Source organism: Paroedura picta, chromosome 1 (assembly GCF_049243985.1).
Source record: "Paroedura picta isolate Pp20150507F chromosome 1, Ppicta_v3.0, whole genome shotgun sequence".
NCBI classification, from domain to species: domain Eukaryota; kingdom Metazoa; phylum Chordata; class Lepidosauria; order Squamata; family Gekkonidae; genus Paroedura; species Paroedura picta.
Window position 1 is genome coordinate 2,089,858 of NC_135369.1, and position 273,051 is coordinate 2,362,908.

Below are 273,051 nucleotides of genomic sequence, written 5' to 3' on the forward strand. Positions count from 1 at the left end.
TGGGACGGGATGCCGAACTAGATGGAGACTCACTGGTCAGACCCTCGTATTCTTAAATTCTGGGAGATTTGGCTGTGGGGTACAGGGAGGGCACATTTTAGGGAGGAGAAGAGCTCAGCCAGGAATAATGCCTGAGCCACCACTTTCTCTGGGGGGACTGAGCTCTGGCGGGCAGCTGTAGTTCCAGGAGATTTCCAGGTCCCACCTGGAGGCTGGCAGCCCAAGATCCTGCAGACTGTCCCTGAACAAAATCTTTGGCCAGGCTTCTCTCCAGAAACGCAGGAGTTCGGCTTTGTTGTCAGTTTGTTCCCTTTACCGCCAGGCGACAGGAAGTGGAGCCTCTCGCTCGCTCTCTGAGGCTGACCTTTCAGCCCGAGCCGGCCGAGGGACCCCTGCGTTTCTGCCACGGTGAGAAGGCCAGCAGGTCAACACCTCGGGTCTGCCTGAGTCAATCCTCCTGTTCCTTTGGCCTGGTCTGCTTGACACCTCTGCAGCCCGTTCCTTCATCTGAAGCAAACAGGAAGCTTTGTGGGAAGAGGTGTGGTTTCTCGTGCTTTCCGCAGCAAAGATTCGCATCTGCCCATGCCTGCAGGCGCAGCTGAAATGGCTGGTGAAGACACAGGGGGACGGTGACAGCTCAAAGGCTGGCCATGCGCCTTTTCCTGCCTTTAGAAGGCTACTCCTAGGCTGAGTTCAGAAGCTAAGGGGGTCGGCCCTGGCCAGGGGAGAGAAGGGCTGCTGTGCAGAGGCAGGCAAGGGCAAGCCACCCCTAGTCCCTCCTTGCCATGAACACCCCGTGGCCGTAAGGGCCACCCTCAGTCAGTGGCAACAAACTGAAATATAGAACTGGAAGAGGCCCTGAGGCCATCTAGTCCAGCCCTCTGTCCAATGCAGGAAATTCACAATTACTTCCCTTCCTTTCTTCCTCCCTCCCCAGGGACTGCTTGTACAATGCCCAGAGGAAGGAAAAATGGTGATAATTGTTGGGAAAAATGGTCTGTCCTTTAAATTCTGGGTTTAAGTGTATTTCATGGCCTCGTGTATCTTGTTGAGGATTTTGTAAGCTGTCTTGAGCTCCGTAAGGAAGCGGGGTGTTTAATAAATCTTTAAAATAGATAAACTCCCAGTTTTATAAGCTGCAAGTCCAGTGGCAACTTTAAGACCAACTTTAAGACCAACACAGTTTAAGGCCAACCCCTCCACACACACACACATACACACACATACCTCTCTAATTAAACTTTGTTGGTCTTCAAGGTGCCCCTGGACTCAATTTTTTCCCTGTTGCTTCAGACCAACATGGTGATCTGCTGGAATCCTTTTTATTAGTTGTGTTTCACACGGTTCCTTTTGCCCAAGCATTTGGAACAGGTTGGGAAATTCCTGGTGATTTGGGGCGGGGGTTGATCTAAGGAACGTGGGGTTTGGGGAGTGAGAGACCAGCCCAGCAGCCCATAATGCCATAGCCCACCCTCCAAAGCATCCATTTTCTCCAGAACCGAACTCCCTTATCCCTGCGGGATCTTTTGGGGTTCCGCAGGGCCTGCAAGACGGAGCTCTCCCGCCAGGGTTACGGTTGAGGCTGGGGCACCTGAAAGATCTGGACCCCCCTCCTGGACCACTCTATGGGCAACGTAAGATCGTCTTCCATGCCCGCCCCCGGAGGTGGCTTTAGGGGGCTCTTTTAGTTGTTTTTCAAGTCGCCACATGTGTCTTGGATATTGGTAGGATATTACTGTATATTTTTAGGGGTATTTTATTGGGAATTTTTATTGGATGTAACCTGCCATGAGCCTTTTCAGGAGTGGTGGGCTAAAAGTAGGTAGGTAGGTAGATGGATAGATGGATAGACAGACAGACAGACAGACAGACAGATAGAGGCTGGCAACCTAAGTGAGCCGTTTTGAGGGCCGCTAGGGAAGCAGAAAGGGACCGAGCCTCCGACAGCCTCCGAGCGAGCGATTGGGAGTTGGAGCCTGGAGAAGGGAGAGAGCTCAGCAGGGTATAATGCCACAGTTGGGGCTGCCAACCTCCAGGGTGCGGCTGGAGATCTTCCGCTTTTGCAGTTTATCTCTATACGTCCCGGGGATGCCAGCCATCCTCCAGGCGGGACCGGGGGATCCCCTGGGATGACACTCTCCAGCCTCCAGAGCGCGGTCCCTCGGCAGAGAATGCTTAGGCGGGTGGCCTCTGGCTATATACGCCGCTGCGGCCCGTCCTCCCAGGCCCCGCCCCCGGATCTTCAGGCGTCCCCTCTCCTGGGTCTGGGACCCTCCCGAACCCCCTCCAGAGCCAGGGCGGGGCCGGGGCCGGGAAGGAAGAGCGGCGGCCTACAACTCCCAGCGTGCCCCGGGCGCGGACGCCCCGCCCCCTCCCTGCTGGCCCCGCCCCCGCCTGGCTGCCCGGCGCTGGTGCAGGTGGAGGTGGAGGGAGGCGGTGGGCGGTGGGCGGTGGGCGGTGGGCGATGGGCGCGGCGGTGTTCTTCGGCTGCGCCTGCATCGCCTTCGGGCCGGCGCTCGCCCTCTGCCTGCTCACCGTGGCCGGAGACCCCCTGCGCGTCCTCCTCCTCGTCGCAGGGTCAGCCCGGCGGGGGGCGAGGCTGGGGGGGCTGGGGACCCTCCCCGCACAGGGAGCGCGACCCCCGACCGCCCCCCCCCGCCTTGCTCTGATTCCGGGCCGGGGGCGCGGAGGGGGTCCGGGGAGGGAGGGCTCTGCGCTGGAGCGGGCGGGCGGGCGGGGGGCTCCCTGCAGGGGCGCTTGTGGCATGGAGGGCGGGGTCGGGGGGGGGAGAAAAGGGGCTGGAGGCCGCCCTGTAGCAGCCCCTGGCTGTGGGTCCCCCTCCCTCCAGACCCCCCCCCCCCGTTTGGATCTGTGCTTGGCTGGGAGAGTCAGTCCTGAGCCCCCCTGGCCTCCCCCCCCCCCGGGTCTCCCTTCAGCCAGGCCCCTCTGCCCATCTCTGGGGGGGCAGGAACGGGGCTTGGGGGCTCAGCCCCACCCAGGCCTGGGACATGCAAGTGGCTTTGTGGCTCAGGCCAGCTGCCAAGGATGCGCCCTGCAGGGGGTGCCTGGAGGTTGGGGAAGAAAAAGGTGCAGGGGGGAGAGGATGCCAGCCCCCCCCCCATACAAAGAGGCGAGACCCACAAGCTCTTCCGTGTTTCCGCTGCTTGAGGAACTGGGAAGGGCCCTCGTGTTACTGCCCAGTCGCCAGAGAGGGAGGGCGCCTGCAGGGAACAACAGAGCGCAGCTGGCACAGAGGAAACTCCCTTCCCCCTTGGGCCATCCCTCCTCCTTCCTGTGTGAAGCAACTGGCCGTGAATGGGGCACATGGCATGGCAGGCTCCAGCCCCGGGGCCTGGACGGGAGCCAGTCTGGGCGGCTGGCCGGGCCTAGGGGTGGGGGCCACTAGCTGAAGTGTAAGACCCTCGGGAGAGCCCTGCTGGGTCAGGCCAGGGAGGGCCCATCCAATCCAGCCTGCCATCTCACACAGAGAGAGAGAAAGAAAGAAAGACCCCCCCCCCTGTAGCAGAAGCCCCCCTTCCCTCCAGAACCATTTCCTTCTTCTCAGCTGGGATTTATCCAATTGGGAGCAGAGCCTGGAAAGAAACCCTCTCCCCAAATTCTCCATGGGTGTGGGGCAGGCTTGGCTGCTTCCCCCCCCCTTCTGGCAATTGCATTTTGGACTGGAATCTCCTCAGGGCAGGGACCTCTCGTGCTCCTGTCATGCACACAGAGGGCAGAGGCCACCAAGCATTATAGGCCCCACTCCCCTGTTTTCTGTGAATCCAGTCCCACCCACCCAGCTGGGTTGTGCCCCTGGAGCACTTGCTGTGTGTCCCCAGAGGGTTCCCCTGTATCCTCGTGGGCCTGGATTTTGCTGGCCCAGCCACATGGAGCGCTGGCTTTTCTAGACGGCGTGGTTTGAAAGGAGTGCTCCGAAATGTTCTGACCAGATCAGAGCACCCAGGAGCTGCCCTAGATTTCCAGGGTCGGGGGAGGGCGTTGCTTCAAGGACCTGCAGACCTCTGTGCCTTCCCCAGAGTCACAAAAGCAGTAGAAATCTGCTTGACGTTGTAGGGGTTATGCCCATTGTGCATTATAGGTTTCCTTCGTGGAGAATGCTAGTTCTTTTTAATGAACTGCACACCGCCCAGCAGGTAGCTAATACTGATCTCTCCTCCCGCCATCCCTTCTTCTCCAGGGCCTTTTTCTGGCTGGTCTCCCTCCTCCTGGCGTCTCTGATCTGGTTTGTTTTGGTGCAGCTCACTGACCGGGATGATGCCCAGCTGCAGTACGGCCTCCTGCTCTTCGGCGCGGCCCTCTCTGTCCTGCTGCAGGAAGCCTTTCGCTTTGCGTACTTCAGGCTCCTCAAGTAAGCGGGGGCCTCCCGGGCAGTGGGGCACGCTGGCACCTTCGCAGGGACTGCCCTGGGCCCTGATCTTAACCCCGGGGTTGGACGGTCACGGCTTCCTCCCAGGGGATCCTGGGAACTGTAGACTTGGAAGCAAGCAGAGCAGTCTGGCATAGAGAACCATCTTCCCTTCCTGGAACTACATTTCCCAGGGTTCTTCTGTTTGGAGCCATGACTCAGGTATGGGTTGTTGTTGCAGAGTGTAGCCAGGTTGGCCGGGTTAAAGAGCTGGATTTGAGTCCTGCAGCACCTGAGAGACCAGCAAGGTCTTGGGGTCGATCCAGATGGGCTGCCGTGGGGGTCTGTCTGTCAGTCCAGGGCAGGGGTAGTCAAACTGTGGCCCTCCAGATGTCCATGGACTACAATTCCCAGGAGCCCCTGCCAGCGAATGCTGGCAGGGGCTCCTGGGAATTGTAGTTCATGGACATCTGGAGGGCCGCAGTTTGACTACCCCTGGTCCAGGGGCACGTTCAGGATTGACAACATGGGTGGCGGGGGGGAGGGAGCTTGAGGGAGTCACCGCTCCCTTCTTCCGATGGGTCCAGATTTGTGTGATGGGAGCCACCCTGAGCCCCAAGGAAGGGCGTTAGAAAAAAATCCATCAATAAATAAACTGGAGATGCCAGGATTTGAACCAGTGACATCCTGCACGCCCAGGAGGTGTTCTTTCCTTGAGCCACAGCTCCTGGCTAAACTCATAGGAAGCTGCCTGGAGCATTTTCTGTGCTCCTGAATGCTCCCCCCCCCCCTTCTCTGCCCCTTAGGAAGGCGGACGAAGGTTTGGTGACCCTCAGTGAAGACGGGCGGCCACCCCTGTCCGTCAAGCAGATGGCCTACGGTGAGTGAGTGGAAGGATGCTCCCATCACATGCCTTGTTCCAGCCGCAGTGCCCGGCCCGAGGACGCCCCCTCCCGCCTCTTCAGAGGGTCTGTCTTGTTGCTTCGGCTCCAAGCCACCGATGGTTCCTCGGACCCAGGGGGGTGGGCCTGCCTGCCCCACAGAGGGCAGCTGAAAGAGAGGGCCTGCTCCAGTGGGTCCTTCAGGGCTTCTCTGTCCTCTCTGCTCTGCAGTGTCGGGGCTCTCCTTCGGCATCATCAGCGGCCTCATCTCCGTCATCAATATCTTGGCGGATTCCATCGGCCCGGGCACCGTGGGCATCCATGGGGACTCACCCCACTACTTCATCACCTCAGGTAACCTCAAAGGGGATCGGTGGCCCCCCCTCTGGGTTTTACCCTGACAAGAGCCCTGTTAGGTAGTCCAAAGTCACCCGGTGACTTTGTGCCAATTTGAACCCAGATCCTTGCCCATCCCTCTCACGCTTACACCCTGATCTCTCCCTGTTCGGGTGATCTTGGAAATAAATTATTGACTCTAAGCAATTATTGACTCTTCAGAACGGCTCAGCGGATTCCAGAGGAGGCTGCCCCATAGATCCATACAGAAGAAGGGGGGTGGGGAGGGACGGGTTGGGCCCCCATAGGCCAGCTGGGGGCAGAGGGAGAGCTGGTTGCCGACAGGGTTTCTCCACCGCACATTCACTGTCGTTGTTGAGTGGGGATGTCTTTGGGTGGGGGCTGGAGGGCAGCCTGGGGAGAGGTTGGGCTGGGCTCGCTCTGACCGCCCCCCTTCTCACCCACAGCATTCTTGACCATGGCCCTGGTCTTCCTACACACCTTCTGGGGGACCATCTTCTTTGATGCCTGCGAGAAGAGACGCTATGGGACGCTGGGCCTGGTGGTCACCAGTCACCTGGTCACCTCTGGGTTGGTGAGTGGACGGGGGGGGGGATGACCGTACGGCAGTGTTGCCCCGGCTGTGCACTGGGACCCCTATGTTGGTCATGAAGCCTCTGCAGCTGGGTCTCAGGGCAGCCTTCTCATGGCCATCCCTGCCCTTTCCGTTGGAAGCAAAGATCTGACCCTCAAAACAGTTTATAATACTAGAGATGGTAGAGGCCATCTAGTCCCGCCCCCTACTCAAGGCAGGATCAGCCTGAAGCATCCAGGAGAAGGAGCTGTCCAGCCGCTGCTTGAAGATCACAAGTGAGGGGGAGCTCCCCACCTCCCTAGGCAGCCCATCCCACCCAGGGGCCAGCCAGTTCCTCTGCAGGGCCAGCCACAGGGCAGAGAGGCCGAGGCCTTCCCCTGAGAAGACCCTCAGAAGAGCCCTGCTGGGTCAGGCCAGGGAGGGTCCCTCCAGTCCAGCCTCCCGTCTCACCCAGGGGCCAGCCAGTTCCTCTGCAGGGCCAGCCACAGGGCAGAGAGGCCGAGGCCTTCCCCTGAGAAGACCCTCAGAAGAGCCCTGCTGGGTCAGGCCAGGGAGGGTCCCTCCAGTCCAGCCTCCCGTCTCACCCAGGGGCCAGCCAGTTCCTCTGCAGGGCCAGCCACAGGGCAGAGAGGCCGAGGCCTTCCCCTGAGAAGACCCTCAGAAGAGCCCTGCTGGGTCAGGCCAGGGAGGGTCCCTCCAGTCCAGCCTCCTGACTCCCCCAGGGGCCAGCCAGTTCCTCTGCAGGGCCAGCCACAGGGCAGAGAGGCCGAGGCCTTCCCCTGAGAAGACCCTCAGAAGAGCCCTGCTGGGTCAGGCCAGTGAGGGTCCCTCCAGTCCAGCCTCTCGTCTCCCCCAGGGGCCAGCCACAGGGCAGAGAGGCCGAGGCCTTCCCCTGAGAAGACCCTCAGAAGAGCCCTGCTGGGTCAGGCCAGGGAGGGTCCCTCCAGTCCAGCCTCCCGTCTCCCCCAGGGGCCAGCCAGTTCCTCTGCAGGGCCAGCCACAGGGCAGAGAGGCTGAGGCCTTCCCCTGAGAAGACCCTCAGAAGAGCCCTGTTGGGTCAGGCCAGGGAGGGTCCTCCAGTCCAGCCTCCCGTCTCACCCAGGGGCCAGCCAGTTCCTCTGCAGGGCCAGCCACAGGGCAGAGAGGCCGAGGCCTTCCCCTGAGAAGACCCTCAGAAGAGCCCTGCTGGGTCAGGCCAGGGAGGGTCCCTCTAGTCCAGCCTCCCATCTCACCCAGGGGCCAGCCAGTTCCTCTGCAGGGCCAGCCACAGGGCAGAGAGGCCAAGGCCTTCCCCTGAGAAGACCCTCAGAAGAGCCCTGCTGGGTCAGGCCAGGGAGGGTCCCCCCAGTCCAGCCTCCCGTCTCACCCAGGGTCCAGCCAGTTCCTCTGCAGGGCCAGCCACAGGGCAGAGAGGCCGAGGCCTTCCCCTGAGAAGACCCTCAGAAGAGCCCTGCTGGGTCAGGCCAGGGAGGGTCCCTCCAGTCCTGCCTCCCGTCTCCCCCAGGGGCCAGCCAGTTCCTCTGCAGGGCCAGCCACAGGGCAGAGAGAACAAGGCTTTCCCCTGAGAAGACCCTCAGAAGAGCCCTGCTGGGTCAGGCCAGGGAGGGTCCCTCCAGTCCAGCCTCCCGTCTCACCCAGGGGCCAGCCAGTTCCTCTGCAGGGCCAGCCACAGGGCAGAGAGGCCGAGGCCTTCCCCTGAGAAGACCCTCAGAAGAGCCCTGCTGGGTCAGGCCAGGGAGGGTCCCTCCAGTCCAGCCTCCCGTCTCCCCCAGGGGCCAGCCAGTCCCTCTGCAGGGCCAGCCACAGGGCAGAGAGGCTGAGGCTTTCTCCCAACGTTGCCTCCAGACTCCGGAATTGCTCTCTGTTAAGTCCACCTGGAGAGATGCTTCTGACTTTACCGTGTCCTGCAGAGCCTGTTCTAGGCTGTGTCTAGCAGGGAGCGCCTCTGTGTGTTCCTCCTTCTTGCGCACAGAGTGGGGTGGGAGGGAGGCCGAGGGGGAGAGCTTAAGCCCTACGGCCCCATCTGGACCTATTCAGCCGCAGGGAATTATCCCCTAAGCTGTGCCAATCAGCAGTCTCCCGGATGAGCGATGGAGGCTTGTGGAGGCTTTGGCCAGGCCCAGTGCAAAGGCTCATGGGAGAAGGAGGCAGCCGGACAGCAACATGGGTGGGGAGAGTATTCTTGGGGCCTGAAAACCTTTTTCTCTGCCCTCCACAGACCTTCCTCAATCCTCGCTACGAAGCCAGCCTCATCCCCCTCTTCCTCCTGACGCTGTCCACCGGGGCCTGGGCTTTCTTCACTGCTGGCGGATCCCTGCAGAGCATTCAGGCCTGCCTCTCTGGTGAGGGTCAGCACACGCTTGGGGAGGGGAGGGCAGGATGGGTAAAACTGGGGCAGGGCGGGGGGGGGGGGGGGGCTGAGGCTCAGTGAAAGAGCATCTCCTTGCCAGGCAGAAGGTCATAGAATCCTAGAGATGGAAGGGACCTCCAGGGTCATCTAGTCCAACCCCCGTGCTGAATGTACGAACTCACAACTACCTGCCCACCCACAGGGACCCCAATTCCATGCCCAAGTGTTGCCCCCACCCCCAGAAATCTCCAGAATCCTCCATCTGGAGGACAGGCCTAGCTGTGGCTGTAAGCTATAGGATCAAGCAGGAATGCTCTCTCTAGGGCCACAGTTTAACCCTTAGAACTAGCTGTGTGTGGGTGTGCCAACAGATCTGGAGACAAGCATTGTGTGCGTTAGAGCAGGGGTAGTCAACCTGTGGTCCTCCAGATGTTCATGGACTACAATTCCTCATGGGAATTGTAGTCCATGAACATCTGGAGGACCACAGGTTGACTACCCCTGCTCTAGGGCAGAGATGCTCTCTCTTCTTGGTGCTTAAGGGGCCCAGTGGGAGGACATCTGGAGTTCTGGCCCCACTGATGGACCCCTGGGATTTGGCCACCCAGTGACCCAGAGTGTTGGCCTGGAGGGGCCACTGGCCTGACCCAACATGGTTTCTCTTATGTTCTTATGCCTGGGGCATGGATGCTCTCTCTTCTTGGTGCTTGGGGGGCAAGAGTTGGGGGGCTTCTGGAGTTTCTGGGATAGAGTGTTGGACCGGAGGTGCCACTGGCCTGATCCAGCATGGGGCTTCACCCCCCCCCCCCCCGTGGCTGCTTTCCCCCCAACCGGCCCCTGTAACCAACCTCCTTCCACTCCTTAGAGGGGGAGGAGACCACATGTCTCTTGGGGTGCTTGAGGGTGGGTGGAGCGACATGCAAACCCCCGAGCTCTTTCCCTCTGTTTTCATGGCAGGCAAAAAGAAGGAGGACGATTCCGTCATGGTCTACTCGGCCCTGCAGCTCCCCGCTGAAGACTGACCGGCACTCGGGCATCTGGTGTGCTTCTTCTGGCCCCTCCTTGCCGGCTGGGAAGGCACAGAGCCCCACCCCAATCGGCACACACCTCCGGGGTCAGCAGGAGTGGGCCCAAGCCAAGCCTTGCTCAGTGGGCCCGAAACGGTGCCCACTTTGACCACAGGATCCCTGGCCCCAAGCAAGAAAATCTGTCTCCTTCAAGTGGGTTTCTTCCTTGCTGCGACTGCAGAAGGCTGCAGCGTTTACGTCTCCCCTCTCTTTTTGGGTGTGTGGGGGGGGTGTGGGTGTGGGGACGCTCCCCACCCCACTCCTTGTAGCTTAGGAGCCCTTTCTAAGTGGCAGAGCTCAGGAGAGTTTGGCAAGGGACTGGTGATAGTAATTTACACTTAGTTTTTGCCAGCAGGGACGCCGATCCCCCTGGCCAGCCACTGTCCTAGTTAGACTCTTGTTTAATACCAGGTGCTCATGGGGGAGTCTTTCCCCCTCTCCCTGCAGTGGGCTGCAGGCAATGCCCCATTTTGTAGCCTCCTGTACCCCACCCCACCTCCGCTGGCAAACAGGAACCAGTTGGTGTTTTCCGGAGGGCCAGAATTCTGGGGAAATGGTTCCCCCTGCTCAGCCAGTGCAGCTCCCGGTCGCAGCCTTCGAGCACAGACCTCCGAAATGGGGCCCTTCGGTTTTTTTAGTGGCAGAACTCCGACTCGACCTTCCTGTCTCCTTGTTCTGACTGTTCATTGTTGCCGGCTTGAATTGAACCCCTGCAGGGTTGAGCCCGGGGGGAGGAGGGTGCTGTTGGGTCCCGCAAAGCAAGAGGCCTGCTTCACTTTTGGGCCTTGGGGGCCGGTCCTTTGAGCCTCCCGGGCCGCTCCAGTAGCAGCGTTCCCGGGCCTGTTTTCAAACAAAGTCGGGCAACTCCCTCTTGGGTCGAGACCTTCAAAGGAGAGCGGTGTGCCACTCTAGCCTTCTCACAGCTCCGTGGGCCCTGCCATAGGTTGGCCATTGGTCAACCAGGGTGTTCTGCAGCGCCCTCTGCTGGCTGGGAAGTATTACTGCTCCTGCGCGGATCTCTCTGGCCTCTGCGGTCGTCCGAGAGCAAATAGGCCCCGGCTTCCTTCAGGAGAAATTCCTCTTCCTGGTTCAAGGGAGACTCCCCTCGCGTGACCTTTCCAGAGCAGGGGACTGTGTTGCCTTAGCCATGCCCAAGCAGCTCCAGCTGGCTTCTTTGGAGTGAAGCCTTGATCCTTTTTATGACCCGAATGACAAACCTTCTTAGTATCGGCTGCTTGGGATGACGAATAAAAGGACTCTCTCTCTTGCAAGGACGGTGAATTGGGATTTATCACTTGGGTGCTGTCTTGAGGTGGGGGGGGGGGGGTGGACACAGCAAAACCCACCCAGTGCTTGCGCTGGCCTAGCCGTGGGCCTCCTGACCCGTGCACCTCTGCTCGGACACTTTTACCCCCCCCCCCGAATCGGCAAAGGGGATTAGTACCCCGAGGACTCTGCACATGCCCTGAGGCAGCCTGGCAAGTGGGGGGGGGGGAGTGCCTCTGACATGCATAACCCACCCAGTTTACTCTGTGCTCCTCTGCCTATGGGGGTTTGGAAGTTCAGCCTTACTGTGTGTGTCTCGGGAAGAGTAAATGAACCCGCACCTCTTCCTCTGAGTATTTTCAGGACGGAATGGGGCAGACTCTAGGCTGGCCTGCCAAACACGAGACATTCCAGGAGAGATGCAAGCCAGGGTGGGGCTGGCACCTGTCCTTTGCAAGCTTCATCCAGACTCTCTTTAGGACACCGGACTCCAAATGGGCTTCCGGGGAACTCAGCAGAGGGGCCCCTGGCAGGTGGCCACATCAAGCCCTTGGCACTGCCAGTCTGTGAGCCACAAAGTGTGCCCCAGGGTCTTCTGGTGGGGGGGGGCAACAGGGCTCCAAGAGCAAGTGGGGGAAAGGGTTCCCTGAGCACTGGAGAAATCCACCGCTTTGGGGTTTAGGAAAACAAGCTGCTTATGGGATTTTTCCCCTTTAAAGAGATTACAAAATGGCTCACGAGTTGCAGTTGCCTAAACTAACTGGCCCTGACAGCCCCCCCCCCCCCCCCCCCAGCATTAATCCCAGTAAGAAAAGAACAGGGGGAAAAGTGAAGCCAAGTTGCCAAGGAAGGAAATGCACTCCTGTTTTAACCCCTTCTCTCCCATCCTGGTGTCTCGTGGTTTGGAGCGGCAGTTTCTAATCTGGAGAGCCAGGTTCGATTCCCCTCTTTTCCTGTACCACATGCAACCAGCTGGGTGACCTGGGGCCCCTCTCAGTTCTCCCAGAGATTTCTCGGCCCCACCTGCCTCGCAGGGTGCCTGTTGTGGGGAGAGGAAGGGAAGGCGATTGGAAGCCGCTTTGAGACTCCTTCGGGCAGGGAAACGCTGGGCAGAAAAGCCATCTCTTCCTCTGAAGGCAGCGCCAGTGTGCAGTGGCTGGATTGGGGGCCGGGGAATTCATGGGGAAACATCATGTGTGAACGGCAGATTAATACAATCTAATCACCCATGCCTTGGCAGCATAGGGTCTGCCCTAGTTAGTCCCTGGAGAGGAAACCACGCAGAGGCAGGCGAAGGGCAAACTGGCTCTGAACATCTCTTTTCTTGGAAGCCCCATGGCAGGGACCCCCAGCCAGGGTTCCTGTAACCCTGGGCCTCCGTGGTCTTCCCACGGGTGGAATTTTGGGTGGCCCCTGACATCCCTTGATGCTGGAGCCCACTTTGCCCGGGGGGAGCCCTCTACTGGCCCCACACAGTGCAGCCCTTAAGCACCCCCTTCCGCTTTATTCTCTTGGCCCTTCCTAATGCTGGCCAGGTCCGGGGGGAGTGTAGGGGTCACCTCACTTCCGGTGACTGGCACTTCCGGTGGGCGTGGCCAAGCGAGATCACTTCTGGGGTCCCCCAAAGGCTGAAAAATATTTCAGGGGAGGGATTCCTCCACGGGGAAAAGGTTGAAAAAGGCAGTGAATCCAGAGCACGCAAATATCGTTTCCGAGAGTAGCTGTCTGGTTCTGCAGTGGAACAGCTCCATTCTATTCCAGTAGCTTCTTTGAGACCCTTGAGCGTTTCAGGGTATCCGACAACGTGAGCCTTGACTGTCCAAAGCTCAGGACACAAACGTGTGGTTGGTGATGCAGGACCTGGTGATGTTCTGCCTCGTTACCAGTGTGGGCTTCTCCATCCACTCTCCACCCCAGACCTAATCCCGCCAGGCCGGCCACTGTCGCTCGGCGTCTGAAGTCACAAGGATGGATGGACTCTCAGTCCAGCCTCAAGTAAGCAGCCGTGTTACTCTGAAGTAGCCGAGCAAAGTTGGACTCCAGCGGCTCCTTGAAGACCCATAACCTTTGATTCCCGGGGGGAGCCCTCCGGTGCCCAAGCTCACAACTTGAATAAAACTTGCTTGGCCTTCAAGGTGGACAGGAAATTTCTTCTCACCTTCTAGCCGTACCTGAAGAGAGCGTGACTCCGATAGCTCCTCCCCTGGCACCAGTATTGTGAGTCTTTCAGGTGCTCCGGGGACTATTCCGCACACTCTGGATAATACACTTTCAAGGTGCTTTTGCAGCTGGGTTTTCCTGTGCAGAACAGGATAGTCTACTTCTGAAGTGCATTATCCAATGTGTGCAGAATGGGCCCTGGTCTCCGGCTCTTTTCTGCTGCAACAGACAGACTCGCGTGGCTACCTGTCTTGACCAGGGGTGGGCAAATTGTGGCCCTCCAGCTGTCTGTGGACTACAATTCCTCAGGGGCTCATGGGAATTGTAGTCCACGGACAGCTGGAGGGCCACAATTTGCCCACCCGTGTGCATGTACACGAAAGCATATCCCTTGAATAAAACTTTCTTGATCCTAAAGGGACTGGACACAGACTTTGTTCTGCTGTTTCAGACCAATCCAGAGACCCACCTGACTCTTATCACAAATGTGTGAATGGAACACAAATCCCATGTGGTCCCCCAGTCGCCTTTTATAATGCACACGTCATGCTGGCAGCTTTTAAGTTTTTAAAAATCTAATTGAGGAGATCAAAGCCCACACTGTATTAGTAGCAGGAAGTCCGGTGAAGGTCAGCACGGTCCCCACGTGGAAGTGGGGGTCTCTCTGCGATTGGGGACCTTCTCTTAATGTCCTGCATTCTGCAGGGGTCGGGCTAGATGACCTTCCTGGAGGCACCTTCCAACTATGATTCTGTTAATCTAAATTTGCCCTCTGGCAGCTGCTGAGGAAGCAGGCCTCCCGTCCCCCTCCCTACCCTGGGGGAACTCTGCAGCCATGATCTTACGCGGAAAATGCCACTTTATTATCGAGTTCCTGTGGTGGGGAGGGCCACCTGACAGATACAAGGCTACCAAATGAGAATTCTCTGGGCTGGCCATGGCCAAAGCGGATGGAGACACCGGATTCCCGCTTAAATACAGCCAACTTTTCCTCCATCCATGCTGTGTATCCATCCAAGATGGCCCCAGTTTGCAGGATCCTTCCTGGAATTGGGGCCAAGGAGCCCCCAGTGGGTGGGATCTTCTCACACCTCCTGGGCCTTTCCCACGAGCCAAATTTTCCGCCTCTCCGCAAAAGGAGGGAGGGAAGGAGGGAGAGCTGGCGGCTGAGCTCTCTCGGCCTCCTTCGCCGGGCGCCTTTCCAGTGGCTGTGCTCATGGGCTACCCCAGCCGAAAAGTCTGTACGATTCTTGCATGGAAGTGAGGGAAGCCAAGCGCTGGAGCAGCCGAGGGCTTAATCCGTAATGGGCCGCGGAGATGAGGATTTGAAGACGACGCCCTTCTGGTCCTGCATGGTCTTCTCCCTGGGCCAGGATGGGGGAGAGAAGCGTCAGAACAGCAGGAGAAGCCCTGGGGTGCCCACAGCCGTGAGGCTGCAGCTGCAGGGGTCCCCAACATGCTGCCCACCCGCCACTCCTTTTCTGGCTCCCGCAAAGTGTTTGAAGCAAGTGGGCGGAGCCAGGTGGGGCTTTTGCTCAGGAAGGCTTCTGATTGGTTGTTGGGAGTTTGATTGACAGTGCAGATTTTCAAAGCCAGTGATTGGCAGCAGTTGCCCCCACTGCCCAAGGACCATCACTGCGGGACCAAAGGGGAGGGAGGGTGACTAATAAATACAACAAGAAGGACAAGAAGTTCTGGGATGAGACTAGGAAGAAACGTTTCCGCATTGCTCTTTGCAGCCCTGTTCACCCCTGCTCCTGCCACCATTAGCCACCCCATTTTCTAAGCACCCCATAGATGTCCTACAGTTCCCAGGGCCAAGGGTGGGCTCCTTCCAGTTTTTAGACGGGCGTCTCCTCATTCCCCACAAGACATTCTTGAAAGTGTTGGTGACTCTCAGGCTCAGTCCTCCTATGAGCGAGAGCACGTCGGTCTAGGCCAAACCCCCAAGTCTCGGGGCTATGGGGTGTTTCCCCCCACAGGGTAGACCTTCCCCCCTTCTCTCTTGCAACCAACACAGTGCGGTTAGCGGGGGGGGGGGGGATACCTCCTGTGGGAAGGCCGGACCGCTTGGCCTCCCGTCTCCGCCTGCGTCTCACCGTATTCTTTTTGCCGCGATCCAGCCGGCAAGGAAGAGGCTGAGGCAGCCCAAAAACACTCCGAAAATGATGCCCACGATCTTCCCTGGAGGAGGAGCAGAAGGCAAGGCGAGGTTTCAGCAGGAAGCGGGTTCTATTCACGGAGAGGGCGAGGGCGTGAACGGAGGGGCGGAAGTGGCCGAGGGAAGCCATCTGGCATCAGGGCGCTCAAGAGCCGTGTGGGAATCCAGCCTCCGTCCATTTCGCACTCGCTCCGCACGCTCCCTTCAGCCCAACCCCCTTGCTCCCTGACCTCTTGGGTGCACTTGGCCAGCGTGAGATTTTAAGAAGTCCTCTCAAAATGCAGACTTCAACGATTCCCTGGTAAGTCGGGATGTGCATGAAAATTCCAGTGTATTTAAAAGTTCCATGACATCACAGCAGCACAGCCAATAGAGGCCTCAAGCCAAAAGCCTGACACTCACAGGGAATGTCAAGGCTTTCTTGTCAATGCTATATTTGTGTGTGGGTTAAGTGTTGTAACGCATCACATTCCTGTCTTATCTGGGAATATCCCATGGGATGGTCTGGAACTAGGAAGCTCTTTTCCAGTGCCTGAGTGGAGTTCATTAGCAAGTCCATTAGGAAGTGGTTTTCTTGTGTCTGCGTAGAATTCATTAGAAAGTCTATAGAATCATAGAATCATAGAGTTGGAAGGGGCCATACAGGCCATCTAGTCCAACCCCCTGCTCAACGCAGGATCAGCCCAAAGCATCCTAAAGCAAGCATCCTATTAGTCAAGGTCTTGTCTGTCTTATCTGATGAACTGTTGCAAGGTATTTTTAAAGTTCCCTCTGTGTTTTTTTTTCTGTTGGTATTTGTGAATTTCCCTGTATTGTCTGCGGTGTTGGTGATGTCCAGTAGTTCTGTGACTTCAAGTAGGATTCTCTGTCCAGATTGATTTCTATGTCCAACCACAGTTACTGTCCAAACATCAGGACCTAAAACTACCAGACCACAACCACACAGGCCAGAAAACCCACAACCACCAGCAGTCTGTTTAAACACTCTAACGCAGGGGTCGTCAACCTGTGGTCCTCCAGATGTCCATGGACTACAATTCCCATGAGCCCCTGCCCGCGTTTGCGGGCAGGGGCTCATGGGAATTGTAGTCCATGGACATCTGGAGGACCACAGGTTGACTACCCCTGCTCTAACGCACACAATGCTTGTCTCCCACACACAGCTAGTTCTAACTGTGGCCTCAGGGAGCCTCTTGTGTCCCATTGGATGAGGGGGGGTCCCTTTTGTGCTTCAGGCAGTAGAGAAAAGCCTCGTTCCATGGCCAAATTCTGTCCTTCCCCCAGTAGCAAGCAACCTTCCTCCTTGGATCCCCTCCTACCAGGAACTCTTCCTTTCCCCTTAGCCCCCACCCAACCGGGGGCTTCCTCCCTCCTTCCCCTGCTGCTCTGCTCAAGTTTCTTCTCCTCTACCCCAAACGATAACACAGTCCTATACCACCCCCACCCCCCAGGCAATAAACAAGAGGTCAGACGGTACCTGCAGAATATCCAGAAGGCCCTGCAAAAGAAAGTGGCCAGAGAAAGAATTGTCAGAAGAGATCTGCCTTCTCATGCTCTTCCCCACCTGAAACACTCTCTGGGACCATGGCTAGGCATCAACCATGGCTACCTGCTCCGGCCGGGGGAATACCTGGAGATTTGGGGGCGGAGCCGGAGGAGGGTGGGGATTGAGGAGGGGGGTCTCAGCAGGGCCTACTGCTCTTGAGCCACCTTCCGCCAGGTGAACTGAATGGGAACGCCCAAAAGCTCCAAGGAACGGGGCTTGTTGGGGGACGATACTGAGGGGGACAAACAAATATACTCCAGAAGGACCTCCCAGAGTTCTCCAGCTTTAAGCAGGAAAATGTTCTGCAGGAAAATGTTCTGATTGGAACTGCAGCCATCATCAGTCTCTTGTGGGGATTTATATGCCGCTTTAGAAACATCCCCAGGCCCTGGCCCAGCTTAGCTTCCTCAAGGCCAGCTCTCTGGCCAAGCTCCACAAGTCTTCATCCTTGGACCTGCACCCCCCCCCCCTGCCCGGTCTAAGCCAGACCCCCGGAACAGACAAGAGGACGCTATTAGGGGTGGGCATAAAGTGGAAAACTATAAGCCGCTTTGAGCCTCCTTCGGGTAGGGAAAAGCAGCATATAAGAACCAACTCTTCTTTGTCTTCGTCTTCGTCTTCGTCTTCTTCTTCTTCTTCTTCTTTAGGATTTCGATTCGACTCTGCGCCTCCTTGTTCCATAGAACCCACGGACCTAAAGGACCCCGAATCCCCAAAAAGAACCAGCCAGGCTTGGGCCAGTCTGTTGTGCTGTCAGCCATTTTAGAGACCCATTTTGCTTCCTTCCCTGGCCTGACCCTGAGATTACTGAAGGAGAAGAAGAGTTGGTTCTTTGATGCCACTTTTTTCTACGCAAAGGAGTCTCAAAGGGGCTTCCAATCGCCTTCCCTTCCTCTCCCCACAACAGACCCCCTGTGAGGGAGGAGAGGCTGAGAGAGCCCTGAGATTCCTGAAGAAGAAGAAGAGTTGGTTCTTATATGCCACTTTTCTCTACCCGAAGGAGGCTCAAAGGGGCTTCCAATCACCTTCCCTTTCCTCTCCCCACAACAGACACCCTGTGAGGGAGGGGAGGCTGAGAGAGCCCTGAGATTACTGAAGAAGAAGAAGAGTTGGTTCTTATATGCCACTTTTCTCTACCCGAAGGAGGCTCAAAGTGGCTTCCAATCGCCTTCCCTTCCTCTCCCCACAACAGACACCCTGTGAGGGAGGGAGGCTGAGAGAGCCCTGAGATTACTGAAGAAGAAGAAGAGTTGGTTCTTATATGCCACTTTTCTCTACCCGAAGGAGGCTCAAAGGGGCTTCCAATCACCTTCCCTTTCCTCTCCCCACAACAGACACCCTGTGAGGGAGGGGAGGCTGAGAGAGCCCTGAGATTACTGAAGAAGAAGAAGAGTTGGTTCTTATATGCCACTTTTCTCTACCCAAAGCGGCTTACAATCGCCTTCCCTCTCCTCTCCCCACAACAGACGCCCTGTGAGGGAGGTGAGGCTGAGAGAGCCCTGATATCGCTGTGGGGAGCCCAAGGTCACCCAGCTGGAGGAGAAACAGGGAATCCAACGTGGCTCGCCAGATTAGAATCCGCTGCTCTTATCATGCTGGCTCTCCCGGGTCGTGATCCGCTTTGTGCCCACCCCTATATAGGATGGCAAAGTGCTCTGAGCTGGTCCTGAGGTGCCTGCCCTATGGGCTGCAAAGTTGTGGGGCAGTCGATGTCAACTTCACTTTGCAAGCGCATGGGGAACCAGAAGCCCTTGTGGGCTTCTACGGGGGAATCTGGACCAGAGCTCCAGCAGAGCGTTCCCAGGGGCTGAGTGGAACCGACTCTCTTTCTCCACCAGAGGACAGTCTCGCCCTGCCGGTCCATGGCTGTCCTCTGTGAGAATCTCTGCTGGCTACTAGGGATTGGAACCCGAAGATGTTCAGGCTGCACACAGACTCGTCACCCTTTCTGCACGCAGCAGGTCAGGCGGGTGGGAACACGAGCGGTCAGTGATCCCCCACCAAACCGTCCGGCATCTCTGGTCTCCTGCCTCCGTCCTGACTTGCATCTGAGGAAGAGACGTGGGCTCTTGGGATTTTGTACCCTCCAGGATCTAGTTGACTCTGTAGAGGTGTGGCTCGACTCAAATCTAGGATGCTCCATCGGATGAGCACGAGTTTATAAGCCAGCGGCTGTGTTTCGAACTAGTTGCTTCTCAAACCCTTTCGGCTGCAGCGGTGAGGAAGGGAAGGTGCCCTTCTGTCACATCCACCAGTCTCAAAGACGACTGCTCCTGTGCAGCCAGGTCCTGGGGTTGCCAGCCTCCAGGTGATGGCTGGAGATTTCCTGGGGTTATGAGTGGGGCGACAAGAGATCACTTCCCCTGGAGAAGATGGCGGCTTTGCAAGGTGGGCTCTGGTGCATTAGACCCCATTATGCCTGTCTTGTTGACAAGTTGGTAAAATGTGGTATGGATCCTCATTCTGTCAGGGAATGGGTCCCTTCTTCAGGTGGGTCCAGGTGGGTGGCCGAGTGAGGCTGTCTGCAGTTGCAGAAGAGAGCCAGAGGCCAGGAGCCCCCGGAAGACTAACCAAATCGGGGGCAGGGGAGGAGCTTTCCAGAATCCAGAGTCCAGGGGCACCTTCAAGACTAACAACACTTGTGTCTGCGGAGGAGCTTTCCGGAGTCACGGCTCATTTCTTCCTCTGCCCCAAGTGTTGCTTCTGGACTCTGGCTCTTTTCTGCTGCTCTGGACACGCTAACCCATCCGCTCCTCCAGCATGGTGGTTAAGAGCCAGGTTTCATTTCCCGCTCCTTCTCCACATGTAGCTAGCTGGGTGACCCTGGGCCAGTCACAGTTCTCTTACAGCTGTTCTCCTGAAGCAGTTCTTATGGAGCTCTCTCAGCCCCACTTAACTCACAGGGTGTCTGTTGTGGGGAGAGGAAGGGAAAGATGCTTGTAAGCAGCTTTGGGACTCGTTTGGGTCATGAAAAATTGGGTAGATAAAACACCTCTTCTTCTTCTTCCATGAAGATTTGCTCTAATTTCCCCCCTGAATCCTGGCTCCCACCTGGAGGCTGGCATCCCTACTCCTGAGTAAACCTATTGAGCTTTATGACACACAACCCCCATCCCCGCTGTTCCCACCTCGATCTCAGTGCACTGACCTGCCGGGAAGGAGGAGAGGACCAGGCGGTTGTTCAAGCCTTGAGTCGCCCGGAAGTTATCCACGAGAGGCATGGGCGGGATTTCTTCCTCTTCGGAGGAGTAAAGAGATTTCTGCAGTTTCTCCAGCTGAAAGAGAAAGGAAACCTCACTCTGCTGACGGCAAAACAAACAAACAAAAGGTCACCCCCTTTTAGGGACCCTGGTGGAGACACCTCAGAGACTGTTGGAGTGTGAGCAAAAGGAGGAGGGGCTCGGAGCCCCTCCCTAGGAGGAAAGGCCAAAGAGTCTGGGGGTTTCCTGCTGAGACAAGAGATGACCAAGGGGAGGAGAAACGAGAGAGGACTAAGAGAAATTTCTCCCCCTCTCTGGAGGGCATCCAAGGAAGCTGATGGGCAGGAGGACAAAAGGAAATACTTCTTCACTAAAATGTGAAATTTGCTGCCAGAAGATGTAGTGATGGCCACAGGAGCTTTAAGAGGAGGTTAGATAAGTCTGGTGACTGGTGACAGTGACTGAGGGGAACGCCCATATTCAGAAGCACCAATCCTCAGGATCCCACAACCAGGAGATGAAATCAGGGGAAGGCCTCGGCCTCTCTGCTCTTGTTCTTGGCCCTTCAGAGGAACCAGTTGGCCTCTGTGATAGACAGGATGCTGGAGGAGATGTTCCCTCCCTGGCCTGACCCAGCAGGGCTCTTCTGAGGGTCTTCTCAGGGGAAGGCCTCGGCCTCTCTGCCCTGTGGCTGGCCCTGCAGAGGAACTGGCTGGCCCCTGGGTGAGACGGGAGGCTGGACTGGAGGGACCCTCCCTGGCCTGACCCTGCAGGGCTCTTCTGAGGGTCTTCTCAGGGGGAGGCCTCGGCCTCTCTGCCCTGTGGCTGGCCCTGCAGAGGAACTGGCTGGCCCCTGGGTGAGACGGGAGGCTGGACTGGAGGGACCCTCCCTGGCCTGACCCAGCAGGGCTCTTCTGAGGGTCTTCTCAGGGGAAGGCCTCGGCCTCTCTGCCCTGTGGCTGGCCCTGCAGAGGAACTGGCTGGCCCCTGGGTGAGACGGGAGGCTGGACTGGTGGGACCCTCCCTGGCCTGACCCAGCAGGGCTCTTCTGAGGGTCTTCTCAGGGGAAGGCCTCGGCCCCTCTGCCCTGTGGCTGGCCCTGCAGAGGAACTGGCTGGCCCCTGGGGGAGACGGGGGGCTGGACTGGAGGGACCCTCCCTGGCCTGACCCAGCAGGGCTCTTCTGAGGGTCTTCTCAGGGGAAGGCCTCGGCCTCTCTGCCCTGTGGCTGGCCCTGCAGAGGATCTGGGTGGCCCCTGGGGAAGGCCTTGGCCTCAAAATCTGCTCAGGATCCCCAACCGAAGAACTCAAACCAGGGCCTGGGCCTTCAACCACAGGCACAGCAGAATAACTCATAGGCCCTGCGGAACTGTCCTAGGTCCTGCAGGGTCCTGATTTTATTGGGTAACGTGTTTCACCAGTCCAGGTCAGAAAAATCCCTGGGCTCTCAGAGCGCATCTGAATTTCTGCGAACCTCCCTCCTTCTCTACTCACCCAAGTCCATCAAACTAACAGTATTGCTATGTATGTAATGTATGTTTTTTTAGATAGGTACTGGGTGAAAAGGGCTGCATTTTTGTATCTATTATAAAATTGTATTTTCTATATTTTTAGAATGGATGGATGGATGACAGACAGACAGACAGACAGACAGACAGACAGACAGACAGACAGACGATGGATGGATGATAGGTAGATCTCATGGCTGAGATCCTGACCAAAGAATCCTAGGTATGCCTGTGGAGACTTCGTGTATGTATTTCTCAGCACTGCCCCAAATACATTTCCCAGAATTCCTTGGAAGAACCCCTGCCCCTTTTGTGGCTTTCTATCAAAACAACATAACCTCGTAGCACAGTGATGTCTCCAAAGCTCTCTGGAAGACATGCCGGAAGAAGCATGCTCCTTTCTCCAAGGGCTGTGGGATCCCAGCCGAAGGGAAGTGGAGGGCTGGAGGGCTGGAGGGATCCATACCTGGGAGGCAGAGATGTGGGCAGGCTGTTGGAAGACTGTCCACAGCACACTTTGGTAGCAGGGCGGGGTGGTCAAGGAGCCGTTGTAGCGGAAGTAGTGGCCCAAGTGTGCCGGAAGGAGGTCTCGGACATTGAAAGGCGAGAGAGAGATTTCCTGTTCTGACAAGTTCAGGGAGGGGGGCGTGGAGGAGAGAGAGAGAGAGAGAGAGAGAGGATGAAACATCCAAACATGAAGGCCATGTCTTTGTTCTGGTTCATTTTGGGTTCTGTTGAGACTCCAGGCCCTCCAGGCCCCAGAAGGGGCATATGCTTCAGAGCAATGGTTGTCAGTTGCCAGCTCTGTGTTAGGAAATTGGAGATTTGGGGGGTGGAACCTTAGGACGGAAGCGTTGGACTGGAGGGACCATGGGCCTGATCCAGCATGGATTCTCTTGGGTTCTTCTGTCTGGGGCAGAGATGCTTTGCTTTCTTGGTGCTTGAGGGGGCTTTAGGAGTTCTGGCCCTGCTGGTGGACCTCTTGATGGACCCTGGGCTTGGGCCACTGCATGACACAGAGTGTTGGACTGGAGGGACCAAGGGCCTGATCCAACAGGGCTTCTCTTATGTGTGCCTACATCCAGCCTGCTTTTCAGGTTTGTGACGGGCATCTCACCTGCATGACTGATATCTTCCAAATGGTCGAGGATGTTGCTGTAGGCAAAGTTCTCTGAGCTGCCAACCTGCCAGACAGATAAAGTAACAAGATTTTAATGCTCGTGTAGGCTGAGATTTCTGCAGCACTTCCCACTTACATGTGGGAAGGTGCAGGCTCTGTAGTGTGCATAATTCAAAGGCATCAGAGGAGATATGCATTTAGCATAGAACTGGAGCTTCCTGGTGTTTTTTGAATAATCTCTGCCTGATTGGCTGAACTGCAAACTTCCTGCTCCTTTGAACACTTGCCTCCAGGATAGAACAGGCAGAATGAATACAAAAACAAGCTAGCCAGTGAAGACTCTCCTCTCTTTTTGCAAAGTTGTTTCTCTTCTAAATAAAACTATATTATACTTTTAAGCATCTTGGTGCTCCACCCTCGAGTATATTTACACTCTGCCAGCAGGATATGTTGCTTGACTGGGGAGAGGAAGGGAAGGTGACTGTAAGCTGCTTTGAGACTCCTTCAGGTAGTGAAAACTGGGATATAAAAACCAACCCTTCTTCTAAATTTGTCGTATTCTTAGATATGACACTCAGAGTCTTCTACAAAGCAATTCTAAACTGGCAGAGGCATGAGGAGGAAAAGACGTGAGGGGGAGAAAGAGGGACCTGTGGAAGCCCCCAAGTCTCCAAAATGGGCCTTCTGGAATTGTGTTGAGGGCAGCAGCTCACCTCCAGAAAGATGCCCAGCACAGCCAGCCCGTCGGCCTGATGCTTCGCCTCGCTCAGGTTGGCGTATTTCTCTGAGTTGAAATGGACAATGTGAACCTGCCAAGGGGAGAAAGGGAACATTTCAAAAGAACTCCTGCAGATCAGGAACTTATAAGCCAGAGTCTTGTATTTATTATCCCAAGCCTTTTTTGCTTGAGGCTGATCCTGCACTGAGCAGGGGGTGGACTAGATGGCCTGCATGGCCCCTTCCCACTCTAGGATTCTATGGGTCTAGTTCAGCGGTGGAAGGGGCTGCCTAAGGAGGTGGGGAGCTCCCCCTCACTGGCCGTCTTCAAGCAGCGGCTGGACAGATCCTTCTCCTGGATGCTGGAGGCTGAGCCTGCACTGAGCAGGGGGTGGACTAGATGGCCTGCATGGCCCCTTCCCACTCTAGGATTCTATGGGTCTAGTTCAGCGGTGGAAGGGGCTGCCTAAGGAGGTGGGGAGCTCCCCCTCACTGGCCGTCTTCAAGCAGCGGCTGGACAGATCCTTCTCCTGGATGCTGGAGGCTGATCCTGCCCTGAGCAGGGGGTGGACTAGATGGCCTGCATGGCCCCTTCCCACTCTAGGATTCTAGGAGTCTAGTTCAGCCGTGGAAGGGGCTGCCTGAGGAGGTGGGGAGCTCCCCCTCACTGGCCGTCTTCAAGCAGCGGCTGGACAGATCCTTCTCCTGGATGCTGGAGGCTGATCCTGCACTGAGCAGGGGGTGGGACTAGATGGCCTGCATGGCCCCATCCCACTCTAGGATTCTAGGGGTCTAGTCCAGCAGTGGAAGGGGCTGCCTAAGGAGATCCTTCTCCTGGATGCTTGAGGCTGATCCTGCGTTGAGCAGGGGGCTGGACTAGATGGCCTGCATGGCCCCTTCCCACTCTTGGATTCTAGGAGTCTAGTTCAGCAGTGGAATGGGCTGCCTAAGGAGGTGGGGAGCTCCCCCTCACTGGCCGTCTTCAAGCAGCGGCTGGACAGATCCTTCTCCTGGATGCTTGAGCCTGATCCTGCACTGAGCAGGGGGTGGGACTAGATGGCCTGCATGGCCCCTTCCCACTCTAGGATTCTAGGGGTCTAGTCCAGCAGTGGAAGGGGCTGCCTAAGGAGGTGGGGAGCTCCCCCTCACTGGCCGTCTTCAAGCAGCGGCTGGACAGGTCCTTCTACTGGATGCTGGAGGCTGATCCTGCACTGAGCAGGGGGTGGGACTAGATGGCCTGCATGGCCCCTTCCCACTCTAGGATTCTAGGAGTCTAGTTCAGCAGGGGGAGGGGCTGCCTGAGGAGGTGGGGAGCTCCCCCTCACTGGCCGTCTTCAAGCAGCGGCTGGACAGATTCTTCTCCTGGATGCTGGAGGCTGATCCTGCACTGAGCAGGGGGTGGGACTAGATGGCCTGCATGGCCCCTTCCCACTCTGGGATTCTAGGAGTCTAGTTCAGCAGGTTTCTCTGAGTCTGCCACCTCTGCCTGGGCTGGGGGAGGGGGGCTGGGGACCAGCCAGGCAGTCAAGAGCAGGGTGGCTGCCTGGGCCGTGTGGTTGCTCTGCTCCCGTTCCCATTCACGGGGCTCGTGCAGGAGACCAGCCGGCTGGGCTCTCTGCCAGGGGTGGGCTCGATGCCACCCAGTGGGAGAGGAGGGCCCTGAAAAGTTTCAGGCCTCTTTTGCCCGCAAACCTCCTGGCTCTGGAGGACTTTCCCGTGCGCCTTAATCCGGTTACGGACCCCGTGCTGCCAGGTCAGCTCAGGCGCTTCGCCAGGCCAGCGATGGAGAAGGGCTGCACCCCCCCCACTTTATTGTCCCTGTCCCAGATTGCCCCGGTTAATCCCACACTGCCCTGTGGGAACGTGAGGGGGCCCTTAATCCTGCCAAGCCGAAAAAGAGGGGATTTCGGCAGCCTATGGTGCCTGATGGAGTCCAGCCTCCAAAGCCGGCCTGGGGCTATGTCTCCAGGACCTCCTGGGAGGTTGGCAACCCTTGGTGCCCAATGAAGGTAGCTGAAGACTCGAATGCAGCTTATCTGCTGCTCTTGGAGTGACCTTCTAACCACGTTTCTCCTTTGCTCTGTTGGGTGAAAGACCTTCATGCGCAGCCCAAGGAAGCCAGGATGGCCAAATTATTACTTGGTTCCAGCAGCCAGGGTTGCCAGCTCTGGGGTGGGCATTCATGGAGATTTGGGGGTGGGACCTTGAATAAAGTCCAGCAGACAGTGTGATGCAGCGGTAAAAAAGGCGAATGCCATTTTGGGCTGTATCAAAAGAGGCATCACATCCAAATCACAAGATGTCATAGTCCCATTGTATACGGCACTGGTCAGACCACACCTGGAGTACTGTGTGCAGTTCTGGAGGCCTCACTTCAAGAAGGATGTAGATAAAATTGAAAGGTTACAGAGGAGAGCGACGAAGATGATCTGGGGCCAAGGGACCAAGCCCTATGAAGATAGGTTGAGGGACTTGGGAATGTTCAGCCTGGAGAAAAGGAGGTTGAGAGGGGACATGATAGCCCTCTTTCAGTATTTGGAAGGTTGTCACTTGGAGGAGGGCAGGATGCTGTTTCTGTTGGTTACAGAGGAGAGGACACGCAGTAATGGGTTTAAACTTAAAGTACAACGATATAGGCTAGATATCAGGAAAAAGTTTTGCACAGTCAGATTAGTTCAGCAGTGGAATAGGCTGCCTAAGGAGGTGGTGAACTCCCCCTCACTGGCCGTCTTCAAGCAAAAGTTGGATACACACTTTTCTTGGATGCTTTAGGATGCCTTGGGCTGATCCTGCGTTGAGCAGGGGGTGGGACTAGATGGCCTCTATGGCCCCTTCCAACTCTATGATTCTATGACCTGGGGTGGGGGAAGGACCTCAGTAGTCCCTCCCCCAGCCATTTTTCTCCAGCTGCGGAGTTAAAGGTAAGAGACAAAGGATCTAGGCCAGCCTTTCTTGACTTTTCTACCCTTGAGAAACCCCTGAAACATCCTTCAGGCGCCAAGAACCCCCAGAAGTGGCACAATCATGCAGAAGAGGGTTGGGAAGCAGAGCTGTGGACACGCCCACCTGGGGCCCCTCCCCTCTCCACCCCCATTCCAGTGGCCATTTCGGGGGGGGGGCAGGTTGACAGGACTATATACAATCATATCACGCAATAAATGTGTAACACATTTTAAATATCTATTCCTCATAATATATTTCTGGTAATGCCTAGGAGACCCCACTCAAGGCAGCCGTCCCGCCCCTGCATGCCTCCTCCCCCAACCGGCTTGCCTGTCTGTCCAGCGGCCAGCCAATCGCCTTCCGTCCCTCACCCCTGACCATCCTTCGTCCGTCCACTTCCCTCTGAGGCTCGGAGGCTGCAGATCCCTGCTGGGTGAGAGCTGCCCCTGCCGGTGAGTTCCCTTCCTGGGGGCCTCCAGCCTGCAGCCTTTCCGGGTCCTGGGGGAGGGGGAGGCCGTCCGCAGAGTTCTTCCACCCCCCCCTCCCAATCTAGCGCCTGTTGTACTCCTGAATGCAACAGTCTTGGCCCCTAGTATGTAAATAATTCATTAACTCCCACCCATTCTGGAAACGCTTCCAGGGCCGCCATCAGGAAACCCTGACTGAGAAATCCTGACCTAGGCGGTTTGGGGGAGGGTCCGGTGGGATGCAAGACCTGGAATCAGGCTGCTGGCCCTGAGGGCACTTTGGCTGCTCTTACAGGGATGGGGCGGGGGCTGTCCCACTCACCTCCGCGGGGAAGGCCCGGCCGTCCAGCTGGTGCTCTGAGCCCCCCGTGTGCCTCTGGCTACCCCAGTGGAAGTGCAGCTGAACTGCCGAGTAGACCCTGGGCAGGCCGTGCAAGCGCATAGTCTGGGGCAGGGACATCTGCACTGCGGGAGAGAGAGGCCAGGAGCCCGTTAGTCCCCAGATCTGTAGGCTGTGCCACTATTACTCGGTCTCCCCCCACAAAAAAAAATTCGTCCATATTTTTCCTGAAACAATTGACTGAAATGCTGTATTTATGCCAGAGATTACAGATAAATTGTCTCTTGTGGCAACATGTAAACTGTCATCTGAATTTTGTAAATTAACAAATAATTAAGCCACTTGAGGAAACCTTATGAAAACGTGTAATTAACCGGTCCACGTTTTGGTGCATTGTACTAAACTGAAGATGTTTCTTCTGCACACTACCCCATAGACCAGGGGTAGTCAAACTGCGGCTCTCCAGATGTGCATGGACTACAATTCCCATGAGCCCCTGCCAGCCTTCGCTTTCTGCCCAATTAAGGGCCACCAAGGCGATTAACAAATTGACAAATTAATAGTCTGAGGAACAGTGCTTGCACTTGAAAGCTCACGCCTTGAATAAATCCTTGTTGGTCTTAAATTTGTGATGCATGGATCCTTCATGTTTAGGGGCAGTCTACCTCTGATTCTTAGCCGCTGGGGAGTGTGGTTGCATTCTTGGGTTAGGTGGAGCCTCAATGCTCCAGCAACATGGCAAAGGGGCTCCCCCAGTACCATAGATGTTGCATGCCTAGAGTGTAGCCATGGAAGATTCTTCAGGTGGACTAAAGAGCCCCGTCACTCACTTGAGTTTCAACTCCCCATGGAGAGTAGATGGGGTTGCAATCTTCAGGTGGTAGCTGGAGTTCTCTTGGGATTACAATTGATCTCCCAGCGGCAAAGATCCACTCTCCCAGAGAAGATGGCCGCTTCAGAAGGGGGACTCTGTGGCTTTATACCCCGTGGCCGCACCTCCCTCCGTGGCTTTATACCCCGTGGCCCCGCCTTCCTCAGGCTCCTCCCCCAACACCCTAACCCAGAGTTGGCCATCGAAACCAGAGCCACCAAGACGTCTACGAGAAGCGGGGCAAATCCTGCGTCCCAGGTGAGCCTCACCTGTGTGCCCGTTGTTCTGCAGGGTCAGTTTCTCACTCCCGGGGCTGCGGTATCCCTCGGGCTCCACCGGAGGCAGGGAGGGGTCATATCGGACGGACTCTGTCTGGATGTCGATAGGGGATTGCGCCGTCCCCCCACAGTCTGGGAACACATCCTGCCAGCCCTCTTGTCCATGGGCCCCTGCAGAAGACAGAAGGAGTGGAGAAGCTTTGGAAGGGGAAGGAAGCACACACAGGATTCTGGGGATTCTTGGTGTGTGTGGGGGATCATTTGGGCCACTGTGGGTGGGCAGGTAGTTTCTGCATAGTGCAGGGGGTTGGACTAGATGACCCTGGAGGTCCCTTCCAACTCTATGATTCTATGATTCAGGAAGCTGCCTCAGACTGAGGACCATTTTGGTGTTGTGGTTAAAAGCAGAGGCCTCTAATCTGCAGTATTAGGTCTGATTACCCACTCCTCATCCCCTTCAGCCATTCCCAGTTCTCTCAGAGCTGTTCTCACAGAGCGGTTCTCTTAGAGCTCTCTCAGCCCCATCTATGTCGCTGGGGGTGTGCTGCAGCAGGAGGAAGGGTAGGCGATTGTAAGCCGCCTTGAGACTCCTTTGGGTAATGAAAAGTGGAGTATTAAAACCAGCTCTTCTTCTTCTTCAACCAGGCCCATCCAAGTCAGCGTTTTGTGGCATTGAACCTGCGACCTTCTGCATGCCAAGCAGATGTTCTACCACTGAGCCATGGATGGAACTCTCATGCGTCACTGCCTTACATGGAATACAACCTCTGGTCCATCAAGGTCAAGATATCTTCTCTGACTGGCAGCCAGTATGGGGGGGAGGGTGGTTAAGAGCGATGACTCCTAATCTGCTTCCCTATTCCTCCTCCCCATGCAGTCAACTTGGCAACCTTGGGTCAGTCACAGTGCTGATAGTACTGTTCTCACAGAGCTCTCTCAGCCCCACCCACGTCGTGGGGTGCCTGTTATAGGGAGAAGAAGGGAAGGTGATTGGAAGCCACTTTACGACTCCTTCGGGCTGTGAAAAGTGGGGTACAAAAACCAATTATTATTCTTCTAGTCTGAAGTTGAGCTGTAATTCCAAGGGATCCCCAGGCTGGCATCCCTGAACCTCAGTGGGGTAAGACACACATTCTCCTTTCCAAAGTAGGCCTTTTCTCTGGAGGAACTAATCTCTGTAGTCGGGAGATGAGCTGGAATACCAGGGGACCTCCAGATGCCTCCTGGAGGCTGGCATCCCCAGCAAACAGGCCAGGGCGGTTCCCTCTGCGGGACAGAATCCTGGCACCGTTTGTCCCCTCGGAGGGCGGCGGGGAGGCCGGGAAAAATGCACGCTCCTTCGCCTCCGAATGCAAATTGCTGGCAGGGGCCTCGCCAGGCCGGCTGGAGGGAAGGATTGTTTCCAAGCGGGGAAGCAAGGATAAAGCGGCTTGTTTGGCCTGCCCGGTGCAGTGGCCATCCCACTGACCTGCGAAGTGGGGGCACCGCCCTGTCTTTTTGATGCAAAAGGGGGGTAATAAAACCCCTCCAGGGCCCGTCTCCACAGCCCCCAACCCACTGCTGCCTGCGGCTGCACCGGGAAAGACCCCAAAGCCCCGGGGGAAGGGAAGGGAAGGGAAGGGAAGGGGGGCTCCTGGGAAAGGGGCAGTCAGAAGAACGGACTTGCTGGATCCGGCCCCATTTCCCCTCCCCCCTTGCGCTTTTCTCTGCCCCTCACAATGGGCTGCTGCTGGGGCGTCCTCTCCTCTGGGCAGTGAGCAGCGTGGCAGTCTGCCCAGAGACCCCGGAGCTTCTGCCCTGGCCAAGGAAGCCAGTCCGGTGGGGCGGATTAGGAGGCGGGAGCCCCCGGACACAGCGGCCATCCAGCCCACCCTCCTCAGCAGCCGCTTTCTGCAGGGAACGGAGCCCAGCTCAGGAGAGGTCCAGGCCCCACCGGGAGGTTGGCAAGGCAAATGTTTGTTTATTTATTTTATATTTATATACCGCCCTCCCCTGAGGCTCAGGGTGGTTTACATGGAACTGGAGAGAAAAAACAGTATGGATGACATGATAAATTGAACAACAGCAATACAGTCCTAACAGGAGAAGAGTAACTGAATGGCACAAACATGGTGAGAAGACCCTCCTGTTTTAACTGTGACAGACTGGTGGGTGGACAGATCGGTGGTGGTTCTCGTGGGAGGGGGAGGCTGCCGGAGAGCCCTCCTTTTCTGCAGGGGGAACCGATTGCTGCAGTCAGAGGATCCGTTGGACGCCCTGGAGAGCCCCAGGAGATGCCCAAGGGCCTCTCAGTCTTCCAGATGCTGTTCACACCTGGGATCTGGCTCCCCTTCTGCGATCTGGCTCCCCTTCTGCGATCTGGCTCCCCTTCTGGGATCTGGCTCCCCTTCTGACTCCCTGGTCTTCCCCCACGTGCATGTGTGCAGGGGGGGGGGGATGTCCATGCGCTTGCTGCTGCTGCTGCTCTCTGTCTCCTGCCCCTCCCCTGTAAAGTTTGGTGAACCAGACCAGGCCCTGGAGAGCTGAGCCTAAGGTTGCCAACCTCCAGGCGGCATCCGGAGTTCTCCCACGGTTGCAGCCGCTCCCTTGGCCCCCGCCAAGCCCTCCCCGGCCTCCCCCAGGGCTTTGTTTGCGTCATTCGAGGGGATTAGGTTCGCCCTCCCCGTGCCCACGAGGATCAAGCACGCCTGGCCGAGCTTGGCAGGGCTTGGAGCAACAGGGGCCCCTTTGGGCTTGTGACACGAGGGCTTTCAGCCGGGGAAGCTAGCCGGCACCCAGGCCAGCATGCCGCATGACGGAGCATTCATAGCGCAAAGGGAAAGCTTCTGGCCTGTCCTCACCAGGGCCCACAAGAGAGCCCACCAGGGCTTCCTCGGGAAGCAAGGGAAGGTCCAGCAGAATTCCCGGAGGTTTGGGGGGGAGGGGGGAGGGTGGCCGGGTCGCCACTGGCAGGAGAAGGGGGAGGAGGGTGGCCAGATCCATGCTGGGCAATTCCTGGGGAGGGGAGAGTCCACAATGGGGTGCGATATCATAGAGCCCCCCCTTCCAATGTATCCACTTTCTGGGGAACTGCAGCCTGGAAATGAGCTGTAATTCGGGGCTGGAGGCTGGCATCCCTAGGGGGGGTTGGGTGTTTTTTTGCCAGATCTAGACTGGGAAACACCTGGGGGATGGAGCCTGGGGAGGACAATGACCCAATTGGGGCCCAAGACCACCGAATCCCCCCTCCCAAGCAGCCGTTTCCTCCAGGGGAACTGGTCTCTGTAGTCTGGCGAGGAGTAGCAATACTGGGGGCTCCCCAGGTCCCACCTGGAGGCTGGCATCCATGGGAGGGAGCCTGAGAGGAAGGGGAGGGACCTGGAGTTCATCTGCCAAAGGGTCCTTTCCTCCACCAAACCCTCTTCTCTGGTGATTGGTTGTAATTCCAGATTTCCAGACCCCGCCTGCAGGTTGGCGACCCTATTCCATACATTGAGGATGCCACGTAAAGAACCACAGGTCTCGTGTGGCCTCCCCTGGTGCCAAGGTGACCAACTCCCAGGAGGCACCTGGAGATCTCCCACTATGGCCACTGCTCCCCACATGGCACAGATGACCAGGAGAAAATGGTCCCCTTGCCCGCTGGACTCCATGGCACTGAAGCCCCTCCCCTCCCCAAGCCCCGCCCTCTGCAGGCTCCGCCCCCAAATGTCCAGGCCTTGAGCTGGCCACTTGGATGAAGCCATGGCCCATTTGACACGCCCCCTTTCCTAAAGCGACGCCCTGCCCAACCAATTGGAGGGGGGGCCAATGATTTGTTTAGTTAAAATATTTCTCTGCCCACCTTTCTCCTGAGCATCTCAGGGTCCAAGGCAGGCACCAGCACTCAGAAACAGTGTCATAAAAACGATAGGCTTTTTTAAACAGTAAAACTAGTTTAAAAACCATGCCTTTGTCCTGCCAAGAGGCATTTCCCACCTGCCAGGCTCTCATTGGCCCTAAGCTCTCCAAGACGCCTCTGTTTTGCAGACAGTGCGGGAAAGGCAGGGGGCAGCCCCCCAACCTCTTCCTGGAGGATGCTCCAGAGGCATGGGGCGACCACTGACAAGGTCTTTCACATCACCCACTCTGCAGTCCGTTCAACTGGAGATGCCAGAGACCAAACCTGGCTGGGACCTTCTGCTTGCCAAGGAGAGGCTCTTCCATTGAGGCCCAGTCCCAACTCAGTTTCACTTTGCCCAGCCAACCCCACGGGCCAAGGAGGACCTTCTAACCTGCCTACGCATCCTCTGCTCCTTCGCAGCATTTTCAGATATACAAGATCCTGGGAAAGGCACTCTTGGCCACGTCCAGGATCCCCTTCCCCATATCCTAACAGCCCTGAAGGAGCACCACCCCCGGGCTGGAGGGCAGAGCCTGGCTCAGGATGGGATGTAAGCAGCAGCCCTCAGGGACCCACACCCCGGCATGAGGGGAAGGCAGCTTATGGCATGCTGAAGGGGGTCCGAATGAAGGAATTTCAGCTTCAGAAAAGGAAATCCAGGGAAATCGCTGTTCCCTTACCTTCATAGGTCCAGTGGGAACCTGCAAATGAAAAAGAGAAGGGACAGTCAAGACAGCTTCAGACAGTTCCACAGGACACACGGCTGATGTTAAAATGAGCTCTGACCCAGAAGCAGAAATATAGAATCCTAGAACCCTAGAGTAGGAAGGATCCTTAGAGGCCACCTAGTCCACCCCCTGCTCAGTTCAGGATCAGCCTCCAGCATCCAGGAGAAGGATCCGTCCAGCCGCTGCTTGAAGACGGCCAGTGAGGGGGAGCTCCCCACCTCCTTAGGCAGCCCCTTCCACGGCTGAACTAGACTCCTAGAATCCTAGAGTGGGAAGGGGCCATGCAGGCCATCTAGTCCACCCCCTGCTCAGTTCAGGATCAGCCTCCAGCATCCAGGAGAAGGATCTGTCCAGCTTCTGCTTGAAGACGGCCAGTGAGGGGGAGCTCCCCACCCCCTTAGGCAGCCCCTTCCCCTGCTGAACTGGACTCCTAGAATCCCAGAGTGGGAAGGGGCCATGCAGGCCATCTAGTCCACCCCCTGCTCAGTGCAGGATCAGCCTCAGGCATCCAGGAGAAGGATCTGTCCATCCGCTGCTAGAAGATGGCCAGTGAGGGGGAGCTCCCCACCTCCTTAGGCAGCCCTTTACACTGCTGAACTAGACTCCTAGAATCCTAGAGGGGGAAGGGGCCATGCAGGCCATCTAGTCCACCCCCTGCTCAGTGCAGGCTCAGCCTCCAGCATCCAGGAGAAGGGCCTGTCCAGTGGCTGCTTGAAGATGGCCAGTGAGGGGGAGCTCCCCACCTCCTGAGGCAGCCCATTCCCCTGCTGAACTAGACTCCCAGAATCCCAGAGTGGGAAGGGGTCCTACAGGCCATCCAGTCCCACCCCCTGCTCAGTGCAGGATCAGCCTCCAGCATCCAGGAGAAGGATCTGTCCAGCCGCTGCTTGAAGACGGCCAGTGAGGGGGAGCTCCCCACCTCCTTAGGCAGCCCCTTCCATGACAGAACTAGACCCATAGAATCCTAGAGTCCCACCCCCTGCTCAATGCTTTTCTCTACCTGAAGGAGTCTCAAAAGGGCTTCCAGTCACCTTCCCTTTCCTCTCCCCAAAACAGACCCCCTGTGAGGGAGGGGAGGCTGAGAGAGCCCTGATATTCCTGCTCAGTCAGAACAGCTTTATCAGTGCTGTGACTAGCCCAGAGTCACCCAGCTGGCTGCATGTGGAGGAGGAGCAGGTAATCAAGCCTAGCTCGCCAGATTAGAAGTCCGCACTCCGAATCACTACACCAAGCTGGGTCTCGTTTCTTCATTTAAAACACCCATTCCACTTCTCTAGGAGAAGGTGGGCAGCATGGTGGCAGTGTATCCTACCAACGCCCCTTCCCCCTAAAGCCCACCCTCCTAGGTTCTGCCCTCAAATCTCCAGGTATTTCCAAACCCAGACTTGGCAGCCCTAGGTCTAGAGTCTATTGCTGAGCTGAGACTCGAACTCAGATCTCTTCAGGGCAAGTCCCAGGCTCGCTGAGTGGGTGGGCCCTGGAACCACAGGGCGGATTCCAGTGTGGAGGCGGGCTTTGGATCCCAGTAAGTCAATCTTCCTCTCCAGGGGTGGCTAAAGGGTGGTGTTCCAGATGTCCATGGACTACAATTCCCATGAGCCGCTGGCAGGGGCTCATGGGAATTGTGGTCCATGGACATCTAGAATGCCTGCGTCTAGGCTCTGCAGGGAGGCAGCTGCTTTGAGGTCCTGTCCTTTTCGACCCGCCCTTCATCCGTTTGGGAGAAGGTCACTCCCCCCCCCCTTCATTGTAGCTGAGAGAAGCAGAGCAAAAACGTCTTCTCCGATGACAGCTTTGAAATGGTGGTGTTTTAGCTCTTGCTCCAAATATATCAGTGCGTTAATATTTCTCCCCCAGAATCTCCCCACCCCGTCAAGTCGAGAGCAAAGGGCCAGATCAGAGCCAGTGCTGATCGAGGAGAGAAGCAGGACCCCAATTCTTCTGCCCCCAAAAGGCCAGCCGTCCCCGGGCAGAGGGAGGTGTCCTCAGATAAGAGGCCCCTCACGTGGTTTCTAAAATTACTCCTGAAGGGTGAGGACAGATTAGGCGAAAGGAGAGTCTCTCTCCTCTCCCCACCCCCATCCAAGAGAGGGAAAAGCTTGGGCCTTAAGGGTGCCAGGTTCAGAATGGGAAACTCCTGGAGATTTGGGGGGGGGGACAGGGAGCCCAGTGGGGTCCAATGCCATGGAGACCCACCCCCCTCCAAAGCATCTATTTTCTCCAGGGGGACTGATCTCTGTAGTCTGTGGTCTGGAGATGATCCATGGGGTTTCCAGGTCTTACCTGGAGGCTGGCATCCCTTGGGGGAAGGGGGGGTGGGTTGCCTGATTCAGGCCAAGAAAGTTCTGGAGATCTGGGGGTGGAGTGTGGGGAGATTGCAGTGGCCTAGAGTCCCCCCTCCCAAGCAGCCACTTTCTCTAGGGGAACTGATCTCTGTAGTCTGGAGAGGAGCTGGATTTCCAGGGGTCCCCTGGAGGCTGGCATCGCCACTGGGATGAGAGCTGACATCCCCCGTGCAATCCTCAAGTCTCTTCCCAGGGAGGAAGCCGCATTGGGTTTTGTTGTTGTTAGGTGCGAAGTCGTGTCCGAGCCATCGCGACCCCACGGACAATGATCCTCCAGGCCTTCCTGTCCTCTACCATTCCCCGGAGTTTAAGTTTGCTTCAGTGACTCCATCCAGCCACCTCATTCTCTGTCGTCCCCTTTTTCTTTTGCCCTCAATTGCTCCCAGCATTAGGCTCTTCTCCAGAGAAGAGAAGAGAAGCCGCATTGGGTAGACCGGGATATTTATTTACATTATATATCCCTTCCCCCTTTCTCAGACTCAAGGAGGGTTACCCAGGGTGAGTGGGGACACGCAACAGGGTGGGACATCTGATAGGCAACCCAGGAGGACTTAACTTGTGGAAATCCGGAAACCAAACCGACATGAGGCACAGCCAAGTATTAACGTGAGGTCTGTGGACAGTGCGTGGCGTGGCCAGACTGTCCAGATTGGGAGCCATCTTCTGCTTAACGTGGAATCCTAAACCCAAGCTACACCTTCCTACATCCCTTGATGCCTTCTGGAATCTGTAGGGTGCCTGATTCAACAGTGTGTGCGGAATGACCTATAGGATCAGAGAAGATACGTAGTTAGCGTTGATCAGGGGTGGCCAAACCATGCCTCTCCAGATGCCCATGGCCTGTAATGGAACAGAAAGTGTTCTGCACTTGATTGGGGAAGCTCAGATTGGGGAGAGGATCCAAGCACAGGAGGAATCTCTTTCTTTTCTTGAATGAGGTGGGGGAGGGGTGGAGAATTGGAGACAGTAGAGGAGGGGGAAATAAATCCAAGAGGCAAATCTCTGCTGAGAGAAGTTAGTCCATCTGGAGCGCAGTCACTTTAAGGCAAGCCTTGCAACTGGGAACCAGGAAGTCTTTGAACTGACACCCTGGCCAATCAGGGAAGACTGATTTGCTACCAGGCACCGAGCAATGAGCTAATTCACAAAAAGCAGAAATCTACACTCTTAATGATGGCGTTGTTTTTCTTCTTCAAATATTGAGACTTATATCCACTTCTGGATATTGCGGGGAAAAGGTAGGGTCACCAGGAATCATGCATGTTGCAGAGGGAAAATTTAAAGCGCCCCAAATCAAAGTGGAAATCGAATTCAATGTAGACGGGAGGGGATTCATTTGAACGGGGAGTGGGTAAAAAGCCCGGTGCAGACCATACCCCGGTGTTTGGCCCCATTGGGTCTGCACAGCTGCCCAAACCTGTTTGTGTTCTCTTAGCCATCTTCCATATTTTATGTGGCAGGTCAAATCCTGCAGGCCTCTCGTTGGTGTTTATCAGGCGATGGAGACGGGTGGAAGTGATTGCATCTGTGTTTGCGACTGACCAATCATTCCCTAGATCGAAATGTTGTGACTGCAGGATCGGCGGACAATCTGAACTGCAAAGAGCAAAGCGCTGTGTTCTTTTCCATCCTTTCTGCACTGCTCATTGTGTTGCTTTGGCCAGCCAGATGGCCCAGGCTCCCTGAAGAGTGTGACTAATCCCAGGAAGGAATCCCTCCGTGGGACTCAGGCGGACCTCGTGGCCGTGTCTCAGAGGACCCCCGCTGGGCCTGCTTCCTGAGGCTGGGCCCATCTGGCCTGTTTTTGTGTCCCTTTGGACTCGGCTATTGTCTTGCTAAAATGCCGTGAATGGCCGCTGTTTGCACAACCTCTTTCATTTGGGGCTCTCCGGCCTTTTTGAGCCTGGGGAGGGGGGCTTTGGAATTCCAACCCAGGGTGGGACACGCCAGGACAAAATGGCTGCTGCAAGCCCAAAATGTTAGGGAGCAGCGGAGGGGGTGGGGTAGAGCGAACTCTAATACTAACTGAACAAAGATGGGGTCCAGAGGCACCATGACGGCCAACAAAGTTGATATAAGCTTTCATGTGCAGAATAAAACATTAGAACAATATCTGGCGAATTTCACACATGCTGCTAGATCCCCATCTCGGAATCCAGTCAGTTTAAACCAATAGCCTGTGCTGGCGGGAAGATCCATTGTTTGCAATTGTATATAAGTTGGGGTTCTCAGTTCAGTCCTGGGTTCGTTCGATCCCATGCGTCTAACACTCCCTCTCCCCACCACAGGCACCCTGGGAGGGAGGTGGGGCTGAGAGAGCTCTGACATTAGTGCTCTGTGAGAACAGCTCCAACAGGACTGGGACTAGCCGAAGGTCACCCTGTGGGGGAGCAGGGAATCAAACCCAGCTCGCTAGATGAGAAGCTGCCGCTCTCAACCACTACACCAAGCTGGCTCTCTTAAGCACCACCTAACCTTGCCAGGCCTCTAAGCCCACTGGGCAGGCACAGGAAAAGGCACAGGAAAACCGGCATCCCATTGGGGCCCGTGATTGATGCTCACAGCAGCTCCTCCCACAGGGCCGGGAGACTCCCGCCTGCACATGCGGAAAATGCTGCCCTTGTGGAGCTGAGGGACCTGAGCTGGTGGCTGGACACGGCTCTTCCATGGATTCCGGTCACTACTTCATTTATAATCTCCCCTTGCTCCCCAACAGCCTCAAGGCTTATCTGATATGTCCTCCCAACAACAATCTTGTGGGGTAGGCTAGGCTGCATGCGTGGGACTAGCCCAAGGCCCTCCAGCAAACTTGTCTGGCAAAGAAGAGATTTCAAACTGGTTGCCCCAGAATCTAGCGTGGTACTTTAACCCCTGCATTGCCAGCGTAGTGTAGTGGTTAAGAGTGGGTGCTTTGAATCTGTTGAGCTGCGTTTGATTCCCCACACCTGGAATCATAGACACAGCGACCCCAATTTCATGCCCAAGTGATTCCCCCCCACCAAAAATCTCCAGAATCCAGCCTAGCCTGGAGGGAATTCACCTCCCGTCCCACAGTGGCCATCAGCAATTCCCTGGATCTGCAAGGAAGGGCCACAAGAGACAAACCCTGGCACATCCCTTCCTCCCCACCCACTCACAATCATCTGCCTAAATTCATAGAATCAGCCTCTCCCTCAGATGGCTCTCCAGCCTCTGCTTAAAAACTTCCAAAGATGGAGAACCCACCACCTCCCGAGGAAGCCTGTTCCACTGAGAAACCGCTCTAACTGTCAGGAACTTCTTCCGGAGGTTTCATATAATCATAGAGTTGGAAGGGAACTCCTGGGTCATCTAGTCCAACCCCCTGCACAATGCAGGACACCCACAATGCTATCGCTCATCCACTGTCACCTGCCACCCCCTTGAGCCTTCCCAGAATCAGCCTCTCCGTCAGATGGCTCTCCAGCCTCTGCTTAAAAACCTCCAAAGATGGAGAACCCACCATCTCCCGAGGAAGCCTGTTCCACTGAGAAACCGCTCTAACTGTCAGGAACTTCTTCCGGAGGTTTCATATAATCATAGAGTTGGAAGGGAACTCCTGGGTCATCTAGTCCAACCCCCTGCACAATGCAGGACACCCACAATGCTATCGCTCATCCACTGTCACCTGCCACCCCCTTGAGCCTTCCCAGAATCAGCCTCTCCGTCAGATGGCTCTCCAGCCTCTGCTTAAAAACCTCCAAAGATGGAGAACCCACCATCTCCCGAGGAAGCCTGTTCCACTGAGGAACCACTCTGATTGCCAGGGACTTCATCCGGAGGTTTAGCCAGAAATTCTTCTGAATTAATGTCAACCCATTCGTTCTGGTCCGACCCTCTGGGGCAACAGAAAACAACTCTGCTCCATCTTCTATAGGACAGCCCTTCAGCTCCTCTTCCACATTCAGCCAGCTGGGTGAACTTGGACTAGTCACAGTCCTGATAGTACTGTTATCACAGAGCAGTCCTATCAGAGCTCTCTCAGACCCACCTGCCTCACAGGGTGTCTGTGGTGGGGAGAGGAAAGGGAAGGTGATTGTAAAGCGCTTTGACACTCCTGGTAGAGGAAAGCAGCATATAAAAACCAACTCCAGGTTCAGGGGGGTGGCAGGTGACAGTGGAGGAGCAAGAGGGTTGTGAGTGAGCATGCTGCCCTGGGCACATGGGGTTGGACTAGAGTGAATGCCCCCCTCCTTCCTCCCAGGCATGACATGGGGCAGTTCTTCCCTAGCGCTCTTGAGGAGCATACTCTGCGCAAGAGAACTTCTCCATGGGATCGCATTGCTGACTCCTGCAGGCCTGGTTTCCAACTTTCAGAGGGCACCTGGATATTTTTTCCTATTGAAGTAAATCTCGAGATCACCCTGGAGAAAACGGCTGCTTTGGAGGGGGGGGGCTCCCGGCTGTGATGCCCTCCTGAGGTCCTTCCCCGCCCCACATTCTGCCCTTCCCAGGCTCTGCCCCTAAAGCTTTTTTGTAATTTCATGTCCTGGTTTTGATATTTTAATAAGGTTTTATTGGGGTTTTCAGATTATGGACCTTTGTAACCCACCATGAGCCGGTTCTGGGAGAGGCGGGAATAAAAATCCATAAATAAAATATGTATTTCCCAACTCAGAGGGTTGCAGGACACTTTCAGTATCCACCTTCCAAAAGTCCTCTTCGGGGGTGGGGGTGGGGGTGGGGGGGAGACTGAAAAAGTCAGCTGGTGGTGCAGTGCAGGCCAGCCCTACGCATGTTGACTGTGACCTCCATCCCCCAGGTCCAAACCTTTTTGAGGGGTCCAGAAATGTCAAACTCTCCTCAATGTTTCTGATTGCATTCACAAAGAAGGAACCAGCTTCAAGCTCCTTTGTCCCAGACTCTTCCCCAGGGGGCTTCTCGGGGCTGGTACGGCCTCTAGGCCTGCCCTGCTCTAAGGCACTGCTAGACTCTTGCTGAGCTTGCCTTGCACAGACTCACACAGAGTCTCCCCCAGGAGTCTGCACAGGCCGAGCCAGCGGACAGATCTCCATGAAGGACAGGAAATAGCTGCAGAAGTCTCAGGCGGACTTAGCAACACTGGAATGAAAATCTCCGTGGGGGAAGGACAGTGCTGAATCAGCTCCCCACCCCACCATGTCAATGTGGTGGAATGATTAACAGCTAGGGCGCCCAGCCCCCCACCCCCACCCCCACCCCAAGGATGGGGGAGTAGGGCTGCCATATCCACGTTGGAAAATTCCTGGAGCCACAGAATCTGAAGTCGCCCTTTCCTCCAGGGGAACTGATCTTTGTAGTCTGGAGATGCTCAGGAACTCCAGGGGATCCCCAGGCCCCACCTGGAGGCCGGCATCCCTATGAACAACCCATGCTAGGGATCCCTTTGCATGCCCTCCTGCCTTTGGGCATGGCTAGAAGGACATCTTATGTGTTGTAGAAGATGAAGGAGGAATTGAATCCTAGAATCATAGAGTCACCTGCCACCCCCTTGAGCCTTCACGGAATCAGCCTCTCCGTCAGATGGCTCTCCAGCCTCTGCTTAAAAATCTCCAAAGATGGAGAACCCAGCACCTCCCGGGGAAGCCTGTTCCCCTGAGGAACCACTCTCACTGTCAGGAACTTCTTCCAGATGTTGAGAGGGAATCTAGAATCACAGAGTTGGAAGGTGCCTCCTGGTCATCTAGTCCAACCCCCTGCACTGTGCAGGACACTCACATCCCAATCGCTCCTCCACTGTCACCTGCCACCCCCTTGAGCCTTCACAGAATCAGCCTCTCCATCAGATGGCTCTCCAGCCTCTGCTTAAAAATCTCCAAAGATGGAGAACCCACCACCTCCCAAGGAAGCCTGTTCCACTGAGGAACCGCACTGACTGTCAGGAACTTCTTCCGGAGGTTTAGACGGAATTTATATTGAATTAATTTCATCCCATTGGTTCTGGTCTGTCCCTCCGGGGCAAAAGGGAACAATTCTGCTCCATCCTCTATTTGGCAGCCTTTTAAATGAAGACGGTGATCAAATCCCCTCTCAGTCATCTCCTCTCCAGGCTAAATTCAGACGCTGACTACTACTGAACATGGAGGCTTGACCGCGGCAAGACAGCAGAGGCCTCAGGGATGCCCCGTAGGGCCAGCTGCAATCTTTCCGAGGGCTCTTGGTGGGGGAACACTGTTCTTTTTCAAGCTATCCAGCAGCTGTGATTAAGACGACTTTAGTCAAACAAATACAGGCGTAAGGCCAAAGCGTTCCCAAGAGGTTTCCACAGGGGTCCCTGGGGAGCAGCAAAACCCAAGGGGGGAGCAACGGGGCAGGAGAGGGATCTTACCTGTGCTGGCAGCCCAAGCGAAAGAGACGCCTTGTAGGAGGAGGGAGGCCCAGAGCATCTTCGGACAGGTGAGCAGAAGCAGGGGCCAGAGAGCCGTGGAAGAGCGGGGTCAGTGCCGGTCCCTGGTGGTCCTCTGCCTAGGCCGGGAGGGTCAGGCTCTGATCCCCCCCAGCCCCAGACCCCCCCCTCCCGTGGAGAGGAGTCAGGAGATCCCCAAATGCCCGCTGGACAGAAAGCAGCAGAGTGGCTTTTAAGGTGGCTCCGGCCGGGGGACAGAGGCCGGCTGCCCAGGGACAAAAGGCTCGTTGCCTTAAATACTCCAGCGCCAAGTGTGGGGACCGGCGTCCCAGCAGTGTTTGGAGAGGGGGCCGGAGGGGGCTGGCATTTGGCTGCCGTTCAGGCCTGGGGAAGCCAAGGCGCTTGGCACAGCACGCTCAGTGGAGGTCCTCTGCAGCTTGAATGGAGGCTGGAAAAGGAGCAAATGGATTTCTCAGCCGCGGGGGAGGCTGGGCTGCCTAGTGGTTACAGCACTGATCGGGACCGGGCTTCCTGCGGGCACATCCCTTCTTTGCCGTGAAACTCTCTGGGTGACCTTGGGCCAGTCGCTCTCTTGGTGAGCCAGCTTGGTGTAGTGGTTAGGAGTGCGGACTTCCAATCTGGCATGCCAGGTTCGATTCTGGGCTTCCCCGCATGCAGCCAGCTGGGTGACCTTGGGCTAGTCACAGCCCTGATAAAACTGTTCTGACCAAGCAGTGATATCAGGTCTCTCTCAGCCTCACCCACCTCACAGGGTGTCTGTTGTGGGGAGAGGAATGGGAAGGCGACTGTAAGCCGCTTTGAGCCTCCTTCGGGTAGAGAAAAGTGGCATATAAGAACCAACTCTTCTTCTTCTTCAGTAATCTCAGGGCTCTCTCAGCCTCACCCACCTCACAGGGTGTCTGTTGTGGGGAGAGGAAAGGGAAGGCGACTGTAAGCCGCTTTGAGCCTCCTTCGGGTAGAGAAAAGTGGCATATAAGAACCAACTCTTCTTCTTCTTCAGTAATCTCGGGGCTCTCTCAGCCTCACCCACCCCACAGGGTGTCTGTTGTGGGGAGAGGAAAGGGAAGGCGACTGTAACCTGCTTTGAGCCTCTTTCGGGTAGAGAAAAGTGGCATATAAGAACCAACTCTTCTTCTTCTTCAGTAATCTCAGGGCTCTCTCAGCCTCACCCACCTCACAGGGTGTCTGTTGTGGGGAGAGGAAAGGGAAGGCGACTGTAAGCCGCTTTGAGCCTCCTTCGGGTAGAGAAAAGTGGCATATAAGAACCAACTCTTCTTCTTCTTCAGTAATCTCGGGGCTCTCTCAGCCTCACCCACCCCACAGGGTGTCTGTTGTGGGGAGAGGAAAGGGAAGGCAACTGTAAGCCGCTTTGAGCCTCCTTCGGGTAGAGAAAAGTGGCATATAAGAACCAACTCTTCTTCTTCTTCAGTAATCTCAGGGCTCTCTCAGCCTCACCCACCCCACAGGGTGTCTGTTGTGGGGAGAGGAAAGGGAAGGCGACTGTAAGCCGCTTTGAGCCTCCTTCGGGTAGAGAAAAGCGGCATATAAGAACCAACTCTTCTTCTTCTTCTTCTTCTTCTTCTTCCAGCCTGACCCAATCCACTGGGATGTTGTGATTGTGAGCACCAAAGGAAGGAAGAGAAAGAGCCATGCAGGTGACTCTAAGCTCCTCGAAGGAAAGTGGGGGTGTTAGGTGCCACCTCCCTTTAAGATGGGGAAGCCATAGAGCATCCAGGCCAACATCCAGGTTCTAATCCTGGGTACGAGTTTTTGTGTTCCTCACTAGTTTATACACAGTTTCTACACATAATTAAAATTAACTGGTCTGAAAGGTGCCTCTGGATTCAAACTTTAGTCTACATATTTATTTTTTTCAGGAAAGCTTCTGCCCAGAAGGACACTTGGTGGGTCTTCCAGGGTCCCCTGGACTCTGACTTGGTCCTGGAGTTTCATTCTGCACGCGGAAGCTTCTGCCCAGAAGGACACTTGGTGGGTCTTCCAGGGGCCCCTGGACTCACACTTGGTCCTGGAGTTTCATTCTGCACACAGAAGCTTCTGCCCAGAAGGACACTTGGTTGGTCTTCTAGTGGCCCCTGGACTCACACTTGGTCCTGAAGCTTCATTCTGCTCATGGAAGCTTCTGCCCAGAAGGACACTTGGTGGGTCTTGCAGGGGCCCCTGGACTCACACTTGGTCCTGAAGCTTCATTCTGCACATGGAAGCTTCTGCCCAGAAGGACACTTGGTGGGTCTTGCAGGGGCCCCTGGACTCACACTTGGTCCTGAAGCTTCATTCTGCACGCGGAAGCTTCTGCCCAGAAGGACATTTGGTGGGTCTTGCAGGGGCCCCTGGACTCACACTTGGTCCTGAAGCTTCATTCTGCACGTGGAAGCTTCTGCCCAGAAGGACACTTGGTGGGTCTTGCAGGGGCCCCTGGACTCACACTTGGTCCTGAAGCTTCATTCTGCACACGGAAGCTTCTGCCCAGAAGGACACTTGGTGGGTCTTGCAGGGGCCCCTGGACTCACACTTGGTCCTGAAGCTTCATTCTGCACGTGGAAGCTTCTGCCCAGAAGGACACTTGGTGGGTCTTGCAGGGGCCCCTGGACTCACACTTGGTCCTGAAGCTTCATTCTGCACACGGAAGCTTCTGCCCAGAAGGACACTTGGTGGGTCTTCCAGGGGCCCCTGGACTCTGACTTGGTCCCGAAGCTTCATTCTGCACATGGAAGCTTCTGCCCAGAAGGACACTTGGTTGGTCTTCCAATGGCCCCTGGACTCACACTTGGTCCTGAAGCTTCATTCTGCTCATGGAAGCTTCTGCCCAGAAGGACACTTGGTAGATCTTTCAGGGGCCCCTGGACTCACACTTGGTCCTGAAGCTTCATTCTGCACACGGAAGCTTCTGCCCAGAAGGACACTTGGTTGGTCTTCCAGTGGCCCCTGGACTCACACTTGGTCCTGAAGCTTCATTCTGCACGTGGAAGCTTCTGCCCAGAAGGACACTTGGTGGGTCTTGCAGGGGCCCCTGGACTCACACTTAGTCCTGAAGCTTCATTCTGCACACGGAAGCTTCTGCCCAGAAGGACACTTGGTGGGTCTTGCAGGGGCCCCTGGACTCACACTTGGTCCTGAAGCTTCATTCTGCACGTGGAAGCTTCTGCCCAGAAGGACACTTGGTGGGTCTTGCAGGGGCCCCTGGACTCACACTTGGTCCTGAAGCTTCATTCTGCACGTGGAAGCTTCTGCCCAGAAGGACACTTGGTGGGTCTTCCAGGGGCCCCTGGACTCACACTTGGTCCCGAAGCTTCATTCTGCACACGGAAGCTTCTGCCCAGAAGGACACTTGGTGGGTCTTCCAGTGGCCCCTGGACTCACACTTGGTCCTGAAGCTTCATTCTGCTCATGGAAGCTTCTGCCCAGAAGGACACTTGGTGGGTCTTCCAGGGGCCCCTGGACTCACACTTGGTCCTGAAGCTTCATTCTGCACACAGAAGCTTCTGCCCAGGACACTTGGTGGGTCTTCCAGGGGCCCCTGGACTCACACTTGGTCCTGAAGCTTCATTCTGCTCATGGAAGCTTCTGCCCAGAAGGACACTTGGTGGGTCTTCCAGGGGCCCCTGGACTCTGACTTGGTCCTGGAGTTTCATTCTGCACGTGGAAGCTTCTGCCCAGAAGGACACTTGGTGGGTCTTGCAGGGGCCCCTGGACTCACACTTGGTCCCGAAGCTTCATTCTGCACACGGAAGCTTCTGCCCAGAAGGACACTTGGTGGGTCTTCCAGGGGCCCCTGGACTCACACTTGGTCCTGGAGTTTCATTCTGCACACGGAAGCTTCTGCCCAGAAGGACACTTGGGGGGTCTTCCAGGGGCCCCTGGACTCACACTTGGTCCCGAAGCTTCATTCTGCACACGGAAGCTTCTGCCCAGAAGGACACTTGGTGGGTCTTCCAGTGGCCCCTGGACTCACACTTGGTCCTGAAGCTTCATTCTGCTCATGGAAGCTTCTGCCCAGAAGGACACTTGGTGGGTCTTCCAGGGGCCCCTGGACTCACACTTGGTCCTGAAGCTTCATTCTGCACACAGAAGCTTCTGCCCAGGACACTTGGTGGGTCTTCCAGGGGCCCCTGGACTCACACTTGGTCCTGAAGCTTCATTCTGCTCATGGAAGCTTCTGCCCAGAAGGACACTTGGTGGGTCTTCCAGGGGCCCCTGGACTCTGACTTGGTCCTGGAGTTTCATTCTGCACGTGGAAGCTTCTGCCCAGAAGGACACTTGGTGGGTCTTGCAGGGGCCCCTGGACTCACACTTGGTCCCGAAGCTTCATTCTGCACACGGAAGCTTCTGCCCAGAAGGACACTTGGTGGGTCTTCCAGGGGCCCCTGGACTCACACTTGGTCCTGGAGTTTCATTCTGCACACGGAAGCTTCTGCCCAGAAGGACACTTGGGGGGTCTTCCAGGGGCCCCTGGACTCACACTTGGTCCTGAAGCTTCATTCTGCACACGGAAGCTTCTGCCCAGAAGGACACTTGGTGGGTCTTCCAGGGGCCCCTGGACTCTGGCTTGGTCCTGGAGTTTCATTCTGCACACGGAAGCTTCTGCCCAGAAGGACACTTGGGGGGTCTTCCAGGGGCCCCTGGACTCACACTTGGTCCTGGAGTTTCATTCTGCACACGGAAGCTTCTGCCCAGAAGGACACTTGGGGGGTCTTCCAGGGGCCCCTGGACTCACACTTGGTCCTGAAGCTTCATTCTGCACACGGAAGCTTCTGCCCAGAAGGACACTTGGTGGGTCTTCCAGGGGCCCCTGGACTCACACTTGGTCCTGAAGCTTCATTCTGCACACGGAAGCTTCTGCCCAGAAGGACACTTAGGGGGTCTTCCAGGGGCCCCTGGACTCTGGCTTGGTCCTGGAGTTTCATTCTGCACACAGAAGCTTCTGCCCAGAAGGACACTTGGTGGGTCTTCCAGGGGCCCCTGGACTCTGGCTTGGTCCTGAAGCTTCATTCTGCTCACGGAAGCTTCTGCCCAGAAGGACACTTGGTGGGTCTTCCAGGGGCCCCTGGACTCACACTTGGTCCTGAAGCTTCATTCTGCTCACGGAAGCTTCTGCCCAGAAGGACACTTGGTGGGTCTTCCAGGGGCCCCTGGACTCTGGCTTGGTTCCTCACTAGTTTATACACAGTTTCTACACAGAATTAAAATTAACTGGTCTGAAAGGTCCCTCTGGATTCAAACTTTAGTCTACATCTTTATTCTTTTCAGGAAAGCTTCTGCCCAGAAGGACACTTGGTGGGTCTTCCAGGGGCCCCTGGACTCTGGCTTGGTCCTGGAGTTTCATTCTGCACACGGAAGCTTCTGCCCCTCCAAACCCCACCATCTATCCAGCCAGGAATGACAGAGAAAGGCCTTATCCCAGGGCGTGCTGATAAAATGCAGGAGAGAGCCACAGCACTGCCCAGTTCAGCTTACGCTGGCGAGGAGAGCAGAGATGGGCCTTTGAATGAACGGATACTTTAAGGGCAAGCATTCTCCGCAAAGAGCTTCCCGCCATGTGCAGGAACCTAGCATCACCTTGAAACAAGCACCAGTTTGACCACTTCTGCGCACCCTAAAGCACACACTTTCCTGACAGCTAGATGGTTCCGCAGTGGAAGAGGCTTTCTCGGAAGGTGGTGGGTTCTCCTTCCTTGGAAGTTTTTAAGCACTTATTTAAAAAATAACTTATTAAAAGATGTAGCCTCATTTTGCTCAATTAACCCCCAATTAACACACTTCAGTTGCCCATTCTGGCACGATCACGGATACCATCTTCCAATGAAAACCAGCCCAGTCCAGGTAGCAACGTCCCCCTATGCCACTCGGGGGGGGGGGAGAGAAGGAGTGGGGCAAGAGGCATTTGGTGGTGGGGAGGCTGCGCATTCGGTCACAATGTCCTTGTCCGTTTCCTCCGACCGGGGTCTTCTGCCGGGGGTCTGTGAAGATCCTGGGACATTGAGCCCCTCGACTAAATGCCTAACGATGCAGGAAACACTGAACTGTGAAGCCTGAAAGAATAATACTGAGATGCCAAGTCTTTGAGAATCTCAACATTAAGGGCTTTTCACTTGGCTTAGGGATTACGTACATCGTTGCATAGAAAGAACAGGGCTTATAAAAATACACAAAGAGAGATAAATACAAAACTAGGGGAAATGAATCTTCTAAAAAGTCATGGATTCAAAGGGTAATTCCGTCAGTGGATTTGGGGTCCCTGTGGCTGGGCAGGTAGTTGTGAGTTTCCTGCATTCTTCAGGGGGTTAGACTAGATGACCCTGGAGGTTCCTTCCAACTCTGTGCTTCTGTGAACCCCCTTTCGCTGTGCTTTGCAACACAGTTTGACTGAATGGAATGGCCAATTCCGCTCACAAGTGGATGGAAACGGAATTCTTGAGCACCTTTTATTTCTCCGGCGGCATCCATGGACTCTGGAGTCCACCTGGCCAGCAGAGAAACCAGCTAGAATAAAAGCTTACGAATTTCCAGGTGCCACAGAATTCCAATCCATTTTTGCTGCCACGGACCGGCTCGGATCTGCCCCCTCTGGAATGTTGACCTTGGAAGTCTTTGCTGGCACGGATGGGACCAGCCCGGCCCCGACTGTCCTGGGCCAACACGGTGGGTGTTTTCCTGCCTGAAGGAGGGCAGAGGAACTGTTGATGTCTGGGCATTACGTCGCTTGCCAGGGAGTTAAGCCCTTGTTGAGCCGATAATGTTCCCTGAAATGTCCTCCTGGATGCTTGAGGCTGATCCTGCCTTGAGCAGGGGGTTGGACCGGAGGGCCTGCATGGCCCCCTCCCACTCGAGGAGTCTGTGATTCTCTCTCCAAATATTTCCCCAACGAAGAGCTGGCAACCCAAGTGAACAGGTGCCTGTGAGGGTAGGCCAAGGGACACCAGTAGCCGGACACCACTTGGGGGGGGGGGGCAGAGAAGCTCCCAAAGCTCCCCCCATCTTATGTGAGATATTTTGAGCATGCAAAATGCATCTCTTATTGATTTAAGCAAAGGCTGACAAGACATTCCGTTAGAGCAGATCAAGATTGACCCCGGTGACAAAAACCTGCAGGAGAATCGACTTCTCTCTTGAGTCAGGGGCTGCATCAGGGCTGGGGAGGGGGGCAATGACCTTTACTTCCTCTGCAGCCTGAGGAAATGCTGCTGCCCAGCAATGACATTAGGAACGGTCTCGAATGAGCAGGAGCTGGTGCTAAGAATATCTTCTGCCAGGTCCTTTCGGAGGTGTCCGTTGCCTCTCACGGGGCTCTGATGCTTACGGGATCCGTGGCCTGCTACGTGAGGGAGGGTTTGGGTCTCCGGGTTCCTCCGCTGAAAAACAGGGAGCACCTTTTACTGGTTACTCTCCCAAAAATAGCACAATGAAAACGGCTTGCCTTGGGAAGAGCCTCTGTATCGCTGTGCCAGAAGAGGAGAACACCGAACAGCAACTCGTGCAGAGACCCCACAAGGAGCCTAGCTGCGGCCAATTTTGGTATATCTGCCCTGGAAATGAGTGAATGGTCCAGTCCCTCATGGTGCAGAAAGAGGGGACTGGGAAGATGGGGTGCCTTTGAAAGGTGGCAGGCAGGCAGGCTCCTGTGGAGGCAAAAGAATGCGCTGGACCAAATGATTCTACAAACTGCTCAGATAAGCAGAAAGGAGAAGGAGAAGGAGAAGGAGAAGGAGAAGGAGAAGGAGAAGGAGAAGGAGAAGGAGAAGGAGAAGGAGAAGGAGAAGGAGAAGGAGAAGGAGAAGGAGGAGAAGAAGAAGAGTTGGTTCTTATGTGCCACTTTTCTCTACCCGAAGGAGTCTCAAAGCGGCTTCCATTTGCCTTCCCTTTCCTCTCCCCACAACAGACACCCTGTGAGGGAGGGGAGGCTGAGAGAGCCCTAATATTCCTGCTCGGTGAGAACAGCTTTATCTGTGCTGTGACTGGCCCAAGGTTTCTCAGTGGAACAGGCTTCCCTGGGAGGTGGTGGGTTCTCCTTCCTTGGAGGTTTTTAAGCAAACGTTGGATAGTCATCTGGCAGAAATGCTGCTTTTAAGAATTTAGGCAGATTGTGAGTGAGGGGGGGGCAGGAAGGGATGTGCCACTTTTTGTCTCTTGTGGCCCTTCCTTGCAGACCTTGCTAACTGCCGCTCTGGGGTGGGAGGTAAATTTCCTCCAGGCCAGACTAGATTCTGGAAATATTTGGTGGGGGGGATCACTTGGGCATGAAATCGGGGTCACCGTGGCTGAGCAGGTAATTGTGAAAGTCCTGCACAGAGCAGGGGGTTGGACCAGATGACCCTGGAGGTCCCTTCCCACTCTAGGACTCTCTGATCCTATTCCGGGCTTAGAGGGCCTTGGAGAGAAGGAGCAGAGGAGCCCAGGAAACAAGGCACAGGGCTGCAAAGAGCCAGGGGTCAGTCTCAGTCTGCCGTTAGCAGCCTCCCAAATTGAGCCCCCTTTTAGGACAGCCGGCGGTCTTCAGTGGGTCCCCAAGTGCCTGGGCTGCACTGCCCCCTGGCGGCTGAGAGGCATTCTTGAAGAGGGACCGCCAAGTGGGCAGCCGTATCCTTTCTAAAGAGGAGGATTGCAGCCGGGTTCGCCCGCTTTGTGCTGGGAAACACCTGGAGATTTTGGGGACAGAGTCTGCGGACGGCAGGGTTTGGGGAGGGGACGGACCTCGGCTGGGTCTAATGCTTAACCCGGCCTCCTAAGCAGCCAGCCTCTCCAGGGTAACAGATGTCGGTTGTCAGGAGAGCAATTATAATGCCTGGGAATCTCCAGCTGCCACCTGGAGGTTGACAACTCTGCCACCAACAACTCCACATGCAGCCAGCTGGGTAAGCGTGGTCTAGTAACAGTGCTCTTAGGGCTGTTCTTGCAAAGCAGTTCTGCCAGAGCTCTCTCAGCCCCGCCTACCTGACGGCCTACCAACGTGGCGTCATGGTTAAGAGCTGCGGCCTCTAATCTGGGGAACCGGGCTCGATTCCCCTCTCCTCCTCTGCATGCAGCAAGCTGGGTGACTTTGGGCAAGTCACAGTTCTCTCTGAGCTCTCTCAGCCCTAGCTACGTGACAAGTAGTCTGTCGTGGGGAGAGGAAGGAAATGGCATTTCATGGAATCATTTCAAGGGAAGTTGGTCCCTTCCAACTCTAAGGGACCTCCGGGGTCATCTAATTCAACCCCATGCACTGTGCAGGACACTCACAACCCTATCACTCATCCACTGTCACCTGCCACCCCCTTGAACCTTCTCAGAATCAGCCTCTCCGTCAGATGGCTCTCCAGCCTGTTTAAAAATCTCCAGAGATGGAGAACCCACCACCTCCTGAGGAAGCCTGTTCCACTGAGAAACCTCTCTGTCAGGAACTTCTTCTGGAGGTTTACACGCAATTTCTTTGGAATTAATTTCAACCCTTTGGTTCTGGTCCATCCCTCTTTGAGATGCCTCCTGGTAATGAAAGCAAGGTGTAAAAAACCCAATTTTAAAAAACAGAGACAGTGTGGTGTCATGGTTAAGAGCAGGGGTAGTCAAACTGCGGCCCTCCAGATGTCCATGGACTACAATTCCCAGGAGCCCCCTGCCAGCGAATGCTGGCAGGGGGCTCCTGGGAATTGTAGTCCATGGACATCTGGAGGGCCGCAGTTTGACTACCCCTGGTTAAGAGCCAGGTTTGGTTCCCCACTCCCCCTCCACCTGCAGCCAGCTGGATGACCTTAGGCCAATCAGAGTTTTCTTAGAGCTATTCTCACAGAGCAGTTCTCTCAGAGCTTTCTCAGCCTCACCTGCCTCACAGGTTGTCTGTTGTGGGGAGAGAAACAGAAAGGTTTTTGAAAGCTATTCTAGGACTCCTTCAGGTAGTGGAAAGCAGGGTGTAAAAACCAACACTTCTAACTCTTCTTCAGACCTCTTGTCTCCTTATGCCCCTCACAATGTTCTTTGCTCTGCAGGTACTAATTTGCTGGTGGTCCCTGGCCCCAGAGAGGCACACCTGGCCTCGACCCAGGCTAGGGCTGTTTTAGTCCTGGCCCCGATCTTGTGGAATCACTTCCAGGGAGAGCTGAGGGCCCTGATGGGGCTACCACAGGTCTGCAGGGCCTGTAAATCAGAGCTCTTCCCCCAGGCATTGGGTTGAGGCTGGGTCTCTTAAGATCCCCGGAGCCCGGCTCAGGCTACGTTATGTCATCAGACGAACCCCTTGTGGACGCTTATCTGAGGCTCTTGGTCTGAAGATTCGGGTTTTATAGGGTTCTATTTGTCATCCGCCTTGAGTCCAAGGAGGAAGGCAGGCTAGAAATTTAATAAATAAATAATAATAAATGTATCATGTGGTCCTTTGACATAAATTTATGAAAGCCCATTCTGCAGGGCAGCTTATATAGGAAGCTGGAAAAGTCCTACGTAACCCAGAATAACAAACCGTCGACACAGCTGCGAATGAGCAGCCTTCCCTTCTTCCAACGTTATTCTTCCTAGAATTGACCTGGATCGTTTCGGCTTAAGTGGACTGGACTTTTCTCCTGGGATATAAACTGTCTTGTATGTATTTGCCAGTGGTTTCATTCCACACTCACGGGGGAAGCTGGCCGGTCTCCTTTTCTTATCTGGGGCCAAGTCTTCTGTTCTGCCATTAATCAGCAAGATGCTCCCTTAGCATGCCAGCTCCCCTGCCAAGGGGCTCAGCATGGAAACACCCGTGCCCCATTCTGGTCACCCTGTGGGTGTGGGTGTGGGTGGGTGGGTGAGCCATGGGTCCTGGTTATGAAAGACCGGGGTGACTGTGGCTCCCGCCTCTTCCCCTCCCGTCCCTCCCAGTCCTGCACCATCCTTTTGTTCCCAGGCTTCGGCTGCCACCTCCGGCCTGCCAAACGGGTTCTGCTGACATGTGGCTTTCTTGGGAATGGATGTCCCTCCCGCCCACGGACTCAGGGGACAGAGGGCTGGGTGGTGGCTCTGCAGCCACTCCACGGGAGGGTGGAACAGAATGTTCCCGCTGGAAAGGAAGCACCAGGGGCCTGAAAAGAAAGCTTCTGGATCCGTCCCCAAAGGCCAGCTGGATCCCTCTGGATGCTGAGACCACCTTGGGTCTCCCCTGTGGTCATCAAGCATTTGGGGGGGGGATACTGTCTCTGAACACAGAGACTCCACTGGGCTATCAGAGACGAAGGTTACACATACCCTGAATGGTTAATCCTTTTTTATTTTAGTCTTCTTCTAATAGAGCAGCTGTCTTTGCATCTTGCAACACGGCCCAGCCTGTCTTGCTCTTCTGTCTCTGCCGAATGTACAGCCCCACCCAAGAGGCTCCCCCACCCCGGTTTCAGCTGGCAAAGAGCACTTTAAGGACATCAGAGGAACCGTGCTGGGTCAGAACAGGGAGGGTCCATCAAGTATCCTGCCTCACACTGAGGCTAACCAATTCCTCTAGAGGATCGATAACAGGGCAGAGAGGCCGAGGCCTTCCCCAAGGAGACCCTCAGAAGAGCCCTGCTGGGTCAGGCCAGGGAGGGTCCCTCCAGTCCAGCCTCCCGTCTCACCCAGGGGCCAGCCAGTTCCTCTGCAGGGCCAGCCACAGGGCAGAGAGGCCGAGGCCTTCCCCTGAGAAGACCCTCAGAAGAGCCCTGCTGGGTCAGGCCAGGGAGGGTCCCTCCAGTCCAGCCTCCCGTCTCACCCAGGGGCCAGCCAGTTCCTCTGCAGGGCCAGCCACAGGGCAGAGAGGCCGAGGCCTTCCCCTGAGAAGACCCTCAGAAGAGCCCTGCTGGGTCAGGCCAGGGAGGGTCCCTCCAGTCCAGCCTCCCGTCTCCCCCAGGGGCCAGCCAGTTCCTCTGCAGGGCCAGCCACAGGGCAGAGAGGCCGAGGCCTTCCCCTGAGAAAACCCTCAGAAGAGCCCTGCTGGGTCAGGCCAGGGAGGGTCCCTCCAGTCCAGCCTCCCGTATCCCCCAGGGGCCAGCAAGTCCCTCTGCAGGGCCAGCCACAGGGCAGAGAGGCCGAGGCCTTCCCCTGAGAAGACCCTCAGAAGAGCCCTGCTGGGTCAGGCCGGGGAGGGTCCCTCCAGTCCAGCCTCCCGTCTCACCCAGGGGCCAGCCAGGTCCTCTGCAGGGCCAGCCACAGGGCAGAGAGGCCGAGGCCTTCCCCTGAGAAGACCCTCAGAAGAGCCCTGCTGGGTCAGGCCAGGGAGGGTCCCTCCAGTCCAGCCTCCCGTCTCACCCAGGGGCCAGCCAGTTCCTCTGCAGGGCCAGCCACAGGGCAGAGAGGCCGAGGCCTTCCCCTGAGAAGACCCTCAGAAGAGCCCCCCCCTGATAAGATATTTAAAAGGACTGAGGCCAAGGGTGCATAATCATGTTTAAAAATATATTTTATTAGTCAGTTAAATATCCAAAACATCCCTATGTTTTTTTGCCAATAGGCTTTATCAGGGGACTCTGTAAGATATAACAACAACACTAAATTAACATAAATACAGTTAAAATTAGATAGCTCTATTAAAAGTTAAAATCCAAGTCTTATTATAGCCACAGCTTATTCTGTCCTTGACATTGATATACGGAATAGAAACTCCGTGTAAAAAAAAAAAAGATATCTTTTTTCTGTGCCTAAGTGAATGTTACCCACTTTATCATCTTTCAATAGTTCTTCAAAAAAGAGAACAGGATCAGTAAGTAATTGTAACTGGAATTGCTCTGCTATATCCTAACACCCAGCTGACATAATTTCTCCTTTTTTTGACAAGAGCTGACACAATTCTAAAGACACATTTAGCCTTGCAGTGAATGCCTGCAGTCTAAAAATCCAATTGCTTCCTTTTAAAATAGCAGTCTTTCTTCTTTTTTTCTGAGGTTAATTTTTGAACAGCCCCCCCCCCAAAAAAAAATCAGAGTGAGAACGACTATTTTCAATAAAGTGTTTAGCCAATGGGACACTGTTTCTTTTCAATTCTATATTTCTGTTGTGTGTGTTCTTAAGTTCATAGTTCTTTTTCCAACCTAAAGTTTTTACGGGGGCACTTGATGATACGTAGACAACCTGTGTGGAATTACACGTTGTGGAATCCTTTAATATATACTTTTTATTTATTGTATTTCTATTGCGATTTCTACACCACCCCTCTCCAAAGTATGGTCCCAGGGTGATATTCAACAGTAAAAAGTACAAGATATATAAAATAAACACAAGAAAAATACTAAAATGCAATTGAAATCAAATTCTTAAATCCTATTCGCTTTGCCTTGGATGAGGAAAGACACTCTAGCAAGCCAGACATACGGACTAAGATGCATTTTATAAAAGCCAGGCTCAAAGGGGGGGGGGGTCTCGTCAAACAATAGCCCCCAAGTGGGGACAGGCAGGGGGCCCAGGTGGATAGTTGAACAGAACAGATTCATAGGATCCGCCAATGAGGGGGAGGTCCCCACCTCCTTGGGCAGCCTATTCCACTGCTGAACTACTCTGTGAAATTCTTTTTCCTGTTATCTAGCCTATATCGTTGTACTTGAAGTTTAAACCCATTACTGCGTGTCCTCTCCTCTGCAGCCAACAGAAACAGCATCCTGCCCTCCTCCAAGTGACAACCTTTCAAATACTTAAAGAGGGCTATCATGTCCCCTCTCAACCTCCTTTTCTCCAGGCTGAACATTCCCAAGTCCCTCAACCTATCTTCATAGGGCTTGGTCCCTTGGCCCCAGATCATCTTCGTAGCTCTCCTCTGTACCCTTTCAATTTTATCCACATCCTTCTTGATTTGATATATGGAGAGGTGGTCCCTCTTATCTAAATGGTTGATTTAGGATTTCATGTTACGTTAACTTACAACAATTTACATAGGCAAAATGTCTCCGAGGGGGATTAGCACCAGGCAGAACTGTTTGCTAATACATGTATGTATGTATGTATGTATGTATGTATGTATGTATGTATGTATGTATGTATGTATGTATGGATGGATGGATGGATGGATGGATGGATGGATGGATGGATGGATGGATGGATGGATGGATTGATTGGCTTTATAGGCTACCCCTCCCTGAAAGCAGGCTTGGGACAGTTTACAGCACACAACTCTTATGCATGTGTACTGCTGAAATTACAATTAATTACAATGTCAATAAAACTTTGCACTGCTCCAATGTATCCTTGGAATTTATCTTTCAGTTTGTGGTTAGAAGTACCCCGGACATGAATGGAGGGAGGCATGTAGATTTTATTGGTTGTATTTGCTTCCTCCAGCCTCAACCATAAGGCATTACTATGGTGTAGTAGAGAGTCTTTCAGGTTCTTACTTCTCCTAAAAGCAACCACAGGGGTTTTAAAATCTCATAACGGAATATTCTCTAGCAAATACCAGTTTTTTTACAGAATTAATTAATTAATCTCGTTAGGCTCACAGGAAGTGCGTTATCATGAGAAAGATTACATATAATCTGATTACAAGCAGTTTTCTCCTTGTAATTTCTTCCTATCTGATGCCAAAGCTTTTTGACAGGCAGATGGGATTACATGCTTTCGATGACCCTTCCTTGTGCTTCCCTTTAGAAGCGATAAATATATTAGCAATATCGCCAGAAGGAATTTTCATCTCTTGTTTTAAAATAAAGATCTGTATAGATTATATCCTGTTCCCTTATGGCCCTGCCATCAAAAAGTACTAAATACTTTCATCTTGTACACAGCCAGTTCCCTTAAACTTCCACGGTCACCTTCCCATACTTAAAAATGCCTCCAGATGTTGCCACTGATGAATGACACAACTATGAAAAGGGCTATTAACAGAGTAAATCAGGGGTAGTCAAACTGCGGCCCTCCAGATGTCCATGGACTACAATTCCCATAAGCCCCTGCCAGCATTCGCTGGCAGGGGCTCATGGGAATTGTAGTCCATGGACATCTGGAGGGCTGCAGTTTGACTACCCCTGGAGTAAATGAATTTAACTTCAAAATTTTCCATATGGTACCTTCCAGACCAACCAGGTTTGATACGGGGTGGGGACTTTTGTGTGCACACCCACCTCTTCAGAGAACCAGGTTCGACTTCAGCAAAGCGGAAGCAGCTGATTGGACACAGCAACCACTTCCAGCCCCTTCGGGCTCAGTGGATTGGGTAGAGCTACGGTTTTCAGGGGTAGTCAAACTCCAGCCCTCCAGATGTCCATGGACTACAATTCCCATGAGCCCCTGCCAGTGAACGCTGGACATCTGGAGCAGGGATAGTCAACCTGTGGTCCTCCAGATGTCCACGGACTACAATTCCCATCAACCCCTGCCAGCGTTTGCTACTCCTGATCTGGAGGTTGACTACTCCTGATCTGGAGGGCCGCGGTTTGACTACCCCTGGTTTAAATTAACATCAAGTCCCTTTGGTTGGTTTACATGGTAGGGCTCGGAGGTGGGGCCTGGCGCTCCCCAGGACTCAGAGCTCCTCTCCCGACTGCAGAGATCTCCTGCCCTGCAGAGAAGGCCTGCTGGGAGGGTGCAAGCCAAAAGGGAGTCCACGGAGAAGGGGAAAGTGTGCAAACACACACGGCTCCCTGTGCAAGAAGAGAAGACTCGGCGGACAAGTCTCCTGGCCCCCCTCCTTGCACCGGAGCACGCGCGCCCCGCAGAGCAGACCACCCCCTCCCCGCCTGGGCCGCCGGGAGGAAGCCCCGCCCCGCGCGTGACGCCGCAGGGCCTCCCCTCCCTCCCTCGCCCGCCCGCCCGCCCGCCGGCGCTTCATTCTTATGTAACTTTCCCTCCGGCCGCGGCTGGTGGGAACCAGAGCCTGCTCCCCATTGGCCGGCCGGCGAGGGCGCCAGGCACGCGATTGGGCGCCTCCGCGGCGTGGGCGTGGCTCGCGGCTCATTCATGGCGTCTGCGGCGACACGTGCGCGGCCGGGAGCCGGGCGAATCCCCCGGCGAGGGCGGGACCCCAAGGAGCGGGAGCACGTGGGGCGCCTCGCAGGGCTGTTGGGAGGCCGGCGCCGGGAGAAGGGGATGGGGGGGGGGGGCTGGAAGCCCCTCCCGGATTCCGGACGCGGCTGGAAGGGGTCTTTACCCTTTGCCCCTGCCCTGAGTCTGGTTGGGGGGGGGGGATGCTGGGTGGCTCAGGGACCGAGAAGGCCCCAGGTTCACGCCCGGGGGTCGCCTATTTTAAAAGGACCAGGCAGGAGATGGTGGGGAAAGCCTGTAGCCAGAGACCCCAGGGGAGCTGCTGCCAGTCCGAGTAGGAAATACTGACCATGATGGACTCAGGGTTTGATTCTGTCACTGGGCACCTGCCTTAAGGAGAGGGGCCCTGCTTCGGGGCCGAGGCCAAGCAGAAGGTCCCCCGGGGCAGACCTCAGCATCTCCCATTCAAAGAGGTCTCCAAGCAGGACCCTGGAGAGCCGCTGCCAGTCTGAGTAGGCAGCGAAGTCCAATATTCTGGGGAGGAGCTGTGGCTCAGTGGAAGGACACCTGGGCCCTGGTTCAATCCCGGGCATCGCTACTGAAGGAAGGCGAGACAGCTGGAGAGGCAAAAGGGAGAGGCTGCCAGTCAGTACTGACCTTGACGGAGCAAGGATTCGGTCTAAGGCAGCCTCCTGGGCAGGGTTGACCGTGGGCACCTGCCATAGGTCCACACTGTGGTTGCCCCTCCTGCCAAGTCCTCACTTCCATGGGAGACCGAAGGCCTGCCTTTGCTGGAAGAGTGTCTCCGGAGGGCCCTCTGGCATTCACGTACCCAGCAAAGGCCTGAAGAGGTCCTCCAGCCGCTTTGCTCGCTTTCCAGGGCTGCCTCATGTAACCCCTTGTCACAGTTAGGAATCGGAACTCTGGCTGCGTGCTCCCCAACTGTTCAGTGCCGCTCCCTGAAAGCATCCTGCTGCCCTCGTAAGTCGCCCCGAACCGGCAATGCCAGGCAAGGCGGGAAATAAATAATGCAGAGCTCTGACTTTGGTGTGAGCTTAAATGGACTCCGGGGAATGGGAGAGGACAGGAAGGCCTGGGGGATCATTGTTCGTGGGGGCGCGATGGGTCGGACACGACTTCGCACCTAACAACAACAAGCTCTGACTAGAACAGCCTTGGAGAGCACATATCCAGCCTGCACTGAGGCAGCCGCATTGGTTGCCAGTCGAATTCCGGATCCGTTTCCGGGGCTCTTCCACCAACTGTGAAATGTGGCCACAGTGGGGGGTTTTGAGGAGGGATGGAATCGTTCTTACTTGTGTTTAGACTCTTGTATTTCTAATGTGCGCTTCTTGCTGAGAGCTGCCAGGTGGCTGGTCCAGGAGTGGCCGTCTAGAAATGTGGGAAATTGTGGGAGAAGCTCAGCAGGTGCTCAGGTGGGTGTTGGATCGCCTTTTTGGACCTGCGGGGTGTGAAAGCTGGAGAAGGAAGAAAACGGATCTGTCAGAAGTGTGGGAGGAGAGTTTGATGGATAGGGTGCCTTGCCAAGGACACAAATCAGGGGGTCCTGGAACAAATCAAGCCTGCCGTCACCCTGGAGCAGGGGTAGTCAAACTGCGGCCCTCCAGATGTCTATGGACGCGAACTCTGGCAGGGACTCATGGGAATTGTAGTCCATGGGCATCTGGAGGGCCACAGTTTGACTACCCCTGCCCTGGAGGAAGGAACGCCCCAACAGCTTTTGAATTTTGTCCCCCTTAGAAGAGGGGAGTCCCAAGGGGCTGGATTGGATAACCCTGGAGGTCTCTTCCAACTCTATGATGGCCTTTAACACAGACGGAAACTCAGGGGATATTGTCACTCATAGCAATGATAGAATCCTAATAAAAACAGAGTCCAGATGCACCTTTAAGACCAACAAAGATTTATTCCGGGTGTGAGTTTTCGAGTGCAAGCATGTTTATAGTCTGAGGAAGAGGGCTTGCACTCGAAAGCTCACGCTCTGAATAAATCTTTGTTGGTCTTTAAAGTGCTGCTGGACTCTGATTTTATTGTGCTGCTTCAGACCAACACGGCGACCCATTTGTATCATCAATCCTCTTAGAATCCTACAATCGGGAGGGACTCCCAGGGCCATCCAGTCCAGCCCCCTGCACGATGCCGGAACTCACAACTACCTGCCCGCCCGTAGTGATCCCAATTGATCCCCCGGTGGAAATCCACCTCCCAATTCGCTGGGTGTGCCAGGAAGGGCCACAAGAGCCACACTCAGGCGCCCTCCCTGCCTGCCTGGGTTCCCCAAGGACAATATTATAAATTTACTAATAATAGTAATAACAATAATAATAACGATGCCGATGCCTTTGCCCAGGCCCCTCCCTCCCTCTGTCTCCTCCGCATTCACGGGGCGGGCCACTTGCCCGGCGGCCACATGTAGCAGCCTGCGCCCCTGGGCGGGCGGGCGGCCAATGGGCGCGCGAGGGCTCGGCGATTGGCGCGCGGGGCGGCCCCGTCGTCCAATGGGGCTCGGCCCGCGTGCGGTGGGCGGGGCCTGGGCGCACGTGCGGCGGGGCACGTGGCCGCGTGGCGCCTGCCCTGAGCCTGCCAGGAGGGAGGAGGAGGCGGAGGAGGCAGCCAGAGCGGCGCAGAGCGGGGCCGGGACGGACGCGGACACCGGCGCAGCGAGGCCAGGCAAGGCGGGCGACGGGCCGAAGGGTGAGTCGCGCAGCCCCCGGGGAGGACGCCCTGGGCGGGAGGGGGAGCTCTGCAAGAACTGCTCGGGGGGGGGACAGCTCTGCGAGGAGCGGGGAATCCCGCCCGGTTAGGAGCCCGCATTGCCGGGCCAGGCGCGCCTCCTTGGCAGGGAGCACCGGTGGGGTCCGCGCTGCTCGTGGGTCTCCCTCTTGCGCTCATGTCCTGCCTTCCCCCCCGCCGCGCTCGGCATCCTCCTCTCCCTGCGAGGTAGGCGAGGCTGAGCGGCGTGTCCCCCAGCGGGCATCCTCGGCGGAGCGGATTCGAACCTGGAGCCTCGCTCGACAGTCCGGCCGCTGCGCACTGCAGGCTCCTGGGGTCGTAGGGGGGTCCCCTCCTGCAGGCCTGGCTGGAGCCCCGTTTCTTAAGCCGCCAGCTCGACCCGCAGCCCCTAGGTTTGAATCCGCGGCCCCCGAGAGCCCAGCGGGCTGTAAGCTTGCAGGATGCCAAGCCCTTTCTCCTTCGGATACCAAAGCCGGCAGGAAATGGGATGTCTGTCCCCCAAGCTGTGCTCGTCCCCTTTAGGAGCAAGCCTGACCTCAGAGGGTGCTCGGATTGCCCCCGGCCTTCTGTTCTCTGTTTTGGGAGGACCCCCCCCCCACACACACACTAACTCTCTTTGAGATCTTCCCCGGTCAACTGCCAGACGGTCAATGACCTTGGGGATGTCTACTTGGGAGTAAGATGGGCTGAAGAGGCCAGTGGTGACCCGTGAAAGTCTCCCCTGCCTCAAATAAAATCAGAGTCCAGTGGCACCTTTAGGACCAACAAAGATTTATTCAGGGTGTGAGCTTTCGAGGGCACGCAGACTAAGAACTCCCTAAGTCACAGGGAATATATAGCAAATATTAATTCTTAATCGGTAGACTGTGTCACAGAATTAATTTCTGCTATATATCCCCACTGTCATGAAGGGAATTCATAGTCTTCCTTAGACTTGCACTCGAAAGCTCACGCCCTGAATAAATCTTTGTTGGTCTTAAAGGTGCCCCCGGACTCTTCAGACCAACACGGCTACCCATTTGAATCTACCCTGCCATAAATGTTAGACCGGAGGGCTAACTGCAGGGTAAAAAGGGCTTATTTCTTGAAGAAAACGGGGTGAGGGTGGAAGTGATGAAGATCTCTGTAAATTGGATCACACTGTTCTTGTTTCTGCAACTCTCAGCTTCGGGAAAGGAATTTAGAGGTAACTTTCCATTATTGCGTGTGAAAGCCAGAGTAGATTCAAGTGGGTCACCTTGTTGGTCTGAAGGAGCACATCAAAAATGTTCAAAATCAGAGTCCAGGAGCACCTTTAAAATCAACAAAAGATTTATTCAGGGCGTGAGCTTTCGAGGGCGTGCACTTGAAAGCTCACACCTTGAATAAATCTCTGTTGGTCTTAAAGGTGCTCTTGGACTCTGATTTTGAACAGCCAGAGTAGACCAGGTTGGCCTGAGTTTGTCAGAGCAAAGCAGGATCAGCCCTGGGTAGTCCTTGGGGGGGGGGAGCCCCCCCCCAGAAGCCCAGACACGCAATGGCCAAGCCCTTCAGTGCGTCTCTTCCGCAGAACTGGCCAGTCACGGCTAGGCTGACCTGTTCAGATCGCGGACATTGAGCAGTGTCCGGCCTGCTTCCTCTTTTGAAGGGCAGCCACCCAGATCGGGGCCTCGGTGACCCAGCTGCAATTTTTACAACACTTTCTTCTTTCATGCTCAGAAATCCTGAAGGAAAACTTCCTCAACTTTCTTACCATTGAGAAACCCCAGAAACACAAATTCAGGCATAGAGAAACTCCTGGAGTGCCGCACTTGTGCAGAATACGGCTGGGACACATGGCTGTGCATCTAGTCGCTCGCCTGTCCATCTATCTCTATTTTGATCCACTCCCGACTCATCCGTGGAATCATAGGAGTTGGGACCTCCTGGGTCCTCTAGTCCAACCCCCTGCAATATGCAGGACACTCACAACCCTCTCGCTCCTCCACTGTCACCTGCCACCCCCTTGAACCTTCATAGAATCCTGAACTTTTGGGAGAATTCAGCGCAGACACTCTATGGCAGTATAGCTGTTAATTTTAAATGTACGTAGGTTTACCTGCTGCAGTGGTGTATTTTGCATTTTTTGTGCGCCACCCTGAGCCAGCTTGCTTGCAGGGTAGTCTAAGAAGCCAGTAAACTAAACCTAGCTTTGTACACCCCCCCCCCCGCCCCCCTCTTCCCACCCCCTCCAGGCCCATCATGGGCTGTCTTGGGAGGGGGGTGGGTTGACATGACCATATATGGTCATGTTTAATACATTGGGAAGCCCTTACAGAGCTGTCAGGAAACCCCACAAAAGTTTGGTTGAGAAAGTCTGTTTTAAAGAAATAAAATTTGATTCCATTGAGCTGGAGGTGGACATATCCCAGGGCGAGGTGTCAGGGACAGAGGCCCAGTTTCTTGGGGGTGGAGGAAACTGGGTTTGGGATGCGCCCCTTCCAGAGCGTGGCGTGGGCCTTCCTCAGGTAGGGAAGGGCTTCCTGTCCTGCCGATTAATGCATATCATGCTCTAGATCGACCGGGAGATGAAGGAAGGATGAAGGGCGGTGGGGGGATTGTGTAAGGGATGCCAGCTGATTGTAGAAGATTTGGGAGTCCCCACCTTGTGGCTCTTGGGCCCAGGTGTGCACCAGGCAGGGTTGCAGGTGTGTGCATACAACAGTCCGCCAGGTGGATTCCAGGGGTGGAAATTGATGTGTGGGAGTGCGGGCAAGCACCTACTTGTCTCTCGTACGGGTTTCGTGGAAGTCACAAGCACCTGAACGATGTAATAGCCCTGGCAAGTTGGACACAATGCGTGTGCGTGCACGCAGGTGAATACGGGGTACGGCGAGACTCGTGAATGGGTGTGTAGGCAGCATGTGACTCCCTCCTCTGCGGGCGCAGACAAAGTGTGCGGCCGGCTGCCGTGAGGTATGAAGTCCCAGGCTTGTGCCATGGAGCCATGTGCTCCGAATTCCTGGCCCCTTGCAACCTTGCTCGTGATTTGTGTGCCAGAGATCGAACCTGGGACCTTCTGGGTGCCAAGCAGAGGCTCTGCCACTGAGCCAGGGTCTCAGGGCAAGGTCTTTACCATCCCCTCCTGCCTGGTCCTTTTAGCTGGATTTGCCAGAGATTGAACCTGGGACTTTCTGGGTGCCAAGCAGAGGCTCTGCCACTGAGCCAGGGTCTCAGGGCAAGGTCTTTACCATCCCCTCCTGCCTGGTCCTTTTAGCTGGATTTGCCAGAGATTGAACCTGGGACTTTCTGGGTGCCAAGCAGAGGCTCTGCCCCTCGGCCATGGCCAAGTCCCCGAGGAGCCTGAAAGGGCAGAGAGGTGTTGGAAGGAGGCAGAGGAAAAGGTTGCTGTCTCCCCACACAGGTGAATCTTCAGTGTCCAGTGCCTGATCCGATTCAACCTGCGCATCTCAGTATTTCTGTCTAAGATTCTGTGGTTCTGAAACGGCAGTTTCCAAGTGGAGAAGATCACTAGATCAAGTGATTTATGTCTTCTTCTCCATCTTTCCCCCCGTGACTCAAGAGGGATTTCACGGAACAAGCCAGTACGTTCAGGGTGGAATGGTTAGACAGTGAAGGAAGAGCAAATGGAGCCTCCATGTACAAGGGGAGTATATCCGAGTTCCACAAGTTAGGGACAGGCAACAGGGAAAACCAGCCCATCACCACCTGCTTCCTGCAACCCATGATCAGATCCAGCAAGGCAGGGTTTCTCCCTTGCCCTCTGGCATGAAAGGTGATCAGCTGCCGCCGCCAGATCCTGGTGCTGACTCAGTGTCTTGTGAACCGGTTACATCACACCGTGCTTGTGAGTCTGTTCTGCTGGCTGTGGCCCTCAAGCCGGGGTCGCCCTCGTGGAGGGTGACGAGTGAGCGTGCGGGGGCTGGATCCCTCTCAAACCCTGCAGCGGGAGGTCTGTGCCCCTCTCTTTCGCCCCTTGGGTCTGCGGAAAGAGTTGATTTTGGGAATCATTCGCACCGTACTGGGATTGCGGCAAAGGTGGTCATCGGAGAGTGACATGTCTTTGATGGGTTTATTCATTTCGTGATTGGGCAGGTAAAGTTATGATGACAGTTCGTAGTGTCAAATGAGGCCCAAGGTAGGGTCATGAGATCCCAGGAGCCAGGGAGAGGGCGGGAAACACTGTTCCACACTGAGATATTTGCTTATGTAAGCGTCAGTTATGTAAAGGTGATAAACCTGTTGAAGTGAGGCAGAGTCCAGGAGCACCTGAAAGACTTTACAAAATTTGTGCCGGGGAAGGAGCTCTTGTGAGTCACGGCTCACTTCTTCAGAGACCAAGGAGCTTGAAGACGGGAGCCCTGAGACTCCTGAAAGCTCCTCCCCTGCCCCCAAATTTCGGTTATTCTTGAAGGAGCGCCTGGACTCTGGCTCTCTTCTTCCCATCTGGATCAACCTGCAGAAGTGTGATTTTATAAATCGACTGCGATTTTATAGACCAGGGGTAGTCAAACTGCGGCCCTCCAGATGTCCATGGACTACAATTCCCAGGAGCCCCCTGCCAGCATTCGCTGGCAGCGGGCTCCTGGGAATTGTAGTCCATGGACATCTGGAGGGCCGCAGTTTGACTAACCCTGTTCTAGACGGTGTACGTGCCGTGGACCTCCCTGACGCTGCTTGTGCTGGGAAGAGCAGTTTATTAAACCCCCAAAATAAATAGCCAGTTCTTAAGTCAATTTTGCTCCCTCTCTCTCCCCCCCCCCCCCTCTGTGCAGCCTGCGAATCTTTATGGCCAGCATGGATTCCTCCACCAGCATCTCCTCGCGGGAGTCTCTCTATTCCATCGACAGCACGTCCAGCGAGGACGACGAGGAGCCCTGTGCCAACTTTGAGGTCTTCCTTTCGGACAGCAGCAGTGATGCCGAGAAGGCGGCGGGTCCCTTGAGGGGCCAGCAGGACATCTACTCGGACGGACAGAACTTCCGGTACACCCTGAAATCCAAGCGGACTCTTCCGGCCTTGCTTGGCCCCGGCCGCGAGCGCCAGGCCCGGAAGCCGCTTGGCTTGTTGACTCCAGCCCGGCTGCGGCCTGCCGGTCACTGCTGCCGTTACCCCACGGCGCTGGACAAGGCCTACGGTGGCCGCCTGAGGGAGGCAGACGGGGGTTTGCCCATGATGGCGGCCGGCCAGGGGAGGGCGGAGAGCAGAGGCCGCAAACGGGCCGGCAGCGCTGTGGGAGGGGACCCGGCCCTGGGACATGCAGCGCAGCCCCCCTTGGCGGGGATCAAAAGGCATCGGAGCAAGGAGCTGGCAGCCGGCGCGGATCCGTGCCCTCTTGGCTGGACTGCAGGAGATCAACTGTTTGCACAAAAGGTTAGTTGGCCAGAGCCTTCTGTTTCGGTTTTTAGCCCTGGTAATTAGGGCTGAGGGCGGTTAACAATGTAAATATAAAACCGAAATACAAATAGTCTGTAAAGCAATATAATATGCTTGCAGCAGCATACTAGAGTACAGGGGTGGCCAAACTGCGGCTCTCCAGATGTCCATGCATGCTGGCAGGGGCTCATGGGAATTGTAGTCCATGGATATCTGGAGAGGCGCACTTTGGCCGCTCCTGCTAGTACGTTATTAGAGAACTCTATGGCATGGTTTCCAGATTGAAGTGTCAGAAATTTTGAATCTGCATGGGATTAACAACTTGTTTTAGAGGGGTGGGGGACTTCAGTGGAAATCCTGGCTAAATTTGAAATCTACCCGATGTGGAAGTTCCCCATCAACCCTAAATTCAGTTCACTCTTTTAAAAACATGAAATGCATTGGTTATACCAGGACGCACACGTCGTTCGGCATGTTACGTTTTCATTTTCTGTATAAGAAATTGGACATCCGCCCGATGCAAACTTCCATAGTGCCAGAGGACGCATATCATAGTTTTTTGGCAAGGAACGTAATTCCGCGAAGGCAGAAAACACTGAACAAAAGCGTCTTATCCGAACTCTCTCATTGCTTTGCATTGTGTAGGGCTGTCAGCAGACTTACATGCGAAGTTAAAATTTATAACTCTGAGAGGCGCGTCGGCCAGCAGAGTTTTAAATGGCCAGCCCCTCCAGGCCGCTTTGGGGGAGGGGGACGAATCAGCCTGCCCAAGTAAGGGTAGAATGGCGTTTTTTAAATTTAAAAACTTTTTATTTCCTCTTTGCTTAGAGCTGGAAACTGCAGGCACAGGGTGGGGGGGGGGCTCTCCTCACCTGCCATTTTGACCCCCCTTCCATGCCAGGGTAGCATTGAAGGGGCTCTCATGGGAACCCTGTTGTAGAGAAGACCCCCGGCCTGGGGGTGAGGGAGAGGCGCCCATGTTTAGGGTTTGGTGGTCGTGGACTATTAAACTGCTTTAATGCGGGTTGATGGCTCTGGGCAATGTTGTGTGCTCTCGTTTATACTGAATCTCACAGCAAAATGTGGAGTCGGTTTGCTTGAACAGTGAAGGGCATTCTGAGTGACCGGAAAGAGATTCCTTATAAACCAGGCAGCAGGTTTTAAATTTGACATTGAACTCTTGCCTGTAACTAAAAAACAATGTATTTTTGTTGGGTGTTTACCCTGTCCTTTAGCTCCTAAGCAGACCCGAAGGTGAATCACGGGTCTTAGAAAACAAACTCCTTAAGCATTTAAAGTATCCTAAAGCTATGGAGGATCACCCTAAAATACTCCCTCCCAGGACCTTTCCCCAAGGGCAAGGATCACAGAGTAGGAAGGGACCTCTTGGGTCATCTAGTCCAACCGCCTGCACTGTGCAGGACACTCACATCCCAACCGCTCCTCCACTGTCACCTGCCACCCCCTTGAACCTTCCCAGAATCAGCCTCTCCGTCAGATGGCTCTCCAGCCTCTGTTTAAAAGCCTCCAATTCTAGATCATCCTAGAAGAGCTTATTGTAGTTCAAATGTATTTTTCTTTAAAAAGGTAAATTATTTGATCGCAGGGCCTAATTTCTCTCCTTTGTCTCGTCCTGGCAGTGCCGGGAACTTCAAGGCTTCATCCTTCCTCTCCGGGAGCTTCTGGGCCGGCTGAAGACGGGCCGCTTCGACAGAGGTGAGAACTAACCCAGGGCTTGTTCAGTGTGTGTGTGTGTGTGTGTGGGGGGAATCATTTGTGGTGAACCTGCAGGATTGAACCCAGCGACCTTTTAAGGGGCAGTCAGGTATGGGATCAGTAGCGTCTTATTGTCAGGATGTGGTTTGGGGGGGGGGGGGGATCCCTCCCAGGATACAGAATGGGTAGAACAGAAAGCCAGAGGTTGGCCATTTGACATAATTTTGGGCCAGCTTTTAAGATGAGTCAAGACCGGTAGAAGGAAGGGGGGAACTGAGTGAAGTTCCTAAGATCACGCCGATTTTGGAGAGAGCGGAGAAGAGAAATGTTTCTCCCTTTCCCAAAAGATTGGAACCCGAGAGCATCCCATGCAGCTGATGGGCAGTAGGTTCAGGATGGGCTAAAGGGAATACCACTTTACGCAGGGAGTGATTCAAATGTGGAATTTGCTGCCAGAGTTTCTGGGAGCCCCAGGCTTGAATCCCTGCCACGGAAGCTTCCTGAGCCGCTGACACAATCTCAGCCTAAACTCTCACAGAGAGCCTCGAGTCCAGCTGCACCATAAGAGACCGACAAGATTCTGGGGGAGCTTGCAAGAGAGCCCCCTCCCTCCATCAGGGCTGCTAAGAGGATGAAAAGGAGGGGAGCATAATTGTTGGCTGGGGGGCTGGAGGTCCCCGGTGCCAAGGGAGACACCCCCCAATCCCCTTTCAGCCCTCCCCTCCCCTCAGGAGCAGGCGGTGACCCATCTGGAGGGGGCTCTGACTGGAGCAGTCCCAGTTTGCTTTGGGACTCATTTCAGCTGCGGCCGCCCAGCTGCAGGGACCTGCGGCAGGCAGGCAGTTGGCGTAAGAGTTTTTGTCCCAAGGGGGAGAGTTGCATAAGGCCCTGCAAGAGACGGCCCCTCCCTCTCCCTCAGCCGCCTTGTGCTCTGACCTCTCCGGCCTGCTTTTCCTGGAACTGGGGGGAGGCTTTCTCCTGGTCGTCTCCCCCCCCCCCTTTCAGAGCCTTGTCTATAATATGACACAGGTCCCTTAAAGAGGACAGGAATTGCTTCAGGGGTGTGTGTTGCTGGCTTACGGCCCCATCCTTCATCCCAGTGCATGGTCCATGAACCTTGTCCAGTGCATTTGGGGGGGGGGGGGCGCTGCTTGGTTTTTCTAGGCTCTTCCTCCTTGCAAATCAGGGCTGGCAGGGAGAGAGTCCAGAATAAAGACGTGAAAGGACGCACGCGTAGGCCGGGAGGGCTGGGTGGAGTTTTCGGCCATTTATAATGATGCCGTGGAGGGTGAGGACCTGTCTGCTTATGGGGGGGGGGCACTGGAGCCGGGCATGCTCCACGAGGGTGAGACCTTTGGGCCTTGTGATAGTTTGGCCCACGTGATCTGAGATCCTGGGTGTAACGTGCTGTCTACAGCAGGGGTAGTCAACCTGTGGTCCTCCAGATGTCCATGGACTACAATTCCCATGAGCCCCTGCCAGCAAACGCTGGCAGGGGCTCATGGGAATTGTAGTCCATGGACATCTGGAGGACCACAGGTTGACTACCCCAGATCTACAGGGTGGCCCTGATCCTCAGAAGCAAGCTGAGTTTGGGTGGACGTGCCTCAGAGTGCAGGCCACAGTTCCCCACCAGAGCGCTCGTTGTGGTGTTTCCTTGCGTTGGGGTTGTGCGGCACAATCCTCCTTCCTTCCCATGCAGAGCTCGGGAGCCATTCAGATCGCTGTCAGTGTGCACAGCTTGCGGTCCACTCTTCCTTTCTGCCTGGGCCGTGCTCATTCACACAGGGGGCGTGTGTGCAGTCATGCGCTCCTCCTCTCCTCCCCCCCCCCTCCCACGCACGTGTCCAGCTGCCTGCTCGGGGACACGCCCTCGGCTGGCCTCCGTCTGCAAGCGGCTGACTCAGCCCCAGCTGCTCTCCTCAAGGAAGGCTTGCGTCATGCTCCCGCCCTGCCGAAATGTGCAGCAGCCAGGGCCGAGAATCCCAGCTCCCTTTGTGTGTGTGGGTGGGGGGGGGGCAGTGGGTGCCCCTCCAGGACAGCCGACTGCCTGAGAAAATCAGAGCGGTGGGCAACTCAGCCAAGAGATTAAATAGCTTGGCCACAGGTTTAAGGTTTCTGAGCCCCGTTGGCTCAGACAAAAAAGGGCTTAGACCCCCTTGCAGGGAAATGGGGTGATGTTGAAGGAATGGGTTAAACAAAACCTCCTTGTGCTCAGGCAGTCTATCTGGGGAGGAGGAATCCTTTAACGTGCCAGGAAAGCTGCTGGTGACCAGAGTTACGTGCGAAGCTGCCTTCTACTGAATCAGTCTTGTCTGTCCAGATTGTCAGTGGCTCTCCAGGGTCACTGGAGGCCCAAAGCACAGGACTAGCTCAGCTGCAGCTCTCTCCAGTGGAGGGGGGGCACGGAGTGTCTGAGAACTGTGCAGAGGGCTCAGATGGTGGGCTGCATAGGAAATAACCCCGTTTATCAGGGCTCACCAACATTTTTTAGGGCATCTTTGGCACAGCACGATGGGCCTAGCCCCAAAATGGCTGCAGTAGGAGGTGGAGCCAGCTGCAAAATGGCTGCTGTAGGAGGAGGAGCCAGGCACCGAATGGCTGACGCAGCTCTCCTTCAGTTGCACAGCTCCTTGTGCTGTGGTGGCCACTGCTGTTTTTAAAAATGCCTGTCTATATACAATTAGGCACTTGTAGCTTCCATCTGCGGCTGCTTAAATCTGTGGCCAAGTAGATCTTAAGATATCCAATCAAAGCCCACCTGCCGTATATTAACTCATGGGACTTCTTGGTTTTGAGGCTGTCCTTTGGCTGTTACAGATGTATGTGGAAGAGAGGCTAGCTTGACGTTGGGTGGGCTGCACTGGGATGAACTGGACTTGTCTCCTTTCCTGTGCTGGGAGGGGATTGTGAGCTCATCTGCTTGGTTTTCTTCTCTCCAGGGCTCAGCACTTTCCAGCAGAGCGTGGCCATGGACCGGATCCAGCGGATAATCGGCGTCCTTCAGAAGCCGGGAATGGGGTGAGTCTCACTGCAGAGGCCGGCGGGGGAAGCCTTCAGCCCTAAACAAAAAGCCCCCCGTTTCCAGAGTAGTTGGCAGAGGGGGGGATGTCTAGGCACCTCCGTTTGCTGGGCAGAGTAGCTCTCCTGCCCCGGCTTGAGGGTTGCCGATGTCCAGTTGCCTTAACTCGGTTCCCCCTGAGAAAAGGGCTGCTGGGTGCGTGTGACCCTCCTAAGGTGCCTCTCTAGCAGGAACTTCCCGACCTGAATTCGCAAACCCACACTGGGCTTTGTTGCTGGTTTTGTAACCAAAGGTGTCTCGCCTGTAAGGTAGGACAGGGATCCAAGTAGGATTGCACGCTCCGGCACAGTTTGGCTGCTTCGGCAATCACCGAAGCCGGAGGCAGAAAGTGCCGTGGTGCAGAGAGGAGGGTCGCCGGCCACTGCCTCCGGCTTCGGTGATCGTGGAGCACAACCTGAGACCTTTCTCTTCCTGACTCCAGCCAGCCTTTCAGACTTACTTCGTGTTTGCAGACATTTGCAGACAACATTTGTGGCAGGGGAGGAGCTATTGCTTGAGCTCTCCGCCTGCCAGAAATTCTGTGCAGAAATTATTATATCATGATTATATAAAGCCCCAGGGAGACCCGCTGACTAGGACGGGCTGCTTGGCAGCTGCCTCTCCGGAGCGCTGCTGAAACCGGCCGTCCCCTCGAGAGCGGGGCCAGAAAGGCAGCCCACCGTCTGCTCGGGGGCAGAAATTCTGCCCCCGGTATTGCAGGAGAGCAAACAGCAGCTGGATGCGCCATGCAAATGAAGGCAGCTCTGCAGGCAAGGCAGAGACTTTTGCAATGGCTGTAGCAACCAGTGTATCCCAGAAGATTGCAGCAGCAGAAGACCCTCCTCAGTGGAACAGGCCACACTCTGGAAGGGGAAAGGGAAAGGGAACTGCTGGGCACAGGGGGCGAGGTGTTGGGCCCTCAGGCTGTGTGCTGCCCAGGGTGACTCTGCAAGGTCTCCTATCCTCCCCCCTCCCAGCTTGTGTTCCTCTGTCATTGGAGTGAGACTGATTGTTCTTGGGCAAGATCCCCAGTATTTATCTTTTCATGTCTCTGTGTCCATGTGAGTCCGGGAGAAAGAGTTCCTTTTTATGTGGCCCTAAGGAGCCCTGCTCTGTCTCACCCAGGGGCCAGCCAGTTCCTCTGGAGGGCCCTCAACAGGCAGGGAGGTCGAGGTCTTCCCCTGATATTGCTTCCTGGCACTGGGGTTCAGGGGTTAACTGCCTCTGAACATGGAGGTTCCCTAGTAGCCTAGAGCTCTATTTGGTGACGCTGCCCGTTCCCCTGCTGAAGCTGCCTGTGCCGTCGACCACCCCCTCTCACTGTTCCTCGCTTGTCTCTTTTCTCCCAGGGAGCGCTACCTGAGCACCTTGTTGCAGGTAGAAAGGATGCTGAAAGTTTGGTTCCCTCACGTCGCCTTGAAGAGCTCGCGGACTGACTGCGGCCCTGCGCTGAACAAGGCCTCCGAAGCAGGAGAGGTGAGACACAAGTCCGCCCCCCTTTGCCAGCATGCTCCTGACGTCCCCATAGCTCAGGCAGCGATCCAGGAAACCTCTTTCTTGAACCATTTCACTGCGGGGGGGGGGGAGGGGGGGAGTGACATGTGACTGAATGCATATCTATCCCAAGATTTAGAAAAGATACCTGCAGGTATAAGGCTGGTGGTAATTGGAACCCTTCCAAGCCGATATTCTTGTATTTCACATTTCAGGAGTTGTTGGAGGTTTTATGTGGAGGGTCAGTGGCCCTCCTCCTAAGCTTAGGAGGCACAAATACTTAGCACTCACAACAGGGTGCGGGAGATCGAGGGGGCCCCTCCACAACCCCATAACTAACACCTGAGAACAACATTGAATTGTGTTAAGTTAGATCTGCACCCTGCAGATCTCTGAGCCCCGAGGCCCTTGGGGGGGAGGTAACGGGAAGATCTGAGGGGTTTTTACTTTCTCGCTGCTGGAGCCTGCTGTTAGCTATTGCTTATGTACTGGGGGTTTACTATTTTTGAAAGCAGCAACTAAAAAAATCTAATGAAATAAACAGGCATGCTCCTTGAGAGCCAGCTTGGCATAGTGGTTAAGAGCGGCAGCCTCTACTCTGGAGATCGGGTTCAGTTTCCCTCTTCTTTTCCACATGCAGCCTGCTGGGTGACTCTGTGGGCCAGTCACAGTTCTCTCAGAGCTCTCTCGGCCCCTCCTACCTCACAGGGTGTCTTTTTGTGGGGAGAGGAAGAGACGGCAGTTGTAAGCTGCTTGGAGACTCCTCCGGGTAGTGAAAAGCAGGGTTCAAGAAACCAGCTCCCCCCCCCCTTCTTGTATGTAAGGATCTAAGTAGAGCGTCTGAGTTTTGGGTAGCAGTGTGTTTGTGAGTGGGTCAGAGGGGGAGAAGCAAGCTGGCTTGAGCAGACTGGGCCGTCCCTTTTGGGGTGGGTGCCTTGTTTGGAATTAGGACCTCCAAGGCCCCTCTGATGTCCTGTTTTGTGAGAAACGCAGGGCCCTGACGGTCGTCATCCCTGAGAAGCCAAATAGTCTGACTCCCTGCGTGTTCTGACGGCGCCCTCTTCTTTGCCTCCTCTCTAGAAATCTCTGACAGCAGAGCCTGTCCCGCCCAGGAAGGCTGCCCCTAGGCACGACCGCGCACAGAGCCCGCCCACAGAAGAGCTCCACCAGACGCATCTCACGGACTCCCCCAGTGGGAAAGCCGGAACATGGTGGGGGGAGCAGGGCCCCGGGCTGGCGGACTGGCCCACCATGAACTTGACCTGGATTCACACGTCGCCGATTTCGAACCCCCCCTTGGGCCATGTGAACTCGGCCTTTGGGCAGGCCCTGCTTGGCCAGGCTCCCCCGAGCGCCTACGGGATCGTCCTCTTCCTCCACAACGGCCTGGCCACCCCGGAGTCCTGTGACCGCTCCACTTCGGTGACCCCTGCCCTCCCTTCCCCCGCCTGTTTCCATTCGAGCCAGACGCTGGCGTGCTCCGGGGAGCTTCCGCGGTGCCAGAGTCTTCCCGGTGCCATGCCAGGGGGCAGCGGCCTTCCACACGGCTCCCTGGCCGCCCACTCCAAGTCTCTGCCGTGCCTGCCGACATCGGGGCAGAAACTGACCGTGAGCAGCGAGAGGCCGGAGCGTCGGAGTGACTCCTGAGAACGCCGTTTGCTGGAGCGCGTGAATGTTTCTTTTTTTACTGGGGTTCCCACTTCATTTTTTCCCTTCCGCCCTCTTTTTTTAACTTAAAATCTGATTGTGCATTTGACGGGGACGGCTCTGCCCTCCAAGGGTAAAGAGCCGGTTTGAATAAAAACGGCCCAGCGATGGCTGCCAGAAGCAAAATGTGTTGGATCGTTTGTTTTTGCTTTCCTGGATTTGGTTTTTAAGACTGAACACTTTACGGGTTTTTAACAAATTATTTATTTAAATTGTTTTTGATATTTACTTATTTAATATTCAATATGTAATAGAAATCACTCAAATTAAATTTAATATTTAAACTGGTCTTAGGCTGTTTTTCTAGAACCGTAGAATAACAGAGTGGGAAGGGACCTCTTGGGTCATCTAGTCCAACCCCCTGCACTATGCAGGACACTCACAACCCTCTCGCTCATCCACTGTCACTGAGCAGGGTGGCTCTGGGGGCTGCTTGGTGGTGGGGGGCAGTTTCGAGTGGAGCCAAGGCAATAAATGGTTTGGCCAACCCTCTGGTGGACGAACAGGAGCATCTGCTGCAGCTGGGTGATAGCTTTGAGCAGCGCCCCAAATTCTTCCACACCATCTGTTGTGAGTCACCTGGAGGGAGGCAGCCCCCCAGCCCCTGGAATTACATACAACCGCCAAGCAAGAGAGAAGATGGATGCTCGGGAGGGTGGACTCTCTGGCCTAGCACCACACTGAGGACCCTGTCCTCCCCAGATTCACCCCCAACTCTCCAGGGGTCTCCCAAGCTGGATCTGGCACCCATGCCCCCTCAAGGCCAGGGGAGCCAGAGCCGGGGACATGGTCCGATGTGGCAGCAAACGTGTTTCAGATTGTAGTCATCCCTGCCACCCAACTGGGTCCATCTTTTGGCTTGCTCTCATTGTCCTGATGGACAAGCAGTGTTTGTCAGTAAGTCCCGTGGATGTCCAGCATTCCACAGAGAGAGTCGCAAGGTAGTTTTGTTCAGCATCCCTGCTATTCTGGTTCACAATTTACATTGGAGAAAGCTGCAATCTTCCAGGACATTCTGTGAGGCTGTGTCAAGTCATGGTTAAGAGCTGTGGCCTATAATCTGGTGCACCAGGTTCGAATCCCCACTTCACCACAGGAAGCCTTCTGGGTAGTTTGAGCCAATCCCAGTTCTCTCAGAGCTCTCTCAGCATCGCATGACTCACAAGGTACCTGTAGTGAGGTGAGGAAGGGAGGAAGACTGTAAGCTGTTTTGAGACTGTATGGTAGAGAAATGCAGGGTAGGAAAAAACCCTGTTTTTGTTCTATTACTGACCTAAAAGTGGCAGTCCTGAAACAAACTGCGAGGGGAGATTACAATGTGAGATTGCTGAACTGGAATTCATTCACAAATTCAGGACCGTGTAGGGGCACAGGATTCTTATCTCACTACAGATACGAACTTTCTGCCAGTAAGTATTTCTAATCAAGATTATTGCACTTTGCATTGAGGCGTTGTGTCCTCATTCACCCCACCTTCTAGCCGGGATATAAGGATCACCATTCCTACTTTGACTCTTGAATACTCCGATCCCCCAAAATATTGTTGGCGTCTAATGTGTTCCTTGACTCCAACATAGCCATCCATGTGATCAAGTTATCTATGAATAATAGAATCCTAGAGTGGGAAGGGGCCATGCAGGCCATCTAGTCCCACCCCTTGTTCAGTGCAGGATCAGCCTCAAGCACCCAGGAGAAGGATCTGTCCAGCCGCTGCTTGAAGACAGCCAGTGAGGGGGAGCTCCCCACCTCCCTAGGCAGCCCCTTCCACTGCTGAACTAGACTCCTAGAATCCTAGAGTGGGAAGGGGCCATGCAGGCCATCCAGTCCCACCCCCTGCTCAGTGCAGGATCAGCCTCAAGCACCCAGGAGAAGGATCTGTCCAGCCGCTGCTTGAAGACGGCCAGTGAGGGGGAGCTCCCCACCTCCTTAGGCAGCCCCTTCCACTGCTGAACTGGACTCCTAGAATCCCAGAGTGGGAAGGGGCCATGAGGCCATCTAGTCCCACCCCCTGCTCAGTGCAGGATCAGCCTGAAACATCCTGGAGAAGGATCTGTCCAGTTGATGCTTGAAGACGGCCAGTGAGGGGGAGCTCCCCACCTCCTCAGGCAGCCAATTCCATGGCTGAACTAGACTCCTAGAATCCTAGAGTGGGAAGGGGCCATGCAGGCCATCTAGTCCCACCCCCTGCTCAGTGCAGGATCAGCCTCAAGCATCCAGGAGAAGGATCTGTCCAGCCGCTGCCTGAAGACGGCCAGTGAGGGGGAACTCCTCACCTCCTTAGGCAGGCTGCTGAACTAGACTCAAAGAATCCTAGAGTGGGAAGGGGCCATGCAGGCCATCCAGTCCCACCCTCTGCTCAGTGCAGGGTCAGCCTCAAGCATCCAGGAGAAGGATCTGTCCAGCCGCTGCCTGAAGACGGCCAGTGAGGGGGAGCTCCCCACCTCCTCAGGCAGCCCCTTCCCCTGCTGAACTAGACTCCTAGAATCCCAGAGTGGGAAGGGGCCATGTAGGCCATCTAGTCCCACCCCCTGCTCAGTGCAGGATCAGCCTCCAGCATCCAGGAGAAGGATCTGTCCAGCCGCTGCCTGAAGACGGCCAGTGAGGGGGAGCTCCCCACCTCCTCAGGCAGCCCCTTCCCCTGCTGAACTAGACTCCTAGAATCCCAGAGTGGGAAGGGGCCATGCAGGCCATCTAGTCCCACCCCCTGCTCAGTGCAGGGTCAGCCTCAAGCATCCAGGAGAAGGATCTGTCCAGTTGATGCTTGAAGACGGCCAGTGAGGGGGAGCTCCCCACCTCCTCAGGCAGCCAATTCCATGGCTGAACTAGACTCCTAGAATCCTAGAGTGGGAAGGGGCCATGCAGGCCATCTAGTCCCACCCCCTGCTCAGTGCAGGATCAGCCTCAAGCATCCAGGAGAAGGATCTGTCCAGCCGCTGCCTGAAGACGGCCAGTGAGGGGGAACTCCTCACCTCCTTAGGCAGGCTGCTGAACTAGACTCAAAGAATCCTAGAGTGGGAAGGGGCCATGCAGGCCATCCAGTCCCACCCTCTGCTCAGTGCAGGGTCAGCCTCAAGCATCCAGGAGAAGGATCTGTCCAGCCGCTGCCTGAAGACGGCCAGTGAGGGGGAGCTCCCCACCTCCTCAGGCAGCCCCTTCCCCTGCTGAACTAGACTCCTAGAATCCTAGAGTGGGAAGGGGCCATGTAGGCCATCTAGTCCCACCCCCTGCTCAGTGCAGGATCAGCCTCCAGCATCCAGGAGAAGGATCTGTCCAGCCGCTGCCTGAAGACGGCCAGTGAGGGGGAGCTCCCCACCTCCTCAGGCAGCCCCTTCCCCTGCTGAACTAGACTCCTAGAATCCCAGAGTGGGAAGGGGCCATGCAGGCCATCTAGTCCCACCCCCTGCTCAGTGCAGGGTCAGCCTCAAGCATCCAGGAGAAGGATCTGTCCAGCCGCTGCCTGAAGACGGCCAGTGAGGGGGAGCTCCCCACCTCCTCAGGCAGCCCCTTCCACGGCTGAACTAGACTCCTAGAATCCTAGAGTGGGAAGGGGCCATGGAGGCCATCTAGTCCCACCCCCTGCTCAGTGCAGGATCAGCCTCCAGCATCCAGGAGAAGGATCGGTCCAGCCGCTGCTTGAAGACGGCCAGTGAGGGGGAGCTCCCCACCTCTTCAGGCACCCCCTTCCACAGCTGAACTGGACTCCTAGAATCCTAGAGTGGGAAGGGGCCATGCAGGCCATCTAGTCCCACCCCCTGCTCAGTGGAGGGTCAGCCTCCAGCATCCAGGAGAAGGATCTGTCCAGCCGCTGCTTGAAGACGGCCAGTGAGGGGGAGCTCCCCACCTCCTTAGGCAGCCCCTTCCACTGCTGAACTGGACTCCTAGAATCCCAGAGTGGGAAGGGGCCATGAGGCCATCTAGTCCCACCCCCTGCTCAGTGCAGGATCAGCCTGAAACATCCTGGAGAAGGATCTGTCCAGTTGATGCTTGAAGACGGCCAGTGAGGGGGAGCTCCCCACCTCCTCAGGCAGCCAATTCCATGGCTGAACTAGACTCCTAGAATCCTAGAGTGGGAAGGGGCCATGCAGGCCATCTAGTCCCACCCCCTGCTCAGTGCAGGATCAGCCTCAAGCATCCAGGAGAAGGATCTGTCCAGCCGCTGCCTGAAGACGGCCAGTGAGGGGGAACTCCTCACCTCCTTAGGCAGGCTGCTGAACTAGACTCAAAGAATCCTAGAGTGGGAAGGGGCCATGCAGGCCATCCAGTCCCACCCTCTGCTCAGTGCAGGGTCAGCCTCAAGCATCCAGGAGAAGGATCTGTCCAGCCGCTGCCTGAAGACGGCCAGTGAGGGGGAGCTCCCCACCTCCTCAGGCAGCCCCTTCCCCTGCTGAACTAGACTCCTAGAATCCCAGAGTGGGAAGGGGCCATGTAGGCCATCTAGTCCCACCCCCTGCTCAGTGCAGGATCAGCCTCCAGCATCCAGGAGAAGGATCTGTCCAGCCGCTGCCTGAAGACGGCCAGTGAGGGGGAGCTCCCCACCTCCTCAGGCAGCCCCTTCCCCTGCTGAACTAGACTCCTAGAATCCCAGAGTGGGAAGGGGCCATGCAGGCCATCTAGTCCCACCCCCTGCTCAGTGCAGGGTCAGCCTCAAGCATCCAGGAGAAGGATCTGTCCAGTTGATGCTTGAAGACGGCCAGTGAGGGGGAGCTCCCCACCTCCTCAGGCAGCCAATTCCATGGCTGAACTAGACTCCTAGAATCCTAGAGTGGGAAGGGGCCATGCAGGCCATCTAGTCCCACCCCCTGCTCAGTGCAGGATCAGCCTCAAGCATCCAGGAGAAGGATCTGTCCAGCCGCTGCCTGAAGACGGCCAGTGAGGGGGAACTCCTCACCTCCTTAGGCAGGCTGCTGAACTAGACTCAAAGAATCCTAGAGTGGGAAGGGGCCATGCAGGCCATCCAGTCCCACCCTCTGCTCAGTGCAGGGTCAGCCTCAAGCATCCAGGAGAAGGATCTGTCCAGCCGCTGCCTGAAGACGGCCAGTGAGGGGGAGCTCCCCACCTCCTCAGGCAGCCCCTTCCCCTGCTGAACTAGACTCCTAGAATCCTAGAGTGGGAAGGGGCCATGTAGGCCATCTAGTCCCACCCCCTGCTCAGTGCAGGATCAGCCTCCAGCATCCAGGAGAAGGATCTGTCCAGCCGCTGCCTGAAGACGGCCAGTGAGGGGGAGCTCCCCACCTCCTCAGGCAGCCCCTTCCCCTGCTGAACTAGACTCCTAGAATCCCAGAGTGGGAAGGGGCCATGCAGGCCATCTAGTCCCACCCCCTGCTCAGTGCAGGGTCAGCCTCAAGCATCCAGGAGAAGGATCTGTCCAGCCGCTGCCTGAAGACGGCCAGTGAGGGGGAGCTCCCCACCTCCTCAGGCAGCCCCTTCCACGGCTGAACTAGACTCCTAGAATCCTAGAGTGGGAAGGGGCCATGGAGGCCATCTAGTCCCACCCCCTGCTCAGTGCAGGATCAGCCTCCAGCATCCAGGAGAAGGATCGGTCCAGCCGCTGCTTGAAGACGGCCAGTGAGGGGGAGCTCCCCACCTCCTCAGGCAGCCCCTTCCCCTGCTGAACTAGAGTCCTAGAATCCTAGAGTGGGAAGGGGCCATGCAGGCCGTCTAGCCCACCCCCTGCTCAGTGCAGGATCAGCCTCCAGCATCCAGGAGAAGGATCGGTCCAGCCGCTGCTTGAAGACGGCCAGTGAGGGGGAGCTCCCCACCTCCTCAGGCAGCCCCTTCCCCTGCTGAACTAGAGTCCTAGAATCCTAGAGTGGGAAGGGGCCATGGAGGCCATCCAGTCCCACCCCCTGCTCAGTGCAGGATCAGCCTCCAGCATCCAGGAGAAGGATCGGTCCAGCCGCTGCTTGAAGACGGCCAGTGAGGGGGAGCTCCCCACCTCCTCAGGCAGCCCCTTCCCCTGCTGAACTAGAGTCCTAGAATCCTAGAGTGGGAAGGGGCCATGGAGGCCATCCAGTCCCACCCCCTGCTCAGTGCAGGATCAGCCTCCAGCATCCAGGAGAAGGATCGGTCCAGCCGCTGCTTGAAGACGGCCAGTGAGGGGGAGCTCCCCACCTCCTCAGGCAGCCCCTTCCCCTGCTGAACTAGAGTCCTAGAATCCTAGAGTGGGAAGGGGCCATGCAGGCCGTCTAGCCCACCCCCTGCTCAGTGCAGGATCAGCCTCAAGCATCCAGGAGAAGGATCTGTCCAGCCGCTGCTTGAAGACGGCCAGTGAGGGGGAGCTCCCCACCTCCTCAGGCAGCCCCTTCCCCTGCTGAACTAGAGTCCTAGAATCCTAGAGTGGGAAGGGGCCATGCAGGCCGTCTAGCCCACCCCCTGCTCAGTGCAGGATCAGCCTCCAGCATCCAGGAGAAGGATCGGTCCAGCCGCTGCTTGAAGACGGCCAGTGAGGGGGAGCTCCCCACCTCCTGAGGCAGCTCCTTCCCCTGCTGAACTAGACTCCTAGAATCCCAGAGTGGGAAGGGGCCATGCAGGCCATCTAGTCCCACCCCCTGCTCAGTGCAGGATCAGCCTCCAGCATCCAGGAGAAGGATCTGTCCAGCCGCTGCCTGAAGACGGCCAGTGAGGGGGAGCTCCCCACCTCCTCAGGCAGCCCCTTCCCCTGCTGAACTAGAGTCCTAGAATCCTAGAGTGGGAAGGTTCCCTATAAGTCACCTGGTCCAGTTTGAGCCTTCCAGGGCGTGATATATGAGACAGTTTGAAGAATTAGAGCAACTTTATATTTCAAATAACAACACTGGAGAAGAAACAAATTGATGGTGGCTTCTTTTTTTGTTCATACTTCGTTATTTGAAAGAATTACTATTTTCCTATAAGGGACTCTCACGTTGTGAACATTTAGCAGAACAACAAAATACAAATAAACATAAGGAGTATTCAGGTCAGCCAATTGGTCGGCGTTTTTTCTTCTTTTCTGGACTAGCCATCCGGCCAGCTGTCTTTTCACCATTTGAGACCATGGAGAGCAGAGCAGCTCAGGACGAGGCTGACCTTGATGGACCGAGGGGTGGATGCAGTTTGGATTCAGGGTAGCTTCGTGCGATCTCTGAGGCATTAGAAAGGGAGGGGTGGCTATGCATGTTCTCGTGGTGGTCTGCAGGTGTGGTGGTGCGGGATATTGGACAACCTCACTTTCCATGGCAATCTCCCCTCCAAAAACTGAAGATGCAGCTGTACCACAGGCTTATGGCCGAGGCCTACAGTAATGCCACCCACCTGGCTGGCCTCACCACTGGGAAAAGTAGGGGGAGGAGAGTCAGAAGATCAGCTGCTTGCTAAAGGACCCCTCCTCCCTGGAAATTTTACTTGGGGGTTGTTTTTGTAATAATACAAACTTATATGATTATCAAAAGAGCCTCTTGTGGCGCAGAGTGGTAAGGCAGCAGACATGCAGTCTGAAGCTTTGCCCATGAGGCTGGGAGTTCGATCCAAGCAGCCGGCTCAAGGTTGACTCAGCCTTCCCTCCTTCCGAGGTCGGTAAAATGAGTCCCCAGCTTGCTGGGGGGTAAACGGTCATGACTGGGGAAGGCACTGGCAAACCACCCCGTATTGAGTCTGCCAAGAAAACGCTAGAGGGTCAGACATGACTCGGTGCTTGCACAGGGGATACCTTTACCTTATATTATTATTATGAACAGGACCCATCCTGCATAACTTCCAAGATATGACAGAAATAAGTCCCATCCATTTCGGGACCAGCAAATAATACCATTTGTCCACTGAATATATGTGATTATCTGTGTGAGCCCACAGTAACTGGGGATGCCCCATTTTGTCCATCCGTGACGTTCACCTTCACCCCCTCTGAGAAAGGGAGCCTATAAATCATTAAGGGGCGAGCTTTTATTTATTTATTTATTATTTATTTAGATTTATTTATTTAGATGCTTTGGGGTGCATCTAGCATGCAAAAGCAAACGTCGCTGGTCTTAAAGGCGCCGCTGGACTCGTTCTTTTCCTGCATCTTCCCGAAACAGCCCAACTCTTTTGATCTTTGCATCTCTCTTATTATTCTGACGCTAGAGGTGGCTGCCTCATTCCGCCTTGCCTATCAAATAATGAAGAATGATCAGCAAAAATGGATTCATTTGGAGTCCGGGGGCGCCCAGAGGACTCAGAACGTGGCCAGCACCAATGAAGCCTTTTCTGCGGCGGGAACGAGGCCAGGCGTCGCCGGGGGAAAGTAGGCCCGGGCACGTCGCCATGGCGACCGGACTAGGCCGCGAGCCTAACTCCGAGCTGGGGGGGGGGAGACGGGGCAGAGCTTCCGCTTCCGGCGCTGCATTCGGACTGGCGTCGGCGCCACCGGCTCAGGAGAAGCGGGTGAGTGCTCATTGGCTGTAGGCCTCGCGCATCCCCGGCCTCGATTAGTGGCCGCTGCTGGGGGGGGGGTGCGGGGAGGTGCAGCCGTGCGGAGGCCGCTTTTCGCCGCCGCCCCTTCCCCGCCATGGAAACGGTGTAGAAAGTGGGTCCTCCCCGCGAAATGTTTAGGCTTTGCAATCTCCAGGTGGGCCCAGGAGATCTCCCGACGGGAGTAGTCAACCCGTGGTCCTCCAGAGGTCCATGGACTACAATTCCCATCATCCCCTGCCAGCGTTTGCTGGCAGGGGCTGATGGGAATTGTAGTCCAACCTGTGGTCCTCCAGAGGTCCATGGACTACAATTCCCATGAGCCCCTGCCAGCGAACGCTGGCAGGGTCTCATGGGAATTGTAGTCCATGGACCTCTGGAGGACCACAGGTTGACTACCCCTGCCCTAGAGAAAAGGGCCGCTTTGGAGGGTGGCCTCTATGGCCTTGTGCCACCCCAGAGGCCACCAGTCCCATGCGCCGTCCCCAAATCTCCCGGGATTTCCTAACTCAGGGTGGGCAGCAAACCCTCCTGAATTGTTGACCACCCCGTAGCCCCATCCACTTAAAAGGCCCACCACAACCCATTGGCTTTCCTGGGTATTGTTAAGGGTACATTGTGCACTGTGTACTGTGGTGTTCCATACAGCAGCCCTGTAAGGTAGGGCAGCCTGACGTCGGCTGGCAGCCTTGCCCTTCCAGTGTGTGAAGGATATGGCCTTGCAGTTTTGACCACCTCCATCTCCCCCCACCCACCCACCCATGAAGGGGGGGGGAATTGGGGGCAGCCCTCCAGGAATACTCTCTCTGGGTTAGAGTGCTGTAAGCTTTATAGGAGGGTGGAGTGCAGCTATATTGGCTGTGTTTTCAGGCACAGCAAAACTGGGCTGGAGAACCCCAGTTTGAAATGACTAGCTCTTGATTCCCTGGTCAAATTTCTGCCACAGCCTCGTCGATTTGAGCATGACTGTGACCCTTAGCAGCTGCCTTCTAAGGTTTGTCAGTCAGTGTTATCCCTGCTGACCCCCGCCCCCTTCCCCTCCCCCCCCCCCCACAGACAGCTGAAGGGCTGAAAGTAACATCCAAGGAGTCCTGCTGGGTCAGGCCAGGGAGGCCATCCAGTCCAGCCTCCTGCCTCACATGGTAGCCAACTGGTTCCTCTGCAGGGCCAAAAATAGGGCACAGAGGCCTTCATGCTAATATCAGAACAACCTCCTCCATGTTGGATCAGGCCAGTGGCCCCTCCAGTTCAACTCTCAGTGTCACAAAGTGGCCCAAACCCAGGAGCCATCAGGAAGTTCACCAGCAGGACCTGAACTCCAGAATCCCTCCCACTCTTGCCCCCCCCAAGCACCAAGGAAACAGCACATCCCTGCCCCAGACATAAGAATGTAAGAGAAGCCACGTTGGGTCAGGCCAGTTTAACTCTGTCACGCAGCGGCCTGTACTCAGGTGCCAACAAGAGGTCTACCAGCGGGGCTACTAGCGCCTTACTTGGCCCTGGAACACCTAGCCACAGTGATCCATGCGAAGGTCACCTCCAGGCTGGACTTCTGCAACCCTCTGTAGGCAGGACTGCCCTTAGCCTTGATCCGGAAACTGCAACTGGTCACAGGAACACTTTGGAGGGCCCGCACCCGGCCCGTGCTCCAACAGATGCAATGATTAGCAGTTGAATACCGGATTAAGCTTAAGGTCCTGGTAATCACCTTTAGGGCCATATGTGGTTTAAATCCAGCGTACCTCCGAGACCGCCTCTCTGCCCATGCAATGATATCTGGGCTGCTCCCAAGCCCAGCAGGGTCCCCTCAGGCACTGGATCGAAGCCTGTGCAGCAGCGGGTAGGTTATTCATCACAGCTATGGGTGGGTTTGAAGTGATTTTATAATTGTAATAGGTTGTATTGTGGAGATTACCTGCCACGAGCCACTGTGTGGGAGTGGCAGGCTAAAAACCGAATAAATAAATAAATGATCCCTCTCTGAGCTCTGTGCTTGACCAACACTTTCCCGCTAACTATCTCTGCCCCCAAAGAAGCATTTGGCTTCAACCAGAGCCAGGTCGTTCGCAGTCCTGGCCCCCACCTGGTGGAATGAGCTCGGCAGCAGAAGAGACCGGGCCCCTGTCGGAGCTACCACAGTTCTGCAGGGCCTGCAAACTGGAGCTCTTCCGCCAGACCTTTGGTTGAGGCCAGTGTCAAAAGCATTCGCTGGCAGGGGCTTCTGGGAATTGTAGTCCATGGACATCTGGAGGGCCGCAGTTTGACTACCCCTGGTCAAAACCATTGGGTTTCCAGAGCCCCCTCCCATCCAGATACGCTCACCTTACTGGGGTGTGGCGACAAAATGTTCTGCAACAAAATGTTCTGCGACAAAATGTTCAGCTGTTAGGCATGTCATGCTATGATGGCTGAAGCTGCCAGATTGTAATTGACACCGTTACCAAACTACATTGTGCTATCTTATGCAATTCATGCTCCTTGTAAACCGCCCTGAGCTGTAAGGGAGGGCGGTATATAAATCTAACAAATGAAAATAATAAAAATCTACACCTTGCAACCATGGCCTCCCGTGTGACCTGTACTGGTTCCCAGGCCATAGTGTGGTGCTAGCACTGAGAGTGACTCTTCTAGTTGCCCCTGAGAAGCCGTTATTCTTATGCTGCAGACATGCACTTCATAAGGATCTGCGGCAGCGGAATTGCTTCTAGGCCCCCCAAAGAGCTTTGGAGCACCCCCAGGTCACCCCTGGACTCGGGACTCCACCCTGCAAGATGACAGGGCTGTGGTGGGGTTTGTGAGTAGGAAACTGGGAACCAACTTCAGTCTTGTGTCGCTGGCCAGGATTTGTCACTTAACTCTTAATTCTGGAGAATTCCCTCTTGCTCTTTGGAATCCAGGTCGCCAGCGGAGGGGCTGTGCCTGGGCCAGAAACCAAACAAGCCCAGCCAACATGGCGCATCACCTGAAATTTATCGCTCGGACAGTGATGGTCCCTGATGGGAATGTGGACATGGCTTACCGAGTGCTCAACAGGTAAAGGTTTCTTTCGGATCTGCTCTGCACGACCAGGCAGATGTCTGGCTTTTGCTCCTTTGCTGGCCTTAACCAGCTTTCCACAGGGGCCACATGTCCTGACTGTCGGGGCAAAGAAAGGGGACGAACGGGGCATTTTCAATCCCTGTATGTTACTGAGGTCTCATTTGTCTCTAAGAGGAGAGGAAAGGGAAGGCGACTGTAAGCCGCTTTGAGCCTTCTTCGGATATGAAAAGCGGCATATAAGAACCAACTCTTCTTCTTCTAATTCGTTCATGGAGAGAGTTCCAGCATGTGGCCATTTAGGTCTCCTGGAGAATAATTAGATTCTAGAGAAGGGAGCTTTGACTCTTGAAAGCCCATCCAGGGGTTGCCAAACTGTGGCTCTCCAGATGGACTACAGTTCCCATGAGCCCCTGCCAGCACGCTCCTGGGGCTGATGGACATCTGGAGAGCTACAGTTGGGGCACCCCTCTCCCGTGAAAGATTTGTCAGTCTACAGGCCTCAACGCTAACTTTTCTAGTCCTGCCATTTTAGTCTTACTGCATTGTTTGTGGGTGGCCTGATACTGTCCCATAGTGCTATTTTTATATCTTGTCACTTGCCTTGCACTTTAGAGAGGAAGGTGGACTGTAAATAAAGCAACTACGTAAAATAAACGCTGTTCTTAGTTGGGGGCCCCAGTGGGGCACTGCTGATACTTTTCCTGGCCCCTGCCAAGCGTGTTCAAAGAGTGGGTGGGCCAGTGGGGGTCACGCTTAGCCTGGCTGCTGACTGGCTTGGCAGATGAAAAGAACACTGCTTTGGCTGCGGCTGCAACTGCAGTATTAGTTATGTGCTCCCTTGCTCCTCGTTGCCAGCATATTTTCAAAATTACGCCTGTCTCTCCCCCAGCTGTTTAGCAGTTGCACAGGCCAGCTTTCGTCAGAATCCCAGAGGTGTTCAAAAGCTCAAAGAAGCCGGGAGCTGCTGGTTGTGGGTCGTCCAGGCTGTGTGGCCGCTGTTGTCTGGTAGTTTTAGTCCTGGTCGTGCGGCCAGTAACTGTGGCTGGCATCTCGGCATGCCCCAGTGTGGAGTGTGTGTGTGTGTGCTGGGCATCTTATTTACTGCTTGGGGTGGGGTGGGGTGGGGAGTGCAACTCATCACATTCCTCTCTTATCTGGGAGTCTCCCGGATGGACTGGAAGTGCTTTTCCTGGGTCTGGGTGGAGTTCATTTGGGACGGCTGTTCTCCGCTTTCCTCATTTTGGAGGCTGTGTTTGCAGTGCTCCCTACTGGCAGAAGGAGGGAGAGAAGGATGATTTCCCTTTTAGGGCTGCCGCTAAGATGTTTGGTTTCTCCCCACTGTCTCAGTTTTTTGTGTATACAAAGTGGATGCGGTTGTGTTATGTTTGTGCCATGTCGGTGCTTTTGTTTCTTAGTGGGGATTCCACAATTCTAAAATGTTTGGTGTCATGGTTAGGAGTGCGGACTTCTAATCTGGCATGCCGGGTTCGATTCTGCACTCATAGAATCATAGAATCATAGAGTTGGAAGGGGCCATACAGGCCATCTAGTCCCACCCCCTGCTCAACGCAGGATTAGCCCTAAGCATCCTAAAGCATCCAAGAAAAGTGTGTATCCAACCTTTGCTTGAAGACTTCCAGTGAGGGGGCGCTCACCACCTCCTTAGGCAGCCTATTCCACTGCTGAACGACTCTGACTGAGAAAAACGTTTTCCTGATATCTAGCCTATATCGTTGTACTTGAAGTTTAAACCCATTACTGCGTGTCCTTTCCTCTGCAGCCAGCAGAAACAGCATCCTGCCCTCCTCCAAGTGACAACCTTTCAAATACTTAAAGAGGGCTATCATGTCCCCTCTCAACCTCCTTTTCTCCAGGCTGAACATTCCCAAGTCCCTCAACCTATCTTCATAGGGCTTGGTCCCTTGGCCCCAGATCATCTTCGTCGCTCTCCTCTGTACCCTTTCAATTTTATCTATGTCCTTCTTGAAGTGAGGCCTCCAGAACTGCACACAGTACTCCAGGTGTGGTCTGACCAGTGCCGTATACAATGGGACTATGACATCTTGTGATTTTGATGTGATGCCTCTGTTGATACAGCCCAAAATGGCATTTGCCTTTTTTACCGCTGCATCACACTGCCTGCTCATGTTTAGTTTACAATCCACAAGTACCCCAAGGTCTCGTTCACACACAGTGCTACCTAGAAGCGTATCCCCCATCCAGTAGGCATGCTTTTCATTTTTCTGACCCAGATGCAGAACTTTACACTTATCTTTATTAAATTGCATCTTGTTCTCATTTGCCCATTTTTCCATTGTGTTCAGATCTCGTTGAACTCTGTCTCTATCTTCCGGAGTATTTGCCAGTCCTCCCAATTTGGTGTCATCTGCAAACTTGATGAGTAGTCCCTCCACCCCCTCATCTAGATCATTAATAAATATGTTAAAAAGTACCGGGCCGAGCACCGAACCCTGAGGTACCCCGCTACTCACCTCTCTCCAGTCTGATGAAACACCATTGACAACAACTCTTTGAGTGCGGTTCTCTAACCAATTCCCTATCCACCTAACGATCTGAAAATCCAGATTGCAGTCCTTCAATTTATCCATCAGAACATCATGGGAAACCTTGTCAAAAGCTTTACTAAAATCCAAGTAAATGACATCAACCAAATTTCCCCGATCCAGCAAACCTGTTACTTGGTCAAAAAAGGAAACTAGGTTGGTCTGGCAGGACCTGTTGGAGACAAATCCATGCTGACTTCCTTGGATCACCAAATTGTCCTCCAGATGTTTGCAGATCGCTCCCTTTAATATCTGCTCCATTATCTTCCCCACAACAGAGGTCAGACTCACTGCTCTGTAGTTTCCCGGGTCATCCTTCCTCCCTTTTTTGAAGATTGGAATAACGTTTGCTCTTTTCCAGTCCTCCGGGACATCTCCAGTCCTTAAAGAGGTTCCGAAGATGATGGACAAGGGCTGTGCAAGTTCTCTGGAAAGTTCTTTGAGTACTCTCGGGTGCATTTCATCTGGACCAGGGGATTTGAACTCATCCAGTGCAGCTAAATGCCTCTCGACCACCTCTCTATCCATGTTAACCTGCCACCCAGACACTATCCTTTGGCTACAGCCATCTCTAGATGTGCCTAAACACTTTGACCTGTGGGAAAAAACAGATGTAAAATAGGCACTAAGCCTTTCTGCTTTCTCTGCATCTTTCGTTAGAGTTTGTCCATCCGCACCCAACAGTGGGCCTATTGCCTCCTTTACTTTACGTTTGCTCCTCACGTAACTGAAAAATCTTTTCTTGTTACAATGGGCTTCCCTGGCCAATCTTAGGTCACTCTCAGCTTTGGCCTTTCTGATGATTGATCTACAGTGCCTAGTAACCTGTAGGTACTCTTCTTTAGAGCTCTGTCCTTCCCTCCATTTCCTGAACATTTTCCTTTTCTTTCTTAGTTCCTCTTGAAGTTCTCTGTTCATCCAAATAGGCTTCTTAGAGCTCCTGCAGTGTTTTCGTCTTTCTGGGACAGTCATTGATTGAGCATGCAATAGCTCTTGTTTGAGTAGCGCCCACCCTTCACATGCTCCCTTCCCTTCCAGCATTCTCGTCCATGGTATGACACTCATCATGTCTCTGAGTTTATTAAAGTTTGCCCTACCAAAATCCAACATCCGCGTCTGGCTACAAGCTTCCTTGGCTCCCCATCTCAAAAGGAATTCTATGAGGACATGGTCACTTCCCCCTAGGGTCCCCACCTCCTTCATCTCATCCACCAACTCTTGCCTGTTGGTCAGTATTAAGTCCAGTATGGCTGAACCTCTTGTGGGTTCATCTACCATTTGATAAATGAAATTGTCAGCCAGGCAGGTCAGAAACTTGCATGACTGAGGACGCTTCGCAGAGTTTATTTCCCAGCATACATCTGGGAAATTGAAGTCACCCATGATGACAAGGTCCTGCCGTTTGGATATTTTCTCAAGCTGCTCACATCCACATCCTCTCGTTACTCCCCCACATGCAGCCAGCTGGTGACCTGGGCTCGCCACGGCACTGATAAAGCTGTTCTGACCAAGCAGGAATATCAGGGCTCTCTCAGCTTCACCTCCCTCACAGGGAGAGGAAAGGAAATGTAAGATACTCTGAGACCTCTTTAGGTAGAGAAAAGCGGCATCTTCTTCAGTAATCTCAGGGCTCTCTCAGCCTCACCCACCCCACAGGGTGTCTGTTGTGGGGAGAGGAGAGGGAAGGCGACTGTAAGCCGCTTTGGGTAGAGAAAAGCGGCATATAAGAACCAACTCTTCTTCTTGTTCAGTAATCTCAGGGCTCTCTCAGCCTCCCCTCCCTCACAGGGTGTCTGTTGTGGGGAGAGGAAAAGGAAGGCGAATGGGAGCCGCATTGAGCCTCCTTCGGGTAGAGAAAAGTGGCATCTAAGAACCAGCTCTTCTTCTTCTTCTATTTCATTGCTTGTTGAATGCCCCATCTTGTTGATCGTATTGACTCACTTTGTGCCATCTGCCCTAAATCCCTGTGAGAAAAGCAGCGTGAATCATGTGCCTAAGTTAAATAGAAGCTCCAAGGGAAGTCAGAGTTTTTTGTTACGGTCGTTCAGACCAAGTTCTACAGGCAAAATCATAAGCGACCTTAGCAGTGTGGCCACAAGGTGTAGGGCAGTGAAGACATGTCTCAAAAGCAACACTAAAACATAACACTCTCTTGCTTCAAGACATTTTGATGGCAGAGGCACAAAACTCGGCAAGGGGAATAGTCGCCTGAACGCTCTCATTTCTTCACAGCCTCTTTGCTCGGTCTGTATCTGATCATTTGGGGAACGTTTTAAGTAATGGATCAATGAGTTTGCCTCCAATACCCACCGAGGCAAAGAAAACAAAGATCATGGCATCCGGCCCTCTCAATTCCTGGCAAATAGAAGGGGAAGAAATGGAGATAGTGACAGATTTTATTTTCCTGGGCTCCAACAAGATCACTGCAGATGGGGACTGCAGCAAAGAAATTAAAAGACGCTTGCTCCTGGGGAGGAAAGCTATGGCAAATCTAGACAGCATCCTAAAAAGCAGAGACATCACCCTGCCAACAAAAGTGCGTTTAGTCAAGGCTATGGTCTTCCCAGTTGCAATGTATGGCTGCGAAAGTTGGACCATAAGGAAGGCCGAGCGTCAAAGAATTGAGGCTTTTGAACTCTGGTGCTGGAGAAGACTCTTGCGAGTCCCTTGGACTGCAAGGCGAACAAACCGGTCAGTCCTAGAGGAGATCAGCCCTGACTGCTCTTTAGAAGGCCAGATCCTGAAGATGAAACTCAAATATTTTGGCCACCTCATGAGAAGGAAGGACTCCCTGGAGAAGAGCCTAATGCTGGGAGAGATCGAGGGCAAAAGAAGAAGGGGACGACAGAGAATGAGGTGGCTGGATGGAGTCACTGAAGCAGTAGGTGCAAACTTAAAAGGACTCCGGGGAATGGTAGAGGACAGGAAGGCCTGGAGGATCATTGTCCATGGGGTCGCGATGGGTCGGAAGATTGTGCAGCAGAGAGGCGGAAGGGCCTGGCTCTCTCAGGGCAGTGGACCTCTCTTGCTCCCTGGCGGATCCTCCGCCTCCCTTGCTCTGCGGCGCACAGGGTGTCCTCGCCTCGTGGCCAGCTGGTTCACACTGGATGCTCGCAGGTGAGGGCGGGGCAGCTCTGTCACGAAAGGAGCCAGCTCTTGCCCTTGCTCCAACCTGCAGCGGCTTGCTTTTGGCACCTCCGGTCTGCGCCTGGCCCTCCCCTTGTGGCTGCGGCCAGCGTCTCCCCGGCTGGGCCTAAAAATAGCTCGAAGGGCAGGGCCTCTGTTCCCCTCCCCTGCATTCCCAGCACGTTCTTCTCTCGGACTGCCGGTCAGCAGCCAGCCAAACATGTGTCCTGCTCCCAGCCTGGCCCTGGGGACAGAGGAGGCGCACATGGGATTACATAACTCCCGACTGAGGGAGGCTGTGCCCTCCGATTGGCTGGGTGTGTGGGCGGAGGCCCTGTCAGGGCGCCTCCTGGTTGGGCACAGAGTCCTGGGGGCGGGGCCAGGAGTCCATTCAGGACTATTATTCACCTGCCTGTCCCACGCTGACACACAGGGCCCTTTGCCGGGCCATGTGAATTCAGGTCCCCTCACATTTGGAGCCGGCTGGGGGTGGGTGAAGCAAAGTAGCTGCACAAGACCCGTTGGCCTTCGCTCTCGGCTCCGGCGTGGAACTCCTCCTCCTCCTCCTCCTCAGAGGCAGCTGCAGGATGTGTGTGCCGGAGGCTGCAGGCTTGCCAAGACTGGCAGAGGAAGATTTCTTCCCCACGTCTGCGCCATGTTGGGGGTTCAGGATTGGGTCTCCCGGGGCCTTTCTGACACTCCAAGGGAGGCAGGGAGGCATTTTTGGCAGTAGCCGGGAGCAAGGTTGTGAGCTCCCTTCCTGCAGGTAACACAAATCCCATAGAATCCTAGAGTTGGAAGGGACCTCCTGGGTCATCTAGTCCAACCCGTTGCACTATGCAGGACACTCACAACCCTCTCGCTCACCCACTGTCACCTGCCACCCCCTTGAGCCTTTCCAGAATCAGCCTCTCCGTCAGATGGCTTTCCAGCCTCTGCTTAAAAATCTCCAAAGATGGAGAACCCACCATCTCCCAAGGAAGCCTGTTCCACTGAGAAACCGCTCTGACTGTCAGGAACTTCTTCTGGAGGTTTAGACGGAATTTCTTTTGAATTAATTCCATCCCATTGGTTCTGGTTTGTCCCTCCTGGGCAAGAGAGAACAATTCTGCTCCATCCTCCATATTAGCGATCCCCAACGCTAGGGCAGTGGTTGAGAGTAGAGGAGTAAACTACCCCCCACCACCACCGGGCCTCAGTAAAAGGCGTTGAGTGGTCCCCGGTGATAAAAAGGTTGGGGACCACTGCTCCATATGGCACCCTTTTAAATACTTGAAGATGGTTGTATGATCCCCTCTCATTTGTCTCCTTTCCAGGCCAAACAAACCAGGCTCCCTCAACTTGCCCTCATACGTCTTGGTCACCAAGTTTGGGAACAGGCAGTCTCCCCTCCCCAACCATGTATGGAAATGGCTTCTCAGACCTTCAGAGTGACCGTGCAGTTGGGCCCTCACCTTGGCATTTGAGAGGCTGTCGGGGAGTTTAGAGTATTCCCTTGTGTTGCACCAGTATCCGTAGGACAGTGCTGGTGGATGAAGGTTGGACCAGAACCAGGAGGTTGAAATTAGAGTTTTCAGCTAAACTGAAGAACTAAGGGGAGGAACATCTTCTGGGCATGAAATTGGGCTCACAGTGAGTGGGCAGGTAGTTGTGAGTCTCCTGCCTTGTGCAGAGGGTTGGACTAGATGGCCCTGGAGGTCCCTTCCAGCTCTAGGATTCTATGCACTTCCTGACCAGAGAGGTTCTACAGTGGAAGAGGCTTCCTCAAGAGGAGCTGGGCTCTTCCTTGGAGATTTGGCAGCAGAGGCTAGGTGGCCACTGGACAAGCATGCTGATTCTGTGAATTTAGGCAGATTAGCAGTGGGTGGGCAGAAGGAATTGTGTCAGAGCTTGGCTCTTGTGGCCCTTTCTTGCATGCCCAGGGAAATGCTACTTACCACTTTGGGGTTGGGAGGTGAATTTTCCCCAGGCAAGACTGGACAGGGATTCTGATTTTTTTGTGGGGTGGGCATCATCTGTGCATGGAATTGGGGTCACTTTGGGTGGGCAGGTAGTTGTGAATTTCCTGCATTGTGCAGGGGGTTGGACTGGATGACCCTGGAGGTCCCTTCTGACTCCAGGATTCTATGATTCTGAAGAGGATTTGGGCTTTGTGCTCTTCGCATGGGCTGCCCACAGGCCATTCTTACTGGCAGCATGCCATGCAAGGCAGCATTGAGGATCTCCCTGGATGGGTGAAGGTGTCGGCCAGGAGGGGCTGACATCCCAAGGAAACTTTCTTTTGGGGAATGTTGGGAGGTGGTTTTACCCCAGGGCCTGGAGTAACTCTCCAACTCGGGGGGAGAAAGAGACTTTGCTTCTTTTATGGTCTCCCTTTCTGACTGAGACTCAGAGCAGGTTCCTATAAACAATGCAGCAAGAACAAGATCATCCACACAGCCCACAACAGGAGAGAACAACACGTACAAACCACTGTGTAATGCAGACAATCAAGCCATGTTATTATGACTGGAGAACAATGCAGTAAAACATTATGTTGCAAATGATAAACAACAGCAAATCACACGCAAAATGTTTTGCCTGTTCCGTGCTTCCTCTGCTGTGGACGCCACGTTACGGAATGGCCTCTCAGAGGAGTTACGGAATGGCCTCTCAGAGGAATTGCGGAATGGCCTCTCAGAGGAGTTACGGAATGGCCTCTCAGAGGAATTGCGGAATGGCCTCTCAGAGGAGTTACGGAATGGCCTCTCAGAGGAATTGCGGAATGGCCTCTCAGAGGAGTTACGGAATGATGTCAGGATTGTAGAATCTCTGTCATAAATTAGCCTGAGTTCCTCCATGTCAGTTATACTGCTTAATTGAACCTGGCGCCTGCTAGCCCCGGCCTTGTAGTTTGTAGCAATAAAATAGAATAGTGATGTTATTCTAACCTTATCTTGTTATGGGCACACAGGGTTGTTGTCAATTCTCTCAAGGATGGGAGTTTGGAATCCTGTTGTTGTTTCACATATGTCTTTTCTCACTAACCCCCCTCCTTGGGAACTGTCAAGTTTTGGGCGGGAGAAATGTATTGATAAGCTGAGGCAAATCTGGCTTCGAGTCAGATTTGACTTTCAGTCCAATGCGTATAGTGCTAATCAATAAAACTATTTTCTTTTGAATAAGTTTTGTTGTGAGTTTCCTGTGCGTCTGACATCAAGTCAAATCTCACAACTCCTTTCACCTGCAAAATGCAGGGCGAGGGACATACTTTTTCTGAGCAGGGAGAGGGCCTGGATTGGGACCTCTCCCAGGGCGACGGCGCGAGTGCCGGCCCGCACAGCTCGGGCATGATGCGGGCAATCTCGGGGACAACCCCGGGGCCCGAGGAATTTTTGGAACGACACGTCACCCAGCGCAGGCGATTGTCTAAATACGACCGCCCTACTGGGGATGAGAGGTGGCCGGAGCACCTGGGACTGCCTAGCTACGCGCTGGAGCCTGTGGGTGAGACACAGGACTTGCAGTACAAGCTGGACAGGGTGACTAACTGGCTGCAGGATCTTTCGGGTCGGTTGGATCCGGAGGAGAAGCGCCGAACGCAACGCCTGCTGAAGGAAGTGCTTGGTGGTGGTGCGCACGATACCAGCCTGCGACGAGTGAGTGGTGGGCTTGCACTGCGGGAGCACGGCATGGCGGACACGCAAGCGGCAGCAGATGCTGAGGCGTTGGCCAGGGCCAGGGCGCAGCTGGAAATCGAGGCGGAGGCAGAGGCTCGAGCGAGAGCGCAACGAGAACAAGAAGGCGAGGGCGAGGAGCGAGAGGACGAAGGCGGCGCGGGCGGCGATGGAGCCGGAGGAGACGGCGCGGACGGAGGCGAGGACGCAGCGGCGGCGGCAGCAGCGGCGGCGGCGGCGGACGTTGCGGGAGCCGAGGCGGCGGCGGCAGCAGCGGCGCGCGAAGCGGCGCGAGCGGCAGCGCGAGCAGCGGAGGCAGCCCGGGCGGCGGAACGAGCCAGAGTGGCGGCGGGGAGAGGACGAGGCATCGGCCGCGGTGCAAGACCCCCAGCACCGGCCCCGGCACCGGCGGATTGGGGCCCGGGGCGCCTACCAGCCCACCTCCGGGGTGTGGAGATGCGGAGCACCTATAAATTCAAGGCTAAGTTTTCCGGAGACCCCTCCGATTTTCCTACGTTTCTGGTGCACCTCCAGGCCTACATGATGGAAATGGGGTTCACTTTCCAGGACGACGCTGAGAAAGTGCGTTTCGTGGGCCAAGCCCTAGAAGGCAAAGCAGCCAAGTGGTTTGTGGACTTGTACCGCTATCACCCCCAAGCCATTCGTGACTACAACCATTTCATGAGAGCCCTGCGCCAGATGTACGTGGAACCGTTCGAGCGAGAGACCGCGGAGAAGAAACTCAGGGCTCACCGGCAAGGGAAGTTGTCAGTGGTCGAGTACGCCAGGGAGTTTAAAGAGCTGGCTTCCTCGGTGCCGGACTGGACGGAGCCCCAACGCGTGCTGTCGTTTGTGGGGGGCCTCAATCCTACTCTGGCAGACAAATGCCTCCTCCTGGAAGACCCGCTTACAGTCGAAGGGTGGGTCCAATTGGCTGGGGAGATGGAAAATCGATTGGAGCGAGCTTCGATGGTGCAAGTCCTGGCAGGCAAAACCGTGGCGAAAACTTCCACCCCGGCGAAACCCAAGCCCCGAGCCAAGTTGGAGCCGTCTGAGCGCACCCGGCGCATGGAAAAAGGGCTGTGCTTGGGTTGTGGCCAAGCGGGGCACTTTCTCGCAAATTGCCCCACAAAAGCAACAGCGACCCCGAGGGCCGTGAGCAGCGCCCCACCGAAAGCCCAGCCCGCCAAGAAAACCACTCCCAAGAAAAGTGCCAAGTCTCTCCTGGTGCCAGTGGCTGCCGTGCCAGCAGTGGACGACTCGGAGGAGGGAAGCGGGCTGGAGGACGAGGATCAAGCCGAGGAGCAGTCGGGAAACGAGGACGGTCTGCTGTAAAGGCGCCCCGCCAGCAGGCCGCCAACAGGGGCAAACGCGTGGTGAGTGATTCCCCCTTACTACTCCTACCTGCCAAGCTCTCCAACCCCAAGTCGGGGAAAACAGTGGGAGTCCGGTGTATCGTGGACTCAGGGTGCACCCAATCCCTAGTGAGCCCGGCACTGGCCGAGACTTTGGGGGTGGGAAAGGTGCCGCTGAGGGAACCCTTGCCCATCACCCAATTGGATGGGAAATGTGCTCCCGGAGGGGAGGCCACGGCGAAAACGCGCCCAATGGACTTGGACATAAAAAAACATTGGGAGCAAATCCAGCCTTTGGTAGCCCCTCATTCTGCCTTCCCTTGTGTGTTAGGGTTGGATTGGCTGAAGGAACATGACCCCCTAGTGAAGTGGAAAGAAGGGACTGTGGACTTTACCTCTCCCGCCTGCGAGCAGCACGCTCGACCGCGGGATTCCCCACTGACGGGGGTTGTGGCCGCTTTGGGATCGGGGGGGGCAGCGCTCCCTCCTGAGTATCGAGACTTTGCTGATGTGTTCGCGGAGGTAGAGTGCAACCAACTGCCCCCCCACCGTAAAACTGACTGCGCCATTGAATTAAAGAAAGGGGAACCACTCCCCAAAGCCAAACTTTATTCCATGAGCCCCCGGGAAATGGCGGAGCTTAGGGAATTTTTGGATAAGAACTTGGCGAGGGGTTTTATTAGACCGGCCACATCTTCATTGGCGGCCCCGGTCCTTTTTGTAAAAAAGAAGGACGGTTCGCTACGTTTGTGTACTGACTACCGTGGGTTGAATGCGGTCTCCACCTGCAATGCCTACCCGCTCCCCCTGATAAAAGACTTGTTGGGCCACTTGGGGAAGGCACGAATTTTTACGAAATTGGATTTGAGGGAAGCCTATTACCGAGTTCGGATCAAGAAGGGGCACGAATATCTAACGGCTTTTAACACCCCCCTGGGGCAATTTGAGTACACCGTGATGCCGTTCGGCCTCGCCGGCGCTCCGGGCGTGTTCATGAATATGATTAATGAAATTATGCATGATTTATTGTACCAAGGGGTGTTGGTTTACATTGATGATATTCTTGTGTATTCTGAGAATGTTGAGAGTCATGCTGATCTGGTACGCGAAGTGCTCAACCGCTTGCGGAAGCACCAATTGTTTGCTAAACTGTCTAAATGTGAGTTCCACCGCGATGCGGTGGAGTTTCTGGGGTTCCGTGTCTCCCAAGCGGGGATTGAGATGGACCCTGGCAAGGTGCGTGACTTGCTGGCTTGGGAACCTCCCCGCACCAGGAGGCAACTGCAAAGCTTCCTAGGGTTCGCTAATTTTTACAGGACTTTCATCCCCAATTTTGCCAAAGTGGCGCTGCCCCTCACTGACTTGTTGAAAACCAAACAAGGGGGAAAAACGGCGAGCCGCCCGGGGACGCCCCTTCTGTGGACTCCCCCCTGTCAAAACGCATTCGACAAACTAAAGTTGTTGTTTACGTCCGAACCAGTACTGGCCCATGCTGACCCTTCTAAGCAATTTACTGTACAAGTAGACTCCTCGGACGTAGCGATGGGGGCAGTGATCCTCCAAGAGGGGGAGGACGGAAAGTTACACCCGCTGGCCTATCTGTCAAAGAAATTCTCGGGGGCAGAGCGAAATTGGGCAATTTGGGAAAAAGAGGCGGCTGCAGTAAAATTGGCCCTTTCCACCTGGAGGCATTGGCTAGAAGGATCCGCGATCCCATTTGTTGTCTGGACGGATCATAAAAACCTTCAGGCACTTAAGCAGCCCCGATCGCTTTCCGCCAAGCAAATGAGATGGGCAGAGTTTTTCGCCCGTTTCAACTTCTCCCTAAAGCATCTGCCGGGTAAAATGAACTTTTTGGCAGATGCATTATCACGCCTGCCCCAGTACAACAGCAAACGAGACCCATTGGTGGACACCGTTTTCACCCCCGCCCAACTAGGGATGGCCGCCGTGACGCGCAGCCACGTAAAGACTGATACGCCCATCCCAGGGGGCTGGGTCCAGAAGGAGATGTCACAAGATCCGGAGTTTGGCTCCCTCCGCCCTGATCTGACTGAGAAGGGGGGGCTCTTTTTTAAGGGCGAGAGACTCTTTGTTCCTGTTGCGGCCAGGGGAAAAGTTTTGAAACTTTGTCACGACGCAAAAACTGCTGGACACTTTGGTTTTGTGAAAACTCTGCACCTAGTCAGGAGACAATATTGGTGGCCGTCCCTGCGCAAAGATGTGGAGAAATATGTGCAGGGATGCCCTATTTGTATTGCCTCAAAACCGGTTGGAGGCAAGAAAAAGGGGCTATTGCAACCACAGCCCACCCCCTCTCGTCCATGGACAGATGTCACTATGGACTTTATTACGGACCTCCCTCCCAGCCATGGGAACACCGTTATATGGGTGGTAGTGGATGCTTTTTCCAAACAGGCTCACTTCATTCCCTGCACGGGAGTGCCTTCAGCACCAAAATTGGCTTCTCTTTTCATTGAACACGTGGTACGTCTGCACGGGATCCCGACACGTGTCCTGACGGATCGGGGCCCCCAGTTCGTTTCTAAGTTTTGGAGGGAACTCCTGAGACTTTTGGGGGTGGAGCAAGCCCTCACTTCGGGCTATCACCCTGAATCAAATGGCCAGACCGAAAGGGTAAACCAAATCCTGGAACAGTACTTACGTTGTTTCATCAATCACCAGCAGGACAATTGGGTCTCTTTATTACCGATGGCTGAATTTGCCTACAACAATGGGGTTCACGCCTCAACGGGGGTATCACCTTTCAAAGTAGTGTATGGGACTGATTTAGCAACAGCCCCCACCTGGGAGCTCAACTCCACTGAGGCTCCTGACATAAATAAATGGGCAACCACCATCAGTACAGGTTGGCCAGAAATTGTAGCTAGCCTCAAGGAGGCAAAACAAGCCTATAAAGCTCAAGCGGATAAGAAAAGGGTACCTGCACCTGACTGGAAAGTGGGAGACCTGGCCTATTTGTCTACTAAGAACCTGAGGTGCCAGCAGAAATCAAAGAAACTTGGCCCTAAATACGTGGGGCCATTTAAAGTGATAAAACTGATTAATACTGTGACTGTTGAGCTAGCTTTACCAAAGACTTATAGGAATGTGCATCCGGTTTTTCATTCCAGCCTGCTGCGGAGAGCTCCGGTCCCTGACGAGTGGCACCCTCCTCCAGACCAGCCTGTGCCAATTTTCATCGATAAAGACACCCACTATGAAGTCAACCAAATTTTAGACTCTCGTTTGCACAAGGGTCGCCTTCAATATCTGGTCGATTGGAAAGATTTCCCCTCGGGGGACAAAGAGTGGGTGGAGGCAGGGAATGTGAAGGCACCCCGCCTTCTCCGGGCTTTCCATCGAGCATTTCCTGATTGTCCTCGCCCGGTAGATGCCGGCTAGATGGAGGAGTGAAATTAGTTTTAATGCGGAGGGATGTCAGGATTGTAGAATCTCTGTCATAAATTAGCCTGAGTTCCTCCATGTCAGTTATACTGCTTAATTGAACCTGGCGCCTGCTAGCCCCGGCCTTGTAGTTTGTAGCAATAAAATAGAATAGTGATGTTATTCTAACCTTATCTTGTTATGGGCACACAGGGTTGTTGTCAATTCTCTCAAGGATGGGAGTTTGGAATCCTGTTGTTGTTTCACATATGTCTTTTCTCACTAACCCCCCTCCTTGGGAACTGTCAAGTTTTGGGCGGGAGAAATGTATTGATAAGCTGAGGCAAATCTGGCTTCGAGTCAGATTTGACTTTCAGTCCAATGCGTATAGTGCTAATCAATAAAACTATTTTCTTTTGAATAAGTTTTGTTGTGAGTTTCCTGTGCGTCTGACAAATGGCCTCTCAGAGGAGTTACGGAATGGCCTCTCAGAGGAGTTGCGGAATGGCCTCTCAGAGGAGGAGTTGCGGAATGGCCTCTCAGAGGAGGAGTTGCGGAATGGCCTCTCAGAGGAGTTACGGAATGGCCTCTCAGAGGAGTTGCGGAATGGCCTCTCAGAGGAGTTACGGAATGGCCTCTCAGAGGAGTTGCGGAATGGCCTCTCAGAGGAGTTACGGAATGGCCTCTCAGAGGAGTTACGGAATGGCCTCTCAGAGGAGGAGTTGCGGAATGGCCTCTCAGAGGAGTTGCGGAATGGCCTCTCAGAGGAGTTACGGAATGGCCTCTCAGAGGAGTTACGGAATGGCCTCTCAGAGGAGGAGTTGCGGAATGGCCTCTCAGAGGAGTTACGGAATGGCCTCTCAGAGGAGGAGTTGCGGAATGGCCTCTCAGAGGAGTTACGGAATGGCCTCTCAGAGGAGGAGTTGCGGAATGGCCTCTCAGAGGAGTTGCGGAATGGCCTCGAGGAGGAGTTACGGAATGGCCTCTCAGAGGAGTTGCGGAATGGCCTCTCAGAGGAGTTGCGGAATGGCCTCTCAGAGGAGTTGCGGAATGGCCTCTCAGAGGAATTGCGGAATGGCCTCTCAGAGGAGTTGCGGAATGGCCTCTCAGAGGAGTTGCGGAATGGCCTCTCCTGGCCTTCTGCAAACTATGAAGAAGAGAAGTTGGTTTTCATACCCCGCTTTTCACTGCTCGAAGGAGTCTCAAAGCAGCTTTCCCTTCCTCCCCCCACACAGACACCCTGGGAGGTAGGTGGGGCTGAGAGCTCTGAGAGAACTGTTTTGCAAGAACAGCTCTAAGAGAACTGTCACTGGGTTGAGGTCACCTGGCTGGCTGCCTGTGGAGGAGCAGGTAATCCAACTGGCTCGCCAGATAGAATCATGGAAGTGCCTGTAGAGGCCATCTAGACCAGCCCCCGGCACAATGCAGGATCGGCCTAAAGATTAAAAGCCACTGCTCTTAACCACAACACCAGATTGGCTTTTAACCACTACACCAAGCTGCCAAGCCGAACTATGCGAGAAGCTTTTTCTGCACACGTCAAAGGGTGTTCCGGACTGCTTGGAGAAATGACTTGGGACTGTGCTCTGTGCTGCTGCACCTAGCTTACTCACGGTCCGATCCTGTTGACATCGCTTCTGCATCGCTGCGGGAGTCGAGTTAAGACTTGTGCTGTGCTTCTGTTTCTTCTCCCTGGTTCCTGCCTTCTGAAATTGGAGTGCATTACTTATTGTTTAACGCCCCATTCTGTTGATCGTCCAGACCAAGAGGGGAGGGCACGACAAGTGGTGGAAAGAAATTACTATTTAGCTATCCTATGGCATGTGCAGTGCTGCCAGGAGATCTGAGGATTGTCTGGCAAGAGATGTTTGGAGGAGGTTTGCCTAAGGCTGCCTCCAGCTCATAGAATCCTGGAGTTGGAAGGGGCCTCCTGGGTCATCTAGTCCAACCCCCTGCACTGTGCAGGACACTCACAACCCTCTTGCTCATCCACTGTCACCTGCCACCCCCTTGAACCTTCACAGAATCAGCCTCCCTGTCAGATGGCTCTCCAGCCTCTGCTTTGTTGTTGTTGTTGTTAGGTGCAAAGTCGTGTCCGACCCATCGCGACCCCATGGACAATGATCCTCCAGGCCTTCCTGTCCTCTACCATTCCCCGGAGTCCATTTAAGTTTGCACCGACTGCTTCAGTGACTCCATCCATCCACCTCATTCTCTGTCATCCCCTTCTTCTTTTACCCTCAATCGCTCACAGCATTAGGCTCTTCTCCAGGGAGTCCTTCCTTCTCATGAGGTGGCCAAAGTATCTGGCCTTCTAAAGAGCAGGCAGGGCTGATCTCCTCTAGGACTGACCGGTTTGTTCGCCTTGCAGTCCAAGGGACTCGCAAGAGTCTTCTCCAGCACCAGAGTTCAAAAGCCTCAATTCTTTGACACTTGGCCTTCCTTATGGTCCAACTTTCGCAGCCATACATTGCAACTGGGAAGACCATAGCCTTGACTAGATGCACTTTAGTTGGCAGGGTGATGTCTCTGCTTTTTAGGATGCTGTCTAGATTTGCCATAGCTTTCCTCCCCAGGAGCAAGCGTCTTTTAATTTCTTTGCTGCAGTCCCCATCTGCAGTGATCTTGGAGCCCAGGAAAATAGAATCTGTCACTACCTCCATTTCTTCCCCATCTATTTGCCAGGAATTGAGAGGGCCGGATGCCATGATCTTTGTTTTCTTGATGTTGAGTTTCAAGCCAACTTTTGCACTCTCCTCCTTCACCCGCTTCAACAGGCTCTTTAGTTCCTCTTCACTTTCTGCCATTAGAGTAGTATCATCTGCATATCTGAGGTTGTTGATATTTCTCCCTACCATCTTGATCCCAATTTGTGACTCCTCTAATCCCGCCTTTCTCATGATGTGCTCTGCATACAAGTTAAATAGGCAAGGCGACAGTATACAGCCTTGCCGAACTCCTTTCTCAATTTTGAACCAATCAGTGATTCCATCCCCTGGTACTAACTGTTGCTTCTTGACTTGCATATAAGTTTCTCAAGAGACAAATAAGATGCTCTGGTATCCCCATCTCTTTAAGAACTTGCCACAATTTGTTGTGCTCCACACAATCAAAGGCTTTAGCATACTCAATGAAGCAGAAGTAAATGTTTTTCTGGAACTCCCTAGCTTTCTCCATGATCCAGCGTATGTTGGCAATTTGATCTCTAGTTCCTCTGCCTCTTCGAAATCCTGCCTGTACATCTGGAGGTTCTTGGTCCACATATTGCTGGAGCCTAGCTTGTAGGATTTTGAACATAACTTTGCTAGCATGAGAAATGAGTGCAGTGGTGCGGTAGTTTGAACATTCTTTGGCATTGCCCTTCTTTGGGATTGGAATGTAAACTGACCTTTTCCAATGCTGTGGCCACTGTTGAGTTTTCCAAATTTTCTGGCATATTGAGTGTAGCACTTTTTCTGCATTGTCTTTTAAGATTTTGAATAGTTCAACTGGACTGCTATCACCTCCACTAGCTTTATTGTTGCTCAGACTTCCTAAGGCCCATTTGATTTCACATTCCAGGATGTCTGGCTCCAGGTCAGGGACTACCCCATTGTGGTTATCAGGTAATCAGCCTCTTTTTAAAAATCTCCAAAGATTCATAACTCACCCCCTCCCAAGGAAGCCTGTTCCCGGATAAACCACTCATGACCCTTCGTGTTCCTTGGGGGAACTGCTGCCCATTTCCTTGGAGGTCTCCCTTCCAATTGTTGGGTCTGGCCCGACTTAGCTTCTGAGATCTGATGGGATCGGGCTGCCTGGGCTATCCAAGTCGGGATTATATGATTATTAAACACAGACATGAATCTTGTTTATAAAGTTGGAGGGGGAAAACACCATAATTTGTGCAGTGACAACAACCTCCAGTAGACATTAGCGACAATGATTGAATTCCAGATCAGGCTTAAGGTTTTGGTTGTCACCTTCAAGGCCACATGTGGTCTGGGCCCAGTGTACCTGAGGGATCACCTCTCTCCTTATGCCCCCCAAAGCGCCTTACGCTCTAGCAATTCTAACCTCCTGGTGGTCCCTGGCCCCAGGGAAGCCCGCTTGGCCTCAACCAGGGCCAGGGCTTTCTCCATCCTGGCGCCCACCTGGTGGAATGAGCTCCCCGAGGAGATCAGGGCCCTGATGGGACTTGCACAGGGCCTGCAAACGGGAGCTCCTCCATCAGGCATTTGGTTGAGGTCAACCTGAACCACCACGTCGCACGGGCCCTCCCCCTGAGCCTCCCTCCTATCGCACCCACCATAACTCCGCCCAACCCACTGCACTATCAGTAGGAGTTACTTTAATTTTCTATGGTTCCATGTTGCTTGTAGTTTGCTTGTTGCTTCACTTCATTCATTATTGTTAATCTAAGTCAGGGGTAGTCAAACTGCGGCCCTCCAGATGTCCATGGACCACAATTCCCAGAAGCCCCTGCCAGCGAATGCTGGCAGGGGCTTCTGGGAATTGTGGTCCATGGACATCTGGAGGGCCGCAGTTTGACTACCCCTGATCTAAGTTATCTGTATTGTTTCTGTCCTGTTTTAAGTGAACTGACCTGAGCCTTTGGGGAGGGGGGGAATACAAATGGATGGATGGATGGATGGATGGATGGATGGATGGATTTTATTTATTTATTTATTTATTTATTTATCATACTTCTATACCGCCCTCCCCGGAGGCTCAGGGCGGTTTACATTATAACAGAAAACAATACATAAAACAGTCTGTAGAACATGTATAACTGATAACTAATAATTGTAACCAATAACAACACAGTATAACAGTAAACAGTATAGTAATACAAACAGGTCCAGGGCTTATTGATGGGATTCTGAGGGGGGGGATGGATGGATGGATGGATGGATTTGTGTGAACTCCTTCCTGAACAGTGGCTCGGAATTCGTCATCCCTTCTGCTTTTTACATGCCCAGCTTGGGTGGGCGTCCCTGCACGCTGCCAAGTGAACTGTTATGGTTGTGAGGCAAGCCAAAATTGTTCTCCTCTGTGCCTTTTAAGCACGCTTGTTGTTCTCTGCAGAATCTTGACCATGGATGGGATCGTCGCCGAGGCCCAGCGACGCCGGTATTACGAGAAGCCATGCCGTAGGAGGCGGCGGGAAGCCTACGAAGCATGCCAGAAGATTTATAACACAGAAATGGCCCGGAAGATCAACTTCCTCATGCGGAAGAATCGCCTGGACCCTTGGCCCGGTTGCTAGCCCGGGAGTTGATCCAGCATGGAACCAAAACGTCCTCTTCACAGCTTTCTGAATACAGACATTGGCAGCTATAAATAAAACATAAAGCTTATTCAGAAATAAGTTAATGTATCGGTCTCCTGTGCTTGTGTGTTCCAGAGTCATGGGGCCATCCTGCTTGGACTGACATACTTCAGAATACATGTGGTAAACCCGGAGTCTGAATACTTCTCAGACAGAATGGGGGGGGGGGGGAGACAGGGGATTAAGGCATTTAGGAGGCAGGCTTCTTGATGCAAGAGTCAGCCTTGAAACAGTCTCCAGGCTTTGAGAAAGTGACACAATTGTGCAGAATACGGTTGGGAAGCAGAGCTGTGGACATGCCCACCTGGGGTCCCTCCCCATCCCCTCCAGAACCATCATTGGCCATTTTGGGAGGGGAAGCTTGCCCTTTCCTCTCCCCACAACAGTCGCCCAGTGAGGTAGGTGAGCCTGAGCGAGCTCTGAGAGAATTGCTGTGTGAGAACACTGTATGAGAGCATTCATACGTCGGTCCCCAAACCCCTCGCCATCTTTGTTGCCCTCCTCTGGACATGCTCCAGTTTGTCTACATCCTGTGTTCTGATTCTGTCTTCGGTTTTGTTTGCTGCCCCTCCCAGTTTAGTATCATCTGCAAATTAAATAAGTACCCCCTCTAATCCCTCATCCAAATAATTTATAAATATGTTGAACAACAGAGGCCCCAGGACAGATCTTCTCCAAGAGGATGCTGATCCATTAACAAGTACCCTTTGCGTCTGATCTGTCAACCAGATATGTAACCTGGGGCTTGCCACAGCCCTGATAGTGCTGTTCTGACTGAGCAGTTATCTCAGGGCTCTCTCAGTCCTACCTCCTTCACAGGGTGTGTTGTGGGGAGAGGAAAGGGAAGGCGATCGGAAGCCGCTTTGAGACTCCTTCGGGTAGGGAAAAGTGGCATATGAGAACCAACTTTTCCTCTTCTTCTTCAATAATCTCAGGGCTCTCTCAGCCTCCCCTCCCTCCCAGGGTGTCTGTTGTGGGGAGAGGAAAGGGAAGGCGTTTGGAAGCCGCTTTGAGACTCCTTCGGGTAGAGAAAAGTGGCATATAAGAACCAACTCTTCTTCTTCATTAATCTCAGGGCTCTCTCAGCCTCCCCTCCCTCACAGGGTGTCTGTTGTGGGGAGAAGAAAGGGAAGGCAATTGGAAGCCGCTTTGAGACTCCTTAAGGTATGAGCCTCTTGTGGCGCAGAGTGGTAAGGCAGCCGTCTGAAAGCTTTGCCCATGAGGCTGGGAGTTCAATCCCAGCAGCCGGCTCAAGGTTGACTCAGCCTTCCATCCTTCCGAGGTCGGTAAAATGAGTACCCAGCTTGCTTGCTGGGGGGTAAACGGTAATGACTGGGGAAGGCACTGGCAAACCACCCCATATTGAGTCTGCCATGAAAACGCTAGAGGGCGTCACCCCAAGGGTCAGACATGACTCGGTGCTTGCACAGGGGAGACCTTTACATTTACCTTTAAGGTAGAGAAAAGCGGCATCTAAGAACCAACTCTTCTTCTTCCTCAGTAATCTCAGGGCTCTCTCAGCCTCCCCTCCCTCACAGGGTGTCTGTGGTGGGGAGAGGAATTGAATGTGATCGGAAGCCCCTTTGAGACTCCTTCGGGCACTGAGAAACGGGATAAAAAACCAACACTTCTTGTTTTGAGGATAGAAGCTCTTTGCAACAAAATTCAGAGCACAGCAGGAGGAGGATGTTGAACTGGGTTGAAACTGCCTCTACCTTGTGATGTTTTCTTCTTCAAATGTTTCAATCCCTTATTCGCTTTTTACCCCACCTCTCTTCTGAGGAGCTGAATGGGAGGTAGGTTTGGGGGTGGGGCTGAGTGGTCCAAATATTTCAAGTAATTTTCACAGCATTGCAGGGATATGAACCTCAACTACGACACAGCACTGGCTGTGTGAGCGCTAAGCACTGTCTGAATGAATGTCCCCGAGAACAATTCTATCCTTCACCCTTGCCCACAGTCTTGCCCACTGAGGTCTGTGGCTTCTGCGATGGAGTCGGTCCGCCTCATGTTCAGTCTCCCTCTTCTGCTGCCTTCCATTTTTGGTGGCCCAATGATCTTTTCTCTCATCTTGGCATGATGTGATGAAAGCACAAGAGCCTCAGTTCAGTCATTTTAGCTTCTGGGGGCAGGAGGGGGGGAGGGGGTGTTAGCCTTTAGAACAGTCTCATACATGCCAACGGGCATTGGCAAAACTGCAGCCCACTCTGGGGGGAGTGTGTGAGAGTGCAGGGAGAATCCTTGGAGATCATTTGCACTGGCAGAGCCATTAAAGGTCAAGGTATCCCCTGTGCAAGCACCGAGTCCTGTCTGACCCTTGGGGTGACGCCCTCTAGCATTTTCATGGCAGACTCAATACGGGGTGGTTTGCCAGTGCCTTCCCCAGTCATTCCCGTTTACCCCCCAGCAGCAAGCTGGGTACTCATTTTACCGACCTCGGAAGGATGGAAGGCTGAGTCAACCTTGAGCCGGCTGCTGGGATCGAACTCCCAGCCTCACGGGCAAAGCTTTCAGACGGCTGCCTTACCACTCTGCGCCACAAGAGGCTCTTATGGCAGAGCCATTAATTAAGCTCAAATTGTAGGGGTGCCAGCTGGCGCCTGGAAATTCCTGGAAGTTGGGAATGGAGGCTGGGGAGGGCAGAGTGTGGGATATTAGGCCATTATTTTTCCCTCTGGAGCAACCAGTTTATCAAGGAGAACCGATCTCTGGACTCTGGAGGTGAGTAGGAAGTGACTCCAGAAGGTCTCCAGTCCAGGCCCCACCTGGAGGTGACGAGAAAAAAATGGCCAACCGACACGGGTGTTTTGAGGCCAAAAAGGAACAAAGTAATATCTGAGGGCACTTAATTAATACATCTTTTGATAGAAAAAATATTTATTTGGATTTCGATCTGCCGGTTCCTGGCGGTTTTCTTCTACAGTGAGGACGTCAGCTGCATACAAATAAAAAATGGAGACTCCTTCGGAATAGGGCAACATACTGTAGAAAGGAGGTTATAAATAAATAGATATAGAATTGAAAATAATATCTATATAAATATATAACATAAAATCTCCCATTGAGGTCCTTCCCTGCCACCTCCCGCCTCCGCCCAACCCTGAGGAGCGCCTATCTTGCCCCTTCACAACGCCCCTGCGAGGCAGGCCCCGCCCCTCTCCCCCCTCCCGCGCGAAACCGGAGGAGCGAAAATGGCGGCGGAAACCCAGCCTCCCCTCCCCCCCTGTGGCCGCTCTAGGGCGCCCGCCTCCGTGGCTCGCGCTTCCCCTTCCGGCTCCCCTCCCACTTCCGCTTCCGGCCGCTCTCCGACGACGTTCCGTCTCCGTCAGGGAGCGAGTGTGCGGCGCGGCCTTCCCTCGCGGGGCGGCCCAGGTGAGCCGGGGAGGGGCGTGGGCGGGGGGCAGGGCGCTCCCGCCCCCTGGTAGACTGCCCCTGCCCAGGGAGGCTCTGCCCGCCGAGGATCGGCCTCGTTCTTCCTCCCCGGCCTCGCCCCCCCTTCGCGGCCCTTCCCCGGCAGGGAGCAGCCGCCAGAGGGATTGGGCGCTTTTTATTTTGGGGGGGGGGGAGGGGGCCCTACTGGGTCTACTGGGTCTTACTGGAAATGTTTTAATGTCGACCGTTGTGCGTTGTTTCCAATGCTGCCACCCGCCCCGAGGGACAGGCAAGGGCGGGATTACAAGACGGTTGTAGTTATTATAATTATCATATAATAACATGCATGTTTTCGGTTTTTTAAAGGCCAGTTAGGAGCATTGAAACATGTATCTACCCTCTGTCTTCCTGTCCATCGATGCTGCCCCTGCCCCAGTCAGCCAATCTTGGGAGCGAGGGGGAGGGATTCCAGGTTTCTCCTGGAGAGGCAGGGCTTCTGTTTCGGCCAGGGAGGTAGCCCTTCAGGATAGCCTTGGTGGGACCGGTCTGTGTCGCAGGCCCCGGGGAAACTGGTTAAAGTCCCACAAGGCCCTGGTCCCCTTCAGTGTTCCATCAAGCTGGGGCCAAAAGGTTCCCGGCCCAGGTCGCAGCCAGCCTTTTGTATTAATGCATGCCCAGATACACCTCTACCATACAATAATAATACCTAGAGCAGGGGTAGTCAACCTGTGGTCCTCCAGATGTTCATGGACTACAATTCCCATGAGCCCCTGCCAGCAAACGCTGGCAGGGCTCATGGGAATTGTAGTCCATGGACATCTGGAGGGCCGCAGTTTGACTACCCCTGACCTAGAGGACCAACTTTCCCCTTGCAACCTGTTTGGGCATCCTTTGGGGAAGTCTTGCCGGTCCTGGCCCCAGGATGGCTAGGCTAGTGGTCACCAGGCCTTCTCAGTGGTGGCCCCTGCCCTGTGGAACGCACTCTTGGAAGACGCCAGTGCCCTGCTGGACTTGTTTAGTTCCTTAAGGACACGTGAGGCTGGATTGTTAAGGCTGTCTTTTGAAGAGTAATCCACATTTTTATTAGTGGTATTTTGTTTTTCTGTTGTTTTTACCTTAATGGTTTAAATGTTGTAAGACGCCATGAGTCTCTTTGGGTGAGTGGCAACTTCAAAAATCTAATAAGTGCTCTGATTTCTTTGACTGTTGTTTGTAATGGAGTAGTTCTTGAGGTGCCATATCTTGCCAGGTGGCTGCTGTTCTGGTTAGCAGGGGAGCTGGGGGAAGCTGCCCAGTGTCCTCCCTTGGCCTGCCTAGGCTTGTCTACGTTAGCTGCCAGTGGCTGTGCACCCACTCAAGGGCTCCTGGATCCTTCAAGTGGAGGAGTCAGAGATTGAACCCAGGACCCTTCGTGTCCCAGGTCACAGCCACACTCCTCCTTTGAAGAAGAGTTTAGTTGGTTCTTATATGCAAGTTACCTCCTTTCCTGCAGTGTTTGCAGTAGAGGAACAGGCAAGAATTCATTCTGGTGCCAGTCTTGGTTGTTTGGCCAGAGACTGGCATAGACTGTGGGGATGGACCTCCGGGGGAGAGAAGAACGCGTTGCTTCTTCTGGTTTGGGAGGAAGAGCATTTTTGAGCCGTGTGCCTACTTTGTGGATGCATATAAGATGCTTTGACCTGAGGGGCTCATCTTCCAGCGTCATATCGTTATGCCTATTGGAACTGTCCATAGAGTTTTCTTGGCAAAGATACTGGAGTGGTTTGCCATTTCCTTCTCCAGTGGATCACCTTTTGTCAGAGCTCTCAGCTATGACCTGTCCGTCTTGGGTGGCCCTGCACGGCATAGCTCATAGCTTCACTGAGCTACGCAAGCCCCCTTGCCACAACAAGGCAGCGATCCTTGAAGGGGGTTATATTATATATATGTGGCCTTTGGCTCTCAGGTTTGGGGAGGTCTGTTCAAAAGACTCATCCCCATGAAATGAAATAAGAAGAGATAAGAAACGTTTATTTGTATTTATTGTGGAATTGTTTAATATAGCCCGGGATAGGTTCTGTTTTCTGTTAAACTAAACATGAGCAGGCAGTGTGATGCAGCGGTAAAAAAGGCAAATGCCATTTTGGGCTGTATCAACAGGGGCATCACATCAAAATCACAAGATGTCATAGTCCCATTGTATACGGCACTGGTCAGACCACACCTGGAGTACTGTGTGCAGTTCTGGAGGCCTCACTTCAAGAAGGACGTCGATAAAATTGAAAGGGTACAGAGGAGAGCGACGAAGATGATCTGGGGCCAAGGGACCAAGCCCTATGAAGATAGGTTGAGGGACTTGGGAATGTTCAGCCTGGAGAAAAGGAGGTTGAGAGGGGACATGATAGCCCTCTTTAAGTATTTGAAAGGTTGTCACTTGGAGGAGGGCAGGATGCTGTTTCTGCTGGCTGCAGAGGAGACGACACGCAGTAATGGGTTTAAACTTCAAGTACAACGATATAGGCTAGATATCAGGGAAAAATATTTCACAGTCAGAGTAGTTCAGCAGTGGAATAGGCTGCCTAAGGAGGTGGTGAGCTCCCCCTCACTGGCAGTCTGCAAGCAAAGGTTGGATACACACTTTTCTTGGATGCTTTAGGATGCTTTGGGCTGATCCTGCGTTGAGCAGGGGGTTGGACTAGATGGCCTGTGTGGCCCCTTCCAACTCTATGATTCTATATAGAGATGGCTGCAGAAAACGCTCCTGCTGCTTGACTTCTTTATTGGGCTTCTGGTCTCCGCAGTCAACAAGAGCTTTGTTTTCATGGCCAGCGCTTTCTTTTTAGGTTTCTCTGAGGATGTCCCTTTCCAAGCGGGAGCTGGACGAGCTGAAGCCATGGGTGGAGAAGACGGTGAAGCGCGTCCTGGGCTTCTCAGAGCCGACTGTAGTCACGGCTGCGCTCAATTGCGTTGGGAAGGGGATGGATAAAAAGAAGGCGGCTGGTAAGTTCTCATATTCTCCCCCCCCCCCCTCCATTTACTCTTTTATATTTCACCAAGCGCAAGGAAGATCTGTATCCTAGAAACAGAGGGAGTGCTTTGCAGGATCAAAATCCCAGGTTTGTGTTTTGGGTTCAACAAAGGTTTTCTGAGGTCCCCGGAAAATTACTGTGACAAAGAGGAGACCATACGGACTAGGTCAGTGGTATCCATAGACACGGTTACACTCACCAGACCAAGAGCTGATCCTGGCTTTATTCCACTTTGGTGGAGCAGGAGGAATTGCGAAGGAATCCAGGAAGGGAAACGTTGCTCAGGAACAGCTGCCTCCTTCAGTAGGAAAACGCTTGCTTGAAGCCTCCTCATATTCTGTGCATCTCTCCAGTGGGTTATCATTGGACTCGGCAGCCCCGGGAGCCAGTTTGGTGTAGCGGTTAGGAGTGTGGACTTCTAATCTGGCATGCCGGGTTCGATTCTGCGCTCCCCCACATGCAGCCAGCTGGGTGGCCTTGGGCTCGCGAGCCCAAGAAGGCACTTCTTCTTCTTCTTTTGCTGTGGCACGAACTGCTGTCAAGATTCCAAAACTGACCATGTATTGCAGAAAGCTGAGGGGCACCGCAGAAAGACCAGGCCCGGCTCTGTCCTGCTTGCCTGCCTTCTCCCAAGCGGCCTAAGAGGAGTCACGGAGCAGCATCCAGATGGCCTCCTGTTGCCGAGATCCAAACGCCTTTAAGCTGGCTCAGGCAGACATGAGGGCAAACCTGGATGCCACTGGTTTAAAACAAAGAGGGTGGGCATTAAAATCCTTACTGGTTTTTCCTCTGACAAGCCCAGGCAGCATAAGCAGCTCTCAGGAGAGAAGAGGACGGGGCAGCCTTGAAAGAAACTTCATATCTGTTCTGGTGCAGTCTTTCCTCGTGGCTTGAGAGCCAAAGAGGAGCCGTGCACTTGTAGGCTGCCTTTCAGGTTAGGTGAAACGCCTCAAGGCTGTGTCTTCTTACCAACAGGAAAGGGGGCCCTGAGCATCGGTTAGGAGTCTGTGCTGTAGGGAGGGCATCTGCTTGCTCTGGTCTCTTGGCTGCTGTTCACCTCCTGCTTCCCTTTTCCTCAGATCACCTCAAGCCCTTCCTGGATGACTCCACCCTGCGCTTTGTTGACAAGCTCTTTGAGGCAGTCGAGGAAGGCCGAAGCTCCCGGCACTCCAAGTCCAACAGTGACCGGAATCGAAAGAGGGAGTTGAAGGTGAGCTGAGCTCCGGGTCAGGTTTTGCCTCTTTTGCTTCAAGGATTGCAGGTTTGTAGAGGATGCGGTGAAGCCGCTGAACTGAGTTTTCTTCTTCCAGGCAGGGCTCCGTTTTCAGACAGCTAAAAGTTCAAGAGAAAAGGCCTTTTTCTGTCAATAAAAGTGTCCCTTGGAGTTCTGTTTGGTTCCTCCTCCTGGTTCTGAATCTTCAGCTGCCAGGGATGTTAAGGGACTGGCCTCGTAGAAGGGTAAGGGGGGGTGGAGGGTTCTGCCATCTTGCTGCTGTGATTGTTGTTGTGGATGTTGTGATGGTTCATTTTAAAAAGGGGTTTTAATGGGTTTTTAATTGGACTTTTGTAAACCGCCACGAACCACTCGGGAGTGGCGGTTAATAAATTAAACAACAACAACAACGCTGTCATCCTGGAGAAAATGTTTCTGTGACACTTTGGCTTGATGTTTATAAATATATAATAAACAAATACAGTATTTGCTGGCGTATAAGACTACTTTTCCCCCCTGAAAAACATGCCTCCAAGTGGGGGGGTCGTCCTGTACGCCGGGTGCACTTCAGTTGGGATAGACATAGCTGCCCATAGTGGCCCATAGTACTGTAATGTAATGGAGCAAACTCTATATTTCGAGTGGAAATGTTGGGGGGTCGTCTTATACGCCCAGTCGTCTTATATGCCGGCAAATACGGTAAGTGATGTTGCTGGATTTTAATGTTTCAGAGGTTAGCTGTGTTGCTGTGCATTGGTGCCCAGAAGCGCTTTTAGAGGCCAGCCAGTCTGATAAGCTTTGACTATCAAAAGCCTAGACCTCAGGAGTCTTGTGGGTCTCTGAAGGTGCTGCTGGACTTGAATCGTAGCCACTTTAAAGAAGGAATCTTCAGTACGGGAGAGTTGGAGTTCAGCCATCTTTTGCTGCTTTTCCCTTACGCTTCTAGGTAGCACTGTGTGTGAACGAGACGTTGGAGTACTTGTGGATTGTAAACTAAACATGAGCAGGCAGTGTGATGCAGCGGTAAAAAAGGCAAATGCCATTTTGGGCTGTATCAACAGGGGCATCACATCAAAATCACAAGATGTCATAGTCCCATTGTATACGGCACTGGTCAGACCACACCTGGAGTACTGTGTGCAGTTCTGGAGGCCTCACTTCAAGAAGGACGTAGATAAAATTGAAAAGGGTACAGAGGAGAGCGACGAGGATGACCTGGGGCCAAGGGACCAAGCCCTATGAAGATAGGTTGAGGGACTTGGGAGTGTTCAGCCTGGAGAAAAGGAGGTTGAGAGGGGACATGATAGCCCTCTTTAAGTATTTGAAAGGTTGTCACTTGGAGGAGGGCAGGATGCTGTTTCTGCTGGCTGCAGAGGAGAGGACACGCAGTAATGGGTTTAAACTACAAGTACAACGATATAGGCTAGATATCAGGAAAAAGTTTTTCTCAGTCAGAGTAGTTCAGCAGTGGAATAGGCTGCCTAAGGAGGTGGTGAGCGCCCCCTCACTGGAAGTCTTCAAGCAAAGGTTGAATACACACTTTTCTTGGATGCTTTAGGATGCTTAGGGCTAATCCTGCGTTGAGCAGGGGGTTGGACTAGATGGCCTGTATGGCCCCTTCCAACTCTAGGATTCTATGATTCTACTCTGCAATTTCATCTTCAATTCTAAAAGAGTTGTGTTTAGAGTAGCGTGTTCTGGGGCTCCCCTTCCGCAAGGATGTCTTGCCACTGAGCTTGAGTTCCTCTGGGAATTGCACATCTGCAGTTTTCTGCTGCTGTACTTCTGATCTTTGAATTGTTGTATCGGATTCCAGAGATCCTTTCTGCTAGCAGCAATACTTTCCCCCAACAGAGAAAGCCTGCTTGGTGTCAGGATTGTTGTTCTCTAATTTGGAGAACTGGGTTTGATTCTCTCCCTCCTCCCCCAGTGCAGCCCATGGGATGACCTTGGGTCAGTCCAGTTCTCTCAGAGCTCTCTCAGCCCCACCTACCTCTCAGGGTTTCAGTTGTGGGGAGAGAAAAGGAAGGTGGTTGTAAGCCGTTTGGGGACTCCTTCGGGTAGAGAAAAGTGGGTTCCAAAAAACCAGCTTTTCTCTCTTCTTCTCCCGAAGGAGCCTTTCACAGGAGGTGGTGGTGCAGTTCATGTGGCAGTTCTGCCTGAGCCATCCTGACATTTTGAGTCTTAGTTTCCCAGAGGTCTTGAGGGGTTTTCTCATTAAAAAGAAATCCCAGCCCTATTTCTTTGATCTTTGCAAAGGCTTAAAGGGATTGCAAAGTAAGGAGAGGCTTAACCCAGTAGGGGGTAATCTTCCGTGGTCTGTCTCGGGCAGGTGTCTGTTCCTCCGTTCCTGTCATTTAATCTTGTCCGTCCTTGCTTCCAGTAGTGGCTGGTCTTTGCTCAAAGTGGCAGCCATACAGCTTCACTCTCTTGGGTTTCAGGCAGGGAAAGGCCTTCCCTTCATCTGTTGCCTGAAGGTTTGAGCCAGAGATTCCCTGGTACAAAACCTTCTGACAGCAAGTGGTGTGGCCCTCCCTGAAAGCTGTTGCCCACTATATATAAAGCCCCACAGAGTGCGCCTGGGCTCTTGCGTCGTCCCGACCTTTCCCAGCTCGACATCCCTTTGTGCAGAGGTTAGGCCAGTAGCTGCTGACCTCCAGGACAGAAATAGAAACCTGCCTGTTGCTTATGGGAATGTTAACTGCTCATCCTCCTGTGCATTCACCAGAGGCAGATTTTGACTCTGGAAAATATGACTGGCATGCTGACAACTGAAGCGCTTCCGTGTCTCTGATTCAGAGAATTCTGCTTTCTGGAACATCGTGTCTTGCCTTGTGCAAATTAAACCCTTCTTTGTCTAGGCCTAGACCCCCCCCCCACGCCCACCACAGATTTCCCTTTAGCACAGGCGTTAGAGGCGTTTGCTTGCCATGTGCCTAAAGATCAAAGGCTCATGCTGCCTGTGGGGACCAAGGTCTGCAGGGTTTGTCTCCACACGGGTCTTGGTGGCCGGGGAAGCTGGGCCTTTGACCACTAGCCATTTCCCCTAAAGTGAAAAGCAGGGGTAGTCAAACTGAGGCCCTCCAGATGTCCATGGACTACAATTCCCAGGAGCCCCTGCCAGCGAACGCTGGCAGGGGCTCAAGGGAATTGTAGTCCATGGACATCTGGAGGGCCGCAGTTTGAGTACCCCAATGTTGACATAATTGAAATATGCTGTGATTGCTTTAGGACAGGGCTTCATGAAACCCTGCAGTTTCTTGGCAGCCCTGGAAGGGTTTCCTGAATGGGTGGGAGTTAATTAATTTTTATATATTTAAATAAAAATTAAAAACATTTACTGGGTGACGTATGGTCATGTCAACCCACACGCCGCCTCCCCAAATGTCCAATGATGGGCCTGGAGGGGGTGGGGAGGGGCCCAGGTTGGGGGGGGTGTATGCAGAGATGCTACCCAACCATCTTCTGCACCGTCTCGCCACTTCTGGGGTTTCTCAAAGCCTGCAGAATGTTTCTTAATAGTAAAGAAGTTGAGAAAGGCTGGTCTAGGACTTGTCCAATGCTGCCAGTCCATGGTATGCTCAGTAAAAAAAGCAGAGGTCATGGAGCGACAGGCCAATCTAGCGGTAAGACCTGTGCTTTGTTTTCTTGAATGGCCATCATCGGAGGTCAGTCGTCTTCTTCAGGACTCAGTGGCTGTCCGTGCGGTCAAGCCCCGTGCAAGATAGGCCTCCGCCTCTTAGCTGGAGCCTGCAAGCAATCGAGGGAAACAGCCACGGGCCCGTCTTCTCTGCCCCCTTCCCCCCCCCCCCGGCCCTTCTTCTGCTTCTCGTGGGTCTTGCCTTGTGGGGGTGTTGCTCGCTGGTGGGGAAGACCAGGGGTGAGATTTATGTGGTTTTCAAACCCTTTTATACTATGGGCAAGCCCTTTCTCTTGACCTTCTAGGTGCCCCACGAAGTGCCCTGTTCCTGGATGAGGAACTGCCCTTGTAGTGCTGGAGAAGGGAGTTCACTTAACGCTTGCAAATGGTTTGTACATCCATATATATATATATAAATTATTTCACCCAATTTGGAAAGACTTCCTGCACTTCTGAGCTGCTGGTGCTCTTGGAATGAGCAGACGGGGCTGAGGATCTGGGAGGCATGCACAGGCTGTCCGTGCCCCATAAGTGCCAGGGGAGCTGGCTGTGTGTGTGTGTATGGGGCAGGGGGTGGAGGTAAGACAGTGTTTTGTCTGTTGAGGGCCTCCCCACATACAGATTCTCTGCCCTCACAGGATGGATCTTGCCTGTGTTTACAGTTGAGCCCCTCATGAAATGAGCAAGGCAGTTATTTTCTGCCTCCTTCTGCTGGCTGTGGCCATGGAGTGGGGTCTCAATAACAGGGTTCCCCAGGCTTTTTGGTCTTGCAGGCACCCCAGTGGGCGGTGGGCACAAACACCTTCTGCTTTGGGGCTGTCACAAAGGACATTTCCTTCCTTGGACGGTTCCAGCTTGTTGCAGGCTGGCATTCTGTTCTTCCATCCTTCCCAGCTGATCATGACTGGTTACATGTGTGTGAGCCAGGAAGCTTTTCTGGAAGATTTATGGTAGGCCTGAAGCCCCATCCCCAGGAGTTCAGGCTTCACTGCCTTACTGTAAGACATGCAAGAGGAATGGGTTTCTCCTCAGCACTCTTTTGCATCTGGGGTGGAACTCAGGTCACGACATCCCACCTAGGTAATGAGTGGTGCTCTGTCTTCTTGGTGCTTGGGGGCCCACAGTGGGAGAGCTTCTGGAGTCCTGGCCCTTTTGGGGGATGTCCTGATGGCCACTGTGTGAGATCGTATTGGACGGGAGGGGCAACTGGCTTGATCCAACAGGGCTTCTTTTATATTCTTATGTCTGGGGTAGCAATGCTTCTTATTCGTGGTGCTTGGGGGCCCACAGTGGGAGGGCATCTGGAGTTCTGGCTGTGCTGTTGGACCTCCTGATGGCCTCTGGCTTTTGGCCACTGTGCGAGACAGAGTGTTGGACTGGAGGGGCCACTAGCCTGCTCCAGCATGGCTTCTCCGATGTTCTTATGTCTGGGACAGTGATGCTCTCTCTTCTTGGTGCGTTGGAGGCAGGAGTGGGAGGGCTCCTGGAGTTCTGGCTCTGCTGGGGGACCTCCTGATGGCTCCTGGATTTTGACCACTGTGTGATGCAGAGTGTGGGACTGGAGGGGCCGCTGGCCGGATGCGGCTTCTCTTTTGTTCCAGTGTCCTAGATTCCGTGCCTCTCCCCTCACTGCAGTGAGGCACACTTTGCTCAGCTTGATGAGGAAGACATGATTTCCCCTGAGGCTGCAGTTGAGCTGAAGGCCGAGTCTTGTGCCGTCTACTGGAGAGAACGGACTGCGATCTTGTGTGGGTTGGGCCTGTTGTGGGTTGACTTAACACTTCCTGGGTCCCACATTGGTCTGTGATTTGAACCCAGCAGGACCATAAAGATGGACAAGATTTTTTGAGAGTCAGAGTTATCTGATGATGTGAGCTTCTGTCCTGGAGGTCTTCTTGGAATTTAGGACGCAACTGGAATCTGGCTCCCACCTCCAGCGAGAACAGTTGGCGTGGGGGTTAGGAGTGGCAGCCTCTAAGCTGGAGCTTGCTTCCCCGCCCCTTCTTCCAGATGCAGCCAGCTGACTATCCTTGGCGCCGTTGTCAAATACCTAAATAACTCTCCATATTTTTTATCTTTTTCATTTACCAGAAAACCTAAAAGATAAGCTTCAGGATTTAGAGCTATGGAGTCCTTAAAGATTTTTGAGATTTCTTTATGGATATCCTGCGAAAAGTGTCTTGCTCTTTTGCGTGTCCACCACATATGGAAACTTGTCCCTCTCACTTCCCCGCATTTCCAGCAAGGATAGTCTGGGCAAAAAAAATGGAAGTTAAAAGAGACGCCCACCATATTTGATTGGCAGTTGAAAATATTGGTAATCGCTCAGATGGCAAAATTGACAACTTATGTCGAAGATAAACTAATAGCCGACTTTAAGAGAAAATGGAACTTATGGATAGAGCATATTAGAAAAAAATTATAACTGGATTTTTGACTATTGGTTATGATTTATAATTTATAAGGGGAAATGAGAATGGATTGAAATTCTGTACAGGAGAATTAATGGGTTTTTTTCGTATATTCTTTAACAAATACAGTTGGAAGTTATTACTTGTAAATGTAATATAATCTATTAACATGTAATTTTGGAGATGGCTAAATGTATTTTTCTTGTAATGGATTATAAATAAAATTTGAAATTATTTTAAAACAAACAAACAACCCAGATGCAGCCAGCTGGGTGACCTTGGGCCACTCCTAGTTCTTTCAGAGCTGTTCTCACAGAGCAGTCCTCCCAGGGCTCTCTCAACTCCTCCTCCTCCCTCGCAGGCAATGGGAAGCTGCTTTGGGCCCAAAAGCGGGGCCCGGAACCCAGCTCTTCTTCTTCTGCCAGGCCTCTGCACTTGAGCACTGCCTCCAGCGTCTGCCTCCTTGTGGAACTGATGGCAAAGCTCTGCCGGAACCCAGAAAACTCAGCTGCTGAGCTTATTCCTGGGGGCCTGGTGGGCTGCTCTTGTTAAAATCTGCCAATGCTCTGGTAGTAGCCCTTGTCAAAGAACGTTCGCCTTCCTTCTAGGATGTCTTTGGCGACGACTCTGAGATTTCGAAAGAATCCTCGGGTGTCAAGAAGCGGCGCATCCCCCGCTTTGAGGAGGTCGAGGAGGAGCCTGAGGTCATTCCCGGTCCACCCACTGAGAGTCCAGGGATGCTGACCAAACTGCAGGTGAGCCTGTCCGGGGGGGGGGGCACTCGGTGCCTTGCAAGGGAGGAATTTCGGCCGGTGCAGAGCAAGATTTCAGGGCTCTGGCCACTTAACCCCAGAGCAGCTATATTCAAATATGTCTCTGCAAAACGGACACTTCTGTTGGGAGAGCATCTAATCGGCACCAGTGGAAGATTTGTGTGCTGACTCTCCAGAACCTGCCAGAGGAAGTTTGTACCTCAGATGGTGCTGGTGGAAGATGCCGTACACTTGCAACTGACAGGCTTCAACCCCGAAGGGCCTTCAAGACTCCCAGGGATGGGTTGCCATTGCTTGCCTTTGTTCCCGATCTCTCACTCCAGTACTGACCAGGGGCAACCCTGCTTAAGATGAGATCGGGCTAGCCTGGACCATCCAGGTTAGGCCCCAGTGGGACTCCTTAGAACAGGGGTAAATGCGGCCCTCCAGATGTCCATGGACTACAGTTCCCATGAGCCCCTGGCAGGGGCTCATGGGAATTGTAGTCCATGGACATTTGGAGGGCTGCAGTTTGACTACCCCTGCCTTAGAAGCTTTGTAGGGGGTGTATATGGGGGGGGCCCCGTATGCTTGGGGTGAGAAATCAACCGGTGAGATGCTACCAACACATGCAGCTTCCAAACAGCGAGGCCATAACTCTTGTCTTCTGAGCTGCGTCTAGAATGCTAGATCTGGGGCTCTTTATGTGGGCAATTAGGAGTGGTGCCGTGGTCCATTGGTGGAGCACATGCTTGGCATGCGGTAGGTGCCAGGTTTCATTCCTGGCATCTCCAGTTTAAAGGATTCCTCTCCCTGGAGAGCTGGTGCTGGACGGAGGAGACGAAGCCAATCTAGATAGACCAAGGGCTGAGACTTGAAAGAGGGAATTTTTTACTTTTCAGGGGTGGTGTTTGTCTTTTTCTGGGATGAAGGGGAATTGTTCTGTGTTGGGGGTGGGGCTTCTCGGAGAATCTGAAAGCATTTAATTTGGGGGGATATCCCTGCAGATCAAGCAAATGATGGAAGCGGCAACGCGGCAGATTGAGGAGAGGAAGAAACAGCTGAGCTTCATCAGTCCTCCCGCCCCTCAGGTACGACCCTTGGAGCCCTCCCCACCACCACCAGCACTCTTGGCTGCTCTGCCCTTGGGCTCTGCAGAGCTCCACTCCAGCTGAGGGTATCACAAGGAAAGCCTTGGCTGGAACTCAAGGGATCCAAGGCAGCGTTTCCGTGGGTGCCAGGACATGTGCCCGTACCGCGTGCAGAGGGCAACTTTCTCGGCCGCCTCCCTCCTTTCCGATCGAGAAGAAATTGAAACAGACAATGGCAGAATTACTCTAATCAAGTCAAAACAAGTTCCTGGGTAATTCCTGGTTTTTGTTTCTTCTGTTGTTAAAGTTGTCCCCCTTCCTTGTCTAATGGGGATCGTATGGGATGTGACCACAGGACCCCCTGTGTCATTTGAGAGTACAAAATTATGGTTTGAGTCAATATTATTAGATGGGAAAGGTTGACAATTTTAACAACAGAAAGATAACTTTATCTGAATGTAAGAGTCACCAAGGAAGAGAGGAAAACAAGGAATTACCTCCGAACATGTTTGGATTTTATTAATGTATCCTGCCATCGTCCGTTTCAGTTTCTTCTTGGTTGTATTCGACTGACGGGTCATTCTGCGCTTCCTTCCTTTCCCATGGCAGCCCTATGTGCCCCCTTTCTATGCCCTGCCTACAAGATTGGCCTTCGGTTTTTCAGCTTGTTACAGTCTTAACGTTGCATAAAATACAAAAAAGGAAAGGAGAAACATGTGAACCATGTCAAATGGATAAAATTGTCAGTTGGACTGACATCCCAAAGGTCATTCCAGCAAACACAATTAAACACATAACTCAGCCGGTAAGGTCCTTATTCATTGGAGCATTCCATTTCCTGCGGACGCAGGAGCCAGGATTTTGCAGCAGAATATAAAATTTGTCTTCAAGCAGGAATTTGATCATCCGAAATCCAATAGCAGGACAGTGCTTTTAAGTGCCTGGACTGAAGCAGCAAAGGGGAGTTTCTTTCTTCATGAAAAAGTTCGCAATAAAGTAATATATGGGCAACCGCCTCCACCTCATTAGCTGTACAAGGGCCTTTGGGCAGTTCTACAGGCCAATGTTGGAGTCTTCTGATAAGTACAGCTGATGGAAGGGCATTAAACAGGCTCTGGAAAAAGCCCACCTAAATTTGGAGGAAGTAATAGTAGAAAGGTACAGGGGCAAAGTTGCTTCCTGTCCACAGCGTTAGAATCATAGAACAATAGAGCCTCTGCTTGGCAGGCAGACAGTCCCCTTTTCCAGAGGAAAGGCCAAGGCGGTAGGTAACATAAAAGACCCCCACCTCAGACCCTGGAGAGCTGCCGCCCATCTGAGCAGACAGCACTGACCTTGATGGACTGATGCAAGTGGGTGGCCGTGTTGGTCTGAAGTAGCACAAAAAACATAGAGTCCAATCAGGCACCTTTAAGGCCAACCGAGATTTATTCAGTGCGCGAGCTTTTGAGTGCAGGCACTCTTCCTCAGACTAATTGTAACTGAGGAGATATAAGGCACAAGCAAATTGTGGGAAATTAGTAAGCTTCAAGGACTGAGAGGGTTTGGTTCCATGTAGGGCAGCTTCCTGTCTTCACATGTGTGGTCGAGTAGCCAGGCCACATAGCGAATTGGCCCATTTATCCGGCGCTCAGCAGACCCTCATTAACATAAAACCTGTTACTGAAAAAGCTCAGGACTTTATAGAACCGTAAATGAAACCCACCTCCCTGGCATTGGCCGTTTTATCCTGGCAATTCTCTGAAGAGCTCTTGAGGTGCTGCATAGCCATGCATTCCTTCATGTCAACTTCTCAACAACCCTGCAAGGTAGGGCTAAGCAAGAATCTGCATGGAGGTCTCCAAAACCCTCTTTCCCCGGTCTAGGCCTCCAGTCCTGGACTCTCGTCCTGTCCGGCCCTTTGAAGCCTGGTTCTTTATCTCCTTTTCTATACCTTACTGGGAGAGGCCCCTGGATCTAGCCAGGGGCCGTGGAGCCTGCTGGCAGATGACCGTTGGCACCTCTTCTTCCCGCAGCCAAAAGCCCCGGCAGCGGCCCAGCCGGAGCGCCTCCCCATCGGCAACACCATCCAGCCCTCGCAGGCGGCCACCTTCATGAACGACGCCATCGAGAAAGCCAGGAAAGCCGCCGAACTGCAGGCTCGGATCCAGGCTCAGCTGGCCTTGAAACCCGGCCTCATTGGCAACGCCAACATGGTGGGCTTGGCCAACCTGCACGCCATGGGCATCGCACCACCGTGAGTATAACAGAGCTGCTAAACGGGAGGGAGCGCTCAGTCTGGGCAGTCAGGATTGGGTCTTGTGGGCCTCAGTGTGGGATCGTGGGAAGGAGGGGAGGTCTTTTGGGCGAGCCCTCAGTTTGCAGCACCTTTGGGCACAGGGGACTCAGAGACTGCTGGGGCGTGGGTCATCTCTCACCCCTGGGCTGTGGGGAGGGACACTGGGGTGAGAATTGGCCCAGGCTGTCTCCAGCTTGCCTGTCAGGCTCATCAGAAGAGCCCTGCTGAGTCAGACCAGGGAAGGGTCCACCTACTCCAGCATACCATCCTCTCCCACAGAGGTCAGCCAGTCCCTCTGCAGGGCCAGCCACAGGGCAGAGGGGCTGAGGCTGGCCCTTTGTGTTTCCTTCTGGCACTGGGGCTTTGGGAAGCTGTGACTTATATGGGAGAAAGCATAAGGAAGCGCATCTTAAACTGTGGAACTTGCGGCCACCGAATCATGCGATGGCTGCCCACAGGGAGGGGAGTGGAGGGATTCCCAGAAGGCAGGGCTGTCAGTGGCAACTAGTCGTGATGGAGAGATGGCATGGCTCCGTGTGGGAAGATGCTGTTGCAGTCCCTCTCTTTGTGGGCCTCCTGTGGGCAGCTGGGTGTGTGAACAGGATGCTGGACTACCTGGACCTTTGTTCTAATCCAACACGGCTCTTCTTGTGTTCTGCGGTTTAAAGCAGCTGAAGGGCTGGAGCTGCTCGATGGGCCTCGGAACTAGGGGTGGGGGGACAGATGGAAGGAAATGGGTGGCTGGGTTGAGGTTAAGAAGATAAGAGAAGCCATATTGGGTGAGGCCAGTGGCCCATCCAGCCTGACCCTCTGTGGCCCCCAAGAACTCCCTGTGTGGGTCGCGGGGGGGGGGAGGCTTGGTGGTGATGCAGAGGCAGAAGCGGCCTTTGTTGTGAGGGGACGCAGCCGCCCCAGGTGCTTCCGCCTGGAGTTGGCTGCCGTGCTTTTGTTTTCTCCAGTGAGTTTACAAACAGGGGGTGTTTTGGGGGTGTCTTGGCCCAGGAGAGTGGAGCTCAAGGACCAAACCAAGCCGACCCCCCTGATCCTGGATGAGCAGGGCCGCACCGTGGACGCCACAGGCAAGGAGGTGGAGCTGACCCACCGCATGCCCACGCTGAAGGCGAACATCCGGGCCGTCAAGAGGGAGCAGTTCAAGCAGCAGCTGAAGGAGAAGCCGTCGGAGGACATGGAGTCCAACACCTACTTCGACCCCCGCGTGTCCATCACCCCCGCCCAGCGGCCCAAGCGGGCCTTCAAGTTTCACGACAAGGGCAAGTTCGAAAAGATCGCCCAGCGGCTGCGCACAAAGGTAGGCAGGGCAGGGAAAGGGCAGGAAAGCTTAAGGAAGAGTCTCCACCCCATTATTTTAGCTCCGTCAGGGGTGGTCAGCACTTCTGCCCTCTGCACCAGCAGAGATAGGGGGGGTTGCTTTTTGCCACCATGCTGGCCCTTGCAACTTGCAACTTTTAACTGCGTTTTTAAGGGGATTATTGTATTGTTTTTTATCCTGTAACCTGCCACGAACTGGCTTGCCGGGAGTGGTGGGGAATAAATTTAAATAACAACAACAACAATAACAACCAGAAAGCTTTCCAGAAATAAATATCGTAAAGGTAAAGGTATCCCCTGTGCAAGCACCGAGTCATGTCTGACCCTTGGGGAGACGCCCTCCAGCGTTTTCATGGCAGACTCAATACGGGGTGGTTTGCCAGTGCCTTCCCCAGTCATTACCGTTTACCCCCCAGCAAGCAAGCTGGGGACTCATTTTACCAACCTCGGAAGGATGGAAGGCTGAGTCAACCTTGAGCCGGCTGCTGGGATCGAACTGCCAGCCTCATGGGCAAAGCTTTCAGACGGCTGCCTTACCACTCTGCGCCACAAGAGGCTCTTAAATATCGTATATCAATACAATCAATAAATAAAATATGGAATGATTTTGAAAGGCTTGGAAGAAGCGGCTACCACCTTCTAGCTTGAAAAATGCTTCCTCCTGTGGCTGCCAGCTGCGTTTTCTGACCTGCTGCAGGCAAGCGGCTGTTCCCGTGTCCGTGGCTGGAAAGGGGAGCCGTGTCTCAAGAGGCCGCGTGGCCCCCTTACTTAGCCTGCTGGCAGCCCCCCGCCTCAGGCTTATTTCTTGGCTTCATCTATGGCCCGACTTTCTCTTCCGTGGCTCCCCAAGGCAATGCCCCTCTTGTGTTTATCCATTTGTCCTGAGAACAACCCTTTGGAGTAAGTTAGGCTGACTGGCTGAGGGCCACCCAGGGAGCCCCCATGACAGTGTGTGGGATTTGAGCCGGTGTCTCCCGCCTCCTGAACCTGTAAGCGGGACACCCCACTGGCCATGTGGTTTCTGCAAGATGTGAGACTTCTCGGGCGCCCCTCTGAACGTGCTGCTGTCTGTGCTTAGGCCCAGCTGGAGAAGCTCCAGGCCGAGATCTCTCAAGCGGCCAAGAAGACAGGAATCCACACCTCAACCAAACTGGCCCTGATTACTCCCAAGAAGGAGCTGAAGGAGGGTGACGTCCCAGAGGTGGAATGGTGGGACTCCTACATCATGCCCAACGGCCTGGATATGTATGTTTCTGTACCTTTCTGAGGCCGGGGGGGGGGGCAGGGGGTTGTGATTTAAGGGCTGCGGAGAAGTCTCCCTTCTGCACCTGGCTGGAGCACGTGGGTGCTTCAGATGCCTCCTGGCAATCAGCGTCTGGCTATTTTCCCTCTCCGAGGCAGCCATTCTCCAGGGCGGTGGGAACTAGGGGAAGAGAAGCAGATGTCGTGGCAGTGCTGATTTCTGGAGGCCAGGCATCAGCAGGCATTCTGTCCTGTTTTCTCTTTCTAGAAAAGATGCAGATTCATTCAAAAGAGAGGACTATTTCGGCATCACAAACCTGGTGGAGCACCCAGCACAGTTAAACCCTCCAGGTAAGAGTCTGTTCTCTCGTTCCCTACCAAGGGGCATTCTGGGGGCTGCATGGAGCGTCCGGAGAGAGAAGGAGCAGGAGGATCTGGTGGGGGCAGTACTGAGCACCAAGAGGCCCAATCCCTTGAGCCACTTGCTTTCTTTCTCTGGAGACTTCTTGCTTGCCAAGGCCAGAAGCCACCGGCCTGTGAGTCATCTCTTTTAAGGAGCCAGAGGCTGCAGAGAGAAGACTGAGTCTGGGGTTAAAAAACCTACCTGATTAGTTGCAGAGGGCTGAGGTGCCACCGGTATCCTAGAGGCCGAAGAAGCATGCCTCTTTGGTCAAGGAGTGTAGGTGGGAGAGAGACCTGCGTGGGGACTCACCGTGCTGGCATTCTCTTCTCCCAGTGGACAGTGACACGCCAGTGACCTTGGGCGTCTACCTCACCAAAAAAGAGCAGAAGAAATTGCGGCGTCAGACCCGGCGGGAAGCCCAGAAGGAGCTCCAGGAGAAAGTGAGGCTGGGCCTCATGCCCCCTCCGGAACCAAAAGGTAGGAGCTCTGCAGCAGGCAGGTTGCAAGAGCCGCACTGACTTTATTTATGGAAAACATTTCTTTGCTCCCTGCCTCTCCTCGTGGCTGCTCTGAGCCTTGTCCTTCCTCCCTCGCAGTGCGGATCTCCAACCTCATGCGCGTTCTGGGGACGGAAGCCGTTCAGGACCCAACCAAGGTGGAAGCCCACGTCCGAGCCCAGATGGCCAAGAGGCAGAAGTAGGCATGCCGGCGGGGAGTCACTGCTGCTGGGCCACAGGCTGGGGGTGGTGGTTGTCTTGATTGGAACCAGGCTCCTGCCTCTCCTCTGGGATTCAGAGGGAAGGGGGTGCCCCTGGTTGACTTTGGGCAGCCACTGTCTCTCAGGGTGGGGGACATAGGGAAACTGAGGAAAGACATGGCGCAAATGCGACATTGGCAGGGCTGGCTCCTTTTAGGGGGTGAGATGAAAATACAGTAGAAAATAACCTAAAACAGAGCTGAAATCAAGCAGAAGCAATGTAGCCGTGACTCATTGCTTGGCGCAGAAGCTGCATCACCCTCTGCTTCCCCACAGAGCTCACGAAGAGGCCAATGCAGCACGAAAGCTCACGGTGGCCCAGAGGAAAGCAAAGCAAGTGAAAAAGCTGAAGGAGGATCTCTCGCAGGGCGTCCACATATCCGTCTACAGGTGAGTGTCTCTCTTGCCCCACCCCACCAAATCCCTCCCATAGAATAGAATGGAATCAAAGAGTGGGAAGGGACCTCCAGGGCCATCTAGTCCAACCCCCTGCACAATTCAGGAACTCACAATTACCCGCCCACCCACAGGGACCCCCATTTGTATTTCTGTTTTACATTGGTTGACTGTTTTATTGGGAGTACTTTTCATTGATACTGTTTTTTGTTTTGTGAACCGCCGTGAGCCAGTTTCTGGGAGCGACGGTATAGAAATACAGTGATAGATAAATAAATAAATTTCATGCTCAAGTGACCTCCCCACGAAATCTGCAGAATCCAGCCTGGCCTGGAGGAAATTCACCTCCCGTCCCACAGTGGCGATCAGCAATTCCCTGGGCCTGCAAGGAAGGGCCACAAGAGACCAACCCTGGCCCATCCCTTCCTGCCCCCCCACTCACACTCTGCCTGGGTTCATAAAATCAGCCTGTGCCCCCCCCCCCCCTTGTGTGACTGAGTGCCTGTCATTTGCTACCCGCAGGGTCCGAAACCTAAGCAATCCAGCCAAGAAATTCAAGATCGAAGCCAATGCTGGGCAGCTGTACCTCACGGGCGTTGTCGTTCTGCACAAAGATGTGAACGTGGTGGTGGTAGAAGGAGGTGAGCAGGAGAGGGTATTGTCCAGGCCTGTGGGCCCTCAGGAGTTCTTATCTAGATGCGGAACATTTTCAGGAATTTTGGGAACAGTGGGAGGGGGTAGTTTGTCCTCTCCTTCCTCCAAGCTGAAATCTGGGGGGGGGGGGGAGGGTGGAAATTAATCACAAACAACAAAAGAGGGGAAATACACTCAATCCCAAATCTTCTGAATTGTCTCAAAAGGGTCTAGCTACAAGAAATGAAAAATAAAATATTTATTAGATCGGGTGCACTTGTAAAATTAAAAACATTAAGGATCTGAATGTTAGCCTCCAAGTGAACCAAATAAAACCAGACGCATTTCAAGTTCTACAGCCTTCCTCAGTGGCAACAAACACATTCCATATGCCTAATGTACATTCAGAGTGTATTCTATATTTTCCATAACCAGGTGGGGTTAGGCAAAGAATTTCTTATCTGTAAAGCCACCTCATGAAGCCTGTGTTCTCACAACTACAATCTGGCATGGACTTTCCAGTAGCTATGGATGTGTGGAACACCTGTTTTATCTTTTTATTTATTTTTCATATTTACATACCGCCCTCCTTGAAGGCGGTATATTTCCATACCATCCCCCCCCCGCCCCCCTTGTGGCTCAGGACTGTTTACAATAAGAGTTTGCCTCTCACAATCCACTGTGATGGTGGGACAATGCACAGAATATATCAGCAGTTACAGACACAACATTCTGAACACAATAACATACATTATTGTTGTTGTTATGTGCGAAGTCGTGTCCGACCCATCGCGACCCCATGGACAATGATCCTCCAGGCCTTCCTGTCCTCTACCATTCCCCGGAGTCCATTTAAGTTTGCACCGACTGCTTCAGTGACTCCATCCAGCCACCTCATTCTCTGTCGTCCCCTTCTTCTTTGGCCCTCGATCGCTCCCAGCATTAGGCTCTTCTCCAGGGAGTCCTTCCTTCTCATGAGGTGGCCAAAGTATTTGAGTTTCATCTTCAGGATCTGGCCTTCTAAGGAGCAGTCAGGGCTGATCTCCTCTAGGACTGACAGGTTTGTTCGCCTTGCAGTCCAAGGGACTCACAAGAGTCTTCTCCAGCACCAGAGTTCAGAAGCCTCAATTCTTTGACGCTCGGCCTTCCTTATGGTCCAACTTTCGCAGCCATACATTGCAACTGGGAAGACCATAGCCTTGACTAAACGCACTTTTGTTGGCAGGGTGATGTCTCTGCTTTTTAGGATGCTGTCTAGATTTGCCATAGCTTTCCTCCCCAGGAGCAAGCGCCTTTTAATTTCTTTGCTGCAGTCCCCATCTGCAGTGATCTTGGAGCCCAGGAAAATAAAATCTGTCACTATCTCCATTTCTTCCCCATCTATTTGCCATGAATTGAGAGGGCCGGATGCCATGATCTTCGTTTTCTTGATGTTGAGTTTCAAGCCAACTTTTGCACTCTCCTCCTTCACCCGCATCAACAGGCTCTTTAATTCCTCTTCACTTTCTGCAATGGTGCGGTAGTTTGAACATTCTTTGGCATTGCCCTTCTTTGGGATTGGAATGTAAACTGACCTTTTCCAATCCTGTGGCCATTGTTGAGTTTTCCAAATTTGCTGGCATATTGAGTGTAGAACATACATTATAGCAATTATAAACTGTGCAACATTCAGCCGTTAACCACTGAGCTGTGGGTGTAACTTGGATTAATGGGTGGCTGGTCAGAAGTCGCATCTGATTTGGCTCAACTGGTGGTAGCCAAGGGGGGGTTCTGAGGGCCCTGGTTGGTGGAGGAGCTCCATTCTGCAGGCCTTGTGGAATTGTTTCAATTCTGACCGGGTCCTGATCTCTTCCGGAACCAATTACATAGAATTGATTCTTTATTTGTGGTAGCTTGACCCTTTTGACACAAAATAGGGATATTTTTTACATACATTGTACTCAAGGAGGTGAATCATCACAAACATTAAAATAGGCTATAAATATATATAGGCTAAAAACAATTAGATCGTGATGGGCAGTCTTGTTAGTCTGTCCGGAGGAGCAGGAAAGTGCCAGAGTCCAGCGGCACCTTCAAGACTAGCAAAATTGGTGGCAGGGGAGGAGGTTCTGTGAGTTGCTGCTTCCTTCTGAAGGCCCTGTTGATAGCTTTGCTGGGGCACTGGCTCTGCTGGAGACGGTGCTGGCCTCGGTGGGCCTGGCCTGGCTGCAGCCATTTCACAGGTGGGTGTTCTGCGGTCTTTGGTGGTGGAGAGTACCTTCAGGTCGCAGCTGGCTTGTGCTGCCCCAGTGGGGTTTTCAAGGCCAGAGACCTTTAGAGGTGGCCTGTCGTTTGGTAGCAGCCCTGGGCTTTCTTGGTGGTCCCCCATCAAAGTACTAACCAGAGCTGACCCTGCTTTACCAGGTTAAAATGAATTTTTTTTTAAAAGCCCATCAACGTACAGAGAAATATCAGGAAGGAAACAGGAACTTGCAGTGGAGACTGATTCCTTTTAAGTCCCGGCGTTTGCTAGCTTTGGTTGCCTTTTGTGGGAAGAGCCCTATAAAGCTCTCTCAGAAGATCTTTCAGCACTAAAATGACCCCCTCCTGACCTCTTCTCTCCCTCCCTCCTCCCTCCCAGGCCCGAAAGCACAGAAGAAGTTTAAACGGCTTATGCTCCATCGAATAAAATGGGATGAGCAGGCGTCAAACACCAAGGGCGACGGTAAGCAAAGCGGCCTGGGCGGAGCAGCACCACTGCGCTTCCTGGGCTCACCCTGCAGAGGAGGCTCTCTTTTCTGTGGCTTTTGCGGGAGCTCCCCACAGCTCTTCTTCCAGAGGCCTGCTCGGGCCCACGAGCCTGGATTCCTGAGCTTTGTGCCTCTGAATGAAACTAGAGCGATTCCCATGACATTTCAGGGAACAGTGTTGACCGCGTGGCTGCCTGGAGTTTCCTCCTCAACTGAGGGCCGAGTCACGTGATTCCTTTCTGCGGACGGTGCAGAAAAGCCTTCCCCGATGGGACGCTCTCACACAGAAGTCCCCTTGTGCTGGCCCATGGGGAAAGAGATCCGTGGGGTCTGTCCCGGAGAACTCGATTTCTGTATCCCGAAAGAGAAATCCTAGTCACCTGATGTGCTTCCAGTGAACAGTTGTCAGCATTAACCCTGTGCTTTTGTTGTTGTCATCAGATGATGATGAATCGGATGAGGAGTCCGTGAAAAAGACCAACAAATGTTCTCTGGTGTGGGAGGTGAGTCGGCTTCCTGATCCAGCGGGGCTGTTTGGACCACGTTGTGCTTTAAATCGTGGGTTGGGAACTCCAGAGAGGTCAGAACAAACCCAGAACAAACTTTGAGTCCAGAGGCACCTTTGAGACCCAAAAGATTTATTCAAGATGCAAGCTTTCGTGTGCAAGCACACTTCTTCAGAAGCTAATATCCAGAATTAAACTTGTTTGGTCTTAATGGCCGCAATGGACTCAAACTGTGTTCTGCTAATTCAGACCCATGTGGCTGCCCCTCTAGATGTAAGTTCAAACCCCAGTATAGTCTGGGCCTTGCCAGGACTTGAAGTTTTCTTGCCTGTAAAATGGATGCAGGGCCCCTTCCATGCGTGGCCAGGCAAGTTCATCTTTGCGGATTCTGTGCAGTCCCACATGGGGGTGGGTGGGGGGTGAGTCCCACGTGTGCCTGCACAGAAGACCACTCAAATCAACAGCAGTTACAGGTAAATTCAGCCCTCTGTTCTCAAGGATTGAATTCCAGATGCTTCTCAACTTAGGAGAACTGCTGAATTCTTTCCCAGTGTGGTGAGTTTTGCAGAGCATCATGTACACGCCTTCAGGACAGCCTCGAAGGTTTGAATGAAGGAATTCAATCAGTGAGAGCTTTAATGCCAGGTAGTGGGACCTCCTCCTGCGTGGCATCTGCAGGGGAGGCAGTGCAGGACGTTTAAACTCCTGCTTATGTCCTTGCCGCTTCGTTCGACGTAGTATTTTCTTGTCCGTTGTTTTAATATGCCATACAGCACCCTGAGCCAGCTTGCTGGGAGGACAGCATAGAAGTGTCATAAATAAATAAATAAAAATCCTGAAAGTGGCCCAGAGCCAACAGTCTTTGAGCATGGCATGGCATAAATAGGTAGGCAGAGTGAGAGGTAGAGGAGAGAGAGAGAGAGAGAGAGAAATTATCTGTTCTGTTCCACTTCATATTTCTGGGAAGGGCTTGGAGGAGGAGCTGGTCTTATGGCTTAAGTGCCACTCAGCGCTTAACACCCACTCAGGGCGGTGGTCCCGCCCCTGAGTGCCTCCTCCTCCAACCGGCTTGCCTGTCTGTCCTGGGAAGGGGAGGGGCCCCAGGTGGGTGTGTCCACAGCTCTGCTTCCCCACCACACTCTGCATGATCACCCTACTTCTGGGATTTCTTGAAGCCTCAACAATGTTTCAGGGTCTCCCCAAGGGTAAAAAAAATTGAGAAAGGCTGTGTTGGAGTGTCAGATGAGGGCCTGAGGCGACTGGATTTCAGTCCTTCTTGCCAAGGGACTCTGGGCAGTCGCAGTCTACCTCCGTAAGGCTGTAGTGGCGGCATTAAATGTGTGTGCGGAGGGGGAGAGGGTGATGTGAAAGGAAACTTTGGGTCCTATCAGGGAGAAATAATTAAAAGTATTCCTGTAGCATCACAAAGCAGCCCTCCTGGCATGTTCCATTATATTACAGTTCTGATCTCTCTTTAAAGCAGGGGTAGTCAAACTGCGGCCCTCCAGATGTCCATGGACTACAATTCCCAGGAGCCCCTGCCAGCATTCGCTGGCAGGGGCTCTTGGGAATTGTAGTCCATGGACATCTGGAGGGCCGCAGTTTGACTACCCCTGCTTTAAAGGGTTAAAAAGGTCAAGAACCCCTTTTTGCTCTCTCTCTCTCAGTCCGGCGGCTCCTTCAAGACCAACAAGGCTTTATTGTGAGCATCAGCTTTCGTGTGCACTCACAAAGTGAAAGGAAACTTTGTTGGTTTGAAAGGTGCTTTGTTCAGCTGCTTCAGGCCAACCAACCCCCTCGCCTGAGTCTGTCTGAGGCTGTTAGACTTCTCTCCTGTTCTGCTTTTTCAGGGCACAGCAAAGGAGCGCAGTTTTGGTGACATGAAATTCAAGCAGTGCCCCACTGAGAACATGGCACGGGAACACTTTAAAAAACACGGCGCGGAGCATTACTGGGACCTGGCTCTGAGCGAGTCGGTGTTGGAATCCACAGACTGAAGGCCCTTCCCAAGCCCCGGTTGGCATTGGCTGTGTGTCACGCTGTGCGCAGAATGCGGCTGAAACCTTGGAGAAGTCCCCCCTCGAGTTCCTCACCCTAAGATGCACACGATGCAAAGAAATCTTTTTCCTAGGTGAAAACCACCCACACCACCCCCCTTCGGGCCTTTTGGGACTACACCAGTTTGCGGGTCTTGATGTGTGTGCTACCGCCGTCCTGCTGTCGGGACAGAATTCCGCTTGGAGGCCCTGGAAAGTGGAGACGCATTTTCCAGTTGTGCCTTGTTTCTTTTCCAACTCCATGGGTCTCGAAAGAGAGGCAGCCCTCCTTGCCTTTCCTTCCCAGTTCCGGGGGTGGGGATTGGACAGGAGGCGAGCCCGCGAGGCAAGGGAGAGGGGAGGACAGAAGAGCCGGGTGGGGCTGCAGGCTCAGGGGGCGAGGAGGCTGCGGCTCCCAGCGTGGGAAATGTACAGCAGAATAGGAGCTGGGGATTTAGCCCACATCCTACATTTACAGAATAAACTTTTTTTTTTGTAAGAAGTCAAAAATGTAAGAAGTTAAAAATGTTTCTTCTTCTGATGGTTTGGGCAGTGCTGGCATCACCTTGGGCAGGACTTGTATGTTCTTCTGTAGGTCAGGATTAGAAGGGTCATCGCCATAAGAGAAGCCCGGTTGGATCAGGCCAGTGGCCCCTCCAGTCCACCACTTTGTGTCCCACGGTGGCCAAAACTCAGGGGCCATCTGGAGGTCCACAAGGAGGCCAGGACTCCCACTGTTGCGTCCCCAAAACCCAAGAATATATAGCTGCTCCAGACATGCTGCTCTGTCTATACCTTGTGTACTTGCCCATGTTGCATCTCATCTGCCACGTTGGTGCCCACTCGCTTGGCCATGACAGATCCCTCTGGAGCGCCTGGTTCTCACTGCCCAGAACAATTTAGCATCATTCACCTACTTCGCTACTTCACCTTTACCTTTATGCTTATCCTATTCCATCAGTGTGACCTACCCTCAACATTGTCAGGATCTGGTGGAGGGAGGGGGAACAGTGTGAAAAGCTGCTTTCAAAAAGAGGATAGAAGTAAGTACTAGTTAGCTAAGAATGACAGAACGGGGAGTGAAATCTCTCATCTGCACTTTCTATGGGATTCCTGCGGATTCCTGCAAAAGTGCAGGCTATAAATCTAAAATTAAATTGAATCGATAGAGCACAGTTTGAGTCCAGCAAAGTTTTATTCTGGGTATAAGCTTTCATATTTCACGCTCTGTGGACATGAAAAATTATACCCAGAATAAAATAATTCTGCAGATGCTCAGTCTATTGCTAAAGGTAAAGGTATCCCCTGTGCAAGCACCGGGTCATGTCTGACCCTTGGGGTGATGACCTCCAGTGTTTTCATGGCAGACTCAATACGGGGTGGTTTGCCAGTGCCTTCCCCAGTCATTACCGTTTACCCCCCAGCAAGCTGGGGACTCATTTCACCGACCTCGGAAGGATGGAAGGCTGAGTCGACCTTGAGCCGGCTGATGGGATCGAACTCCCAGCCTCATGGGCAGACAGCTTCAGACAGCTGCCTTACCACTCTGCGCACAAGAGGCTCTTTCAGTCTATTGCTAGTGGAGATTAAATGTAATTTGGAAGCACTTTGCATTGGGAGGAGTAAGTATACTTTCGTTTCTGCACTCCCGTTTGGCACTTGAGTGGTCGGCTGGTGAGGAAGAGGGAACAGATCCCCCTCTTCAGGGGAACCGATCACTCTAGTCTGAACATCAGTTGTAACGGGGAGAACTGTCACTCCCACCTGGAGGCTGCAACTGTAGCTCTTAACTCAAGATGGGTCACTCTGTTAGCCTGTCTGTATAAGGAGAAAAGAGCCAAGAGTTCTGCAGCACCTTTAAGAGTAGCCAAATCTGTGGCTGGGGAAGAGCTTTTGTGAATCACGGCTCACTTTGGCAGGTATCTTTAAGGTGCTACTGGATTTTTGTTCTTTTACAACCTGGTTGAGCTCCTTAGGGTGGTCCACCCTGAACTGGGATGGGGGAGATACATTTCTTTTTTATGCAGCCTAAGAGACTGAGATCCTGTGTATATGTGCTCTCTAGTTGCTTTCAGTTTATGTTGACTATGAATTAATGGACAGCCTAGGCTAGCCATATCTTGCAAGAGCTTGGTCCCCATTAGTACCTATGAGACCACCAAGGATGTCCAGAGTGGCTACACAGGGGCAGGCACAGGAAAAACACCAGTGTGGGGAGGGGGTGGTAGCTCAGTGGCAGAGCGTCTGTTTGGCACAAAGTCACAGACTGAATCCCTCCAGTTAAAAGGGACCGGGTAGGTGATGTGATCTGTCGCTGCCAGTCTGAGCAGACAAGACTGACGGATTGAAGGTCTGATTCAGTATCCAATTTTGCCTCTTGCCTTTTAAACCAGACATGGCTGCCATGAGCTGGTTGCACCCTGAAGACACTTTCCACCAACATGAACCAGCGACCTCCGCAAAGTCCTGTTTGTTAGCACCCTTGCTAAACTGAATTCTCACTAAGAAAAGTTGTTGCTTTTGGGTTGCCATCCCTACCAGCGACAGGCAGAGAAGAGTTGGCTTCTCTCTACCTGAAGGAGGCCCAGAGATGCCTCCCCCCCCATGACACCGTGTAAGGTAGGTGGAGCTGAGAGAGCTCTGAGAAAACTGGGACTGGTTCAAGGTTACCCCGCTGACTGCATGGGGAGTCTGGTTCGGTTTGACCCCTTTTATTGTGGCCATGTCAATCAGACTCTGGGTATAAAAAACCAAAATCCAATCTCAGAGGGCTGCAAGAATTTAAAAAAAACTGCACTAAGGCGCCCACTGCATGCTGGGAGCCTGGCCAAGCGGAGCGCGGGGGATTCTGGGAGCACACCTGTCCCAACAGTGAGACGCTCCATCGCGAACAAGTTCTCGTGGGCGCATGCGTAAGGCGAAATCTCATTTTGGCGCTTGCGTAGAAAGAAGCTCCCGTTCGGGTTGCTTTCCCCTCGGCCAACACAAGCCGCTACAACTGCGCGTCAGCCCTGCTTCCTATATTGTGCGCATGCGCTGATTATCTGAGTATTTCACGCGCGCATTCTTCCCCTCCTTGCGCATGCGCCCTGACTATTTCATGCTGCGTGAGGCAGGGCGAGCGAAAATGGCGGCTGGTCAAGCAGTTGATGAGTGGCAGGAGAGCGGAAGCCGTTGAGCGGGAGGCGAGGCTGCCGGTTAAACCGCCCTCTCCCTCAGGGTCTGGCCAGCGGCAGGCGCGTGAAAAGGGCGCGAGAAGCAGCAGCTCGTCCCCTTCGCCTTCCTCCGGGCCACCTCTCTGGCTTCCATTGGCTGCGCGGCGCCTCCGCTGTCGTCCGATTGGACGGCCCCGAGGAGAGAGGGCGAAACCTCGCACTCCTGCGGCGCCCCGATTGGTGGCCCTCCGAGCGCGCGCGCCGACTCAGACCAATAGGAAGGGCAAGGAGAGCCAACGTTGGATCGCGCCCCTGCCCTTTGAGCGGAAGGCGGGGCGTTGCCGTGGGCGACCGAGGGGGCGGGACCGAAGGGCTCTGGAAGGGTCCATCGCAGGGACCGGGTGGAGGGTGGGGGTCGTTCAGCCCCCTCCCCTAGTACCAGCGCTCGCCCCCCGGAGCCTGCCCGGCGAAGGGCCCGCGCCCAATACGCCCCTTGCGCCCGCCATGCGCCCCCCGTGCCCGCCTCGGAAGGCCGGCGCTCCCGGCGGCCGCGTCCTGCGCCTGCGCGGTTGAGGCAGGGGGCGCGCGGGTGGGGGGGCGTGTCCCGTCGCGAGCCGGAGCGGGCGGCGCGCGCGTCTGCGCGTGCGCGCTCCGCTCCCCCTCTCCGTCGGCGGCGTTGCTTGTGCGACCGAGGCAGGCAGGGAAGGAAGATGGCGGCGGGCGGCGGAGGGAGCGGCGGCGGGAGCGGGGGCAAGGCCTCTTCCTCGTCGTCCTCCTCGTCGTCCTCGTCGTCCTCGGCCTCCTCCTCCGGGGCGGGGGCGCTGCTGGAGGCGACGCTGGAGCGCAAGCTGCAGGCCCTCACCAACACCATGGAGTCCATCCAGGGCCTGTCCGCCTGGTGCCTCGACCACAAGCGCCACCACGCCGCCATCGTCCACCTCTGGGTCAAGGCCATGCGCAGGGGTGAGCGCCGCGGGGGGCAGGGAGGGGGCAGGGAGGGGGGGGTAGACTGCCGCCGCCGCCTCTGGAGGCTCTCGCACGCCGGCCCCGCAGTAGAGCCCTTCGGCCCGGAGGTGGACTGCCTCTGCACCTGGAGGCTCTCTCGGGGCAGGCAGTAGACTGGGCGGCCCTTTACCAGCCCTGCAAGGAGAGACTCTCTTGGGGCAAGCAGCGCCCCCAGCCCCGCATACGCGCCTTTCCCGTAGATGTGGACTGTCTTTGCAGCGTGACAGGGAATGAGTGTGGCCCTCCCTGCACAGACACTTACCCTTGTCCCGCTGTGCAGCTCTTTTGTGGGGAGGTAGACTGCCTCTGCATGGGGAGGCTCTCCTGGGGCTGTCTTCCACTCATCCCCCTAGAGAGCTCTTTTGCATAGCGGTGTGCCCCTTGTGTGTCGCGTGAAATGTTGTGTGGGGGTTTTTTGCATCGACAGGGGCGTTGTTGCTGTGGTGGATTGCGTTCACCAAGTTGAAAGGTGTGTTTCTGTCTTCTGTGCTTGTCTCGGCTGGAGAGACAGCAAAAGGGGGTCAGCCCCACAAGCAGCTGGCTGGATGAACTTGCCTGCAGGTTAGGTGGCTGGAGACGGATACAGGACATGGATAGACATCCAGGACCTTCGTGGACTGATCTGTCTCGCTCCTCTGGCCTGGATATTTATCTGCCTGGCTGTTTGTAGCCCCCCTGGAAAATGCTTGGGCTTCCAGAAACAAGACTGATTCCAGCGGGAGTTGGGTTGCTCCAAAGCAACAGGACACAGTTTGAGTTCAGGGGCACTTTTACGAGCAGAATTTTATTCAAGGCACAGCACACTGACAAGATCTTTGAGCAGCTTCTTGGAGAAATTTATTTATTTATTTTTCAGATTTATATACCGCCCTTCCCGAAGGCTCAGGGTGGTTTACATGGAAATGAGGAAACTGTACATGAAACATTACATATAACTAATTATAACATTAATAATTGAATGCGAAACGTAGGTTTTCTGCATCGTTTCTAGGACACATAGATCGTAGTGGATTCCTGGTTTTCGATCCCGTGGGGATGATGCTCAGGTTTTTGCATGTTGTAAGAAAGGAAATATCAGCCTGTACCCGTGCCGCTTCTTCATGAGGTTGATGGATTTCTGTTCCAAGCGGATCAATGCGATCCATGAAGATAGACCGAGGTGGGTAGCCACGTTGGTCTGAAGTAACAGAACAGCATTTTAGTTCACAGGTCCCTTTATAAACTAAGCTTGTTATTCCTGTTTGGTCCTTGTGTTTGTTGAGCCTCTCCATCATGCTGTATCCTAATTTCCTGCTCACCCTCGGCCTGTATGTATGATGGACTGTTAATTTCTCTTTCAATGTATGTGTGGGAGTGTGCGTGCACTCAAGAGTTTATGCCTTGAATCAAACTTTGTTTGTCTTAAAGATGCCACTGGACTCAGTGTTCTCCGTGATGCTTGTGTAGGGTGCGTTTCCAGGACCTCTCACGTGATACGTTTGTGACCTTCTCAACCACCCTGGAAGGCGGTCTAGAGATTTGTGTGGGTTGGTGCGGAAAGTCACATCCTTTACACAGACATTCTGAATGTGTCTGTTAGTATGGTTCTGTTTACGTCTTGCATGCTAAAGTGTCCGAGATTATTATGGAGAATAATTTTATTTATGAGCTGTCATGTGCATTCAGATACAGTGAAACAGAATATCCTCAACAATTACATATAGGTGTGTGTGTGTGGGGGGGTTTGAATTGCAAGGAAGGGTTAGCTAGAGTCAAAGCGTGCATTTGCACAAGCCAAGCCTCTCAATTTCCACTGGTACCCAGAACTGCACTTGGTTGGCCTCCATTGGACTCAGGTGGCTTCTTTGGTTTGTTCCTTAACTCTTAACTGCCCAGATGGGTCAGTGATTCTGTTTTTTTGGGGGGCACAATGGGGGCCACAGTGATTTGAGGTAACTTTGGAGGGCAGAGAATTGTGAATTTCCTGGATTCTGCAGGGGGTTGGACTAGATGACCCTGTAGGTCCCTCCCAACTCTATGTTTCTGGTATCTGTATGTTGATTTATGGCCATTCACAGGTCTTCATAGGATCTCAGTTATTATCGCCCTATTATTTTTGCATCTTGTGTCCAACTAGCCCCTTCCTGCCAGTTAACCCCCCCACACACAGACACGCCCTCTCTCTACTGATATATATGGACTGATCATTAAAGAGAAGTCTGCCTGCACATGAAAGCTTAAACTAGGCTGGTCTTAAAAGTTGCCACTGGACTCAAACTTTGTTCTGTGCTTCAGGCCAACAGGGTGACCCACTTGGATCAGGGATTCTTATGTACATGTACATGTTCTCTTTGTTTTCCTTCCCCACAGTCGCAGGATGGGGCTAGGGCATGAGTTGGAAGGGGCCATGCAGGCTATTTAGTTCAACCCCGTGCTCACCACTGCATCATAGTGTCCACTTAATGTTGAATTGGGGGCTGGAATGTCTGTCGCAGGTGTTTGGCTCAACAATCTCTACAACAGACTTATGAGAGGGGTCAAAAGGAATGCTATAGAAGGATGTGGAGCATCTGCAGAGCGGACCTTTCCATTGTAATGAATGTGTGGGCCCTTTTCAGTTGGATTTGTTGAGTTTTGCTTATGAGAAAACATGCGTTCCACCTGGCTGTAGGTCTTCCAGCACATCTCATGTGTTTGTATGCATTAACTCAGTGATCTCATTGGTGACAGCTCTGAAAGGTCCAAAAATTGGGAGGGGGGATATACAGGCGCGTTCAAGTGTGCAAAGGAGGAGGTATGTCTGCATCTAAAATGTACACTTTAAATAAAGCACTGAAGGTATGTTGTGACAATAATCAACGACCTAACAAGGTTGGCCAGTATACGCAGAAACTGGAAGAAGTTTGGCTAGCCCGAGGCCTTCTGGCAACTTTAGAAGGGGGGGGGAGGGTTCAAATTGTAGTCATGTTATATCTGAGCGGTTAAGCTAAGTGTGGCAGAGATATGATCCCTGTGAAGCAAGCTAAATGGGACCGCAAAGTCCGGCCAGAGAATGTGATGACTGGGTGTGGATTTGAATGTGAAATCCTGTCTCTTGGATTTGGGGCTTAGCTTTCACAGGACAGCCACCTGCAGACGATGGGAAGGCCGTCGGTTTTGTTCAAGGGGCTGGCTGGAGTGTGTCTACAGTGCTGTGTGCAGACTCGGGCTGAAGAGTCCATTTTCTTTTGCAAAAGGTGGAAGAGGTGGTGTTCCTGAGCACAGGTGGTTTAAGCCAGGGGTAGTCCACCTGTGGTCCTCCAGATGTCCATGGACTACAATTCCCATGAGCCCCTGCCAGTGTTTGATGGCAGGGGCTCATGGGAATTGTAGTCCATGGACATCTGGAGGACCACAGGTGGACTACCCCTGGTTTAAGCCATTGCTTTTGAGATGATGGCATGCGAGAAACATTATTGAGGTTGGTACATTTTAAAAATCTCGATTTCACAGGCACCTGATGGCATCTGAGCTGGTGGCACCTGACCCAGAAGGGGATCTTGGGGTGGTCGTGGGTGGCTTGGCGAGAAGGTCAGCCCAGTCTGCAGCTGCTGTGAAAAGGGCACATTCCATGCTGGCCAGAATGCAAACAGGAACTGGGGGGGGGGGAACCTGCAACTATCATGTTGTCCTCATAACAATCTGTTGTGAGACCAAGCTTGAAATATAGTGTCCCATTCTGGCCACTGAACATGAACTGGGGTGTTGTATAGGACTTAGATGGACAGCCATGTTGGTCTGGAGCAAGAGAACACAGTTTGAACGCAATGGCGCCTGGAAGACCAACCAAGTTTAATTCTGGGGATCTTAGTTCTATTATGTAGGGTTGTTTAGCAAAGAAAAAAGGCGAGAAAGAAGAGTTGGTTCTTATATGCTGATTTTCTCTCCGCGGAGGAGTCTCAAAGGGGCTTACATTCACCTCCCCTTTCCTCTCCCCACAACAGACACCCTGTGAGGGAGGGGAGGCTGAGAGAGCCCTGAGATTACTGAAGAAGAAGAAGAGTTGGTATTTATATGCCACTTTTCTCTACCCGAAGGAGTCTCAAAGCAGCTTACAGTCGCCTTCCCTTTCCTCTCCACACAACAGACACCCTGTGAGGGAGGGGAGGCTGAGAGAGCTCAGAGAGGACTGCTCTGTGAGAATAGTTCCAACAAAACTGTGCCTAATCTGGAGAGACTAATCTGGAGAACTGGGGTTGATTCCCCACTCCTCCTCCCCACTCCTCCACATGCAGCCAGCTGGGTGACCTTCAGCTAGTCACAGTTCTCTTAGATTTCTCTCAGCCCCACCTCCCTCACACCGTGTCTGTTGTGGGGAGAGGAAGGCACAGTGTAAGCCGCTTTGGGACTCCTTCGGGTAGCGAAAAGGTATAAAAAAGAGCCCTCAGGAGGGGTTTCATGAAGCCTTGAGTTTTCTTGGCAGCCCTGGAAGGGTTTTGCCAAATATTTTTATTTCATTTTTTAAAGTATTGGGTGATATGACCATATATGGCTATGCTGAACCCCCCCTACATGATCACTGGAGGGGGTGGGAAGGGGAGGGGGCCCGGTCATAACAGTCCTTGCGGGCTGAGGCTCGTCACACGTGGTAGGGACTGGAGTCCAGAGAGGTAAGTACTCTCATTCTTCCAGTAACATGTGACTTCTGGAGGTGTGGCCTGCTGTCATCCCTTCTGGGGGTTCTTGAAACCTGAGGAATGTTTCAGGAGTTTCTCAACACTGAAAAGGCCGAGAAAGGCTTTTACTGACCTAACAAGATGGTACTCCAGCATATGCATCCCTGGGATAAAATTGGCTTCGTCAGAAGTAGCATTCCTTCCACCTTCCCGCACAGAACAAAAGAGGCAGAATAGATAGTGCAGGGGGTTGGACTAGATGACCCAGGAGGTCCCTTCCAACTCTATGATTCTAGGTGAGAAATTACCAAGTGAAATTTGGGCCCCTAACAATGACAGGGGTCGGCCTGCCTCTAGAGCAGCAAAGGAAAGGCAGTGCGTAAGTATCTTGACCCCTGCACAGCACTGTGCCCACTAGCCTCACTTGTGCTCTGCCCTCCGTGGCGCTCTCTGCAGGGCTGCCAGGAAGCCAGGCTTTCTGTGGTTGTGTTTTCTCTTAAGCAAACTGACTTCTACAAATCATGTCAAGGGTTCAGTCAGGTGTAGCTAAGACTTGACAAGAACCTGTGAACTTTGGAAGCTCTCACAGCAGCCCCCCCCCCTCTCTCTCTGATGCGCTTAAGTTGCATAATTAGATTTCATAGAAATGTGGTGGCTGATCTACAGGTGGTCTCTTTCTTTTGGTTTCTGTGATTTGTTGTAATTAGAAGATGCAGGTGGGCAACCATGTTGGATCCGAAGCAGTAGGATCCTCGAGTTGGAAGAGATCTCCAGGGTCATCTAGTCCAACCCCCTGAACAATGCAGGAGCTCACAACTACATAGAACACAGTTTGAGTCCCATGGCACCTTGAAGACCAACCAAGGTGCCACTGATCTCAAATTGTGTTCTCCCTCTGGGTCAGGAGGACAGCTTGATGGGAAACACCCATCAAGCTGTCCTCCTGACCCCTCTTGTGAGTAATCAGGGGTCCTTCTCCTCAATTGTTAGATACTTATATCCTACTTTTCTCAAATTTTTTGCCACTGAGAAGCCCCTGAAACTTTCCCTACGCTTTGCCAAACCCCAGAACCAGTGCGGTCGTGCAGAATATGGTTGGGAAGAATGGCCGTGTGCCTGGTGCCCCTTCCCACCTCCTCCAGGACCATCATTGGCCATTTGGGGCGGGGCGGGTGGGTCGACATGACCATATAGGGTTATATCACCCAATAAATGTTTAGCACATTTTAAAAAGCATATCAGCAGTTGATTAACTCCCTCCCATTTAGGAAACCCTTCCAGGGCCATCAAGAAGCCCCAGGTCTCACGTAGCCCTAGTGGGAAATGCCTGCTCTAACCACAACATCCATTGCCACTGTGCCTAATTAAACAAGGCAGAATTAGCCATGCAAGCAAGTCCAGCAGATTTCGGAGCCCATAATAATGTCTGTGCGCCCACCTGTGTAGTCATTTGTAAAGTCAACAGCAAACGGGGCTCATATTATTTCTGCAGGCTTGGAAGGCAGTTAAGTGACAGGGTCTGAGCCCAGAGTCTCCATCTCCTTCTTGCAAGGCCTCACTGTGGGGAGCTCCTTTTCCCTCTCCAGCCTTGCTGACTCAGTGCCGCTCTCCTGTCTTGATGCCCGGGGTGTGATCCTGCCCTCCAGACCCTGTTAATCTGCCCCAAGGGCTTTGTTTGCCACATGGGAAACGGACATGGTCCACACTCCTCCCCTGTTCTCTCTGTCTTATGAGCAAGCCCTTCCCTGGGGCCAAAATGGACCACTTGGTCACGGAACCGGGGTCACTGAGGGTAGGCAGGTAGTTGTGAGTCCCTGCCATGTGCGAGGGGTTGGACTAGATGACCCTGAAGATCCCTTCCAGCTCTAGGATTCTGTGATCCTGGAGGGGAAGCCTATCAATAGCTACAAGCCATGGTGACTAAAGGGGGCCTTAACAATGAGAGCTAGTCACCCTCTGGATCACAGTGCTAGGAGTCAACATTGAGGAAGGGCCTTGGCCTCCATGGCCTGTGGTTGGGCCTCCAGTGGAACTGGTTGGCCGTTACGTGGGATGGGAGTTTGAACTAGATGGTCTCTCACCGGTCTGACCCAGCAGAGCTCTCCTGAGGTTCTTCTCAGGGAAAGGCCTTGGACTCTGCCCTGTGGTTGACCACTGTGTGAGGCATGAGGAACTGGCTGGCCCCTGGGTGAGACGGGAGGCTGGACTGGAGGGACCCTCCCTGGCCTGACCCAGCAGGACTCTTCTGGGGGTCTTCTCAGGGGAAGGCCTCGGCCTCTCTGCCCTGTGGCTGGCCCTGCAGAGGAACTGGCTGGCCCCTGGGTGAGACGGGAGGCTGGACTGGAGGGACCCTCCCTGGCCTGACCCAGCAGGGCTCTTCTGAGGGTCTTCTCAGGGGAAGGCCTCGGCCTCTCTGCCCTGTGGCTGGCCCTGCAGAGGAACTGGCTGGCCCCTGGGTGAGAGGGGAGGCTGGACTGGAGGGACCCTCCCTGGCCTACCCAGCAGGGCTCTTCTGAGGGTCTTCTCAGGGGAAGGCCTCGGCCTCCCTGCCCTGTGGCTGGCCCTGCAGAGGAACTGGCTGGCCCCTGGGTGAGACGGGAGGCTGGACTGGAGGGACCCTCCCTGGCCTGACCCAGCAGGACTCTTCTGGGGGTCTTCTCAGGGGAAGGCCTCGGCCTCCCTGCCCTGTGGCTGGCCCTGCAGAGGAACTGGCTGGCCCCTGGGTGAGATGGGAGGCTGGACTGGAGGGACCCTCCTGGCCTGACCCAGCAGGGCTCTTCGGAGGGTCTGCTCAGGGGAAGGCCTCGGCCTCTCTGCCCTGTGGCTGGCCCTGCAGAGGACCTGGCTGGCCCCTGGGTGAGATGGGAGGCTGGACTGGAGCGACCCTCCCTGGTCTGATTGAGCAGGCTTACAATCTTATCCAATAGGTCTATTTTGCTTACTTCTTGTCTTTCCGTGTTTGTTACCTGTTGGTGCTTTCTTGCCCTGAATCTTGTGTGAGGATGTTGATCAGCTTCTCTCAAGGGAACTTTCTCTTGCTTGTTTGGCAGACCTTCCACCCACTTGATGCCGGGGGGCAAGATGGCTGGGGATCATCAAAGGATTTGGGGTAGCTTAATTAAGGACTGTTTGACTGTTGGCCAGCATTCATGGCATAAGACATTCAGTGTTATCCACTTGTTCTGGGATTCTGGCCGGCTTCCCTGTGTGCATACAGACTTGAGGCCCAACCGATGGAAGCTCAACCTGCATTTTCTGTAAGTTTGGTCCTTTATTAAATATTTCTTTGCAACCAAATGTGGACTTTGCATGTTGTTTCCTTGGGATTTCCTCGAGCCAGAAGACGAACCAGAGGGTGGGTGTTTGAGTCAGAGGTGAGTGCAGTCACTAGTGGAACAGGTCTGCAGGACCCGACCCGAAATGTTTACCTTTGTGAAAACTATAAAAGTAAGCAGACCTGTGCCGATTCTGTCATTTGATTAGGCGGGATGGAAAAGTGGCACTGTGACAATATTCTTCTGTAGCAGCTTCTGTTGGTTTGGGAGTTGTGCAAACAGGAGTGAGAAGCTGACTTTTTGTTTTTGTGATCATAGTCCGTGGTGCTGAATGACGGTAGTTACCAGTAGATCTGTTTTTCTCAGATCGGCATCCCAAAATTGCTTGTTCTTCCTTGCGTAGCTCTACCTTTTTCTTGAAGCCTCGTGATGCGACTGTGCTGGAGGTGTCATGCTGGTCCTTCCCTACCTTGATGCACGGTCACAAAACCTGAGGAGCAGGATGATGTGGTAGTGGCTGGAAACCCCACACTCCCAGGGAATGCCCGGGTAGCAGAATGGCTGTCACTGCATGGCGTGTGAGCATCAGCCCAGGGCTTGGGCTTGCGGTGACTCTGCAGCATCTGTAGCTGTGAGGGGTTCCTTGCAGGCAAAACCATACGCTGCTCCCCAAAACTCTGGAGAGGACTTGTGTCTTGAGACCTTCCTCTGCTTTTCAGCATCTTTTGCTTACGTATCCATGTTGTTTTAGAACATCCTGTAGACCAGTGGTTCTCAACCTTCCTGATGCCGCGACCCTTCAGTACAGTTCCTCATATTGTGGTGACCCCAAACATAAAACTAGGCAAGGGTTTTTTCACAGGAATTAAACCAAAAACTGACCAATGTCGTGAAGATCCATGGTTCATAGTTGTATATAAATTGGCAGGTGCCTTCAGGAGGAGCAGCAGCAGTGGCGGTGCCCCCCCCCCAAGCTGCTTGCCCTCCCACGAACCCTGTGAAAGGGGTGTTCAACCCCCAAGTTGAGAGCCACTGCTGTAGATTCCTGTGCAGCTAGAGCCAGCAAATCTTCAATTTATATGCCTGGCTTGGTATATAGTAGCTTCTCAGCTTCCTTTGTTTTTTAAGCAGAAGAAGAGCTGCTGTATGATACCCCGCTTTTCACTACCCAAAGGAATCTCAGAGCGGCTTGCAATTGCCTTCCCTTCCTCTCCACAACAGGCACCCTGTGAGGTAGATAGGCCTGAGGGAGCTCTAAGTGACCTGTGACTGACCCACGGTCACCTAGCTGGTTGCATGGGGAGGACTGGGGAATCAAATCCGACTTTCCAGATTCGAGGCTTCCACTCTACCACCAGTACAACAGTTGGCTTGCTTTGTTCTGAGAGATTGATTGGTTGATACTTTATATATATGTAATACTAGTAATCAAGCCTGCTGTATGTAAAATACAGCGGGCGCTAGGCATGGGAGCCCCCGGCAGTCGCGCAGAGCACGGCTGCCGGGGGCTCCCTTGGTCAGCGGCCTGACGCGGTGAGAGGCGCTTTGCGCCTCTCGCCACGTCAGGCTGCCGGCAAAGGAGCAAGTGCGAGCGGCTGTGCGCGGCTCGCACTTGCTCCGGCAGGGACTCAGAGGGACCAATCGGCAGGCGCTTAGCGCCTGCCGATTGGTCCCTCCAGTAGTCTGTCCAGAGGAAGTGGCCAATCGGCACCCTTCCTCATCACGGACACATTCCGCCTCCCAAGCCCTTATCCTTTTATTTAGTCCGCGGTGCCTGGGTCATCTAGTCCAACCCCCTGCACTAGGCAGGACACTCGCATCCCTGTTGCTCATCCACTGTCACCTGCCACACCCTTGAACCTTCACAGAATCAGCATCTCTCTCAGATGGCTATTCAGCCTCTGCTTAAAAATCTCCAGAGATGGAGATCTCACCAACTCCTGAGGAAGCCTGTTCCAGTGAGGAACCACTCTAACTGCCAGGAACCACTTCCGGAGGTTTAGAATCATAGAATCATAGAGCTGGAAGGGTCCTCCTGGGTCATCTAATCCAACCCCCTGCACTGTGCTTCTTCTGGATGCTTAGACAGAATTTCTTTTGAATTAATTTAACGTGAGAAAAATTCTAAGTACCGTCTAAACAAGAGCTCAGATGCTGTGTACCCTAGTAGAAGAGAGCCAGACAGTGTGTACCCTAGTAGAAGAGAGCCAGAGTCCAGCAGCACTTTCTATACTAACAAAAATAGTGGCAGGGAAAGCGCTTTTGGGAGTCTCTGCTCCCGTCCTCTGATGGATCGATATGGGCGATGGTGTGCCTGTAGCCAGCAGTCAAGAGTCACCGTCCAGAAGGACCTGAAAGACTAACACCAGGGGTAGTCAAACTGCGGCCCTCCAGATGTCCATGGACTACAATTCCCAGGACCCCCCTGCCAGCGAACGGTACCCCTGACTAACACCATTTGTGGCAGGGAAGGAAGGAGCTTTCATGAGAATGAATGAATAAATAAAGGGGTGTGTGGCAGTTTCAAAAGCTGTGCTTGTTTAGGGAATAGTTCTGCTGCCTCCACAGTCCTGCTTGTGTCACACTCCTCTCCTCCAGCGCAGCCTGTCCCCAAGCAAGTGCCAGGTGTGTATTGTTGCCCCCAGTGCACTATCTGGTGTGCCGGAGAGCGTGATGAATCTGCATTTCTTTTGTGTCAATTGCTTTGAGTCCCCAGTGGGGAGAGACCTGGGGGGAAAGTAGACGTCTTCATAAGAAGACTAGAACTGCTAGGAGAAGAAGACTCCACCTGAGATGGATTGACTCTGTGCCCACACTGTGTGTGCGTGAAGGGCCCTCAAGTCCCAGCCCGTACAGCAGGTCCAGCTTTCCAGGCAAGTGAAACGCAAATGTGGTTTGCTGTGGCCTTCCCTTCCAGGTACTGACCTGACCGAGATCTGACGAGGGTGGACTATACTAGTGGTTCCCACACCTTTTGGGGCTGCTGCCCCCTTGGCTTCCAGGCAGCATCTCTAGTCCCGCCCCCCCCCAAAAAAAACTCACTGATGCTCACCATATTCCTTTTGTTAGGCCTCCTGCAAATTCACAACACTGTATTGCCTATGCTTCTTTTTTCATTGTGCAATGGCCATATTTTAGTATGGGGGGGGGGAAAGTAATTTTTAAAAGTCACATTGAGTCCTCATTGCAGAGAGATGGACAGGAACTAAAGGTAAAGGTAAAGGTATCCCCTGTGCAAGCACTGGGTCATGTCTGACCCATGGGGTGATGCCCTCCAGCGTTTTCATGGCAGACTCAATACGGGGTGGTTTGCCAGTGCCTTCCCCAGTCATTACCGTTTGCCCCCCAGCAAGCTGGGTACTCATTTTACCAACCTCGGAAGGATGGAAGGCTGAGTCAATCTTGAGCCGGCTGCTGGGATCGAACTCCCAGCCTCATGGGCAAAGCTTTCAGACGGCTGCCTTACCACTCTGGCCACAGGAGGCTCTTGGAGAGAAACTAGGGTTGCGAAATTCCTGGCTAACTGGGATGGAGCCTGGGAAGGACAGAGCCTGAGGAGGGGGAATGAGCTCAGCAGGCAGGTGATCCCCTCTAGCCCACCTCCTGAAGCTCTTGTTTTCTTCTGGAAGCTAAGCAGGGTTGGCCTGGTCAGCACTGGGGTGGGAGACTACCCAGGAAGGCCAGGGACACTACTCCCACAGGCAGGCAATGGCCAAACCAGCTTGGAATGGCTCTCACTAGGAAAACACAGCCACAACAGGAAAAAAGTTAAATAAGTGCCCCCAGAGTTCCTCACCACCCCTCTGTCGCCCCCAAATTCCTCAGTGCCCCCCTGGATCCTACCACAGCCCCCAGGGAGGAGCATCCTGCCCACTTTGGGAAACCCTAGACTATACCATGCTGCCTTCCCTGCAGACACCTATTTAAATCCACTCTTTTCTCCTGGAGATATTTGACCCTGCCCCTCCCAGTGCAGTCTGTCTGTTCACAAAGATGCTTTTGTGTTGTCCAGCAAGCTTGTGGTCTGGTTTGGAAAGCAATTCCGGTAAATTTTTGGCTGAATTGGTAGTAATTGTAGGGGCATCTGGCCATGCCGTGCTTCCCGATTTGAAGAATCTGCCCAGTCCTCCTGTCAAATAATTTGACAGTCTATGAGTGAGTAGGTGTAAAAATAGGAGCTCTGGACTTGGCCCCTGCAGTCAGGCAGGCCCTCGGCCTTCTGGAGTGATAAACAGGGAAAACTGAGCTACGCTTGCCGGGAGACAAGTGAGGTCGTCAGCGTGTGTCTGTCGAATGCCATCAAGTCTCTTCTGACATAGGGCGAACCTGTGGGAATTAACAGCCTCCAAAATGCTTGTTGATGCGTTAGCAGCTCGGGTCTTGCAATCTGAGGGTTGCGGCTTCCCTTTACAGCCTCTCTGTTGAGGTCTTGAGATGAGCCAGGCTGGAGAGAAGCATCAGCCAAATAACGGTGAAAGAGGATCACAGCTAGGATCCCACATGCCTGGGCGTTTGCAGCAGGGGTCTGGATGTGCATTTAGTTGTTCTGTTGTTAAAACAGTGGAATTACAGTATTTGCTGGCGTATAAGACTACTTTTCCCCCCTGAAAAACATGCCTCCAAGTGGGGGGGGGGGTCGTCTTATACGCCGGGTGCACTTCAGTTGGGTTAGACATAGCGGCCCATAGTGGCCCGTAGTACTGTATTTTGAGTGGAAATGCTGAGGGGTTGTCTTATACACCGGCAAATGCGGTAGATAGTAGGTATAGCGTATGTTTCCATTTTCCTCAACATTTCTGGAAATTTTACATCTGTGTACAACAGAGGATTTTATACCCCACTTGTCACTCCCTGGGTGAGGGTCAAAGCAGCTTACAATCGCCTTCCCTTCCTCTTTGCACACCAGACATCCTGTGAGATCGGTGGGGCTGCGGGAGCTCTGACAGGACTGCTCCGCGAAGCCAGGGGTCACTAGTTGGTTCATACTGGACGATCTTAGGGTACTGCTTGGGGTCTGTACCTATAGCTCCCAAATTTGTTGTGTGTGTATGTGACCAGGTTCTTTCCCCTGCTCCCTGTTGGTGGCCAGTGTTGTAGCACTGCAAAACTCAAGTGCCAGGGTTTGGGGGAATTAGGTCAGAGTCCCGTTGTTTTTCCTGAGGGTCTTTATTGTAATGTTGTGAAACTCTGCCCCAGATGGGGCTGAACTTTTTGGTCTTTCTGGGTCCAGACTTTCCAATTGCCACTGTGGGTTCCCTAAATTGCAGCATTCTGAGATTGAACCGTGTCGTATTCTGTGCCTCTGAATGCACTCCCCATAAAGATGGATTTAATGCGCTGGAAATAGAGAATCGGCATCATTTTGCCTTCAATCCCCTTTATTTCTTTTATTGGGTAGATGGGCTAATCGTCATTTTTATGAGTTTGTGATCTTAACTAAATCACACAACTTCCAGACTGCCAGTGGAGAAACTGAAATGGTTAAAGCTCTTCTGACCCTTGGCTCCAGGATCAACCAAAAGGGGGACCAAACCGAAGGAATCAGAAGGAGATTGAGACTGGGAGGAGCAGCCCTGGGGGAGCTAGAGAAGGTCCTTCAAGGAGGTAGCCCAGGTGGCCAAGGTCCTATTAACCCATTATATATGGGCCCATTACTGTGTACAAGTGTGAAAGCTGGACACTGAAGAAAGTTGCAGAACAAAGTTTGGGTCCATGGGCACCTTTCACACCAGCAGAAGACATAAGCCTTCATGGGCAGACTGACAAGAAAGCTGACAAGAGAAAAAGTGGATTCAGTTAAGAAGAAGAGTTCTTGGATGCCACTTTTCTCTACCCGAAGGAGTCTCAAAGTGGCTTACGTTCTCCTTCCCTTTCCTCTCCCCACAACAGACACCCTGTGAGGGAGGCGAGGCTGAGAGAGCCCTGATATTACTGCAGAAGAAAAAGAGGTGGTTCTTATATGCCACTTTCCTCTATCTGAAGGATTCTCAAGGGGGCATACAATCCCCTTCTCTTTCCTCTCCCCACAACAGACACCCTGTGAGGTGGGTGAGGCTGAGAGAGCCTTGATATTCCTGCTCGGTCAGAACAGTTTTATCAGTGCCGTGGAGAGCCCAAGGTCACCCAGCTGACTGCATGTGGGGGAGTGCGGAATCAAACCCGGCATGCCAGACCGCACTCCTAACCACTACACCTCCTGTGGACCTCCATAAAGAGAAGAAATTGGTGGGCTCCAGATCAGATCAAGCCTGAACCATCCCTAGAAGGTCTAATGACCAAACTGAGGCTATTGTACTTTGGTCACATCACAAGAAGACAAAGAGTCATTGGAAAAGACAATAATGCTAGGAAAAGAGGGGGGACATAAAGGGAGATGGGTTAACTCAGTAGAGGAAGCCACAACCCTCATTCTACAAGACCTGCTCAGGGCTGTGAATGATGCTTTGGAAGTCATTGATTCATAGCAGGAAGCACACGCCATCATATCTCCTTGCTGAAGACGGTACACGTGGTTTTGAAGTCACAGCATGGAAAGTCAGACTTGGGGAAAACACTCCGTTTTAAGGTTGAGTTTGGCCAGCTGTATTTCTCCTGCTGATTCCCTGATTCTTAGTTTCTCCGGCTCTCGCTGATCTCACATCCAAGACTCCCCACCCGTGTTTCGCCTGCTGCAGCCAGAGCTACAGAGCATCTTGTGACACCTTCAAGGGAAAGTGATTTATTGTGGCCCCTGCTTCTGTGGGCCAGAGGCGTCTTCCCCTTTGCTGCACTACCTGTCAGTCCTCTTCCTGCCTCTGACAAAAGGGCCTATGGCTCCCCGAAGCTGCCACCGCAATAAATCCGTTAGTCTTCTGAGGTGTTGCAAGACTTTTGTCATCTTCTTTGGGTTTGCATCCTGCCTTTCCGCTCTTATGCCCCAGGCAGTGAAGGCACTGTAGTGGAAAATATAATGGCAACAGGTTGAGACAAATTCTTGTCTTCTTAGTTTTGAAGAGTCCTTAAATGGATTTCAAGGAGGAGGCATGGTTTATTGAAGGGGTAGTCAAACTGCGGCCCTCCAGATGTCATTGGACTGCAATTCCCATAAGCCCCTGCCAGCATTTGCTGGCAGGGGCTTATGGGAATTGTAGTCCAAGGACATCTGGAGGGCCGCAGTTTGACTACCTCTGGTTTATTGAGTGCCCTTTAGTACATAATGATTACAGTGGAGAAGTGGTGCATTCTCAATGTTGTCCCCCTTACAAATGTACTTAGAATTCTAAAGTATAAACTGGAAACTCCTTCCTTCCTTCCTTCCTTCCTTCCTTCCTTCCTTCCTTCCTTCCTTCCTTCCTTCCTCCCTCCCTCCCTCCCTCCCTCCCTCCCTCCCTTCCTTCCTTCCTTCCTTCCTTCCCTCCTTCCCTCCTTCCTTCCCTCCCTCCCTCCCTCCCTCCCTCCCTCCCTCCCTGACAAATATTACTTGAGTGGATTGATTTAAATCCAATCCAGTTGTAAAAATATATAGTACCAAGGTATTGGTACTAGCCTTCTGCCTGTAAGAGGGAGCTCTTCTGCCAGGCATTTGGTTGGGGCCAACGAACAGCAAGATGTGTTAACTCTATATGAACACCCCCCCCCCAAAAAAAAACAGAGTCATAGAGTTGGAAGGGACCTTCTGGGTCATCTAGTCCAGCCCCCTGCACTACGCAGGGCACTCACATCCCAATCGCTCATCTACTGTCACCTGCCACCCCCTTGAGCCCCAACCTTGAACCAAGATACTCTTGGATTGTTTGCTTATACAGCTGGTATGACTGTTTTTACAATGATGATTTTAGAATTTGATACTCTGTGTACATTTTATTATGAATGTTTTTTATGAAATGGAAAGAGCAGGGTATAAATCAAAGAATAAATAAGACAGGTCATGTTGGACCCATGGGGCCAGGATGTCTGAAACTGTTCCACTGTCCCGTCCACATCCCCCCCCCCCCCAGCAACAGGAAGGCAGAGCTTCACTGCCCCAGACATAGTGCCCCATCTCTGCCTTGGTCTCTCTGATGGTCTCTTCTCTTCTCCGTATGTTCATCCAGTCCCCCCTTGAAGCTTTCTGTGCCTTCAGCCGCCACCTTGCAGCAGTGAATTCCAAGCGTTAACAACTCTTGGGGTGAAGGAATGCTTCCTTAATTAAGTTATAAACGTACTGCTCATTAATTTCACGGCGTGCCCACGAGTTCTTGTCTTGCAACAAAGGGAGAAGAGTTCTTTATCTTCTCTGCCCCATGCCTAATTTTGTAAGCTTTTCTCCTGTTGCTCCTCACACAAAGTTTCTCCAGGCTAAAGAGCCCTAACCGATTTGACCTTTCCCCATGGAAAAAGTGCCTTTCCCCAGTGCTAGCATCTCTCTTTTGAGGGTCCATGACCAGAACTGCACCCAGCCTTGCCGTAGATTTCTGCAGGGGGGTTGGGATACGAGCAAATCTGTTTTCAGTCTCCTTCCCGATTTCCCCAGCTGAGCGTTGTTGGCCTTTTTTATTGAAGTCACCCGCTGAGTCGATGCGATCCGTGAGTTCTCTACCAGGACTCTACCAGTCAGTTGCTGCCAGTTCGGATCCCATCTGCGTATATTTATAGCTAGGATCCTTGGCCCCCCACTGCTTGTTACTTTGCACATCCCCAGGTTCTCCCCCCCAAGAAAACAGACCGATTTAAATGATTGGTAATATCTCCATTATTAAAAGCTTCCTATTGGTTGCCCTGGTGTACACTGTAACTAAATATTTAGTATGTTTGCAGTTTTAGATTATGTTATGAACTCTTGCATATTTTTAGAGGATAGTGCTGATGGCCTCAAGGATGTTGCTTCTTTTTTCCCTCTGCTCCTTTCCGTTTTGCTCAGCCCTTTTTGCTTTGTATCATAAGCAGAAGGTAAATAATTGTGTGTTGGAGAAGACTCTTGCGAGTCCCTTGGACTGCAAGGCGAACAAACCGGTCAGTCCTAGAGGAGATCAGCCCTGACTGCTCCTTAGAAGGCCAGATCCTGAAGATGAAACTCAAATACTTTGACCACCTCATGAGAAGGAAGGACTCCCTGGAATAGAGCCTAATGCCGGGAGCGATCGAGGGCAAAAGAAGAAGGGGACGACAGAGAATGAGGTGGCTGGATGGAGTCACTGAAGCAGTCGGTGCAAACTTAAATGGACTCCGGGGAATGGTAGAGGGCAGGAAGGCCTGGAGGATCATTGTCCAGGGGGTCGCGATGGGTCGGACATGACTTCGCACATAACAACAACAAATAATTGCACCCAAAAGCACATTGCCTTCTTGATCTTTTTGTGTGAAGGGTAAACGCTCCTGTTCCCTGGCAGGTAGAGTCATCATGAATTCAGGCATCTGCAAATTATTTTGAAGAGCGATGGCTGTTGCTGTTTTTGTGCTGCATTACTTTGTTGTGTTCTTGGTGTTTTTATGTTTTATATTGTGCTTTTGGTGATTTTATTATGTCTTATGGGAGGGGGTATTCTGTCAATTTAGAAGTGGGCTTGGTAGGCAGATTTTATTTTTTTACTGGTCAACTGTAAGCGAGCCCACTCACTCGGGCCAGATGCAAGCTCTCTTAGATAAAATATTGGACCCATTTCTGCCCGGCTTGTGGCAAGGCTGTGGGGCGGAGACAGCTTTGGTTGCCCTCATGGATAAGTCCCGGAGGCGACTGGACTGAGGCGGGTCAGCACTGCTGGTGTTATTAGATCTCATCATGACAGCACTTGAGACAGATTCAGATGGGCAGCCGTGTTGGTCTGAAGTAGCACAAAAAAAAAATCAGAGTCCAGTGCTACCTTCAAGACCAGGGGTAGTCAAACTGCGGCCCTCCAGATGTCCATGGACTACAATTCCCAGGAGCCCCTGCCAACGAACGCTGGCAGGGGCTCCTGGGAATTGTAGTTCATGGACATCTGGAGGGCCGCAGTTTGACTACCCCTGTTCAAGACCAACAAAGATTTATTCAAGGCGTGAGTTTTCTAGTGCAAGCACCGTTCGTCAGACTATGATCTCCTTACATGACATCGCAAAAATCAATTTTGTTACATCAATAGACGGCGTTTAAGACAGTCGATCGTGAGCTTTTATCTTGCCACCTTGCCAGTGTGGGGGTTGGCCCTACAGTGGCTTGCCTCCTTTCTTTACAGTCAGGGACAGAAAGTAGCTATTTGGGAAGAAACATCACAGTCCCATCCTCTCGCTTGTGCTGTGCAGGGCACAGTTTTTTCCCCAATACAATTTAACATCTGTATGTTCCCTCTTGCACAGCTGGCCCGGGGGTATGGTCTGAGGTGTCACCAGTATGCGGATGACACCCAGTTCTTCCTGCTGATGGGCGGCTAGCCGAAACCTCCCCCAGAGTCAGCCAGATGTCTGAAGGCTGTGCGGGATGGATCTGACAGAGCCTGCTGAAACTCAATCCCCTGTGGTTGGGAAAGAAAGGGCCTTTCCTGCCCTGTCGAAGGGCACTTTGCAGCTTTGTGCACCGTCAGGAGTTTGGGGGTGACCCTTGATGCCTCCTTATCAAAAAAGGTGCAGGTCACAAGTGTTGCTCACCAGGCTTTTTACTATTTGTGCCAGGGGGGAAGCTAGTAGCACAGGGGTGGCCAAACTGGCAGGAGCTCATGGGAATTGTTGTAGTACATGGACATCTGGAGAGTCACAGTTTGGCCTAGCCTTATTTGGTCCCAGATGACCTAACCACAGTGATCTATGCAGCAGTCACCTCCAGACTAGATTACTGTAACTTGCTGTGTGCAGGACGACCCGTGACCCTGATCTAGAGAATACAGCTGCTACAAAATGCAGTGGCACCAGTCCTCACAGGGACCCCATGGAGGGCTCATAAACGACCTGCATACAACAGGTCCTGGCCCCTACCTGGTGGAATGAGCTCCCGGAAGAGCTGCGAGCCCCGCGGGATTTACCAGCTGCCTGCAAAACTCAGCTCTTCCGCCAGGTCTTCAGTTGAGGCCAGCGCCTCGATGGAAGATGGGACCGCTCTCTAAGGTTATCTGGCGGCAGCTGTTTCTTCCTCCCCGAGTTATGGCTGGGTTGTAGCACCGCCGCCGCTTGGATTGGACTGGGTTAGGTTGGGGGCCTTTGTGTTTTAGATGGATTTTATTGTAATAGGGGTTTTAATGGGGTTTTATTTTCCGTGACCCACCAGGAGCCTCAGGGGACTGGCAGGATATAAATCTAATAAATAAATAAACAAACAACTGCATTAGCTACCAGTGAAGTTCCAGAGCAGGGTCAAGGTTCTGGTACTGACCTTCAAGACTCTCAGGCTAGTGAGAAACGATAAAAACAATTTAAAAAGCGTTTTTTAGCTGTGTTCAAATTAAGAAAACAAGTAAGGACATGGTACGACCATTGCAGGACAAGACAGCGAAATTGTAAGAGGTGATGGAAGAGAAGGCTGAACTGCTCAATCCCTCCTTCTCCTCAGTCTTCTCTTGCGAGGGACTTCGGGCTCATTGTGGCAGAATCATTTCCTGTGATGAGGGAGGGGAGTTGTGGCCCAGGATCACTGGAGGGGTAGTCCGTAAACCCGCCACAGGCTGGCTAGGGAGTGGCGGGGAATAAATTGAATAATAATAGTAATAATAATACACCTAGATTCCTTAAATGAAATAAAGTCCTCTGAGCCAGTACAAGTGAAGTGCCAGAGGATGGGAGGCTGGCAAATGTTGTCCCCATCAAGAAGGGGGAAAAGGAGAATCCAGGTAACTAGCAATCCGTCAGCTTGACATCTGTATCTGTAGAACAAATAATCAAACAGTTGGTCCTTGAGCAGCTAGAGCAGATGGCTGCGATTTACTAAGAGTCAGCATGAAAGGAATATTGGGGAAGAAAAATGGAAATTCATTTTTGCCCAAGGCACAGTTTTCACAATTAGAAGAAGAGTTGTTTCTTATATGCTGCTTTTCTCTACCCGAAGGAGTCTCAAAGCGGCTTCCAATCACCTTCCCTTTCCTCTCCCCACAACGGACACCCTGTGAGTTGGGAGAGGCTGAGAGAGCCCTGATATCACAGAACAGCTTTATCAGTGCCGTGGCGAGCCCAAGGTCACCCAGCTGGTTGCATGTGGGGGAGCGCAGAATCAAACCCGGCATGCCAGATTAGAAGTCTGCACTCCTAACCACTGCACCAAGCTGGTCTTTCATTAAGAGAAAACCTGCTAAAGATGTTTATAAATGGCATCTGATACCCTTAAGGTTAGCCAAAATTCATAAAAATAACACCAGACGCTGGCACTGCAGTGAGAAGTCTGACTTCTTTCACATGTGGTGGAAATGAGATTGTGCATATAATTTCTGGGTACAAATAGCTCAGATATTAACAGCTGCTTAGAGATAGAAATTCCATGTAGTCCAGCAACAAAGTTATTAATTTCTCTTCCTATTATTTCAGGTGAATGTAGGATTATTGCTTTGCATTTGATCACAGCTGCCAGACTAGTATCTGCTAGACAATGGAAAGGAAATATTACTCCTAAACTCCAAGATTGGCTATTGAAAATATGGGGAATGTATACCTTAGTTAAATGAACTGCATTTAGGAGTTTTTTTATTATTTTTATAACAGTCTTTACTTTGCTCGGGTTCGGCCTCACTTGGAGTCCTGTGTTCAGTTTTGGGGACCCCAGTTGAAGAGGGAGGTAGACAAACTGGAGCATGTCCAGAGGAGGGCAACAAAGATGGTGAGGGGTTTGGAGACCAAGACGTAGGAAGAAAGGTTGGGGGAGCTTGGTCTGTTTAGCCTGGAAAGGAGACGACTGAGAGGGGATCTGATAACCATCTTCAAGTATTTAAAAGGCTTATCCCAGAACCAATGGGATAAAATTAATTCAAAAGAAATTCCGTCTAAACATCAGGAAGAAGTTCCTGACAGTCAGAGCGGTTCCTCAGTGGAACAGGCTTCCTCGGGAGGAGGTGGGTTCTCCATCTTTGGAAGTTTTTAAGCAGAGGCTGGAGAGCCATCTGACGGAGAGGCTGATTCTGTGAAGGCTCAAGGGGGTGGCAGGTGACAGTGGAGGAACTAGAGGGTTGTGAGTGTCCTGCACAGTGCAGAGGTTGGACTAGATGACCCAGGAGGTCCCTTCCAACTATGTGATTTTTGTATTGTGTACTTTTATTGTTTTTGTACAGATAATGTCCTTTTTTATTAATAAAATTTATCTTTAAAAAGCATGGCTTTCTCAAGAACAAGCGTGCCAACTTGGTATAGTGGTTAGGAGTGCGGACTTCTAATCTGATCTAATCTAATCTAATGCAGCCAGCTGGGTGAACTTGGGCTGGCCACGGTATTGATAAAGCTGTTCTGACCGAGCAGTGATATCAGGGCTCTCTTAGCCTCACCCACCCCACAGAGTGTCTGTTGTGGGGAGAGGAAGGGAAGGCGACTGTAAGCCACTTTGAGACTCCTTCGGGTAGAGAAAAGCGGCATATAAGAACCAACTCTTCTTCTTCAGTAATCTCAGGACTCTCTCAGTCTCCCCTCCCTCACAGGGTGTCTGTTGTGGGGAGAGGAAAGGGGAGGCAAATGTAAGCTGCTTTGAGCCTCCTTCTGGTAAAGTGGTATATAAGAACCTTCTTTAACCTTATATCTTCTTTTCTTTTCTTTCTTTCTTTCTTTCTTTCTTTCTTTCTTTCTTTCTTTCTTTCTTTCTTTCTTTCTTTCTTTCTTTCTTTCTTTCTTTCTAGATCAGGGGAATGCTGTGGATATAGTTTATCTCGATTTCAGTAAAGCATTTGATAAGGTTCCACATTATGTTTTTGTTGACAATTTGATAAAATGTGGTATGGATCTTATTACTGTTAGGTGGTTCGAGAACGGGTTGACAGATCGCACCCAAAGGGAGCTTGGAAATGGTTTGTCATCCTCTTGGAGTGGAGTAGTGCATGGAGAGCCTCAGGGATCTGTCCTGGGCCCCGTGTAGTTCACCGTATTCATAAATGAATTGGATAAAGGCCTAGAGGGGCTGCTTATTTAATTTGCAGATGACCCTAAACTGGGAGGGGGTAACAAACACACCAGAAGACAGAATCAGAATATAGGATGATCTTGACAGGCTGGAAAACTGGGATAAAATGAATTTCAATACCGATAAATGTAAAGTTCTGCATTCAGGAAAGAAAAATCATATTCATCATTATAGGATTGAGTAGACCTGTCTTGGCAGTATGTGTGAAAAGCATCTGGGGGTTTTAGTAGACCAGACACTGAACATGATTCAGCAGTGTGACTCGGTGGGTAAAAAGGCAAATAATATTTGGGGCTGTATTAAAAGAAATATAGTGTCCAGATCACGCGAGGTGATGTTCCCACTTTACTCCACTCTGGTTAGACCTCACCTGGAGTCCTGTGTTCAGTTCTGGGGACCACAACTGAAGAAAGATGTAGACAAGATGAAGCGTGTCCAGAGGAGGGCTACAAAGATGGTGAGGGGTTTATGTAGGGCTGTTATATAGGACACAGCAACCCCCAAGTCTTGATTCAGGGACCCTCTGGGGCAAGAGAAAACAGATGCTGCCTCCAGGCTGTGGCAAGCACAACAGTGGGGCAAGTATTCCCATTCACTGTTAGGCAGAAAGGGCTGCCAACCATTTCACTTTCTGTTTCTCTTCCCCCTCTTGGAAGTGGGGGAACATATGTGTTAAATGGCTTGCAGCCATTTAAACCTAACTGCTGTTGGGCAGGTCCACCCTGCTCAGCTGTTAGGCTGAAAATGACCCAAGTAGCTGAGCCAGGCAAGGGACCATAAATGTTCGGGTGCTACAGACCAGGCCACGACCGTGCTGAATTTTAGTTCATGAACCAGTTAGTGCTCATCCCTGTTGGGGCTTCATCCGCGTGAGGTGGTAGATTGGTGTTTGTACCTCTATTCGCTGTAGACAGGGGCGTCCTTTGCCCTCCTTGCGAAAAGCCCCCATCGCAATCTGTCAGGAAGAACAAGAGGGGAACTGCCGAGCATCAAGATTACTCTTTAAAAACAATTCCTGTGGATTTTTGAAAACAGATTTGAAGCCGTTGAGCTGTGGGTTTCCCCCCAAAATTCTAGGATCTGAAAACTTTCGGGAAAGTAATGTGATGCCCTATAGCAGGGGTAGTCAAACTGCGGCCCTCCAGATGTCCATGGACTACAATTCCCATGAGCCCCCTGCCAGCATTCGCTGGCAGGGGGCTCTTGGGAATTGTAGTCCATGGACATCTGGAGGGCCGCAGTTTGACTACCCCTGCCCTATAGAGACCATGAGCTGATCTAGTGTGTTTATTTTTTTAAAAAAACACTTTTTCGAAGTAACAGTTCAGTAGCTGCAAATATCTGAACAGAAAGGCTGGGCCCCTCGAGCCGGAGCGCGGCTTAAAAACGCAGCTGAACTTGGAAACGGCTTCCATTGTAGTAACACTTGACAGAGCATAAGGGCAGCCAGCACATGCTTCCATTTCATCGCCTGAACAGACCTCGTGGGCACAGAAGACTGCGGGCAGGCTCCCTTTAGCGTGCCCAAAGAAAGGAGGCCTTGTCCGCTCAGCTCCCCATAGAATTTAACTCCTATACGCCGAGGGTTAGGGGTAGACGGGCGGGGAGAATCGTCACCTCAACTGCTACTTGAGAGCCGGCTTGGTGTGGTGCAGTGCTTCTCAGCCTGGGGATCAGGACCCCTTTGGGGGGTCCAACGCAGTAGAGTGAGCAGCTTGGCCGGGGGGGGGGGGGGGCGCTGCCACTGTTGCTGCTGCTCCTGCAGGCGCCTGTGCTCAGCCGCCAGCCGCTCCAGCAGTTCCTCCAGCACAGCGTAGTCTCCCGCCAGCCGCTCCAGGCAGAACTGAACTGAGAAACCCCGGAAGAAAACCCAATTTATATACAATCCTGAACCAGGGATCTTCACGCCATTGGTCCGTTTCGGTTTAATTTCTGTGAGAGAACCCCTGCCTAATTTTATGGTTGGAGGTCACCAAAACATGAGGGGCTGTATTAAAGGGAGCTTGAGAACGTGATTCCTGGCTCCTCCACATGCAGCCAGCTGGGTGACCTTGGGCTAGTCACGGTCCTGTTAGAGTTGTTCTCACAGAGCAGTTCTGTCAGAACTCTCTCAGCTCCACCTCCCTCACTGGGTGTCTGTGGTGGGGAGAGGAAGGGCAGGAGATTGTAAACCGCTTTGAGACTCCTTTGGGTAGTGGAAAGTGGGGTATAAAAAGCCAACTCGCCGTCTACTGCTGGTTGTCTTGTATCAGATTTCATTATTACAGTATCCCTTCTGCCCTGTGAGACATAAACACATTTTAGCTTTGATTTGTATACAGACTGTAAAGTCAGTAGGATGTCTTGAACACTTGATTTTTCAAAATGTGGACTATTGTAACAGGCTCGTCTTGCCGCTTGCTTACCCTTGTCTAGCTAGTGAAGTGTCTCCTTGCGGCTACCCCTCGCAGCCCAGCTGCCCAGGCTGAACGTTGCTCAGGGGGCATACGATGCAGGAGGGCTCTGTTTCCCGGGCCTCACCTCCTCCGTTCCTGCCCTGCTCACCCCCCCTCCCTCCCTCCCCGTGTGCCAGGGTAAATCAGGCATCAGTAGCCCAAAGTGGGAGAGAGATGCTTGCCTTCCAGGCTCTTGTTCTTAGTTTCCTTGCCTGGTTGTCTCAAGAGGGTCCTTAACTTGCCACGGCTGGCTACGCCCTGGGAACTTTGCCCTCGGAAGAGCTGTGTTCTGCAAAGAATCCTGGCGGTGATCCAGGCCACCTTCCCCTCCCCTCCCCTCCCCTCCGGTGCACCTTTGTGTAACTGAACACAGGTGGACACTGAATCACACTGCTGGTCTACATGGGCAGGGGGCTGTGGAGCTGGGAAGGAGGTTCTCGCACGAAGATGACCCTCTGGAAAAGCCAGCGTATTCATTTTGCATATTCCTTTGGGGGGCCCTTAAGTAAAACTCGGGTTCAGGTTCTCCCCCTCCCCAAATGGGCTTAGTGGTGATGTGTCTTTAAAACTGCTCCTCCCCATCCATAGCTTGACCCTTTTGTCACAGCAGGCCAAGTGATGTCAGCTTGGTCACACCTGAGCATTGGGGCCTGACTGGACATTGAGGGTGACCTGGCCTTTGGCTACTAAGGCTCTATTTGTTTTTTGGCTGAATTAATATAACTTTTTGAGTGGGAGATTGTCCATAAAATACTGTTGCTGAAGTCTTTGCTGGCCTTACCTTTGTCTTACTTGTGTGGTTTGACCATTCTGTGCTTTTGTCACGTTTGACCATCTTGGATGACGAGACCTTGGGGTACTTGTGGACTGTAAACTAAACATGAGCAGGCAGTGTGATGCAGCGGTAAAAAAGGCAAATGCCATTTTGGGCTGTATCAACAGGGGCATCACATCAAAATCACAAGATGTCATAGTCCCATTGTATACGGCACTGGTCAGACCACACCTGGAGTACTGTGTGCAGTTCTGGAGGCCTCACTTCAAGAAGGACGTAGATAAAATTGAAAGGGTACAGAGGAGAGCGACGAAGATGATCTTGGGCCAAGGGACCAAGCCCTATGAAGATAGGTTGAGGGACTTGGGAATGTTCAGCCTGGAGAAAAGGAGGTTGAGAGGGGACATGATAGCCCTCTTTAAGTATTTGAAAGGTTGTCACTTGGAGGAGGGCAGGATGCTGTTTCTGCTGGCTGCAGAGGAGAGGACACGCAGTAATGGGTTTAAACTTCAAGTACAACGATATAGGCTAGATATCAGGAAAAAGTTTTTCACAGTCAGAGTAGTTCAGCAGTGGAATAGGCTGCCTAAGGAGGTGGTGAGCTCCCCCTCACTGGCAGTCTTCAAGCAAAGGTTGGATACACACTTTTCTTGGATGCTTTAGGATGCTTAGGGCTGATCCTGCGTTGAGCAGGGGGTTGGACTAGATGGCCTGTATGGCCCCTTCCAACTCTGTTTCTATGATTCTATGATTCTATTTTGTTGGTCAGACTTCTTGAGCTCTTGGATTTTGACTGTGCCGTTGAACTCTTTGATTATTGGTTGCAAAAAAGAAAACAAAAGCACCCTCTTGCTTGTGAGGATTGAGTATTCAGTTAGTCAAATACTTTAGTATTTTTCACTATTAGTATGGCTTGTTGTAGTATGGCTCACTATTAGTATGGCTGGCATTCGCTGGCAGGGGCTCCTGGGAATTGTAGTCCATTGACATCTGGAGGGCTGCAGTTTGACTACCCCTGATCTATTATTTCGTAGACCTTTGTTTGATTCTTGGAAGTGTTGCAGGAAACAGCCACCAGGGCCTCCTTGACTCCAGCCATGCATGCTTCTTGTTGGGGACCCCTCTTCCCAGGATTGGGTTGAGACACCTTGCTTTCTTCACAGATAGACTTTGGGGTTGCCCCTCAACCTCTTATTTATTTTATTTTATTAGATTTTTATACTGCCCTTTCCACACAGCCCAGGGCAGTTTGCATGGAACGTTTTAGGAGACATAGAACATTATATTAAATAACAGTCGCAACATAACCTAGCAGTAACAGTTCTAACAATAAATAAATAACAGCTTACTATAATTAATTCTTTGAACATGTCAATAGAACAGCCCGTGGGGAGGACAGGATCCTTCAGATTATGGAGAGTGGTGGCCTGTCCTGACTCCCTGTTTTGTAATTTGTGGACCCTTGACAGAAGCACCCAGGATGCCGGGGTGGGGGTGGGGGTGTCGGTCTCCCTGGGAGCTACAATTGTTCACAGGCTCTCTAATAAAATTGATGCGCGTAGCCTGAGCATTAGGGCGCATCATGCAAAACCTCAGAAGAGACGTTGTGTGAAAGTATGGGATACGCTGAGATTATTAGGAAACGGACTGAAAACAGACAAGCTAGCATCATAATGTCCCTGGATCCCCAAGCAGGGGTCTGAGGGAGCTCTGAAGGGGGTCCACAGGAGCCCTGAGCTGGTGTAGCTGGGCTGTCTTCTTAGCTCCTGCTCTTCATAAGGCAGAGCAGGGGAGGGAGCAAAAGGAGGGCAAGGGCTGAGGCCAGTGATGAGAGCCAGCATGGTGTAGTGGCTAAGAGTGGCAGTTTCTCATCTGGCCAGGCAGGTTTGATTCCCCACTCCTCCTCCACGTGCAGTCAGGTGGGTAACCTTAGAATAAAACCATAGAATCATGGAGTTGGAAGGAATCTCCTGGGTCATCTAGTCCAACCCCCTGCACCATGCAGGACACTCACATCCCTATCCCTCATCTACTGTCACCTGCCACCCCTTTGCCTTCCCAGAATCAGCCTTGGACTAGTCCCAGTTCTCTTGGAGCTCTCTCAGCCTCACCTCCCTCACAGGGTGTCTGGTGTGGGAAGGGGATTGTCAGCCACTTTGAGACTCCTTCGTGTAGAGAAGAGCTCTTCTGTGTCCGGGGGTGTGGCAGGGAGTGTGAGTAGCTGACATACTTCATGGCCCCTCGAAGTCTGAAAAATTATTTCAGGGGCTCCTCCTTGGTCAAAAGATTGAAAAGGGCTCATCAGTGTGGCATCAGTTTGGGATCCTGTGTACAGTTCTGGTCACTGCAGCTCCAAAAAGACCTTGGGAAAATTGCAGCAAAGGGCAACGAAAATGGTGGCTCTTCAAGTTGGAGAACTGAGGACTGAGGGGTGACATGAGAGAGGTCTTTAAAATGATGCCTGGGATAGAGAAGGCAGAGAGACATATGGAACAGGGGGCCATCCGTGTCTATCAGCCACTTTATAAAATTTGGCTTCGTCTTGCTAGGCAGGAACCAATCCATTGGTGGTTGACAAATCGTCCCCAGAGGGTCCTTGTTAATGGTTCAGCATCCTCTTAGAGAAGAGTGACAAGTGGAGTTTCCCAAGGATCTGTCCTGGGGCCTCTGTTGTTCAACATATATTTATAAATGATTTGGATGAGGGATTAGAGGGGAGACTTTATTACATTTGCAGATGATACTAAACTGGGAGGGGGGAGTAGCAAACACAACTGAAGACAGCAACAGAATACAGGATGATCTTGATAGGCTCGAGAAGTGGGTTAAACTGAATAAAATGAAGTTCAATAGGGACAAATGTAAAGTTCTGCATTTAGGTAGGAAAAACCAAATACACCAATATAAGATGGGGGAGACTTGTCTTGGCAGTAGCATGTGAGAAAAGGATCTAGGAGTCTTAATAGACCACACATTGAACATGAGCCAGCAGTGTGACTCAGTGGCTAAAAAGGCAAATGGGATTTTGGGCTGTATCAAACAGAGTATCGTGTCCAGATCACGGGAGGTGATGGTACCACTTTACTCTGCTCTGGTTCGGCCTCACTTGTAGTCCTGTGTTCAGTTTTGGGCACCCCAGTTGAAGAGGGATGTAGACAAACAGGAGCGTGTCCAGGGGAGGGCAACAAAGATGGGGAGGGGTTTGGAGACCAAGACATAGGAGGAAAGGTTGGGGGAACTTGGTCTGTTTAGCCTGGAGAGGAGAGGACTGAGAGGGGATCTGATAACCATCTTCAAGTATTTAAAAGGCTGCCATGTGGAGGATGGAGCAGAATTGTTCTCTCTTGCCCCGGAGTGACAGACCAGAACGAATAGGATGAAATTAATTCAAAAGAAATTCCATCTCAACCTCCAGAAGAAGTTCCTGATAGTCAGAGCGGTTTCTCAGTGGAACAGGCTTCCTCAGGAGGTGGTGGGTTCTCCATCTTTGGAAATTTTTAAACAGAGGCTGGAGAGCCATCTGACAGAGAGGCTGATTCTGTGAAGGCTCAAGGGGGTGGCAGGTGACAGTGGATGAGCGAGAGGGTTGGGAGCGTCCTGCATAGTGCAGGGGGTTGGACTAGATGACCCAGGAGGTCCCTTCCAACTCTATTATTCTATGATTCTATGATTCTATGTTTAGATCTGAGAGGAGAGTGGTAGGAAAGGGGGTAGGGGAGTTGTGGCCTGATTGGGGCAGCTAGCTTTGAATTCCTGGGTTGCACAAGCAGAATGCTTAAGAGTGGGAGGGCAGCGGTATACAACTCCAGTAAGGATATATGTATTCTGAGGATGAGTCCAGTGAGCAGAGCCCCAATTAAATTCTTGGAGACGGGGTTTGGAAGGGTCCTCCAAGGTCATTTAGCTCAACCCAAGGCCATCTAGTCCAACCCCCTGCACAAGGCAGATTGGTATCATCTGCACCACTGGTTTGCTTTTAGGTTTCTGGAGTTGTACGAATACAAGGTGGAGACGCAAGAGGCTATAATAGGATTTATTTCATTTAGCCGCTTTGTTTATCTTCTCCCCAAAGCATCATTCTTCTCTCCTCCATTTTATCTTCACAACAGCCCTGTTAGGTAGCTCAAGCTAAGCGTGTGCGACTGGCTCAAAGTCACCCTGTGAGATTCCACGGCCTGAGTGGGGATTCAGACCCTGGTCTCCCAAGTACAACACTCTTAAGCATCAGGCCGCTGCTGAGCTCAGTTCTCTTCCCTGTCTTTCTGGTTATCATAGCATCCTAGAGTGGGAAGGGGCCATCCAGGCTGCCTAGCCCCACCCCCTGCTCAAGAAGGGAATGTGCACACCGAAGCTTAGACCTTGAATAAGACTTTGTTGGCCTGAGAGGGGCCGCTGGATCCAAATTTTGTTCTGCTGTTTCAGAACAACATGGCAACCTGCCTGAATCTGTAAGAAAAATGGATGTGGTTGCTAAACCGTGCCTCCAAGACATCTTTGCCAGCTCTCCCACGAAATTCGTGCTTCCCAGTCTCTTTTGCATGTTCGCCTTAAGACCGGCAGCCCCCTGTCCAGTCTCTCCACGAAGACAACTCACAGCCCGCTAGGCCGTGCCTCAGACCCTCCGCTCATCCGTCCATCAGATGCATGTAGCCGCGTGCTGCCGGATCGGCCGTGTGGGTGTGCGCAGCAGGGCGTCTGGCGTTAACCTCTGCCTCTTCTTCCTTTTCAGCCGGGTTTCCTCATCGCCTGAACCTTTTCTACCTGGCCAACGACGTCATACAGAACTGCAAGCGGAAAAACGCCATTGTGTTTCGAGACACGTTTGCCGAAGTGCTCCCGGAAGCAGCCGCCTTGGTGAAGTAAGTGAGGGAGTTAATCCTGAGGCTTGACCTGAGCTAGTGCGACTGCCGGCCCCGGTTGACCCTCAGTCGGAACACAGGGCTCGGTTGCAGGAGAGGAGATGGACGGAGATGGCAGCTGATTGGCCTTGGAAGGGAAGGGCAGTGAAATGACCACACGGGAGAGCTCGCCCTGAATCCAGAGGGGATGCCGAGAAAAGCACCGCTAGATTTATAGAATGTGGTCACAGCAGAAAAGAGCAGGAGCTGCGTCTCTTACAGCCCACTTTCCACTATCCGAAGGAGCCCCAAAGCAGCTGACAAACCCCTTCCCCTTCCTCCCCCCACAACAGGCGCCCTGGGAGGCGGGTGGGGCTGAGAGAGCTCTAAGAAAACTGTGACTAGTCCAAGGTTGCCCAGCTGGCTGCCTGTGGAGGTGGAGCGGGGAATCAACCACAGCTCACCAGATTAGAGCCCACCACTCTAATGGGGGGAATCCTCCTGAAGGACTCTTTAAAAGTATTTAGTTTTAACCAAATCTTATCATGGGGTCTTGAGTTGCACTTCTTCTGGATGATGGGGAGGGGAGGGGCTGCATCTCAGCTAGAGATGCACAAAGTCCCCGGTTCGGTTCCCGAGATCAAGCAGTTGGTGATACGAAGGTCCTCCCCCTGAGAGGCCTTATTTATTATAGATGGGAGGCTTATGTTCTGGGGAGGGGTTGTGGCTCAGCGGGGGAGCCTGTGCTTGGCATGCAGAAGATCCCAGGTTTAATCAAGATGGCACGCCCAGACAAAAAGGACCTTAGAGCCGCTGCCAGTCTGAGTAGGCAATACTGACCAAGGGCCTGATTCAGTAATAAGGCAGCTTCCTGTGTCCGCAGGACACCCATCCCAGGGGATGTTCGTTGTGGCATAATGATCCCAGGAAGTGATCAGCCCGGTCACTCATTTGGTGCTTTTCCCCTCCTCCCCCTTGCGTTTTGTTCAAGGGAAGTGCAAAGTCAGCCCATCGTGGTGCTCAAATGAGCCTTAGAGCTAGCCGTGTTGGTCTGCAGTCAAACAGCTGGATTTGAATCCAGGAGCACCTTAGGAAGCAACAAGATTTGGGGGGTTTCTGTTCTCAAGAGTCAAAGCGCAAAGAAGCTGCAGCTCTGGAAAGCTTCCACGCACAGGATCGTGTTGGGCTTCCGAACGAGACTCTGGCTCCCTTAGAACAAACTGTCGAGACTTAGAAGGGAGCCCTGCTGGGGGCAGGTGTTTGTGCTGACTCCTTTTGTGTGCAACAGAATCAGAGTCCAGTGGCACCTTTAAGACCAGCAAAGATTTATTCAAGGAGGGAGTTTTCCAGTGCGTGCACAGAGTGCTCCCGCCTTGAATAAATCTTTGTTGGGCTTAAAGGTGCTCTTGGACTCTGATTTTGTTGTGCTCCTTCAGACCAACATGGCCACCCACTTGAATCTATCCTTTTGTGTGGCATTTCCCACTCGCTCAGGGGACCCTGTGGTCTGTGTTAGGTGGGTAATGTTTACTTTCAGAGGGGGGTGGCGTTGATTGCCATGGTGATCGACCAGCCTACTAATTGCTGAGCTCCCCAGGGCTCGCTGCAGGAGAACATGTTGTGTTTCCAAGCAATCAGCTCCTTTCCTTTTTTCTTCCCTTGTGGCTTTGGTGGGTTCCACCTTTTGCATTTGTCATTAAGCACGGCTCCTTCAGGTTCCTCTGAAGGTCGGGATGCCCTGCTGTGGTCTGCTGGTTGCGTCCTCCACTTGTTTGAGAAGCTGGGATGAGCGTTGAAGAGCCAAAGCTCTCTTCAGAAAACATATTGGGTCACTGAGGCACTCCTGGGCTCGAATCCAGAGGTTCAGCTGCTCCCAGAAACTATCTTCTTGTCTAGTATCTGCGCTCAGCTCCCCTGTTGATTTTCTGAGTTGTGTTTTAAAGATCAGGTTTGGAAGAGTTTGACAGGGGCAAGGGAAATGCTGGTTGTTCCACGGTGCCGCCCTAAAGGAAAGGACATTTTTGGTTTCTCAGGAAAGTAACCCAGTGCTCCTGCACAGCTTGCTTGCTTGGATTTAACCTCTGCATCCTTTGACCCTTTCCTGAAGGTTAAAACCCTCCAGCATTGGTCCTTTCTGTGCTTGCAGGTGGACTAAGAATACTGCAGTGGCTGTGCCAGATGAGACTAGTGCATTCAGCAGATGGCAGCTCTCTTGGCAGAGCAATCTAGCCATAGCCTACCCTCTGCAACAGCAAGAACAAAACACAAGGCAGCATGAAAGGAATGGAAATGTGATACACGCAACTGCCAAAAATTTGGTGCCAATAATCTTACACTGTGCACAAATACAGACACTGTTATTCCATTTCAATTTTTTTTTTTTTTGCAAAGTTCCTCACCCCTAGGTGATACCAAGTCTTCACATAGACCGTTTATGCACTGGAGGTTTCATGCTGGGCTGCAGGCAGGAGTTTTAGTCGTGGCAAGTTGTCCCACCTCTCCCTGCACCCACATGGGGGAGCATTCAGTCCAGTGCGCCTCATCCACCCCCATTTGTGCTCCTGCACAGGAGCTGGGGCAGTGAAGTTCTCAGTGAGTAAACAGTCATAGGGGTTCCAAGCGACTTTCAACAAGCTGCGGAGTGTGCATTTGTTCAAACAGATGCAGGTGCCACATAAAGTCGCAGCCAGGCTCCCGGGTTTGTATCCTGTTTCACCGAGGCTTCCTCAGTGCTGCTGTAGTGCAGCAGCCAAAGTTTGGCATTACATACAATCTGTTCAACATGCGGCCTTAATTTCCTGCCCATAAGATCCGGCAACCTGGCTCCTTTCTTATTCAGGAGAAAAATGAGTTAGACTGCATACTGAAGCTCACTTGGATGAATGTATAGGCCCCAGTTTGTTCAAAGTGACTTTGGCTTATTCTCCATGAATCCATCTAATCTCCCTTTCAGGCTGTTTATTCCTGTGGCCATCACTGCATCCTCTGGCAGTTAGTTCCAAATTTGAATTACGTTATGTGTAAAGAAATGCTTCCTTTTGTCCATCCTGAACCTCCTGCCCATCAGCTTCGTGGGATGCCCTTGAGATCTAGAATTTTGGGAGAGGGAGAGAAATGTATCTTTGTTGAACTCTCTCTACCACATGCATGATTTTATAAACCTCTCTCATGTCCTCCCTTAGCCGTCTCTTTTCTAAACTGAAAATTGTCAGACCGTTCAGCCTTTCCCCCTAGGGAAGAAGAAGAAGAGTTGGTTCTTATATGCTGCTTTTCCCTACCCGAAGGAGGCTCAAAGCGGCTTACAGTCGCCTTCCCATTCCTCTCCCCACAACAGACACCCTGTGGGCTGGGTGAGGCTGAGAGAGCCCTGATATCACTGCCTGGTCAGAACAGCTCTATCAGTGCCGTGGGGAGCCCAAGGTCACCCAGCTGGCTGCATGTGGGGGAGTGCAGAATCGAACCCAGCATGCCAGATTAGAAGTCCGCACTCCTAACCACTACACCAAACCAGGCCAAACCTTGGTCACCATCCTCCGCAGTGTCCTTTTTGAGATGCAGGGACCAGAACTATAATATTCCTTATGGAGGCCTTACAGAGATCAGTTCAGGGGTATTCAAAAAGTGGTTTTTCATTTTCCGTAATGCAGAATTATTCTGGCACGCTCTCAGCTCAGAATACCTCCTTACTGTGAAGTATAGTTGGCTTATGGGTGATTGTTCATGTAAGTTGCTGGGGTTCCTATGATTTTAAGGAGGGTATTAGATTGGTTTTTTACATATTTTATTTATTTATTTATTTATTATATTTATATACCACCATCCCTAAGAGCCTCTTGTGGCGCAGAGTGGTAAGGCAGCGATATGCTGTCTGGAGCTGTCTGCCAATGAGGTTGGGAGTTCGATCCCAGCAGCCGGCTCAAGGTTGACTCAGCCTTCCATCCTAAAGTGAGTCCCCAGCTTGCTGGGGGGTAAGCGGTAATGACTGGGGAAGGCACTGGCAAACCACCCCGTATTGAGTCTGCCATGAAAACGCTAGAGGGCGTCACCCCAAGGGTCAGACATGACTCGGTGCTTGCACAGGGGATACCTTTACCTTTACCTTTACCACCATCCCTGGAGGCTCAGGGCGGTTTACATAAAACGCATAAACAATACATGAAACAATCCATAACATATAAATAACCGGTAAGGTAAAGGTAAAGGTATCCCCTGTGCAAGCACCGAGTCATGTCTGACCCTCTAGCGTTTTCATGGCAGACTCAATACGGGGTGGTTTGCCAGTGCCTTCCCCAGTCATTACCGTTTTACCCCCCAGCAGCAAGCTGGGTACTCATTTTACCGACCTCGGAAGGATGGAAGGCTGAGTCAACCTTGAGCCGGCTGCTGGGATCGAACTCCCAGCCTTATGGGCAAAGCTTTCAGACAGCTGCCTTACCACTCTGCGCCACAAGAGGCTCTTTTAAATAACCGGTACATCGATATTAATAACTGATAATTTTAACAGTGCAAACAGTGCAAACTCCATGAGTTCGGGGAGGGAGGGAGCAGGGGCCCTTCAGATGTTTTATGAGAGTCTATATTATTGTATATTTACTGTATTACTTTTGTATTTATTGTGATGTTCTTGTTTTAATTATTCTTCGTCCCAAACTGCTTCAAACTCTTTCCCAAACAGAAGCAGTATAAAAATGGAATGAATGAGCATATTTTGGTCTCATGCGCCGTCATTCTCCATGCACAGAGCAGGGAGGCCGTGGTTCTTCAGTGGAAACAGAACCTCTCTTTCTGTATGTCCTCTGCAGGGATCCATCAGTGGCTAAATCAATCGAAAGGATATTTAAAATCTGGGAGGACAGAAATGTGTATCCCGAAGAAACCATCTCATTACTGAAAGAAGCTTTAAGTAAGTTATCTTTCTTTTTTCTCTTAACATCGCTGCATTTGTGTTGACTTCGCCTCTGTGTGTGTCATAGAATAATCTGATGCTAAAAGGCGTTTGGGTTTTTTCTCTTTACATGCTTTTCTATCCCCCTGTGCTGACTGTACTCGGGTGCAGAGTATGACCTAGCTTGTCTGCGGTTATTTCAAGATTGTAAGGGGATTTTATTGTGGGTTTTATCTGGATTTTTACCCACCACAAGCCACTGTGTGGAAGTGGCAGGCTATAAATCATAGAATCATGGAATCATAGAGTTGGAAGGGACCTCCTGGGTCATCTAGTCCAACCCCCTGCACTGTGCAGGACACTCCCAACCCTCTCGCTCACCCACTGTCACCTGCCACCCCCTTGAACTTCACAGAATCAGCCTCTCCGTCAGATGGCTCTACAGCCGCTGCTTAAAACGGTCAGGAACTTCTCCTAAGGTTGAGAAAGATTTTCTTTTGAATTAATTTCACCCCATTGGTTCTGGTCCGTCCCTCTGGGGCAAGACAGAACAACTCTGTGAAGGAATGAATGAATGAAATTTTTATACACATCCAGCTGAGGTGCCACCCCTCCCCAAGGTCTTCCTCCGGAATGTCCAGGCATTTCCTGACTCATAGCTGGCAACCCTCTCTGTGCTCGTGGCCATCCCGATATCTACTGGCAGCGTATTCCACAATTTGGGCTGATCCTGCGTTGAGCAGGGGGTTGGACTAGATGGCCTGTATGGCCCCCTCCAACTCTATGATTCTATTAATTTAATTGCTCACCGAGTGCAGAAGAATTTATCCATTGAGAGTCTGTTGCTGGTCAGTTTCATTGGGAGACCCTCACCAAAATTCTAGCTATTAGAGACGGGGGAAAGTGCTTTGGCCACTGCCTATCCCCTGCACAATTGTATAAATCTCCTATCATATCATGCCTCTCCCTTATTGTCTTTTTCTTTCCCAAGTTGTAAAGCTGCAGACTCCTACGTTTCTCTTCACTGGAAAGATCTGCCAGCGCTTTAACCATCTTTGTTGTCCTCTTCTGTGCTGTCCAGCTCCGGGGTGTTCCCTCTGAGATCCAGTGACCACAACTGTAGACAGCATGCTGGCCATTTTGTTTTCACATCCTTTCCTGATAACCCCCACCCTGGGGTTTGCCCTGTTGAGCCAGTGGTGCAGTCTGAGCCAGCATTTCATCCAGCCGTCCACAGCAGCCCTCTTTCCCTCTCAGGCTTGGCCAGATCAGATCCTGTCAGTCTGTTTTAAGACTTTCTGTTCCAATTTTATGCACTGCAAAACCAAAAAGGGAACGAAAACCCAATCTTAACAAAGTCAGGAACTCAAAAGTTGAGCTATAAAACAAAAAAAAATTTTAACAGTTATTTATTACAGTGCACCAATATTAGGTTAAAAACAAAGCAAAAACTATATTTAAAAACTATCTAGATCTAACTACACATGAACAGACCAAATGCGTTTCAACATTACTGGGTCTTCCTCAGTGGCCAATAATATTAAATACTGCACTCTTACCTAATCATGAAGTATAGCTGGGTAGTCCAGGGAAATATGTTAGGTGTAGCTCCAGAAATTCTGGTCGAGTGTTTCCATTCGGAGCCCCACCTTCTAAGTTATGCAATATCTAGGAACACCCCTCTCAGCTTTTGTTTTACTCTGCACAGAGAGTGTGTCTCGTGTGTCAGAAAAAAACAATTTTATGCACTTCATCTGTCATCAGCCTTTCTCTTTGAAAGTTAGGACAGCTACTAAAACCAATTGAACACAGACCACTCAAAATACAAATATTAAGCAGTGATAATAATGAAATTGAGAGGTGTCAAACTCATTATGAGGGATGGAGCTGACATAAATGTCCCTTTGTCAGGCCGGGCCACAAGTGCCATAAAATGCAACTTTAGGTACCAAAAATATGTACCTTAAGTCTTAAGACATGGATAAACCCTATTAAAGAGCCTCTTGTGGTGCAGAGTGGTAAGGCTGTCTGAAAGCTGTGATGGCTGTCTGAAAGCTTTGCCCATGAGGCTGGGAGTTCGATCCCAGCAGCCAGCTCAAGGTTGACTCAGCCTTCCATCCTTCTGAGGTCGGTAAAATGAGTACCCAGCTTGCTGCTGGGGGGTAAACGGTAATGACTGGGGAAGGCACTGGCAAACCACCCCGTATTGAGTCTGCCATGAAAACGCTGGAAGGCGTCACCCCAAGGGTCAGACATGACTCAGTGCTTGCACAGGAGATACCTTTAGAAGAAGAAGAAAAAGAAGAAGAAGAAAAAGAAGAAGAAGAAGAAGAAGAAGAAGAGTTGGTTCTTACATGCCGCTTTTCCCTACCCGAAGGAGGCTCAAAGCGGCTTACAGTCGCCTTCCCATTCCTCTCCCCACAACAGACACCCTTTACCTTTACCTTAAACCCTATTAACAATGTTATTTTTCACTCAAAATGCAAACGTGCATCAGACATTAACACTCTCCCAGTAGACTAGCCAGTCCCAGCCGGCGTCTCCATCCCCTGCTGCAGCGATTGAGAGGAACCCAGAGCAGACAGCGTCATGCAGGAAGACCTGGAGTCGCCTGGCCACCTCTCGGTTAACTTGCCCAGAAAGGCCAGATTACAGGCTGGGCAATAGTCCGTCCTGGCAGTCTTCTCCAGGGGTGGTTTTCACAGTAATGGGCCAGTCTGCCCCTGCCTACCCTCACCTACACTGGACTTCATTGGCCACATCGTTACCCTCTTTGCTCCTCACTCTCCGCCCTGATTTTCACTGACCTGAACAGTTTGGTATCGGCTGCAGACTTGCCGGCTCCCTGCTCTCCCTGAATTCCAGGCCATTCATGAACAAACTGAATTGTATTGCTCCTAATCCTGATCTTCGCTCAGTTGAATCCATTGTAAGAGCCCTCCATTTCTTGCTACGCTCTGCTTCCTCTTTGGCCAGTTTTGAACCCATAAGGTGACCCAACCTCCTAATCTCTTGCGGGAGGGGGGGGGATCAGAGTTCCACAGAGCGTGTAAAACGGGCCTGTGTGTGAGGCCTGGCCAATTGAGAAGTACTTCATGGGCCTCCATCCTCTCCTCTCTGTGTTCCTTTCCTTCCCACTAACGGTTACGATAATCACTGAATTTGCCAGCTGTACTGCGGTGGCCACAGAACCAATTACGTGCATGTTACTGTTGGAAACCACTCCGAGCCCGCCATTGGAGAGCGGCAGTTTGTAAATTAAATTATAATGATTACAAATAAATAAATCCCGTGACTATCAGGTTTACTCAGGTGTCTTGTGTGAGGTCCCTCGTCAACAGCCTTTTGTAAGACTTAAGCCAACACTGGCCTCCTTTCTCCCTGTGCTTGTTGTTAGCCTTCACGAAGAATGCCCCAGTGGCTGGCGTGGCAGGGCTTCTCCTTGCCAGAACCAGGCTGACGTTCTCTCCGCAGGCCTTGTTCTCCCTCGTGCTTGGCCATTCTCTGTTCAGTGGCAGTTCCTGCTAATCTTCCTAGGACAGGTATTAGGCTAACCGGCTTGCGTCTGGATTGGGAGTGGCTGTCGTGTTCTATTTCTAGTCCACTGCCTGTGTTGCATTACTTCAGAGGTGGGCAAATGGCCATGCAAGGTCTCATGGGAATTGTAGTCCACGGACATCTGGAGAGCCACAGTTTGGCCACCCCTGCATTAGTTGCTTTGCAGAAAGCAGTGGGGTGGGGGCCCCTGCAGGTCCAGCTGTGGAATGAAGGTGAAAGAAAGTAAAGGCCTTGAAAGTAAAATTCAGTAGGTTGCCTCTTCAGGGGTTTAAGAGCCTGCGGTGATGGCTTTTTGTCAAACAGGCCACATATCCCGCCAAATCAAGATGGCCTAGCTCAGGGGTCCTCACTGTGTTGCCCCCCAGTTTTTTTTAGAGTGTGTGGGGGGGGGGGTCACGTCCAGCAGGGCTTCCGATTTATGCCGTTGCTCCAGCAACAGCTGCCATCACAGCCCAAGGATCTTCACGGCAATTCTGGGTGTGTCTCCCAGGCAGTATTTTTAAAGGACCTGTTCATTTTTAATAGGCACCCAGGTAACCGGCTTCTGCTTGAGATACTGAAGAGTTAGGCATAGCTTCACTGCCTGACCTTTTGTGGTTGGCTCTGCCTCCTGCGTTAGCCATTTTGAAGTTGCGCCTATCGTGTCAGAACTGCAGAGGGGCCGACCCTCTCTTAGGTTGACAGTGTTGGCTTCCTTATGCCCTCTTAAGTGGAAAGAAGACGGCTGTCCATGCCAGGAGCTGCCTCGCTTTGTCCCTGAAGAGCCACTCCTTGGTGGTTTGGGGCCAAAGCCGGAGGAGTTCACAGCCGGACCCCGGTTTTGGATGGTGAAATTTTGGGTCCTGCTTGCTGGGCAGAGCATTACGCTCTTTTTTGTCAGCCACCCAGAGGGGGGAGGGATCCCTAAAGGGCAGGCCATGACATTGAAAGCACACCAAAAAAAAAAAAAAATGAAAATGTCTTCCAGGTTCCACTTTCAAAATTCAGAAGCAGCAGAAAGAAACTCAGAGCAAACAGCCAACTAAGTCATGGAAGAAATCTCAAAGTAAGGAAATCCCACCTGAACATGGTATAATATTTCTTGAAAGCATGAGACCCTCCCGCCCAAGACCCCTCTCTGGAGAGCGTCAGAGAGCTTGGGGTCAAGCCCTGTGTCAGGAGGGGGGCCCACACTTGAAACGGTGCAGTGGGGATAAGAAGGTTGAAATCAGCAGGACAGACACAGGGAGGAAACGTGGCCGAGAGAACTACCCAGAATCCCTAGGGGAAAAGGCGGCAGACAGAGCTGCCCGATGCATCCGCCTCTTCCAACAGCAGAGGAGAGTGACCAGAGAGCACGAGTTTAAGCCCACCAGGTGGGGGAGCACAGAGAGGAGACTAAGAACCCTTCTATGGGACTGCATTTGTCATGTCCAACTCTCCGGCACAACCGTGGTGGACATAGCAAAGCTGCAGAGAGGAAGATGGAGAATTCCGGGCAGGAAAGGTTTCTGTTGTCTGGTGGATGCTTATGAGGGTCTCTAAGTTAGGGTGGGGATTGGGGGCGCCCATCACTGTGTGGCACACAGTTGTAACTTCAGAAAAGCCAGCAGCTGCCATGTTCATCTTGTCTGATAATATCCAGCCTTACAGGCAAGCAGCAAAGTGGAGCTGGGGAAGCAGCATGGGCTGCAAGGAGAGGGAAACAAGACATTGTGCTGCAGAGGCTAGACCGGCCAGAGTCACCTTGGTTTTTCCAGTTCATGTACTTCTGAAATGAATGGACGTTGCACGCCAAAGTCCTGTCAGAGCAATAGTTCCCCTGGCCACGAGGAATGAGTGAAGCTACCATGAGGCTGCCTGCTGCATCGGTGCACGATTTCCTGACCTTGCTTGCTCCTAGTCAGGTGCTGGTCTGGGGCGGGCAACTGTTGCATCTCTGCAGGACTCATAGAATCCTACAGTGGGAATGGTCCTCCTGGGTCATCTAGTCCCCCCCCTGCACTATGCAGGACACTCACAACCCTCTCGCTCATCCACTGTCACCTGCCACCCCCATGAGCCTCCACAGAATCAGCCTCTCCGTCAGAGGGCTCTGCAGCCTCTGGTTGGATCGTGCAGTCGTGGACACAGCAGCAAAATCACTTGCGTCCAGAGGCAGCCGCCCATCGGGTCTCTGCATGATTCACTGCTCTAAGCTTGTATCCGTTCCCTCGGGAGGAACCTTCAGAGCAGTGAATCGCACAGAAGGATCCGGGTGGCATTCCCTGTGGGTGGGCCGTTCTTACTCTTTTACAGGCCTGCAGAGCTCAAGTTGGGAAGATCAGCGTCATGTATAGCCCACCTTCCCTCAGGACTCAAGGTGGATTCCAGAATTTCATTTCTCCATGGAGAAATAACTGTTTTTAAAAGCTTAGCCAGAGGGGGTGAGGAATGAGGTTCTATCCCCACCTGGTCTCGGGCTGTTCCGCCCCCTGCTGCCTCATTCTACTGAATGTGCTGCACACGAATGCGCCAGCGTGTGAGAGTAAAGCATGCCTCGTGTTCATTCAGAAGATTAGTCGTTTCTTGGCTCTCAGGTGCTTGGTGGGAAATCCGTCAGCAGAGGGTGGATTAATTGGGGGAGGGGGAGACAGCCAGTGCGCTCCAGTCTCACTGTGTGTTACGATGCGGGTGGAAAGAAGCACCTTTTTTGGGGGGGGGGGAATGCAGTGGAGCCTGGATCAGGTGGCCAGCCTTGCTGTTGGGGGACGGGAAATGCTGTCCGTTGAAATGCGCAGTGCTGCTCGGGAATCGCAGTCCGAATCGGCCCCTCTCAACCTGTCCCTCTTCTCTGCAGCCTCTGTGAATCCCAAAGCTGCTCTGAAGTCCAAGATCGTTGCAGAATTCCGAGTAAGTGATTTTAAAACTTTTAGTAGGCTATTTATGAAAATCGTGAATCCAGTCAGGGAATAGTACACTTTTCATTTATTTTATGTATTTCATACCCCATTTTTCTCCTCAACTGAAAGCAGCTGCCATTGTTCTCTACTCATCACAACAGCCCTGTGAGGTAGGTTAGGCTGAGGAGACTGGCCCAAGATCACCCCTCAAGCTTCTGAATCGTGAATGGGGATTCGAACTAGGGTCTGACACTCTAGACCAGGGGTAGTCAAACTGCGGCCCTCCAGATGTCCATGAACTACAATTCCCAGGAGCCCCTGCCAGCATTCGCTGGCAGGGGCTCCTGGGAATTGTAGTTCATGGACATCTGGAGGGCCGCAGTTTGACTACCCCTGCTCTAGACACTACATCACAGGGAAACTGGGGCCATGCTTGATTCTCCTGCTGCCAGTAAGGTCAAGGTCATATAAGAACATCAGAGGAGTCCTGCTGGATCAAGCAGCAGTCCATCTGGTCCAGCATCTTGTCTCACACAGAGGCCAGCCAGTTCATCTGGAAGGCCAACAACAGGGCAGAGAGGCTGAGGCCTTTCCCTTGAAGCACTCCTGGGTCGGACCAGTGGCCTGTCTGGTCCAGCACCCCATCTCACAGAATGGCCCCTGGAGGGCCAATTACAGGGCAGAGAAGTCGAGGCCTTCACAAGAACCTCAGAAGAGTCCTGCAGGATCAGACCAGGGAGGGTCTCCCGTCTCATGCAGGGGCCAGCCAATCCCTCTGAAGGGCCAGCAGCAGGGCACAGAGACCAAGGTTGCCTCCTGGCTTTAGGATTCAGAGCCTTTGACTTTGGAGGTTCCCTTTAGTCCCCATGGCTAGTAGACCTTGATAGACTTATCCTCTATCAGTCCATCTAATCCCCTTACATGAACATGAAAAATAATCAGCCAAATAGCCTTTGAGGCATAGAGTTGGGGTCAGTAGGGGAGTAAGGGGGAAGTAGCTGTGAATTGCCTGCATTGTACAGACGGTTGGACTAGATGACCCTTGTGCTTCTGTCCAGCTCTGAATTTCTGTGTCTGTCCCCAACTGACACCCTGTCATTTTATTGATCATTCTCACTATGGGATGACAAAGGACCACGTTTAAATTCAGGTCTACTCTTTAATCCATCTCAGTAAGGTGAATAAATATTGTGATGTAACTGAACAGAGTTGAATGACACAGGCCGTCTTCCATCCATCTCCTCCTCCCAAACCAAACTGTTAATGAATGGGGTTTCCTGGGTCATGCTGTATCACCTCCCCCCGCCCCTGTCGACCATCTTGAACTTTGTCATGTCTTAAGTTGATGGCTCACAGAGCCTTCAGTATATTCCTTGTCTTCAGCAATGCCTGTCTGTGATGCTGTCTTGCCCTAATCAAGACCACCCTTAGGTTCCCCCACTGCCTGGGACTCCTGCATGTTTGTCTCTGAGGGTCGGTTTCAAGAGCGCACCCCAGGGTCCTGACAGGGTACTGCGGGGAGGGGCTGTGCCTCAGGTAGAGGAACCCCCGCTTTACATGCAGAAGTTCCCAGGTTCAATCTTTGGCATCTCCACTTAACATGGACCAAATGGAGGGTGATGTGCAAGACCTCTGCCTGGGACCCTGGAGAGCCTCTGCCAGTCTGCGTGGGCAGTACTGACCGTGACGGGTCGCGTGGCTGATGCAGGAGAAGGCAGCTTCGTGGGTTCCTGTGAGAGGTCATGGCTCAGTGGAAGAGCTTCTGCTTGGCTCAGTCTCTGGCAGCATCTCCAGTTAAAAGGAGGAGCTCTGCTGTGGCTTACACAACAGACACTGGGAGGCAAGTGAGACGCTGAGAGCTCTGAGAGAACTGCTCTGTGGGAACAGCTCTAATAGGACTGTATAATCAAGGAAGGGACCTCCTGGGTCATCTAGTCCAACCCCCTTGAACCTTCACAGAATCAGCTTCTCTGTCAGAGGGCTCTCGAGCCTCTACTTAAAAATCTCCATAGATGGAGAACCCACCACCTCCCGAGGAAGCCTGTTCCACTGAGAAACCGCTCTGACTGCCAGGAACTTCTTCTGGAGGTTTAGACAGAATTTCCTTTGAATTAATTTCATCCCATTGGATCTGTGCCTGGCTGCATGTGGAGGAGGAGTGGGGAGTCAAGCCCAGCTTGCCAGGTTAGAATCCACGACCCTTAACCACCGCACCACGCTGGCAGAAGATCCCAGGTTCAGTCTTTGGCACCCCCAGTTGGAGGCTGACCTGAAAAGTGATGTGAAAGACTTTCCCTGCCAGAGACCTGGCGAACCACTGCCAGTCAGAGGCAGCCAGGCTGACCTAGATAGGCTCATGGCCTGACGGAGTTTCACACAGTTCTGTGGATGCATGAGGCCTAGAATGGGGGGAGGGGGTGGCTGATGGAACCGAGATGGTGAAGGAACCCTAACAATGGGTTGCCCAAGACCCTTAGATTGAGGGTGCGGACACCGAACCCTGCGGTCCTGAATGGTGCTTTGCTATGCCCTGTCTCCTCTTCCTGTATCCAGGGGGGGCTCCCTCCCCACCCCCAGTGCTGGGCCGTCACCAGCCCCCTGCCCGTTCAGCCGCTGTTCTGTGGGAAGCACTGAAGGGCTGTCTGTGCTTTTCTCCCGTCCAGCCGCAGTCCCTGGTCGACGAGCTGCTCCTGTACAAGCATTCCGAAGAGCAGATCGAGCTGAAGGAGAAGCAGCTGGCCACCATGCGGGTGGACGTGTGCAGCACCGAGACGCTCAAGTGCTTGAAAGGTACGTGGCAGAAGCCTCGTGGCCCTAATGGGGGGGGGGAGGACAGGGTCAGGCGTTGGCCTGGGCTACGCAGAGCATGCCACTAATGGAAAGACTTTTCTCCGGCCCCTCATGCCCAAGGAAGAGCCCTGGGTGGGTGGAACAGGACTGCATGGCCCAACCCATTGGATGGGGAGCCCAGGGCATAAGCCTTCAAGGCATACAGAACAGGCTCCCTTTTGCTTTCCAAGTCCTGTTCCACCTTGCCCACCCCCTCTTTTGACTGGTTGCCAACTCCAGGGGTGTTGCAAAAGGGGCTCTCTGGGTAACTACCATCAACAAAGAACAAGGAGGGGAGAAATGTTGCAGAGAACAGAAAACAAAATACCTCTCTGGAATAGTTAGGACCTAAAGGTTGAATGTCTGTTTAAACTAGACCACAAACTGCAAAAATGTGTGAACTTATAACAATTATAACAATTCTCTTACCTTTTAAGGTTCTCATAATTCATTTATTTATTTTACCAGCTGCTGGTAAAATATGCTTTATTATTGTTGTTTGTTTGTTTATTTATTTAGACAGACTTCTGAGGAAGACCCAGTGAAGGTCGAAATGTGTCAGGTCTAAGAAGGCCTAAGATCTAGAATTGTACAGGGCACGGGATAACTTTTCAACAATGGCTAATGGGTTTTGTTTGTGTTTTTAACCTTAATTTTAAAAAAAAGGTTGCGCACAATAAATGTTCACACATTTTTGTAACTTTTTCTCAGGTTTACACAGACATGCGTGAGGTGTTTTGTTTTCTAACCACCAACAGGCCTGTCCAAAACAAAAAGGAGAAAATATCCTGACCCAAACAAAAGTCAAGAACCTAAAAAGGGGATAGAACAAGCCTATACAGGGTAGAACACAATTTAAAAAAATATAGCACCGATATTTTATCAATCAAGTTAAAAACCCAAGGCTTTTATCATAGTGGGTCTGAGACGCGGTAGCCCTGCTCCTTTCCCTGCTCCGAAGCCTTTCCCCCGCCCCCCTCCCACCCAAGGCCCCGGCTTCGGGGCAGGGAAAGGAGCCCCCAACCCCCTCCGACCTGGCCGCCCAAATCTAGGATGCTCCCCCTCCCCCCCTAGTTTCTGCTGGCCCCCCCCTCCCCCTGAGTCCCCGGCTTTGTCGCAGGGTGATGGGCCCGCTGACCGCCTCCCTCCCAGGTGATTCCCCTGCTTGGGCGTGGGCCCGGGCCTGGCCCGTGGCCCGAGGAGAAGCCTGTCCCGGCTGGCCCCCTCCCCAGCATTCCCCCAGCTTCTCTGCCATCCGGGCGCCTACCTGGCGTGTCCGTGGCAGTATAGTGAAGGCAAGGAACATTGTGGGGTGGAGGGGTGAGGGGGTGTGGGCGGGTCAGGAGGCATTGCGTGCCTCCCAGCTGGTCAGTCTGGGACCAAGGGGTCAATCGTTAGCCCCCCCTCCCGGACTGAGCCCACCACCACACCTCTTAGCCTTTTATTTATACCGCAGAGCGGTGTAAAGATAAATACAATAATTGCAGTAGCCACCTGGCTCCTTTACATAAAAAGATATATTCAGGACTCTATGGACCTCTGAAAGGAAAAAAGAAAAGCTGTGTTATAATAGCATGGTATAAATCAATTTGTGAAACTAAAAAAACATATAAGCTTCCTACATAGACAATTCTGTTGCCCAGAAGGCCATATCAAACTATTTCAAGCCTCTAATTCTGTGGACCAGGGCCTTTTTTTGAAATATTATCCCTGGCCCCCGGGACATTAGTTTGGCCTCGACCCGGGCTAGGGCAATTTTCGGTCCTGGCCTCAACCTGGTGGAATGAGCTCCCAGAAGAGCTGAGGGCCCTGCCGGAATTGTCAGCTTTCCGCAGGGCCTGCAAGACGGAGCTCTTCCGCCAGGCTTTTGGTTGAGGCCAGGGAAGACTGCCGGTGTTTCCATCATTAGATCTGCACCTGTTCACTCCTAGTGGAAGAAGCCTCGGCCTCCGTCTGAACAAGGCGGCATGGGATAGATTGTGGAAATACGTTTCTGACCACGTGCTTGTCGATTGTAATTGAGGTTTTGTTGTCTTTTAATGTTTTATTTTGTGAACTGCCGCGGGTTCCTAGGAAATGCAGCGGTATACAAATCGAAATAATAAATAAATACTAAATTACAGGCCTCAGATAGGTTTATCTGGCCTCCTGCTCCACATAATTGACTATGTAAGTAAGAAGCTTATATATATATATATTTAAAGTTTCCCTGATTGAAAGTTAGCCTCTGTAGTGAAGTAAAGACATCTTGACCCGGGTGGCCCAAGCTAGCCCAATCTGGGAAGCTGAGCAGCATCAGCCTGGCTTGTCCTAGGAGGGGAGACCCCGCGGGAAGTCCACAGGGGCTTTGCAGAGGCAGCTTTGAATACTTTAAGACGGCTGAAGGTTGAGGGTGCTTTCCACTACCCCCACCCATGAGATAAGAATCCGATGTTTGTAATCAGCCCCGGGGGAGGGGTTCTGATTAATTCAAGTTCAGCCACTTCATGTTGAAATCTCTCCTTGGAGCGTCTCGGTTTGTGGCCTGCCACTCATAGGCCAGTTGAATGAGCCCCTTGGCGTTCTTGCCCGCTTTTCTGCAGCCATTTAGAGTTGCCCTTTCTCCTGTTTCTAACACACCCGAAGCAAGGCTGGGATTCAGAGGTGCCTCCTGTGGCCTCTTGGCTCCCACTGATCACTGGAGCGTGAATTTCTAGCTTGGTAGACCTTGTTTAATCCCCCCTCCCTATCCCATGGATTATTTATTCAAATACAAGGCTAGATTTCCGACCCCCCAGGTATATTCCCCCCCCCCAAAAAAAGACAGGTAGTTGGTTTCCGTTTGCATTGAAGTTGCAGCTGTGTCCAAAAATCATTTGCGCGCATTTTATTCATTGTGTTTTTTAATATATATCTTCCTCCTGAGTAAAAACAGTGTCTTTTCCTTTCCAGATAAAACGGGAGGGAAGAAGTTCTCCAAAGAATTTGAGGAGGCCAGCGCAAAACTCGAGGAATTTGTGAACAGCTTAGACAAGCAAGTGAAAAACGGCCCTTCCTTGACAGAAGTGCTGGAAAACGCGGGGATATTTTATGAGGCGCAGTACAAGGAGGTCAAGGTGGTCGCCAACGTAAGTCGTGCCCCTCACAAAGCAACTTGTTATTTGCTTTTTTCTTTGGGAGGGGGGTTGTGTTAAAGCAAGGCCCGGTGGCCATTGGACAGCAATGCAGATTCTGTGGATTCAGGCAGATTGTGAGAAGGCGGGCCAATGCTCACCTCTTGTAGCCGTCTCGTCATTGGGAGCCACACGGTTGGGCTGGACCAGAGTTGCCGATCTCAAGGGAGGACCTGGATATCCCCCCAAATTACAACTGGCTTCCAGATGACAGGAATCAGCTTGGTATCATGGTTAAAAGTGGTCGCTTCTAATCTAGAGAGCTGGGTTTGATTCCCCGCTTCTCCTCCACATGCAGCCAGCTGGGTGACCTTGAGCTAGTCAAAGTCCTGCTAGAGCTGTTCTCCCAGAGCAGTTCTATCACTCAGCCTCACAGGGAGTCTGTGGTGGGGGGAGAAAGGGAAGGCGACTGTCAGCCACTTGAAGGCTCTTTCCAGTAGTGAAAAACCCAGTTTTCTTCTGGCTGAGGCCACAGGTACGTCTCTAGGGCCGGTTTGTAGTGACCGAATGAAGCGCTCTTTGGGGGGCATACTTGGCAGTCCTTCAGATCCCCGGGCCCAGACTGCAAACGGCCCTAAAGGTCAAAGCCAGAACCTTGCATTTGATCCAGGATACAGCTGGGAGCCAGTGCCCAAGAACTCCGAGAAGTTCTTGTGAGGAGGACCCGAACGGCAGCGTTTTGGGCCAGTTGCCGTTTCCAGGCCCACGTAGAGCCAAGCGTTCACCACCCCTCTTCCCTTCTCTCCCCCCACCCTTCCCTGAATAGGCGTACAAAACCTTTGCCAATAGAGTGAACAACCTCAAGAAGAAGCTGGATCAGCTGAAGGCCACCCTTCCCGACCCTGAGGAGTCTCCTGTCCCTTCGCCAAGCATGGACGCTCCCTCCCCAACAGGCTCAGAGTCTCCCTTCCAGGGGATGGGGGAAGAGGACAACTCTCCGTCGCCCCAGGTGGAAAGGAAGAAATCGCCTTCTCCGGAGCCTGCCACAGACAACCGGGACGTTGAGGACATGGAGCTGTCGGATGTGGAGGAGGATTCCCCAAAGATTATCGGTGCGTATGCCTGGAAGAGGCACGGCTCAGCCCCGAGTGGCCTTGTCTTTCGCCTCTACCTCCCCCAAGCCCTATTTTCCCCAGGGTTGCGGGGCAGGGAGTTTAAGGAGGCAACGTTTCTCCCGCCTTAGATGCTACTGTACAAACTGGATACCTGTCAAGAGCAGCACGGATTCTGCAGAAGGATTGGGGGGGAGGGGGCAGTTTTGAAGTGGCAGGTTGGATGGCTAGTTTCCTAATTGGTCAGCGAGTTGCATAAGAATAAATCCATATGGTATGACATCTTTGCACATGCTGGCATGAGGACATTCAAACTTGTCATCTCAATGCATCACTGTGTCCTTGGAGGACTTCATCCACTGGTTTTCTCCCCAGCAGGGGTGGCCAACCTGTGGCTCTCCAGAAATTCTGTGGACTACAGTGATCGTAAGTCCCTGCCAGGCGGCAGGGGCTCATGATCATTGTAGTCCATGGACATCTAGAGAGCCACAGTTTTTTGGCACAGACTTAGAATCATAGAATCCTGGAGTTGGAAGGGACCTCCATGGTCATCTAGTCCAACCCCCTCCCCCCCCCCACACACACACACACACACAATGCAGGACACTCTCACAGTTACCTGGCCAGCCATGGCGGCCCCAATTTTATGCTCAAGTGATTCCCCACCACCACCACCAAAAATCTCCAGAATCCAGCCTGGCCTAGAGGAAATTCAGATCCCATCCCACAGTGGTGATCAGCAATTCCCTGGGTCTGCAAGGAAGGGCCGCAAGAGACAAACCCTTGCACATCCCTTCCTCCCCACCCATTCACCATCTGCCTAAATCCTTAAAATCAATATTTCTGTCAGATGACTCTCTAGCGGCTGCTAAAAACCTCCAAATAAGGAGGACCCACCACCTCCCGAGGAAGCCTGTTCCACTGAGGAACCGCTCTCACTGTCAGGAACTTCTTGTGGAGGTTTAGACGAAAATTCTTCTGAATTTCAACCCATTGGTTCTGGGGCAACAGAAAACAACTCTGCTTCATCTTCTCTAGGACAGCCCTTCTAGCCTTCGGGGAGGGCGGTATATAAATGGGAAAAATAAAAAATAAATAAATAAGTAAAATAAATAGCTTTCTCTCCAGGCTAAACAGACCAAGCTCCCCCAACCTTTCTTCATACGTCTTGGTCTCCAAACCCCTCCCCATCTTTGTTGCCCTCCTCTGGACACACTCCAGTTTGTCAACATCGCTCTTCAACTGGGGTGGCCAAAACTGAACACAGGACTCCAAGTGAGGCCGAACCAAAGGGGAGTAAAATGTATCACCTCGCGCGATCTTTTTAACTACCGAGTCACACTGCTGGCTCATGTTCAGTGTCTGGTCTACTAAGACCCCCAAATCCTTTTCACAGGTACTACTTCCAATACAAGTTTAACCCATTTTTCCTACCTAAATGCAGAACTTTACATTTTTACATTTTTCACTATTAAAATTAATTTTATCCCAGTTCTCTAGCCTGTCAAAATCATCCTGTATTCTGATTCTGTCTTCTGGTGTGCTTGCTACCCCTCCCAGTTTAGTGTCATCTGCAAAATTAATAAGCACCCCCTCTATTCCTTCAAATCATTTATGAATATGTTGAACAACACAGGCCCCAGATCAGATCCCTGAGGCACTCCACTCATCACTCCTCTCCAAGAAGACGACAAACCATTTATAAGCACCCTTTGGGGGGCAATCTGTCAACCAGTTCTTGATCCACCCAGCAGTAAGAGGATCCATACTGCATTTTACCAACTTGTCAACAAGAGTGTCATGTGGAATCTTGTCAAAACCCTTACTGAAATCAAGGTAAACTATGGCCACCGCATTCCCATGATCTAGCAAGAGTGTAACTTTCTCAAAAAAAGAGATAAGGTTAGTTTGACATTACTTGATCTTGACTCATGGTGATTACAGCCATCCACTCTAGCTGCTCAAGGACTGACTGATGATTTGTTCCAAAATATTGCCAGCTACAGATGTCAGGCTGACGAGTCGACAGTTACCCGGATCCTCCTTTCCCCCCTTTTTGAAGATGGGGACAACGTTGGCCTGAGGGGGATGTTCAAGCCATCGATTTTCAGGAGTGCCCTGGGGTTCTGCCGCCAGGTCCTAGAGCCAGTGTGGAGTAGTGGTGACGGTTTCAGACTAGTATTTGGGAGACCCCGGCTCCATTCTGCCACAGAGGCTGGCTGGGTGACCTTGGCCAGTCGCACGCTCTCCACCTAGCCTACCTTGCAGGGTTGCTAGGAGGGGGGAAATGCAGGAGAGAAGAATGACGTTAGCTGCCTTGGCTCCCCACTGGGTAGAACACTTGGTATTTAGAAAAGGTAAAAGAAATTAAACAGCATCCCTGTCTGCGGTGCCCTGCTGTGTCCACTGAATGCCGTCTTCCCTCTCTCCTGAACTAGTTTGGTGTAGTGGTTAGGAGTGCGGACTTCTAATCTGGCATGCCAGGTTCGATTCTGCTCTCTCCCACATGCAACCAGCTGGGTGACCTTGGGCTCACCACGGCACTGATAAAACTGTTCTGACCGGGCAGTGATATCAGGGCTCTCTCAGCCTCACCCACCCCACAGGGTGTCTGTTGTGGGGAAAGGAAAGGGAAGGCGACTGTAAGCCACTTTGAGACTCTTTCGGGTAGAGAAAAGCGGCATCTAAGAACCAACTCTTCTTCTTCTTCAGTAATCTCAGGGCTCTCTCAGCCTCCCCTCCCTCACAGGGTGTCTGTTGTGGGGAGAGGAAAGGGAAGGCGACTGTAAGCCGCTTTGAGACTCCTTCAGGTAGAGAAAAGCGGCATATAAGACCCAACTCTTCTTCTTCTTCTAGTGGAAGAGAGAAAGGAAAAGGCGGCAGCTTCTGTGCCAGCTGCCCCCAAGGGGACTGACAGCGCCCTGAAAGTGTCTCCAGCAGCTGCAACTCCAGCCGTGGCAGGGGTGGCGGCGGGGGTGGCAGCGGCAGCTACTGCTGCAGGTGCGACAACTCCTGCTCCAGCCCCCGTCACCCCCCCGACCCCGAAGCCCGCCAACCCTGCGCCCCTCCCTCCGTCGCCGGCACTCGCTCTGCCCAGCCTTGCCAATGTGGACCTGGCAAAGATCAGCTCCATCCTCAGCAGCTTGACCTCCGTGATGAAAAATACAGGTGAGCGCGGCGGGGGGGGCTTTGGTAGGCTGGGCGGAAGGGCCTTGTGCAGAGTGGCACCATTCACCTGTGCTGCTCTAGGGTTGGAGAGGCTCAGTTTCTTTTGACATCCCAGAACCCTGATATAATTGAACCAGTTGCAAAGTTTTTATATCTTGCCATGAGAAATCCTGAATGTATTATGTCTAAAGAGCCTCTTGTGGCGCAGGGTGGTAAGGCAGCAGAAATGCTGTCTGAAGCTCTGCCCATGAGGCTGGGAGTTCAATCCCAGCAGCCGGCTCAAAGTTGACTCAGCCTTCCATCCTTCCGAGGCCGGTAAAATGAGGACCCAGCTTGCTGCTGGGGGGTAAACGGTAATGACTGGGGAAGGCACTGGCACCCCGTATTGAGTCTGCCATGAAAACGCTGGAGGGCGTCACCCCAAGGGTCAGAAATGACTCGGTGCTTGCACAGGGGATACCTTTACCTATTATGTCTAAAGCATGATATTTGCCTTTGTTCTCACTAGCAGTGGATCCTTTTGCACTTTCCCTCCTTATCTTGTACTTTTATATACCATTAAAGGCTTGTTGTTGTTGATTCTGGGTTGGAGAGGCGGTTGTGTTTGCGAGGAGACTTCCCTGGGCCTAAGAAGAGCCTCTCGTGGCATGAAGGCTTGCCACCGCTAGCCTGGCGAATGTTGTACAAATTGGGCCATCGTCCCAAATGCTTTCTTCTGCTGGTTTTTCTTTTTTACTGTTGTGCATGCATTATTCTGGCCTTGCTGACCAGAGGAGGAGCAAGGGAACTCTGGCCGCACCATCAGAGGGCCTTGTCCGCGTGCTTTCAAGCTGATTGTGTGCAGAGGGACCAGCACACGTGAAGCTGCCCTGGGCTAAATTAGGCCCACAGTCCCTCAATGCCAGTATTGTCTCTTCAGACTGGCAACCGTTCTCCATGACCTCCTGCCTGGTCCTTTTTAACGAGAGATACTGCCAGGGATTGAACTGGGGGCCTTCTGCTTGCCAAGCAGAGACTCTGTTGCTGAGCCACTCCCTTCCCTCGGTCTGTCAATATCAGGATTGTCTGCGCAGACTGGGAGCTGCTCTCCAGGGCATCAAGCAGAGGTCTTTCTCATCACCCCCCCCCCTTGGTCCCTTTTAACTGGAAAATGCTGGGGATTGAATCTGAGGCCTTCGGGGTGCTAAGCAGATGTTCTGCCACTGAGCTACAGCCCTTCCCCAGTCTTATGAGCACATTGGAAGCTGCTTTCTGCAGATCCGGCCCCGTGTTCAATCGAGGTCGTTATCGTCTGCACAGTCTGTAAGCGGCTCTCCACTGCCTCACACAGAGGTCTTTACCTGGAGATGCTGCCGGGGATTGAACTTGCAACCTTCTGCATTCACAGAAGAGGCTGTGCCACTGAGCCATAGCCCCTCCCCAACACAGAGCTTACCAAAAGAAAGAACTCAAATTCTGAGGAAATCAGAATTCTTTGTTGTGTCCCACTAATTTGGGTTTCCTGCAGTCACAGCCAATACCGCCACTTCTGCGTGTTCTTAAAAATTAGCTTTTAAAAACTCTCAGCATCTGGATTAAGCCATGTTGCCACATCAGCTTGGAAAGACCACGTAAGCAACGAAGGGCAGCCAGGCAAGAATAGAGTCTCCTCCTCTGGAGGAATCTCGTAGCTGACTTTGCTCTGGAACGCCTTCATCCGTTTCCAGGCACTTACTGAATTGGAATGCCTGTGCTTTTATTTCCATTCAAGAAGGACACGTTGCTTGTCCTCATTGCAGAAAACAGTTTGAAAAAGGCTTAGCTAGCGTCTCTTGGAAGCCTGAGGAGGAGGGATCCTGAATTCGCTCCCAGGCCTGAAGTTCAGTCCCTTTGTGTCTCCTGAAAGCTTCTCGTTTTGTGATTAGGTGTGACTTGGGTGGCCTCCCCATTCAAATGCTTGAGCTATCAAATGTTTCCCCCCCCCCCAGGGGTCAGTCCTGCCTCGAGACCTTCTCCAGGGACTCCGACAAGCCCGACCACGCTGACGGGAGGCTTGAAAGCGCCCGCGGTGGGCACGCCGTCCGCACCCCCAAACCCGCTGGCAAACATCTTCTCCAAAGTGGAAATAACCCCGGAGAGCATTCTCTCTGTGCTCTCCAAAACCCAGACGCAGGCAACGCCAACACTGCAAGGTAAATGCATCGCATGGGTGGAGCATAACCGCCAGCCAGGAGTTTTCCTGGTAGAACTGGCCTTTTATGTAGCAAAAAATGAAAGTAGAAGAAGAATCTGAAAACGAAGGTGGATGGGGACGTGGGAGTTCAGCTTTCTGCGCCTTCCTGCTGCTTTGTAAGTATCAAGGCTTTCTAGAGAGGCCCCCCCCCCTGCAGCAATTCCAGGTAGAATAACTGTGGCACAATAAAGGGATGGGCTGTTTTCTGTTCTTACTAGGGGCCAAGCCCGTTGCATTCAGGAATACAACGGGCGCTAGAGTGGGGATGGGGGTGGGGGGTGGAGTGGAAGAACTCTCTGGAAGGCCTCTGCCTCCCCCAGGACCTGGAAAGGCTGCAGACAGCTGTTGGGGAACTCACAGGCAGGGGCGGCTCTCATTCAGCAGGGATCTGCAGCCTCAGAGGGAAGTGAGAGGAGGAAGGGGTGGGGAACGGAAGGCGATTGGCTGGCCACTGGACAGACAGGCAAGCCGGTTGGAGGAGAAGGCACTCAAAGGCAGGACAGCCGCCCTGAGTGGGTGTTAAGCGCTGAGTGGCACATAAGGCATGAGACACGCTCCTCCTCCAAGGCCTTACCAGAACTATTTTACGTGGAACAGATATGAGCCAGAGGTGCCCACAAGGCCCAAAGCTGAATGCCCAGTCACCTTGCCTTCTGATTGGACAGAGCAGAGACAACCCGTCAGCCAAAGTTGAATAAACAGAAAGAAATTTATAAGATAGTTACCTTTATGGACCTTTGATACTAACAGACCCAAATTATATGGCTTAAAATATAAAGTATAAGGTATATAAAATATAAGAATTAGGTAGTGGGTTGAAGACTCTGCTTGTATCCCTGAAAAAAAAAAACAATTCAGAAATCAGTTTACTGAGGAAGTAACATACGAAAACGAGGTTTTATACCTAGGAACTCATTCTGAATAAAGCTTTTTGCAATCGCCAGCTTGGAAACTTCTTTCTTTTTATTTATTATTCTGATTGGGCAGAAGCAGGAGTGCGTTTCAGAGCTCAGGCAGGGCGTGCCCCATTCTAAGGCTGCCGTTCCTGTGGGCCCCTGATAGGCTGCACAGAGGCCCTTGTGCGGTTATGACTGACTGTAGGAAACCTCCAGCTTTTGAGCAGATCCTAACCAATTCCCTGGTCTTCTGTCAAACCTGGATCTTTTCTGGTGGGGGATTGGAGAGCCGCAATATGGAACACAAAGGGAAATAGGAGCAAAAATTGCAATACAAGTTTTGCTAGCCTACATGCATAAAGAATCATATGGGATTATTGTGGCATCAGGGCCCTAGGCCAAAAAAGGCAATCAAAACACCCAGTCCTCCATATGCCATACTGTAGACCAGGCGTGGCCAAACTGTGGCTCCAGATGTCTGTGGATTACAGTTATCATAAGCTCCTGCCCATTGGTAATTATTGTGGTTTGTCCATTGGGTTTTAATGGCAAAGATACTGGAGTTGCTTGCCATTTCCTTCTCCAGTGGATCACCTTTTGTCAGAGCTCTCAGCTATGATCTGTCTGTCTTGGGTGGCCCTGCGCAGCATCCCTCATAGCTTCACTGAGCTACGCAAGCCCCCTTGCCACGGCAAGGCAGCGATCCTTGAAGTGGATTGGTAATTGTAGTCCATGGACATCTGGAGAACTGCAGTTTGGCCACCCCTGCTATAGACAATGCCGGCAAAGTATTGTGCTTTCCAGGGAGATGTGATGGGGCCCATTGTGCTCTCCCTAGCTGTGGCAGAGTGGATTAAAGATGTGGACATTAGCATTTAGAAGGACAATCTTATCGGCATACCTGTAGTATGTACTTGGTTATATATTTTATATCACAATATGCTTCCTGTGTGTCACTCTGCCATGCCATAAATAAAGTCATGCGGTGTTGTACAGAAGAAGTCACGCTATGTTTCCCAGCCCTCCAAATAGGAGCAAAGCAGCCTCAAAACTCATGGCATGAGTGCTTAGCGTGAAATCCAGGAAACTCGTTCCTGCTTGTCTGTCTGCTATCCTGTAACTCAGGGGTAGTCAACCTGTGGTCCTCCAGATGTTCATGGACTCCAATTCCCATGAGCCCCTGCCAGCGAATGCTGGCAGGGGCTCATGGGAATTGGAGTCCATGAACATCTGGGGGACTACAGGTTGACTACCCCTGCTGTAGCTGAAATGGATTTGGTCGAATGGCAGGAGACGAAGGTTTTCAGGCCGTGACGTGTCTCCTTTCCTCCCCGCAGGCTTGTCCTCGTTCCTCCAGAGTGTTGCCAGCAACACCGCCCAGCCGAGCGAGATGGCGTCTCAGAGCACCGCTGCGTCTCCTGCCACCACGCCAGCCCCTTGCGTGAAAGGGAGGAATGTCTCTTCCAGTGCGCAGTCTTTTGTGCCGCAGGGTTTTGCTTACTCCCCCAACTCCTCTTCTTCCGAGGTTTCTTCCACATCCGTCAACAAGGCTCCTCCCGGGCCTAGCGCAGGGCTCTCCGGTTCCAGTTTTAAGCCCCCTGCCAACTCCTTGGGTTTTGCCAGCTCCCAGGCTGGCAGTCCTTCCCTCCGGCCGGCGGAGAACCCGCTGAGCCAGTCTTCCGAAATTTCGGAGACGAAAGTGGAGTCCGAGCCCCCTTCCCCTAGCCTGGAAATGAAGATCCACAATTTCCTCAAGGGGAACCCTGGCTTCAGCGGCTTAAACCTGAACATCCCGATCTTAAGCAGCCTGGGCTCCACCGCGCCCCCCGAGAGCCATTCCTCGTCCTCGGATTTCAGCCGGGGGCCCACGAGCACCTCGATGGACAGCATAGACGGCACTCCCGTCCGCGACGAGCGGAGTGGGACGCCCACCCAAGACGAGATGATGGACAAGCCCTCGTCCAGCAACGTCGACACGCTGTCCCTGCTCTCCAAGATCATCAGTCCCGGCTCTTCCACTCCGAGCAGCACGAGGTCCCCTCTTCAGAGCAGAGAAGACAGCTATCCGCAGGAGCTCTCTAATTCCGTGTACAGGTCTTTTGGGATGAGTAGGGACTCTCCAGCCGGCCTGTACAAGCCGTCTTCGGATAGTATGGAATTGCCTTCCTCCTTGATGGACTCTCCCCAGGAGAAGTTCTACCCCGACACTTCCTTCCAGGAGGACGAAGACTACCGTGACTTCGATTACTCTGGCCCTCCGCCCTCTGCCTTGGTCAACCTGGAGAAGCAGCCAGGAAAATCGATCCTGAAAGCTGGCAAAGTTGCTGATTCGGCGGAGTACCAGCCAGTTCTGCCTGGGTACGGCCAAAGGACCTCTGGATTTGGCATGAAATCCTCTTTCCCCCAGTCTGTGAGATCTCTCCATGACCAGAGCGAAAGCTGTGACCCGCTGTCCTCCCCTGGAATGTACGGGAGTTACAATTTACGGGGGAACGACTCCGGTTCGGATGCATCTCCGACTCCAAGCAAGAACGATGCCTTTTTCAGCCCGGACTCCAATCACAACAGCTTGTCCAAACCGATGCCGCACTCCGGCCTGTCCCAGAAACAGTACCCGGATTCTCCTCATCTGGTCCCGCACAGGTCGTCGCTGTTCTCTCCCCAGAACGCGCTCCTGACCCCGGCGAGCAGGCCCCCTTCTTCCAGCGCAGAGAAACCCGGCGCGTCTTCCATCTCGGCCACCTCAACCATCGAGTTCAAGAACATGCTCAAGAATGCCTCCCGGAAGCCCTCTGACGATAGCAAGCATTTCGGCCAGGTCCTGAAGGGGGGCTCTAGCGAGGGGCCCGGCCTCAGCCAGGCGGGCGTCTCTGCCGGGGGGGAGCAGCAGCAGCAGCAGCAGCAAGAAGAGCACTACCGGATCGAGACCAGGGTCTCTTCCTCCTGTCTGGATCTGCCCGACAGCACGGAGGAGAAAGGAGCACCCATCGAAACCTTAGGCTACCATAACGCGTCCAGCAGGGGGATGCCCGGGGAGCCCATTCAGACCGTGGAGTCCATCCGAGTCCTCGGGAAAGGGAGCAGAGGCCACGGCCGGGAAGCGGGCAGGGCGGGGTGGTTTGACATGAGCGGCACCGGGAGCTCCTTCGACAACGGGCCGTCGAGCGCGACGGAGATGCCCGCCCTGGGCCCTGGCGGCAGCGTGTCCGGCTTCCAGAGCCAGTACAAGGACCGCGGGCCGCCCTTCCAGGAGAGCGTCAACAGCTTCAGAACAAGCGGCTTCGGCACTTCCTTCGACCGCCACGTCCCGCCGCCCCTCGGGCCGCCCCCCCTGGAGCACGGGGCTTCCTTCCCAAGGGACCAGATGGGGCCGCCCCCCGCGGGGCCTCCGTCTCTCCCGCCCCCCAAGGATCTCAGCAGCCTCTTCCCTCGGGATCACTCGGTCCCTCCTCCGCGCATGCCGTCAGTGGATCACACTAGCCCTTTCTCGAAAGAACCGCCCTCCCCCCTGTCCTTGCCCCACGGAGTTCCTCCTCCCCCACCTCCTTCCCTGGAGCGCGGGGGAGTCCCCTTCCCCAGCCAGCCGCCCCCTCCTCTCCCGGTGGAGCACCCCAGCGGCCCTTTCTCCACCCCTCCGCCACCTCCTGGGGATCTCGGTCTCCCGTTTCCTGCTCCTCCCCTCGCTGCCGACCGCGGGGTCCCGTTTGCCAAGGATCCGGGGGCCGTTCTTCAAGGGACCCTGAAAGAGCCTTTTAACATGCAGCCCGGAGCCGCCCGGGACCAAGGCGCCCAGCCTCAGCGCGACCACGGCGGTCAGTCCCTTGGTCGAGCTCGAGAGAGCGTGGTCGGCCTGTCCGCCCTCTCAAGAGATTCTCTGGGGCCGGCCCTTAATGTCGCGTCCTCTGTCCTGTCGCACAGGGACACCACAAACAGAGGTGGGCTGGGGGTCAGGAGCCAGCGGCCAGACTTCAGGCCCAGGGAGGCGTTCTTCAGCAGCTTAAAGAGGCCTCGGCCCCCGTTTGCCAGGGGCCCGCCGTTCTTTGCGCCCAAGCGGCCCTTCTTCCCTCCCAGGTACTGAAGGAAGGCGGTCCGGAACTTTCTAGCCAGCAGTGGAAGTTGTGCTTTCCCTTTCATTTCAGTTTCTCCTCCCCTAAAGAGCCCCACAACTTTTTTGGTTCTGAATTAAGGTATGTTCTGTGCTGCAACATATATATACCTATATAAATATATATATATATATCGTTCTGTTGGTTTCTTGGGGAGGGGTTAGTTGTTGGTCTAAAACCTAGGGAGTGCTGCAAAATAATTTAAGAACTACTCTTTAAATTGTTATGAAATAATTAAAAAAGAAACCTTTTGGTAGCTACGAATAATTAATCAACCCTGGGATTTTTTTTAAAGTCAATTCCCCAGACTAAACCTCCCCTAGGAGAGAGTTGGGAGCCGGGGGGGGGGGGGATCCTGCCCAGGCAGGTGAAGATCTAAAGAATTCAGAGCCCTCCGTCACTCGTCCTGAGTCTGCCCTCTTGTCCCCCATTGCTCCTGCTCCCCCCCCCCACCCCTCAGTGGCTTGTGCTTCTCTCTCTCCTTGGTCTTCTTAGGCTCCCGCGGGGAGTGCCTCCGGGCTGGACTCCGCCACTGGAACAGAAAGGGAGAGGAGCGTCCATCTTTGCATGCTAATCCTTCCTTTCTTGCAGCCCTATTCGGTTCTTAACATTCTCCTGTGTTTCTGGGCTTGCTTAGAGTGACATGACCTCGACATGGGCAGACCGGCTGTCTGACCAGCCAGTCGCTGGGGGGGGGGGGCAGGGGGGCCTCTGTTCCTGCCCCCTTGGCCCGCACTTGCTTGCGTACGGCTGGTTGAGGCCCGTGGGGGGTGGGGAGTATAGACGAGGGTGGCTTGGCCAATTGCTTTGTTCTCCTCTGTACATATTTCCTCCCCAATTCTAGCCCTGGTGCTCGTTTCTGTCCGTCTGCCAAGATGGGCCCCTGCCAATCGTACATCCAGACAGAACCCCTCAAGGAGCTTGCTTTTGCTGGCTGTTCTTTGTAGAGGTCTCTCCCCAAGACGTGTTGGGAGGAGCACCCCTTGGTCTTGGCCTTCCAGATGTGCGCGTAGATAGCGGGTTGAGTGCTTGCGCTTGTGTCTTAGCTGAGCCCGTTTGCATCTCCCAAGAGGCCCCAACCGCGGAGCTAGGTGTGGTGTCTCTTCGCTGCGTGGAACTGGCCCCAGCGTGCGCCTTCTCTGCTGCTTGTCTTGATCCTGCGGGTTAAGAAGGCAAGGGCACCAGCAGAGTCTCCTCTTCTTTGTACAAGGCTGCAGGCAGAGACGGCTTCTGTGTGAAAACGAGTTTGGGTCATTTTTTTTCCCTTTCTTTAAATTGCAATCTTTTAGGCAACTGGGAAGTTGCATTCTGTTTGGCCACTTATGTGCTTGGAAGAGTAATGCCCCTTAGATTGTGCATGTGCCCACCCACGTGCCCATTTCTTCCTTTTATGTTTAGTACAGACAACGTTGTTTGTATTTACTAAAATTATTTCCTATGTCCCGGGCTTACCTACGTGTCTTAATTAACCTCTTCCCGGACTTCCAGGAGCTGCCATGTTAGACCACCAAGTCGTGAGTGTGTTGAGGGGGTGTTCCATGCACATGCAGGAGAACACCTTGGCTTTGGGTCCGTTTTGTGGGGCATCGTCCCCTTATTAATGGTTCCAGCTGGGGTCGAAGTGAGCAGAGGATCTGCTGGGCCGCAGACAGTCAAATGCAACAAAAGGCCTGGCTGTGGGGCAGATGGGAAGCTCCCAGTGGGGTGCCCCAAGTGAGAATTGCCTTTTCCTTTTTTTTCCTCCCTACTTCAGAACACAAAAGAGTTTGGGTTCCTTTGTCCCCTTTCCCCCCCCAAAATGTGAATTTTATTTTATTTTAAATCTTGCTTCTCCCGGTCTCTTAGTGGGCAGTCTGAGTAACTTGCAGGGGGGGGGGGGGGAATGAAACTGCCTGAGGTCTGGGGCTCCAGAAATTGCATTGCAATAGGAAACGGCTGCTTAGCAACAAGAGGGGCTCCCTTTCGCAGGAGAAAGGCCTGATGAGAAACCTTCCTTGCGGAGAAGGCAGCATCTCTTTTAATGGTGAATCTCCCCGTCTCTCTCTTTTTCTTAAATCCCAGATTGTGTGCTTTTACTTTAAAACGCTGATAACCGCGGATGGAGACAAATGTACATATGTGTAAAAAAAAAGAAAGAAAAAAAGGTTATTCGACAGGAAGACTCTCTTCTCCTTTTCCTTTTTTTTTTTTTTTAAACGTCTTGGGTTTTTCCTTCCCTTGGCTTTGCTGTTACTTTTTGTATTTCACCTGAGAAGGAAAAAAAAAAAAATAAACACGTATTTTTTAAGGAAAGCACTATTGTCTCTCATGAAAGGACAGAGTTTCCTAAGAGGGAAGGAAGTGACAGTTCGCTTCTTGGCTGTTCTGAGACCCTCCCGGGCATGGCTAGAAAGGATCCCACAGAGAACAGAGCAGGCGGGGCTAGCCAGACTGATCCTAGGACATCTTCCGGAGCAGCTTAGGGGATAAGTTAGCTCAGGGATTGGGCAAACTGCGGCCCTCCAGATGTCCATGGACTACAATTCCCATGAGCCCCTGCCAGCTGGCAGGGGCTCATGGGAATTGTGGTCCATGGACATCTGGAGGGCCGCAGTTTGCCCACCCCTGGGTTAGCTGATTGCAGGGTGGGAGGGAAAACGCAGGCACAGGGTGGCCCGGCTCCCAGCACAAAGCGAGCGGCAACGGTTCCGAGGTTGGGGGGGTGGGGAGATGACATCTGGGGGACGGGTGTTTTGAAAATACTGTAAATAATTGGTGTGTGCTTTTCATCTCTCTCTTTTTTTTTTTTTTTTTTTGGTGCCTGTTCAAATGCTCTCCGTTGGGTCTTTGTTAGCTTGATATTCTTTCTCACGTGTTTCGGGGGGGGAGGAGAGAAAAACGAGAGATGCTCGGGGGTGAAGATGCAGCGAAAGCCGTTCCCTGAACCGAATGCGTCCCTGTAATAAAATCACTAGTTCGACTGTTTGCATGTTCTCCTTGTGAATAAGTCCTCTCTTGAGTGTGCAATAGGTATGAGGACGCATCCGAAGAGCAGAGCCAGATGTCGGGCTCCGACTCCTTGGGGGCACCCGGCTGCTGAAGGGCAGGGCGGCGGATGCTCGATTCGTGACCCCAGCAGCCGAGACCAGCCCTCCCCTGCGAGATGTGCCGGGGAAGCTTGACTGTTCCTCCCGGCAAGACACACATCTGTTCGTGGGGGAAGCGGTCTAGAAAGCCCCCTGAGTGAAACGGAAGCCGTGGATATTTGAGAGCTCCTCCTGACCGCGACCTCCTCTCCTCCTCCTCCACCTCCTCCTCCTCCCTCTGCCCTTCCTTTTGTATTATATGCTAATAAAGTGTTCTGGACTTGGTGTGGCCTCCTTCTCTAGGAGAAACAGACGCCTCCGGCCGGCTCCCCTAACCCTGTTTTCTTTCCGCCAGGTGGCTTCGCAGGAGAAAGAGTCTCTCCCAGTGCCTCGTGTGAGTGGGTGGCATGCATGCGGTTACGCGTAGGTGCGTGGTCGTGAGGTGTGGTAGTTTTACATTCCTTTTGTTTTTAAGCTTTAAAAATGTATCCGTGCACATGTTAAAAAATGCCTGCCTGATAATTCTGAACAGAGCTTTAAATCCTGTTGGTGGGTGTCCAAGGGTTGGGTCCAGAGGATCTGTTCTACCCCTGCAGCAGCTGTCAAGCCGTTCCCACGAACGCAGCCTCCCACAGACGACATAACACTGTTCATTTATATCTCTCCCCCCCCCCCCAATAGCCTATGATGACCTTCTCAAAGCCTTTTAAAGGCGTTCAGCATGGCCAGACTAAACGCCCATGCCTGTGCAGTTAAGAAGGGAAATTCCACGCGCTCAGCTTGTTCAGAACAAATCTGCCCCTGCTCCTTAAGTAAGACGGACCAGATTGTGCGTATTTTTTTGGGATGATCCTTCGTATTCTGTTCTGCCACAATTGTCACTTCGTTCTGACGTATTCTTACGACCGAGTCACATCTCTCCATGCAATCCAAAAAGATTGCAAAAAAAAAGAAAGTTCTTTAGTCCTTTGGCCTGTTTGACTGTTCACGGCTCACAATCGGTGTATCCTGGAGTTCTCGCTGGAGGGAAGGGAAGAATCTTTTTCAGAGAAGCCGAGGGATTTTTGTGTTTTGAAAACTGCATAGCGGGTGGGGGTGAGCCGTCTTTTGGCCTCTGTGCAAATGCAGAGCAAGCCGTGTGTCCATCTAGCCTTGGGCTCCTCCCAAGAGGAGCCGGGCTCTTGCACTTTTCCAGGTGGACAGGCGTGACCCAGCCAGAAAGCATCAAGAAGGTAACCTTACCAGGAGCTGCCGTTCTCCTTCTTCGTAGCAAAACACAGATTCTAAAAGGTTCTTGTGTCAAGGAATGTTGTGGGGGCGAGTTATGCCATCTAGCAAGAGCTCACAATCTCTGGAGTTGGGTGGAAACCTTTCGCTCTGAGAGTTGCAGCCCCGGGCTTGCGTTTCTGCCCTGAGCATCACAACATTTCTGCAGCTGTCTCTGTGCATGCAGCCCTCCTGTGCTGGCACGGGCTCGTTCTTCTATGCAAGATGGCCATGCCACATTTACTCTTGGTGTCTAGCACCTCAAAGCAGCTATTGGCACGCCGAAAAGAATCCCTTGTCTATGAAATTGGCTTAATTCTGCTTCCACCACCGCTGCTCCTGAAAAGAATCCCAGAGCCCCCTGCCCTGTGCCTTGCTTTGACTTTGTTCACATTTCAAGACGCTGCAAGACCAAAGCTGGCCACCTGTCGCCCAGCCGTAGCTGTCCTTGCTTGGGTGAAGTCCTCCTCTTGGCAAAGGGAGCGTACCGGAATGTATGCATGATGATGCCCCTTCACGCGTACTCCAGTTCCTCTTGTTAGGAGAGCTGGCAAGCACCCTTCCTTTCCAGTTTGGGAGGAAGGAGAGAGCCGATTCAGATGCCTTCTCCACCGTTGGGCCAAGCATGAGTCTGTATGTTCAGACGTGCCAATCAAACATGTTAAACTTTGCGGTGCTGTCATCGGGGTGTCCCCTGCCCAGCTCAAGAGGGGTGGTTTGTGCGAGCTACTGAGAGACAGGGCTTCGGCTGGAGCAGCAGGAACCTCAGCTGAGGCCTGGCCTGATCGTGGCCTCAAACCTTGCTTCATTTCTTTGGTCTCTTGGCAATTCCGACGTGGGGCCTGTTCTCTCAGCCTTGAATCAGCCCCCTGAGGAGGCTTTTTCTGAGCCTCTTGGCTTAGCAGTGGTTTTTCTTCCAAAGTACTAGAACTCAGAGGCATCCAATGAAGCTGATGGGGCAGGAGGTTCGGACTTGACAAAATACTACTCAACACAGATGAGCGGTAGGGTTGTGAGTGTCCTGCATAATGCAGGGGGTTGGACTAGATGACCCAGGAGGTCCCTTCCAACTCTATGATTCAACTGAGAGTGATAAATACATGGCGTTTGCTGGCAGAGGATGCGAAGGCCACAGGCATAGATGGTTTTAAAAGGGGGTTTGATTAGATAGATTCATGGAGGAGGAAATTATGCCTCAGCCATAGTGATTGAGGGTAAACTTCCACATTCGGAGGCAGTCAACTTCTGAATCTCAGAGTCAGGTGACAACATCAGAGGAAGGCTACAGTCTACCTGCCCTGTTGTTGACCTTCCAGAGGAATTGGTTGGCTGCTGTGTGAGACTGGATAGACCATGGCCTAATCCAGCAGGGCTCTTCTGAGGGTCTTCTCAGGGGAAGGCCTTGGCCTCTCTGCCCTGTTGTTGGCTCTCCAGAGGAACTGGCTGGCCCCTGGGTGAGACGGGAGGCTGGACTGGAGGGACCCTCCCTGGCCTGACCAAGCAGGGCTCTTCTGAGGGTCTTCTCAGGGGAAGGCCTCGGCCTCTCTGCCCTGTGGCTGGCCCTGCAGAGGAACTGGCTGGCCCCTGGGGGAGACGGGAGGCTGGACTGGAGGGACCCTCCCTGGCCTGACCCAGCAGGGCTCTTCTGAGGGTCTTCTCAGGGGAAGGCCTCGGCCTCTCTGCCCTGTGGCTGGCCCTGCAGAGGAACTGGCTGGCCCCTGGGTGAGACGGGAGGCTGGACTGGAGGGACCCTCCCTGGCCTGACCCAGCAGGGCTCTTCCGAGGGTCTTCTCAGGGGAAGGCCTCGGCCTCTCTGCCCTGTGGCTGGCCCTGCAGAGGAACTGGCTGGCCCCTGGGTGAGATGGGAGGCTGGACTGGAGGGACCCTCCCTGGCCTGACCCAGCAGGGCTCTTCCGAGGGTCTTCTCAGGGGAAGGCCTCGGCCTCTCTGCCCTGTTGTTGGCTCTCCAGAGGAACTGGTTGGCCACTGGGTGAGACAGGTTGCCGGACTATATAGACCCCTTGTCTGATCCAGGAGGGCCCTTGGTCTTGACCTCTGGGCCCTGTGGTTGGCTCTCCAGAGGGACTGGTTGGCCAGTGGATGAGACAGGATGCTGGACCCCCACTGACCTGATCCAGCAGGGCTCTTCTGAGGTTCTCCTGTTGCTCAAGTGGGTTAGAGAGAGAGTAACGGAGGAAGCGCCCATGACTCACGGCTGGAAGTCACTTGAAAAGACTGTGATGCTGGGGAAGTTGAAGGCAGCAGGAAAAGAGGGAGACCCGACCTGAGATGGTTTGACTCCATCAAGGAAGCCATGAGGGCCCTCGATTTGCCAGCCCTGGAAAAGGCTGCCAATGAGAGGATCCATTCATAGCTCACCTTAAGTTGGAGGCGCCTAGATGGCACTTTGCCTGCGCATGCACCAAGGCTGTGTCAGAATGCCTCTTGGTCCAGGTTCGTAGTGGCAGGCAGTGTGCCTTTCGTGTGCTGTTTGTTGGATTCTCAAGAACATCTGGTTAGCCACTGTAGGGCACAGAATGTAGGACTGGGTTTCCTTAGGGTGCCAAAAAAACCCTGGTCCAGCCATGGATGGGCCACCATACTAAGTACATTTGGATTGGGGGGTGGGGGTTTCCATGCTATACCGATTTGGAAACTGCTGCTACAAGATATTTGAAGCAGTTCGGAAACCTTAAAACACCTCCGACTAGCTATAAAATGCCCCCCCCCCCCTAACAACTATGCTAATACCAGGTAATGGCATAATGGTTAATACTGCCGTAAGCACAGAAGACAGGCTGTTCTAGTGCTATGTGTAAATTATCACAATCTCAGTGCGATCAAACGCTGATGCAACATCTATTCGAGGAACGGCAAACCAACTGCAGCCCCCCGTTCCCCTTCCTCAAGGAAAAGTTTCCCCCAGTATCAATAACCGATCTAGTGGCTTCCTGGTGAATGCGTCAAGGAAGACTAGAATGGGGAAAGGCCTCCCCAGCAGCCCCGACCTAAACCCACTGAAAGCTTTGAATTGTGCTCAGGGATGGGCTGCAAACAAGGCAGAGGCTTTTAAGCACCACTACAATAAGGGGGGATGCATTTTGAGTTGGGCGAAGCCCCCCAGGAAAGGGGCGGTGGGCATTCCAGCAGAACTGCCTGCCTGGGGTCTCCTGGACCCCCACAGTCTTTTCTAGAGCGCCTTCAACCTACGGAGTCGCTCCTTCAGGGGCCTTCAACTTTTTTTGAACCTCCAAGCATCTGTGGGATTCGGGCACAGTCACAAAATGGCCGCCCAAGGAAGCGGCACCAGCCACAAAATGGCCGCCACAGACCAGAGGGATGGGCTCCACTTTACTCGAATAACCACTCAAACACGTCCAGCAGAAACATTTTATTTATTTATTATATTTATGTACCGCCCTTCCCGGAGGCTCAGGACAGTTTACATAAAATGTAGAAAACAATACGAATAACAGTCCATAACATGGATAACATATGCATAACTATGCCTTTTAAACGGAACGTGCTGTTTAAAGTATTTTTTTAATTGCTCATGCCAGCCTTTTCCAACCTTTTGGCCACCGAGGAGCCCCTGATATATTATTTTGAGGAGCTCCAGAAGTCACCTGGAAGTGATGTCATCTGGCCATGCCTCCCTGCCACACCCAAAGAGGACTGAGGGGAAGGAGGCGGCTTGAGGCAGGCTCCGCCCCCTTTCCCAGGTGCCATTACCACGCAAACACCATTCTTGGCTATTGGGAGGCCCGGGTTGGGAATCCCTGGCTAACGCACAGCTGACCTTCCAGCATGTGGCCAAGGCCCTTGTGCGGTGGTGAAGCTGCCTCTGAAAGATCTGCAGTGTGCGTTAGATTTCCAGTTTTCTAAAACGGTTGGGGGCTTCCGTGATGACCCCATGCGGTTTTCGAGGGGAGGGGGTCATCTGCTTGCCTGTGCTTAGCACCCCCAGTCTTGGGGGTCTCCCGTGCACGGACTGAGCACAGCCAAACCTGCTTAGGTTCCCAGTTCTGATAAGATGGGGCTATTGGCCCCGTCTTGGGTCCTCTTTTGTCAGTCCGCGTGGAGCTGGGAGTCAGCATATTAGTGACGCCTCCCCTTGACTGCCAGAGACAGCCCGGTGGTCTCATGGAGGGGGTTACCTCTCACAATGTCCCAGGTTCGATCTCTGGCATCTCCAGATGAAAACCAGGCAGTAGGTGATGTGAAGGACCATTCTCTCTTTTCCCTGGAGAGCCACTGCTAGTTGTAGTAGGGGTAGTCAAACTGCGGCCCTCCAGATGTCCATGGACTACAATTCCCAGGAGCCCCTGCCAGCATTTGCTGGCAGGGGCTCCTGGGAATTGTAGTCCATGGACATCTGGAGGGCCGCAGTTTGACTACCCCTGTCTAAGTAGACAATAGTCAATGCCCTGAGCGCCTGAGTCCGTGTCTTCACGGAGATGGTAAAAGGCACGAGGTGGGTGATAGAAGTAGGACCCTTTGGGGTTCCAGAGAGTCTCCGTTCTTCCGCCTGGAACAAACCTTCCGTTTGGCTTGAGATGCAAAGGCCACAGGCCCAGAGGACGTGGAATGGGCTCGGCCTAGGTGAATAAGACCAGCTAAGCGTCTGATGTCTAGCTGGTTTACTTTTTCTAGGTCTGACTCCTGAAGCTCAGCATATGACCTTGCAGAAAACCTTTGCACGTCTTACAACCTGAATGCACCTCGTTGTTCAGGATCCTCTTTCGGAGACCACAGTGGCTCCCGTGGCACAGAGCCTCTGCTTGGCATGCAGAAGGTCCCGGGTTCAGTCCCTGGCATCTCCAGTTGTCCCGGTAGTCAGTGATATGAGAGACTCCCCTAAGATGGTGGAGAGCTGCTGTCCCCAGTCTTAGGTAGACCATACTTGTTGCCCTGGAAGGAACAAGGGTCTGCTTCCGTGTAAGACAGACCTGGGTGTGGAATGAACAGCGACGCGAGGCAGCGAATCTATCTGGTCTACGGCCCTCTTGCTCTCAAAGCAGTTCAGTTGCTCATCCCAAAAGAGAAATGAAAACAATTTAAAGACACTATTTTAGAGCGGCATGAGTGTCACAAGAGCCCCTGCAACTTCCCAGTTGCTAAAGAAAATGAGCTTGGCTTTCTGTTGGCCTAATGGGCCTGGCCCGGAAGTTTTGGCATGCCGTTGGAAAGGGCCTGATCCCTTCCAGCTGCTGTTGGAGACTCTGGTGGATGTCGGCCAGGCCTTGGCGGCCATCTTTCCCCCTGCCTTAGAGAGATATGCCAGGCCAGACACGGCAGCCAGCACAACTGTCAGGGGAAGGGGGTGAGAAAAGTGAAAACAGGGTTTGGTTCCTTTCCTGAAGGGTCTGTGGTGGGTGTTGGTGAGAAGGAGCAAAATAGGCCTTGGGGTCAAAGGTAAAGAGCCTTGTTGCCAACCAGTTGGCATGGCCTTGTTGGGATGTGTAGCTTTCCATTTTGGCTAGAGAATGGGTAAATCCATCACTCTGTGAGTGAAGGCAGGCTGTGGCAGCCATTTTGTGGCCAGGTCCACTCCTGTGGCAGCCATTTTGTGGCCAGGTCCAGTCCTGTGGCAGCCATTTTGTGGCCAGGTCCAGTCCTGTGGCAGCCATTTTGTGGCCAAGCTGTGCCAGAATGCCAAAGGTGCCCATAGGCTCAAAAAGGATGGCAACCCCCGGCGTGCCCACAGAGTGGCAGCCTGCCCAGCCCAGAAAGGGGAGCTCCCCTTGCCTCTTTGCCACCCCAGCCCGCCTGCAAGGGGGCAGAACTTGTGATCTTGCGAGGAGACCACGCTCGGCTGGAGGGCCCGAGGGCCTGTGGAAGGCAGCTTCATGGCTGCCTCGGGTGGCAAGCTTCGGCGACCGGCCACCTCCTAGCCAGAATCAACCGCCCTGAGCTGGGAGAGACCACGGAGAGCTGTCCAGCCCAGCCCCCCACATTTTAGGTCCCCAAGGTGGTGTGGGGCTGGACTGGAGGGCCTTCTGTGCTCTCTTCCAGCTCTGCGTGGTTCTCATTCTGGCGGAGAGGCCCCCTGAGGCAAGCGCCTTGTGGCACCATGAACACCCGTGAAGCTGCCTTCTATGAACCTTGGTCCCTCACGCCAAGTGTTTCTACTCTGGGGGGATTCAGGCATTGAGTGGTCTCTCCCATCCCCTCCTGCTTGGTCCTTCCGGCTGGAGCTAGCGGGGATTGAACTGGGACTTCTTGCATGCAATGGCCGACCAGCTGCTTTGGGAGCGAGCGTGGTATCGTGGCTAAGAGCAGTGGCCTCTGACCTGGAGAACCGGGTTTGATTCCCCACTCCTCCTCCTCTATACGCAGCCACCTTGGGCCAGTCACTGTTCTGTCAGAGCTCTCTCAGCCCCACCTCCCTCACAGGGTGTCCGTTGTGGGGAAAGGAGGAGAGGGAGTCAATTTCAGCCGGTTTGAAAAGCAGGGTATAAAAACCAACTCTTCTTGAGGCTGACTGGAGTATTTATTATTTATTATTTCATTTTTATTTATTATATTTATATACCGCCCTCCCCAGAGGCTCGGGGTGGTTTACATAAAACATAGAAAACAATACAAGAAACACGTAAAGGAAGCTTTTGCCTAGCTGGATTGCTCTGTGCTTTCTGGTCCTGCGTTCTGTTTGGGTCTGACTAAGTGGACCTTCCCTGGTCTGACCCAGAGGGCTCTTTTTATGCTCTTAACCTCCCTATTCAGAGGCAGTCAACCTCTGAATCCCAGAGCCACGAGGCCGCATCAGGGGAAGGCCTCGGCCTCTCTGCCCTGTGGCTGGCCCTCCATGGTACTGGGCTACTGGGCGGGACCAGGGGGTGGGCTAAGGGGACTGCTGGTTTATTTTAAGAATGTGTGTTCCTGTCTCCAGTGACTCCCTGTTCTTCCCAGGGGAAGGCCTGGCCATTCTCTTCTGTGGCTGGCCTTCCAGAGGACCCCCTGTGCAAGACTGGATGCTGGACTGGAGGGACCCACCCTGGCCTGACCCAGCAGGGCTCTTCTGATCAGGAAAAAGTGAGGTCAGTGCAGAAAGGAAGGCCTTGGCATGCCCGAGGATGCAGGGTTGGTGGCAGGCACAAATGGCTTCAAAAAGGGATTTGGTCTAAATTGGTGAAGGAAGGGCCTATCAGCCTTATTATTGTATAAAACACATGGGGGGGGGCTCCAGATCCAGGGGCACTAACCCTCTGACCCCCCCCCCCCCGAGCCAGGAGGCAACATCAGGGGAAGGCCTCGGCCTCCAGGTCCAATCTGTGCCCTCCAGGATGGGTGAGACTGGAGGGACGCTGGCTGGGCTGACCCTGCAGGGCTGGCTCTTACATGCTTTGGCCGGCTGCGCTTCCAGGGCGGGCAGGCAGTTACTTGCTCTCTCCGCGCTTCTCAACATGGAGCAATCTCTCCCGTTGCCTTTGTTTCCTCTCTTGGCTCCGAGCTGCTCCTTCGCCCTCCCCGGGTTCAGCCTGGCAGCCCTGAGCTGTTGCTTTGCCCTTCCCAGCAGCTGGCCGGGGGGAGGCGTGGGCGCTCTTAGCCAGGGACGGGACGGCCTGCTAGGGCCGGGATCCCTACTCAGAGGAGAGCAAACTGGGCTGCGTCGCTGTAGGGCGTAGGGCGGCAGGGTTCTTTGTCTCCGGAGAGCTTTCCTCTTGTTCCTGTGCTGGTTTGAAGCGCTCTCCCTTGGCACCGCAGTGGCAGGGGGCAGGATTAGCCGTCGTGGGCAGAGGCTGGCTGTTGGAGGGGGGGGTCTTTTTTAACAGTAGTTGTCCTTCAGCAGTGGGATCGGCTGCCTGGGGAGGTGGGGAGCGGCAGGCTGAACCAGCGGCCGGGCAAACCGTGCTCAGGAATACTCTGGGCCAGAGAGTAGCTGGGCACAGGCCCGTGGACTACAATGCCCATGAGCTCCTGCCGGGGGCAGGGGCTCATGGGCACTGTAGTCCACGGGCCTGTGCCCAGCCACCCTTTGGCCCCTCCTGATCCAGGCGCAGCAGCCAAGGGCGCCTGGCTTGGCAAGGAGCGCGCGCGCCGCCTGCTCGGGGTCGGCGCCGCGCATGAGCCGGTCGGGGGCGCGCCCGAGCCGTGCCGGAAGGAGGAGGAAGAGGCGGAGGCGGAGCGCGGGCATGCGGCTGGCGGCGGGGCCGTGGCGGAGGCTCCGGGCCGGGGCTGGGCGCGGTGCGCGGGCCGGGCACTGCCGGGTGGGTCTGGCAGGGAGGCTGGCCCGGCACTCGCGCCGCAGGGCCTCTGAGGGTGTGCAGAGGGCGGCTCTTGCTGCTGCTGCTATTGCTCCTTTGCAAGGCAGCTTGGGGGCTCGGGCGCAGGGCTGGAAGCGCCTCCGGTGCCTTCCCGGGCGGCCCCTGCGCGCCCCCGGGATGCTGCGCTTCCTCTTGCCCGGGGCCAGGGGGAGGAGGCGCGCCGGGCTTGGGCGGCAGCTGCTGGGTGGGTGGGCGGGTGGGTGCCGAGGAAGGGGCTGCCTAAGGGGTCTTCGGAGCCCCAGGACCGAGCGCCGCCCGCCAAGTCTCCAGGCGGCTCCCAAGGCAGAGGGGGCAACCCGCCGGCTGCAGCTCGCCCTGCGTCTTGCAGGCAGAAACGCGGGCGATGAAAGGTGGAGAAGGGGGTCCGGGGGCACCTTCGGGACCCAGAAAGTTTTGTGCAGGGCCTGCGCTTTCCTGGGTTAGGCGCAGTGGACTCTCGTGTGGAGGACTGGGTTTGAGTCCCCGCTCATCTTTCACAGGCAGCCAGCCGGGTGACCTTGGGCCGGTCTCTTCTTGCTATTCTCACAGAGCAGTTCTCTTAGAGCTCTCCCAACGCCAGTTATCAGTTCTCTCAGAGCTCTCTCAGCCCCGCTGATCTCTCAGGGTGGGGAGAGGAAGGGAAGGGTGTTGGTTAGTCGCTTTGGGGCTCCTTTGGAAGAGAAAAACCGGGTCTAAAGAACCGGTTCCTTCTGGTCCTTAAGGTGCCGCTCGACTCACATGTTCTGGGTCAGACCAACAGAGCTCCCTGCCTGTATCTATAAATAACGCAAATATCTAACACTCTTAGGCTGTGAGAGCCACCCAGAATGCAGGGGCAGGATCAGCCAAGGGCATTTGAAAAACCTTTGCCTCTCAGAACGGGGTTTGGCCCCCCCAGCTGCCGATTCTCCCCCCACAATGTACTCTTTTCTGCTTGTTTCCTAGGCGGGCCCCATCCCTGCCCACATCACCGAACGCCTGGCTTTTTACAGAAAGCTCAAGGCGGCCGCGGAGGGGAACCTTGCGCAGAGAGCCTCCGAGGAGAGCAGGCGGATCCGGATTTCCCTGCCGGACGGCAGAGCGGTGGAGGGGGAGGCCTGGAAGACCACTCCCTATCAGGTGGCCCTGCGCGTGAGGTGACTTCACCCTCCTTCCTGGACTGCCCTGGGTGGGAGCGCATTTCGAGACTCAATGGGGGGGGGGGATGCAGGAAAGGCCAGGGCACCTTCCCGGGACTCTTTCACGTGCTCAGAGTCCAGCTCAGCCAAGCAGCTGCCTGGCACAGAAGTGCCAGCCCTGTGGGAAGCGGCTTTTCGTTCCAGCACTGCTGCTTAGGGTCTTCTTGCTGGGATCAGAGGCCCTGCCTCTTCCTCAGGATGACCCATGGGTGGGGGGCCACCAAATCTGGGGGCCGGAGGGTAATGCTCTGGGGCCAGTAGCAAGGGTATTCGTTTCCTGCAAAATTGGGGGAAATCCTGATGCTTCTTTTTAGGAATAGTAGCACTAAAAGATTCCTTGGGTTCTCGTAACAGAAGTCAGAACATCCCTCTCTGTCTTGGGCCCCCTCAGTGGGCAGCGCGTCCATACAGGTGAAGTGGCTAAAGAGCAGCGGCTTCTAAGTTGGGGAACCAGGTGTGATTCCCCACCACTCCTCCACAGGCACCCAGCAGGGGGTGGGGACATTCGGGTGCGTCTCTCATTCAACCACACTTTGCAATGTGTCCCCAATGGTCTGTTTGCAGCAGAGGGCTGGGTGGGTGCTGGGACTGAGAACCTCTGGAGGACCAGCCACATGGGAAAGAGGTTGAGGCTTTCATAAGATCCTCCGGTGAGCCCTGCTGGGTCTGGCCAGTGAGCGTCCAGGCTCCCGTCTCACCCAGGGGCCAGCCAGTTCCTCTGCAGGGCCAGCCACAGGGCAGAGAGGCCAAGGCCCTCAGAAGGCCCTGAGAAGACCCTCAGAAGAGCCCTGCTGGGTCAGGCCAGGGAGGGTCCCTCCAGTCCAGCCTCCCGTCTCACCCAGGGGCCCGCCAGTTCCTCTGCAGGGCCAGCCACAGGGCAGAGAGGCCGAGGCCTTCCCCTGAGAAGACCCTCAGAAGAGCCCTGCTGGGTCAGGCCAGGGAGGGTCCCTCCACTCCAGCCTCCCGTCTCCCCCAGGGGCCAGCCAGTTCCTCTGCAGGGCCAGCCACAGGGCAGAGATACCGAGGCCTTCTCCTGAGAAGACCCTCAGAAGAGCCCTGCTGGGTCAGGCCAGGGAGGGTCCCTCCAGTCCAGGCTCCCGTCTCCCCCAGGGGCCAGCCAGTTCCCCTGCAGGGCCAGCCACAGGGCAGGGAGGCCGAGGCCTTCCCCTGAGAAGACCCTCAGAAGAGCCCTACTGGGTCAGGCCAGGGAGGGTCCCTCCAGTCCAGCCTCCCGTCTCCAGGGGCCAGCCAGTTCCTCTGCAGGGCCAGCCACAGGGCAGGGAGGCCGAGGCCTTCCCCTGAGAAGACCCTCAGAAGAGCCCTGCTGGGTCAGGCCAGGGAGGGTCTCTCCAGTCCAGCCTCCCGTCTCCAGGGGCCAGCCAGTTCCTCTGCAGGGCCAGCCACAGGGCAGGGAGGCCGAGGCCTTCCCCTGAGAAGACCCTCAGAAGAGCCCTGCTGGGTCAGACCAGGGAGGGTCCCTCCAGTCCAGCCTCCCATCTCACCCAGGGGCCAGCCAGTTCCTCTGCAGGGCCAGCCACAGGGCAGAGAGGCCGAGGCCTTCCCCTGAGAAGACCCTCAGAAGAGCCGTGCTGGGTCAGGCCAGGGAGGGTCCCTCCAGTCCAGCCTCCCGTCTCCAGGGGCCAGCCAGTTCCTCTGCAGGGCCAGCCACAGGGCAGGGAGGCCGAGGCCTTCCCCTGAGAAGACCCTCAGAAGAGCCCTGCTGGGTCAGGCCAGGGAGGGTCCCTCCAGTCCAGCCTCCCGTCTCCAGGGGCCAGCCAGTTCCTCTGCAGGGCCAGCCACAGGGCAGGGAGGCCGAGGCCGTCCCCTGAGAAGACCCTCAGAAGAGCCCTGCTGGGTCAGGCCAGGGAGGGTCCCTTCAGTCCAGCCTCCCGTCTCACCCAGGGGCCAGCCAGTTCCTCTGCAGGGCCAGCCACAGGGCAGAGAGGCCGAGGCCTTCCCCTGAGAAGACCCTCAGAAGAGCCCTGCTGGGTCAGGCCAGGGAGGGTCCCTCCAGTCCAGCCTCCCGTCTCCAGGGGCCAGCCAGTTCCTCTGCAGGGCCAGCCACAGGGCAGGGAGGCCGAGGCCTTCCCCTGAGAAGACCCTCAGAAGAGCCCTGCTGGGTCAGGCCAGGGAGGGTCTCTCCAGTCCAGCCTCCCGTCTCACCCAGGGGCCAGCCAGTTCCTCTGCAGGGCCAGCCACAGGGCAGAGAGGACGAGGCCTTCCCCTGAGAAGACCCTCAGAGGAGCCCTGCTGGGTCAGGCCAGGGAGGGTCCCTCCAGTCCAGCCTCCCGTCTCCCCCAGGGGCCAGCCAGTTCCTCTGCAGGGCCAGCCACAGGGCAGAGAGGCCGAGGCCTTCCCCTGAGAAGACCCTCAGAAGAGCCCTGCTGGGTCAGGCCAGGGAGGGGCCCTCCAGCCCAGCCCCCCGTCTCACCCAGGGGCCAGCCATTTCCTCTGCAGGGCCAGCCACAGGGCAGAGAGGCCGAGGCCTTCCCCTGAGAAGACCCTCAGAAGAGCCCTGCTGGGTCAGGCCAGGAGGGTCCCTCCAGTCCAGCCTCCCGTCTCCCCCAGCGGCCAGCCAGTTCCCCTGCAGGGCCAGCCACAGGCCAGAGAGGCCGAGGGCTTCCCCTGAGAAGACCCTCAGAGGAGCCCTGCTGGGTCAGGCCAGGGAGGGTCCCTCCAGTCCAGCCTCCCGTCTCCCCCAGGGGCCAGCCAGTTCCTCTGCAGGGCCAGCCACAGGGCAGAGAGGCCGAGGCCTTCCCCTGAGAAGACCCTCAGAAGAGCCCTGCTGGGTCAGGCCAGGGAGGGGCCCTCCAGCCCAGCCCCCCGTCTCACCCAGGGGCCAGCCATTTCCTCTGCAGGGCCAGCCACAGGGCAGAGAGGCCGAGGCCTTCCCCTGAGAAGACCCTCAGAAGAGCCCTGCTGGGTCAGGCCAGGGAGGGTCCCTCCAGTCCAGCCTCCCGTCTCACCCAGGGGCCAGCCAGTTCCTCTGCAGGGCCAGCCACAGGGCAGGGAGGCCGAGGCCTTCCCCTGAGAAGACCCTCAGAAGAGCCCTGCTGGGTCAGGCCAGGGAGGGTCCCTCCAGTCCAGCCTCCCGTCTCCCCCAGGGGCCAGCCAGTTCCTCTGCAGGGCCAGCCACAGGGCAGAGAGGCCGAGGCCTTCCCCTGAGAAGACCCTCAGAAGAGCCCTGCTGGGTCAGGCCAGGGAGGGTCCCTCCAGTCCAGCCTCCCGTCTCCCCCAGGGGCCAGCCAGTTCCTCTGCAGGGCCAGCCACAGGGCAGAGAGGCCAAGCCCTTCATAAGATAATCAGAAGAGCCCTGCTGGGTCAGACCAGTGAGGAAACAAATTTGAGTCCAATGGCATCTTTAAGATAAAGATTTATTCAAGATTTTGTGTATTCAAGATCTGTGTATTCAAGATTTTGTGTATTCAAGATCTGTGCCATAGGACTCAAATTTTGTCATACTACTTCAGACTAACAGCTGTCCACTTGAATCAGACCAGCGAGGGTCTGTCTAATCCAGACTCCCGTCTCACACAGTGGCCAACTAGTTCCTCTGGAGGTACAGGGACAAGACATTGGTTGACTATGAGTTGGTTTTTATACCCTGCTTTTCAGGAGACTCAGGACGGTTCTCAATCACCTTCCTTTCCTCTCCCTACAACAGACACCCTGGGAGGTAGCTGGGGCTGAGAGAGAACTGGTCAGTGAGAACAGCTCTGTGACTAGACCAGCTGGCTGCATGTGGAGGAGCAAGGAATCCAACCTGGCTCTCCAAAAGAGAAGTCACTGCTCTCAGCCATTACACCCTCCTGGCTTTCATCACCATGGCTGGTAGTAGCCAGCCACCGATAGGCATCCATCTACGCTTCCCTGATCCGGGCTCCTTGGATGGCGGAATAGAGATTAATCAATTAAACAATAATCCTCTTTTGAAGCTGCCTTCTCTGCCCCTCAGTAGCCAAAGCTTCTGGTGCTAATCTCTGGGAACTGGTTCTTTGAGGGTTTTTTTTTTTTAATTTAGGTTTTTCCTTTCCCTGGCAGATACTTTCCATGTTGTAAGTTACTGGCAAGGGTTTTCTCTTTGGTTTTAAACTTATTCTCACAGTGGGTGTGTTATAAATTCTAATACTGATATTAAATATCGTGTGGGGAGGGAGAATAAAGTCTGGGGCTGGATCTGTTTCGTCAGCCATGGTACCTCCCTTTGATGCGAGAGGCGGGGGAACTCTCCGCTCCATGCCTGGGGCAGCCTCACTGTCGGTGGGAGAGACCTGCCAGGGCCTGCCTACCGTGCAGCCTGAGACAGAGGCTGGATGGAAACGCTTTCTGCCCTGTTTTCACCAAATACATTTTTTCATGCCCCCCTAAAAGCTGTTTAGCAGTCCCAGCTGTTGTCTCTTTCCTTGGTGTAGTGGTTAAGAGTGGCGGATTCTAATCTAGCTAGCTGGGTTTGATTCCCTGCTCCTCCACATGCGGCTAGCTGGGTGACCTTGGGCTAGTCAGAGTTCTGTTGGGAGAGGAAAGGGAAGGTGACTAAGCCTCTTGGGGGCTCCTTTGGGTAGAGAAAAGCGGCATATCAGGACCAACTCTTCTTCAGTCATATCAGGCCTCTCTCAGCCTCACCCACCTCCCAGGGTGTCTGTTGTGGGGAGAGGGAAGGGAAGGTGACTCTAAGCCGCTTTGAGACTCCTTTGGGTAGAGAAAGGCAGCATCTAAGAACCAACTCTTCTTCTTGGTTTCCCAGCCAGAGTCTGGCCAAGGCCGCAGTGACTGCGCGGGTCAACGGGAGCCTCCATGACCTCGATCGTCCACTGGAGGGAGATGCCCAGTTGGAATTTGTGGATTTTGAATCCCAGGATGGACAAACAGTAAGTACCTGTGTTCGTTGGCAGTAGGAGGGACTCCATGGTGGTTGTGGAGATAGAGGGGTCAGAAAATGGCTGGAATTTTTAGAACTGCAAAAAGAGACGTATTCCTGGATGCAGGAAGTGGTCTCTCGCGTAGGCTGTGCTAAACCCTTCCTTCTCGTGGCTTTGAGGGGTGGGATGAAGCTGATTCAGATGTCCTCCATCACACCTTGCTTAGGGCCTTCCTTGGGTCATACCCTGGCTTGCCACAGCGACTGGAGTTCACAGTCTTGCCGTCCTGCGGGGTGGGTGGGGGTTGGTGAGCCACACGAGGCTGCATTGTCCTGAATCTGTCTTGTTTGAGACTTTTCTGTTTTCGGAAAGCAGGACTTTCGCAGTCCCTCCCACCTGGTCCCTTTCACTAGAGCAGTCGTTCTCAACCTGGGGGTCGGGACCCCTTTGGGGGTCGAACAACACTTTCACAGGGGCTGCGGCAGGGCAAGCAGCTTGGCTGGGGGGGGGGGGGGGGGGCATCTGCACAACAGCCCTGCGGGGTATTTCAAGATAGAGCGTTCTCCTGTCTGGAGCAGTGGAAAAAAGCGAGATCGGCATGGTGGGACAAGAGGCAGAACTGAACTGAGAAAACCTGGGGGAATAACAATTGATATACAATCCAGAACCATGGAGCTTCACGCCATTGGTGTGTTTCGGTTTAATTTCTGTGAAAAACAATGGCATAATGTTATGATTGGGGGGTCATCCCAACATGAGAAACTGGATTAAAGTGTCACGGTATTAGGAAGGTTGAGGACCACTTGACTAGAGACTAAACCTGGGACCTTCTGTGTGCCCAGCAGAGGCTTTTCTACCAAGTCAGAGCTCCACTTGTGTGAACATGAAGCTGCCTTCCACTGAATTGGGCCCTGGGTCCCTTCCCAAGTCCGTTTTGTCTACTCAGACTGGAAGCAGCTCTCCGGGGTCTCAGGCAGAGAAAGGTCTCTTCCCCATCTCCTCCTGCCGGGTCATTTTTAAACTGGTGATGCCGGGGATTGAACCGGAGACCATCTGCAGGCCAAGCAGAGGCCCTTCCCCTGAACTATAACCCTTTTTCCGCTGAACTGTGGCACCTTCAAGAAATCCCCGTGGTGGGGATGTGAAATTTCCATGCAGTTGGAAACCTAGAATAATAGAGTGGGAAGGGGCCACACAGGCCATCTAGTCCAACCCCCTGCTCAACGCAGGATCAGCCCTAAGCATCCTAAAGCATCCAAGAAAAGTGTGTATCCAACCTTTGCTTGAAGACTGCCAGTGAGGGGGAGCTCACCACCTCCTTAGGCAGCCTATTCCACTGCTGAACTACTCTGACTGTGAACAAGTTTTTTCCTAATATCTAGCCTATATCGTTGTTCAGAGGTGGAGGAAAAAATGGAATCTGAGAATAGGAAGTACAAATACAACCACACTGTCTCATACAGTCACGGTACGAGTGGCCGCATATGTGGATATCTCCGTTTGCAACACTGATAACGTTGAACTCTCAAAAGAAGAAATATTTCATTATTTTCCCAGCATTTCCTCCCTCCCCCCAATTTCTAGTTTTCCTGTTGGGCAAAAAGTCCTGGGGGGGGCAAACCTGGCCATTGGCTTCCCCCCAGAAATTTTCCCATTCCCCACTCCTTCCTATGCTGCCAACAGGGTGACCTTGGACTCATCACAGCCCTGATAGGGCTGTTCTCCCAGAACAGTTCTCTCAGAGCTCTCAGCCCCACCTACTTCACAGGGTATCTGTTGTGGGGAGAGGAAGGAAAGGCGACTGTAAGCCGCTCTGTGAAAATCAGGGTAGAAAAACCAACTCTTCTGCTACTGACTGTGGGGTGCTGCCCAGCCTAATCACCCTGCTTTAACTCTGCCCACAGCTTTTCTGGCACTCCAGCGCCCACGTCCTGGGAGGGGCCGCTGAGCACTTCTATGGGGCCCTCCTTTGCCACGGGCCCAGCACCGAGAACGGCTTTTTTTACGACATGTACTTGGATGAAAACAGGTACTGGGCGGAGACGGGGCTGCTTGGGGGGAGTGTGCCCAATCTGTGCCAATATGTAAGCCGCCTCGAGCCTTCGGGTGGAGGTGGGGTATAAATATAAATATAATAATAATAATAATAATAATAATAATAATAATAATCTGTCCTGGGCAGCTTGGGTCTTCTGTCTGTCCAGCATCCCCACCCCCTATTTTTAGCACTCTTCTGGACTTTTGTTGGTCTGTATCACACTCTTCTCCTCTTGTTGCCCAAATGGGCTGGTTCACCTGGTTACCTTCACCTGGTTAATCATCCAACTTGGAGTTTCCAGAAGTAGACAGAACTTTTTTGAAAGAAAAGGGATCTCGGTGGCAAAAGCCCAGGAACTCTTTTAATAAAGCACTAGCAATGACCTTTTATACCACATGACAAACGACTTTTAGACATGCGCAGACCTCGCCCACAGCATGGGAGTGATCCTGGATGCCTCCCTTTCGATGGAGGGACAGGTCACTGGAGTAGCCCCCAGGGTGTTTCTCCACCTTCACCAGGCGCGCTACTAGCACCCTACCTGCCCCCGGACTGTCTGCCCTTTTCTGTAGGGGAACTGATCTCTACAGGCAACGGTAAAGGAGAGCTCTTCCGCCAGGTCTTTGGCTGAGGCCGGGTTGTTTTAGAGCAGTCTTCCCCAACCCCCGGGACGTGGACCCCTTGGTACTGGGCCGTGGCGGGCGGAGGGAGGTGCGGGTGCTGGCACACCAGTGGGTGCGCTTCCCCATGGTGCGGTGCTCCCGGGCTCTGGTGCAGTGAGAGCTGCACTGCGGGGGGGGGGGGGGAGGCGCCCGTGCCTGCCTCCCCCCTATCCCTGGACCTCCCTCTCCCCCCCCCCAGTCCCCAGCCCGAAAAAGGTTGGGGACCACTGGTTAGAGCATGCACACAGACACACACTCACACACACACACACCCTGCCCGGCTTTGCCATATCCCATTGACCCATTGTGGAGGGAGTGGAAGGCTTTTCCCCCTTTCTTTCTGCCCCCTGGAGGTTTATGGTTTTAAGGATGGAGGATTTTATGGTCTTTTTATGTAATCCGCCCTGAATCCCACTAAGGAAGAAGGCGGACTAAATGTGTAATTAATAAATAAGTAAGTAAATAAAGAAGAAGTCTTTTGACTGCCCCCTATGTTTTTCCTTCCTATCTTTATAAGCACGTTTTGTCATTATGCAAAAGAACTACGTTCTTCTTTATTTATGCCTCCTCACCCACTTTACCACATCCTACTTAATATGTATATCAAATGTTTGCGTAGTAGCTGAAGTCAGCCAAACTAACAGCCTTCCTCAATCTTTTTACCCTGGAGAAACCCCCGAAACATTCTTCAGGATTCAAGACACCCCAGAAGTGGCCCAATGGTGGAGAATAAGGCTGGGAAGCAGAGCTGTGTCCACCCCCCCCCCCGGGGCCCTCCCATCCAGGCTGGCATTAAAGTGGTGTGTGTGTGTGTGTGTGTGTGAGTCACAGTTTGAACACTAACTGAGCCCAGGTGCTGAGTGGATTGTCTTTCGGCACTTCATCTTAGCTTCACCTCAGCTTGCAGGGTTTGATTCTCCACTCCTCCACGGGCAGCCAGCTACTCCCAGTTCTCTCAGAGCTCTCTCAGCCCCACCTGTCTCACAGTATCTATTTTCGGTCCTGGCCCCAGCCTGGTGGAATGAGCTCCCAGGTGAGCTGCGGGCCCTGCAGGACCTTCCGGCATTCTGCAGGGCCTGCAAAAGGGAGGTCTTCTGCCAGGTCTATGGTTGAGGCTGGGGCAGTGGGGGAAGATGGATGCCCCACCCCCACCCCGGTGTCAAGCTGCAACTCTGGTTACCTCGTCTCTCCTTCCTCTTCCCCCTAGAGGTAGGGGGTGGGGATGTGGGGCAGGTTGCCGCCACGTTGTTGGGTTTGTTTGGTATTGTATCTTATATTTTTGTGTCCATCTTAATGGGGTTTTAATGGGGCTTTGTACATCTGGACATCTGTAACCCGCCACGAGTCTGCTTGGGAGTGGCGGGTAACAAATTAAATAACAATTGTCGGAAGTCAAGGCGATTGGAAGCTATTTTGGGGCTCCTTTGGAGGGTGAAAAACCAACTCTTCTTCTTTTTAATGAGTAATTCTATAACTTGCTATACTTGAGAGTAAGGGAAAAGGCCTGAAATGCTTTCTTTTCTTCTTCTTTGGCCCTGCTGAGCAGAAAAAGAAACTCTTTAGTAGGCCCAGCCAGAGACTGGAGAGAGTAGAAGAAGAAGAAGAGTTGGTTCTTAGATGCCACTTTTCTCTACCCAAAGGCGTCTCAAAGCGGCTTCTATTTGCCTTCCCTTTCCTCTCCCCACAACAGACACCCTGTGAGGTGGGGGAGGCTGAGAGAGCCCTGAGATTACTGAAGAAGAAGAAGAGTTGGTTCTTATATGCTGTTTTTCTCTACCCGAAGGAGTCTCAGAGCGGCTTACAGTCACCTTCCCTTTCCTCTCCCCACAACAGACACCCTGTGAGGGAGGAGAGGCTGAGAGAGCCCTGATATTCCTGCTCGGTCAGAACAGTTTTATCAGTGCCGTGGCGAGCCCAAGGTCACCCAGCTGGTTGCATGTGGGGGAGCGCAGATTCGAACCCGGCATGCCAGATTAGAAGTCCTCACTCCTAACCACTACAGCAAACTGGCTCCCAGTAGAACTTCCTCCAGGACTGCCCCGTTGACCCCCAGCTCTCTCCCCCTCTCGGCCTCCGTGAAGAGCTCCGTGTGACCCTGCGATGCTCCTGGATATTGCTAAGCGGGTTGTGCAATTGCTTTGCAGGAGCGTGCAGGGGAAAGACCTGCCAGCCTTGGAGGAGCTCTGCAAGGGCATCGTTGAAGAGAAGCATCCTTTTGAGCGGCTCGAGGTGTCCCGGGAGGACCTGAAGGAGCTCTTCAAGGTGAGAATCCCTGGATTGGGACCCTCCCTCTGCTGTTTTTCACCTCCATTGCAGGCATCCCTAGAAGAGATTGCTGACTTTTATTAAAGTGCCTGCATATTTATTTATTTATATTTATATACCGCTGCTCTCAGATGTCTCACGGAGGTTTATAAAATATAAATATGCATGCATATATGTTTGTAGGGTGCAAGGGAGAGCACACAGATATGTATGCAGAGGGTTGGACTAGATAAGGGGTCGTCAACCCAGGCTGCCACGCCTGCCCCCACCTCCCCGGCAGTGAGAAGCTCACAGCCTGGCTAGCTTTTTGCTGCAAGGGGGGGAGAAGAGGCAGGCGCGGAGCTGTCGCGCATGCGCATTAGCGCCCTCTGGTGGTGAAAACTCGTGTGTGCATTTCCGCCACCAGGGGGCGCTAACGCACATGCACGGCGCCCAGGCCGCCGGCTTTTCCCCACCCCCAGAGGCGGTCTTCAACCCTAAAAAGGTTGGGGACCGCTAGACTAGATGACCCACGAGGTCCCTTCCAACTATGTGATTCTATGTGTGTTAAAAATCCACTTTTACAAAATAGGAATCGGCTGGGAGGTTGAAAAGGTCAACAAATAGCGGTCGTCAGGTTTACAAAGCAAGAGACGTCCAGAGGGGGCCTGCCTTTGCCTGCCTGCCTTCGTGGTCCTAACCAAGTCCTAACCAAGTCCTAACCAAGTCCTAACCAAGCCAATCGTGCTCAGCTCCAGAGCTCTCCCGAGGCCAGGCACGCCGGGGTCGTCCCGGGCTGGGCAAGTGGCATTTGGGGGTGGCTGGCCGCTGCCTGCCTCATGCCTAGCGACTCCAGCCTACCCAGCAGTCTCCCATCCGAGGGTGAACCGAGGCTGAGCCAGCTGAGCTCCTGGAGATGGGCCCAGCCTGGTCATCCTAGGTCGGGGCAAGAGATGTCCAGCGGTGGCTTTTCATGGCCTGCCTCTGTGTAGCGAGCGACTCTGGACTTTCTTGTTGTTTCCCATCCAAATACTAAGCAGTGCTGACCCTGCTGAGCGGGTCGCAGCCTGTCCAATAGCACAGGGGTAGTCAACCCGTGGTCCTCCAGATGTCCATTGACTACAGTTCCCATGAGCCCCTGCCAGCAAACGCTGGCAGGGGCTCATGGGAATTGTAGTCCACGGACATCTGGAGGTACACAGGTTGACTACCCCTGCAATAGCAGATGATCGAAGGCAAACCTGTAGCTTTCCCAAGGCAAAAGAGGAACAGGACCTTTGTAGCCGGCCTTTGTAGCCGTAACAGGACCTTTGTAGAGGGCCTTTGTAGCCGGCCTTGGTGTCAGGACCCGGGACTTCCCCAGTGACCTCCCAGCTAAGTGATTCCAGGGCCAGTCCTGTTTAGCTTCTGAGGCCTGACAAGATGGGGCTAGCCTGGGCGGGGCTGGGCGGGGAGGAGAAGTCCTTAGATTAGCCGCTTCAGCAGCGGCCTTAATCCGTCACTCCTCCTCCGAGCTGTTTCTTTGTAGAGTTTGGACAAAGAGAAGAAGGCTCCAAGCAACACGTCATTGGCCGGCGTGGCTCGCTGTCACCGGATGTGGAGCTGGTTGCTGGCTTGCGTGGCTTTCCAAGGGGTTGGAGGGTCCACGAAGGAGGGGCCGCTGGGGAGGGGGGCAATGGGACGTCAGTAGAGAGAAGTTGTGTTTGTTGTTAGGTGCGAAGTCTTGTCTGACTCATCGCGACCCCATGGGCAATGATCCTCCAGGCCTTCCTGTCATCTATCATTCCCCGGAGTCCATTTAAGCTCACACCGACAGTATATAAATGCAGATAATAATAATGAATAATAACAAAACTTGTAGAAGAAGAAGAGAAAGAGTATTTGTTTTTATACACAGCTTTTCACTACCCAAAGGAGTTTCAATCCCCTTCCCCTCCTCTCCTCACAACAGACACTCTGTGAGGTGTGTGGAGCTGAGAGAGCTCTGAGTGAACTGTCAGTGGCCAAGGTCACCCAACTGGCTAGTTCAGCAGTGGAACAGGCTGCCTAAGGAGGTGGTGAGCTCCCCCTCACTGGCAGTCTTCAAGCAAAGGTCGGATACACACTTTTCTTGGATGCTTTAGGATGCTCTGGGCTGATCCTGCGCTGAGCAGGGGGTTGGACTAGATGGCCTCTATGGCCCCTTCCCACTCTAGGATTCTATGATTCTGTTTGTGGAGGAGGGGAATCAAACCTGCTTTTAACCACGACACCGAGCTGTGGAAGGGCAGGAACTTTCATGAGACTCCTCACTTCTTTGGCTGTAGCTAGACCGTGAGTCCCTCTGTCCTTGTGTCTTGGAGAAGAGTAGAGTGATTTCAGGTGTCTAATGACAATAGTAGGGAGAATCATAGAATCACAGAATCATAGAGTGGGAAGGGGCCATACAGGCCATCTAGTCTAACCCCCTGCTCAACGCAGGATCAGCCCTAAGCATCCTAAAGCATCCAAGAAAAGTGTGTATCCAACCTTTGCTTGAAGACTGCCAGTGAGGGGGAGCTCACCACCTCCTTAGGCAGCCTATTCCACTGCTGAACTACTCTGACTGAGAAATTTTTTCCCTGATATCTAGCCTATATCATTGTTGTTGTTGTTATGTGCGAAGTCGTGTCCGACCCATCGCGACCCCATGGACAATGATCCTCCAGGCCTTCCTGTACTTGTAGTTTAAACCCATTACTGCTCATCACAGCAGACATGATTGGGCTAGGTCTGATATGCGGAGGGGTGGTAAGCATAGAGAAATCAGCATTGGTAATGAAACAGGAAACCTAGGTCTTGATTTGGTCCAGGAGGATGCATTGTCTTGAGCTTCATTATCAGTTGCAAATCAGCAGGCTCTCCAATCTCAGTTTGCAATTGAGCTGCTACTCTCTGGTCAGCAGCCGAATGTCCTGGATGGTTAAAAATTTCCCCCACACCTGTTTCTGTCATTCAGCATCTGAAATCACTCTGGTCTGCAGCTATAAAAGCTGATGGACTCACATTCTAGCTGTATCTTAAGAAGGAAGCCGTCCCTTATGAAAGCTCCTCTCCTGCCATGAATTTTTCCAGACTTTCAGGGGCTCCTGAATTCAAACTCACACCTTGAATAAAACTCTGGTGGCCTTAAAGGTGCCACTGGACTCGCGTTTTGTTCAGGTTTACCTAGTTTGCGGAAAGCCAAGAGAGCAGGCCTTTCTGACCTCCTTCAGCAGGCCGTTCCATAAGGCAGAGTAAGGTACACTGCTCCTGGTGGCAAAGATCTCTCTCTCTCTCCTTTCTCCCGTCCAGGACAACAAGTTCAAGCTGCGCATAATTGAGGAGAAGGTGACGTCTCCGACAGCCACAGTCTACAGGTGAGAGAAAAGGCTGGATTCAGGTTTTTGCACTCAGAAGGCCTGGTTTCTGATTGGCCATTGGAGATTTGCTTGGCTGTGCCGGTTTATTTGCAGGTGTTGCTTTGGCCGTGGCGGCGGCTGCTGCAAGACGAGGCTCTTCACTTTGAGATTGTGGCCGCCGTTTTCTGTTTGGCTGCACCTCCAGTGGCAGCCATTTTAGTAGTAATAACCACAATAATAATTTCTAGCCCGCCCTTCCCTGGTAGGCCCAGTGTGGGTAAATAACTTTACAAGCAATCATATATAAATTCAATAAAAACATTAAAACTATTAAACCTTCTCCTCCTAATAATAATTTTAAAACTTTTTGAGGTTGGTCATAACTTGGAGGGGCTTCTATGGGCTTCTCAGCCAGGGAGGCCTTGCTGTTTATACCCGGCCTCAACCAAAGGCCTGCTGGATCAGCTCTCTTTTGCAGGCCCCGGTGGACCCAGATCTCAGGCAGAGCGTCCCTCTTTCACTGTGTCAGAATTACAGAGATGCCACAGGCTCAAATGGTTTGGGGACCTCTGATCAAGGGAGATGGCAAAGTGAAGTCTGGTGAAGAGACTGGAAGGGAGGGGTCTAGCTGGATCCAATTCAGCATGACCCTTTGCAGGCTACTTATCTTGATTTTCTCGGTTCTGGAGTACTTTTTCGCCACTGGAGCATTCCTCGGGCTTCAAGAAACCCCAGAAATGGCACAATCGTGCAGAATGTGGTTGAGAAGCAGAACTGTGGACACGCTCACCTGGGCCCCCTCCCCACCTCCTCCAGGCCCTTCATTGGCTATTTTGGGAGAGGGAGGAGGGTCGACATGACCCTATATGGTCTCACCTGGCAAACGTTTAACAATTTTTTAAAAAATATGTAAAAAATAACTGACTGCCACCCATTAGGGAAACCCCTCCAGGGCTGCCAAGAAACCCTGGCTGAGACAGCCTGCCCTAGTGTGACCGGGGCAGTCCACAGGGAATCCAGTCTGTCCTCAGGCTTCCCGTGATGCAGCTGTGGCTTCTGTTTCACGCCTGCAGGTGCGGCACGCTAATCGACCTGTGCCACGGCCCCCACGTCAGGCACACGGGCACGATCCAAGCACTGAAGCTGCTGAAGGTGGGTGTTCCGGCCCTTCAGCGAGGGAGGGGGGGCCGCGGTACTCCCTGCCACTCCAGGGTTTATCCCGGGTTCAGTCCCCATCATGGGGACCAGGTAAGAGGTGGCGGGAAAGACCTCACCTTGAGACCCTGGAGAGCAGCTGCCGGTCTGAGCAGGCAATACCCCCCTGAGCGGTCGGATTCACCGCTGGGCAGCTTCACGTGGCCTCCTCTGCCAGGTCGGTGCAGAGACGTTGATTCTTACGTTGCACTAAACTCCTCCTCCGGTTCTCCTTGGCAGAACGCCTCTGCCTACTGGCGAGGAGACCTATCAGCGGAGCCTTTGCAGCGCATCTACGGCATCTCCTTCCCCAGCGCCAGGCAGTTGTCGGAGTGGGAACACGCCCAGGAGGAGGCCGCGCGGAGGGACCATCGGCGGATCGGCAAGGTGGGGGCGTGAAAACAGCAGGAGGGTTGTGCATAATGCACCTCGGGGGGGGGGGGGCGGGGGGACACCACGGCTTCCGGTGGAGAAGTCAGTCCTTTTCTCGCCATACAAGAATTCATTGGCACTCCATGAAATAAATAAGCAGGAGGCTTTGGACAGAGGGAAGGCAGCCCTTCCCCCCCCCCCCCCAAGGAGTCACCCACCCATGGGAATTACGGCCAGAGCTACAAGATCGCTTCAAGCATGGTTTAGAGCAGGGATAGTCAGACTGCGGCCCTCCAGATGTCCATGGACTACAATTCCCATGAGCCCCTGCCAGCGAACTGCAGTCCATGGACATCTGGAGGGCCGCAGTTTGACTGCCCCTGGTTTAGAGAGACGTGTGGAGCAGAGGTCCTTTAGTGGCTATGAGCCGCTGTGAAGAGGTGGTCAGTGACTCACTAAACTTCATTCCCTGCCACACACTTCCTTAGTCTTTAAAGTGCTTCTGCACTCTTGTATTTTTCTAACATTAGTCCCAAGGTCTAGATGGAGGACTCTGCCGGAGCAGGGATGCTTTGCTCTCTTGGTGCTCGGGAGGGGGGGGGGGCAGCAGTGAGAGGGTTTCTAGAGTTTTTGCCCCACTGATGGGCCTCCTGATGGCCCCTGGGCTTGGGCCACTGTGTGAGTCAGAGTGTTGGGCTGGAAGGGCCATTAGCCTGACCCAATATGGCTTCTGTTATGTTCTTAAGAGCTGAATTGATAAGCCCAGGTTAGAGAACGAATGGGAAACAAAGAAAGGCCCTGCTGGATCAGCCCTGCCTCCTGTCTCACACTGTGGCCAACGAGGCATGGAGGTCAGGACCTTCCTCTGATGTTGCCGTCTGGCACTGGTGTTCAGAGGTTGACTGCCCTTGAATGAGGAGGCTCTCTTTATGCACCACGGTTAGTAGACACTTGATTGACCCATCCTTTGAGAAGCGACCTAATCCCCTTTGGAAGCAGTTTATTCCCGTGACTATCCCTACATCCCCTTGAGTAAATTCCACATTTTACTCCCTCTCTGTGTAAAGTAGTATTTCCTCTTACCCGCCCATCCAATTCCGTGGATGCCCTCAAGGTCGAGCCTTTGGGGAGAGGGAGGAGAAATTCTCTCTGTCAGCTCTCAGTGCCCCGTGCATCATTTTATGACCCCCCCCCCACAAGACCTCTCTCTCCTAAAACAGAGAGGTCCTCAGCTCTCCTTGGAGAGGTGCTCCAGCCCCTTCGTCATCTTGGTTGACCTCCTCTGCACTTTCTCCTGCCGCTTTGCTAGCTAAGGGGACATTCACAGCCTGGTTTTCATTTTAAGAGCAAGAAACGCCTTTTAAAAATGAAAAGTGAGGTTTTGGCAGCTGCTCAATCCTGTCCCCAGGGGAATAACGCATTTCCACGCGAGCTTTCTTCGCTTCAGTTGGTGTGTTTCAAGCACTTGAGATGTTTGGCTGCTGCACAGACGGCCCCTGGGAACAGGACCTCTCTGGGACGGAGTGACCCATTCCTTGCTCTGTCCCCCTCAGGACCAGGAGCTGTTTTTCTTCCATGAGCTGAGTCCCGGGAGCTGCTTCTTCCTTCCGAAGGGAGCCCACATCTACCTGACTCTCATGGACTTCATTAAGGTGCTCCTTCTGCTGCGTGGGGTGGGGGCTGGAGAGCTGGGCTGGTGTCTGGAAGAGCCACGTTCGAATCTCCACACTGCCACAGGAAGTCTATGGGTGATCATGGTCCACAGGTGCACCCCTTAGGGGAGCTCATTGGGGGGAAAGGAAGGGTAGCAGTGTAGTAAATAAAGAAGGGGAAGAGAGGCCATGTCTGGAACCTGGAAAATCCAGCGTTTGGCTCTCAAAGGGAACCAAGACTCTGTCAAGCTTCAACAGCCAGTGCAGAGGAATATCCCAACTCAACCCTGAGTGCTTGCTGGGGAACCTTCGGCCAGACCTACCTCTCAGGGTTGTTGTGAGGGTAAAACGAGGCAGAGGAGAGCAGTGTAAGTGGCTCTGGGGATAGAAATGAAGGGGATAAATAAAATAACGCTTTTAACTAATTAGAGAAGAAAAGAGCTGGGGTTTTGTACCCCTTTCTTACCACCCAAAGTAGTCTCCAAGCAGCTTACAATCGCCTCCCCTTCCTCCCCCCACAACAGACACCTTTGTGGTAGGTGGGGCTGAGAGAGCTCTGAGAGAACTGGGGTAGGCATGGGCAATTTGGTTTGGGTAAGCTGAAAAGTAGCCAGGCACTCTGCGTGGGGAGGGATGGAAAGGGAGTGGCCTTCCTGGCACTCTCAGCTGTTTGGCTTTCTCCTCCTCCCTTCTCAGGCACTGGAAACGCTCTCTGCTGCCTGGGATGGGGGGAAGCATGTCCACAAACCCCCCTCCCCCAAACATTTTGTGTTTGGCTGAATCAATTGGGCTGAATCTGAAAAGGGCAAAGGAATAGTTCCTGGTCAAATCTGAAACATTGCGAATTTGTTTTGCACGTTCCCATGCCTGCCCTGTGAGGAGAGCTCCAAGAGAGCTGTGACTGGCCCGAGACCACGCAGCTGGCCGCATGAGAAGGAGGAGTGGGGAAATGCCACCCAGTTCTCTAGATCAGAGGCCACTGCTCTCAACCGTGACGCCAAGTCAGACCAGAGATCCAGGCTATGGCCACCTTCTGGAATAGCCTCATCTTGAGCTACTGCTGGATGACCTCAGGGATACAGCTCACACTCCTTCCCGGAGGGGGCGGGGTCACAAGGCCCAGCTCAGTATATTACAAGAGCCAGCTTGACTCTCAAAATACCCCAGAAATCTGGTGGGGCTCCTAAGATGCAACTGGAGTCGAATCTGGTTCTTCTCTTGCATGCCAACGGGACCGCCCTTTGAATAAATCCCAGTCCTTCGTTCTTCCCGCTCTTGGGAGAGCACAAAGGCCAGAGACGGCCAGACCCTGCAGGGGCCGGAGAAAGGCCCCCCCTCCCCCCAGTTGTATGGGTCGCAGTCCAGTTCCCCTGCAGCAGCCACTCTCGTGTGAATGGACTGGGCGCTCCTGCAGAGCTCCCATTCTGGTCAACTGGGCCTGCACAGGGAAGCACCCCTCTCCCCTGCCTGCCCTCAGCGGTGCCCCCAAATCTGCCCCTGCTGTTTGCAGAGTGAGTACCTGAAGCGCGGCTTTTCCGAAGTCATCACCCCCAACGTCTTCAACACGAAGTTGTGGGAAGCCTCCGGACACTGGGAGCATTACAAGGAGAACATGTTCTCCTTCCAGGACAACCACGAGACGCTGGCCCTGAAGCCCATGAACTGCCCCGGCCACTGGTGAGTTATGGGGCGGAGGGGGGAGGCCGAGGAGGGGCTGCGGGGAGCGCCCTGCCAGGAGGGGGAAGGGCTGCGGGAGAGGCGGAGATCGGGAAGCTCCCACAAGGGAAGGTGGATTTCTTGAAAACACCTCTTGTGGACTGAGAAACCATTGGACATGCAGAGCACAGATAAAATCAGCCAGCTCAGTGAATTGTTACGTGGTTCATCTTAATAACTACAACTACTACGACGACGTTATTTTTGATTAACAGTCCCATTAAAATAAAGGGTTGGGGGTTCTTATGTTCTATTGCTGGGCGTCTTTCTCTGTTGACCTTCCAAACCATGGGGATCTTAGTCTGCCTCCGCTGCCTCTGAGGTTTTAAGAAATCAACCAGACACATTCACAAGCCTCTGTTTGTGGCCACGAGGACTGGAATCGTGCTGCGTGAAAGGCAAAGTGCTTAGGAGTTCTGCACCCAATACGGCATTTAGGGCTTCTTTTCCTGTGCTGCTGGGAATCCGGAGACACGATGCCCTGGCTATACCCCGCTTATTTGAAATGCTTCCAACCCTCTCTTCTTGTCTTTCCCCGTAGTCTGATGTTCGGGCACCGCCCCCGATCCTGGCGGGAGCTGCCCCTGCGGCTGGCCGACTTTGGGGTCTTGCACCGAAAAGAGCCCTCGGGATCCCTGACGGGGCTGACGCGCGTTTGCCGATTCCAGCAGGACGATGCCCACATCTTCTGTGCCATGGACCAGGTGAGAGTCTGCAGGCGTGCCGAGGTTCCCTGGACTGGCTTCCCAGCATGCACCAGCAGCGCTAGAGGTTCAGCAGATGGGTGTGGAGTTCCTTGAGGCAAAACGTCTTTCCTTGCTCCCCGGCCCCAAAGAAGTAAAGCTGGCCTCGACCAGGACCAGGGCCTTGTCAGTCCTGGCCCCAGTCTGGTAGAACGCTCTCCCTGGGGAGATCAGCGCCCTCCAGGACCTTCAACAGTTCCGGAGGGCCTGCAAGGCAGACTTGCTCTGCCAGGCCAGGAAATTAAGACAGATGAAACACTGGCCCCCCTGCTCCCAGAACACCAGTCCACCCAACAGATATTTCCCCCTTTTTGTAAGGTTTTAAAGGAGGTAGTTTTAACTTAAAATGCATAATAACTGCTTCATCCATGTAAATGATTTATTTATACTTCACTTTTTACCCGCCACTCTCGACAGTGTCGTCTCGTAGTGGCTTACAAGTAAAAAATACACAGTATATCCCAAGGGTAGTCAAACTGCGGCCCTCCAGATGTCCATGGACTACAATTCCCATGAGCCCCTGCCAGCGTTTGCTCCAGGACATCTGGAGGGCCGCAGTTTGACTACCTCTGGTATAACCCATAAAACCCCATTCAAAACATTAAACAATACCGAACAATGTCAAAAGATGGCGGTATAAACTTCTTTAGTCCTCCTCCTGACTGACCCAACTCAGCTCTTTTAGCCTGCTGGTATAAAGAAAGCTCTCAGCAAAGGACGCTTAGCCTAATTAATCATGTTGTATGTTTTTTCCTGTTGCTCCCCGGTGGGTTATTTATTTATATATTTATAGACCACCTCTGTCGAACCAGTCGTCTTGGGGTGGCTGGCATCATCAGTTAATGTATAATACGCTTAAACAGAGAACGAGGTGGATGGATGGAGTCCCTGAAGCAGTAGGTGCAAACTTAAATGGACTCCGGGGAATGGTAGAGGACAGGAAGGCCTGGAGGATCATTGTCCAGGGGGTCGCGATGGGTCGGACACGACTTCGCACCTAACAACAACAACAACGCTTAAAATCATTCGATTTGTTCTCCATCTTGCGTACTTACGCTTTCCCATCACTTGACGTGTTGAAATCCTGGGAGCTGGATAAAACCCAGGCCTGGGTGCCGGAGAAGGATGCTGTATGCGGCCAAGAGCCGGCACAACAATCAGAAGCTTCAGTCTGAAGCCCCAGGCTGAAGCCTCGCAGAGGGTTGTGCAGTACGGCGCACTTCAGCGATCCCTGAAGCCCGAAACGGCCAGCGCTGGAGCGTGGAGGGGAGGGGCACCGCGCCCCTCCCCTCCACACTCCAGCACTGGCCGCTTCGGGCTTCAGGGATCGCCGAAGGCCGCCAGACCACACAACCCTCCAATCGTAGATTCTTCTCCCGCGATCTGAGATCTAGTCAAGGCTGCATTAAGGAAGGCCTGATGATGTCCATTGTACAATTGTACAACTGTTATGTTATTTTTAGAGCCTCTTGTGGCGCAGAGTGGTAAGGCAGCCGTCTGAAAGCTTTGCCCGTGAGGCTGGGAGTTCGATCCCAGCAGCCGGCTCAAGGTTGACTCAGCCTTCCCTCCTTCCGAGGTCGGTAAAATGAGTCCCCAGCTTGCTGCTGGGGAGTAAACGGTCATGACTGGGGAAGGCCCTGGCAAACCACCCCGTATTGAGTCTGCCATGAAAACGCTGGAGGGCGTCACCCCAAGGGTCAGACATGACCCGGTGCTTGCACAGGGGATACCTTTACCTATGTTATTTTTTTAAATCTTTATTTTAAAATCTTTTTATATTAGGCTTTAATATTTTTAGTCTGAATTTATTTTAATTATATTGTGTGTTAACGTACTTGTTTCATTGTTTTACTTCTGTTGCGATGATCGTTACGGGGTAAGGCTGCAGCAATAAACTTATTTGATTACTTACACTTAAAATCATCAATCCAATTGTTTGTTTGTTTGCTTGACTTTGCGCCTGTATGGTTTAGCAGTCATTCCGAGGGGAGATGGTTGTGGTGGGACAGCCCCCCCCGCCCTGTGTCATGCTTTCTCTCCCCCCCCTCACCCAGCTGGAAGGGGAGATCCGCGGTTGCCTGGAGTTCCTGCAAGCCGTCTATTCCGTTTTTGGATTTGCGCTAAACTTCTACCTCGCCACCCGCCCTGACCAATTTCTGGGGGACTCTAATCTTTGGGATCAGGCGGAGCAGGTAAGCATGCCCCCCCTCCTTTCTTGTCAGTTGTGTAGGCCCTGCCCCCCCTTCCAAATTGGTCTCCCCCCCCCCCCAATCCCAGGCACTCAGGTTGGCTTGGTGGATTCCTGCTGCGTGGCAGGGGAGCGATCGGAAGTGAAGACCTGGGAGTGAACCCAGCACCTGCCTGGCATCTCCCGAGGCTGTTCCTGGCCCCTCCGTGCCAAGACTCCTGCTGACTCCCTTCCTCTCCCCCTTTCAGCTCCTGGAGAAGAGCCTGCGGGACTTTGGCCTGCCTTGGGAGCTGAATCCCGGGGACGGCGCTTTCTACGGGCCAAAGGTAAGGGGCTTCTTTCTGCGCTGGCCATCCCAGGTGGTCTTTGGTTGCCCCCTGGGAAGAAGAGGGGGCATGGTATTCTCAGTGTTTTGCCTCTTCCTGTAAGACCCCTTCGGGGTCCCTCCCGGCATGGCCCCCATCGTTGTGTTCGGAGGCGCCATCTGCTATGCTGCCTTCCTTAGCATGCCCAGCTTAGTTTCGCTGCCACTAAAGGCTCCGGCCTTAGAAATCTTAGTTGAATCGAAAGAGTAGGAGGAAGAAGAGTTGGTTTTTATACCCTGCTTTTCTCTACCCGAAGGAGTTTCAAAGCGGCTTTCAATCGCCTTCCCTTCCTCTCCCCACAACAGACACCTTCTGGGGCAAGTAAGGCTGAGAGAGCTCTGAGAGAACTGCTATGTGAAAACAGCTCTACTAGGACTGTGACTAGCCCAAGGTCACCCAGCTGGCTGCATGTGCAGGAGTGGGGAATCAAATGCTGCTCTCATATCCACGGCACCACACTAGCTTAGTTACATTTGGTAGAATTACAGAATGGCCACATGAACACATGACGATGCCTCATGCTTGTAAGGTCGGTGGGGCTGAGAGAGCTCTGGGAGAACTGTGGCACGAGGTCATGTGGAGGAAGAGTCCGTGCTTGCCTCTCAACCACGACACCACGCTGGCTCCTTAGTGTGAAAGCTGTGTGTGGCTGAAATAGTTTATCATGTTTGTATAAACAGGACCCTTTAAAGAACCCTTCATGGATTACAAGGCCAGATCTCCCAGGAGTGATCCTGTGGCCAGCCGTGCTCCTTCACTGCAGCCCACTCCACTGTCCGGTCTCGTGAGCTCTCCACTGGCGCCCCATTGCCAGTCTGAGTTGGCAATACGGACTTGGACGGGCCAAGAAACTGCTTCCGTCTAGGGCTCCTTCCAACATATCTGGGGCAGCTTCAGCCGAGGGCAGACCTGCCATGGAAGGCAAAGGCCTTTGCCAAAGGTCCATTTAGAAAAGAGATGACTGAGGAGGGGGACAGGCCAGAGGCCTCTGGAGGTGCTCATGAGGGGTAGAGGGGGGACCAAGAGGACTTCTTCTCCCCCTCACAGAAGACTAGAACCCGGGGGCCTCCGGTGAGACTGATGGGCAGGAGGTTCAGGGTGGACAAAAGGAAAAGCTGATCTACACCCAGAGTGATTTTAATTGCGGAATTCACTGTCGGACGATATAGCGATGGCCTCAGGAATATACAGCTTGGAATGGGAGTTGGATAGAAACTTCATTTTTGGAGACACTGATCCCCTCAATCCCAGAGCCAGGAGACAACATGGGGGGGGCGGTATATCTCGGCCTCTGTGCCCTGTTTTTGGCCTTCCCAAGGGACTGGCTGAGCACTGTGTGAAACAGGAGGCTGGGCTAGATGGACCCTCCCTGGTCGGACCCAGCAGGGCTCTTAGGAAGGCCCCAGGCTCCATGCCCTCTTTTTGGCCCTGCAGAGGAACTGGCTGGCCCCTGTGTGAGACAGGAGGATAGACTAGGTGGATCATCACTGGTCTGACCTATGGGAGAGCTCTGGTATTTTTTGGATGTTCCACTTTTTCCAAACCTCCCCCCAGGGCCGTCTTTCCAGACCATTCCTCTCCGCAGAGGCCTGGTCTTAATGCCCCCCCAGAAATCTGTATGGGTGGGGGGTGTTCACAGCCAGTGCCATGCCCAAGAAACCCCTCAAGTTTTCTTTGTGTCTCAAGGTCCATGAGTGACCCCTGGGCTAATTTCGTGTCATCCTTGATTTTTTGCAAAAGGCGTTTTGTCACCTCCAAAAGAGCCCCCTCCTTTTGACGGAGCTGCCTGTCAACTCAGCATTCCCATCTCTTCAGGAATCTTTGGTCTTTGCAGAAACCAAGCAGAGTCTTGCCCGGCTTCATGCCGCTCGGCCAGAACTGACACGGGCCGCCCACGGGGTTGCTTGCGCCAGGCCCATGCGGTGGTTTCGTGCTGGACAAGCAGCAGGACACGTGAAGAGGACCTTGTGACCCTTGGGCCAAAGGTTGTGGCTCAGACTGGGGCTAGTTGCAGAGTTCACTTCTGGTTTTGACACCTTAGACAGAAGCGGGGATCTACAAGTTCTGCATTTTATTCTGGCCTCCTCCTGCATCCTGTAGGTCAGAGGGGCCCAGCCTCTGCCTTGAGGGGAGTAATGGTGCTCCTCGGGAGTCATGAGGCGAATGTTTTAAGGCGGTGATGACTGGAACTCCCTCTGCCTGCTTCCCCATGTATCTTCACAGCTTGGATGGGGAATTCAAAACAGATCTCAGCGCTTGAACATAGCGGGTCTCTGTCGCATTCCTGAATGCTTCAAAGAGAGGCCACCCACCGGAAAGGGAAAGATTTGTACATGGGGGGGGGGCAGAACATTCAGGCTTCCTACACTCAACAGTGGCCTCCTTCTCCCTCTCGTGCCGTGACTGTAGTGAGGGTGAGTGCACAGAACATGGGAGGCCTGCAAAGGAGGCCAGTGTGGCTAATGTGGCAGGCTAGGACCCTGGGCGGTGTGAGTTCGAATCCCCAGTTCATGAAGGTTCTGTAGGTGACCTTGGCCCTGTCACAGGCTACCTCACAAGATTGTTGTGGGGAAATTTGTTTGTTTATTACATTTCTTACCCGCCGCTCCCACAAGGCTCATGGCAGGTTACAATACGTGCTTAAAAGCCCCCATAAAACCATCCCCTAAAAGCACACTAACAATAATAGATAAAACAGAACAGCAGCGATTAAACCCAGTTAACCCAGGACCCAAAAAACTAACTCCGTGGGGAGGCAAAAGAGGAGGGGTTGATAATACCACGCTGCCGACTAGGTGTCCCAAGGGGGGGGGGGGGTCCTTGTTCTCTCTTTGTGCCCCGGCCTCAACCATAGACCTGGCGGAAGAGCTCCGTCTTGAAGGCCCTGCGGATGCTGAAAGCTCCTGCGGGGCCCTCAGCTCTTCCGGGAGCTCCTTCCACCAGGTCGGGGACAGGGCCGAAAACACCCTGGCCCTGGTTGAGGCCAGTGGTGCTTCCCAGGGGCCGGGAATGACCAATACATTTAACCCCGCAAGGCCCTGCAGGGGCATAGGGCGAAAGGCAGTCCCTCAAGTATGTGGGTCCCAAACCACGTAGGGCCTTAAAGGTCAATACCAAAACCTTGAACTGGATCCGGGCCGCAACTGGTAACCAATGCAGCTGCCTCAGCGCAGGCTGGATATGGGCCCTCCACGGTGTTCCTGTGAGGACCCTAGCAGCTGCGTTTTGGACCCACTGCAATTTCCGGATCAAGCCCAAGGGCAGGCCCGCGTGGAGCAAGTGGAAGAGGAGAGAATATAGATAAATGCCAGTGCTTGCTAAGTGCACGCTCAAGCCTTGGAGAGCGGAGAGAATCTTAGAAGAGCAGATTTGTGCAGGTAGGAGGGTTCCATATCACTTTCCCCTCTTGCGTTATTCTGCAGGCTTCTAGGCACAGAATTCAGCTCTAAGGATTCATAGAATCCTAGGGTTGGAAGGGACCTCCTGGGTCATCTAGTCCAACCCCCTGCACTATGCAGAACACTCACAACTACCTGCCCACCCACAGAGACCCCAATTTCATGGCCGAGTGATCTCCCTCACCAAAAATCTCTAGAAGCCATCCTGGCTTAGACAAAATTCACCTACCATTCCACAATGGCAATCAGCAAGGATAGGCAAGGAGGGGCCAGGAGAGACAAACACAGACACATCCCTTCCTGCCCACCCACTCACAAGCTGTCTACATTCACAGAATCAGCATTCTGTCAGATGAGTATCTAGCTTCTGCTTAAAAACTGCTTTAAAAAAAGATGGAGAACCCACCATCTCCCAAGAAAGCCCGTTTCACCAAGGAACTGCTCTAACTGTCAGGAACTTCTTCCGGAGGTTTAGTCAAGAATTCTTTTGAATGAATTTGAACCCATTTGTTTTGCTGTAGTTTGTCTACCTCCCTCTTCAACTGGGGTGCCCAAAACTGAACACGGTACTCCAAGTGAGGCCGAACCAGAGCGGTACCATCACCTCCCGTGATCTGGACACGATACTCCGTTTGATACAGCCCAAAATCCCTTTGCCTTTTTAGCCACCGAGTCACACTGCTGACTCATGTTCAATGTCTGGTCTACTAAGACCCCCAGATCCTTTTCCCATTTACTGCTGCCAAAACAAGTCTCCCCCATCCTATAGTGATGCATTTGATTTTTCCTACCTAAATGCAGAATTTTACATTTTTCACTGTTAAAATTCATTTTAGCCCAGTTTTCCAGCCTGTCAGGATCATCCTGTATCTTAATTCTCAAGCCACCTACCAGTAATAGGATCCATAGTGCATTTTACCAATTTGTCAATAATTCAGAACCTTATCAAAGGCCTTACTTAAATCAAGTTAAACAATGTCCACAGCATTTCCCCAATCTAGCAAGGTAGTAACTTTCTCAAAAAGGAGATACGGTTAGTCTGACATGACTTGTTCTTGAGAAAGCCATGCTGACTCTTAGTAATTACAGCCATCCGCTCTAGCTGCTCAAGGACCAACTGACTGATGATTTGTTCTAACATTTTGCCAGCTATAGATGTCAAGCTGATGGGTCAATAGTTACCCAGATCCTCCTTTTTTCCCCTCCTTGAAGATGGGGACAACATTTGCCCACCTCCAATCTTCTGGCATGTCACCTGTTCTCTAAGAATTGTCAAAAATAATGGACAGAAGCTCAGAAATTAAATCTGCAAGTTCTTTCAGTACCCTTGGATACAGTTCATCTGTCCCAGAGGATTTGGTTTCATTTAAAGGAACTAGGTGATACCCCCTTCAGTGATCCTGGGCCACAAGTTCCATCCCTCATCACATGAAATTATTTTGCCACATTGAGCACGATTCCCTTTGCAAGAGAAGGCTGGGGAGAAGGAGGAATTGAGCAGTTCAGCCCTCTCTTCATCACAATGTCACTTTCTGGTCCCCACCATGGTCCTACCCTGGCCCTATTCTTTTTCTTACTCTGAATATAACCAAAGAACCCTTTTTAGTTGTTTTTAGCATTTCTGGCTAGCCTAAGCTCATACTGACCTTTAGCTTTGCTAACCCTCTCCCTGCAAGCGTTGTAGGGACTCTCTCTCTCTGTCTCTCTCTCTCTCTCTCTCTCTGTCTGTCTGTCTGTCTGTCTGTCTCTCTGTCTCTCTCTCTCATGTGAAATGCATCCTCTGCCCTGGGGGTGGCACCATGAGCACAGATCCCTCTCCTTCTAACTAGATTTTTTAGCTGTCGCTATTAGGCCCCTGAGTGACACAAGAGTGTTGGCCTGGAGGGGCCTCTGGCCCTGCTGGTGGAACGCCTGGTGGGACCTGAGAGCATTTCTGTGTCTCCCTTCCTTCCAGGTGGACGTTCAGATCAAAGATGCTCTGGGCCGCTACCACCAGTGTGGCACCATCCAGCTGGACTTCCAGATGCCCCTTCGCTTTGATCTCTCTTTCAACAGGTGAGTTCTGTGGTAGGGCCACCTGGTCAAGCCTTGGCAGGAGAAGGCCTGTTAGATCAGGGGTAGTCAACCTGTGGTCCTCCAGATGTTCATGGACTACAATTCTCGTGGGAATTGTACTCCACGAACATTTGGAGGACCACAGGTTGACTACCCTTGTGTTAGATCTGGTACAGTTACACACAATATCTGCTTTTTAAGATATCAGAAGAGCCCTGCTGGATCAGACCAATTGTCCAGCTAGTCCAGCATCCAGTAGTCAACTAATTCCTCTGGGTGGCCAGCAGCAAGGCAGAGACACCAGGGCCTTCCTAAGAACCTCAGAAGAGCCCTGATGGGTCAGGCCAGGGAAGGTCCAACTAGTCCGGCATCCTTTCTCACACAGGGGCCAGCCAGTTCCTCTGGAGAGCCAGTACCAAGCCATGGAGGCCAAGGCCTTCATAAGAACCTCAGCCCTGCTGGATCAGACCAATGAGGGTCCATCCAGTCCAGCCTCCCATCTCACCCAAAAAAAGAAGAGTTGGTTCTTATATGCCACTTTTCTCAGAGTGGCTTACAGTCGCCTTCCCTTTCCTCTCCCCACAAATAACACCCTACCCTGTGAGGTGGGTGAGGCTGAGAGAGCCTTGATATTCCTGCTCGGTCAGAAAAGTTTTATCAGTGCTGTGACTAGCCCAGATTAGAAGTCAGTGCCCATAACCACTCCACTAAGCTGGCGCTCTGGAGGGCCAACAACAGGTCAGAGAGGCTGAGGCCTTCCCCAGATGATGTCTCCTGTCTCTGGGATTCAGAGAATTAGTGCTTCTGAATGTGGAGTTTCCCCTCAGCAGCCATAGAAAATACTTAATCCCCTTATAAAGCTGTCTACTCCTGTGGCCATCCCTACATCCTCAGGCAGCGAATTCTACATTTTGAGCACTCCCTGTACAAAGTACAAAGTAATATTTCCTTTTGTCTGTCCGGAATCTCCTTTCCCATCAGCTTCATTAGATGCCCTCAACTTATAGGAAGAGGTAGAAAATTGTCCCTGTCCGCTCCCTCTGCCCCATGCATAATTTTAGAAGCCCCCATCTCTTTTCTAAGAGGAAACCCCCTGTGCCCTTGGCCTTCCCTGCTGGGAAAGGGGCACCAAATCGCTCATCCTCTTGGTCGCCCTCCTCTGCAGGAGAGCCCCATCTGTCACTCTGCCCGCCTTGGTGGACTCTCGTGAGTCGGGCGTGGGACGGCCTGGGGTTCTGCCCCCCTGGGGCTTGACTGGGTTTGGGGCAATCCAGGGCTCTGCTCAAAACAGCCACCCTCCCCCCTGCCTTGGGCACAAATGTCCAGATCACATCGGGCAGCGCACGTGTGGGTGAGCACAACTTTTTGACAATGCAGAAGCTGGTGGGTCTGTCGTCTACGTCTCACTCCCGGACTTAGGGCTTGTGGTTCCCTTTTCCCTCCCCTTTCACCCCCCAGCTTTCATAACTTGTCCTGCCACACTGTCTGACCACAAAGAGGAACTGCTGAGGGCTTGGCGCATTGCTGTCAGCGCAGGTGGCTGGGTAGATGAAGAGCCAGTGGGCGGGGCGCAACGCAAGCAGTCACTGGGACCCCCCCCCCTGGCCTCCAGAATGACTAGGCTGGATGTCACGGCTTCTCCCAAGCTGAGTACATTGCAATAATAAAAATGTTGTTGTTAGGTGTGAAGTCGTATCCGACCCATCGCGACCCCATGGACAATGATCCTCCAGGCCTTCCTGTCCTCTACCATTCCCCGGAGTCCATTTAAGTTTGCACCGACTGCTTCAGGGACTCCATCCAGCCACCTCATTCTCTGTCGTCCCCTTCTTCTTTTGCCCTCGATCGCTCCCAGCATTAGGCTCTTCTCCAGGGAGTCCTTCCTTCTCATGAGGAATCCTTTGCTTTTATCTTGCGCTATCCTTGTTGCCTCGGGGCGGTAGACAGTATTTTAAAAACAATTCACAATAAACAGTAAGGACAATATATCATGAATATAAAAAAACCCACCCATTTATTTAATTATTTTTGCATTTATACCCAGCCCATTTCCTACGAGCACTGAACAGAGCTTGGCAGGGTTTCCGGTCTGTGGATGATGTTTTGAGAAGGGAGGCCTCCATCTTGGAGTGTCATTGATCCGGCGTTGAGCAGGGGGTGGGACTAGATGTCCTCTATGGCCCCTTCCAACTCTATGATTCTATGATTCTACCTGGTCTCAACCAGCTCCATTCTCATCAGGCCCACTTTATCTCTTAGGGGCTGAGGGCCCTAAGCAGATTAGAAACTGCCTGATCTTACAGTGCTTTGGAGGGCCACGGCACGGCCTCTTCTCCCTCCCCCTGCTGCCCCTTCTCAGAAGCGGCCTCCTCCTGCCCAGTAGGCAGAAGCGTTCAGCGTTTCCGTGGCATGAGCCTTGAGCCGGCCCGACGTCCTGAGCTCTGGTGTGTCTCCTTCCTGCACAGTAAAGTTGACGGAGCGCCTGAGAGGCCAGTGATGATCCACCGGGCGGTCCTGGGCTCAGTCGAGAGGATCCTGGCTGTCCTGGCCGAGAACTACGGTGGGAAGTGGTGAGTGGCACGGGGCGAGGCCGTGGCCTGCGTGGGCTGGAGGGCAGAGGCTCCTGGCATGGGTCTGGGAACCATCTTTTGAGAACAGGGGTACAAGCACCGGAGCGCCACAGGAAGCCTGTGCAATTGGGGGAGGGTCCCCACCGTGCTGCCCACGAGTGCCCCCACACCCACCTACTGTTTTTAGGAAGTGGGCGGGTCCAGAGAGGGCATCTGCCCAGCAAGGCTGCTGATTGGCCACTGGGGATGAGATTAACTCTGCAGATTTCCCCCCTTAATGTTGCTGTGGCGGCAGCCACCCCCTCAGCCGAAGGATCCGCACTGCGCGGCTGAAGTTAAGCCGTGGCAATCTGCTTGTGGCCGGCTCCGCCTTCTGTGGCGGCCATTTTGCTGCTGCGGCCATCATGCCCTGTCCCAATTCCAGATGTCCCCAGAGGCTCGAAAAGGTTGGGGACTTCTGCTGGGCACGTTCCAGATGTGACGGAATGCTTGCCTTGTCCCAGGCACAGAACTGTAGACCCTACGATGAGGGGCGGGGGGAGGCACGGATCCATGGGGCTTTTGAGCAGCTGTCCACTGTGGGCCATCCAGGGGCAGAGATGGCAGGAGGGAAAGAGCTGGCTGAGAATCCTCTCTCGGCTTCCCTTGCAGGCCCTTCTGGCTGTCCCCGGCCCAAGTCATGGTCATCCCCGTGGGCCCAGATGCAGAGGACTACGCGCAGGAGGTGAGGAGGGGCGCAGGTCCCCTGGAATCTCTCCACATGGGACTGACACAAAGCCCCCACCTTCTTAGATCCTGCCATTCAACGAGAGTATGTGGGGTGGGAGTGGGGGGAATCCTGTAGGAATTCCACTTTGAGGAATCCCAAACAATTATTGATTTAATCAGAGTCCAGAGGCACCTTTAAGACCAACAAAGATTTATTCGGCATGAGCTTTCAAGTGCAAGCACCCTTCCTCAGACTTTGATTTACTTATTTATAATGTTTATTAGCTCCCTTCCTTCTGCGCAGAGCTCAAGATGGCTTCAAATGTAGATGGAATGCATTGATCTTATTTTAATATTTTATTTTATTTACACACTGCAACTCCTGGACCAGCCATATCGCAGCAGTTGACAATGAAATATAAATCAAAATCGCAACCATCTGTCACGGCTAAAACAGAACCCCCCACCCCCGCCCACCACATAGTCCCCTCCTTCTGCCAAATTTCTTGGGGTTGGCGCTTGGAGGAAGAGCCCAATGGCTCCCAGGGGGGAGGGGGGGCAGGAGAGACATCCCGACGGAGTTGGCTTAGCAGCTGCACCTGCCGTTCTTCAGGGCCCTGCTGACACCCCCTCCCTTCTCCGCATTGCAGGTCCACCAGCTCTTCCGGCAGGCGGGGTTCATGGCGGACCTGGATGCAGACTTCGGGTCAACCCTCAACCGCAAAGTCCGGAAAGCTCAGCTGGCCCAGTACAACTTCCAGTTCGGTAAGCCCGGAGCGCTCCCTCTCTCTCGGTCACACGTGGCAGCCTCCACTTGTCAGGAGGACAGGTCGGGTCATACCTCCTGGCTCCGTTTGAGCCCAGGGGCACCTTGAAGACCCCCCCGAGTTTCATTCTGGGCAGAAGCTTTTGTGTACATGGACGTTTCTTGGGAAAACAGGTTGAAAATGCTTGGAAGAATCAAGCTTTGGCTTCTTGGCCTACTCTCCATGACACGCAGGAGTCAAATTTGGCATTCCCAGGATGGGGCTGCCTCCATTTCAACGCCCTGAGAGCGCAGGGCCTCATGCCTTTGCCAAAATTGTAGGCTGAGTCCCGAAGCGTTTCAGCGTGTGGTCTCGAGAGAGGCTGGCCCCGGGCATTCCCCGAAGAGCGTCCCAGCCTGATGGGAATCGGCCCTCCTTCTCTGTTCCGGTTAGGCACCTTGGCCCTCTGCCTTCTAGGTGAAAGAAGCCAACCTAGGAGGAGCTGCCTGTGCCCATCTCCGCCCAGACATGTTCTGTAGGCAGGTGGCTTGTCTTCTGAGGAGGTCTGGGGCTGGGGAGGCAGGGGCGGGAGATGAAGCACAGAGCTGGCAGGGGACTCAAGTCCCACCCTCTGCTCAACGCAGGATTAACCCAAAGCATCCAGGAGAAGGATCTGTCCAGCCGCTGCTTGAAGATGGCCAGTGAGGGGGAGCTCCCCACCTCCTGAGGCAGCCCCTTCCCCTGCTGAACTAGACTCCTAGAATCCTAGAGTGGGAAGGGGCCATGCAGGCCACCTAGTCCCACCCCCTGCTCAGTGCAGGATCAGCCTCCAGCATCCAGGAGAAGGATCTGTCCAGCCGCTGCTTGAAGACGGCCAGTGAGGGGGAGCTCCCCACCTCCTTAGGCAGCCCCTTCCCCTGCTGAACTAGACTCCTAGAATCCCAGAGTGGGAAGGGGCCATGCAGGCCATCTAGTCCCACCCCCTGCTCAGGGCAGGATCAGCTTGAAGCATCCAGGAGAAGGATCTGTCCAGCCGCTGCTTGAAGACGGCCAGTGAGGGGGAGCTCCCCACCTCCTTAGGCAGCCCCTTCCACTGCTGAACTAGACTCCTAGAATCCTAGAGTGGGAAGGGGCCATGCAGGCCATCTAGTCCCACCCCCTGCTCAGTGCAGGATCAGCCTCCAGCATCCAGGAGAAGGATCTGTCCAGCCGCTGCTTGAAGATGGCCAGTGAGGGGGAGCTCCCCAGCTCCAGAGGCAACCCCTTCCACTGCTGAACTAGATGCACAGAATCCCAGAGTGGGAAGGGGCCATAGTTCTACTTTGTGAGAATATCTGTAAGAGACTTGTGACTGTCCCAAGGTCACCCAGCTGGCTGCACTTGGAGGAGTGGGGAATCAAGCCTGGCTCTCCAGATTAGAGTCCACCACTCTTAACCATGACACCAAGCTGCCTCTCCATCAATCAATCAATCAGTCAATCGTAGAGTGTCCAGGAGTTCTTGCTTTCTGCAGTGGGTCTGCTAGGCTGCTGCACTGGTGCTTCTCAGGCTGTGGGAATGACTCCCCAGGGAGTCTGGCAACTGAACCCTGCATTGTGGCTTCAAGGGACGGGTGGGTCAGAGTGCCGGATGAGGCCCTGCCAGAGCCCAAAAAGAACGGGCTGCCCCAGAATCCTTTACGGTGGGGCCCGGGCCCTTCGGGGACAGAAGCGCTGCGCCGTTCAGGCAGCCAAGAGGAAGCCCTTCCCTGAAGCGACGTCTGGGCCCAGGCTGGCAGCCGTGACTCAGAGGGCACCATCGTGCAGGAAGTTGGCATGCCCCAGCTGCTGCGGCTGAAGTCCCAGTCTGGCTTGTGCAAGAGAGCTCGTCCCAATATGAGGAAATGAGCCACTTGTTGGGGAGGGGGGAGGCCGCTTGGATTTCCCACCGGAGGGGCCAGACGGTTTCGGCCTGGCGATGGGAGCCGTTGACGGCTTTGCCCACTCCGCTTTGCGTGAGGTGCCCGTAATTCAGCTGCTGGGCTCGGGCAAGGGAGGGAGGCAGGGCAGGGAATTTATTCCACCCGGAACTTCGGCCAAGGAACACAAGGGCTCCTGAAGCACCTGGTTAAATAAAAGCAGGGGCCAAAAGGTTTCTTTGCCAGCGTGGCGCAATCTGGAGAGCTGGGTTTGATTCCCTGCTCCTCCACGTGTAGCCAGCTGGGTGGCCTGATGCCAGTCACGGTCCCGTGAGAGCTGTTCTCACAGAGCAGTTCTGGCAGGGCTCTCTCAGGCTCACATAACTCACAGGCCGTCTCTTGTGGGGAGAGGAAAGGGGAGGCGATTGGAAGCCGCTTTGAGACTCCTACAGGCAGTGAAAGGAGGGGTATAAAAACCAACTCTTCCTGCAGTAGCACCTTGGTCCAGCTCGGGAGAGGTGCTCAGCAGCTTTCTGTGGCTTCATGGGCAGCCTTTTGTAACCAGGGTGGGAGGTGGGGGGTGATGGGGAAGAGCTCTCTCCGCCTGAGACCCTGAAAAGGATGGTCTCATCCCATAGGAGGCAGCCCTGTGTGCTCACCTGCCCGTGTCCCTTCTTTGCTTTCTGCTCCAGTGGTCGGCCGCCAGGAGATGTCCAACCGCACCGTGAACGTCCGTAGCCGCGACACCCACCAGCACGGCCAGCGGGGTCTGCAGGAGGCACTAGGCCGGCTCCGGGAGCTGCAGGCCTCTCGGGCCAGAAACACAGAGGAGCTCTTCTGAGCGGACGCCTGGCACCTGACCCACTGAGAGGGGAAGCCGAGTCCTGCAGCACGCTCACCCTGCAAGGTCCGCCTGAGTCTTCCGAGCATCATGGAAAGAGCTGCAACTGATCGGAGCCTCCCCTGGAATCCGCTTGGCCCTCTTGCTGACCCCTTCATGGGTCAGAACTCACCTGGGCCCCGGGCCCCCACCGAGTCCCACCCGGCCTGCTCCGTTTCCTTGGGGACTCTTGAGGGGTAAATTGCAGACAGGGAAGTCTGCTGAGCATATACTGAGCAGGAGGGCGGGGAAAACAACCCCCCTCCCAGCTACTTCATGAAAGGGGGAGCCAGCTGGAGATGCCCCTGGAGGCCTACCATTAAAGCCCCAACCTTGAGAAGGGGGAATGTGTCTTGTCTCCGTTGGCTGCATGGAGATCTCTTGTTTTTTTGTTGTTTTTTTGGGGGTGGGGGGTGGATACACACTTTTCTTGGATGCTCTAGGATGCTTAGGGCTGATCCTGCGTAGAGCAGGAGGTTGGACTAGATGGCCCGTTTGGCCCCTTCCAACTCTGTGTTTCTATGTTTCTACGTTCCGTTTCTACCCAGGAGGTCCCTTCCCACTGTAGGATTCTATGATTCTAAATTCCGTCTAAACATCTGGAAAAAGTTCCTGACAGTCAGAGCGGTTTCTCAGTGGAACAGGCTTCCTGGGGAGGTGGTGGGTTCTCCATCTGACGGAGAGATTTTTAAACAGAGGCTGGATCTCCATCTGACGGAGAGGCTGATTCTGTGAAGGCTCAAGGGGGTGGCAGGTGACAGTGGATGAGCGAGAGGGTTGGGAGTGTCCTGCATAGGGCAGCGGGTTGGACTAGATGACCCAGGAGGTCCCTTCCAACACTAGGATTCTATGATTCTCAGGATCCAGAAAATCAGCGGATGAAGAAGAGTTGGCTTTTGTACAAAGTGGCTGACAATCACCCGCCCTTCTCACCACAGCAGACACCCTGTGAGGTAGGTGGGGCTGAGAGAGCTCTGAGAAACTGCTCGGTCAGAACAGCACTATCAGGGCTGTGACTGGCACAAGGTCCCCCAGCTGGCTGCATGTGGAGGAAGAGGAGGAGCAGGGAATCAATCACAGCTCACCGCATTAGGGACTGCTGCTCTTAATCACGACAGCTTGCTGGTCAGCATCACATCTTTTCCGTCCCAGGGGTCGCGCCTGTAGATGTTTCCCCACCAACAACATTAATAGCCAAAACCCACAGCTTTTGGTCTCACGAGAGCTCTGAAGGGTACCGTAGTTGGCTGGGGCCTTCCCAAGGAAGGGTTGCGATGCAGAGGCAGGGCTACGGCGAGCCTCTCCCTCCCTCTCTCTGTTGTAAAGCCTCTCTGGGAACTGATGTTTTTGGACATTTGCGATTGAGCTCCTGGAGTTTGGGAGGGCCGCTGTCAATCAGCAGGGATCTGACTTGTCAAGCGGATTAGGACAGGTTACTTGTTGACAAAGGTCAAAGGAACCAGCCACGGTCACTTCCTGTGCTCCTCTGCAGGCTGAGATTTCTGTTTTTAACGCCCTTCTTAACCCCGAGCAGGAGTGAAGGTTGGCCCAGGGTCCCTCGCGGCCGAAGCAGAACGCTTCTCCCTTGCTCTTGAGTAATCCCTGCCGAATCCTCCTGTTCTAGCAGCAGAGGGCAACGATTCCAGATTGGGAAGGGTCTGCTGCATCCCGGGATAGGATCCATGGCTCAGGGATGGGGCAACGGCCTCAAGCCCCAAAGGCCCCAGGATCAGCCTCCTGGGCCACAGAGAGGCCCCCTCGAATGACAGCAGCTGGCACAACCATGGAGCATTTATGGGCTCCGGTAAGAAGTTCTGTTGCGGTTTTCCAGGTTGTTGGAAGAGAGGAAGGGGCTGCTGAGCCCTTAAACCCAACTGGGGAATGCCTTTCCGCTGAGCTCTGAGAAACCTGTTTGGACGGATATATCACCCAGGTATGAATGACTAAGTGCCGTTTCTGTCTCACCTGGTTCCGCCCCCAAGGCCTCCTGTCAGAGCCTCGAATCAGCCTTTGTCATCTGGCCCCTGGAGGCTGGTTTCTAACGGGGTGGGGTGGGGTGGAGTGGGGTGGGGGCTTGAAACCCACTCTCTGCAATGCTGAAGGCCTGGCTTCTAAAAGCCAAAGAACTGGGGGGTCTGCAGAGGGGCTGACTGAAGGGCCCATGCCCATGCTCACGTCTGGGTCCCAGGGGGTGTGGAAGAGACCTTGGGGGCACGTGTGGACTGCAAGCTAAACAGGAGCAGACAGTGGGGGGTGATGGTGAATATGGCCAAGGCAGCCTTGGGCAGTCCCAGCAGAGGCCTCACACCCAAGTCACAGTCCCTGTGCTGCATACCGGATTCTCCAGACCCCACCTGGAGTCCTGGGAACAGTTCTGGAGGCCTCACTTCCAAAAGGACGTGGGCAAAACGGAGAGGGGGCAGAGGAGAGCGAGGAGGAGGATGTAGGGCCTGGGGACCAAGCCCTGTGAGGAAGGGCTGAGGGATAAAGAAGGACGTGGATAAAATTGAAAGGGTACAGAGGAGAGCGACGAAGATGATCTGGGGCCAAGGGACCAAGCCCCATGAAGATAGGTTGAGGGATTTGGGAATGTTCAGCCTGGAGAAAAGGAGGTTGAGAGGGGACATGATAGCCCTCTTTAAGTATTTGAATGGTTGTCACTTGGAGGAGGGCAGGATGCTGTTTCTGCTGGCTGCAGAGGAAAGGACACGCAGTAATGGGTTTAAAGTACAACGATATAGGCTAGATATCAGGAAAAAGTTTTTCACAGTCAGAGTAGTTCAGCAGTGGAATAGGCTGCCTAAGGAGGTGGTGAGCTCCCCCTCACTGGAAGTCTTCAAGCAGAGGTTGGATACACACTTTTCTTGGATGCTTTAGGATGCTTAGGGCTAATCCTGCGTTGAGCAGGGGGTTGGACTAGATGGCCTGTATGGCCCCTTCCAACTCTTATGATTCCATGATTCTAAGGTTTGGCCTGGAGAAAAGGAGGTTGAAAGTGGACAGGGTGGCTCTTTCTAAGTATCTGAAAGGTTGTCACTCGGAGGAGGGCAGGGAGAGCATCCTGTTAGCAGCAGAGGAGAGGACCCATAGTTGGGCTTCAAACTGCATGGAGAAGGGTACTGGCAAGATATGGGGGGGTATTTCACAGTTTGAGGAATTAAGCAGTGGAATCAACTACTTAAGGAGGTGGGGAGCTCCCCTCACTGGCCGTCTTCAAGCAGCGGCTGGACAGATCCTTCTCCTGGATGCCTGAGGCTGATCCTGCACTGAGCAGGGGGTGGACTAGATGTCCTCTATGGCCCCTTCCCACTCTAGGATTCTAGGAGTCTAGTTCAGCCAGGGAATGGGCTGCCTCAGGTGGGGAGCTCCCCCTCACTGGTCATCTTCAAGCAGGGGCTGGACATATCCTTCTCCTGGAGGCTGGAGGCTTATCCTGCACTGAGCAGGGGGTGGGACTAGATGGCCTGCAGGGCCCCTTCCCACTCTAGGATTCTATGGGTCAAGTTCAGCAGTGGAATGGGCTGCCTAAGGAGGTGGGGAGCTCCCCCTCACTGGCCGTCTTCAAGCAGCGGCTGGACAGATCCTTCTCCTGGATGCTTGAGGCTGAACCTACATTGAGCAGGGGGTTGGACTACATGGCCTTTGTGGCACCCTCCATGATATTCTATAATTCTAAGACAGCCTTTCTCAACTTTTTTACCATTGGGAAACCCATGAAACATTATTTAGGGTTCGAGAAACCCTAGAAGTGGTAGATCATGCAGAATTGGATTGGGAAGCATTGCTGTGTACCCATCCACTCAGGGTCCCTCTCCCTCACTCCCTCTGCAGGTTTATAATTGGCATAATTGGGAGGGGGTAGACAGTATGACCATATGTGGTCATATCACCCCATAAATGTTTAACACGTTTTAGAAATGTATTAACATTAATTAACTCCTATCCATTCAGGAAGCCCTTCCAGGGCCATCAAGAAATCCCAGGGTTTCATGCAACCCTGGTTGACAAAACCTAAGCACTCGGTTACTGCTTCACACATTTCAGACCTTGCTTTCCCAAAAAGGTTCCAGGGCTAAACCCAACTTTGAACCAGAATGCACCAGTTTGTGCTGATCTTCTGAAGTTTTGGTCTGGTTTCCCTAGCCGTTACTCTTTTTGAGTGGTTAACCCCCCTCCTGATTCTTGCCTGAGACCTGCATGCTGGTGACCAGTAATCGTAGAATCATAAGAGTTGGATGGTATCTCCAGGGTAGTCTAGTCCAAACCTCTACACAATACAGGAACTCACAACAACCTGCTTACCCACAGTGGCCCACAGGAGTGACACATCTTTACAGAACAACTTGTGGGAAATAGGGACTATCCTCAATGTTATAACAGTGCAATGTTGGGGACCAATGCTCAAGTGTACCTGCAATGCAAAACTATGACCTCAGCTGCCTTGGGGTTGTGAAAGATGCTGGGTTACCAACCGAGCTGCTGTCTGCCCATGGTAGTTCTGGAGACCAGCAGGTGCTGGAGCTCAGCTTGGGATTCAAGGTTTTTGCATCTTGAAGTGGCCTATTGTTTCTCAAAGGCTTTGTGCGTAATTCACAATCCCCTCCCCCCTCCCCAGGAGCAGAGAGTACTCATGTGAGCCCTTGTGCAATTTTGTTCTTCTCTCATTCAGGAGTAGTGTAAACAAAAAGGCTCTTTTGTGGTAGACACACGTTGCACAATTTGGACTCTGCCTCTTTAATCTCCGCACGTCCACCTACTCCTTTCCGGTAACACCTACAAGCGGGGTGGGTGACATTCGGTGCTTCCATGGGGCAGAGGGGAAGGATTCAGCACCAGGGGAGGCTCGATTTTGCCACCCTTAGAAATCTCACACTTGTCTTTGCATCTCTAGTTTTATCTGCTTTGCTCCACAAGGCACCAAGTAGTCACACAGGATTGCATCCTTAATTGTCCTCTGTAGCAAGGATCCCCAGCGTGGTGTCTGGGGGGGGGGGGCCTGGCACCCTCCAAGTGCTGTTGGGATGCCAGCCTTCAGGCAGCCATTTTGTATCTGCCTCCGCCTCCTGCAGCAGCTCATTTGCGGCAGCCATTTTGTGTCTGATTCCGCCTCTGGCAGTGACTCATCTGCGGCAACCATTTTGTGTCTGACTTTGACTCCTGCAGCAGGTCATCCGCGGCAGCCATTTTGTGTCTGACTCCGCCTTCTGCAAAGGCTCATCCGCGGCAGCCATTTTGTGTCTGACTTTGACTCCTGCAGTGACTCATCCGCGGCAGCCATTTTGTGTCTGACTTTGACTCCTGCAGCGGGTCATCCGTGGCAGCCATTTTGTGTCTGACTCCACCTCCTGCAAAGGCTCATCCATGGCAGCCATTTTGTATCTGCCTCCGCCTCTTGTAGCAGCTCATTTGCGGCAGCCATTTTGTGTCTGATTCTGCCTCCTGCAGTGACTCATCCGCGGCAGCCATTTTGTGTCTGACTTTGACTCCTGCAGTGGGTCATCCGTGGCAGCCATTTTGTGTCTGACTCCACCTCCTGCAAAGGCTCATCCATGGCAGCCATTTTGTATCTGCCTCCGCCTCTTGTAGCAGCTCATTTGCGGCAGCCATTTTGTGTCTGATTCTGCCTCCTGCAGTGACTCATCCGCGGCAGCCATTTTGTGTCTGACTTTGACTCCTGCAGCGGGTAATCCGTGGCAGCCATTTTGTGTCTGACTCCGCCTTCTGCAAAGGCTCATCCGCGGCAGCCATTTTGTGTCTGATTCCGCCTCCTGCAGTGACTCATCCGCGGCAACCATTTTGTGTCTGACTTTGACTCCTGCAGCGGGTCATCCGTGGCAGCCATTTTGTGTCTGACTCCACCTCCTGCAAAGGCTCATCCATGGCAGCCATTTTGTATCTGCCTCCGCCTCTTGTAGCAGCTCATTTGCGGCAGCCATTTTGTGTCTGATTCTGCCTCCTGCAGTGACTCATCCGCGGCAGCCATTTTGTGTCTGATTCTGCCTCTTGCAGTGACTCATCCGCGGCAGCCATTTTGTGTCTGACTCCGCCTCCTGCAAAGGCTCATCTGTAGCAGCCATTTTGTGGTTTCACTGACTGTAGTATGACAGAATTCCCAAGGTTCACAGAGGCTCACGCAGGTTGGGTCCGTGGCTCTGGAGCATTCACTAAAACGGCCCTCGTCCTTCCGAGTTGATCAGTTCAGCCACGAGGGCTAGAAAGTCGTCCTTAAATAGGAAGCCGGAGTTTAGATACTGATGTTCCAGAATGGTGCACCCAAAACCAATTGACTTGCTTGTGGGGTAATCAAGCAGCTTTAGTTCATGCGGGATTTGTTTGCCTGTGGCCATCCGTATGGTGACTCACGAACACCTCGACACATGAAACTGCCTTGTGGTAAATCAGACACCGCACCCCCACCCCCGGTCCCTGAGTATTGTCTGCTCAGACTGGCAGCCGCTCTCCAAGGCCTCAGGCTGAGAAAGAGGATGCCTTTCCCTTCATCTACTCCCAGATCTTTCAAAAGGAGATACCCGGAATTGAACCTGGGACCTTCTGCATGCTAAGTCGATGTTCTGTCATTGTGCCTTCCGTGTACCATCCTGTCATATTAGGGAGCTGTACCCGATTGTGTTACACTGACATAGTTATATTGGAAGTACAAAAGAGCCAGAGTCCAGAAGAACCTTGAAGACTGACGACATCTGTGGCAGGAGAGGCGCTTTTCGGAATCTCAGGGCTCCCTTCTAAGAAAGAAAAGGAAAATGTTCAGGAAATGGAGGGAAGGACAGAGCTCTAAAGAAGAGTACCTACAGGTTACTAGGCACTGTAGATCAGTCACCAGAAAGGCCAAAGCTGAGAGTGAGCTAAGATTGGCCAGGGAAGCCCATTGTAACAAGAAAAGATTTTTCAGTTATGTGAGGAGCAAACGTAAAGTAAAAGAGGCAATAGGCCCACTGTTGGGTGCGGATGGACAAACTCTAACGGAGGATGCAGAGAAAGCAGAAAGGCTTAGTGCCTATTTTACATCTGTTTTTTTCCCACAGGTCAAACAGTTTAGGCACATCTAGAGATGGCCGTAGCCAAAGGATAGTGTCTGGGTGGCAGGTTAACATGGATAGAGAGGTTGTCGAGAGGCATTTAGCTGCACTGGATGAGTTCAAATCCCCTGGTCCAGATGAAATGCACCCGAGAGTACTCAAAGAACTTTCCAGAGAACTTGCACAGCCCTTGTCCATCATCTTCGGAACCTCTTTAAGGACTGGAGATGTCCCGGAGGACTGGAAGAGAGCAAACGTTATTCCGATCTTGAAAAAAGGGAGGAAGGATGACCCGGGAAACTACAGACCAGTGAGTCTGACCTCTGTTGTGGGGAAGATAATGGAGCAGATATTAAAGGCAGCGATCTGCAAACATCTGGAGGACAATTTGGTGATCCAAGGAAGTCAGCATGGATTTGTCTCCAACAGGTCCTGTCAGACCAACCTGGTTTCCTTTTTTGACCAAGTAACAGGTTTGCTGGATCGGGGAAATTCGGTTGATGTCGTTTACTTGGATTTTAGTAAAGCTTTTGACAAGGTTCCCCATGATGTTCTGATGGATGAATTGAAGGACTGCAATCTGGATTTTCAGATAGTCAGGTGGATAGGGAATTGGTTAGAGAACCGCACTCAAAGAGTTGTTGTCAATGGTGTTTCATCAGACTGGAGAGAGGTGTGTAGCGGGGTACCTCAGGGCTCGGTGCTCGGCCCGGTACTTTTTAACATATTTATTAATGATCTAGATGAGGGGGTGGAGGGACTACTCATCAAGTTTGCAGATGACACCAAATTGGGAGGACTGGCAAATACTCCGGAAGATAGAAACAGAGTTCAACGAGATCTGAACACAATGGAAAAATGGGCAAATGAGAACAAGAAGCAATTTAATAAAGATAAGTGTAAAGTTCTGCATCTGGGTCAGAAAAATGAAAAGCATGCCTACTGGATGGGGGATACGCTTCTAGGTAACACTATGTGTGAATGAGACCTTTGGGTATTTGTGGACTGTAAGCTAAACATGAGCAGGCAGTGTGATGCAGCGGTAAAAAAGGCAAATGCCATTTTGGGCTGTATCAACAGGGGCATCACATCAAAATCACAAGATGTCATAGTCCCATTGTATACGGCACTGGTCAGACCACACCTGGAGTACTGTGTGCAGTTCTGCAGGCCTCACTTCAAGAAGGACGTCGATAAAATTGAAAGGGTACAGAGGAGAGCGACGAAGATGATCTGGGGCCAAGGGACCAAGCCCTATGAAGATAGGTTGAGGGACTTGGGAATGTTCAGCCTGGAGAAAAGGAGGTTGAGAGGGGACATGATAGCCCTCTATAAGTATTTGAAAGGTTGTCACTTGGAGGAGGGCAGGATGCTGTTTCTGCTGGCTGCAGAGGAGAGGACACGCAGTAATGGGTTTAAACTACAAGTACAACGATAGGTTCGATATCAGGAAAAATTTCCACAGTCAGAGTAGTTCAGCAGTGGAATGGGCTGCCTAAGGAGGTGGTGAGCTCCCCCTCACTGGCAGTCTTCAAGCAAAGGTTGGATACACACTTTTCTTGGGTGCTTTAGGATGCTTTGGGCTGATCCTGCGTTGAGCAGGGGGTTGGACTAGATGGCCTGTATGGTCCCTTCCAACTCTATGATTCTATGATTCTTCACTTGGATCCATATGGGTGTCCGAGCAGCAGAAAAGAGCCAGAGTCCTGCAGCTCCTTCAGCACTGACAAAATGAGTGACCAAGAAGGAGCTTTCAGGAGTCCCTGCTCGTTGCTCCTGAGATACAGCTTCTGTGAGTCCACCGGTCCTTAGATCTTGGACGGGGGAGTGATTATCCTGTGGCATCTGCAGTCACTCCATCTGTAAGATATGAGGACAGGTGGGCTCCCCTTCTAGCAGCGTCTGAAGAAGTGAGCTGTCTTCGGAACCACACAGAGCTGGAAGAGACCACAAAGGACTCTCCACACAGCCACCCATCCCTATCCATTGTTGTCCCTCTATATATTTATGAAACAGCCTAGGGGGTGGGACGTGTCCGGCTGTCCAAGTTGGAATAGGGCCAATCAGGGTGCAACCAGCTTTCCCCTGATTGGCCCTGCCCCTGCGGCTCCCGCCCTGGACTCTAGCCTCTTTGCTCTCAGATGCCTCAGTACCTGGAGCCAACAGCAGGTGAGGGGAGAGGCCCTGGGCAAAGGGTGGTGATGGAGGGCCTGCTAACGAGGACCTCCCGGCCTGCTGACTGCCTGCTAAGGAGCTCTGTCTGGGCCCTGCTAACGAGCCGCCCAGCCCCCGCCCGCCCCACTTGATCTGGCTGCCTGGCTGGGGGCCAGGGGAGGGGTCCCTATCAGGGCCTGTTCTTAGGAACGGGCTTTGAAGCTGGTGTTGAGATATAATCCCTAGTTAGCACAAGATGATTTTTCATACTGAACCTTCCCAAGTAAGTGGGCTTAGACTAAGCTGCCCATCTGTCCCGACTCCCGCGGGACACTCACGCTTTCCTGGTCTTCGTCCCGGGTCCCCCACGGGCCCTTAAAAGTCCCGCCAGTCGGAGCTCCCTCCCGGCCTCCCGGCTAGCAGGATGGATGGCGGCCTTGCTCTGCCCTAGCTGGACCTGTGGCTGGCCCGCCCTCGGCCCTCCAGATGTCCATGGACTACAATTCCCATGAGCCCCTGCCAGCATTCGCTGGCAGGGGCTCCTTGGAATTGTAGTCCATGGACATCTGGAGGGCCGCAGTTTGACTACCCCTGGCTTAGACCCTTGTTGTATAGAAACCTGTTAGCCGCTTTGGTAGCCCTTGGCTGTTTCCTTATTAGGAGACTTACCTATTTTTAGCCTTGCTTTGGGTTTCTTTTGGACGCTGCCAGGTGATTCTCGTCTTTCTCCCCTTATTTCGCAGGCTGAATTTGTGACATGCTTTCCGCACTGCGTCCGATGGAGGCAGCCTCCCATGATGCTTTGCTCCCTTCCCCTTCTCAAAAATATGTTTTGTTTTGTTTTCAAAATGGTGCCTGCTTTCACCTTTGTTTTCGTGGCGTCCCTAAATCCCACCATTCTGTGCCCTTGATTGATTCCCCCTTCCCCTCAACATGTCCTGAATGTCATTTTAAAAAACCCAAACACCTGAGTTATAACGTTATAGCACGGCTGCGCTTTTTAACACTTAGAAACAGCGTTGTGATGTGATCATCCCTTTTATTTAAAAAAAAAGGCAGATTTCTCGAAATGGAGGAAGAAAGAGGATGAGGAAGGGGGTGTTCCCAAGTGACTCAAAATGGCCGGTGCAGAGAAAAACCCAATTGCATGCTTTCCCACCGTGAGCAGCCCTGAATCAGACCCCTTTCGACCCTGCTTGAAAAGATGAAATCTAGTTTCCTGGGGGTTGCTTTGCTGCAGGGCGAGGGACGGGGCAAACCGGGGCTGTGTCCGTAGAAGCAAAGTTTAGTGCGGGAACAGACAGAAACGTTGACCCTGTGGCTAGCTGCGGAGACAGTCCCTGTGAGGTCAGGGAGGTGGGTGTGCAGTTTGTCAAAGGGTCGTAGTATTGGACATCACTGCACAAGAGTGTGAAAGTTAGGCCATGAAGAAAGCAGACAGGAAGAAAGGTAATGCCTTTGAAATGTGGTCTTGGAAGAGAGTTTAGAGAGTCCGTGGACCACCCGGAAGCCAAATCTCTGGTTTCTCAATTAAATCACTTCTAGAAGCCAGGTTGACTCAACGGAGGTTATCATGATCTGGCCCCATTCTAAGAGACCCTGGAAAAGTTGGAAGCAGCAGGAAAAGAGGAAGACCCATGATGAGGTGGAGTGTCTCCATGAAGAAGAAAAAGCAGAAGAGTTGGTTTGTATACTCTGCTTTTCACTACCAGATGGAGTCTCAAGGCAGCTTCCATTCACCTTTCCTTCCTCTCCCCACAACAGCCACCCTGGGAGGGAAGTGGTGCTGAGAGAGCTCTGGAAGAACTGCTCAGTGAGAACAGCTCTAACAGGACTGACTTGCCCAAGGTCACCCAGCTGGCTGCATGTGGAGGAGGAGTGGGGAATCAAACCCGACTCCCCAGATTAAAAGCTGCTGCTGTTAACCACGACACCAAGCTGGTTCAAGGAAGCCACGGCTGTCTGTTTGCAAGGCCTGAGTAATCCTGTTTGTGACAGGACCATTTGGGAAGCCGTTAATTCACTGGGTCACCAGAAGGCGGGAAGGAATCAACAGCACTTCACTTAACAACAAAACAAATAAAATGGCATCAGGAAAAGTCTCTTTGCACCAGGGGGCATGAATGCCTTGAGCAGAAGAAGCAGGGCTTTCCCAGGATGGCCCCTTGCCCATGAAATGGCCTTTCCATTGCATCTTACCCAACTCTCTTTTCGGTTCCCAGCCCCCAAAATATATTTTGACAAGGTTTTTTTGAGTGTTTAAAATTGAATCATAGAATCATAGAGTTGGAAGGGGCCATACAGGCCATCTAGTCCCACCCCCTGCTCAACGCAGGATCAGCCCAGAGCATCCTAAAGCACCCAAGAAAAGTGTGTATCCAACCTTTGCTTGAAGACTTCCAGTGAGGGAGAGCTCACCACCTCCTTAGGCAGCCTATTCCACTGCTGAACTACTCTGACTGTGAACGTATTTTTCCTGATATCTAGCCTATATCGTTGTACTTGAAGTTTAAACCCATTACTGCGTGTCCTCTCCTCTGCAGCCAGCAGAAACAGCATCCTGCCCTCCTCCAAGTGACAACCTTTCAAATACTTAAAGAGGGCTATCATGTCCCCTCTCAACCTCCTTTTCTCCAGGCTGAACATTCCCAAGTCCCTCAACCTATCTTCATAGGGCTTGGTCCCTTGGCCCCAGATCATCCTCGTCGCTCTCCTCTGTACCCTTTCAATTTTATCGATGTCCTTCTTGAAGTGAGGCCTCCAGAACTGCACACAGGACTCCAGGTGTGGTCTGACCAGTGCCGTATACAATGGGACTATGACATCTTGTGATTTTGATTGCTCCAAGGACCGGTTGATGAGGGCTCTCTTAGGCAGATCTTTCAGGTTGTTGTTTTTTTTGTCTTGGTCTGTCAAACCTCATGAACAAATGTGACGAACCAGACTTCGATGTTCTTGCGTTCTTCGATTGTTATGCGCTCCGGGGTCAGGGAGTTCACAAATGTGCCAGTTCTGGGTGTTGCTGAATGTCCAGATTAAGTGTCCGTTTCCGCCGGGTGACTGTTGAATCATAGGGTAGCCGGGTCCTTTTCACGCCTGTATTCTTGTCGTTTCTTCGGACTGGAGAACCCCATCATCGGGCTGTTTCCTTGTACCGAAACAAAGATGCCTCAGTGACTGTTCTGGGCGTGTGTGGGTGCCCGTGATCGCTCCCCCTGCCTTCATGTACCTCTGTGCTTTGTTCCCTGGCCATTGTTCATCCCTGCACATACATCTCTGTATGAAAAGGCCTCACAAACATTATGACACAATTGCTTGGTAAAATGACAAGGTCCCCCTGGCAGCCGCCTTCCACCGGTTTGTATCTTCCTGGAAAGGTTCGGTTTACCTTCTCTGAAATGAAAGGCCGCTCTGTTTAAACCAGGATAATCTTCTGACTAATTTCCTCAGGGGGAGGCCTGACCTCGGGGCGACCCTTGGGATTTCAGTGGTCTCCACCAAACCTTTGTTTCCCAAAGGTGTGTCACTGGGGAAGGTTCCTGGGGAAGGCTGGGGTACAGCTTGTGCCCATTAATCCCTGGCCTGGCAGTGCCAAGGAGCAAGGCCGAAGGGCAGGGCTGTGCTGGAGGGGGCTCCGTGGGCAGAGAACTCCTCCTGGCAATGCCCCGTCAGGTGGTAAAGTCAGAGCTGCAGAAGAGCTGGAATCTTTTAAATCCCACTTTTGACTGCCCAAAGCATCTTAGAAGAAGAAGAAGAAGAAGAAGAAGAAGAAGAAGAAGAAGAAGAAGAAGAAGAAGAAGAAGAAGAAGAAGAAGAAGAAGAAGAAGAAGAAGAAGAAATGCGTTTTGGGATTCCCAATAAAATGTAATTTGGTGTTGGCAAATTAGAAGAAGACAAGGAGTTGGCTTTTATACCCTGCTTTTCACTGCCCAAAGGAGTCGCTGACCGGCTTACAATCGCCTTCCCTTCCTCTCCCCACAACAGACACCCTGAGAGGGACATGGGGCTGAGAGAGCCCTGAGAGAACTGCTGGGTCAGAACAGCTCTAAGAAGGCTGTGACGAGCCCAAGGTCACCCACCTGGCTGCACGTGGAGGCAGAGCGGGAATCAGACCTGGTTTGCCAGATTATAAATCACCGCTCTTGAAAATGACCCCAAGCTGGTTTAAGGAACGGCCCCCTATTCACGACAGGACCATGCTGGACCATTTGGGAACCCCTCACTACAGAAGTTCATTTTCTACCCAAAGTTTTTCTCCTCTGCTCCAGTCAAGCAGATTTCATTTTGCATTTGTACCTTTTGCATCCAGACTCCCTTCTTTGCAACACTCTTCCTACCTTCTGACTGGGATATAAGAGGGGAAGATTCCTGTTCCTGCTTGTGCCTGACGAAGGGAGCTTTGACGCTTAGCAGTTTAAGCCCTGGCAATCTGGGTGGCCTTTAAGGTGCTGCTGGACTCAGATTTTTCAGTTCTCCTGCAGACCAACACAAGTTCTGGGATGTCAGGCAGGCTGCTGCTCCTGCCAGCAAACCACTCACGGGGGCATTCCCTACCTCCCCGATCCAGCCAGCCCCCCTTTCGAGATCTAGATAGCTGAGACAAGCAAGCAGGTTGTCACCCCATGCTTCCAAGGATCTTATCCACATCCTTAGACTAAAAGAACCTGAGAAGTATTCCAAAGCTCTGATTGAGCCAGCACCCCGACTCCATCTCACTCTGTCGTTGATAACCGAGGCTCCAAGCTGATACGGATCCAGAAACTTTATCTGCAAAGCACTGAGCAAAATGGCCACAGCGGGCCAATGAGCAGCCAAGAATTGCCAACTTCAGGGTGGGAAATCCCTGGCTATTCCAGGGTGGGAGCCAGGGAGGGCAGGAGCAAGAACGGGGGGCAAGATATCATAGAATCACAGAATCATAGAGTGGGAAGGGGCCATACAGGCCATCTAGTCCAACCCCCTGCTCAATGCAGGATCAGCCCTAAGCATCCTAAAGCAAAAAAGATCTGCTGGGAGAAGAAATATAGCTTGGGGCAGCAAGAGATAAGAAGCCGGAAAATCCAGACCAAGGTGCTAAACTGACAGACAGCTGCAAAAAGGACATCCATTTCCTGCTAGCCCGGCTTTTTTTCCTCTCTTAGGCAGGGGGGCAAAAATCTAGGCCTGAGTGCTGAAGAGACTGGAATTCCTGATGGACATTTGCAGTTCTTGTGGAGAAGGTTCCCCGGCCAACCATCATGGAAGGAACTGCACTGAAAGAATTTTGGTAACTTAGCTGACCTTGATTCAGGTGGGCCGCCATATTGGTCCGAAGCTGAAAAACAAAATTTGAGCCGCCTTTAAAGCCAACAAAGTTTAGTTCAAGGTAGAAGTTTTTGTGTGCATGCATGCTTCGTCGCATACCGTGCATGCACGCGCAATCTTATACCCAGAATAACACTTTGTTGGTCTCAAAGGTGCTATTGGACTCAGACTTAGGTTTCTCCTTGCATTTCACCACATCTGCTGGTCTGTCTCTCTGAGCCATTAAGGCAGGAAAAACATGCAGCTATATACTGGTTAGGGTGTCGTGCCCCTGCTGCCACCTCCTGCCACAGCAACCAGGGCCTGCAGCTGAGCCAGCTCTGGCAGAAGAGAGAGGGGCCTCTGAATGTGCAGCAGGGTAAAGTGGCTCAAGTCAGCCAGGCTCTTCCCATGAGGCATCTTTGGTGCAGCCGCAGATGCATTCCAGCCCTGACAGCTCGCCTGAACGACAAAGACAAAGCAGGAGGGGGTGGTGTTTGAACACCGAAGGAGCCAGAGACTGCAGGCACGCTGTCAAAGTAGATGGGGCCCAGCTGGGATAGCTCCTGGGGAGGATGAGTGAGTCCTCCCCCAGGTGCAGCTAATCAGCTGGGCTGCTTTTAGGAGAGACATCAGCAGCTCTTTGGCGTGGGTGCAATCTATGCAGAAACCCTCCTGTCCGGCTTGGATTCCTTGGTCTGCAAACTTCTGACTCCTGGCACACGGCTTTTGACTACGCACCTGGTAATTGGACTGGCTTTGTTGAATATATGCTTATCTGGACTCTGACCTTGGCCTTCCCTTGACTACTCTTTCCCTCGCCCTTAACTATGCTTGCTTTGATTCCTAACGACTCGGGCTGGACTTTGACTTTGCTTTGGTGTGGACTTCGGCTAGGCTCTGCAGCCCAGGCACCTCCTGCCACTGGGTGTGGCCAGCTAGGGCAGCATACTGGAGTTCAAATCTGGTGAGCCAGGGTTGATTCTGCACTCCCCCACATGCAGCCAGCTGGGTGACCTTGGGCTTGCCACAGCACCGATAGAGCTGTTCTGACCAAGGAGGAATCTCAGGGCTCTCTCAGCCTCCCCTCCCTCACAGGGTGTCTGTTGTGGGGAGAGGAAAGGGAAGGCGAATGGAAGCCGCTTTGAGACTCCTTCGGGTAGAGAAAAGCAGCACGTAAGAACCAACTCTTCTTCCTCTTCAGTAACATCCAGGCTCCTCCTCCTCCTCCTCCTCCTCCTCCTTTCATTCTCATCATTACTCTGCAAGAACATTTCCAGCAGACCAAATGAGGTTTTTTTAGGGGGAAATGCGTTGGTCTTTGACTTGCCAGCCTTCTTGCCTTTTGATGTCTTTCTTCGCTGAGTCACTCTTGGTTCCTTTCTCCAGAAGTGACTCGGAGCAACTTTGTTTTTCTGAATTTCCCCTTTCCCTGCTCCAGCTGTTGTTTATTTCGGAATAGTTTTCCTGGTTGCTGGAGGAGAAGGAACTTAATCAAACAGGCATGGGGAGCCATAGCTGCTTGGAGCAGATTCCGCAAGAGTTCCTTTTCGTCCCTGAGGAGCAGCAGAAGCTGCAGGAGCATCGTATGGCAATTGTTTGGAAGACGTGTCAAGGACCAGGTCTCCAGGAAGAGAAACTGAAGATCTCGGCCAAATTGAGGAGACCACATAGAAAGTTCTAGACCAGCCTTCTCAACTGCGTTACTAACCCAGGGTTACCCCAGAGCAGGGGTAGTCAAACTGTGGCCCTCCAGATGTCCATGGACTACAATTCTCATGAGCCCCTACCAGCAAATGCTGGCAGAGGCTCATGGGAACTGTAGTCCATGGACATCTGCTGGTAGGGACTCATGAGAATTGTAGTCCATGGACATCTGGAAGGCCACAGTTTGACTACCCCTGACCCAGAGCCTTAGAGGGGAGGCGTGAGTTCTGCTCATCTGTCTGGTGTGTGATGGGCCTGTTTAATTCACACACAGTGGAAAAGGGATGGGAGAAGAAGAAGAGTTGGTTCTTATATGCCGCTTTTCTCTACCCAAAGGAGGCTCAAAGTGGCTTCCATTCTCCTTCCCTTTCCTCTCCCCACAACAGACACCCTGTGAGGGAGGGGAGGCTGAGAGAGCCCTGAAATTACTGAAGAAGTGGAGTTGGTTCTTAGATGCCGCTTTTCCCTACCCGAAGGATGCTCAAAGCGGCTTACAGTCGCCTTCCCTTTCCTCTCCCCGCAACAGACACCCTGTGAGGGAGGGGAGGCTGAGAGAGCCCTGAGATTACTGAAGAAGAAGAAGAAGAGTTGGTTCTTATATGCCGCTTCTCTCTACCCGAAGGAGTCTCAAAGCGGCTTACAATCACCTTCCCTTTCCTCTCCCAACAACAGACACCCTGCGAGGTGGGTGAGGCTGAGAGAGAAGAACTGAATCCGCTGCACTCCCCCCATAGGCTCCTTCCCTCCCCTCCCCTCAGAATTTCTTCTCGGAGAAGAAGGGGAAGGAGGGAGGCTGTTGCAAGCAAAGGGGTTTCCAAGCAGGAGAGGACTGTGTCCAAGGCCACAGCTTCTGCCCTCCAAGCGGAAATGAACAATTGCTTTTCACGTCCATCTGCACTTCAAGGCCAGAGGCCCAGACAGCCAGTGATTCACAAATCAACAAGTCCACATTGTCTTGACACTTTATCTTCCACAAAGAACTGAGCGAGATCAAAGGGTGCTGAGAGCTCACAGGGAGATGGATCCGCTCCCACAGTTTTTGGTTCATTGATAGTTTACTCTGCTGCATTCAAATGGGTCGCCCTGTTGGTCTGAAGCAGCACAATAAAATCAGAGTCCAGAGGCACCTTTAGGACCAACAAAGATTTATTCAAGGCGTGAGCTTTCGAGTGCAAGCTCTCTTCGTCAGACTAAGAAGTGACCATCGTAACAGCGGGAATATATAAGCAAAAGTTAATCCTGTTATATTAGTAAACTGTGTCACAGCACCCACATGCAGCCCATGTGGCTGTGGGGGATGCTGTGACACAGTTTCCTCTGCTCTGGTTCAGCCTCACTTGGTCTGTTTAGCCTGGAGTGGAGACGACTAAGAGGGGATCTGAGAACCATCTTCAAGTATTTAAAAGGCTGCCATATGGAGGATGGAGCAGAGTTGTTCTCTCTTGCCCCAGAGAGACGGACCAGAACCAATGGGATGAAATTAATGCAAAAGAAATTCCATCTAAACCTCCGGAAGAAGTTCCTGACAGTCAGAGCGGTTTCCTCAGTGGAACAGGCTTCCTCGGGAGGTGGTGGGTTCTCCATCTTTGGAAATCTTTAAACGGAGGCTGGAGAGCCATCTGATGGAGAGGCCCCATTCTGTGAGGGTTCGAGGGGGGTGGCAGGTGACAGTGGATGAGCGAGAGGGTGGTGAGTGTCCTGCATAGTGCAGGGGGCTGGACTAGATGGCCCTGGAGTTCCCTTCCAACTCTAGGATTCTATGGTTCTAAATTCTGGTTCCGGCCCCGACCTGGTAAAATGAGCTCCCGGACTAGTTGAGGGCCCTGACAGGGCCTGTAAGACAGAACTTTTCCGCCAGGCGTGTGGTTGAGGCTGGGCTAGAAGCGACATGTGTATGAAATTCTTTAATTGCCCTCTTCTAAGGAAAACGGCTGCTGACGACAGCCCACCCCTAGCAGGAAGGGTGCCTCAGGGAGACCCCTTGCCTCAAGTCCAAACTCCCCACAGGCCTGTTACCCTGTCAAAATGGCCCATGGCGCTTCCCTTGTTCCTGGCGACTTTGAGCAGTGCTCCCCTCACCGAAGGATCAGGGTTGGGCTGGCAGCTGTCCGAGGTAATCCGGGGGCTCATTCTGAGTTGCTGCCTTGGAAGGGAGCTTTTGTTGAAGAAATGGAGAGCTGATCATGACAGGAATTCTGCAAGAGATGATGTGGACTCTTGCTGGCTTTTGGGGGGCCCAAATTCTGCCCCCCCCGCCCCCGCCAGCTGCATCCATCAGTTTTCTCCACAACGGTCCCCTTCCTTGTGCACCTGCCCAAAACATGAGACGGAATGGTGGGACTCCTCTGGCAGCAGAAATGCCCACCTGCATAGGTATTTGGATCTGGCCTGTCAGGCGGCTTTTTGAGCAGTTTAAACAGGGCTCTGATTTCACTGCCCATCCCGGAGAGCCAGTTTGGTGGTTAGGAGCTTGGATTTATAATGTGGTGAGCTGGGTTTGATTCCCCACTCCTCTCCCACACGCAGCCAGCTGGGAGACCTTGGGCTAGTCACAGCCCTGATAAAGTTGTTCTGACCCAGCAGTGATATCAGGGCTCTCTCAGCCTCACCCACCCCACAGGGTGTCTGTTGTGGAGAGAGGAAAGGGGCAGGCAAATGTAAGCCACTTTGAGACTCCCTTGGGTAGAGAAGAGCGGCATATAAGAACCAGCTCTCCTTCTTCTTCAGTAATCTCAGGGCTCTCTCAGCCTCCCCTCCCTCACAGGGTGTCTGTTGTGGAGAGAAGAAAGGGAAGGCGACTGAAAGCCGCTTTGAGACTCCTTCGGGTAGAGAAAAGCGTCATATAAGAACCAACTCTTCTTCTTCTTCTTCAGTAATCTCAGGGCCCTCTCAGCCTCCCCTCCCTCACAGGGTGTCTGTTGTGGGGAGAGGAAGGGGAAGGCGAATGGAAGCCGCTTTGAGGACTCCTTCGGGTAGAGAAAAGCGGCATCTAAGAACCAGCTCTTCTTCTTCTTCTCCAGTAATATCAGGGCTCTCTCACCCTCCCCTCCCTCACAGGGTGTCTGTTGTGGGGAGAGGAAAGGGAAGGCGACTGGAAGCCACTTTGAGACTCCTTTGTGTAGAGAAAAGTGGCATATAAGAACCAACTCTTCTTCTCCTTCAGTAATCTCAGGGCTCTCTCAGCCTCCCCTCCCTCCCAGGGTGTCTGTTGTGGGGAGAGGAAAGGGAAGGCGACTGGAAGCCGCTTTGAGCCTCCTTCGGGTAGGGAAAAGCGGCATATAAGAACCAACTCTCCTTCTTCAGTAATCTCAGGGCTCTCTCAGCCTCCCCTCCCTCACAGGGTGTCTGTTGTGGGGAGAGGAAAGGGAAGGCGACTGGAAGCCACTTTGAGACTCCTTTGTGTAGAGAAAAGTGGCATATAAGAACCAACTCTTCTTCTCCTTCAGTAATCTCAGGGCTCTCTCAGCCTCCCCTCCCTCACAGGGTGTCTGTTGTGGGGAGAGGAGGGAAGGCGACTGGAAGCCGCTTTGAGCCTCCTTCGGGTAGAGAAAAGCGGCATATAAGAACCAACTCTTCTTCTTCTGTAATCTCAGGGCTCTCTCAGCCTCCCCTCCCTCACAGGGTGTCTGTTGTGGGGAGAGGAAGGGAAGGCGACTGGAAGCCGCTTTGAGCCTCCTTCGGGTAGAGAAAAGCGGCATATAAGAACCAAGTCCTTCTTCTCCTTCAGTAATCTCAGGGCTCTCTCAGCCTCCCCTCCCTCACAGGGTGTCTGTTGTGGGGAGAGGAAAGGGAAGGCGACTGGAAGCCGCTTTGAACCTCCTTCGGGTAGAGAAAAGCGGCATCTAAGAACCAACTCTTCTTCTTCAGTAATCTCAGGGCTCTCTCAGCCTCCCCTCCCTCACAGGGTGTCTGTTGTGGGGAGAGGAAAGGGAAGGCGACTGGAAGCTGCTTTGAGCCTCCTTCGGGTAGAGAAAAGCGGCATATAAGAACCAACTCTTCTTCTCCTTCAGTAATCTCAGGGCTCTCTCAGCCTCCCCTCCCTCGCAGGGTGTCTGTTGCTCTTTGTGATAAAGTGGTCCTTCATCAGAACTGATGCCTCAGATTATAGGAACGGGCTTGTCCTGATGCAAGAGTGGGTGGGAACCAAACATCCCATCCCACATCTCAGTAGGAAACGCCTTCCTCAGGGGAGGAACCTGCCCCCTGTGCAGGAGCCGTGTTTTTGCCCTCCAGAAACTTAGGCCTTATTTTGGGGGCAGTGTACCCTCTTGCCTGACTACCCATCCCTACAATGGCTGCAGTTGACGCAGAATTCAAATACAAAACTGCAGAGTTGGTCTTGGAAGAATCAGTTGTTCAACATGATTGAACATGTTGGACATGAAAATTGGAAACTCTGCTGGACGTGACAGACCTCTGTCTAAGGAAGCTAGCTAAGACTACAACCACTGAGATAACTGGTCTTATTTTTCAAAAAAGAATCACGTTTGTAGCCCTTGTTGTTAAATAATCAGATTATTAATCAGAAAGGGCTGCTTGGGAGGGGGGACTCCGTAGTGTTATATTCCCTGCCTCAAATCTCACCTGCGCCCAGCTCCACACTGAAAGTATCCAGGTATTTCCCAGTCCAGAGCTGGAAACCGTAATGCCACTTAACGCTTATGACTGTAACAACAAGGTATGCTTGGTCCCGATGTGTGCCTCCTTTGTGTTGCAAATATTCTAATACATTGGGTGACAAATAGTTTTCCGCTCCTTAAAGGCACTCAGGCTCTGCTTCCTGAGGTGGCTGCTTCCTTCTTCCCGATGCCCTGTGACCCAGATCCACAGATCCAGGATGCACACCTGCAGGTGGAAAACCTCCAAACAGTCATCGGGGACTACTCATCAAGTTTGCAGATGACACCAAATTGGGAGGACTGGCAAATACTCCGGAAGATAGAGACAGAGTTCAACGAGATCTGAACACAATGGAAAAAATGGGCAAATGAGAACAAGATGCAATTTAATAAAGATAAGTGTAAAGTTCTGCATCTGGGTCAGAAAAATGAAAAAGCATGCCTACTGGATGGGGGGATACGCTTCTAGGTAGCACTGTGTGTGAACGAGACCTTGGGGTACTTGTGGATTGTAAACTAAACATGAGCAGGCAGTGTGATGCAGCGGTAAAAAAAGGCAAATGCCATTTTGGGGCTGTATCAACAGAGGCATCACATCAAAATCACAAGATGTCATAGTCCCCTTGTATACGGCACTGGTCAGACCACACCTGGAGTACTGTGTGCAGTTTCTGGAGGCCTCACTTCAAGAAGGACGTCGATAAAATTGAAAGGGTACAGAGGAGAGCGACGAAGATGATCTGGGGCCAAGGGATCAAGCCCTATGAAGATAGGTTGAGGGACTTGGGAATGTTCAGCCTGGAGAAAAGGAGGTTGAGAGGGGACATGATAGCCCTCTTTAAGTATTTGAAAGGTTGTCACTTGGAGGAGGGCAGGATGCTGTTTCTGTTGGCTGCAGAGGAGAGGACACGCAGTAAATGGGTTTAAACTTCAAGTACAACGACATAGGCTAGATATCAGGAAATAATTTTCACAGTCAGAGTAGTTTCAGCAGTGGAATAGGCTGCCTAAAGAGGTGGTGAGCTCTTCATTTTTCTGACCCAGATGAAGAACTTACACTTATCTTTATTAAATTGCATCTTGTTCTCATTTGCCCATTTTTCCATTGTGTTCAGATCTCGTTGAACTCTGTCTCTATCTTCCGGAATATTTGCCAGTCCTCCCAATTTGGTGTCATCTGCAAACTTGATGAGTAGTTCCTCCACCCCCTCATCTAGGTCATTAATAAATATGTTAAAAAGTACCGGGCCGAGCACCGAGCCCTGAGGTACCCCGCTACTCACCTCTCTCCAGTCTGATGAAACACCATTGACAACAACTCTTTGAGTGCGGTTCTCTAACCAATTCCCTATCCACCTAACTATCTGAAAATCCAGATTGCAGTCCTTCAACTTATCTATCAGAACATCATGGGGAACCTTGTCAAAAGCTTTACTAAAATCCAAGTAAATGACATCAACCAAATTTCCACAATCCAGCAAACCTGTTACTTGGTCAAAAAAGGAAACCAGGTTGGTCTGGCAAGACCTGTTGGAGACAAATCCATGCTGACTTCCTTGGATCACCAAATTGTCCTCCAAATGTTTGCAGATCGCTCCCTTTAATATCTGCTCCATTATCTTCCCCACAACAGAGGTCAGACTCACTGGTCTGTAGTTTCCTGGGTCATCCTTCCTCCCTTTTTTGAAGATCGGAATAACGTTTGCTCTCTTCCAGTCCTCCGGGACATCTCCAGTCCTTAAAGACGTTCTGAAGATGATGGACAAGGGCTGTGCAAGTTCTCTGGAAAGTTCTTTGAGTACTCTCGGGTGCATTTCATCTGGACCAGGGGATTTGAACTCATCCAGTGCAGCTAAATGCCTCTCGACAACCTCTCTATCCATGTTAACCTGCCACCCAGACACTGTCCTTTGGCTACAGCCATCTCTAGACGTGCCTAAACACTTTGACCTGTGGGAAAAAACAGATGTAAAATAGGCACTAAGCCTTTCTGCTTTCTCTGCATCTTCCATTAGAGTTTGTCCATCCGCACCCAACAGTGGGCCTATTGCCTTCTTTACGTTTGCTCCTCACATAACTGAAAAATCTTTTCTTGTTACAATGGGCTTCCCTGGCCAATCTTAGCTCACTCTCAGCTTTGGCCTTTCTTATGATTGATCTACAGTGCCTAGTAACCTGTAGGTACTCTTCTTTAGAGCTCTGTCCTTCCCTCCATTTCCTGAACATTTTCCTTTTCTTTCTTAGTTCCTCTTGAAGTTCTCTGTTCATCCAAATAGGCTTCTTAGAGCTCCTGCAGTGCTTTCGTCTTTCTGGGATAGTCATTGATTGAGCATGCAATAGCTCTTGTTTGAGTAGCGCCCACCCTTCACATGCTCCCTTCCCTTCCAGCATTCTCGTCCATGGTATGACACTCATCATGTCTCTGAATTTATTAAAGTTTGTCCTACGAAAATCCAACATCCACGTCTGGCTACAAGCTTCCTTGGCTCCCCATCTCAAAAGGAATTCTATGAGGACATGGTCACTTCCCCCTAGGGTCCCCACCTCCTTCACCCCATCCACCAACTCTTGCCTGTTGGTCAGTATTAAGTCCAGTATGGCTGACCCTCTTGTGGGTTCATCTACCATTTGATAAATGAAATTGTCAGCCAGGCAGGTCAGAAACTTGCAAGACTGAGGATGCTTTGCAGAGTTTGTTTCCCAGCACACATCTGGGAAATTGAAGTCACCCATGATGACAAGGTCCTGCCGTTTGGATATTTTCTCAAGCTGCTCACAAAGTGCAGCATCCACATCCTCTCGTTGGTCAGGCGGTCGATAGCAGACACCAACCACCACACTGTTTGTTTTCCCCTCGCTTATTTTCACCCAGTAAAATGTTTTCCCCTCGCTTATTTTCACCACTGTAGATATGCTCTCCTCCACTAGAATTTCCTGACAGGTAAGCCCTTTCCTCACATACAGTGCCACTCCTCCACCTCTTCGATCTATTCTGTTTTTTCTGAACAGTTCATATCCATCCACCATTACATTCCAGTCATGAGAATCATTCCACCAAGTTTCTGTGATGCCTACTAGATCATACCTTTCCATCAGCATGAGAAGTTCCAGCTCTTCCTTTTTATTGCCCATGCTTCGGGCGTGAGTATAAAGACATCTGAATCCTTTTACTTTTGGTTCCCTATGAGCTGGCCTTGCCGGTTGGGCTGCCTCCGATCGTTTTCCTTCCATACACTCCCTATGATGATCGTCTCCTTCCCCTAGTGGCTTCAGTTTAAAGCTCTCCTGATGAATCTCCCCAGGTTCCTGCCAAACACATTCTTCCCCAGTTTCGATAAGTGCAGTCCATCAGGTGCTAGTAGGCCTTCCTCAAGAAAGCCTATCCCATGGTCTCAGAAACCAAATCTCTCCTGCCGGCACCAACTACGCAGCCAGTGATTCACCTCCATTATCTTCCTCTCCCGACGCATTCCTCTTCCCTTGACAGGCAAGATTGAAGAGAATACCACTTGTGCCCCCATTTGCTTGAGCTTCCTCCCCAGATCTTGATAGTCTTTTTTAATAGGAGCGATGGTATTCAGGGCCATGTCATTTGTTCCCACATGGCCCATCACAAATGGGTAGCGATCCGTAGATTTGAGGAGTTTGGGCAGCCGTTCTGAAACATCTTTAATTTTCGCCCCTGGCAGGCAACACACGTCTCGGGTTAGGGGGTCGGGCCCAGCCACATGGCGATCCATTCCTCTTAGCAGGGAGTCTCCAATTACCAGTACTCTCCTTTTTTTTTTTTTCTCAACTCCATTTCCTTCTATCCCCGTGGCCTCTTCCCTTTGTCTTGGACTTTGTCTAATAAAAGAACATTTCCTTTTATACTCTGCTTAAAAATCTCCCAAGATGGAGAACCCACCAACTCCCGAGGAAGCCTGTTCCACTGAGGAACCGCTCTGACTGTCAGGACTTGATCCTGCAAGAAACTTGGAATCCAGCACTGATCACATTGTACTTCAAGAAAACAAGAATGGACCAGGATCAAGTTGAAACCTCACAGTGCTACCAAGTCCAATAAACAAATGTACTTTGATTCTAATTGTAAAAGAGTCTTTCTTGGGTGGTCCCTAGGTTTCAAAATGTTTTGGTTAAATATGTGAATAACCAAATACCTTAGATCATTTATTTCCCATTCTTTCCCCATGCAGTGCTATGTGAGTGGAGCCTCCATAACCTAATTACGTATACATGATCAAGTCTCTAAGATTTACGCACGTCTGAGCGTCCGTAGAGACCTCCTGTGTCTCTCCTTTGAAAAATTCTTCAAAATATTCTTTAAAAACTGGATTGGTCAGCTGGCTTCTGGTATTTCAGATGACGAGCCATTATTATTAATAATAATAATATTATTATTGCCTTCACTACATCTCAATGCCTCTTTCCGAACTTTCAAAAATACATTGTTTTTGTGAATGTAGGAAGGTGGGTGAATCATGTTTTTGAACATTCATTAAAGACTCATAGGCAATGTTAGATTTTTGCATGTTTACTTGGCATTACATTTTTCTAACCGTTTGTTCTGTTATTGCAGGTCTGAGTGGCTTGGAAAATATTTCCTGAAATGTGATCTTGTCGCTGGCATCTCCTTGCCACTGTTTTGGGCTCTGCAATCAAACATCTTGCGACACAGCAGAGGTATGATTTTGTCAAAAGGCTGATGACAGTATTCTGAGTTTGTAAATTATGGCAAATTGCTAGGATAGAGTTTGCTGTTTCGTGAGAACGAACATTTCGTTATTTAAAACTGCTGTGAAACACTCTGTAAAACCGCAGTTAAATTGACACCAGCTCTTTCATTCCTTAAAACAGCCTTTCTCAACTTTTTTACCATTGAGAACCCCCTGGAATATTCTTCAGGCCTCAAGAAACCCCAGAGCAGGGGTAGTCAAACGGCGGCCCTCCAGATGTCCCCGGACTACAATTCCCACAAGCCCCTGCCAGCATTCGCTGGCAGGGGCTTGTGGGAATTGTAGTCCGTGGACATCTGTAGGGCCGCAGTTTGACTACCCCTGCCCCAGAGGGTGCACAATGGTTGGGAAGCAGGGTACATGCCCTCCCGGTGTCCTTCCCCTTCCCACCCCCTCCAGGCTCATCATTGGCCATTTGGGGAGAGGGGTGGGTGAGTCAACATGACCATATAGTGCCATATCTGTTCCACTTAATATTTCTGGTAAGGACTTCGAGGAGGAGTGTGTCTCATGGCTAAGCTGACCAGGCGTCCGGAATCTAGCGGGACACTCACGCCTTCAAGCGGAAAGTCCCGCATCCTGCCAGAGTCTCCAAAAGTCCCGCCTCCTCCTTCCTCTGTAGGGAAATGTCGTTCCTTTTTTGCTCCTCCTGCCCTCCATTTTCTCCTTGCCTACGACTCAGATTTGCGCATGCCCTTTGCCCCTACCCCTGCCCCTGCCCCGCTTCTCTCTTCCGGCACTAGGCTTTTAGAATCATAGAATCATAGAATCATAGAGTTGGAAGGGGCCATACAGGCCATCTAGTCCAACCCCCTGCTCAACGCAGGATCAGCCCTAAGCATCCTAAAGCTTCCAGCCTGCCACTGGATAACAGAGCAGAGGGGTGGAGCAAGAACTGGAGTTTGATTGGCAGCGGCGCTGTCTTTACAGGGTGGCAATTTTTGATGCAGTTGCTCTGCTCCGGTGGTTAGTTTCATAGACTCCTAGAATCCTAGAGTGGGAAGGGGCCACAAAGGCCATCTAGCCCAACCCCCTGCTCAACGCAGGATCAGCCCTAAGCATCCTAAAGCAAGGGAGGGAAAGGGGGATTCTTCCCCCAGTGAAGCCACAACTGGCCCTGCAAAGTGGGGATGCTCGAGGCACCGGGAGGCGGCGGGTCACGCACCTTCGCTCTGCACATGTGGAGAAGGGTTCTCTGTCCGGCTGTCCTGTTGCCTGTTCATGTGTCAAAGAGGAAGGAGGAGAGAAGAAGCCTTGGCCCTCTGCCTGCCTCGGGGGGGGGGGGAAGCCGACTCGAAAGTTGGCGTTGCTCTCGCTAAACAAGTGCCAAGGTGCCCGCGGAACTCTTGCCTGGCCTCCCCAAAGCGACCTGTCGCTGGAGCGATCTGATCCCGCACAGCCTGGCCACAGCACCGCACCCGCAAACTTCCCAGCCTTCCATGCCTTTAGACACACACACACACACAAGCACACACGCCCGCCCATGCGTCTTCGGGGGGGTATTAACACGGCCCCGACTTCTCCCCATGTCATGTCGCGAATCATCTTCTCTTCATGCATTGAGAAGAAAGGAGCAGCCCACACACATCAGGATTGTTTTGCTGTGCACAGAAGACCCCCCCCCTCCCCAGGGCACTTTCAGCAGCAACCTCATAGAATCACAGAACCATAGAGTTGGAAGGGTCCATAGAGGCCATCTAGTCCAACCCCCTGCTCAACGCAGGATCAGCCCTAAGCATCCTAAAGCATCCAAGAAAAGTGTGTATCCAACCTTTGCTTGAAGACTGCCAGTGAGGGGGAGCTCACCACCTCCTTAGGCAGCCTATTCCACTGCTGAACTACTCTGACTGTGAAAAAAAAATTTTTTTTTCAAGAGTTCCCTTTCTATCTCCCCCCCCCCCCATTCTCACTTGCCCCTCTGAGAGTGGGGGAGTAAGAGGGGGCTGGAAAGAATGACTCATCTCAATAGATCCAGGCATATTCTGCTTCTCGGCTGCTGGCATGGGGGGGGGGGGGGTCGCTCCGATGGAGGCCAAGCAGGCACACCAGCCGCCCCGCAACCCGCTGCCTTTCGACCACCAAGGTACTGGGAGGGGAGGGAAGCAAAGTCTGGGAGGCTGGAGGGCGGGCAAGGGTGTCCTGCTTAGCCAGTATTACAATCTCGTCACCTTACTCTTGGCTTAAGTGCAACACAGCGCTTAACACCCACCCAGGGCAGCCATCCTGCCCCTGAGTACCACCTCCTCCAACCCGCTTGCCTGTCTGTCCAGTGGCCAGCCAATCACCTTCCATCCCCCACCCTTGACCACCCCCTCCTCCTTCCACTTCCCACCTCCTGAGGCAGCCCCTTCTCCTGCTGAACTAGTCTCCTAGAATCCTAGAGGGGGAAGGGGCCATAGAGGCCATCCAGTCCCACCCCATGCTCAGTGCAGGATCAGCCTCCAGCATCCAGGAGAAGGATCTGTCCAGCCGCTGCTTGAAAACGGCCAGTGAAGGGGAGCTCCCCACCTCCTGAGGCAGCCCCTTCCACTGCTGAACTACGCAGACTGGGAGATTCCCCCCCCCCGCCCCAATATCTAGCCAGTACACTTCTCCACGTAGTTTAAAACTATTCCTGCGGTTCTTATCCTCTGCTGCCAACAGGAACCTTTCCCTGCCCTCCTCTACCTCTCAGATACTTCAAGAGAGCCATCCTGTCCCCTCTCAAGCTCCTCTTCTCCAGGCTGAAGAAATTGCACCCCCTGTCTGTCTGAATCTCTGCAGGAAAGCCAAACTGACAAAATACCTTAACTAAGGCATCTGTCACTGCTGGGCCATCAGCTTGAGGGTACCTGGTCACATGGTCAACCAGAGCTCGAATGAACTTTATTCCTCTCTGGGTTCGTTTTTGGAAAGGTTCAACGATATCACTGCCCACTCATAGCAAGGCCTATAGTAGGAAGGGGCCGGAGAGCTGCCCTGGCTTTGCATCCACTTATGTAGACCTCCAGAGTCATCTAGTCCAACCCCCTGCACAGTGCTATATTACAATATTCCATCACACATCCTGGGCTAATCTGGGCAAGTAAAAATTAAACAGAAGTCTAGTCTAGTTGATTCCACCTGGATTGTCATGGGTTTCACAAATCTTTCATGGAACTACAAGCTTGTGTCTCAGCTATTTCCTCCTCTGAGCCAACACTAGGCTCCCTGCCATCTGGGATTCCCAGGTAATCTTCACGCCCTACCTCCACCTCCACAGTCTGCTCTTCATGGAAGCCAGACAGATCTAAGGCCTCGCTAAGAAAATCTACAGCCTCCTGCTGCACCTGGGTGGAACTACATGATCTCTCCTTTCGGGAGATCTGTCATAGAATCCTATAATCCTATAATCATAGAGTTGGAAGGGCCCTCCTGGGTCATCTAGTCCAACCCCCTGCACTATGCAGGACACCCACAACCCTCTCGCTCATCCACTGTCACCTGCCACCCCCTTGAGCCTTCACAGAATCAGCCTCTCTGTCAGATGGCTCTCCAGCCTCTGCTTAAAAATCTCCAAAGATGGAGAACCCACCACCTCCCGAGGAAGCCCGTTCCACTGAGAAACCGCTCTCACTGTCAGGAACTTCTTCCGGATGTTTAGACGGAATTTAGAATCATAGAATCCTAGAGTGGGAAGGGACCTCCTGGGTCATCTAGTCCAACCCCCTGTTCTATGTAGGACACTCACAACTACCTGCCTACCCACAGTGACCCCAATTCCATGCCCAAGTGATCCCCCCCACCGCCAAATTCCCCCATAGCAGAATTTGAAAAAAATTATCGAAAACTTTTAACTTTAGCATTATTTGGCACATAGATTGTTGCTAACATGCACACTTTACCTTCAGGGAGTCTCAGTTTTAGGATTAGTGATTTTCCTTTCTTGTCTTTTAATTCATCCAGGTCTTTTAATTGTGGATTGTTTATATAAATGGCTACTGCAGACTACGTTTTTCGTTAATTAATGTACATGTTTCTTCTTCATATGAGTTTCTTGTAGGCATAATATATCTGCATTTTGCTTTTTAAGTTGGTTTGTTTGTTTTGTGGAAAAGTTCATAGAATCATAGGATCATAGTTGGAAGGGACCTGCAGTGTCATCTAGTCCAACCCCCTGCACAATTTAGGAACTCACAATTACCTGCCCACCCACAGGGACCCCAATTCTATGTCTAGATGAATAAAGTTCAACCAAGCAATTCTGGGGAAACAGAAAACAACTCCATCCTCTGTGATAGCCGTTCATGTACTTGAAGATGGTGATCAGATCCCCTCTCAGTCGTCTCCTCTCCAGGCTAAACAGACCAAGCTCCCCCAACCTTTCCTCCTACGTCTTGGTCTCGAAACCCCACACAATCTTTGTTGCTCTCCTCTGGACACGTTCCAGTTTGTCTACCTCCCTCTTCAATTAGGGTGACCAAAACCGAACACAGGACTCCAAGTGAGGCTGAACCAGAGCAGAGTAAAGCGGTACCATCACCTCCCGTGATCTGGACACGATACTCCGTTTGATACAGCCCAAAATCCCATTTGCCTTTTTAGCCACCGAGTCCCACTGCTGACTCACGTTCAATGTATTGTCTACTAAGACTCCTAGATCCTTTTCACACATGCTACTGCCAAGACAAGTCCTCCCCCCCATCCTATAGTGATGCATTTGATTTTTTCCCACCTAAATGCAGAACTTTACATTTCTCACTATTGAAATTCATTTTAGCCCAGTTTTCTAGCCCGTCAAGATCCTCCTGTATCTGATTCTGCAAAGCACCCTTTGCAGTCTCCCTTAATATTTCCTGGTGGTGTTTTTATTTTATCTGTTTTGTTCCAATGTTGATGCCACTTCTGAACTCTTAGGTAAAATTTGCTTTGTGTTGCTTGAAGATTTTCCTTCAGGTCTTCCACTTGTGCTTCTTCATCCAGAAGCCTGGCTTCCTCTTGTTTTGATTACTTTCCTTTGTTTCCATACATAGATTCAGTAGAGCAGGGGTAGTCAACCTGTGGACCTCCAGATGTTCATGGACTACAATTCCCATGAGCCCATGCCAGCGTTTGCTCGCAGGGGCTCATGGGAATTGTAGTCCATGAACATCTGGAGGACCAGAGGTTGACTACCCCTGCAGTAGAGGAGGAGGGAAGAAAGAGAGAAAAATGGGGAAACAAA

General features: G+C 53.0%; 8 protein-coding genes across 15 annotated transcripts; 7 read left to right on the forward strand and 1 right to left on the reverse strand.

Moving 5' to 3' along the window:
- Positions 1-2,453: 2,453 nt before the first annotated feature.
- On the forward strand, positions 2,454-10,866 carry APH1A (aph-1A gamma-secretase subunit). 2 transcript variants are annotated; one of them, XM_077319396.1, is made up of 7 exons: positions 2,454-2,577; positions 4,199-4,369; positions 5,173-5,246; positions 5,479-5,601; positions 6,051-6,178; positions 8,397-8,520; positions 9,486-10,866. In XM_077319396.1, exons 1-7 carry the CDS (start codon positions 2,465-2,467, stop codon positions 9,548-9,550), a joined length of 798 nt encoding a protein of 265 aa, XP_077175511.1. In that variant the 5' UTR covers positions 2,454-2,464; the 3' UTR covers positions 9,551-10,866. The 2 variants fall into 2 exon arrangements, with proteins under 2 accessions (XP_077175511.1, XP_077175520.1); XM_077319405.1 differs by lacking the exon at positions 4,199-4,369 and having other exon boundaries at positions 2,458-2,577.
- Positions 10,867-13,811: 2,945 nt separating this feature from the next.
- CA14 (carbonic anhydrase 14) lies at positions 13,812-41,730 on the reverse strand. 2 transcript variants are annotated; one of them, XM_077319432.1, is made up of 11 exons: positions 41,432-41,730; positions 32,714-32,734; positions 28,163-28,342; positions 27,005-27,147; positions 23,269-23,364; positions 22,553-22,619; positions 21,902-22,059; positions 19,877-20,003; positions 16,660-16,680; positions 15,069-15,205; positions 13,812-14,385 (listed from the first exon to the last, which is right to left on the reverse strand). In XM_077319432.1, exons 1-10 carry the CDS (start codon positions 41,487-41,489, stop codon positions 15,117-15,119), a joined length of 960 nt encoding a protein of 319 aa, XP_077175547.1. In that variant the 5' UTR covers positions 41,490-41,730; the 3' UTR covers positions 13,812-14,385; positions 15,069-15,116. The 2 variants fall into 2 exon arrangements, with proteins under 2 accessions (XP_077175547.1, XP_077175536.1); XM_077319421.1 differs by having other exon boundaries at positions 13,814-14,385; positions 15,121-15,205.
- Positions 41,731-59,938: 18,208 nt separating this feature from the next.
- Positions 59,939-73,729, forward strand: CIART (circadian associated repressor of transcription). Its single transcript, XM_077319446.1, has 6 exons — positions 59,939-60,073; positions 64,867-65,464; positions 67,108-67,183; positions 70,126-70,204; positions 71,594-71,720; positions 72,819-73,729. Exons 2-6 carry the CDS (start codon positions 64,880-64,882, stop codon positions 73,383-73,385), a joined length of 1,434 nt encoding a protein of 477 aa, XP_077175561.1. The 5' UTR covers positions 59,939-60,073; positions 64,867-64,879; the 3' UTR covers positions 73,386-73,729.
- A 7,944-nt stretch (positions 73,730-81,673) lies between these two features.
- On the forward strand, positions 81,674-104,328 carry MRPS21 (mitochondrial ribosomal protein S21). The gene is made up of 3 exons (XM_077319098.1): positions 81,674-81,824; positions 84,749-84,884; positions 104,046-104,328. Exons 2-3 carry the CDS (start codon positions 84,802-84,804, stop codon positions 104,224-104,226), a joined length of 264 nt encoding a protein of 87 aa, XP_077175213.1. The 5' UTR covers positions 81,674-81,824; positions 84,749-84,801; the 3' UTR covers positions 104,227-104,328.
- On the forward strand, positions 92,907-98,822 carry LOC143829104 (uncharacterized). The gene is made up of 2 exons (XM_077319459.1): positions 92,907-95,612; positions 98,726-98,822. Exon 1 carries the CDS (start codon positions 93,811-93,813, stop codon positions 95,569-95,571), a length of 1,761 nt encoding a protein of 586 aa, XP_077175574.1. The 5' UTR covers positions 92,907-93,810; the 3' UTR covers positions 95,572-95,612; positions 98,726-98,822.
- A 3,245-nt stretch (positions 104,329-107,573) lies between the features above and the next one.
- On the forward strand, positions 107,574-132,585 carry PRPF3 (pre-mRNA processing factor 3). 2 transcript variants are annotated; one of them, XM_077319472.1, is made up of 16 exons: positions 107,574-107,661; positions 110,484-110,640; positions 111,749-111,879; positions 118,542-118,688; positions 119,693-119,776; positions 121,792-122,012; positions 123,051-123,363; positions 124,462-124,628; positions 124,894-124,976; positions 125,362-125,505; positions 125,625-125,724; positions 126,062-126,175; positions 126,704-126,822; positions 129,435-129,518; positions 129,985-130,046; positions 131,900-132,585. In XM_077319472.1, exons 2-16 carry the CDS (start codon positions 110,496-110,498, stop codon positions 132,044-132,046), a joined length of 2,061 nt encoding a protein of 686 aa, XP_077175587.1. In that variant the 5' UTR covers positions 107,574-107,661; positions 110,484-110,495; the 3' UTR covers positions 132,047-132,585. The 2 variants fall into 2 exon arrangements, with proteins under 2 accessions (XP_077175587.1, XP_077175595.1); XM_077319480.1 differs by having other exon boundaries at positions 123,057-123,363; positions 131,900-132,584.
- Positions 132,586-135,598: 3,013 nt separating this feature from the next.
- On the forward strand, positions 135,599-208,593 carry RPRD2 (regulation of nuclear pre-mRNA domain containing 2). Of its 3 annotated transcripts, none has more exons than XR_013228005.1 (14): positions 135,599-136,203; positions 166,105-166,234; positions 171,016-171,116; positions 175,624-175,701; positions 177,475-177,527; positions 180,181-180,307; positions 183,278-183,453; positions 184,265-184,550; positions 187,407-187,718; positions 189,686-189,889; positions 192,164-195,013; positions 198,353-198,439; positions 206,176-206,303; positions 208,455-208,593. XR_013228005.1 is itself a non-coding variant. In XM_077319506.1 (11 exons), exons 1-11 carry the CDS (start codon positions 135,951-135,953, stop codon positions 194,902-194,904), a joined length of 4,461 nt encoding a protein of 1,486 aa, XP_077175621.1. In that variant the 5' UTR covers positions 135,599-135,950; the 3' UTR covers positions 194,905-197,415. The 3 variants fall into 3 exon arrangements, 1 of the variants encoding a protein (XP_077175621.1); XR_013228006.1 differs by having other exon boundaries at positions 198,353-198,424; XM_077319506.1 differs by lacking the exons at positions 198,353-198,439; positions 206,176-206,303; positions 208,455-208,593 and having other exon boundaries at positions 192,164-197,415.
- Positions 207,315-242,691, forward strand: TARS2 (threonyl-tRNA synthetase 2, mitochondrial). 3 transcript variants are annotated; one of them, XM_077319528.1, is made up of 18 exons: positions 207,315-207,473; positions 208,455-208,645; positions 213,432-213,555; positions 215,451-215,575; positions 218,391-218,508; positions 221,803-221,867; positions 222,923-223,001; positions 223,284-223,430; positions 224,969-225,067; positions 226,578-226,744; positions 227,325-227,487; positions 229,581-229,718; positions 229,963-230,040; positions 235,432-235,532; positions 237,998-238,102; positions 238,754-238,826; positions 239,461-239,575; positions 242,146-242,691. In XM_077319528.1, exons 1-18 carry the CDS (start codon positions 207,330-207,332, stop codon positions 242,292-242,294), a joined length of 2,181 nt encoding a protein of 726 aa, XP_077175643.1. In that variant the 5' UTR covers positions 207,315-207,329; the 3' UTR covers positions 242,295-242,691. The 3 variants fall into 3 exon arrangements, with proteins under 3 accessions (XP_077175643.1, XP_077175653.1, XP_077175661.1); XM_077319538.1 differs by having other exon boundaries at positions 208,455-208,628; positions 213,436-213,555; XM_077319546.1 differs by lacking the exon at positions 207,315-207,473 and adding an exon at positions 207,738-207,880 and having other exon boundaries at positions 213,436-213,555.
- Positions 242,692-273,051: the final 30,360 nt, after the last annotated feature.

Coding starts and splice junctions, on each gene's coding strand:
- APH1A (XM_077319396.1), top strand. CDS start 2,465: ATGGGCGCGGCGGTGTTCTTCGGCTGCGCCTGCATCGCCTTCGGGCCG. Junction 4,370..5,172: donor GCGTACTTCAGGCTCCTCAA/GTAAGCGGGGGC, acceptor TCTGCCCCTTAG/GAAGGCGGACGAAGGTTTGG. Junction 5,247..5,478: donor CGTCAAGCAGATGGCCTACG/GTGAGTGAGTGG, acceptor TCTGCTCTGCAG/TGTCGGGGCTCTCCTTCGGC.
- CA14 (XM_077319421.1), bottom strand. CDS start 41,489: ATGCTCTGGGCCTCCCTCCTCCTACAAGGCGTCTCTTTCGCTTGGGCT. Junction 27,148..28,162: donor GCAGAACAACGGGCACACAG/GTGAGGCTCACC, acceptor TCTCTCCCGCAG/TGCAGATGTCCCTGCCCCAG. Junction 22,060..22,552: donor GGAAGATATCAGTCATGCAG/GTGAGATGCCCG, acceptor TGAACTTGTCAG/AACAGGAAATCTCTCTCTCG.
- CIART (XM_077319446.1), top strand. CDS start 64,880: ATGGCCAGCATGGATTCCTCCACCAGCATCTCCTCGCGGGAGTCTCTC. Junction 70,205..71,593: donor CTTCAGAAGCCGGGAATGGG/GTGAGTCTCACT, acceptor CTTTTCTCCCAG/GGAGCGCTACCTGAGCACCT. Junction 71,721..72,818: donor AGGCCTCCGAAGCAGGAGAG/GTGAGACACAAG, acceptor CCTCCTCTCTAG/AAATCTCTGACAGCAGAGCC.
- MRPS21 (XM_077319098.1), top strand. CDS start 84,802: ATGGCGCATCACCTGAAATTTATCGCTCGGACAGTGATGGTCCCTGAT. Junction 84,885..104,045: donor GCTTACCGAGTGCTCAACAG/GTAAAGGTTTCT, acceptor TGTTCTCTGCAG/AATCTTGACCATGGATGGGA.
- LOC143829104 (XM_077319459.1), top strand. CDS start 93,811: ATGCAGGGCGAGGGACATACTTTTTCTGAGCAGGGAGAGGGCCTGGAT.
- PRPF3 (XM_077319472.1), top strand. CDS start 110,496: ATGTCCCTTTCCAAGCGGGAGCTGGACGAGCTGAAGCCATGGGTGGAG. Junction 118,689..119,692: donor GGATGCTGACCAAACTGCAG/GTGAGCCTGTCC, acceptor ATATCCCTGCAG/ATCAAGCAAATGATGGAAGC. Junction 129,519..129,984: donor GTCAAACACCAAGGGCGACG/GTAAGCAAAGCG, acceptor TGTTGTCATCAG/ATGATGATGAATCGGATGAG.
- RPRD2 (XM_077319506.1), top strand. CDS start 135,951: ATGGCGGCGGGCGGCGGAGGGAGCGGCGGCGGGAGCGGGGGCAAGGCC. Junction 166,235..171,015: donor GAAGCAGCCGCCTTGGTGAA/GTAAGTGAGGGA, acceptor TGTCCTCTGCAG/GGATCCATCAGTGGCTAAAT. Junction 183,454..184,264: donor AGGTCAAGGTGGTCGCCAAC/GTAAGTCGTGCC, acceptor TTCCCTGAATAG/GCGTACAAAACCTTTGCCAA.
- TARS2 (XM_077319528.1), top strand. CDS start 207,330: ATGAGCCGGTCGGGGGCGCGCCCGAGCCGTGCCGGAAGGAGGAGGAAG. Junction 218,509..221,802: donor ACCTGAAGGAGCTCTTCAAG/GTGAGAATCCCT, acceptor TCTCCCGTCCAG/GACAACAAGTTCAAGCTGCG. Junction 223,431..224,968: donor ACCATCGGCGGATCGGCAAG/GTGGGGGCGTGA, acceptor TGTCCCCCTCAG/GACCAGGAGCTGTTTTTCTT.